A 230,566-nucleotide genomic window follows, 5' to 3' on the forward strand; every position below is an offset into this window, starting at 1 on the left:
GTGATGGTCATCCACTCCTGGTTGTTGGGGACCAGCTTGTTTATCGGAGCCGCAATTGACAGTGAGACAGCGTGGACTGCCCTCTGTTGCTCCACCATGCGCTCCAACATGATGTAGGTGGAGTTCCAGTGGGTGGGGACATCCTGCAGTAACCGGTGTTGTGGGAGGCACTCCAGGATTTGCCTGTCACGCAGCAGTTTTGCAGACTTAGAGCTACGGTGGAAGAAGCCAGCGATTCTGCGGCAGCGCTCAATGAGTTGAGAGACGGCGGTGGCGCTGTTCTCATCGGGCCCCTTGAAGCCATCTTTTACGCAGTTATGCAGCAAGTGCGCCATGCATGTTATGTTTGTGAAGCCGGCACTTTCAACCGCCCGGATCATGTTCCTTCCTGCGTCTGTGACCATGAATCCCGAGTTAGTACCACCGGAATGAGTATGCCGCATCCAGTCTCTCATCATCTCTCGCAAGTACTCAGAAATGGTGTCTGCCGTGTGATCCGTATCGATCACCTCAAGGGACAGGAGTGCCCAACGATGACCCGAGTCTAGGCAACCCTCCGTCTCCCACCAGTGAGCGGTCAGGGACAAATAGGAATGCCCTCCTCCCGTGCTCGTCCAGATGTCTGATATGAAATGTACATGGACGGGTTGTGACTTGTTCAACAGGGTTCTGAGACGTTGCTTGCATCCCTCGAACAAAGTGGGAATGACTGTTCGAGAGAAAGTTTTGCGACTTGGGATATTGTACCATGGTGCCAGGAGGTGAACAAATCGGCGGAAACCTTCCCGTTCCACCATACGGAAGGGCTGGTGGTCCAGAACCATCATCTCTCCCAGGCGACGTGTTATTTCCTTCACTGATGGCGGCTTAAATCCAGATCTCACCCTTGTAACTTGCAGGCCCCAAGCATCGATGGTTTTCTGCATGGGGCCTGTTGGTGTGTTTGGAGTGCTCTGTGTACTGCTGCATGTGCTGGCGACTTCAACTGCGTCCAACTTCACATTTGGGTGGTGTCTCTTAATGTGCATCCTTAGCCCTGTTGTGGCAAGATGCCTCATATCTTTTCCTCTGCTGATGCTCACACCGCAATGTCTGCAAACTGCCAATGTGGCCCTCTGATTATGGACGTCGTAATGATCCCATAGGAGCGATCTCGGCCTACCCCTACTACACACTTCAGATGTACTCATGCTCGTGTTTGGACTGTCGGTGTTTGTGGAAGGGATTGTTGGTTGTTTCTGTGGCTCGCCCTTCAGCAGCATGCAGTCCTCTTGATCACTAATTCCTGTGGTGGAAGCAGATTCCATATTGTCTTCCTCCCATTCCTCAGACACGTCCGCCTCCTCGCCCTCCTCTTCATAACAAGTAGTATCAGAGGTACTTGGAAGGACATCAGGATCTGAACGTAGAGTCTTTCGAACTGATGAATAAGGAGGAGGTCCTGCCATCTCACAGCTGGTTGAAGTATCTGTGGGTGTTCCAATAACCATCTCATCGGTTGAATGTTCCCTTCTTGTCAATGTGTCCATCTTCAGTCCCCTGCCTTTCTTAGGTATTCGCGATAGCACTTGGCCCTTGCGACTAGAAAAGCCAGGAAGGAAGCGTTTCATCACAATGGTTGGAACTAAACAAATAATGAGCGAGCACTGTATTATAGCACTTTGTGTTGGCAAAAGGAGCGCACTGGAACCACACAAATAACGAGCGAGCACTGTATTATATAGCAGTTTGTGTTGGCAAAAGGAGCGCACTGGTTGGAACTACACAAATTATGAGCGAGCACTGTATTATAGCACTTTGTGTTGGCAAAAGGAGCGCACTGGAACTACACGAATAATGAGCGAGCACTGTCTTATAGCACTTTGTGTTGGCAAAAGGAGCGCACTGGTTGGAACTACACAAATAATGAGCGAGCACTGTATTATAGTACTTTGTGTTGACAAAAGGAGCGCACTGGAACTACACAAATAATGAGCGAGCACTGTATTATATAGCAGTTTGTGTTGGCAAAAGGAGCGCACTGGAACTACACAAATAATGAGCGAGCACTGTCTTATAGCACTTTGTGTTGGCAAAAGGAGCGCACTGGAACTACACGAATAATGAGCGAGCACTGTATTATATAGCAGTTTGTGTTGGCAAAAGGTGCGCACTGGTTGGAACTACACAAATAATGAGCGAGCACTGTATTATAGCACTTTGTGTTGGCAAAAGGAGCGCACTGGAACTACACGAATAATGAGCGAGCACTGTCTTATAGCACTTTGTGTTGGCAAAAGGAGCGCACTGGAACTACACGAATAATGAGCGAGCACTGTATTATAGCACTTTGTGTTGGCAAAAGGAGCGCACTGGAACTACACGAATAATGAGCGAGCACTGTCTTATAGCACTTTGTGTTGGCAAAAGGAGCGCACTGGAACTACACGAATAATGAGCGAGCACTGTCTTATAGCACTTTGTGTTGGCAAAAGGAGCGCACTGGAACTACACGAATAATGAGCGAGCACTGTATTATAGCACTTTGTGTTGGCAAAAGGAGCGCACTGGAACTACACAAATAATGAGCGAGCACTGTATTATATAGCAGTTTGTGTTGGCAAAAGGAGCGCACTGGTTGGAACTACACGAATAATGAGCGAGCACTGTATTATATAGCAGTTTGTGTTGGCAAAAGGAGCGCACTGGAACTACACGAATAATGAGCGAGCACTGTATTATAGCACTTTGTGTTGGCAAAAGGAGCGCACTGGAACTACACAAATAATGAGCGAGCACTGTATTATATAGCACTTTGTGTTGGCAAAGGGAGCGCACTGGTTGGAACTGCACAAATAATGAGCGAGCACTGTATTATAGCACTTTGTGTTGGCAAAAGGAGCGCACAGGTTGGAACTACACATATGACAGACGCACACACAGGCATACAAGATTCTTCTCTTTTTTAAGGTTATTTTTTGAATTTTTTGAAGAATAAAAGAGAAATATTTATCAGAAATATTTAAAAATGGAAAATTAACCAAAAACCTGCCCTGCTGTGGAGCAAACACAGCCACAGGCCAGGGACAAACGCACACACAGGCACACAAGATTCTTCTCTTTTTTTTAAGGTTATTTTTTGGATTTTTTTGAAGAATAAAGGAGAAATATTTATCAGAAATATTTAAAAATGGAAAATTAACCAAAAACTTGCCCTGCTGTGGAGCAAACACAGTCACAGGCCAGGGACAAACGCGCACACAGGCACACAAGATTCTTCTCTTTTTTAAGGTTATTTTTTGGATTTTTTGAAGAATAAAAGAGAAATATTTATCAGAAATATTTAAAAATGGAAAATTAACCAAAAACTTGCCCTGCTGTGGAGCAAACACAGCCACAGGCCAGGGACAAACGCACACACAGGCACACAAGATTCTTCTCTTTTTTTTAGATTATTTTTATAAATTTTTGAAGAATTAAAGAAAAACATTTATCAGAAAAAATGGAAAATTAACAAAAATCTTTCCCTGCCCTGTTGTAGGGCGAGAACAATGCAAAAATGAAAGCAAGAAATGAGTGCAAGCAATGAATCCCAAGAGCCAAGCCTCCCTCCGGATCCTCCCGTCTTCTCCCTCGCCTTCGCAATGAGCAATGCGGCCACGTGGAGCCGCTTTTAAAGGGCTTCCCGGCCAATCACAATCAGCCACGGTGCTTGGGTGCTTGGGAGCGCCGGATTGGCTCCCAGGGCACCCAGCACCCTCCATCCCTACAACGTCATTTCCGAAACGGGTGGAAGCTCGTAAAAAGGATGGAGGATGCCGTTTCGTTATTGAAAAACCCTTCCGGGTTTGAAAATATATTTTGAAATCATTTTGTAATTGTTAAATATAACGAATATTTAACGAATTACAAAATTAACAAACGAAACCGCCCAGGCCTAATATATATGCATTATATAGCAATATATATGATAGTAATATATAAAGTACTAGCTGTACCTTGCCACGCGTTGCTGTGGCCTATAGTAAAACTTATCAAAGTTGAGGTAGATATCTGGACTATTATGAAAGAGAGGTACCTACCTATTCCTTCCCCCTTTTCCTCCCCCTTTCTCCCCTTTCTTCCTACTCTACCTCTTTCTTTCTTTCCTTCTTTCACTACTTGGTTTCATCCTTCTCTCTTTCCTTCATTCCCTCCCCCTTTCTTCCTTCGCCTTTCTTCCCTTCCGTGTTTGCTTCCTTCTTTCTCTTTTTATTCCCTTTTATTTCACCACCATCATAACAATAACAATAATGCAATGCATTGCCTCTGGGACCTGACACCTCTCCCATTCCCCCAGAGTCTAATAGGAATAATAGCATAATAATAATAGAAATAACAACCCTTACCCGCCACGCGTTACTGTGGCCAACCTTCCCTCTTTCTCTCCTTCTTTCCCTCCCTCCTTCCTTCCTTCCTTCCTTCCTTCCTTCCCTCCCATCTTTCCTTCTCCTCTTCCTTCTCTATTTCTTTCCTTCCTTCCCCCTTTTTCTTTCTCTTCTGGTCTCTTTTCTTCCTTCTCTCTTTCCTTCTTTTCTTCCCTCCCTCTTTCTTTACATCTTCCCCCTTCCTTCACTCCCTCTTTCCTTCCTTCATTCCCTTTTTTCTTTCCTTCTCTCCTTCCTTCCTTCCCCCTTTTTCTTTCTCTCCCTCTGTCTCTCATTTCTTCCTTCTCTACCTCTTTCCTTCCTTCCCCCTTTTTCTTTCTCTTCTGCTGTCTCTCTTTCCTTTCCTTCCATCTTTCCTTTTCTTTCCTTTTCTTCTTCCTTCTTTCTCTAACTTTCCTTCCTTCCCCCTTTTTCTTTACCTCGCTTTCTCTTTCTTCCTTCTTTCCTTCCTTCCTGTCTTTCCTGGATTTTGACAGGGCAGGAAGGGGCGGGGTGGGGTTTGGAGGTGGTGTGAAGTAAAAGGAGGTAAGATTGTGGCAGGGGAGTGATGGAGCATGGGGATGCATGTGTGTGTGGCGGCAGGGGGAATGATGGAGCGTGGGGTTGCGTGTGTTTGTGCAGCGACGGGGGGAGTGATGGAGCATGGGGTTGCGTGTGTGAGTGCGGCGGTGGGGGGAGTGATGGAGCGTGGGGTTGCATGTGTGTGTGCAGCAGCGGGGGGAGTGGGGTTGTGTATATGTGTGCGGCGGCGGGGGGAGTGATGGAGCGTGGGGTTGTGTGTGTGTGTGCGGCGGCGGGGGGAGTGGGGTTGCGTGTGTGTGTGCGGCGGCGGGGGAGTGATGGAGCGTGGGGTTGCATGTGTGTGTGCGGCGGCGGGGGAGTGATGGAGCGTGGGGTTGCGTGGGTGTGTGCGGCGGCGGGGGAGTGATGGAGCGTGGGGTTGCGTGTGTGTGTGCGGTGGCGTGGGGAGTGGGGTTGTGTGTGTGTGTGCGGCGGCGAGGGAGTGATGGAGCGTGGGGTTGCGTGTGTGTGTGCGGCGGCGGGGGAGTGATGGAGCGTGGGGTTGTGTGTGTGTGCGGTGGTGGGGGGAGTGATGGAGCATGGGGTTGCGTGTGTGTGTGCGGTGGCGGGGGGAGTGGGGTTGCGTGTATGTGTGCGGCGGCGGGGGGAGTGATGGAGCGTGGGGTTGTGTGTGTGTGTGCGGTGGCGGGGGGAGTGATGGATTGTGGGGTTGTGTGTGTGCGTGCAGCAGGGGGTGTGTGTGTGCGGGAAGTGGCGCAGCAGGAACGTTGGCCGGAAGGCTGTGTGCACGCGCCATGGAAATTGCGGCTGGGCGCCAATGCGCATGCTCAGTTGTTTTGCCGTTTTGTGAGTGTGTTGTGTTGTTTTTCATTTTGAGTAGATATGTTTGTACCTTGTAGGTTGTGTTATGGGCATGGGAATTTTGGTTAAGTTTCGTTGGGGTTTTTTTTAGTTTTGTTGTTTTTCTGTTTTGTGAGTGTGTTGTTGTGTTGTTTTTCATTTTGAGTAGATATGTTTGTACCTTGTGGGTTGTGTTATGGGCATGGGAATTTTGGTTAAGTTCCGTTGGGTTTTTTTTAGTTTTGTTGTTTTTCTGTTTTGTGAGTGTGTTGTTGTGTTGTTTTTCATTTTGAGTAGATATGTTTGTGCCTTGTGGGTTGTGTTATGGGCATGGGAATTTTGGTTAAGTTTTGTTGAGGGGTTGTGGAGTTTTGTTGTTTTGCCATTTTGTGAGTGTGTTGTTGTGTTGTTTTTCATTTTGTGTGTGTGTGTGTGTGTGTATATATATATGTTGTTGTTCATTCGTTCAGTCGTCTCCGACTCTTCGTGACCTCATGGACCAGCCCACGCCGGAGCTCCCTGTCGGCCATCACCACTACCAGCTCCTTCAAGGTCAGTCCAGTTACTTCAAGGATGCCATCCATCCATCTTGCCCTTGGTCGGCCCCTCTTCCTTTTTCTTTCCACTTTCCCCAGCATAATTGTCTTCTCTAGGCTTTCCTGTCTCCTCATGATGTGGCCAAAGTACTTCAACTTTGTCTCTAGTATCCTTCCCTCCAGTGAGCAGCCGGGCTTTATTTCCTGGAGGATGGACTGGTTGGATCTTCTCGCAGTCCAAGGCACTCTCAGAACTTTCCTCCAACACCACAGCTCAAAAGCATCGATCTTCCTTCACTCAGCCTTCCCTAAGGTCCAGCTCTCACATCCATAGGTGACTACAGGGAATACCATGGCTTTGACTATGCGGATCTTTGTTGCCAGTCTGATGTCTCTACTCTTTACTATTTTATCGAGACTGGACATTGCTCTCCTCCCAAGAAGTAAGCTGTGAAGAAGTCGTTAAACTGTGTCTCAATTTCCAATTTCCTTAACTCTATCTGATATTTACACTGTAACTCAGACATAGGAGTTTGATCTGAGTCTGAGCTTTCCTCTTCTTGATAAGCCTCAACCTCCTTTGTTACTTTGCCTTGCTTTTTAGCCGCCATCTTTGGCTCCAACTTTTACCTCAAGATTTTTTTTAGGTGATCTTAGTCACTAAATCAGATGTTAAACGTATCCCGTCGCTTTAACCAAGGAGTCGTTAAACTGCTGCCACCAACTGTAAAGAAGACCGTTTCAATGCCACCGAATGCCACCAAGTGTGAAGGTGCGAGTGGTAAAACACCCACTGCCACCTAATCTATGAGGGAAGCCGGGCAACGATCAATATCAGCCCAGGAACTATTTTATAAAGGGACTGTTTATTACAGAAGGCTTTATTCACTTGATAGCGTAGCGTTTACTTTCTTGGCTTGACTTTACTATAGCAGGCTGTTCAACTTAGGAGAAACTGTATCAGGCAAGACTTGAGGAGAACAGTAACAAGTTTATTTTAACAGCAGTATAATAAGTTTAACTGTTTCTTCAAAAGAGGCACAAATCTTGATGGTTACAATAGTAATGTTTCATGAGTAATCTCAGGCACAGTCTTCAAGAAGTTTCTTTAAGCAGATGTAACCCTTCTGGACAACTGCCCTAATATAACAACTAAGCTAAAAGGCTTATTTTCACAGAATTCACTATAGCACACTGGCTACAGACACATTCCCTGAATCTCCACCTAGAGACTCAGTGTTCTCTCAGTAGCTCTTCGGCCACTGACTAATTCCCTGTTTCTCCCACTAGAGAAATCAGGCCCTTCCTGTAGCTCACCGGCTTACAACTACATTCCCTGAATCTCCACCCTGAGACTCAGTGTTCTCTCAGTAGCTCTCCGGCCACTGACTAACTTTAAAAACACAGCTGCCTCATGAAGAGGCAGTTGGCTCCGCCCCTGTTGCTATGGCAACTCAGCTAACACCAAGCCACCCTCTCCCACAAAACATAATCTCCCATACTTACCATCCCTAAACCACTGTCCAAACTACACATAACCAAAGAAATAAAACTTACACATCGTCACATAAGCGTCTTCTGATTTCCTGGCCACAGTCTGCATCTGCAGTAATCTTTGCACCTAGAAATACAAAGTGTGTCACGGCCTCCACGATTTCTCCCTCTATTTTCCAGTTGTCAATCATTCCTGTTGCCATAATCTTGGTTTTTTTGATGTTTAGTTGCAACCCGGCTTTTGCACTTTCTTCTTTCACCTTGATTAGAAGGCTCCTCAGCTCCTCCTCACTTTCGGCCATCAGAGTGATGTCATCTGCATATCTGAGGTTGTTAATGTATATATATATTTGTTAGGGGCATCCAACGAGGAAACAAAACTCAAAAACCCCCCAATGAAACTTAACCAAAATTCCCATGCCCATAACACAACCCACAAGGTACAAACATATCTACTCAAAATGAAAAACAACACAACAACACACTCACAAAACGGCAAAACAACAAAACTCAAAAATCCCCCACGAAACTTAACCAAAATTCCCATGCCCATAACACAATCCACAAGGTACAAACATATCTACTCAAAATGAAAAACAACACAACAACACACTCACAAAACGGCAAAACAACAAAACTCAAAAATCCCCCAATGAAACTTAACCAAAATTCCCATGCCCATAACACAACCTACAAGGTACAAACATATGTACTCAAAATGAAAAACAACACAACAACACACTCACAAAACGGCAAAACAACAAAACTCAAAAATCCCCCAACGAAACTTAACCAAAATTCCCATGCCCATAACACAACCCACAAGGTACAAACGTATCTACTCAAAATGAAAAAGAACACAACAATACACTCACAAAACGGCAAAACAACTGAGCATGCGCATTGGCGCCCAGCCGCAAGTTCCCTGGTGCGCGCACATGCCCTTCTGGCCAACGTTCCCTCTGCGGAAACCATGCCCACTCCAAGCCCCACCGCGCTGCTTCCCGCACACACACACACCCCTGCCGCACACACACACACAACCCCACACTCCATCACTCCCCCCATCACCGCACACACACACGCAACCCCACTCCCCCTGCCGCCGCACACACACACGCAACCCCACACTCCATCACTTCCCCCGCTGCCGCACACACACACGCAACCCCACTTCCCCTGCCGCCGCACACACACACGCAACCCCACGCTCCATCACTCCCCCGCCGCCGCACACACACACTCAACCCCACTCTCCCCGCTGCCGCACACACACACACAACCCCACGCTCCATCACTCCCCCCGCCGCTGCACACACACACACAACCCCACGCTCCATCACTCCCCCCGCTGCCGCACACACACACGCAACCCCACACTCCATCACTCCCCTGCCCCAATCTTACCTCCTTTTACTTCACGCCACCTCCAAACCCCACCCCGCCCCTTCCCGCCCTGTCAAAATCTAGGAAAGACAGGAAGGAAAGAAGGAAAGAAGGAAGAAAGAGAAAGGGAGGTAAAGAAAAAGGGGGAAGGAAGGAAAGTTAGAGAAAGAAGGAAGAAGAAAAGGAAAGAAAAGGAAAGATGGAAGGAAAGAAAAGAGAGACAGCAGAAAAGAAAGAAAAAGGGGGAAGGAAGGAAAGAGATAGAGAAAGAAGAGGAGAAGGAAAGATGGGAGGGAAGGAAGGAAGGAGGGAAAGAAGGAGAGAAAGAGGGAAGATTGGCCACAGCAACACGTGGCAGGTAAAGGTTGTTATTTCTATTATTATGATGATGATGCTATTGTTCCTATGAGACCCTGGAGGAATGGGAGAGGTGTCAGGTCCCAGAGGCAATGCATTGCATTATTGTTATTGTTATGATGGTGGTGAAATAAAAGGAAATAAAAAGTGAAAGAAGGAAGCAAACAGGGAGGGAAGAAAGGCAAAGGAAGAAAGGGGGAGGGAATGAAGGAAAGAGAGAAGGATGAAACCAAGTAGTGAAAGAAGGAAAGAGGTAGAGAAGGAAGAAAGGAGAGAAAGGGGGAGGAAAAGGGGGAAGGAATAGGTAGGTACCTCTCTTTCATAATAGTCCAGATATCTACCTCAACTTTGATAACTTTTACTATAGGCCACAGCAACGCGTGGCAGGGCACAGCTAGTATATATATATATATATACACGCACACACACACTCATACACATACACCAACCAGTGATCCAACATCCATCCATATATACGTGTGCGTGCGCATGCGTGTGTCTACACTGCCATATAATCCAGTTCTAAGTAGATAGTCTGGATTTTACATGCCAGTATGGAAGGAGTGACTTTGGGTGCATATACACTGTAGATTTAATAAAGGAGGATGAAGCTGGCGAGGGGAGGAGAAAAAGCAAGGAAAGAAATGGAGGAAGGAAAGGGAGGGAAGAGGGGGAAGGAAACAAAGGGAGGGAGGGAAGGAAAGAGGGGGAAGGAAACAAAGGGAGGGAGGGATGAGTGAGGGAGAAAAGGAAAGAAAGGGAGGGAGGAGGAAAGGAAGGCGGGAACGGAGGCAGGGAAGGAAGTAAAGGAAGGAGAAGGAAGGGAAGTAGAGAAAGGGAGGAAGGGAGGGAAGGAGGGGGTTGGACTGGATGGCCTTTAGGGCACCCTTCCAACTGGTTGGCCATCTGTTGTGAGAGCTTTGATGGTGTCTTCCTTTACTGCCAAATGAGGTTGGGCTGAATGGTCTTTTAGGCTCTTTTCCAAGCAATGTCAGTTTCATGTGTCCCTATTAACTCCATCATGGCACCTTCCTTCTTCCCTTTTGCTGTGGGAGTGTGTGTGACAGAGCTATCCAAGGGAGACCTGCCCTTCAATTCTGATTGGAACTCTAGAGACATGACTAGAAATAAAGCAGGGATTGAGCTGGTTTCTGTTCTATACAAGTTCAATCTTGTAAGTGGGGAAAGTAAGTGGGGAAAGTAAGAAATACTGTTATCCCTTTACCTACCATTCAGCGAGAGACAGTAGCACCCAGGACTATATATTTGTCTTTAAGGAATTCAGTGAGTTCTTCTCTGAGGTTACAGTCAAAGCAAGGGAAGACAGTGACCATCAACCCTTGTCAACAGTTATTTTCAGTCACTCTGATATACGTTCAACAAATCCCACAGATGCGAAATTTATACATTCCATGTCTACACTTCAATGTAAGAGATTAAAATAGCAGGCTGTCAATTTAACAGCCATTGATGAATATCTACATAACCCCAAGCTGTCACTTGTGGTGAAGTGATAGAAGCCTCTTCATCCAAGTTCTTCAAACTTTCACCATTCTGTGCTCTAACCTCAAAAGCCTGCTTACATATTCACCAAGCAATACAAGAAAAACTCATTCTGTGTCCTCAGCACGAGGGGGAAGGGGCAGGGGAGGTGTGTTGTCTTCTTCCTTTTTTGAATTTAAAGGTGTTTTGTGAGGGTTTTTTTCAGTAATGGTCACTTCTTGAATTGTGAGGAGTTTTTTTTGCCAAATTTGGGATCATTTGGCCCCATAGTTTTTTTGTTTTGTTTTAAGGTACTCATTGTGGACAGAGCATTTTTATATATATAGATAGTGATAGTGAGTAGATCAGTAGGTACCGCTTCTGCGGGAAGGTAGCAGCGCTCCATGAAGTCATCTGGCCACAGGAGGTGCCTACAGACAATGGTGCCTTGGAGGTGCCTACAGACAATACCAGCTCTTCAGCCTAGAAATGGAGACGAACACCACCCCCAGAGTCGAACATGACTGGACTTAATGTCAGAGGACACCTTTACCTTTACTTTAGTGTCTGTTTGCGCACAACTTGGAATTAACTAAGGCCGACCAGACTCTGTCCCCCGATTGTTTCCATCAGTGCCTTGAGGCCGTTACTGGATGGCTGCGTGCCAGAAGGTTGAGGGTAAATCCAGCAAAGACGAAGATCCTATGGCCCGTCATCAAGTTCTAGTTCACCCACAACTAGAGAAACTTTGACTTCCACCAGTGATGGACCTGGACCAAACCTGGCACACAGAATCCCCATGACTAACTCAACCTACTGGAGGGGTCTGGGGGGACTGACTCACCATAGTGGGATTTGTAGTTTACCCTGCAGCCAGAGAGCACACTGAACCCCACCGACGATGCATCTAGAGCAAACTTGCCCAACATAACAAACTTTAAGTAAAGAGTTTTTTGGGGGTTAACCTGGCATGATCCACAACTTTATACATTTTTAACCATGAAAAATTGACTTTTTCAAATAACCCAGGCAACGCCATGTAAGAAAGCTATTATATAATTAAAAAAATACTGAACAGTTATCTTAAAACACAGCTATAATATAACTAAAATTGTATATGTGTGTGTGTGTGTATTATAAAGATATGTGTCAAAGACGATATTAAAACAGCTATTATATATATATATATGAAAGACTTATAATATTAACACACTGCTATTATATATAATATAAGTAAAAGATAAAATAAATGTATATGTATAAAAATCACATCATGAGGAGACAAGAAAGCCTAGAGAAAACAATTATGCTGGGGAAAGTGGAAGGCAAAAGGAAGAGGGGCCGACCAAGGGCAAGATGGATGGATGGCATCCTTGAAGTGACTGGATTGACCTTGAGGGAGCTGGGGGTGGTAACGGCCGACAGGGAGCTCTGGCGTGGGCTGGTCCATGAGGTCACGAAGAGTCGGAGACGACTGAACGAATGAACAACAACAATATATATATATATATAATATTATTTTATGCCACATCTAAAAATATTTGTGCATTAAACTAAGCTTGTGTCCACTGAATCTTCAAGAAAGTAAAGGTGCCACTCTCTCAGCCACAAAAGCAGACAATTTGGGGATCTTTCAGAATCCTGGAATACGATTCTTGATTGCAAAGCTGCTCTCCAAGGTGCTGAATCCCATCAGCCCCGTTCAGTACTTTGGGTAGTTCTTTCAGTAGTTTAATGGCACCATGCCTCTTGATACCTCCAAGGAAGGTGATGCTTCTGTCTTTGCCCAGGAAATGCCAGGGAAACCTCATCTTAAATAGTGCAGGGACTTGGCGTTCTTAAGAGCATGTGGCATAGATTGCAGCCACCTCTCTGTTTCCTACACAACCAGGTTTTCTGCACAGCAATGCCAAAGGTTACTTGCTACGCTCTTCTTCCTGAAATTCCAAAAGATATTGAAAACTCTAGATGGCAGATAAATTGCTTTGCAAACGCATCCCCAGACATTCTTAATCTCAATAATTTGTCTGTAATAATGGGCCTGAGACTTGGGTGGGGTCTCCTTGCATCCCTAATCCTGCCATTTCAATAGGAGCAATTCTTTCTAAATGCACATCTGTTGCCTGTGTATTTGCAGGCACAAATTTTATGAAGAGTAATGTGATACTCTTCTGCTCTTTGATAGGGTTCGAGCAGCTGTCCAGGACCCATTCATTGTAACCACATGAATGCTGGGATGGAATCTATTCAATTGTCCATACAACTCCCATAAGAAAATGATTAAACTGGTTTTCTTGCAAACTCTGAAACAACTTTTTTCCATTCACCTTGTTCTATTGCTATTCTTCCAAAGGTAAAGCCATGCCATTAGGGTTAATGTGGATGAAGCAGAGTTGCCTTTATTTGTGCATGCTGGGATAGTCAGTATCATGTAGTTTCAGGCAAAAGAGATAGGTGTGGTTGTCCTTTACTTCCATTGGTAAAGTAAAGGAATAGACATTCAATTCAAGTGTCCTAATCTGGGGATTAAATTCTGGAATGGGGTGCTACTCCCCTTGAAAGACTTGGGATTCTTCTGGATCCATTTCTCCAAATGTCAGCCCAAGCAAAGGTTAGGAGGGCTTATTGTCAGCTTTGGTTTATGCACCAGATGCACCCCTTCCTAGATTTGAAGGACCTAAAGATGGTAGTCACCTCAAGGCTGAACTTCTGCAATGTGCTTCACATTGGGCTCCCTCTGTACAAAGTTCATAAACTCCTTAGTTCAGACTGGCTACAGGAACATCCAAGAGGAAGCTTATTACACCTCTATTAAAGTCACTGTCAATGGGTTTCTGGGCAAACTGCAAAGTGTTGGTTTTAGCCTTTAAAGCCTTACATGGTGGACCTGCAGGATAGAATTTTCCATGTATTCTATCCTGCCAGAACCTGACTGGTGGCCCTCACCCAGGGGACTCTTTTTCCAGTCAACTGTCAATCACGAGTTTTGATTGGCATTCTATTGCTACTATCTGTCAATTCTGTATCTGTGTTTGGTGCAATTTTTTTATATTTTTGTGTATTTATGTAATTTATTGTACATAATGTATGTTCTTCTAATGTATGGTTCCTGGACCATCTTAACAGCATCCACCCAAAAATCCAGTTCCCTATGGAAAAAGAAAATGAAGGAAGGCTGCCTTTTCTAGATGTCCTAGTCATCCGCAAACCAGATCAACAATTGGGTCACACCGTCTACAGAAAACCCACACACACAGATAGATATCTACACAAAAACTCCAACCATCACCCAAGTAAAAAAAGAAGCACTATTAAAGCCTTGGCAGACCGTGCAAAAAGAATCTGCGAACCCCACCTCCTCCAAGATGAACTGAACCACCTCAACTGGGCTCTCCAGGCCCATGGATACTCCACCTCAGACATCAGAAGAGCTGCAAGACCAAGAACAAGCCACGAGAGTAAAGATGAAGATCCACCCAGAGGAAAAGTGTTCCTGTCATACATCAAGGGAACCATTGACCGCATAGGGAAGCTGATGAGGAAACATAACATACAAACAATCTACAAACCCACCAAGAAAATCCAACAAATGCTACGTTCAGCAAAGGACAAGAGGGATCCTCGCACCTCTGCAGGAGTCTACCGTATACCATGCAGCTGTGGACACCAAACGCAGCGCCCAAACACGAATCAAGGAACATGAAAGGCACTGCAGACTACTTCAACCAGAGAAGTCAGCCATAGCAGAGCACCTGATGAACCAGCCTGGATACAGCATATTATTTGAGAACACAGAAATGCTGGACCACTCCAACAACCACCATGTCAGACTACACAGAGAAGCCATTGAAATCCACAAGCATGTGGACAATTTCAACAGAAAGGAGGAGACCATGAAAATGAACAAAATCTGGCTACCAGTATTAAAAAACTCTAAAATTACTACAGCAAAACAGCAGAGAGGAAACAACCAGACACATCTTAACACCTCTCAACAGAACATTTTCCCAGGCTCAGCCAAGCCTTCAAATGCTAATGAAGGTGGTCAGCTGAAACATTCACACCTAGCTCCAGCAGAGAGCTCTTTGTCCCACCCCAGTCATTCCAAAGATATATAAACCCATTTTCCTATTTCCAACAGACCTCACTACCTCTGAGGATGCTTGCCATAGATGCAGGTGAAATGTCAGGAGAAATGCCTCTAGAACATAGCCCTATAGCCCAAAAAAACCTACAAGAACCTTATGTTCTTTTGTTTTTGAATTTATTGTACCCGGCCTTGAGCCATCAGGAGAGACGGGAATTAAATTACATTATTATTATCTGAAACACAACAAGATGAGTCCACAGTACACTCTCTGCTGGCTGTTGAATTGGATCACACGTTGGACACTTCCCCAGTGTCTAGGACTGTGTCATGTATCTGAGAATAATGCGTGCAGATCCCAGTAAGGTGGGCTTTTGCAGCTGGCAGATGGTAATTTTGTCAGTGCCGATTGTGTTTAAGTGCAGGCCAAGGTCTTTAGGCACTGCACCCAGTGTGCCAATCACCACTGGGACCACCTTTACTAGTTTATGCCAGAGTCTTTGAAGTTTGATTTTTAAATCAGCTTTCCCAGTTGTTTCTCTGCAATTCTGCTGTCACCTGGAATTGCGACATCGACAATCCATACTTTCTTTTTTAACACGATTGTGAGGTCAGGAGTATTATGCTCCAAAACTCTGTCTGTCTGAATCTGGAAGTCCCAGAGGAGTTTGGTGTGTTCATTCCCTGTAACTTTTTCCAGCTTCTGATCCCACCAGTTCTTTGTCACAGGCAGATGGTATTTGTGGCTCAAGTTCCAATTAATCATCTGAGCAATGGTTTTATGCCTCTGCTTGTAGTCTGTCTGTGCAATCTTCTTGAAGCAGCTGAGGATGTGATCTATTGTTTCATCTGCTTCCTTGCAGAGTCTACATTTGGGATCTGTTGTCGACTTTTGAATTCTGGCTTTGATGGCATTGGTTCGATATGGCTTGTTCTTGGGGTGCCAGAATCAGGCTCTCTGTCTCCTTTTTCAGAGTTCCATTTGTGAGCCATAACCATGTTTTTTTTTGTTAATTTGGCTCTCAATTATTTTCCAGAAACTGTCCATGGAGAGCCTTCTTTTGCCAGTTTTCTCTTCTGCTCTGGACTGTGTTTTTATGGTATTCCCTCTTTGCTTTTTGTACTTTAAGCAGTTTACTACTATTGCTTTCCCTCAATGTTGTTCTTGACTGCCTTTCACATAATCTGCCAGTGTGTTTTTCTCTTCTTCTACCATTTGTTTCACTTGCAGAAGCCTTCTGCCTCCTGATTTTCTTGTCAGGTAAAGTCTTTATTATTATTATTATTATTATTATTATTATTATTATTATTATTATTTCTTGTGCCAACAAACCATCAGAGGACCTAAAGATTCTATGAGGTATAGGGCTTTCCTAGGTTCCCTAATGCAATTCAATTGTAACTTTCAGAGTTAGAATACCATTGAATCACCCTGCTGGATCTAGTAAATTGTTACTCCCTGCAAAAAGGAAAACCATGGATATGGGGTCTTCCTGTATCTGCAATGAATCCAGAAGTGGATTCATTGCATCACTAGAGACATTGACACTAGAGAATGAATGCAATTTGGCACCACTTTCAAGGCTATGGAATCATGGGGATTGTAGTTTCAGAAGCCTCCCTGGCAAAGAGTGCTGGGGCCTCCCTGAACTACAAATCCCATGACTCCATAGCATTTAAGTGGTGTCAAACAGCATCCATTCTAACAGTGTAGATGCACCCATGGATATGGCTCCCCCCCTCTCTCTATATATATATTTAGATATACACACACATCCACACACACAATGGCAGAGGATTCCAATCATAATCCCTGTTACCCCAATCACTGGCCTCCTGAATATTTTTTTCCATAGAGGCCATTGTCAGCCATTTTTCTACGAGTCTAGATCTTTAATTGGGCTGACATAAAACAAAGAGGGGGAAAAGGAAATGAGAATAATTTCAGCTGGAAGGTAGGGAAACACAACGGTTCACATTGAATAGTAGTAGGATGTGAAAGAATGGCAATCGGCGACAATTTACTTAAGAGTTTAAATGTAAGTCTAGCAGCTTGGCTTCCAGAATGTTTTATTATAAATAGATATAATGTTATCTGTCACCCATATCTTCCCGAGTTCTGCATCAGACCAATCCTACTCTGGAATAAAGTGATACAACATATCGTCCTATCAAAGGGCTTAGCAACCAATTTGTGTGTGTGTGTGTATCCCCCTCTAATAGACAAAGAGCATATAATTGTATAGCATTTGTGGCATCCTTATTCTTCTTTCTGTCAATCATTCCCTTACAGATGGAATAACTCTTTCTTTGCATAAAGGATTGTTATCACATTTTCAAAGAAAACCTTTATTTTCCTTATTGATGACATCAACAACAGTTCAGCATCTCCTGAAATAATCAGATGACTTTTACAGACTGATGAATACAAGACCTGATCATCACGTGCATACATTACTATACTTGCAAGTAGCTCAGAACTAGGCATGTTCTCTTTATCCATCCTGAAGCTTAGCTAGAGAGCTTGACCAGGTTTACCTGAAATTCAGATCCATCCAGCTTTGATCACAATTGTTCCATTGTTAAAATTCCTTTCCTCTTTCTGACTTGTATACTTGAAGCTTAAAAAATAAAATCGGGGTAACCTTACTGATTTCATCCACAGATTTGCAAATGTCACAATAGAGCAGTGGGCAATACCAGAATATGTCCATTTTAGAGAATGCACACTTGTGCGTATCAATGTTCTTATCTGCAGAATCCGACACAAAAGCAGAATTTTTAATCAAGTTTGGAAGGGCTCCAAAGGCCATCTAGGTCCATTCCCTCCCATGTATGAAAACACAACTGTAACACTCCTGAAAGATGCCCATCCAACCTGTTTAAAGACTTCCACCATCCTTCATGGCAGCCCCTTCAGACGTTGAATAGCTGTGACAACTCTTTCTAACATGGTGATGGAATCTTCTCATTTGAATCCACTGACTCTCATCCTAATGTCTTAAGATGCAGGAAACACATCAGTTCTTTTACTTGGCATCCCTTTAAAGATATTTCAAGGCGGATATCACAACACCTCTCTCTGTCCTCTTTTCCAGGTTGAACATACCCAGCTTCTCCGTAATCATTCCTTGTAAAAGCACGTGTTTTCCTGGAGCAGAAAACACAACTCTCCTTCAGGACCCTTTGGAAAGACGCAGGCCTTTGGTCAAACCTTTTTTCTGACAAAACCCTAGGACCAATAACTTTAAGAAATTTGCTGGAACCAGGGAGGAGGCTTACGCTACTATAGAAATGAGATCAGTTAACTTGTGCATGTTTTGTGCCATTATGTGAATACACAGGGCAACCATGGGAGGGATAAAAGGAGAATACGCTGCTTGGTTGTTTCCAGCACAAGAGCAATCCTTTTGTGAACATGAAGTGTTGTGTCACTTTAGACGCACAAGTTTAAATAGCAACATCAATGGTGTAAAAGCACAGACACCATTATGGAACTCAGACGTCTCCCACCCTGTCTCTGCTCTTTTAAGTATTGTCAAAGGCTTTCATGGCCAGAATCACTGGGTTATTGTGAGTTTTCCAGGCAGTATGGCCATGTTCCAGAGCATTCCTTCCTGACGTTTCACCTGCATCTATGGCAGGCATCCTCAGAGGTTGTGAAGTATTCTACATTTCTCCTTGACATTAATTTTGTTAGTTTTGGCTAATGCATCTTCTAATTTGTTGGGGTCATTTGGATCCTGAGTAGCTCTCCTTCCTAATTTTGTCTCATCTGCAAACATGATCCGCCTTTTCTCTAAATGAAAGGTTGCTTACCTGTAACCGTGGTTTCCTGAGTAGTTACCTGCGAATTGCACATTGTGTTATTCCTGCGCCAGCGCAGGCCAACTTCGGAACCTTCTAGAAGCTTAAAATCAATGTATCCCCCTCAGCACCCCCCCTCGAGTATATAAGCCCCAGAGAAGAGCCAGCCTCCATTCCTCTTCCGCCGCAAAGCAGCCAGAAGGTGTGGCATGACACTCGAGGGGAGGAGGGAGGGTATGTGCGAATTCGCAGGTAACTACTCAGGAAACCACGGTTACAGGTAAGCAACCTTTCATTTCCTGTCGTAGTTAACTGCGAATCGCACATTGTGGTAGACTAGCGAGCTATAATTCTGGCTGGTGGGGTCATGCCACCGCCGAAAAAAGGACCGCTCTACCAAAATTAGTCTCTCTCCGCGATACTCTGTCTACCTTATAATGGGAGACAAAAGTAGTAGGAGAGGCCCAAATAGCCACTCTGCAAATGGAGTCCAAAGGGACACCTTTCATAAAAGCAGCTGAAGCAGCCACTGCTCTCGTAGAGTGACCCCTGACTTGTTCTGGCAATTCTTTGCCAGTCAATCTGTAACAAGTACGAATTGTTGACACAATCCAGGCTGAGAAACATTGTGATTAAACTGGAAGACCCCTGGTATCCCTGCGATATTTCACAAAGAGCCTAGGGGATCTCCTGAATTCAGCTGTTCTGTGTACATAAAATGCCAATGCCCTTCTAACATCCAAACAATGCAATCCCTTTTCCAGGGGGGTCTCAGGGTTCTGGAAAAATGCTGGCAAAACCAAGTCTTGGGAAATATGAAATCTGGTGGCAACCTTAGGTAAAAATGCCACATCCGTGTGCAACACTACCTTATCACTATGAAACTTCAGATAAGGAGGATCCACTCTTAAGGCGCATAACTCACTCGCTCGTCTGGCCGAGGTTATGGCTACTAGGAACACCACCTTCCAAGTCATTGGCCCTAAATCCACTGATGCCATAGGTTCAAAGGGGGGCTTCATTAAACTGGAAAGTACAAGCTCCAAGCTCCAGGACGGAGCAATATGTGCTACAGAAGGTCTGACATTTTGTAGACCTCTTAAGAAACACTTAACCAAAGGGTCAACAAAACAAGAAGGTAGACCCTTTTCCCTCCTGAACCATGAAATGGCTGCCAGATAACATTTCAACGAGGAGTTTGAAAGGCCAGCGTCGTAAAGAGTAGCTAAAAATTGCAACACTACCGAGATCGGAGTGTCCTCCGGTTTGTAATTCCTTGATTTGGCAAAATTACTGAATTTGTTCCACTTAAAGATGTAAGATCTTTTCATGGAGGGTCTGTGAGCCGCTTTTATGATGGACACAACCGTTTGCGGAGGGTTTACATCCTAACCCGATAGAGTGGAATTACAAGCCATGCTGTAAGCTTGAGTAAGTGGACTACAGGCCCCAACCATGATGATTCAAATATCTAAAAAGGGCTCTTTGACTGCCAACAGTTTGAAGTGCTTTATGTGTCTGGAGGACTCCGTCCCGTGCCAATTTCCTCGGGCAGTGAAGCCCACCGAATGCGCCCTCCAACTCCAAAGGGTGGAAATCATGGTAGAATTCTTGGAGGAATTTGGTGGCTCAAAGGGCAAACGGCACAGATATTGTTTTGATGGGTGACCAACTAAAGAGGTTAATACACCTCTCATGGTCTCAAAGAAGGATCATCCTTAAGGCAATCGAATTGAGGACCATGCCTATATGGACAATGTCGAAGGCATGAGTGCGGCCCCGTGGTCGTAGTTGAAGTCACGTGTTCTCTTTGTTGACAATCCGACCCGGGAACTGGAGAAGATACAGCATAAACAGATATGAGAAGAAAGTTAGGGTTTTTATTTAGCTAGCAATAGCCAGTCCTTGATATGTAGATAAATTACGGTGCATCTGAGGCAAGATGGGTCAGCACAGTGGCCATATACTTGATGAAAGCAAAAGAAGCAACTGGAAGCCCAAATGACAGAATATCAAACAAAAAGGCCTGGTCCCTTATCATGAAGGAAAGGGACCTACTGAAGAATAAATATCCTTGAAATTTGTACTGGCAAACCAAACATCCTTAATTAACAGGGGAAGGATCATAGAAAGCGATCTCATCCAAAGCTTGGGAGAACAGATAGATCGGTTGATGTCCCTTAGGTCCAGAATAGGATGCTAGTCGCCGTCCCTTTTAGACACTCAGGAGCAATGGGAGAAAAGTGAACAGAAGGACATTGAAGGTGACTGATCACCTCCTTCCGCAACAAGGCCTGGGCCTCCCCACAACAAGGAGGGGAAACAGGTGTCAAGTACTAATAGCACACCAGATTACAAACCTGATAGGGTAACCCCCCTTAATAGCCTTTTGCACCAGGCATGCCATGCCAGATTGAGGCCAAGGGCAGTAGTCCCAAACCCAACACAGAAGAGCCAACACATGCTCCACACAGGTCATTAAGGGGGTGTTTAAAATTCAATGTGAGAAAGAATACACTAGCTCCAAGTGAAGGAGGACAAGAGTTGAAGGCATCATCATGGACATTTCAGGGAGAACCGAAAACTGAATCTGTGGGATGTCTGATGCATCCCTGGATATGTTTCAGCCACTTGTCTGTTTCAAGAGAGGTGGTCTAGATAGGGGGCAATTTTGGACGAAATCAACATTTGATATGCCCTATATATGCCCACAGTGGGCCAGGTCAATGAATAAGCCTGCACCCTTCTCCCCATAAAGTCACCTCTCCTTGTCTGATGGAGTTGACAAGGGTTCTTAGTAAGGCTACAACACCTGTATTCCTAGGCGGTCTCTCATCCAAGTACTAATCAGGCCCAACCCTGCTTAGCTTCCAAGAACAGACAAGATTGGGCGTGTTCAAGGTGGTATGGCCATAGACCTGGGCCACGTCCACGACTATTGAATTAGGTTCGCACGGATGTGCCACCTACTTGGCGGAGGTGAGAGCAATACGAGAAGAATGGATAGCAAAGGTAATACTACAGGAGCCTGTGAATGTTGCTGCTCTAAGGGGAAGATGGGATCACCCACTGGGATAGGTGTTTCCAACGTGGGTAAGCTCAAAGGCTTGCCATACGCGCCATAACAGCTGAAAAGACATTAACTGCATCGGAAGAGGGTTCTCTGACTCATGTGAAGTGTCCACAGCTTCTGGGGTGCTTTCCAAAGAGTCAGAGTCAGCATTAAGACCTAAGAGAAAATGGGTCTGCAAGAGGAGCCAACAACATGTTGGTGTGGAGAAGAGCCTCGAGGCCGGGGCCTGCAATGCGAGGGGGAAGGCCTCTGGGACAGCAAGAACAGATGCGAGGTGAGTGGCCTTGAGAGCGTCCCCAGGAGTGCTCGGTACCGGAGAGAGCTTCCCTTGGCGACACCCATAGGGATGCCAGGCATCGAGCTCGGGAGGGGCGCCAGGATCAGTATCGAGCCCTAGGGAGGTCCCCATGAGAGTGCCAGGGCCATTGCCGGGCCCGTGAGAGGCGCCCAGGGCGGCATCCAGCCGTAGGTGGCCCCAATGGAAGCACCACTCTGGTGAGGGGCTTAGAGTTCGCCAGGGGCCGGCGCTAGGGCACTCCCTGCCTCAAGGGGCAGGCTCAGGCCAAGTGAAGACGCTGCTTCTGTGCACGTGGGGCCGGCGTCGGGGCGCTTCCTGCCTCAGGAGCAGCCTGAGCAGGATCTGCGCTTGAGAGCGCGTACCCATGGCCTGGCACCAGGATGCACCCTGCATCGAGGGGCAGCCCGGGCACAATCTGCGCTCGACAGCGCACGCTCCCTGCATCGAGGGGCAGCACAGGAAGAATCAGTGCCTGTGCGCACTCACATTTCCTCCTCGGCAAGGGCGGGAAAAAAGCGCGCTTTTTGCCGCAACAGAAACAGCCACCAGGGGCAACGCTGAGGTGTTTTAAGGCCTCACTCGCCTTTCCTTTTTAGATTTTTTTTCCGACTGTTTGGCCCACTCAAAGGCCCTTCTCTGACCGGTAGGCGGTGGAGCCACCTTGGGCTACTTAGCCTTGGGCCTGGCTGAGGCCGAACGGCTATCCAAAGATACAAAAAAAAAAAACACTTGAAAGTACTGAGGCCCTTCGGCTGTATCACGGTAAATACTACCTCAGCGGTAGTATTCCCCATCAGGGCAGTCAATGGCCCAAACACCACTCCCCTGAAAATTGGCACGGGATGCGTGGGTGAAAAGAAAAGGCCTGCTCAAGAGATGAGCCATAGGATGACTCTTACACGCCTGAGGGGTGAAAAAAGGAGCAGAAGATGCCGGATCATACCCCAAGGCCTCTCCTCAGGCATCGCTGACACATAAAACGCCTATCCATCGGGCGGCTTTTCCCTCCACATGAGGGACACGTCTTAAAGAAAGTGGTGGTCAACATACCATCACCATGACAAAAATAAAATTAAGTCAAATAAAATAAACATAAAAGCAAAAATTCACGCAGTCCAGAAACACTAGTCAAAGATGGAGAAAAATGAGAGAAAGATTCCTAGCTGCTGCAATGGCGGCGGGAGTCGGCTGCCTTGAGCGTTCTGCCTCCAGCTCCTTGCCGACCTCGGCGATGCCCTGGGAGAAGGAGCAGGCCCCAATCCGTGCACCTAGGTGCTCTCCGGACTCGGCGAGGCCTGGCTGAGGATCGGAGCCGGGCAGCCTTCCAGCGCTTCCTCTATGCCTGCTGGCAGAGGGAGCGCGATCGCTCTCTGCAGCTTTGGCGGAGCGATGCCAGAGGGTCTTCCCGCCTTCTTTGTGGAAGGCTTAGGCTGTACACCCTCGGTGCGGCCATCTTGAGGGGCCTTCTTTTTAGCCCTCTTCTTCAGGCCCGATGGATCTGGCCTAGCCAAGCCAGGTAAGGCAGCTGGTTCCCCTATTGGTGGTGGTCTGGTAGCGGGTGGCGGCAGCAATAAGGCCCTTTCATACAGGGCTGCCTTGAGCCGCAATTCTCTGTTTTTACGCGTTTGTGGCGTAAAAGCAGCACAAATCCCACAGGGTTGGGATAGATGCCCTTCTCCCAGGCACGCAAGACAGAGAACATGTCCATCTGTATCCGGGAGGACATTCGGGCAGGCCGTGCACTTCTTAAAAGAAGTTGTAGCCATGACCACAATTCAATAGGAGAAGGCAAAAGAAGAGTCGAAGTCCTGTCTGAGGTGAGGGGGAAATAGAGTATCTCGTCGTAAAATGTCCAGTCCAAGTTCAAAAAGCCAGAAGATCTCTAATCAAAGGTTCTCTAGTTGATAGCCTACTAACGGCGGAAAAAAGAGGAATGGAGGCTGGCTCTTCTCTGGGGCTTATATACTTGAGAGGGGGGGGGGGCTGAGGGGGATACATTGATTTTAAGCTTCTAGAAGGTTCCGAAGTTGGCCTGCGCTGGCGCAGAAATACCACAATGTGCGATTCGCAGCTAACTACGACAGAAAACCAGTGGTTCTCAACCTGTGGGTCCCCAGATGTTTTGGCCTTCAACTCCCAGAAATTCTAACAGCTGGAAAACTGGCTGGGATTTCTGGGAGTTTTAGGCCAAAACACCTGGGGACCTACAGGTTGAGGAAGATGTTGTACAGCCCTGAAAGGCCCAGTACAGAACCCAAATAGTCACTTCTTTCCAGGATGAAGATAAAACATTGGAGAGAAGCAGCCTTTGGGTTCAGTTGCTTAACCAATTACAAATCCACCTAACTGTAGTATTGTCTAGGCCACACTTTAGTAGTTTGTTTGTATATGAATGAGGAAAATGAGAGAAAGCTACTTTGTTCAGGAGCACTGAAACCCTCTGAGAGATCTGCCACAAGGAACTTTCTTGACATTGTGCATGAAATGAATAGACAAGCTAAATATTGATCAGGCACAGGAAAATTCAGCCCTCCAGGTGTTTTGGAGTTCAAGTACAAAACACATGGAGGGCTGAAGTTTGCCCATGCCTGATCTAGATGAACAGCCAGTCAATATGCCACTCCATTAAACTACAGCCCCAAGCTAATTTCGCCAGCATTTAGGGTGGTGAGGAATGCTGGAAGATGCAGTACAGCAACACTCAGAGTGCCATGCAATGCCCACCTGAAGACACTATTTCAGAATCAGTAGCCATTGTTCAATTTGAATGGGAAGAAAGGGATACAGTTTACATCTCCCCAAAGCAGGTTTGTCAGAAAAGTCGGTTAAGTCCATAATGTGCTCCATGCCTTCCTGATCAAAATTTGACCCCACAGACAGGCTTTTGCACAAGAGGCATTGGCAGTAAGTAAAAACAGAAAGCCTCTCTTGGGAACCTGGTAAAAAGTCAGAAAGAAGGTAATCGGTGGTTAAATTGAGCTAGATATGAGGCCAGTCCTGGGATGGGGCATACCAATTGAGAAATAGAGGCTAGTGAGCACTGAAGTGCTTTCAGAGCTAGGCTGCTTTCCAGTTTATTCTTTGAGAGAAGCAAAATCTTCCAAATAAGAGGCATATAAGTCTTTCCATCCAGTCTCTATGTCATGAACTGCCTTTGTGGAACCTGCCTATCCAGCCTATATTGGGAAATCTCTGCCAAATGCCTTTGCAGAACTGAATCTATAGGCAACACTGATGATGTCTGAAATATCCACCACCATATTATTTGGGCACCAGAGAACTAAAAAGTAACTCATTTTAATGGCCCAGAATCCTCAGATGTATGAAAGTCACAAAGAATTCCTCTCCCCATTGAGATCATGGAGCGTTTGTGTATGAATTGAAAAATGCTTGAAGTTGTCACTTGGTTAAGAAAAGAATGTTACACTTACTGATAGCACCCTCTCCTAACTGTTAGCTGTAAACTGGACATGTGGACACCACCTATTTCTATGAGCATCCGGGACTGTGGCGCAGCTGTCTGAGCATAAGCTGCATTAAGATCATTTCTGAACACAAGGTCATGATTTCGAAGCAAGCCCTGGTCAGAGTGAGCTTCTGACCAATTGTGTAGCTTGTCGTTGACCTTTGCAACCCGAAAGATTTATTATTATTTATTTCGAACATTTTTATCCTGCCCTTCTCAATCCCTAGGGGGACTCAGGTCGGCTTACAATTGGCAACAATTCAATGCTGCTTCATAAAGTACAATAAAATAGCAAAGATAACGATTAAAACCATGAACATTAAAATAAATATTAAATAATATACTTACGATCCATTTAGCTATTGCCAGTCTGGTGGCTATTTATCTAACCATATACTAATGATTACTCCACTTATCCAAATCCACTTCCAAGCCATAGTCAAATGTTATCCATTGTCCTTTAACCAGACTGCCCAAAGGCCTGGTCCCACAACCACAATTTTTCCTTCTTCCGAAGGTGAGAAGGGATGATGATGATCTAATTTACCCAGGAAGTGTATTCAACAGGCAGGGGGCTACCACCGAGAAGGCCCTGTCCCTCATCCCCGCCAAACATGCTTGATACAACAGGGGGGCTGAGAGCAGGTCATCCCCAGAACTTCTTAAGCTCTGAGGTAGGACGTAGAAGGAGATACATTCGGACAGGTACACTGGACTAGAGCCGTATAGGGTTTTATAGGTCAAAACCAGCACTTTGAATTGTGCTCGGATCAGCAGCCAGTGGAGCTGACACAACAAGGGGGTGTTATGCTCCCTGTATGATGCTCCAGTGATCTGCGACGCTGTAATCTAGCTGTCGCCCGTTGGATTAATTGCAGTTTCCAAACAGTCTTCAAAGGCAACCCCACGTAGAGCACGTTGCAGTAATCTATTCAGGATGTGACAAGAGCGTGGACCACCATGGCCAGAACCGACTTCCCAAGGTACGGGCAGAGCTGGCACACATTTTAACTGTGCAAAAGCTCTCCCGGCCACTACCGAGACCTGGGGTTTCAGGCTCAGCTCCCAAGCTGCGAACCTGTGTCTTCAGGGGGAGTGTAACCCCATCCAACACAGGCTGTAACCCTATGCCCGGTTTAGGCTTACGACTGACCAGTAGGACCTTTGCTTGTCTGCATTCAATTTCAATTTCTTAGCTCTCATCCAGTCCGACACAGCAGCCAAGCACCGGTTCAAGGTTTGGACAGCCTCTTTAGTAACAGGCGGAAAGGAGTGACAGATTTGGACGTCATCTGCATAGAGATAACACCTCATTCCAATGATCTCTCCCAGCACATATGTCAAACAACACAGGGGACAGTATTGAACCCTGTGGGACTCCACACAACAATGGTTGTGGGGTCGAACAGGTGTCACCCAGTAACACCTTCTGGGACCGTCCCTCAAGGAAGTACTGGAGCCACTGCAGAACAGTACCCCCAAGTTCCATATCCTTCAGGCGTTGCATCTCTCAAGTAGGAAAATTAAGTACCACCTAGGTGTGGGGAGGCTAATTTAACAAAATTTACAAGGCCATAAAAAGACTCCAGCAAAAGCACGCAGGGAATGCAGAAGTACTTCATCAGCATTGCAGATGGACGATAAAAGCAACAGCTCCCCTGGAGGCCAGAAAAAGTTAAATAGCCTCTGACTGTTTGTCTATTTCTGTTGTGTATCTTTGGCATTGAATGTTTGCCATTGAATGTTTGCCATATATGTGTATATTGTAATCTGCCCTGAGCCCTCTGCAGGGTGAGAAGGGCAGAATATAAATACTGTAAATAATAAATAATAATATAATATTGAGCATTAGGCTGCAAACTGCTCATGTACAACTAGAATGACTCCACTTAAATGCTGCCTGACGGTTCCAGCAAAAGTAAAGAGAATTAACTTAATACAGTACTAAAGGAATTCCCCTCCAACATGACACTGTCTGCACAGCCCAAATACTCTGCTTTTCCTTGAAACATAAAATTGACTTTATTAATTTATCTCCAAAAAAGTTAAAAATACAGAAGGCTCATGGAACTTTTGTCTCTTGGCAAGTGATCAGAACTGCAACATGAGAAGACAATCCTTCACTGAAATGTTGTAAATTATTATTATTATTATTATTATTATTATTATTATTATTACTATTTATCACAATCATCATTTAGGACCAAGGTTGAGGAGCAGCAACTCCACTATGGGAAAGGAGGTCATCTCCTTCCAGAATTATGTTTCCAGGTTCCACATGTCCAGAAAGACCTCCACAAAGAGGGGGCTCCTGCTTTACTGCACAATGCAGTGGCCGTTGGCGTCCCGGAAGCGTAACCGCATCTTCGGCCGGTATTTCTCCAGATAAAGCAGCTGTTTGGAGTTGAACGCTCCCCTCCTTTTCCTGAAAGGGAAGCACACGCATCCAGAAAATGAAGTTACTACCCACATGAAACACACATCTCAAACAGACTAGCTATGATCTGGCTTCCCAGGACTAGAAGAACACACACACAAGAGAGGATGAATGGACTATCTTTGGACTTTAATTGGCAGATCAACTCAAACTGGTAAATCAACTCAGCATTTTCACTATCAAGAACTCACTCCTTGCATTACAGGCAGTCCCCAAGTTACAAACATCTGACTTACAAACAACCCATAGTTAAGAAAGGGGATGAGACAACAGGAAACGAGAGAAATCTACCCTTCAGAAGGGAAAGTCATCCTGGGAGAGTTGTTACCATGTCTAGATCCAGGGAAGTCATGCTACCCCTCTATTCTGCCTTGATCAGACCATACCTGGAATCACGCTGTGTCCAATTCCGGACACCACAGTTGAAGGGAAATGTTGACAAGCTGGAAAGTGTTCAGAGGAGGGTGACTAAAACGATCAAGGGTCTGGAGAACAAGCCCTATGAGGAGCGACTTAAAGAGATAGGCATGTTTAGCCTTCAGAAGAGAAGGCTGAGAGGAGATATAGAATCATAGAATCATAGAATTAAAGAGTTGGAAGAGACCTCATGGGCCATCCAGTCCAACCCCCTGCCAAGAAGCAGGAATATTGCATTCAAATCACCCCTGGCAGATGGCCATCCAGCCTCTGTTTAAAAGCTTCCTAAGAAAGAGCCTCCACCACGCTCCGGGGCAGAGAGTTCCACTGCTGAATGGCTCTCACAGTCAGGAAGTTCTTCCTAATGTTCAGATGGAATCTCCTCTCTTGTAGTTTGAAGCCATTGTTCCACATCCTAGTCTCCAGGGAAGAGGAAAACAAGCTTGCTCCCTCCTCCCTGTGGCTTCCTCTCACATATTTATACATGGCTATCATATCTCCTCTCAGCCTTCTCTTCTTCAGGCTAAATATGCCCAGCTCCTTAAGCCACTCCTCATAGGGCTTGTTCTCCAGACCCTTGATCATTTTGGCCCCCCACCTCTGAACACATTTCAGCTTGTCAATATCTCTCTTGAATTGTGGTGCCCAGAATTGGACACAATATTCCAGGTGTGGCCTAACACCAAAGCAGAATAGAGGGGTAGCATTACTTCCTTAGATCTAGAAACTATGCTCCTATTGATGCAGGCCAAAATCCCATTGGCTTTTTTTGCCGCCACATCACATTGCTGGCTCATGTTTAACTTGTTGTCCACAAGGACTCCAGGATCTTTTTCACACATACTGCTCTTGAGCAAGGCATTGTCCCCCATTCTGTATCTTTGCATTTCGTTTTTTTAAAATATTTTTTTATTAACCACAAAAGAAATGCTATATACATAAGAAGAGGTGGAACAATATAGTGAAAGAAAAGTAGGAAATAAAGATGTATAAGTCTTAACAAAACTACTTCATTCTTTTCTTTAAGCCAGATTCTTTACAGCGATTCAACTTGTTCTCCTCTTTTTTTCTAAACACCTAATAATTTTATTACATTTATATTACCTTCATTACAAAAACAATCTCTATAATTCACATAATTACTTTTTTCCCTTTCCCCAGTTGTGCTACCCCTTGTGCTCCCCATCTCCGGAGTTCTTCTTTTCTTTATACTCCCACCAGAACCTCATTTCTTCTGGTGGGGGTCGGTTCCCGTCTTCTTTCCTTAATGTTTCCTCAATAAATATTTTCCATATATTTTCAAAATCATTATCCTTCCTTAGGCCTTTTTAAACCTTTAAATTGCATGTTAATTTGTCATTTATTGCTAATTTCCAAATTTCCTTGTACCATTCTTCTATCTTAATTTCCACCTCTCCTTTCCAATATTTTGCTATTAGACAATTAGACAAAATTGGAAGTTGGATGGAACAAATAAAGAAGAAGAGCACCATTAAGGAATTCCTAGGTGAATTAAATATATCATGGCTGCATTGGGTCCAACTGGACCAATGGTTCAAAAATTGGAAAGGAAAGAACTTAGGGGAAAGAGAACCAATGAAATTTGAAAAGATAATATTAAAAGAATTAGCTAAAGAAGAAAATGAGCATCAAAAAGGGACAACAAGTATTATATACAAAATATTAATTATAAATATTAATATTAAATATTAAAGGGGAGAGAAAAGGGATACAAATAAGGGAACTATGGGAAGAAGAACTGAGAATAAAAATAGGAGAAAGGAATTGGGAAAAATTATGGAGAGCAAGACACCTCAAGAATTTATCAATTAGGATAACAGAAAACTACTATAAGATGGTATGGAAATGGTACCTGACCCCAACAAAGATAATATGGATAAGAGTTGTTCAGAAAAATGTTGGAGGGGTTGCCAAGAAAGGGGTACGCATATCCACATGTGGTGGCAATGCAAATATGTACAGAGTTTCTGGGGAAAAGTTATAGTAGAAATAGAGAGTATTATGAAGAAAAAAATTAATAGAAATCCAGCGACTATATTGTTATCTATTTACAATACAGATGAATGGAAGGAAAATGAAAAGAATTTGATAACAATGTTGTTAACGGCTGCAATGCTATTAACGGCTGCAATGCTTTAATTAGGTTTTTCTTATATTTGTTCCATATTGTTAGTATATTTTCCAATGATACATTTCCCATTTGATTAATTTCCTTTTTTGAGTATTCCTTAAAAAATATATTTTCTAATCTCATTTCTATATCTTTATTATTTATTTCCATCCAGTCTGTATCAGCTTTGTTTAGCATCCCTTCCACCACATGTCTCAATTGGTTAGCCTCATAATAACTTTTGATTTCGGGTAGTCCTAGTCCTCCTTCTTTCTGTAGTTTGTACCAGTGGCATTTATTTATTCTATTATTTTTCCCATTGTTGCAAAATTTATTTGTTAATTGCTGCCATTTATCCAATTCAATTTCTGAAATTTTGAGGTGTATCATTCTAAATATGAAGTTTACTTTGGGTAGGATATATGGGTTGCTTACCTGTAACCGTAGTTTCTTGAGTAGCCCACTGTGAATATGCACATATGGTATTCCTGCGCCCGCGCAGGCCCAGTTTCGGAACCTTCTAGAAATTAAAAGAAACAATCTGACCCCTCCTACCCCCTCCCTCCCCCCTCTCAAGTATATAATGCTCCTGGGCGGAGCCCACCACCAGTTCTCTTCCGCCAAATTGGCCAGAAGGCGTGGCATGACATCCGAGGGGAGGAAGGGTGGGGATGTGCGTATTCACAGTTGACTACTCAAGAAACTACGGTTACAGGTAAGCAACCCATATTTTCTTGTCGTAGTCTACTGTGAATCGCACATATGGTAGACTCGCAAGCTCAACATAGCGGCCGGCGGGATCATGCCACCGCCGAAAACAGTACCGCTCTACCAAAGTCGGCTTGCCTTCTAGAAACCGCATCCAACTTATAATGCGAAACAAATGTGCTGGGGGAAGCCCAAATAGCTGCCCGACACACCATACCCAAAGGAACGCCCTTCATAAACGCTGCTGAGGCAGCCATAGCCCTTGTAGAGTGACCCCGAACTTGAAGAGGAAGCTCCTTCCTCGCCAACATATAACATCTACGAATAGTCAAAACTATCCACGAGGAAAATCGCTGAGAGGACACTGGGAGTCCCCTGGTATCTTTCCGGTACTTCACGAAAAGTCTGGGAGACTTTCTGAATTCGGCAGTTCTCTGTACGTAGAAGGCTAAAGCTCTCCTAACATCCAACAAGTGGAGGTTCTTTTCCAGAGGGGTCTCAGGGTTTTGAAAGAAGGAAGGCAAGTTCAATTCCTAGGACATATGAAACTTAGTTGCCACCTTGGGCAAGAATGCGACATCTGTACGTAACACCACTCTATCTTTATGAAATCTCAGATAAGGGGGATCCGCTCGTAGGGCACACAATTCACTGGCCCTCCTCGCTGATGTAATAGCCACTAAAAAGGCAACCTTCCAGGTAAGGAAGGCTATGTCCGCTGTTGCTAACGGTTCAAAGGGTGGTTTCATCAAAAAAGATAAGACCAACTCCAAGTCCCAAGCTGGAACCACAGGCGCTACTGAAGGCCTGATGTTGGAAAGACCTTTAAAGAATGATTTCACCATAGGGTCCATGAAACAAGATGGAAGCCCCGCTTTCCTTTGGAACCACGAAATAGCTGCCAAATAACATTTTAGCGATGAGTTTGATAGTCCTGCTTCATATAAAGAAGTTAAAAACTCTAGAACCAATGAGATCGGCGCCCGTTCTGGTTCCCATCCCTTAGCCCTCGTATATTCCTTAAAGCGTGACCACTTAAAGATGTAGGAACGTTTAGTAGACGGTCTATGAGCCGCCTCAATGATAGCCAAAACTGACTGAGAGAGAGGATGGGAAGGAGTAGCTATCTCGGCTGTACCCGCCAAGCCGTGAGTTTCAGAAGATGCGCATCCGGGTACAGCACTTTCCCTTGTTGCGAGGACAGCAAATCTACCCTGTACCTGATCCTCCTGAAATTGTTCCCGGACAATTGCAGGAGTGGGGCAAACCATGGTTGTCGTGGCCACCACGGGGTTATCAGAATGCACAACGCCCTGTCCTCTCGCAACTTGGCCACTGTCCTCAATAGCAGGGGGAAGGGGGGAAAGGCATAAGTCGTCTCCCTTCCCCAATCCCTTAGGAACGCGTCTCCTAGGCAATTCTCTCCTACAGCAATTCGCCATCTTGAACAGAACTTGACGCACTTCGCGTTCTCTGGGGTGGCAAAAAGGTCTATCTCCGGTGTTCCCCATTCCCGGAAGATGCGAGTTGTCTCCTCCTTGTGGAGCGACCATTCGTGGTGACTCAGTGGACTCCTGCTCAATGCATCTGCGAGGGAGTTCTCCTCCCCCGGAAGATGAGCAGCAGTCAGGAAGATGTTCCTCTGGATGCACCACTCCCACACCCGTAGCGTGAGCTCCAGCAGACGCCTTGAGTGAGTGCCCCCCTGTTTGTTCAGGTAATACATGACGGTCGTATTGTCCGTCAGTATTTGTACCACTGAACTGTGAATCAGTTGTTCGAAGGATTTTAAGGCCTTTTCCACTGCCATGAGCTCTAGAGCATTTATGTGCAGTTCGGACTCTTCTGGAGACCACCTTCCGTTTGCGATGAGACCTCTTATGTGTGCGCCCCATCCTGTAAGTGAGGAGTCCGTTGTGATCGTCCATCGTGGATTGGGGGGTTGGAAGGGCAAACCCATAATACATTGTGGGGAGGGGGGGGGTGTCGACCACCAAAGAGAAAGACGGACTTCCTCCGGTAGTGACAATCTGGTTTGTGGGTTGTCTCTGATTGGGTTGAAACTCGACCCGAACCAGGACTGAAGGGGTCTCAGACGTAGACGTGCAAAGGGGGTAACTGATGTCGTAGACGCCATGTGTCCCAAAAGAACTTGTATTTGTCTGGCTGAAATGGTAGGTGAATGCAGAACCAGCCTGATATGATCCTGGAGAGCGATGAAACGGTCCCATGGGAGGTACGCCCTCCGCGATATGGAATCCAGGAGTGCGCCAACAAACTGGATTCGGTGAACCAGTCTCAGCAGGGACTTCTCCCGGTTGACCAGCAATCCCAGGCGCTGTAGGAGACATAAGACAATATGGACATGGTCCTTTAATTGGGAGTAAGATTTTGAAACCAATAGCCAGTCATCTAAATATGGAAAGACTACAATTCCCAGCGTGCGGAGGTGGGCAACGACCACTGCCATGCACTTAGTGAAAACCCGGGGGGCGGTACTCAAACCAAAGGGGAGTACGTTGTAACAGAATGCCTCCTGGCCAATCATGAATGATAAAAATCTGCGGTGGCGTGGTGCTATTGACAAATGGAAGTATGCATCACGTAAATCAATCGTGGCAAACCAGTCATCACTTGCTAGGAGAGGCAGAATAGACGACAGTGTGACCATACGAAACTTTTTGGTCAAAACCAATTTATTCAAGTCTCTCAGGTCCATAATTGCTCTGAAACCCCCTCCACGCTTATCAATTACAAAGTATTTCGAGAAGAAGCACACTGGAAACTCAGAGGGGTGAACCGGGGAAATGGCCCCTTTCTTTAACAACGTATTAACCTCCTGCATTAAAACTGGGGAAGGGGGGTAACTTGGAGTGTGCCCACCCGAGGGGTCCCTTTGAATTCTATGACATAACCTTCTTTGATAATTGCAAGAACCCAACTGTCAGATGTGATATCCGCCCAATTGTTGTAAAAGGGCGCCAGCCTGTCCCCAAACAGCGGGGGGTCCTGAAGAGAGTCACCCTCAGAAGGGGGAGGGCAAATAACAATCGGGCATGTGGCCCGCAAACTCTCAGTAACGGGAACAGTAGCAGGAGGAGGCAAACTAGGGGCAACGGGAAGACACACATCAAAGGCGCTTCTTTGAGGACCTTGGTTCTTTGCTTTGTTTTGATACGGTTGGTATCGAGATCTGGGGGAATAAGAATTCCTCCTGTTCGATTGGTACCTAGAGGAGGACGTGTTCCTCCCTCTGAAGGGGCCCTGGTAGTTATTATTATTAGTATTAGCGTTCTTACGGAAGGAGTTCGTGGGGCCCTGCCATCTGGATCTCTGATAGAATGGCTGCCAGGCATAGCCAAATTTATTGGCTGCCTGGCGCATCTCTTGTTTTTCTTTGAGGGTGGCATCCGTCTCCGGGTTAAACAAACCCCCTGCATGTAGCGGGAGTTCCTCTGCTAGGGCTTTGCCCTCTTCTGATAAATTCGCTGTCCTGAGCCAAGCATGCCTTCTAATGCATGTGGCTGTAGCGAAAAGGTGACCTGCCGATTCCGCCAAGTGCTTGGCGAAAATCTTCTGGGCTTTAGCAAGTAGGATTCCCTCCGTTTGTAGGGCCTTCGGGAATCTCTGTTCCTCTGCGGGCAGTTTATCTAGATATGGCAATATTTGTGACCAAAGGAAGGTCTGATAGCCCGACATGTAAGTGGCATAGTGCGCCATTCTTGTAAAAAGACCAGCCGCTATGTGGGCCTTTTCCCCCAGGGAGTCAACTTTCTTCCCTTCTCTGTCTGGGGGTGCCGAGAGAGTTCCCTTTGGCCTCTTAGATTTCACCACCTCTGCCACCACTGTATTTGGCTTTGGTGGGTTAGTTACCCATTTAGCATCGGCCAGATCAATTTTGTACAGAGTGTCCACCCTTTTAGGGGTGGCGGGTACATTTGCAGGAGGCACCTCTAAAATCTTCACCAACTTTAACAGATACGGTAACATGGGAAGGGTAGTCGAGTCTGGGGTAACTTGTTCCTCTGAAGGGAACATGGGGTCCTCGACATGCTCCGGGGCCCTGGGAGCGGGGAGGTCTAATGCCTTCACCATTCTGTCCACAAGTGAGGCAAATTTATTAAAGTCCGGCGGCACTGCGCTTGGCTCCCCTGTCGGCTGGGGTCTGCTAGAGTCCTGCGAGTCAGCCGAGGAATCAAAGTCCTCTGGGTCAGCAGCCATTTGCTTTCCCTCTGGAGCCGAAATGTCTTGGGATATAACAGGCGTGGCCGAGGGACCCGGCCGGGCAGACACCGTCACATTAGTAGCAAGAGTCTCAGAACGATCAACACAATTTAACAGTTCAGTACAAGAAGATTCAACAACACTATCAGATCGTCCAACACAAACTGATGGGTCAGGCAATGTCGGGACCGCATCAGTCCCTGATGGTGGTGCTGCATTGGGATGAGGGAACACCGTTGTCGAGGTGCCACAGCCCCTCTGCTGAACTCCTGGAATAGCATTCATCTGAAGACCCAGAGCCCGGGGGTTATTGTGTTGAGCATACGTGAATGGCCCCGGGGGACCCAACTGCCACATCCCTGGGTAGGGGTATGGCGGGGGCCCATACGGTCCCCAGGCTGGGGCCACGGAGCGGGATCTCCGAGAACAATGGCCCCTCCTGGATCTCCTGGAGCAGGCAGATGAGGATGATGATGATGAAGATGACGAGGAGGAGGACGTCCTGGAGCGGGACCTGCCCCTCGTCGATGCCCTGTTACGGCGGCTCTCACCCCTTCTGCTCCGTCTCGAAGGGGAGCAGGAACGGCGGCGCCTCGAGCGTCGGCCCTCCGGGGAGGCCCTTGGTATTGGCACTCCTGGGGCAGGGGGATGGCTCTCAATCCCTGCGGAGGCTGGGGAAGCGGTCCTATCTCTCTCTCCTCCTGGCAGCCGCTCACCCCCGAAGTGCGCTCTCGGTGCTGGGGAAATGCTCCGCCTCCTGGAAGGAATTCGTCCTCCTCGACACCGGCCGGTGTCGAGCTCATCGGGGCTGCAGCAGGGAGCGCGCTGGGGGACGCCGCTCCGGGCCCCGCCTCCTCCCGGGGAGTTCCTCCAGCTCAGATGGGTGGAGTCGAGCCTGTTGGGAGCACAGCCGGGAGCGCGCCGGGAGATGCTGTTCCAGGCCCCGCCCCTCTTTGGAGCGACGTCGATGCCTGGATAGGTGAAGGGAGGGGCGGCGTCGACGGCATCGGGCCCGTCCCTTGCGTCGACCCCGAGGAGCGCGCGTGCGCGCCAGCGAGGGAGGCATCTTCACGAAGTTGCAGGCCTCCCGATGGAGGCGAGGACACGGGCTCGGCAGAAGGAGGTAAGGTTGAAAAAGAAACAGCATTCGCTGGCCTTCCCGCCTTTTTAGAGGCGGACTTTGCTAAGCTCCCCACGGAGCGGCCATCTTGATCCTTCTTTTTGGCCTTCTTGGGAGGGCCACTCGCTGCCACTTTTGTAGTTGTCTGGGCGGTGGGGGGCCTAGGCGCCCCACAGGGCACCGATGGCATCAGGGCCTGCTCATAAAGTGCCGCTTTTAGGCGCGCCTCCCGGTTCTTGCGCGTTTGCGGCGTAAAGGCTGCGCAAATGGTGCAGGCCTGGGAGAGGTGGCCCTCGCCCAGGCAGGCCAAGCAGAGGTCGTGCCCGTCGTTGTCTGGCAAGATGTTTGGGCACACAGAGCATTTCTTAAAAGAAGAAGTGGCCATGATACCTCGTTCAGTCCGGGAGGCAAAGAATCGTCGTTATGCAGTCCGTTGTCAGGGGTACAGATTTTAGAAAAGTCCAAGTCCAGTCCAAAAGTCGATAACAAGCAAGGAATATGAGTAAAGGTTCTCTAACTGTGCCTACTGTGTGGCGGAAAAAAGAGAACTGGTGGTGGGCTCCGTCCAGGAGAATTATATACCCGAGAGGGGGGAGGGAGGGGTAGGAGGGGTCAGATTGTTTCTTTTAATTTCTAGAAGGTTCCGAAACTGGGCCTGCGCGGGCGCAGGAATACCATATGTGCGATTCACAGTAGACTACGACAAGAAATTTCTTTTTAAATAAGGCTATTCTGCCAAACCAAGATAGGTGTGCATTGTTATATTCAACTAATCTTTTCTGTTTCTTTCCTTAATGGCGCTAAATTTTTCCTTTCCATCTCACTTAGATTCTTAGTTACTACTACTCTTAGGTATTTTATATCTTCTTTTAGAGTTATTTTTATCTCCCTCTGACTTTTGAAATCTTCCTCTTCTTGTTTTGTATAGTTAAATAAAATCATTTCTGATTTTCTCGAATTCATTTTCAGCCCTGTTATTTCTCCAAATTTCTTTATATGTTCTCCTATTATCTTCATTTTATCTGTTATGCCTTTTAAAGTCAAAACTGTGTCATCGGCAAACAGGCTAATTTTATCTGTTTCTTGTACTATCCCTATTAATTTATCATCATTCCTAATTACATTTGCTAATATTTCTATTATGGTTGCAAATAGTATTGGTGACATAGGACATCCTTGCCTAGTCCCTCTCGTTACTTTTATTCTGTCGGTTATTCCATCATTTACTAATACCTGTATATAACTATCTGAATATAGTTGATTGACTAGTCCCATTATTCTGCTTCCCAATCCAAATTTATTCAGAATACATTTTAGTGTTGGCCATTCTACACAATCAAATGCTTTGAATATGTCTAGCGCTATGATCCCTGCCTTTATCTTTTGATTTTTTATTATCTGAATTTTTTAATTAGTTTCCCTACTAAATTTGACATTTGTCTTCCTTTTATGAAACCGCATTGATCCTTATTAATATATTTATGTATCCAATTATTCATTCTGTTTGCTATAATCGCTGACAATATTTTGGCATCCTGATTAATTAATGAAATTGGTCTGTAAGACCAATTTCGTTTTTTCTGCCTAAGTGGAGTATCTTGCATTTGTCCCCGTTGAACTTCATTTTGTTAATTTTGGCCCATCTCTCTAATCTGTCAAGATCGTTTTGAATCCTGCTCCTGTTCTCTGGAGTATTGGCTATCCCTCCCAATTTGGTGTCGTCTGCAAACTTGATGATCATGTCTTCTAACTCTTCATCTAAGTCATTAATAAAGATGTTGAACAGGGCCGGGCCCAGGACGATACCCTGCGGCACTCCGCTCATCACTTCTTTCCAAGATGAGGAGGAAGCATTGGTGAGCAACCTCTGAGTTTGTCCATTTAACCAATTACAGATCCACCATAGTTTTGCCTAGCCCACATTGGACTAGTTTGTTTGCCAGAAGGTCATGGGGGACCTTGTCGAAGGCCTTACTGAAATCCAGGTATGATGAGGTCCATGTATAAATATGTGAGGGGAAGTCATAGGGAGGAAGGAACAAGCTTGTTTTCTGCTGCCCTGGAGACTAGGACACAATGGAACAATATTTTCAAACTACAGGAAAGGAGATTCCACCTAAACATTAGGAAGAACTTTCTGACTGTGAGAGATGTTCAGCAGCGGAACTCTCTGCCCCAGATTGTGGTTGAAACTCCTTCTTTGGAGGCTTTAAACAGAGGCTGGATGGCCATCTGTCGGGGGTGCTTTGAATGCAATTTTCCTGCTTCTTGGCAGGGGGTTGGACTGGCAGGCCCACAAGGTCTTTTCCAACTCAAGGATTCTATGATTCTATGAGGAAAAGTGGTTTCTACTGAAGCTTTATCAGCAATCCTTTTTTTACAACAAGCCACATTTTCCAAAATCTAATGAACACAGGGACTAAAGTAAGATAAAATCTTCTGAACAGGGGCATAGACGGCAAAATAAACTCCACAGGGGTGCTAACCCTTCCCTTTGTTATCCTAAGCTAAAAGATATATATTCTTGGCTGGATTTACACTTTAAAATGTACCTACAGATTCAACTTAAGAGCAAACCTACACAACCATTCTTGTGAATAAGTTGGGGGTTTAGAGAAGTACTTCTGTCCCAAACCATGCTTCAAAATGTTCTGGAACTTCTTGTTTTAGTGTCTGCCTTGGGAAACTGGACCAAACAGGGAGAGACATGGCCACAAACAGGCTCACAACTTATGAGCGCACTTACCATCCTGTTCAAAAGCCGCAGCCCTTATGCCAAGCCTTGGGAAACCTTCACAAAGCTTATGAGCAGCTTCTTACAGCTCTGGGCTTACATGACAAATGGGCATCCGGGCAAAACTGCTTATTATCCCTTTGCTCACAGGATCAAACTCTTGCCACCTTGGCTAATCCTTGCAGTTGCTGGAAGCCATTGTAGTGAAGACTCACTGGCAAGTACACTAGGGATGAGTCATGGGTTCCTCTCCTGTCATCATGATCATTTTTGTGTTTCCTTATCGTGTGATAGAGTGGCTTTACTCTACCTGAGGACCTAGTCTATGTAGAAGCATTCTACCTTAACATGAGAAGGGAGGTGGGGAATGCACCATGGCCTCATGATAGAAAATGTTAAAGCATCTTTCTCTTTAATAATGAGTGCCTGGTAAACTGCAAGTCTCTCTCACACTTCCTTCAGATCCCAAAGATGCAACTCCCCTGAAGTGTACATAATATGCAAATTTAATTAGGCAAGTAGTCAGAAAAAGAACAGATGATTAGTCAAAGCATTTAATGTATTAGCAGCCTCAGTTATGGCAAAAGCTTTAAGTAAGGCAGTGAGCTGAAACTCTGGACCATGCCAGAAGCTTTCCTGTGTCTATTGTGCAGAGAAATCTTCCTCAAGTACAACCCTCCAAAAGCTGTTGAAATGCAACTCTTCAAATTCTTTACTGGGAGTTGCACTTCAACAATCCCTGGAAGGCCCCCCAAATTTTCTCTCCAGTATGAAAGCTTAGGGTGGCAACTTCTAAGGCCAAGATGCCGAAGCTAGTGAGGGATAGATTAACTTCACAGCAGGGCTGTGTTTGTCTATATGGCTAATTATATTTTCACTCCAGAGGCACAGAATCAAAAATGGTCTCCATTTTATCAACAATCCACTTTCCTGAGCCATAAGGAGATTGCAACTCATACCAGGAAACAGTGTTCCTAACTGCTTGAAGCTTTCCTCTTGCCAGAGAGTGCATCATAATGAACTCAGGGTTGCATGCTGCATTAGGTTGCATTAAGACCTCACACAAAGCCTGGCTTCCCTGGGAACTGGGGCTTATCAGGGATGAGCATCTTTCCGTGAAATCGGGCTTAACAAGCCCAAGGCTTTCAAGTTCCTTTATCACCATGCCCACAGGTGGAAAGAGCTGGCACCTCTCTCTTTCCCTCCCCCTCACAACAAGCAAGTATATTGCAGGGTGACATTTGTAGTTTGTCAAAGCAGAAAAGGAAGCAAGACTGCCAGCTTCTAGCAAAGGTAGGTGTCAAAATGAACAGATCAGAGACAGGTCTGCAGGTTGTTTAGCCACTCCTGACAGAAAGGAAAGCCATTCTTTAAAGGACTTATCGAGGCATCCCACTGTGCTCAAGTATACCATGGCCACATACATACCTGAGAGCAAAGTGTGGTTCTTTAAGAATAAGACTACATTTTGGGTTCTTACTCTCCATTCCTATATACGTATAATAATGATATTATACTGTAATACAATATAATACTAATATACAATATAATAATTATATATTATATATTACATGTAATATTACTAATTATATTACAGTATAGTACAATGTACCGTATATTCCGGCGTTTTAGGCAACTTTGAACCCTGGAAAGTTTTTTGAAAAGTTGGGGGTCGTGTTATACGCCGGGTACAGATTGGCGAAGGTGGAAGAGAACTTCCTTCCAAGCCTGCAGGGACAGCAGTGGCCTAGCAGCAGCCCTTTCCCAACCCAGCAATAATTGAATGCCTTCCCGGAGCGGCGGAGGGAGCGGCGTCCTACCTCTGAACACCTCCACCAGGGTGTTGCTGGTTGTTAGGCCACTGCAATAATCGAATGCCTTCCCGGAGCGGCGGAGGCAGCGGCGTCCTACCTCTGAACACCTCCACCAGGGTGTTGCTGGTTATTAGGCCACTGCTGTTCCAGGACACCTCTCCTCCACCCTGCCAACCTGCCACTGTGTGAGCAGGCCTAGAGGAGCAGCTGCAACCCAGCAGCAGCTTGACGGAGGCTGATGGAAGTCCTCCCCTGCCTGCAAATGGCTCCTGGAAAAGTGGGAGAGGAGGCCCTTTCTCCGCTCTCGGCAGAGCAACCCAGCTAGGCTGCTCTGCCAAGAGAGGGAGAGAGGAAGATAAAGTGTATGCAGGGAAAGGGAGAAGGAAAGAAAGGTGCCCACGGAGTGAGGGAGAAAAAAGGAAAAGCACGCACAAGATGAGAGAGAAGGAGAGAAAGGCACGCAGAGGGTGAGGGAGAAGGAAAAAAGGCACACGGGGGCAAGAGGGGGTGGAAAGGCACACATGGGGCGAGGGAGAGGCACACGCGAGGTGAGGGATAAGGGAGAATTATAAGTTGCTTACCTGTAACTGTAGTTTCCTGAGTAGAATCCTGTGAATACGCACATATGGTAACCCTGCGCCTGCGCAGTTCAGCGATCGGAACCTTCTGGAAAGTAAAATGACCGTTTAGACTCCCTCTGGCTACGCGCCCCCCTCCCTCATCCTATATATAGCCCGGGGCAGTGGCCGTTACTCAGTTCTCTTCCGCTAGATAGCAGTAGAGATGGTATGACCTTCAAGGGGAGGAGGGTGGGTGATGTGCGTATTCACAGGATTCTACTCAGGAAACTACAGTTACAGGTAAGCAACTTATAATTTCCTGTCATAAATCCTGTGAATCGCATATATGGTAGATTAGCGAGCAACTGACCGTGGATGGTGGGAATCATGCCACAGCCGAAAACAGGACCGCTCTGCCGAATTCCGTGTCCTTTCTGGAAACCACATCCAGCTTATAATGGGTCACGAATGACAGCGGTGACGTCCATATAGCTGCTCGGCAAATAGCATCCAAGGATACACCCTTCAGGAAAGCCGCCGACGTGGACACCGACCTCGTGGAATGGCCCTTGACCTGTTGAGGCAAATCTTTCCCGGCTAAACGGTAACACAGCTGGATCAGAGACACTATCCACCCAGATAGCCTCTGGGAGGACAGGGGCATACCCTGAGCGTCTTTACGGTATTTTACAAATAGCCTAGGGGTCTGCCGAAAAGAGGACGTCCTATCTACGTAAAACGCCAGAGCCCTACGGACATCTAAGAGATGCAAGCTATTCTCAACAGGCGTTGTGGAATTCTGATAGAATGCCGGAAGTACTACGTCTTGCGACATATGGAATCGTGAAGATACCTTAGGCAAGAAGGCAACATCTGTACGAAGTACAGCTTTATCCCTGTGGAATCTCAGGTACGGGGGATCTACCCTCAAAGCATTTAGTTCACTAGCTCGGCGTGCTGAGGTGATAGCTACCAGAAACGCCGTCTTCCAAGAGAGATAAGAAAGGTCTATAGTTGCCATAGGCTCGAAGGGAGGTTTCGCTAACCTCGACAGAACGATGTCCAAGCTCCAACCTGGGGGTACTGGAGCTACAGACGGCCTTACATTAGCTACACCCCTCATGAATGTCTTAACCATTGGTTCTGTGAAACAGGAGGGGTACCCTCGTTTCCGCCTAAACCACGATAACGCGGCTAAGTAACACTTGAGGGAGGAGTGTGATAGGCCCGCCTCTAACAGAGAATCTAAAAACTCTAACACAACCGAAATGGGGGATTCTATCGGATCCAGCTGTCTCTCCTTACAATACTTGGAATGACGTGTCCATTTATAGATATAAGAGCGTCATGTAGACGTTCTATGTGCTGCCTCAATATACTTCAATACAGACTGTGGGAATTTGGACAAAGCTGTTAATGCTCCGGGAGAATCCGCCACGCGGTCAATTTCAACTTGTCCACCTCTGGGTGCAAGACCCGACCCTCCTGTGTGGACAGAAGGTCCGCCCTGCATGATAGGTGGACGAACGCTCCTCTGGCCATCTGGTGGAGAAGAGAAAACCACAGCTGCCGTGGCCACCACGGCGTTATCACTATACACCTGGCACAGTCTTCCTGAATCTTTGCTATGACTCTCATTAGCAGGGGTATTGGTGGGAAGGCGTACAGTAGACGTTCCGACCACCTCATCAGGAAGGCATCCCCCAAGCATCCGCTCTCTGGATGGGCCCGATGTCGTGCGCAATACAGAGGGCACTTGGAATTGGCTTTCGTTGCAAATAAATCCACTTCTGGGAATCCCCACGCTAGGAATAGTCTGTATGCCTCTTGTGAATTTAGCGACCACTCGTGGTGCACTAGGGGGTTTCTGCTTAGTGCGTCTGCGAGCATGTTCTGTTCCCCTGGGAGATGACTTGCCAAGAGATGTATTTCTCTCTCTATGCACCAATTCCAAATCTGTATTGAGAGTGATAGTAGGTCTTTCGAGTGCGTGCCTCCCTGCTTGTTCAAGTAAAACATTACTGTTGTGTTGTCTGTAATAATTTGGACTACCTGACCTAGTATGACCTTTTCGAAGGAGTGTAGAGCCCTCTCTACCGCGAGAAGTTCCAGAATGTTTATGTGCATGTCTCTTTCCTGCCTTGACCATACACCGTGTGCAATGAGTCCCTGAGAATGCGCTCCCCATCCCGTAAGGGAAGAGTCCGTGGTGATGACTCTGGTAGGGTACAAATGGTGGAACCGGAACCCAGAGCAGACCCATGCTTCGTCCTCCCAACATATCAGTGATTCGCGGACTGCTGGCGGGAGGAAGAGTCTCAACTCTGGACTGCTCGTCAACGGGTCGAACACTGACAGGAACCATGACTGGAGTGTTCTCATTCTGAGTCTCGCGTAATGGTTGACTGCAGTAGTGGCTGCCATGTCACCTAATAGTGTTTGGATCTTTCTTGCCGAAATGCAAGAGGATGTCCTTGTTTGTTTGACTAGAACTTGTAGGTTGGCAAACCTGTCCCTTGGAAGAAACGCTCTCTCGGAAATGGAGTCCAACAGGGCGCCGATGAACTGGATTTTGCGGGTGGGAGTTAGGACCGACTTCTCCCTGTTGACTACGAGGTCCAACGACTGGAGAAGAAACAAAATGGTAGATACTTGGTCCTGCAACTGTCTGCATGATCTAGCCACTACCAACCAGTCGTCAATATATGGGTAGACGGTTATTCCCTTTGTTCGAAGACATGCAGCCACTACAGACATACATTTTGTGAAAACACGTGGAGCCGTCGAAAGGCCAAAGGGAAGAACGTTAAAACAAAAAGCATTGTGGCCTACCATAAACGAAAGATACCTACGATGCTGAGGGGCTATTGATATATGGAAATATGCATCCTTTAAGTCTATTGTTAAAAACCATGCCCCCTTAGGAATAAGTGGCAATATTGAGGCTAGTGTGACCATCTGACTTTTTTTGGAGTAATGTGATTATTTAAGGATCTGAGATCTAGAATTGGACGTAGTCCACCTCCACGTTTATTAATCAGAAAGTACTTAGAGAAAAAACAGAACTTAACGTTATCAATACTTACTGGAGAAATTGCACCCTTTTTCAGTAACATATTAACTTCCTCTAACAGAGGGACAGACTCTTGTGTTCTCTTAACGTTGCCCGCTCTAGGTAGGTCATTAAACTCTATACAGTAACCTGAACCAACAATAGACCTAACCCATTTGTCAGTGGTGATATTACACCAGGCATCATAAAACATACTTAACCTATCTCCAAACATAGGAACTTTGGAGTCCCCACGAGAATGACTTGTTTGCACATTAACTTCAACCTCAACTCTATCATTGCCCAACGGGGGAACCATATATTCAGTGACATCTTGCATGCTCATGACGTCAAAGACGTTTCTTTTGATTAAATTGGCCCTTGGATTTGTTCTGATACGGTTGTGCCCTATTCCTGGGAAAGTATGAATTTCTTTCCCCCCCTTGAAACCTAGAAGAACCATTGCCCCTATTCCTAAAGGGGCCAGTGTAGTAAGTGCCGTATGATCTGCGGTAGCTGTTAGACGGCTGTGGCCATCTAGGCCTTTGTTGCTGAAAGGGCTGCCACATATAGCCAAACTTATTTGCGGCTTGACGGACATCTTGCTTTTCTTTTATATTCACATCAGTGTCTGGGTTGAAAAGCCCTGCGTCATGAAAGGGAAGGTCTTCTGCTAAAGCCTTCCCTTCTTCAGAGAGATTGGACGCACGTAACCATGCGTGTCTTCTAACTGCAGTAGCCGTTGCAAACAAATTTCCTGCTACCTCTGCTAGGTGTTTAGCAAAGTCTTTTTGAAATTTGGAAAGTACCAAAGCCTCTGCTTGGAGGGCTTTAGGTAGGTGCTGATCATCCCTAGGGAGAGATTCAATACTAGGTAAGATCTTTTTCCATAAAAAAGATTGATATCCACTCATGAATGTAGCAAAGTGGGCCATGCGGGCAATTAATCCAGCAGCAATATGTGCCTTTTTGCCTAAAGAATCAATTCTCTTGCCCTCTCTATCTGGAGGCGTAGTTAGAGTGCCCTTAGGGCGCTTGGATTTTGTCACCTCAGCTACTACCGTGTTTGGTTTCGGGGGAGTAGTAACCCATCTAAATGCAGAAACATCAATTTTATACATGGAATCCAGCCGTCTAGATACTGCCGGAACCATAAAGGGGGATACATCTACAATCTTAGCAAGTTTCAGTAAATATGGCAGAGCTGGCAACGACAGCGAAGGGGAAACATTTTGCTCCTCGGAGGGAAACATCGGGTCATCGACATGTTCAGGTGGTTTTGGAGCTGGGATACCAAGTTCTTTTATCATCCTTTCCATTAGTGCATTAAACCTACTAAAGTCTGTTATTTGAACACCATTGTTTTCCTCACCCCCCAGGGTCTGAATTGTATCTGGGGAGTCGGAATCTGATGTCGTGTCATTCATTTCAGTTGCTGCAATACCGGGTGCAAGTCCAGAAGCTGCTTGTACATTCATCAAGCCCTGGGCATTATTTGATTGGGTAGACGTAGACGTCGTAGCAACAACTTCATCATGTAGATCCTGTTCCCTAACTTGGTGGCTTTCTATTGGGTTTTCCTGATGTGCAACCCCTTGAGCCGTTGCTGTATTTTGCACTGTAAATCTCCTGTCATCATTCCTCATGTAGGATATAGTATTATCAGTATTATTAGTAACATGCAGTGGTGCAACTGCAGTATCTTGCACTGTAAGCCTCCCATCACCAGGTCTCATGTGGTTTATATTATTATTATTGATAGTTAGAGATGAAGCGGTGTTTTCCCTTCCCACATTTATAGCCTGTCTATTAAGTAACATGGGGGTCTGCCCTTGCACAGATGGTGGTCTTGACAGTGGTTGTTGTATAAACATCAGTTGGCCTGAAGGGCCCATTTGCCAGAACCCTGGGAAGGGCATTGCTCCAGGGCCATATCCTCTCCAGTGACTCGAGGATCTTGCAGACCTGGAGCGGTTATGCCTCCTTGCACGTCTAGAAGAGGAGGAGGAGGAGGAGGACGAAGAGGAGGAGGAGGTGGATGAAGAGGAGGAGGATCGTGAGCAGCGGCCTCTCCTCGATGTAGACCGGTACCATCTACGTCTGGATCCATGGCGCTGCGATGGAGATCGTGAGCGTCTAGGACGCTTGCTTGGGTGGCGAAACGTAAAGGCAGGCCATGATCTCAGGGAGGATGCTGCCGTTCCAAGTGTTGTAACATTTTGGTGTCTCTCCTCCACTGGTATTGCTTCCCCACCTCTTGGGAGAGGTTGGTGCTCCCTTTGGTCGGCAACGCCCTCCGATACCGGGCGAGGCGGAGCCAGATCCTCAGTCCTGGAAGCGGGAGGCCCATTATACACGCCCTCGAAGGCGTGGCTTGTTGAAGGGAGGGCGGGATTAGCTTCAGAGAAGGAGCCGATATCGGGAGTGAATGGCGCCACCGCGCAAACTCCTCCTCCTTGCGCGTTCGGGGACAGCAGCGGCATCGGAGGGGTCAGACCATTGGTCGTTGCCCCTCCATTGGTATGTACTCGAGGCCCCCCAGAAGGGATCGCGCTTGCTGTCGTGGGGCCTTCGATGCCCTTAGCGGCTTGGCTCAAGTCTCTTTTTGGTTTGCTTGTTTTTTCGCCCTCACGAGCCGTGCTGGAGGGGTTTGTTTTCTTTGCCGGAGCTTTTTTCGTCGCGGCGGCTTGGCGGCCATTTTGGAGGCCGTTATTTTTGACTTTTTTCTTCTTTCCCCCTGAAGGTAAGGAGGATTGTTCCTGGGGAAATTCTTGTGGCTGGGCAGGTTGCGGTAGTAATGCTTTCTCATAAAGCGCCGCTCTCAGCCGGGATAATCTGTTTTTCCTCGTTTGAGGAGTAAAGGCTGCGCAGATTGCGCAAGTTTGAGAGAGATGTCCCTCACCTAAGCACTCAAGACACAGTGAGTGCCCGTCTGTGTCCGGGAGTATATTTGGACAATTTATACATTTCTTAAAGGCTGTAGTAGCCATTATATTATTATTAAATATTGTTTGATAATTCTCTTCAGTCAATCGTGTTGTTTATCGCTAGAAGGTTCTTCCGCTGTTTGCTTTAGCGCGGAAAAAAGAGAACTGAGTAACGGCCACTGCCCCGGGCTATATATAGGATGAGGGGGGGGGGGGGGGGCGCGTGGCCAGAGGGAGTCTAAACTGTCATTTTACTTTCCAGAAGGTTCCAATCGCTGAACTGCGCAGGCGCAGGGTTACCATATGTGCGTATTCACAGGATTTACGACAGGAAAAAGGTACACGCAGGGTGAGGGAGAAGAAAGGTGAACGTGGGTTGAGGGAGCAGAAAAGTGCACGCACATGCAAGAGAGAGGGAGAAAAAAGTGCACACGGGGTGAGGAAGAAGAAAATAAATGTGTATGGGGCAAGGGAGAAGGAGGGAAAGGTGTGCAGGCAGAAAGAGCAGAGGAAAGAAAGGTGCAATGAAAGAGGAGGAAAAGACAGCTGAGTTGCTATGCAGAGTTGAGGGTCCTAGCAGGAAGGGGTGCGGCTGAAAGAAGCCCTTCTTTCAGCCGCACACCCTCCTGGCATCATCCTCCGTGGAGCAGCTGCTGGGCTGCAGCCGCTCCTGTAGGCGGGCCCAGGAGCGGAGGAGAGCCAGCCCCAGGCCAGAGGAGAAGAATGGAGAAGCCTCCATGCTGCAAACGCCCCCTGAGTTGCAGCAGCGTTTGCAGGCACCTCCCAGGAGATAGCTGTGGCAGGAAGGAAAACGCAGGCTCCCAATTTCCAAGGTCTGTTTTCCCCAGAGCCCTCAGTATTCTCTTTGTTCATGGATGTTCTCTGTGCCAAGTTTAGTCCAATTCCATGGCTGTTGGGGTTTCAGAATGCTCTTAGATTGCAGAGAACTATAAATCCCAAGCAGCTCCCAATTTCCAAGGTCTGTTTTTCCCAGAGCCCCCAGTATTCTCTTGTTATTCATGGGTGTTCTCTGTGCCAAGTTTAGTCCAATTCCATGGCTGTTGGGGTTTCAGAATGCTCTTAGATTGCAGAGAACTATAAATCCCAAGCAGCTCCCAATTTCCAAGGTCTGTTTTCCCCAGAGCCCCCAGTATTCTCTTGTTATTCATGGGTGTTCTCTGTGCCAAGTTTAGTCCAATTCCATGGCTGTTGGGGTTTCAGAATGCTCTTTGATTGCAGAGAACTATAAATCCCAAGCAGCTCCCAATTTCCAAGGTCTGTTTTCCCCAGACTCCCCAGTATTCTCTTGTTATTCATGGAAGTTCTCTGTGCCAAGTTTAGTCCAATTCCATGGCTGTTGGGGTTTCAGAATGCTCTTTGATTGCAGAGAACTATAAAACCCAAGCAGCTCCCAATTTCCAAGATCTGTTTTCCCCAGACATCCCAGTATTCTCTTTTTGTTCATGGAAATTCTCTGTGCCAAGTTTAGTCCATAAATCCCAAGTTTAGTCTATAAATCCCAAGCAGCTCCCAATTTCCAAGTTCTGTTTTCCCCAATGTTCAAATTTGGGCATATTGAGTGTTCATGCCCAGTTTAGTCCAGATCAATAGTTGTTTGGGTTCAAAGTGCTTACTGGATGTGTGAACTACATCTCCCATTAATTCTTCCCAAACCCCTCCGGTATTTTCTGTTGATCATGGGGGTTCTGTGTGCCAATTTGGTACAGGTCTGTAATACATGAAGGTCTCATTGGTCTGTAGAAGTAATTGCTGAATCAGTTCAAGGTACTGCAAATCCGATCATCTCTTGTCCATTGTCCGCCAAACATTGTTTTTCTGATTAATCACTATGCTTTAATTATGTTCCATTTGTAACAATGAAATCCTGCATATCAAATTTTACATTACGATTCATAAGAGTAGCACAATTACAGTTATGGATTGTGTGATTTTAATAAATCGATGTAATTATTTTTAGATGTTTTTAATTCTTTAGTTTGGATCTCCCTCCTTCTCTCCCTACCTTCACGAGGTGGGAGGAGGAGGCAGAAGAGGCGTGGTCTTATACGGTGAGTATATCTCAAACTCCATATTTTAACTTGAAAAGTTGGGGGTCGTCTTATATGTCCAGTCGTCTTATATGTCGGAATATACGGTAATAATAAATACTTATATTTTCATAGAATCATAGAATCAAAGAGTTGGAAGAGACCTCATGGGCCATCCAGTCCAACCCCCTGCCAAGAAGCAGGAATATTGCATTCAAATCACCCCTGACAGATGGCCATCCAGCCTCTGCTTAAAAGCTTCCAAAGAAGGAGCCTCCACCACACTCCGGGGCAGAGAGTTCCACTGCTGAACGGCTCTCACAGTCAGGAAGTTCTTCCAAATGTTCAGATGGAATCTCCTCTCTTGTAGTTTGAAGCCATTGTTCCGCGTCCTAGTCTCCAAGGAAGCAGAAAACAAGCTTGCTCCCTCTTCCCTGTGGCTTCCTCTCACATATTTATACATGGCTATCATATCTCCTCTCATCCTTCTCTTCTTCAGGCTAAACATGCCCAGTTCCCTAAGCCGCTCCTCATAGGGCTTGTTCTCCAGACCCTTGATCATTTTAGTCACCCTCCTCTGGACACATTCCAGCTTGTCAATATCTCTCTTGAATTGTGGTGCCCAGAATTGGACATAATATTCCAGATGTGGTCTAACCAAAGCAGAATAGAGGGGTAGCATTACTTCCTTAGATCTAGACACTATGCTCCTATTGATGCAGGCCAAAATCCCATTGGCTTTTTTTGCCGCCACATCACATTGTTGGCTCATGTTTAACTTGTTGTCCACGAGGACTCCAAGATCTTTTTCACACATACTGCTCTCGAGCCAGGCGTCCCCCATTCTGTATCTTTGCATTTCATTTTTTCTGCCAAAGTGGAGTATCTTGCATTTGTCACTGTTGAACTTCATTTTGTTAGTTTTGGCCCATTTTGCTATTCTAATAATTATAATATACTGTATGCACATAAAATATTGATCATAATAATGCAATATAATAATAATACAATATAATAATATATATTTATATTACATGTAATATTACTAATAATATTGCAGTATAGTGGTATAGTACAGTATAGTAATATATATTAATATTGTGCTATGCCAGTATACAATACATTGTATGTACCTATAACTTGTAGGCCGCTTTGAGTCCCCTTCGAGGTGAGATGGGCGGGATATAAATGTCATAAATACACAAATAATAAATAAATATCTTTGGGCATGGGGTGAGAAGGCTAAACATTCCCCAGATTTAAATAAAGCAGAACCATGGTCTGATATTAACTAAGATTTTGGCAAACCAAAATCCCTCGAGGACTTTGAGATCTTCCGGGGAGCCCCTGCTCTCGATTCCACCTGCCTCACAAGCACGGCTGGTGGGGACGAGAGATAGGGCCTTCTCGGTGGTGGCTCCTCGGCTGTGGAACACCCTTCCCGTGGACATCAAGCTAGCCCCCTCCCTGCTAATATTCCGCAGGAAGCTAAAGACCTGGCTATTTAAGAAGGCATTTGATCAATAGTGCAATGACTGGCAATTGACCATAGGAATGGAACACCGGAAATGAGATCGGATTGTGGCTTGACGATGAGATGATTTGGAATGTAGTAATAAATTTGTTAAGATGTTTTTATGATTATGATGAATTGTACACTGTTTTGCACTATGCTCTGTAGACTGCACTAGTTTTTTGTCATGTTGTACACCGCAATGAGTCGCCCTTGGGGGCTGAGAATTGCGGTATATAAGCGCAGTAAATAAATAAATAATAAATAAATAAACCAGCTTTCCATATTTGGGCAGGAATGGAAACAAATTTATCCCAAAGTGCAACCTGGGATTCATGTTTCCTGTCCTGGCAGACCAAATTGAAAGTGCACATATATTGGCATCTTATTTGACAAGATTGCTAGGAGAAAAGGGAGAAAAAGGAGACCGTGGTCTTAAGTCTCTATTTTGTCTGGGATGCCAGGGTTGTAAGAGATGGGGCACAATACAACACTGTGAGAGAGGAGTATTATGCTTTCCTTGCTTGATGTATGACCTCAGCCCACATCATGCTGTTCTCTGCACCTTCAGCAGGAACAGGAGTGTTTAAACATGAATAAAATGTAAATACTGTGCAAGCGAATGTGTCTCTGGATAAATCCATCAGGCTATACAGCAGTTCTGAGCAAAATAGATAGTATCTGCTCTCCTTCTGAAAGACAGAAGGATGCTAGATCCATCAGGAGAAGGCCACTGCATGGCAAGCTACTTTGGATTTCTTTGGAAAGGTTGCCTCCTACCAACACAGCCAGGAATAACAAGGTAATGTTTCTGATCAGCAAAGGAAAGTGACAGTGCCAACCAGAGTAAGTTATAAATATTTTATGTGCTAAAAAAACTGGTCAGTCTTACAAGGCTGTTCTGGATCTGTCTTTTGCCTGAACTTGCTTGCTCTTACAAGTATTATAATTATACCAGTCAGAAGACTAGCTTTTTAAAGAAGTATAATCACCAGCCAGAAAAAGGAGCAGTCCAGCCCTCGGGCCTAAATACTTGCATCTATCACAAGTTTAGGAATGCTATGAGGAAGCTACAAAGTTGAAACAGTCTTGTGATAAGCAAACAATTGCTCAATGCAAAGAACAAACCAAAATGAAAGGGGAAGGAAGCATCCAATGGCCCTTTGACTTACTGTCTTATAAACTGCACAGCATCCTCATACTTCATTCCACATTCAATGAGTGCAAGGGCAACCAAAACTGGGGCTCTGGGGAGAGAAGGTCAAGATAGGGTTCAAGCAGGTCCAAGATACATCTCAAGAATAAAAAAATGTCTTCTAAATATAAAACAGTACTAAAGTAAAGGTCTTGCAAGTGCACAAGATAGAACTGCAACCTAGAAAGTTTGCTGGGAAAGTCTACCGCCAAACAATGAGGCAGGATGGACCCAGCCATCTTCAGCTTTGTAAAGAGGGTTTTAAAGTCTTCCCACAATTTGTCAGGGGCACCCTTTCAGTCAAACAGTTTTTGATTAATTGGATTATCAGCTCAGCATTACAGCTCTGGCTATGAGCAGAATGAAAGGGACGAGGGCCAAAGTTGTTGGCCTCCCATCTCAGCCTTTACAATGCGGAACATGCTCAGGAGAGCAAGGGAAGAGAGCAAGACAGGAGGACCAGCTATCAGGACAGAAGCTGGGATCACCAGGATGCCACATCTTCAAAAGCAGCAGCACACACCAGGCTCATGGCACTAAGGCATATTAAACCCCCACTTCATAGACATACATCTTTTTCCAAGGCAAGTTAATGTTTGAAGGTGCACAGATGGCATTCTTGTGCTTCAAGTCTAAAACAAAGTTCACCTGAGGTAACCCTCCTGCCCCCCCCCCCAAAATAAAAAAAAAAGCTGAAACCATACTTCACAGGCCACACACAAGTTCCCTTCGGGGCATTTTTGTGACCCTTGGGACAACCTATAAATATGGAAGTGTTTTGTCCTGATCTGTCCCCTCCTGGGTCATTTAGGACAGGAGAGGCTTTTCAAACCAGAATTAACTTGTGTCCTATTTTGAGAAAAGGGCCACTCTGGGTCCTAAAGGCTTGAAAAGAGGTGAAAACAAGCTTCTAGAGCAGACCTCCCCAACCTGTAGCCCTGCAGATGTTTTGGACATCAGCTTCCAGGATTCCTGACCACTGTAACAAGCTGGCTAGGGTTTCTGGGAGTTGGAGGCCCGAAAGTTGTACAGGCTTGTCCTAGAGGGCACTGGGGACATTTAGAAGGCAAAAATGGGGGTTGTGGTGGTGAGAACCTTTCCCTAAGTTCTCCAAGGGACAGAAAGCCCCCTTAGCCTCTCTGCCCTAAACAAAGTATGGGACCACTCTACCTGCGTGACCGCATCGCTGTCTATGAACCCACACGCTCACTCCGGTCATCTGGAGAGGCCCTGCTCGTGATCCCGCCCGTGTCACAAGCGCACTTGGTGGGGACGCGAGACAGGGCCTTCTCCGTGGTGGCCCCCCACCTCTGGAACGCCCTCCGGAAAGATCTCAGACAAGCCCCTACACTGGCAGTCTTCAGAAAGAATTTGAAAACCTGGCTGTTCCAATGTGCCTTTTCAGATTAGGAATCTCCCACTACCAAATCCCAGAAGCACTTTAGTACCAAATCACCGCATACTGCACACCGCACTTATATCATAATCCCACACCCCTCCGATACATCGGCACTTTTAACCTTGTACCCCTACTCCGCCCGACTCAGTTTTTAATAATGTCTTGTCGTATTGCTATTGTTTTTCTGCTTAACTGTTTTTATTTTCTAGATATTGTATTGTTGTATTGTGTTGGGCTTCGGCCTATTGTGAGCCACATCGAATCCTTCGGGAGATGCTAGCGGGGTACAAATAAAGTTATAATAATAATAATAATAATAATAATAATAATAATAATAGAAAGCCTACCTTCCCAGGCCGGCCACACAGTGTACAGCAACGCAGCAGCCGGGTTCTTCACGGAATTTGGTTTTCAACAAATTGAGCCAGTCGTCCACGATTTCACTTGGTGGAGGGGCTCCATCGTCGAATGGCCAGTCCTTTGGAGGAAGGGGAGAGAACGTGTTACTTACACTCCGTGCTCCACCTGGAAAGGGAGCATCGTGCTTCTTCTCAGAAAGACCTTCAGCTTCTCAATCAGACAGGGCTTAATCTGCCCTCACAATTTTCTTTTACCTTTCACTTTGGGCACTGCTTCCACTAAATAAAACTATGCAATAAAATTAGAAAAATATTCTGTTCCTGGTTTGAAAATGGTTTGTTTGTTTTTTTTTTTGCTATTTAATTGTGCAGTCCTTACTTTGAAAGCAGTTGTCCTATTCCAGACACTTCATATTTGTAGCTGCGACAAACTATGTTGAATTGGCTGAGACTCTATGACAGTGGTTCTCAACCTGTGGGTCCCCAGGTGTTTTGGCCTACCACTCCCAGAAATCCCAGCCAGTTTACCAGCTGTTAGAATTTCTGGGAGTTGAAGGCCAAAACACCTGGGGACCCACAGGTTGAGAACCACTGCTCTATGAGATAGTCATTGAAACACTATAGCAAAATGTGCTGCAAGATGTCTTGCAAAAATAACATTTTTGCAGTTTTATAAACTTTTTCCATGCTTTTATGTCAGAACAAATTAGGAAATGACATTTATAACCCAGGAAGAAAAATCATGTTACATAGTGTAATTCAGGGTGGCTACAAATCTGTATCAGAAGCCATGAGCAGGTGAATTAAACCAATTTTTTTTTGGTCGTGTCAGGAGTGACTTGAGAAACTGCAAATTGCTTCTGGTGTGAATTAGTCGAAAGCATGAAACCAATTAGTCAAAAACATGAAACGGCTAACTCGATTTCGCAGAAACCACACCTTCCCATTTAATGACTGCATTAAGCAGGATGGGAAAGGCATGAGCAGACATCTTTAAAGCAGCATTACAACATTGAATAATTAGTTTGGTTTTAGTGCTTTCGTCATAGCAAATTAGTGTGCATTTTATGAGTGCGAAGCGAGCAGTCGACATTTTCAAAATCAGAGGTGTGCAAAATGTACAGGGAACTGATGCTCCGCTCATCCCGCAGACTCTAAATGCAATTTAATTAATAATTTGGTCACCCACATTCAGACTCAGGAGCTTCTTGGAAAGAGGCAGCTGCTGATTCTATTATATCAATTTTCTTGGTTACAAGAAAGAATTAAATTTAAGATTGGACTGAGAAAGATGGCTTTCAAGTAGTACTTCTTTACCTTTGAGTGAGCAAATAGGCAACATGCATCTTCCAAGGGAATATTGGAAGGGGGTGGGGGAGATGATGATCAGGCATAACACAAGTAACATAAAACTGATGATATAAACACTGAGAAAGCTAAAAAATCTTCTACACCTCCTCTCAGACATAAATCAAAATTTGTCTGTAGTCAAGAAATCAGAAGCAGACTAAGACTTGAAAGAGCCACTATAAAGGAACTAGATAATATCCTTTAGTATAAAGATATATCACCAAACATCAACTTCAGGACCATCTGGGCTACAGCAGTTTTGATTTTAATGTACAGCTGTGAAAGGAGGGCAGTTGACATTGACAAGAAGAAAATGGGACTCATTCAAAATGTAGTAGTGAAGGAAAAATCTATGGATGCTATGGACTGTCAAAAAGACATATTGCTGGGCCCCGGAGCAAACCCAGCCTAATCTCTCCCTAGAAGCCAACATGACACAAGAGAGGAGACTGCACTCTGGATGTGTAATGAGATTGAAAGGTTGCTTACCTGTAACCGTGGTTTCCTGAGTAGTTACCTGCGAATTCGCACATTGTGTTATTCCTGTGCCAGCGCAGGCCAACTTCGGAACCTTCTAGAAGCTTAAAATCAATGTATCCCCCTCAGCCCCCCCCCCCTCGAGTATATAAGCCCCAGAGAAGAGCCAGCCTCCATTCCTCTTCCGCCGCAAAGCAGCCAGAAGGTGTGGCATGACACTCGAGGGGAGGAGGGAGGGTATGTGCGAATTCGCAGGTAACTACTCAGGAAACCACGGTTACAGGTAAGCAACCTTTCATTTCCTGTCGTAGTTAACTGCGAATCGCACATTGTGGTAGACTAGCGAGCTATAATTCTGGCTGGTGGGGTCATGCCACCGCCGAAAAAAGGACCGCTCTACCAAAATTAGTCTCCGCGATACTCTGTCTACCTTATAATGGGAGACAAAAGTAGTAGGAGAGGCCCAAATAGCCACTCTGCAAATGGAGTCCAAAGGGACACCTTTCATAAAAGCAGCTGAAGTAGCCACTGCTCTCGTAGAGTGACCCCTGACTTGTTCTGGCAATTCTTTGCCAGTCAATCTGTAACAAGTACGAATTGTTGACACAATCCAGGCTGAGAAATATTGTGATTAAACTGGAAGACCCCTGGTATCCCTGCGATATTTCACAAAGAGCCTAGGGGATCTCCTGAATTCAGCTGTTCTGTGTACATAAAATGCCAATGCCCTTCTAACATCCAAACAATGCAATCCCTTTTCCAGGGGGGTCTCAGGGTTCTGGAAAAATGCTGGCAAAACCAAGTCTTGGGAAATATGAAATCTGGTGGCAACCTTAGGTAAAAATGCCACATCCGTGTGCAACACTACCTTATCACTATGAAACTTCAGATAAGGAGGATCCACTCTTAAGGCGCATAACTCACTCACTCGTCTGGCCGAGGTTATGGCTGCTAGGAACACCACCTTCCAAGTCATTGGCCCTAAATCCGCTGATGCCATAGGTTCAAAGGGGGGTTTCATTAAACTGGAAAGTACAAGCTCCAAGCTCCAGGATGGAGCAATATGTGCTACAGAAGGTCTGACATTTTGTAGACCTCTTAAGAAACACTTAACCAAAGGGTCAACAAAACAAGAAGGTAGACCCTTTTCCCTCCTGAACCATGAAATGGCTGCCAGATAACATTTCAACGAGGAGTTTGAAAGGCCAGCGTCGTAAAGAGTAGCTAAAAATTGCAACACTACCGAGATCGGAGCGTCCTCCGGTTTGTAATTCCTTGATTTGGCAAAATTACTGAATTTGTTCCACTTAAAGATGTAAGATCTTTTCGTGGGGGGTCTGTGAGCCGCTTTTATGATGGACACAACCGTTTACATCCAAACCCAATAGAGTGGAATTACAAGCCATGCTGTAAGCTTGAGTAAGTGGACTACAGGCCCCAACCACGATGATTCAAATATCCAAAAAGGGCTCTTTGACTGCCAACAGTTTGAAGTGCTTTATGTGTCTGGAGGACTCCGTCCCGTGCCAATTTCCTCGGGCAGTGAAGCCCACCGAATGCGCCCTCCAACTCCAAAGGGTGGAAATCATGGTAGAATTCTTGGAGGAATTTGGTGGCTCAAAGGGCAAACGGCACAGATATTGTTTTGATGGGTGACCAACTAAAGAGGTTAATACACCTCTCATGGTCTCAAAGAAGGATCATCCTTAAGGCAATCGAATTGAGGACCATGCCTATATGGACAGTGTCGAAGGCATGAGTGCGGCCCCGTGGTCGTAGTTGAAGTCACGTGTTCTCTTTGTTGACAATCCGACCCGGGAACTGGAGAAGATACAGCATAAACAGATATGAGAAGAAAGTTAGGGTTTTTATTTAGCTAGCAATAGCCAGTCCTTGATATGTAGATAAATTACGGTGCATCTGAGGCAAGATGGGTCAGCACAGTGGCCATATACTTGATGAAAGCAAAAGAAGCAACTGGAAGCCCAAATGACAGAATATCAAACAAAAAGGCCTGGTCCCTTATCATGAAGGAAAGGGACCTACTGAAGAATAAATATCCTTGAAATTTGTACTGGCAAACCAAACATCCTTAATTAACAGGGGAAGGATCATAGAAAGCGATCTCATCCAAAGCTTGGGAGAACAGATAGATCGGTTGATGTCCCTTAGGTCCAGAATAGGATGCTAGTCGCCGTCCCTTTTAGACACTCAGGAGCAATGGGAGAAAAGTGAACAGAAGGACATTGAAGGTGACTGATCACCTCCTTCCGCAACAAGGCCTGGGCCTCCCCACAACAAGGAGGGGAAACAGGTGTCAAGTACTAATAGCACACCAGATTACAAACCTGATAGGGTAACCCCCCTTAATAGCCTTTTGCACCAGGCATGCCATGCCAGATTGAGGCCAAGGGCAGTAGTCCCAAACCCAACACAGAAGAGCCAACACATGCTCCACACAGGTCATTAAGGGGGTGTTTAAAATTCAATGTGAGAAAGAATACACTAGCTCCAAGTGAAGGAGGACAAGAGTTGAAGGCATCATCATGGACATTTCAGGGAGAACCGAAAACTGAATCTGTGGGATGTCTGATGCATCCCTGGATATGTTTCAGCCACTTGTCTGTTTCAAGAGAGGTGGTCTAGATAGGGGGCAATTTTGGACGAAATCAACATTTGATATGCCCTATATATGCCCACAGTGGGCCAGGTCAATGAATAAGCCTGCACCCTTCTCCCCATAAAGTCACCTCTCCTTGTCTGATGGAGTTGACAAGGGTTCTTAGTAAGGCTACAACACCTGTATTCCTAGGCGGTCTCTCATCCAAGTACTAATCAGGCCCAACCCTGCTTAGCTTCCAAGAACAGACAAGATTGGGCGTGTTCAAGGTGGTATGGCCATAGACCTGGGCCACGTCCACGACCATTGAATTAGGTTCGCACGGATGTGCCACCTACTTGGCGAGGTGAGAGCAATACGAGAAGAATGGATAGCAAAGGTAATACTACAGGAGCCTGTGAATGTTGCTGCTCTAAGGGGAAGATGGGATCACCCACTGGGATAGGTGTTTCCAACGTGGGTAAGCTCAAAGGCTTGCCATACGCACCATAACAGCTGAAAAGACATTAACTGCATCGGAAGAGGGTTCTCTGACTCATGTGAAGTGTCCACAGCTTCTGGGGTGCTTTCCAAAGAGTCAGAGTCAGCATTAAGACCTAAGAGAAAATGGGTCTGCAAGAGGAGCCAACAACATGTTGGTGTGGAGAAGAGCATACCACAGAAAACTCACCACAATGAAGCCAGAGCCCTGACATATGCAAAACAGAGGCACTCCAAGTAGCCAGCTTGTGGTCAAAGGACATTAGCATCGTGCCAAGTTTTTAATTTGTTTGCGTTTCAAACTACATTATAACTGAGTCCTCAATTCACTTCTGAAATGATAATAGAATTAAGACTCGCCACCAGGCGGAGTAAGGAGGTCTGACTGAAATGAGAAGAAATTGAGCCTTGGCACAATTCCACAAATGAACTCTAGAGGCCGCTGTTGAAGTTGAGGCCTGCTGAGCAGCCATGAGGGTGGAAATGAGGACCAAGGACGTGGAGGCTGCCATTTGAGTGGCAGGGAAGGCGGCACGTCCCGCAATGGAGCCCGAGGTCCAAAGTAGCAGAAGTGTCCCTGCAGGGAACACTGCCAAAGCCCGCCCTACTGGGGGGTGGGAGGAGTAAGGCCCTCCATAGGGCCCCTTCTGTAGTGGGAGACCCCATCCACCCTGTGCCTGAACGGCAAAGGGATCAAAGGGATCTGCTTCCATTGCAAGTAGCCTGGTATCGGCTCCTCAAGCCCAAAGAGGAGAAAGTAGAGCCTCGAGGCCGGGGCCTGCAATGCGAGGGGGAAGGCCTCTGGGACAGCAAGAACAGATGCGAGGTGAGTGGCCTTGAGAGCGTCCCCAGGAGTGCTCGGTACCAGAGAGAGCTTCCCTTGGCGACACCCATAGGGATGCCAGGCATCGAACTCGGGAGGGGCGCCAGGATCAGTATCGAGCCCTAGGGAGGTTCCCATGAGAGTGCCAGGGCCATTGCCGGGACCGTGAGAGGCGCCCAGGGCGGCATCCAGCCGTAGGTGGCCCCAATGGAAGCACCACTCTGGTGAGGGGCTTAGAGTTCGCCAGGGGCCGGCGATAGGGCACTCTCTGCCTCAAGGGGCAGGCTCAGGCCAAGTGAAGACGCTGCTTCTGTGCACGTGGGGCCGGCGTCGGGGCGCTCCCTGCCTCAGGAGCAGCCTGAGCAGGATCTGCGCTTGAGAGCGCGCACCCATGGCCTGGCACCCATGGCCTGGCACCGGGGTGCACCCTGCATCGAGGGGCAGCCCGGGCACAATCTGCGCTCGACAGCGCACGCTCCCTGCATCGAGGGGCAGCACAGGAAGAATCAGTGCCTGTGCGCACTCACATTTCCTCCGGAGTCGGCAAGGGCGGGAAAAAAGCGCGCTTTTTGCCGCAACAGAAACAGCCACCAGGGGCAACGCTGAGGTGTTTTAAGGCCTCACTCGCCTTTCCTTTTTAGATTGTTTTCCCGACTGTTTGGCCCACTCAAAGGCCCTTCTCTGACCGGTAAGCGGTGGAGCCACCTTGGGCTACTTAGCCTTGGGCCTGGCTGAGGCCGAACGGCTATCCAAAGATACAAAAAAAAAAAACACTTGAAAGTACTGAGGCCCTTCAGCTGTATCACGGTAAATACTACCTCAGCGGTAGTATTCCCCATCAGGGCAGTCAATGGCCCAAACACCACTCCCCTGAAAATTGGCACGGGATGGGTGGGTGAAAAGAAAAGGCCTGCTCAAGAGATGAGCCATAGGATGACTCTTACACGCCTGAGGGGTGAAAAAAGGAGCAGAAGATGCCGGATCATACCCCAAGGCCTCTCCTCAGGCATCGCTGACACATAAAACGCCTATCCATCGGGCGGCTTTTCCCTCCACATGAGGGACATGTCTTAAAGAAAGTGGTGGTCAACATACCATCACCATGACAAAAATAAAATTAAAGTCAAATAAAATAAACATAAAAGCAAAAATTCATGCAGTCCAGAAACACTAGTCAAAGATGAAGAAAAATGAAAGATTCCTAGCTGCTGCAATGGCGGCGGGAGTCGGCTGCCTTGAGCGTGCTGCCTCCAGCTCCTTGCCGACCTCAGCGATGCCCTGGGAGAAGGAGCAGGCCCCAATCCGAGCGCCGAGGTGCTCTCCCGTCTCGGCGAGGCCTGGCTGAGGATCGGAGCCGGGCAGCCTTCCTGCGCTTCCTCTATGCCTGCCGGCAGAGGGAGCGCGATCGCTCTCTGCAGCTTTGGCGGAGCGATGCCAGAGGGTCTTCCCGCCTTCTTTGTGGAAGGCTTAGGCTGTACACCCTCGGTGCGGCCATCTTGAGGGGCCTTCTTTTTAGCCCTCTTCTTCAGGCCCGATGGATCTGGCCTAGCCAAGCCAGGTAAGGCAGCTGGTTCCCCTATTGGTGGTGGCCTGGCAGCGGGTGGCGGCAGCAGTAAGGCCCTTTCATACAGGGCTGCCTTGAGCCGCAATTCTCTGTTTTTACGCGTTTGTGGCGTAAAAGCAGCACAAATCCCACAGGGTTGGGATAGATGCCCTTCTCCCAGGCACGCAAGACAGAGAACATGTCCATCTGTATCCGGGAGGACATTCGGGCAGGCCGTGCACTTCTTAAAAGAAGTTGTAGCCATGACCACAATTCAATAGGAGAAGGCAAAAGAAGGGTCGAAGACCTGTCTAAGGTGAGGGGGAAATAGAGTATCTCGTCGTAAAATATCCAGTCCAAGTTCAAAAAGCCAGAAGATCTCTAATCAAAGGTTCTCTAGTTGATAGCCTACTAACAGCGGAAAAAATAGGAATGGAGGCTGGCTCTTCTCTGGGGCTTATATACTCGAGGAGGGGGGGCTGAGGGGGATACATTGACTTTAAGCTTCTAGAAGGTTCCGAAGTTGGCCTGCGCTGGCGCAGGAATACCACAATGTGCGATTCACAGTTAACTACCACAGGAAAGCATGGCACACTGAAAAAGTCCATATGCATTTTAGGACCATCCAAAGGACATTCCTGTCACTTACAATTGGAAAATCCTGCCTAGATGATACTTATGCTTCTTTAGATCTATCTGGAAGAGCCTGAACTGTGTCAGTCACACATTACAACTAGATCATGAGAGCAAACCGTAAAATAGATGTTGATCATGATCACATTTTATTAATTAAATTGCATTTAAGGAAGGAAATCTCTAGTTTGCTTTGAAGGGACAGGTTTAAAGAGGCATCCAGTGTGACTTAGAGAAAACAGGAGATGATGGACAGGCAAAAGACAATCCTTAGGAAAGAAAGGAAGTGGGACAGAAGGACAAAGTGCATTGTCTACTTTGAACATTGAGGGAAACCAAAAGCTTTGACACATTTCTAATGGAAAGGATTCTTTTCAGTCTAACCAAAAACTCACAATGTTATCTTGGCGGAAACAGACAAGATCACAGTTCCTGGAAGAGATCCCCAGCAAGGAAATAAAATACCCAGTGCTCAGACTGCAAAGCCTGGGGTTTTTCACAGGTTAACAGCTCCCTAAAGCTGTGGTTGCTATGATTTATCTGACCAGATGCTGGTGCTAAGCAGTATTTCCAGCTCCCAGATGAAGAGCAGTACAGAAAAGACACTAAAACTGAGCTTCCCTTCACATCAGCGCATTTCAGTTTCACCAGATCCAGCAAAGTGAAAAGCCTTTTTTCACAAATTGAATCAAACCACAGAAATTTCACAGCTTTTAAGACTGGCCTTTACGGTCAACACAAAAGGATAGGTAGTGAACTTATTTCTGTTGACAACAATGGGTACAGGTTTTTAAGTTTTTGATTTAAGCTGAATTACAGACAGTCCCGGAGTTACAGACATCTGACTTACAAACAACTCAGAGTTAAGAACGGGGTTGTGACCCCAGGAAGTGGGAGAAATCTATCCCTCGGAAGGGAAATCCTGAAAGAGTTATGGGGAAAAGAGATCTCCACAAAAGTTTTATTTCCAATACTTGCTTCCACAACAAGCCACATTTTTCAAAATTTAATGATCACAGGGACAGAAAGTGGGGTGGAATCTTCTGAACAGGGGCACAGACAGAAAAACAAACACCACAGGGGTGTTCACCCTTCTGTATACAACCCAAAGTTAGTATTTATATACATTTGGTTGGAGTTAGGAATAAAGATTCCTTTTCTGATTTACATACAAATTCAACTTAAGAACCTACACCCAGAACCTATCTTGTTCGTAATTTGGGGACAGCCTGTATTTGCATTCCTATGAAACTGGTGATCATTATTCCCATTTACTGTATTTCTTCTTTTCTAAGACACATTCCCCCCACCTACCTAAACATCTCTAAAAACCAAGTGCATCTGATTATTATTTTCATTGGTGGGGTACTTCTTACAATCAATGGCATCTTAGAATCCAAGAAATACATTATCTTACACAAGAGCCTGAATTAACAAGAGCCACCCGGGGCCACAAGATACTCCTATTAACCAAAGGCTACATCTTCAAGTTTATTTGGGACCAACCCTGAGCCCATAACAGAGGAAAAGCATGTGTTTTCTCCTTACATTGAGCGATTTCTCTACAGACACCCTATAGTAAACCCAAGCCTCTTCAGAAAAGTGCCCAGCCCTTGCGTTTGCTGCGGATTACCTTCAGTCACGCCTGCTATTCAACAGGAGGCTATTTTTGAAAGACACATGAACCTGCAAACGCTTTGGCAGCTGGCAGGGCTTGGCACCAAGGCCAGCCTCCCACCCCCTCACCCCCTACTCTACTTAATCCCTTCACTGCACTGCAAGCTGGGCCGAATGCTGATGTCCTCATCAGCCATCTGCCAGAGAAGGAGTGAGCACTGTAGGTGATTCCCATACACCCCTACAAGTAGAATCTCAAAGGATCACATGTATAGCCTTATCTTAAAGGAGGGTGGACAAAATGGAAACCAGATATGTCTCCCAGGATCATCCCGGGCACTGTACCTCCAGCAACAAGTCATAATAATGAAATATGCTGGGGGAAAACGGTGAAATTGTTATTTGCTCATCCTAGGGTACATCTACATTGCTGAATTAATGCAGTTTGGCACCACTTCAACTGCTGTGATGCAATACAATGGAATCCTGAGAGTTGTAGTTTGGGGGAGGCACCAGGACTTTTAAGGCAGAGAAGGATCAAAACTTTTTAAAACTACCACCTTTGTCACGATCCCATAGCATTACACCATGTCAGTTCAAGTGGCTTCAAACTGCATTCATTCTACAGTGTAGATCAGGGGTCCCCAAACTATGGGCCGTGGGCCGCATGCGGCCCGCCAAGGGCCTTTATCCGGCTCATGTGGCCTGCCCAAAGCCCCTCGCCGCATGGCCCGTCCAAAGCCCCTCGCAGCCAATGGCATCTGCTCTGCTGCGCTTCTCACTCCACAGGCTTCTCCTTCCACACGGGATGGAGAAGCCTGTGGAGGGTGAAGCGCAGCAGAGCGGGCGCCATTCCTCTGTAACAGACAATCCCTGGTGGCAAAGAAGGCCTCTGCAAATGGTGGAGGCGGCGCTGGGTGGGCATGGCCAGGCTTCTGGGCCAGGGAAGCCAGCATCGCTTGGCCACGCCCACCCGGCGCCACCTACACCATTTGCGGATGCCTTCCTTGCCACCAGGGATAGTCTGTTACAGAGGAATGGCGTCCGCTCTGCTGCGCTCTCTGTTCTCCGTGGGAGAGCAGAGAGCGCTTCTCCCTCCACAGGCTTCTCCCTCCCGCGCTGCTCTGGAAAGGTTTGGCCCAATTCTATTGTTGATGAGGTTCAGAATGCTCTGTGATTGTAGGTGAACTACAAATCCCAGCAACTACAACTCGCAAATGTCAAGATTCTATTTCCCCCATACCCCACCAGTGTTCACATTTGGGCATATGGAATATTCGTGCCAAGTCTGGGCCAAATCTTTCATTGAATCGACAGTGATTTATGGAGGCAGGTGAACTACAACTCCAAAACTCAAGGTCGATGCCCACCAAACCCTTCCAGTATTTTCTGTTGTTCATGGGAGTTCTGTGTACCAAGACTGGTTCAATTCCATCATTGGTGGAGTTTAGAATGCTCTTTGATTACAGATGAACTATAAATCCCAGCAAATACAACAACCAAACGCCACCCGTGTTCACATTTGGGCATATTGAGTATCAGTGCCAAGTTTGGTCCAGATCCATCCACAGTAATCTCTGGATGTAGGTGAACTACAACTCTAAAACCAAAGGACACTGCCCACCAAACCCTTCCAGTATTTTCTGTTGGTCATGGGAGAACTGTGTGCCAAGTTTGGTTCAATTCCATCGTTAGTGGGGTTCAGAATGTTCTTTGATTATAGGTAAACTATAAATTCCAGCAACTACAACTCCCAAATGACAAAATCAATTTTTTTTGAGTGAAGGGCATACATTGGGTTGTTATGTGTCCAGTGGTTTTTGAGTTCTGTTAATTCCACAAACGAACATTACATTTTTATTTATATAGATTTATTTCCTATATTTATACCCTGCCCTTCTCCCCCTAAAAGGGGACTCATGCTTACATATTCCAAAAACCACTTTCAAAAAGACAGAAAATAGAATGCTTTCCTCATTTTAATTGGAACTATTTATCTCCAGAAATGCTAAAACGATGCTTTATGTTCAGATTGTAACAATAAAAATACATCATACATATCGGATACTTACATTACAATTCATAACAGTAGCAAAATAGAACATGTGCAGTGTGCATAGGAATTTGGTCATCGTTTTTTTTAAAAAAATTATAGTCTGGACCTCCAACGGTCTGGGGGACAGTAATCTGGCCCCCCGTTTAAAAAGTATGAGGACCCCTGGTGTAGATGCACCCTTAGATGCTTACAGATGTAATTTGAAGGGAGGGGGAGATGCCTTCTCAAAGATGCAAAAATTGAAACTGGTGACTGGAAGGGTCTGCATTGAATCCAATTACAATAAACACTTGGAGAGATAGAGAGAGTAATGGAATGTCCCCAAAAGTTAAAGGGAGCAACTCGGCTGCAGTTTGGACTCTTATGTCCATTTTAGACCCACAAGAAGCTTTTTCTGTTCTCCAACAGGACACTCAATAGCAGAACAATATAATAATAATGATAATAATAATAATAATAATAATAATAAACTTTATTTATACCCCGCCACCATCTCCCCCAACGGTGACTCAGGGCGGCTTACATGAGGCCAAGCCCGAACAACAAAATAAATAAAATAAGATACAAATTGCAATAAAATAAACAACATAGCATTAAAATATTAAACATATAAGCATATCTATAAAAATAAAAATGTAATGTTAGTTCATGCTACCATCAGAACTCAAAAACCACTGGGGGAATTGACACCAAATTTGGACACAAGACACCTAACAGTCCAATTTATGTCCTCCACTCAAAAAATTGATTTTGTCATTTGGGAATTGTCGTTGCTGGGATTTATAGTTTACTTACAATCAAAGAGCATTCTGAACTCCACCAATGATGGAATTGGGCCAAACTTAGCACACATTGCTCCCATGACCAACAGAAAAAATGTTTGGTGGAATGTTTGGGAATTAAAGTTTACCCACATCCAGAGAGTACTGTGGACTCAAACAATGATGGATCTGGACCAAACCTGGCACGAATATTCCATATGCCCAAATATGAACACAGATGGAGTTTAAGGGAAATAGACCTTGACATTTGGGAGTTGTAGTTGCTGGGATTTATAGTTCACCTACAATCAAAGAGCATTCTGAACTCCACCAATGATGGAATTCAACCAAACATGGCATACAGGACTTCCATGACCAACAAAACACACTGGAAGGGTTTGGTGGGCATTGACCTTGAGTTTGAGAGTTGTAGTTCACCTACATCCAGAGAGCACTGTGGACTCAAACAATGATGGATCTGGACCAAACTTGACATAAATATTCCATATGCCTAAATATGAACACAGATGGAGTTTGGAGGAAATAGACCTTGACATTTGGGATTTGTAGTTACTGGGATTTATAGTTCACTACAATTAAAGAGCATTCTGAAACCCACAAACAACAGAAATGGGGCAAACTTCCCACACAGAACCCCCATGACCAACAGAAAATACTTAAGGCCATCCAGTCCAACTCTCTTTACCAGGGCAAGAATATGTAATCAAAGCCCTCCTGACAAAGAGCCTCCAGCCATAGAGATAGATAGATAGATATGATTCTCTCTCACACACACAGATATAGTATCATAGATTTGAAAGAGGCCCTTAAAGAAGGACAATGATATGTTGAATATTCCAGAGTAGGCAAACCAGACACTCTCCACATCAACACTGACAAAGAAACAACAAGAAATACTGTTTACTCACAAGCATAAAGGAATTACATATATTAGAAACCAACACTTTCTCATTACTTTATTTTCCAGATCACCAGACTGGGCCACAGCAACGCGTGGCAGGGGACAGCTAGTAAACAATATACACAAAACATAAAGAGAAGGAAAAAAAACTGTAAACCAAACATAACGACAGTGAGCGGGCTGCATGTACATAAAATGATTTCAAAACTCAGGGTGAGATAAAGGAGCAGGATTATTTGTAAGGCAGAAATCATAGATAGACAGGGAAATAGGGAAATGGCATGGTTTGAATCCAAATGTAGGGCATGCCAGCTCAGCAGAGCAAAACTTGAAAAACGAGGCTGGACACAGAATGATGACCGATGATGGGAAATCCAGAGAGTAGCAAAGATGGATCTGCACACAAATGTGATGCACCTTTTGCTGCCAAGGCAAAAAGAGGTTGAGTGCTATTATTATTATTATTATTATTATTATTATTATTATTATTATCTTTATTTATACCCTGCTAACATCTCCCGAAGGACTTGGTGCGGCTTACAAAGGCCAAGGTCCTCAATAAACGACAGAATAATAAATACAACAATAAAACTCATAAAGCAAACCAATAAACATTAAAACAATAACATCATGACACATTTAAAAACTAAAGGCCGGGCCAAATGTAATGAATAAAATTAAAAGTGCTGTACATGACAGGTGAAATGCAAGGATTTTAGGGGTAGGTGCAGTTGCAGACAATCTTAAATCTCTAATAAAGTGCATTTGGGACATGATGCTGGGAGTTTCCTATTCTGGAAAGGCACACCGGAACAGCCAGGTCTTCAAGGTCTTCCTAAAGACTGCCAACGTTGGGGTTTGTCTGATGTCCTTGGGGAGAGAGTTCCAGAGTCTACCACGGAGAAGGCCCTGTCCCTCGTCCCCACCAAATGTGCTTGCGAGACAAGTGGGATCGTGAGCAGGGCCTCTCCAAATGAACGGAGGGATCGTGTGGGTTCATATACGGAGATGCGGTCACGCAGGTACAGGCTATCTCTCCAAGGTTCTAGATACAGCCATTCGGAAGGTTAACCATATAGATAGATCTCACCTTCTAAAAGGTTCACCTAAATCACCTTCCAACAGGATCATCTGGCCCCTCACATTCACACAACTCTATAAAATAATTAAGAAACACTGGCACATTATCATGGATGTTCCAGGCTGCCAAAATACACCGATGGTAGCAAACAAACGCACCAAAAATTTAAAGACATGTTGATTAGATCAGAACTTACTAAATCTACCAAAAAAGGTCTACCTCACCTTAGAGGACATACTTACTGTGGACACTGTGAATGCTGCTCCCAATCCTTGAAAACTCAACAATTCACACACCCAACCATGAAGATTACTATACCTTTAAATGATTTCACTACCTGCTCCACAGAAAATGTTGTAGATAGTATTTTATGCCCATGTGACCTTCTTTATATTGGAATAACAAGTAGATCTGTCAAGGTCAGAATTATGGAACATTGCTCACGCATAAAAAACAAATACAATGATTATACTCTTTATTCTCATTTTCTGGAGAAAGGACATACACCTACCAGCTTTAAGTTTTGCATCATAGAAAAATTCATACTAAGTCACATATGGATACTAAGAATTTTCTTTTGCAAAGAAAAACATTTTGGATTTTTAACTTAAACAGATTTTCCTATCGGTCTTAATGACAGACTGGACCTCAGCTGCTTTCTGTAATAAGCCCTATTATCCACCTTATCTACTTGTAATTTACATTCCAGCTGACTGTTTGTAATTAGCCTTGCCTTTAAATTCTTGCTTCTGTGTATCTGCATTACTCACTACTGAAGACCACTACTGAAGGGCCAGCGTCGTCTCATTTATAGCGTGAGTAATAATGTGTGTGTAGTCTATCTCACTGGAATGCATGTTATTATCACTGAATGTTTTTGGTTTGGGTGCCTTTTTTGGCATATCTATTATGTTGTTATCACCCATTTAGGGATGTATGGTGTGAACCACCCACTTTCATAAAGAAGACAAACCCTGAAGAAGGGGAAGTCCCCCGAAACAAAGAAACTTCAACCTGGGGATCCTTGTCGTATCATCATTTGGATTATATTTTGAACTGGATACCATTTGGACTGAATTTGGACAGTATTTGAAGATAATTTACTGTCTCAAGGACTACAAGATAACTAAGTTACACTCAGTTTTGTTTTGTGATTCATGTGCAGTGTATTTACACATTTTATGCTAACACAGTTCTGTTTTGGTAACGCTTTGCAACTTGTGTTTTGTTATTGTTCATAGATATCTGTGTTTCTTTTGTACCGGAAAATGAACAGCAGCCAATGGAGCTCCTTAAACAGGAGGGTTGACCTCTCTCTGCAAGGAACACCAGTTAACAACCTGGCCGCCACCAGTTGGACCAGTTGGAATTTCCGAGCCGTTTTCAAGGGCAGCCCCACGCATTACAGTAGTCCAATCTAGAAGTGACTAAGGCATGGACCACCCCGGCCAGATCAGCCTTTACGAGGTACGGTCGCAGTTGGCGCACGAGTCTCAATTGTGCAAAAGCCCTCCTGGCCACCGCTGACGTCTGAGCCTCAAGCGTAAATGATGAATCCAAGAAGACACCCATACTGCAGACCTGTGACTTCAGGGGGAGTGTAACCCCGTCCAGCACAGGCTGCCACCCTATACCCCGATCCGGTTTACGATCGACCAAAAGGACCTCTGTCTTGTCGGGACTAATCTTCAGCTTGTTTATCCTCATCCAGACAGCCACAGCGGCCAGGCACTCGTCCAGCACCCGAGGGGCTTCCTTGGAGTTAGGTGGAAAAGAGTAGTAGAGTTGTGTGTCATCTGCGTAGAGATGGCACCCAACTCCAAAACTCCGGATGACCTCTCCCAGCAGTTTCATGTAGATGTTAAAAAGCATGGGAGACAGAATAGAGCCTTGCGAGACCCCATAGGTCAAAGGCCAGGGGTCTGAGCAGCCGTCTCCCAGCTTCACCATCTGGGATCGACCCTCCAGGAAGGAAAGGAGCCACGACAAAACTGTGCCCCCGAGACCCATCCCAGAGAGTCACCCCAGAAGGATACCATGATCGATGGTATCGAAAGCCGCTGACATGTCCAAGAGAACCAACACAGTCACACTCCCCTTGTCCAGCTCCCTGTGGAGGTCATCAACCAAGGCGACCAAAGCCATCTCGGTGCCGTGGCCAGGCCTGAAGCCAGACTGTGACTGGTCCAGGTAATTGATGTCATCTAGAAATCCCTGGAGCTGGGAGGCGACCACCCGCTCCAGCACCTTGCCCAGAAAAGGGAGGTTGTAATTGTTCAGCACCGTGGAGTCAAGGGAGACCTTTTTAAGGAGTGGTCGGACTACAGCCTGATTTAGTCGAGATGGAATCCCCCCCTGCTCCAATGATGCATTAATGATCAACACAAACCAATCAGTCAACCCCTCCCTGGCCGATTTAATTAGCCAAGACGGGCAAGGGTCTAAAGCTGACGTGGTCGCCCTCACAGCACCAAGGACCTCCTCCACTGTCTCAGAAAGGAGAAGCCTAAAAGAATCCCACAAAATTGGACAAGCAGATGCCTCAATCACCTTGCCTGGCACTGTGATGAAATTGGAGTCCAGCTCAAGGCATATCTGAGCAACTTTGCCTGCAAAATGGTGTGCAAATTCGCGACACCGAGTTGTTGGGTCATCAAAAGTCTCCTCCACCGCAGGTGGGTGAAGGAGTTCCCTGACAACCCGAAACAGCTCCGATGATCTATTGGCTGCAGACGCTATACGGGCAGTCGTGAAAGACTCCTTGACTACCTGTATAGCCGCGGTATACGCCCTAAGAGAGGCTGTAGCCCGTGCTTGGTCAGACACGTCTCGAGATTTCCTCCATATGCACTTTAGCCCCCTTCTCATGCGTTTCATCACAGCCAACTCGTCGGTGAAACAGGGAGATGGTGTGTCTCAACGCAGTGCGATGGGGCATTCGGGAGCGATCGCATCTATCACTCTGGTCATCTCCCTGTTATAGTGATCAACCAAGGCATCGACAGGATCACCAGGCTCCATGACAGGAAGAACCCCAAGATTCCTCAGGAATCCCTCCGGATCCATCAGTTTCCTGGGGCGGACCATCTTAATTTGTCCTCCACCCCTGCGGAGGTTAGAGGTAGCAGAAAGTCTAAAACTGATCAGACAATGGTCAGACCATGACAAAGGAAGGATGTTTTGTTCTTCCACTCTGACTATTCCACTGTCCACCACAAAAACTAGGTCGAGTGTATGTCCAGCCTGATGGGTGGGTCCTGATATAATTTGTGAGAGCCCCATGGTCGTCATGGTGGCCATAATGTCCTGAGCCGCAGCAGTCAAAGAAGTTTCAGCATGGATGTTAAAATCTCCCAGCACAACCAGGTGCTAGGAGACGAAGGCTGAATTGGAGACTACATCTGCTAGTTCAGGCAGGGAAACTGCTGAGTCACAGGGTGGGCGGTACACCAGCAGAAACCCCAAGCTGTCATGGTTCCCCACCCTCAGGTGGACACACTCGAACCCAGATGATTGCGGGACAGAGCATCTGATCACGGTGATGGATTGCCAAAAGACTATTGCGACGACTCCTCCCCGCCCCCCAAGCCTGCTCTGCTGGTGCACCCCGAAGTCCAGTGGGCACAGCTGAATGAGATTTACCCCACCCAACTCGTCCAACCAGGTCTCAGTAATGCAAGCCAGATCCGCCCTCTCATCCAGGATCAAGTCCTGGATGGCAGTGGTCTTTCCATTGACGGATCTGGCATTTACCAGCAGAACCTTAAGGCCAGGGGGGTCTGTCACGGAGTCTACCACTTCCTACCTTCTCCGGGGTCACAAGGACTCTGTTGCGCTTCTCCCTGGGATGTTGGTGACCAACAAATCTCCTCCCCCACACGACCTGGATGGTGCCCCCCTCCTCCGGAACCCCTCCCCCCCTGTGTGACTAGGATCTATGGTTAGTCAAGGAAGTGGGGCTGGGGTATAACTTCCCTTGGATGTCCTGTAGGGATGTTTCCGATATCAGAGTGGAAAGGGAATCGTCAAGGGAATGAGTGGGCTAAAAAAGGGGAGTGTTCTTGGGCGGGAGAGTGTGGCCGATTGTGTGGGGACAACTGGGACAGATGGAGTTTTGAATTGATACAATCCAGGTGGGGGGGGGGGCTAACCGGTGAGCTATTTGCGGATTTTTCACAGGAACTTGATGGAACAGGACGAGAAGGTACCACTGTGTCAACAAGGGGTCAAACATGAGGGTCCACAAACACCCTTGTAATGGTAATGCCCCATTCCTTTAAGCAAGATCAAATTGCTAACAGCTTGCTGAGCCATACATTGTCTTCCAGTGTAATTAGAAGACAGGTAGAGCGATCAAATGACTGATAGTCTCTTCGCAACCAGGTTATGGCTTTCAATCTTATTTCTGATGGTCTCTTTGATAAGATTTGGGCTAGGGATTCACAAACTGGGGGAGCAACGATGGCACAAGCCCAGCGAACTCTTCAGCCCCTTCCCAAGATGGTAAGGGCCAATGGAAGCCGCAGCCAGATGGCATTCCCTTCACCCCCCTCCCGGGATGGCGGCGCGGCCTAGCAAGTTCCGCTGAACCTCAATCGATCGGCGCACCCTTCAACCCCCTCCCGGACCGGAGAGGGGGGGGGAACAATGGCGGCTCATCCTAGTGGGCTCTCTTCAGCCCTTTCCCGGAAGCGGCGAAGGGGCCCAATGAAAACCGCGGCCGATAATGCTCCCTTTACCCCCCTCCCGGATCGGTGAGGGAGGAAGCAATGGCAGCGCAGCCTGGCTGATGGAATTCATGGCTGGCTGGCACTCCCTTCACGCCCCTCCCGGACTGGCAAGGGGGGGAACAACCGGCGGCACGGGCCTGGCAGGCTCTCTTCAGCCCCTTCCCAGAACGGCGAAGGGGCCCAGCAAAGCCTCAGCCGGCTGGTGCTCCCTTCACCCCCCTCCCGGACTGGCAAGGAGGGAGGGAGCACAGATGGCGCGGCCTATCGATCTCTTCAGCCCCTTCCCAGAAAAACGAAGGGGCCCGATGGAAAATAGCAGCCATCTGGCACACCCCCTCCCGGACTGGCGAGGGGAGTAATGGCGGCAGCTCTTCGGCCCTTTTCCAAACGGCGAAGGGGCCCAACGGAGGCAGAAGCTGGCTAGTGGTCCCCTCGCCCCCTTCCAGGATGGATATGGTGGAGGAGGGCAGCCACAGCTTGAGAAGACCCAGCTCGGGCAATGGAGGGGCCCGGTAGGAACAAGGCCTACCAGCTGTTAAGTAGCCATCAGGAGCAGCTTGGTTGCAGGCTACAGCAGCGATGGTAGTCTCTACAGCATGGCTTCTGATCTTTTTCAGTTTCTCAGAAGAATCGGGAAGGTTTCCTGTTAAAATTGCAGCAAAATAAGAACTGCAAACCAAGGATTCCAGCAGATTTTAATTCGGCCCCGCTGGTGTTATCGGGGTTCCTGCTGCATTGTCGCCATCTTGGCCGAAAAAAAAGAAAAGAGAATAAGAGAACACTGCCTTGGCAGAAAACCAGATGTTGGTCAACACAGTGCACATCTCTTCTATGAACGATCGTTTGCAAGTTCATTGTCCGGCTCCAAAAAGTACGAGAAGGGACCAGCCCCAAGGTCTAGTCTAGAGGCCATGGGCAACCAAAGGAACTGAAAGTAGACAGCCCAAGTTGCTGTGAATAGGCACATGTTGATGTCTTGGCTCAACAACGATGTCTTCATTGTTGAGCCAACACAACAAGACATCAACATGCTATCTGGGGGCATGTCCCCATCCTCAGCTGCTTTGACTTAAACCCCTTGACATCCTTCTTTTTTACCACAGTAATTCTCTCCCCGAGAGTGTGTTTAATGAGAACGAGTTCTTCCTGGAAATATAATACAAGAAGAAACACAGGACATCCCTCCCTAGGATGACCCAAAGTGAACTTCCTTCTCTCAAAAGAACAAATGCTCTTAAGGCTGTCCTCCAACCAGCCCCAGCCTCCACCTTCTTTTCCACAGAGTGAAGAGGGCAGAGACTGCTGCAAAACCCAAAAAGGTATATATGGATCTGTATTGTAATTTCCTTGAAATGTAGTGGAGGCTCCTTCTTTGGAGGCTGGATTGCCATCTTACTGGGGAGGAGCTTTGATTATGCTTTTCCTGCAGGGCAGAAGAGGATTGGATGGCTCCTGGAAGTCCCTTCCAACTCTATGATTCTCTGATTCTCACATGACTCTATGGCAGTGGTTCTCAACCTTCCTAATGCCGTGACCCCTTGGTACAGTTCATGTTGTGGTGACCCCCCAATCATAAAATTATTTTTGTTGCTACTTCATAACTGTCATTTTGCTACTGTTATGAATCGTAATGTAAATATTCAATATGCAGGAGGTATTTTCATTTACTGGGCCAAATTCGGCACAAATACCCAATATGCCCAAATTTGAATACTGGTCGTGTTGAGGGAGGGATTGATTTTGTCACTTGGGAGTTGTAGTTGCTGGGATTTATGGTTTCTGAATACCAACGATGGAATTAAACCGATCTTGGCACAAAGAACACCCATGACAAACAGAAAATACTGGAAGGGTTTGGTTGGCATTGACCTTGAGTTTTTGAGTTGTAGTTCACCTACATCCGGAGAGCACGGTGGACTCAAACAATGATGGATCTAGACCAAACTTAGCACAAACACTCAATATGCCCAAATGTGAACACTGGTGGATTTGGAGGAAAAAAAACTTGACTTTTGGGAGTTGTAGTTGCTGGAATTTATACTTCACCTACAATCAAAGAGCATTCTCAACCCCATAACTTTTGGGGACATTCCATTACTCTATCTCACCAACAATCAAAGAGCATTCTGAGCCAAACTTCCCACAGAGGACCCCCATGACCAACAGAAAATACTGTGCTTTCTGATGGTGTTTGGCAACCCCTCTGACACCCCCCGCATGATCCTCCCAGGGGTCGCAACCCCCGGTTGAGAAAGGCTGCTCTATGGTAATATCTGGGGGAAGCATACCACAGAATGGCCTGGAAGATGTAAAAAGATTCTAGAGAGGTTATATTTGTTAGATGCGGAGAAATGAAACACATAGGTACAAGTCTTGCAGTCATGGAGTTTCCCCAAGGGCAATTCTGAGCTTGGGTGCCTTCCCTACAAGCCTAGATGCATTCCCAAGGCGTTATTTCACTGCATTAGAGAGCAATATATTGTTTTATTAAACACAGAGCGACACTTGCCGAAAGCACAGGAAGTTGTCGGTGCAAGGCCACAGATCCTAACAACAGAACAGCTAACACTGAAAAAGGTATGCCATTCCAAGGCTGCAGCGAATGCACTGAAGAATGAACAATTTTTAGTGGAATTACACCTCATGAAAGAGCAACATTCTAATCATTTCAGCACTTTCCTCTTCTCTAAAAAACATTATATTGATTCTCCTTTTATTTGGGGTTTACACTTTACAGAATAAATGCAGGGGCAGAAGGAAATGAAGGGATAAGAATGATGAATATTCTTAGCTGAGAAGCAGAAAACACAAAGAAGCTGCTCGCAGGTGAATTCAAGACATTTAATCATTCCTCACAGGCTTTTAAAAGAATAACTTCAAAAATTAGGTGGAAATGAAATGACAGATAGACTTCTGAGATAGGCGCAAAGTGAATGATGAACAATTACGCAGAAAACACTGCACTGAAGAAGAGAAGGGGTATCAAAAGGAAACCTTTGATTCTCTACAATGGTAGGTTACATACCTGTGACCATCTTTCTTCGAGTGGTGCTCTGTGAATTCACACTTGTGGAGAGACTGTGCCTGCACGGGCTCCAATGGAAACTTCTCTAGTTTAAACTTTTCAAGTCAAACAGGACAAGCCCCGGCAGGGCATAAAAGGGCGCCCCGCGCACACTCTCCCAATTCCTATGCCTCAACGGCAGCGAGAAAATTGGAGGTTTGTAGCAGGGAGGCCGGGCGGGATTGTGTGAATTCACAGAGCACCACTCGAAGAAAGATGGTCACAGGTATGTAACCTACCATTTTTCTTCGTGGTCTCTGTGAATGCACACTTGTGGAGACAAGCAAGCTGAGGTCCCGGAGGCGGGAAAAATACAAACCGACACTCAATCAAAAGGACCAGACAATTTTATTGTAGTGCAAAAAGCAGTAAACAGTACCTCCCCAAGGGAAGGGTATAACATGTAAACCAATAGTAGTATGTGATCCTCCTAGGCCCAAAAAGGATGGCTGATCCATAGTGTAAACACGCTCATCGAGATGAGGGCGCTTTTAATCACAGTTGCGTAATCATAACAGTACAGTATAAGGCATGGTAGCGAGTTCCCAAGAGTCTCGCTAGTAAAGCCACGAAACACCCAGATTTCCCCATTTGGGGAGAACATCATAACTTTGGTGCATAAGACATACGTTTGCATAATAAGCATGAAAAACATCACATTTAAGAACAGGGATATCCAACCCTGAGAAAAAAACACCCCCAGGCGGGGGGGGGGGGGGCATTGAGGAGAACACGGTATTGAGACCCAATAACAGCATGGTACTGACACATCAATACGGTAACAATGGGGTCAAACAGGACAAGATGCTAGGATCACCCTCCCAAAGGCCATGTCAGGTCTATGCCTGGTGTCCAATCTATAGTGGGAGACAAACGTCTGCGGATTTGCCCAAATAGCTGCCTTGCAGATAGAGTCCAATGGAATACCCTTTAAAAAGGCAGTTGAGGCTGCTATCGCCCTGGTTGATCGAGCCCGAACAACCAAAGGGTGCTGGTAGCGAGCCAGTTGGTAACACATCTCGATGGTTGATGCGATCCAATGGGACAGACGTTGCAAGGATATCGGCAGGCCCAGTTTGTCCTGAGCATATGACATAAAGAGTTTCTGAGTCCTGCTGAGTAAGGGTCAGCAGGAACTGAAGCACCGACGGTATCAAGGGCTGGGGATCCACGATCCCTTTCTCGTGGAGGAAGGTCTGGAAACGGGCAAGGCAAGCCGCATAGGTCTTTCTTGTTGCTGGTTTATGGGCCGCCACTAGAATCGGAAGGACATCTGGGCACAGTGTCCTTAAAATTGGATCCTCCACGCTGAGAGGTGTAGGGATGGGAGGTCGGGATGAAGAAGTTGGCCGTCTTCCCTGGATAGCAGATCCTGGTGAAGTAGGAGGCGTCGAACGCAGTCTCCAGAGAGTTGGAGGAGCACTGGAAACCATGGCTGTCGTGGCCATGCTGGCGCTATCAGGATACAGTCTGCTTGCACCACCTGGATCCTCTCAACCACTCTCGAGATGAATGGGAAGGGGGGGGGGGAAGTTAGAGTAGGCTTCTCAACCAATCGAGGAGGAATGCGTCCCCGAGGCATCCCGGTACCACATCTGGAGTGAGATGGGCTCTGAACTGTGGGAGTTGAGCATTCAGAGGAGACACGAAGAGGTCAACTTTTGGTAGGCCCCAGTCGTTGAAGATTTTGGTTTTCGAGGTCATCGACATAATTGACCTGGGCCTCTTCTGGGTCACCATCTTCGCCCTTGTTTGGTGAGTTGCCAGCTGAACTGGCGGGTCAACCGGTTGGGAGGTCGATGCCGATGCCAATGTCGATGGTCGTGCCGATATTGATGGTCGAGCCATCAATGTCGAAGGTACCAGAGCCAAAGATTGTTGGTAGAGTAGGTACCTAAGACGATGGACCCGGTTTTTCCGGGATTGCGCCATCAGCGCCTGGCACTGGCGGCAGGAATCGGCGATATGTGCCTCGCCGAGGCAGAGAAGACACAAGGAATGCTTGTCGGAGTCGGATTTTCTTCGAACACTGTGTGCAGTGTTTAAATCTGGTTGTTGACATCTCAAAGTACCAAAGTGAGCCGTGCGGCGGGAAAAAAGGAATTGGGAGAGTGTGCGCGGGGCGCCCTTTTATGCCCTGCCGGGGCTGGGCGGGGTTACCGCCAAAACTTGAAAAGTTTAAAGTAGAGAAGTTTTCGTTGGAGCCCGCGCAGGCGCAGTCTCTCCACAAGTGTGCATTCAGAGAGACCACGAAGAAAAAAGATATTCAAACGCCCCTGCTAGAAATAAGCCCCTGCTTGAAATAATGGAGACAATTATCACTAGATTTGAGAAACGTTTAGAAACTTAAGAATAAAGGAAGCAGGGAAGATCTTTTGAGAATTAGAAGCAATTTGGTTAAAAGTTCAGACACACTTTTTGCCTCACCGTCGCAGGCAGAACCCAATTATGCGATTCTGCTCTGATTTAATGAAGCTCAATTTTGTGAACAAAACTTAAATAGCTGTTATCAGGGAGGACAGATAGGAAGGAGTTTTTAACTGGATTATAGAAGGTTTCTTTGGAGTAATTTCAAACTTCTTGATTAACCTTGAAAATGGTGTTTCAAGAGTGGGGAATTAGCAAGGATTTCGGATATCTTCCATATTTACTCGAATCTAATACCAATTTTGGTTAAATTACCTTCCCAAAATTAGAGTGCACATTAGATTTCCTATAATAATGGTATTCTTAGTGCTGAGCCAAAGCAAAAAGGGAAGATGCTACACCTGGAGCTCCTCGTTTCAGGGACCCCATATCTCATTGAATGGCCCTGGCTCAAAGCTATGCCATCCTGGGATTTGTAGTTTGGTGAGGCATCCACATTCTTTGGCAGAGAAAGCTCAAGACCTTGTAAAACTACATGATTTCATACCACTGAGCCAGGGCTGCTTTGCCTCCAAAAATCCTGCAATCTCTTGGGAAAACAGGCAGACAAATATCAATGTGCTGGAAGAAACAAAGACCATTACCACCGAAATGATGTCCTATGCCATCACTTCCGCTGGACTGGCAACACTGTCCGAATGCCCGATCACCGTCTCTTAAAGCAGTTACTATACTCCCAACTCAAAAACAGGAAGCGTAATGTTGGTGGACAGGAAAAGAAATTTCAAGATGGGCTTAAAGCCAGCCTTAAAAAAATGTAGCATAGACACTATGAACTAGGAAGCCTTGGCCCTTGAGCACTCTAACTGGAGGTCAGCTGTGACCAGCAGTGATGTGGAATTTGAAGAGGCACAAATGGAAAGGGAGAAACATGTCAAGAGGAAGGTACCTCAAGCCAATCCTGACCCGGACCACCTTCCACCTGGAAACTGATGTCCTCATTGTGGGAGAACATGCAAATCAAGAATAGGGCTCCACATCCACCTACATATCCATCGCCAAGACACTACACTTGGAGGACCATCATCCTCGCACTATGAAGGGTTGCCTAAGTAAATAAAAGTAAGCAAGCCAAGGCAGTAAAAGTGGATTCATTCTACAGCACAGATGCACCCCAAGTTTTTCCTTTAATAACAATAACCCCTCCCCCCAGCACCAACTGTCACTCTGGGCCAGAGCGAAGAGAGGGGAGGCCAGGGGACAGCACCATCTTGTCTCCTGCATTTGCCATCCGTTGGGGACCCCTCTCCCCAGCACCAACTGTCACTCTGGGCCAGAGGGAAGAGAGGGGAGGCCAGGGGACAGCACCATCTTGTCTCCTGCATTTGTCATCCGTTGGGGACCCCTCTCCCCAGCACCAAATGTCACTCTGGGCCAGAGGGAAGAGAGGGGAGGCCAGGGGACAGCACCATCTTGTCTCCTGCATTTGCCATCCGTTGGGGACCCCTCCCCCCAGCACCGACTGCTGCTCTGGGCCGGAGTGAAGAAAGGGGGGCCAGGGGACAGTTCCACCTTGTCTCCTGTGCTATTCTAATAATATAATATAATATATAATATATTGTATATACATATAATATTTATAATATTGTAATGTAATGCAATATAATACTACTAATAATATATTATAATTATATATTTATATTACATGTAATATTACTAATAATATTACAGTATAATTGATATAGTGCAATATAGCAATATTTAAAACTGATATTGTACTATGTTAATAATATATTGTATGTATATATACCTTGTAAGCCACTCTGAGTCCCCTTCGGGGTAAGAAGGGCGGCATATAAATGTCGTAAATAAATAAATAAATAAATAAATAAATACAATAACAACATTATTCCTATATCATGCCTTGATCTCCCCAAAGGGACTCGAGGCAACTTACATGGAGACCAAGCACAATATAAACAAGGTTGCAAAGTAACACAATAAAAAACATATATCAACTATATTAAAACAATAAAACCAATAAAATCTAAGACATCATAAAATATAACCAAACAACAAACAACCAAAGGCTGAGAAAAGTGGGCATGCACAGATTTGAGACTAATAGGGCAGGACTGGGCTAGTACAGCATTAAGTCCGGAGACTGGGAATAAAGTTCTGGAGATCCTACCAAAAGATGGGGACTAGGCAGACTTGATCAGTGGTTGAACCATTATTTAAAGGCACATTCGAACATCCAAGTCTTCAGATCTTTCCGAAAGGCAGACAAGGTAGGGCCTAATCTAATCTCCCTAAGGAGATAGTTCCAGAGCTGGGGAGCCACTGCCAAGAAGGCTGTCTCCCTCATCTCCGGGATGGGCCTTGGGGGCACGGTTCTGTCGTGGCTCCGTTCCTTCCTGGAGGGTTGGTCCCAGTTGGTGAAGCTGGGAGACACCTGCTCGGACCCCTGGCCTTTGACCTATGGGGTCCCGCAAGGTTCCATCCTGTCTCCCATGCTCTTTAACATCTACATGAAACCGCTGGGTGAGGTCATCCGGAGTTCTGGAGTTGGTTGCCATCTCTATGCAGATGACACACAACTCTACTACTCTTTTCCACCTAACTCCAAGGAAGCCCCTCGGGTGCTGTATGGGTGTCTGACTGCTGTGGCTGTCTGGATGAGGAAGAACAAGCTGAAGATCAATCCTGACAAGCCTGAGGCCCTCCTGGTCGATTGTAAACTGGATCGGGGTATAGGGTGGCAACCTGTGCTGGACGGGGTTACACTCCCCATGAAATCACAGATTCGCAGTTTGGGTGTCCTCCTGGATTCATCACTGTCGTTTGAGGTTCAGGCATCGGCGGTGGCCGGGAGGGCCTTTGCACAATTAAGACTCGTGCGCCAACTGCGACCGTACCTCGTGAAGTTTGATTAGGCCAAGGTGGTCCACGCCTTAGTCACTTCCAGATTGGACTACTGTAATGTGCTCTATGTGGGGCTGCCCTTGAAAACGGCCCGAAAATTTCAATTGGTCTAACGGGCGGCGGCCAGGTTGTTAACTGGTGCTCCTTACAGGGAGAGGTCAACCTTCCTGTTTAAGGAGCTCCACTGGCTGCCATTCATTTTCTGGTCCCTATTCAAGGTGCGGGTGCTTACCTACAAAACCCTAAACGGTTTGGGATCCGCCTACCTGCATGACCGCATCTCTGTGTACGAACCTACACGATCTCTTCGTTCATCTGGAGAGGCCCTGCTCACAGTCCCACCTGCATCGCAAGTGTGATTGGTGGAGACGAGGGATAAGGCTTTCTCTGTGGTGGCCCCTCGACTCTGGAACTCTCTCCCTAAAGACATTAGGCAGGCCCCGTTGATGGCAATCTTTAGGAGGAGCTTGAAGACGTGGTTGTTCCAGTGTGCCTTTCCAGAATATGGAAACTCCTAGCATTATGTCCCAACGCACTTTATCAGAGATCTAGGATATCTACATGGCCACCCCCTCCAAATACTCCACCTTGTCACGCCCAGCACTTTTAACTTTATTATTACATTTGGCCCTGCCATTGTTTTTAATTGCGTCATTGTGCGTTTTTGAGTTATTTTGTCGTTATTGTTTGACTATTGTATTTGGGCTCGGCCTCTTGTAAGCCGCACCGAGTCCTCCGGGAGATGGTAGCGGGGTACAAATAAAGGATTATTATTATTACTATTATTATTATCCCCACAAACTGTGCTTGCAACAGAGGAGGCAGCAAGGGAAGGGCCTCACCAGCAGATCTTAGCGCTCGCTATTCCATTTCTGGAAGCTTTGGTCTTCTAAAACTTTTGTTTTTAAAGCAGAAATTATAAACATGTAGTCACTGTAATGCACACCATTTTTGGCCAAATGACAAAAAGTGCACTTTTTGCCACTATGCATGACATTCACCAACGAATACGTTTTTGGGAGGGGGTGAGTCCAGGGTTTTGAGGTTTGCATTACATTTGATGATGCTTGAGATTCTAGTCAAGATGGTATTAAGTAGCTTTTCGCACAGCGGGGGGGGGGGGGGGGGAGGAGACCCCATCCCATTCGCTATGGGGATGGTGGCATCCTCCTTTTTGGGCTGCGATCTAACTAAAGAAGCCATAAGGGCAATCTTTCATCCCAAAATACATTATCATGCCTGTTGCTGCATTCATCCTGGATTTAAGACTGGCCTGACTTCTCTCCTGGAGACTAATTGACAAAAGGCTGGGAAGCTTGTTTTATAGCCCATCTGGCTAGGAAGTGGGCAGTCAATCAGAATTTCCCATTGTGAAGGTTGGCAGTCTGGCCAACTTCACGATGTACCAGAACAGCACACTAAGACTCTATTCACTCCACAGTTTTCCTTGCTACAATGGCAATATGGTGGACATACTGCACTCTTGAAGTAAGAACAGCTCAGGATTCTCTTTTCTTTCCAGGACGAACATAGCACTGTCTCCATTCACAGGAGACGCATCTTGACTTGGTACAAAACACAAAGGACTAACGAACTAAGGGCACGGTTCCCAGAGAAGTCTTCTGCACACATTCCACTAGAATGAGCACAGTTTGAATTCTAAACCACAACTTACAGATCAGGGGTCCTCAAAGCTTTTTAAGCAGAGTACAGTATACGGTCCCTCAGACCATTGGGGGGCTGGACTATAGTTTGGGAAAAACAAACAGATTCTTATGCACTCTGCGCATGTCTTATTTCTAACGCTATATATATATATATATATATATATATATATATATATATATAAAAGAATAATACAATATTGAAAAGAAAGAAAAATTTTAACCAACATAAACTTACCAGCATTAGGATTGTTGTTGTGTGCCTTCAAGGTATTTCAGACCAAGGGTAACCCTCAGTCTAAAATTTAGAGCAGGGGCCAGGGAAATGACCTTGGAGGGCCGCATCCGAGCTCCGGGCCTTAGTTTGGGGAGCCCTCCTCTATACTATTTAAGCCCACAATGTACCACTAGCCAGGGGAAAACAACCTGTTAACTCAGACAGCTGATATGGGTATCCCATTATGAACGCATTATAGTCCTTTACTCTGTCCCAAGGCCTTCTCAAGCTTATTTGGTAGGACCTTTTTTTTTTTTTTTTTTTTTTTTGGTGTCAGGAGTGATTCCTGGTGTGAGAGAATTGGCCATCTGCAAGGACGTTGCCCAGGGGACGCCCGGATGATTTGATGTTTTTATCATCCTTGTGGGAGGCTTCTCTCATGTCCCCGCATGAGGAGCTGGAGCTGATAGAGGGAGCTCATCCGCCTCTCCCCGGATTTGAACCTGCGACACGTCTTTCTTCAGTCCTGCCGGCACAGGGGTTTAACCCACTGCGCCACCGGGGGCTCCCTTATGAGGGACCTTATGAGGGGCCATTCCCAGACTCTGGACAGCTCTTACTGAGGAGGCAGGGGTGATGTTGTTCTTACTCTGTCAGCAAGTTAAACATTTTTGAGCCAACAGTAAGGTTTATTATTATTTTGTATCAAAAGCATTGCATAAAATCGCCTGCTTTCCGCCGCTTTTCGTCGCCCTCTCAGGCTCCAGCGACGGCTTCGGCCTGGCGGCTGCTGGGCCCAGCAGCCGCTGCTGCCGTCTGACCTGGTGTTCGGCGAGGGCCTTCCATCGCCTGCCTCCTCCTGCCGTTCGGCGAGGGCCTTCCATCGCCTGCCTCCAGCCGTCTTCTGTTGCCTTCACGGCGTTCCAGCGCCCCAATCGCTAGCCCAGCGGCTGTTGCTGCCCGGCCTGGCGCTTGGCTGGGCCTTCCATCGCACCAGCCTCCGGCGCGTCGGTTTCTACCGCGCCTGTTCTCCATCGCCCTCTCAGCGCTCCAGCCCCAACCCAGCGATTGCTGACGCCGGCCTAGCGCTGGAGTTCTTCCACCGTGCCGGCCTCTGGTGCGCTGGCCTCCAGTGCTCCAGCTTCCCTCGCCCGCCCGGGATTAATCTGCCGCCATCACATGAGATTCCATCACTTCGGCTGGTAACTACCAATTCCGGAAGACTGTGTTGACCATCATTTGGCCTGATTATTGCTATCTTTTGGCATCTCGTGGTATCCAATTCCGGACAGATTGTGTTGACCATCGTTTAATCCGTCTGTGTTGACCTCCTTTAACTGTGTGGACCACCTTTTTTGATTGTGCTGACCATCCTCATCTGTGTTGACCTCTTTTGACTGTGCTGACCATCTCTGATTGTACTGACCATCTTCTTTGACTGTGCTGACTATCTGTATTGTGTGTGTGCGGAGCACCCCACTAGCGCTAACTCTAAAAGGACTGTGCTGTCCATTTTGGCACCTGATACATCTCTCGGGACAGCAACCTAAACTCCGAGAGGCGGGGGGGGGGGGGGGGGAGGATCTTAACCACAGTAATTAACAACAACTATACTTAATGATTAACGGAGAATTTAAAAACTAATGGTGCACCGTTATTAAGTACAGTGAATATATATTCAGCGTGATTCTAGCACTTTACTCCATCAGCACTTTAACTTACTACCTCGGTGGTCCATTAACTTTACTGAGCCTTAGCACTTTAATCGACTCAACCATCTTGCACTGATTTTAAGTCCTCCATGACGCACACCATTCGAGCACTTTAGAGCCAATTGACTAAGCTATTGCACTTTAATTACTTATACCATCGTGTATGTTGATACAATTATCTATCTGCACTTTAAGAACTCCTGCACTTTAAGAACTCCTTTGACAGTGTTAATAGCTACTATCCATGTCACTACCCATTCCCTGGCATCTGTTATTCTTGCTGTTAATTGTTTTTGGTAGAGAGAGGGAACGGAGTAGATCAGAAAGACCGGAGTTTAACATAATAGGGATAGGAAATGAACGGAAGGCAGGACTATGGCATCCTGGAACTATAACATACCATACAGCCAACAATGAATTACGAGTGGATACTTCGGCTGCTGAATGCGTCATGGAGGAGGGAGAGGGTTCCGTTAACCGGGGAGCCCCCATAGAAGTCGTGGTGGGGAGGGGGAGATACGGGAAAGGGAGACCTTTAATTCGGCCTAGGGAATGTGGAACAACATTAGTAATCCCAAATCGGTCTCCTGATATGGTAAGTCGGTGTAACCAGGATGGCGGTCCCTCCGAATTGAAAGTGGTGCTGTTGAACGCCAGATCTGTCAACGGTAAAACAACTTTCATCCAGGATTTAATCCTGGATGAAGGGGCAGATCTGGCGTGCATCACAGAGACCTGGTTGGACGAAGCGGGAGGTGTGAATTTAACCCAGCTTTGCCCACCAGGTTTCTCTGTGCAGCACCAACCGAGATCCGGAGGGCGGGGAGGCGGAGTTGCAGTGGTCTATAGAGATTCCATTCTTCTGACCAGGGCCCCCATCCCGCAGTCAACAAATTTTGAATGCGTCCACCTGAGGGTGGGTGACCGGGACAGATTAGGGATTCTGTTAGTGTACCGTCCACCTCGCTGCACTACAGTCTCCCTGCCTGAGCTAGCAGGGGTGGTCTCGGACCTGGCATTGGAGTCCCAACGGCTGCTTGTGCTGGGGGACTTCAATGTCCATGCCGAGGCTGCCTTATCGGGAGCGGCTCAGGACTTTATGTCTACCATGGCAACCATGGGGCTGTCCCAACTGGTATCTGGCCCCACCCACAGTGCTGGACATACATTGCACTTGGTTTTCTGCCAGGGATGGGAGGAAGGTGGCGGTGTTGAGGAGTTATCCATCTCTCCGTTGCCATGGACCGACCACCACCTGGTCAGTTTTAGACTCACTGCACCCCCCAACCTCCGCAGAGGTGGAGGACCCATTAAACTGGTCCACCCCAGGAGGCTTATGGATCCGTATGGATTCCTGACGGCTCTTGGGGAATTTCCCGCCACCTCGGTTGGTGATCCTGGTGATGCTCTGGTCGCTCTCTGGAATGGGGAGATGACTAGGGCAATAGACACGATCGCTCCAGAACGTCCCCTCTTAAGTAGCCGAGCTAAACCAGTTCCTTGGTTCACCGAGGAGCTGGCAGCGTTGAAGCAAAAGAAGAGGGAACTAGAGAGCATGTGGCGTTCGGATCCGAGCGAGCCAAATCGAAAACGGTTTGTGTCCTTTTTAAGGGCATATGCCGCGGCAATAAAAGCCGCAAAGAAGACTTTCTTCGCGGCCACTATTGCGTCTGCTAAGAACCGTCCGGCCAAACTGTTCCGAGTTGTCAGAGGCCTATTAAAACCCGCCACTCAGGATGGGTGCCCTGATGACTCGGCAGCTCGCTGCGAAGCCTTTGCTCGGTTCTTCGCAGACAAAGTCGCTTTGATCCGCTCTGGACTGGATACCATCTTAACGGCAGTATCTGAGGATGTAACACGAGCATCTGCTTGTCCGGTTTTGATGGATTCATTTCAATTGGTTCAATCCGAGGATGTGGACAAGGTGCTTGGAGGAATGAGAGCTACCACATGCATCCTAGACCCCTGCCCATCCTGGCTTCTGAAGGAGGCCAGAGGGGGATTGGCCAAGTGGGTGAAGGTGGTGGTTAATGCCTCCCTTTGGGAGGGCAAAATTCCAGCCAGCTTAAAGCAAGCTGTGATAAAACCGCTGTTGAAGAAACCATCACTGGACCCCACTCAATTCGTCAACTATCGGCCTGTTTCCAATCTCCCCTTTTTGGGCAAAGTCATGGAACGTGTGGTGGCCTCACAACTCCAGGCATTCTTGGTAGACACGGATTATCTGGATCCGGCACAGTCTGGCTTCAGGCTGGGGCATGGTACCGAGACAGCTTTGGTCGCCTTAGTGGATGATCTGCGTCGGGAGCTCGACAGGGGGAGTGTGTCCCTGTTGGTGCTGCTCGACCTCTCAGCGGCCTTCGATACCGTCAACCACGGTATCCTTCCGGGACGCCTCGCGGGGATGGGACTTGGAGGTACTGTTCTGCAGTGGCTCCGCTCATTCCTCGAGGGTCGGTCTCAGAAGGTGTTACTGGGAGACTCCTGTTCAACCCCACAACCTTTGTCTTGTGGGGTTCCTCAGGGTTCAATACTGTCTCCCATGTTGTTTAACATCTACATGAAGCCGCTGGGCGAGATCGGAGTTTCGGAGTCCGATGTCATCTGTACGCAGATGATGTCCAACTCTGTCACTCCTTCCCACCTGCTACTAAGGAGGTTGTCGAGGTCCTGAACCGGTGCTTGGCCGCTGTGACGGTCTGGATGGGGGCGAACAAATTGAAATTGAATCCAGACAAGACAGAGGTACTCCTGGTTAGTCGCAAGGCCGAACAGGGTATAGGGTTACAGCCTGTGTTAGACGGAGTCGCACTCCCCCTGAAGACGCAGGTTCGCAGTTTGGGTGTGATCCTGGACTCATCGCTGAGCCTGGAACCCCAGGTTTCGGCGGTGACCAGGGGAGCATTCACACAGTTAAAACTTGTGCGCCAACTGCGACCATACCTTGGGAAGTCTGACTTGGCCACGGTAGTCCACGCTCTGGTTACATCCCGTCTTGACTACTGCAACGCTCTCTACGTGGGGTTGCCTTTGAAGACAGCCCGGAAGCTCCAATTAGTCCAACGGGCGGCAGCCATGATACTAACAGGAGCGGGGCGCAGGGAGCATACAACTCCTCTGCTGCACCAGCTCCACTGGCTGCCGATCTGCTACTGGGCTCAATTCAAAGTGCTGGCGTTGGCCTTTAAAGCCCTAAACGGTTCTGGCCCAACTTATCTATCCGAACGTATCTCAACCTATCAGCCCACCAGGACCCTAAGATCTTCTGGGGAGTCCCTGCTCTCTATCCCGCCGGCTTCACAAGTGCGGCTGGCGGGAACGAGAGACAGGGCTTTTACTGTGGTGGCCCCTCGGCTTTGGAACACCCTCCCCATAGAGGTAAGATCAGCCCCCTCGCTGATGGTGTTTTGGAAAAGATTGAAGACATGGATGTTTAAACAAGCATTCGGTTAATCCGTTGCAACGAATTATGATGACTAAAGGACTGGTAATCATGGACGATGAATTTGGATTGCGACTCCAGTTACGAGATGCATTGGATGGTTATTGGTGGCCCAATAATTTGTATTGTATATGTGTTTTATGCTTTTAAACTGAATACTGTTGTTTTTTAAGTGTTGTAAACCGCAATGAGTCGCCGATTTAGGCTGAGATAGTAGCGGTATACAAGCTCATTAATAAATAAATAAAATAGTTTATCTAAAACTTATAAAATAAAGGGAGCACAAGCTTTAGACCAAAAATGGCCAACAGTGATTGCACTGTCTGCAGCTTTAAGCAATTCTTCCTCTGTGCATGAGGCAGAGAATTGTGGGCAAGCATACAGATGCTGAGTTGTTTGTTCTGTTCCATAGTTGCACAAGGTGGAGGGTTCTTCTAGGTAGAGCCATTTGGCCAGGTTGTCTTTTGATCTGTCCATTCCACTTTTGAGTCTTCTCAGGGACTTCCAAATTGTCCATTCTTGGTTTGCCCCTGGAGGAAGACCCCTGTGGAGGGCATCCAGTAGGAATTGCCTGATTTTGCAAACAGTAGGTTTTCTTACTATTTTAAAGGTTTATATTTGTTCTCTTAATAAATGCTAAAGTTTTTGCTGTTTACCCTTTAAAATAGTTCTTTTATTTAAACTTTCATTACATCTTTTGCAGGGTTTCAATCTGTATTGTAATTAAACTATGTAGTTAGCCTGCCTGAATTTCATCACTGAAAGAAAGGCAAGCTATAAATGAATAAAATCATCATTTGAGTGACTCTTCCTATCTGGCAGGAACCTCATTTCTCATTATTGGGGATTAGTGCCCCTCGAGAAACTCAGCAGCAGGGCTTATACTGTTACTTTATACCGTAATTTGCATTTTGAAGTCTACTTCTCAAGATGATGCCATTCTCTAGAGTTGGCATTGTGTGTGTGTTGAACATGCACAATGTCACCTCTAGAGAATGGCGCCATTTTGGACAGTGGTCTTTCAAAGTGCAAATTTCATGGTGAGGCACAGAGGACAGCTACTGTAAATGACCAACTCCTCCACAGATGCAGTTCTTGCCAAAGACATGGCATGACCAATAGCTACTGCATTACTCGAATCTAATGTTGACTTTTTTGGGCTAAATGACTTTGCCAAAATTAAGGTTCACATTAGATTCACGTCACATGGTCATCTTCGCACTGAGCCAAAGCAAAAAGGGTAGTTACTCCTGGAGCGGCACCTGGAGCTCCTCTTTGGGAGATGACGTCTCTAATTTGATGGTCACGGCTCAATGCTATGGGATCCTGGGATTTGTAGTTTGGTGAGGCATAAGACTTCTTTGGCAAAGAAGGCTCAAGACCTTGTCAAAATACAGCCCCCATTACTCCATAGCATTGAACCAAGGCAGTTAGAGTGGATTCATTCTACAGCACAGATGCACCCCAAAGTTTTCCTCTCCATTGCTAGAAGCTTTGGTGCCCTATCACTTTTGTTTTTCAAGGAGGAATCCTAAGCAGGGAAAAACTGTAATGCACACTTTTTTTGTCCAAAAAATAAAGAACACACTTTTTGCTGCTATTCATTACATTGTGCAGCAAGTACTTTTTTTGGTGTTGGGGTTTTGAAAATTGAGGTGCACATTAGATCTGATGGCATATGGGAGTCGCGTCATTATGGGTATTTCAAAAACATACTCAAGTAGCTGGGGAGACAAATACTCACAAGAACTTGGATTCCTTCTTTTTCAATGGGCGCTTTGTCATAGGTGGCATCACAGACTCGCAACAAGGTGGTTACTCTGTACTTCTTCAGCTCCTTTGAGAAGAGAGACAGAAAACATGTCGAGTTGACTTCTCTAAGCAAGACTTAACCACACACAAAGGAAAATACTCTTTTGCTTTGAAGGCTTGATCAATCCCTGATGACAGACAGTAGTTAAGTCACCTCCCAAGGGACAACAGCTTTTTTGTAGTGGAAGCAAATGGGCGAGTGACTGCCCAGTGCTGTCAACTGTCCAAGAACATCAGGATACAAAGGATGAAGGGGCGGATAATGAAAAGAGGACCTGACAAAGAAAAGGGGCACATGGAAGCTGTCAGTTGTTTCAGCCACAGGGGGCAAGCCAGAATTCACTGTGAATTAGCTGGGTGACATACCAAATGCCAAACATTGACAGCTGCCCCTAAAAGACTAACCCATCAGCATCAAACTGCCCTATAACAGAGGAAAAATACATGGAAAAGCAGTTGAGAGATGTATTAATACATACAGCAGAATCTTGCTTATCCAACATAAACAGGCCGGCAAAAACATTGGATAAGCAAAAATGTTGGAGAAAAAGGAGGGTGTACAGAAGTGTTTATTATAATGTGTTTAAATCTGTATTTGTGTTTTACATTGGTTGCCTGTGGCTGGAGCGGCCCAGCTGTGAGAGATATGTTGCCATGGAAACAAGGCCGAAGAGGAGGTGGGAGGAGCTTAGAGAGAAAAAGGTTTGAAAGTGACAGTTAATTTTCAGTCAGGAGGAAGAGACCCTGAGAGAGAGTAGCAGAGTCAGATAGGGACTCTGAGAGAGTAGCAGAGTCAGGGAAGAGACTCTGAGGAGTGAAGAAGTGTAGTGTTAGATAGTGTTCGTGAATATTTCTTCAGCTAGGGAGCTGAAGGGTAAAACTTTGTTAGATTTCTTTAGTTAAAAAGAACTAACAGAGGCTTTGTACGATTGCCAGTAGGTGGAAGACTGGGGTTCTATTATTTGATCCAGTATAGATCAAACAGTGAGAATATTCACAGCAGGGAACACTGAATAATAGACACCTTCACCAGAGCAAGAGTTTAAAAGTTGTAACATCAAAGGCTGAATTGTATCTCTACCAAGTCATATTGTAACCATCAAGTATATGCCAAGCATAACCTCTCCCTATTGTAACCATCAAGTATATGACAAGCTGAACATCTTTATATTGCAACCACAAGCTTTGTTCAACAATAAACTTGTTCTCTTTGTTATTTTTAAAACTGCCTCATCTCCATTGATTTTACGTTCGGTGCATTCCACTCTACCAAAATTACCTCACAACATAAACAGAGACTAACAGAGACTTTGATACCAGCGTCTCTATACATTATGGTGGCAGTTTAATTAGCATTTGACGGAGGTTCCTTACAGTTTTTGGTGGTCCCATTTCGGTGGCATTAATACTTCTTTACAGAGGGATTATGGAAAAGTCTATTAGATGTCAAATTACGTTATGATTGTACAAATTAAACACCAAAATTGACAGAAAAAGCAGTTCAATACACGTTAATGTTATGTAATAATTACTGTATTAACGATTTTAGCACCAAAACATCACAATATATTGAAACAGCTGTGGATCCAGGTGGGAGACAGACTGCATTGGATAATACAGAACGTTGGATGAGCGAAGGTTGGATAAGCAAGACTCTTATTGTACCACTTGCTGGGAGCATAGAATAAGGCCTGTGGGCATAGTTCCAAGGTTACAAACCAACATAACTCCATACTGAAAACAACATGGAAAAAGCGCCAACCACACATAAAAAAGGAACCACACTCATTCTACAGCATTTTCATTCAAGTATAAGAGATGGTTCTTAGACTTTTTTCTGTTTATCTTCTGTCAGTCTTTCGCTCAGACCTCACCTGGTATCTTTATGTCCAGTTCTGGGCAACATGATTCAAGAAGGCAATGGACAAGACACCAAATATCTAGAGAAAAAGGACTAAAATGGTCAAAGATCCGGAATCCTTCTAAGGACCGGCTTAGGAAGCTAGGCACATTTACCGTGGAGAAAGCAGGCTGAGAGGCAGGGGGACATTAGAGCCACATTTGAACATGGAAAAGATTTCCACCTTGAGAGGCCAACCTTGTTTGCTGCTGTTCTGGAGGCTACAACACAATGGAGCAACTGATTCAAACTACAAGAGATGTTACCTAAACATGATGAAGAACTTCCCGAAGGTCAGAGCTGTTTAACAGCAGAGCATGTCTGATAGAATCTCATTGTCTGGAGGTTTTTAAGCAGAGCCTGGATGACAATCTGTCAGGAGGGCTTTGATTAGGTTCTCTTGCATGGCAGAAGGGGGGTTGGACTGGATGGCCTTTTGGGATCTCCTCCAAATCCACAATTCTATTATTCTGCAGCCATGAAGATTTGACATTTTCAGTGGGCAGGGACCTTATGTATGGCTGGACAAAAAGCCAAGGTTGAAATACAGGATAATTAGATACCAATACGCCAACCTGATCTTTGTCTGTACAAATGGTTACAATGACAACTTCTTGGCCAATGAATAAAGGCCATATAGGTCTTTTTATGGGTAAAAATCAGAACTATCCCAAGGATCATCATTCCAGCATCTGAATCAGGGACTTACAAAACATATCCTTTGCTTTAGATGTTTCATACAACCATAGCAAAGATGACAAAACAGTACATTTCGTTCCACTCTAGCCTCGGAATTTTCAGCAAATAATAAAAATAGGGCGGAGGGAAAGGTGTTCCTGCAGCATTCCTCCTGGTGTATAAGTTTTGGTAGCCTGCAACAGCTCTTCAAACAAGCCCCAGGAAAAAATAGTAACTCCTTCGATGGCACTAAATGAACGGAAGCCTCAAAATTACACTGATTTTATCACTGCAGAAACCTTTTGTTTTTCAATATTAGTTCTTTGTTATCCTGACAAGGCTCACAAGATAGAACAGTGGCATAAAAGAAACCAATTTTAAAATGAATTTTTAACTGGAAGGAGAGGGAATTATAAGTTGCTTACCTGTAACTGTAGTTTCATGAGTGAATTCACACATTTGGTATCTCTGCGCCTGTGCAGTACAGCTTTCAGAACCTTCTGGAATACAGAAATAAGACATTTTACCCCTGCCTAGCCCCGCCCTCTCGAGTATATATATAGTCCATGGGCGGGGCTAGTGACCAGTTCTCTTCCGCCGCTAAGCAGCCAGAAGGAGGGGCATGACACTCGAGGGGAGGAAGGGCAGGGATGTACAAATTCACAGGTGACTACTCAGGAAACTACAGTTACAGGTAAGCAACTTATAATTTCCTGTCGTAGTCAACTGTGAATCGCACATTTGGTAGATTAGCGAGCTACTGACCTTGGATGGTGGGTGTCATGCCACCGCTGAAAAAATTACTGCTCTACTGAACTGTGCATCCCTCCTGGAAGCAACGTCGAGTTTGTAATGGGACACAAAGGTAAATGGAGAGGATCAGATGGCAGCTTGACAAATGGCATCCAGCGGAACGCCCCTGAGGTAGGCGGTTGAGGTGGACACCGACTTAGTTGAGTGGCCCTTGATTGGATAAGGTAAGTCCTTCCCCGCCAGACGGTAACAAAGCTGAATCGTAGACACAATCCATGAAGAGAGCCTCTGGGAGGACAAAGGTAAGCCCACTGTGTCCTTGCGATATTTCACAAAAACTCTAGGGGTCTTCCTAATCAAGGCTGTTCTGTCTACACAAAAGGCAAGAGCAAATTCCTTTCCAGTTGCGTGGTCGGGTTTTGGGAAAAGGCAGGCAACACCAAATCCTGCGACATATGGAAAAGTGTTGAGACCTTAGGCAAGAAGGCTATATTGGTTCGCAGCACGGCCTTATCCTTGTGAAACTTGATATATGTGAAATCCGCCCTCAGAGCACATAATTCGCTAGCCCTCCTGGTGGATGTGATGGCCATCAAAAAGGCAGTCTTCCATGAAAGGTAGGAGAGACCCGTAGTAGCCAATGGCTCAAACGGAGGCCGCATCAAAGAAGTCAACACAATCTCTAAACACCAGGACAGGGCGATAGGAGCAACAGAGGGTTTAACATTAGTGATCCCTTTCAGGAAACTTTTAACTAAAGGGTCAGAAAAACAAGAAGAGAATCCCAATTTCCTCCTGAACCATGAGATTGCAGCCAAATAGCATTTCAGGGAAGAAAGGGACAATCCAGCGTCCGACAGGGACACCAAAAAATCCAGAACTATGGGAATAGAGGCAGTATCAGGGTCTATCCCCCTTGCTCTTGCAAAAGTGCAAAACCCGAACCACTTGTAAAGGTATGAACGCCTAGTAGACGCCCTATGGGCGGCTTCAATGATAGTCAAAACGGAATGAGACAGACCCGATAACAGGGTTAGTAGGCGGGCAGGATCCGCCAAGCAGTCAGCCTCAGTCTGTACTTCTGGGTACAGAACTTGGTCCTGCTGGAACCGTTAGAGGTCTGCCCTGTCCAGAAAGTGAACAAAATTGCCCTTCAACAACAGGCGGAGAAGGGAGAACCATGGCTGTCTCGGCCACCAAGGCGTTACCAGGATGCAGTTGGCATTGTCCCTCTGGATTTTTGCCACTGCCCTTAGCAGAAGAGGGAACGGCGGGAATGCATACATGGTCCACGTTTGCAGAAAGGCATCCCCTAAGCACCCCTCCTCCACGGAGGCGTGTCTTCTGGCACAAACCAGAGGGCACTTCGAGTTGCAATGAGTTGCAAACAAATCTATCTCTGGAGTTCCCCAGGCCAGAAACAGTCTCCGGGTTTCCTCCCCGTTGAGCGACCACTCGTGGTGCGCTAAGGGATTCCTGCTGAGGGAGTCTGCAAGGGAGTTCTGTTCCCCTGGAACATGGGTCACTAGCAGATGAATCCCCCTTTCTATACACCAGTCCCATATCTGCATGTACAGGGACAAAAGGAGTTGGGAATGAGTACCCCCTTGTTTGTTCAGGTAATATATCACCGTGGTGTTGTCGGTGAGCACGTGTATTACCTGACCCCTTACGACGTTCTCGAAAGATTGCAGGGCTCTTTCGACGGCCAGCAGCTCTAAAACATTTATGTGGAGAGCGCTTTCTTGCCTTGACCAAATGCCATGCGCTATAAGGCCATGAGAGCGTACACCCCACCCCGTAAGGGAAGAGTCCGTGGTTATAGTTCTTGTAGGTTGGGGTGTGTGGAATGGCAGTCCCGAACACACCCATGACGGGTCCAGCCAACACTGGAGGGAAGAACGAACCCAGGGAAGGAGGCACAGCTTGACATATGGATTGTCCGTAAGAGGATTGAAATTGGAAAGGAACAATGACTGAAGGGATCGCATCTGCAACTTGGCGTACGGGATGACTGATGTGGTTGAGGCCATGTGGCCCAACACGATTTGTAGTTGCTTGGCTGACAGAACGAGTAAGGTCATGGCCTGTCTGAGCAGGTTTTGCAGGTTGGCGAGTCGGTCCTCTGAAAGGAAAGCCCTCCCAGCAACGGAGTCCAGAAGAACTGGATTTGCCGAGAGGGTAACAGGGACGACTTCTCCAGGTTGACCATGAGGCCCAGGGACTGGAGAAGAGACAAAACCATGGAGATGTGCTTTCGCAATTGATCACAGGATTTAGAGACTATTAGCCAATTGCCAATATAAGGGTAGACAGTTATCCCTCTAGTTCGTAGGTGAGCTGCCACCACCGCCATGCACTTGGTAAAAACCCGTGGGGCAGTCAATAGCCTGAACGGTAAGACATTAAAACAATAGGCCTGACCACCCAACATGAAGGAGAGGAATCTGCGATAGTGGGGGGCGATAGAAATGTGTTGACCTTGAGGTCAACAGTAGCAAACCACACCCCCTCAGACAGAGGATGCAAGAGTTACCATGCAAAATCTCTTGGGCCGGATATATTTATTCAACGCCCGAAGATACAAGATGGGGCGTAAACCGCCACCATGAGTTACAACTAAAAAGTAACGTGAGAAGAAACACATTACTTGGAACAGTGGCAGGATCTATGGGGGAGATAGCTCCCTTTTGTAACAACATATCAACTTCCTGCATTAATGGGGGGGGGGGACTGCAGTGCCCTGGACATAACCAACCCTGGGAAAATCTTCATTGTAGTCTCCTACTACAATGGACAGTACCCAAGTATCCATAGTGATGTTGGCCCAGTTAGGATAAAAAGGGGAGAGTCTATCTCGAAACATAGGCAGGGGCCCTGAAGAACTTAAAGGAGCAGAAACAGGTTGGTAACAGTGAACAGATTCCCTAACCTGAGGTTCAATACAACTGAAGTCAGAACTATGGGCCATGTCGGCGTGGACTTCCAGGGGGGAGGCATCAAAGATGCTTCTTGGGGGCACCTTGAATCTTTGCCTTTCCCTGAAAGGGTTGCGCCTTAGACTTCGGGAAGTACAAATTTTTCCTCCCACCCTGAAACCTTGGTTGAGTGGTATTCCAATTTCTGTAAGGGCCAGAATAGGAGCTACTGAATGGTCTACGATAGCCTGGTGTTGGCTGCCATCTAGATCTCTGCTGATGGTAAGGCTGCCAGATGTAGCCAAATTTATTGGCTGCCTGTCTGACATCCTGCTTCTACTTCAGCCGATGGTCAGTACCAGGGTTAAAGAGGCCCTCCTCGTGAAATGGGAGGTCTTCGGCTAACGCTTTTCCCTCCTCAGATAGATTACAAGCGCACAACCACGCATGCCTCCTCATAGAGGTAGCGGTGGCGAACAAGTTCCTGCTGCCTCCGCCAGATGCTTAGCAAAATCCTTTTGTAATTTCGACAAAGCTATCGTTTCGGCCTGTAACACTCTAGGGAGGCATTGGTCATCTGGGGGTAGTGATTCAATGTAGGGCAGCATCTGCGCCCACAGGAAGCTCTGGTACCCACTCATGTAGGTAGCATAGTGGGCCATGCGAGTGAATAAGCCGGCCAAAAGATTCTTGCCTAAGGTGTCCAGCTTTTCCCCCTCCCTATCGGGGGGGGGGGGGCTGTGAGTGAATTCTTTGGCTGTTTGATTTTGATGACCTCTGCCATTACAGTATTGGGTCTAGGTGGTGCAGTGACCCATCTAGCAGAGGACATGTCAATTTTGTACATGGAGTCAAGGCACCTAGGAACGGCAGGGACCGAAGAAGGGGACATGTCAATAACTTTGGCCAGCTTTAATAGGTATGGCAGCATGAGCAGAGCTGAGGAAGGCGTCACATTCTGTTCATCCAATGGAAACATTGGATCCTCCACATGTTTGGGAGGTTTGGGGGCAGGGAGGTCTAAGGTTTTAATCATTCTGTCTATCAGGGCAGCAAATTTATTAAAATCTGTAGGTTGATTAACAGAAGAGTCCTCACCCCCCCCCCCCCCGCAAAGATTGTGAGGCATCCGGTGCGTCGGAATCAGAATCAGAATCCCTTAGTTCAATCGTTCCCTGTTCAGGCACAGTAGTCAATTCCAGTCCAGGGGGCACTGATGGAGTCCTAGTATGTGCTGGTTGGGGGTGCTCAGCGGATGACACAATTCCAGGAGGGCACAAGTTTTGGTCGAGGGAGGTCAACACAATCGATGAACTGCACAGTTTTTGGACAGCACAAGGTGTACCAGTGGGGGGCACATTAGAGGCCCTTCCTAAAGGCATGGAGTCTCGCAAAGTAGGGGCAGTAGAAGGTGCCGCTGGGGACATCAGCGTGGGCAAAGTTGATGTAGAGGGGTCCAGGTGGGAAGCAGGCATAGGGGGAAAAGAGTTAGCCCTAGTCAATGCCGTTGTAGGCACTGGGGGAACAGCTCCCTGCATTTTGAAGGGAAGAGGCAAGGTGCTTGCACAAACATAAACTCGCCCGAAGGGCCAAGCTGCCAGAAGCCAGTGGGAGGCAATGGCCCAGGTCCATAATTTCTCCAGCGGGAGGAGGGAGACCGGAAGAATGAGCGCCGGCCACATCTAGAGCACCCAGAAGAGGTGGAGGAGGAGGAAGAACGAGAGCGACGTCTGTGTCTAGATCCCAATCGGTACCGATGATGTCAGGAAACTCTACTCCTTCGCGAGGGAGATCTGGAGCGCCGTCAGCTGTTGGGGCTCCCTCCCCGGCTGCTGGCGTCCTCACAGCCAAAGGGAGGAGTGTCTCGCTGGGAGTGGTGGGCGGGGCATTGTAAACGCCTTTGAATGCCCGGCTCCCCGAGGGGAGGGGCATTGTCAAAATCTGGGAGGGGCGGGCGGTATCGGCAAGGCAGGATGCTCCTGCAATATTGTCAAGAGTACCCATGCGCTCCGAGGGAGACAACACAGGCATCACCGGGGTCAAAGTGGTCTCTGGGGCCGCATCCTGCACTTGCACATGCGCGGGGTGTGGAGTGGAGTCGGCTCTTGAGATTGTACCTAGTGAAGCCAGCAGAGGGTGCCCAGAGTCTGTCAAATTCCTCAGGGCTGGTTGAGAAGACGGGGCTGAGGAGGCGGCTTGGAGGCTTCCCGCCTTTTTAGCTGGAGTTCTCTTTGGCGGCCCAGCATAGTGGCCATCTTAAGAGCCTTTCTCCTTGGATTTCTTGGCCTTTTTTCCCCCCCGGGAGCATTGGAAGGGCCCAAAAACGGTACGCTCGGCCGAGCGGAAGGAGTCGATTGCCCCGAAGAGGGTGGCGGTAAAAGGGCCCTTTCGTAAAGGGCAGTGTTGAGGTGCAACACCCAATTTTTTCTGGTTTGCGGGGTGAAGGCCATGCAAACCGAGCAGGTCTGAGTGAGGTGCCCCTCACCCAGGCAGGCCAAACAGAGGGAGTGCCCATCTGTATCAGGCAATGTGTTTGGACAATTAGAGCATTTCTTAAAGGACGTAGTGGCCATAATAAGAACGGAGAATAGTCAGGCAGTCCGGGTCAGGAATACAGAGTCAGAAGTAGTGCGACAGTCCAGGTCGAAAAAGGGGTTATCAAAACAGCAACGAGTCTGAATCAGAAAGAGAATACCTTATTCAAAAACAGTCCAGTCAAAATATGAAAGCAGTCCGTGAGCTTGAAATAAGAGAGAGAAGGTTCTCAAGCTGCTTACTAGCACGGAAAAAAGAGAACTGGTGGCTAGCCCCGCCCATGGGCTATATATACTCGAGGAGGGGGGCGGGGCTAGGCAGGGGTAAAATGTCTTATTTCTGTATTCCAGAAGGTTCCGAAAGCTGTACTGCACAGGCGCAGATATACCAAATGTGCGATTCACAGTTGACTACGACAGGAAATGTAATATTGTTAAGTGGTAAGCCTCCAGAGCGGGATTAAGAAATACGGAGGCAATATGGAACCGCAAATAGAACACCAAACACCTCTCTAGTCTCCTTTCAATGGCTTGTCTGGTTGACCCAACCCTCAGACAGTTTACGTCTGAAAAAGAGAGAGACTTGTCTTCTGGCAATGCCCTGAAGTAACAAATTACTATCTGCGTAAGCAAACACTCTAGTTTGGATGCAAAACATGAAAAATAAGTAGTCTTATTATTCCTACCAAGAAAATTGCATCACTATGGCTGATGCATCAAGCTCTCTGTTTACTTTTTAAACCCACATTTTTTTAGCAATATTTATACTGAAGGTTACCAACTCTATCAGATGAAGCAGCAAAGGAATGTTCTAACCACCAGCAAGGAAATCCCTCCGCAAAGAGTAATAAACACATGGTTAAGCAAAGGAATTTGGTGCAGCAACTATAATGTATGACGTATGAAAAGGAGTAGTGAGAAGTGTAGGTTGCTTACCTGTAAACATGGTTTCCGAGTGACCACCTGTGGATTTGCACCTATGGTAATTCCTGTGCTCACGCAGGCAGCATCGGAACTCTTGAGACTCAAGATGGTTAAAGAAGCCCTGCCCACCTCCGTCTGCATAAATAGCCCATAGCGGGGCTAACGGTCAGTTCTTCTGCCGCAAAACGCAGTCAGAAGTCCTGAGGCATGATGTAGTGGGGAGGACGGGTGGGTCGTGCAAATCCACAGGTAGTCACTCGGGAAACCATGTTTACAGGTAAGCAACCTACACTTTCCCCTCGTGACCACCTGTGATTTGCACCTATGGTATTAGACTAACGAGCTGCTGACCTTGGATGAAGGGCGTCATGCTACAGCCGAAAAAAGGACTGCTCTCCCAAAGGCGGCAACCTTCTTAGATTTCAGGTCTAGTTTATAATGTGTCACAAAGGTCAATGGCGTGGACCAGGTCGCTGCTCTGCACACCACATCGATTGGGATCCGCCTCATGAAGGCGGTCATTGTAGCAACTGCCCTCGTAGAATGCGCCTTAACTTGCAAAGGTAAAACTTTGCCAGACACACGGTAAGATGTTTGAATAGCTGAGATAATCCATTTTGAAAGTTGTTGCAATGATATTGGCATCCCTACAGTATTCTTTCTATATCTCACAAATAGTCTAGGGGTCTGACGAATGTTTGCTGGCCTATCTGTATAGTAAGCTATTGCTCTTTGAACATCTAGCATATGCAATGTCTTTTCTAATGGTGTTGTTGGGTTTTGGAAAAAGGCTGGTAACACAATTTCCTGGGACACATGGAAACTACTGGCTACTTTAGGTAAAAAGGTTACATCAGTTCTGAAAACCACTTTGTCCTTATGTATTCTCATATATGGTTCATCGCACCGTAGTGCACAAAGCTCCCCTGCTCTACAGGCAGATGTTATCGCTATTAAAAAGGCTGTTTTCAATGACAAGAACGACATTCCTGTTGTTGCAAGTGGTTCAAAAGGGTGGTTTTGTTAGAGCTGTAAGCACTATTTCCAAATTCCATGGTGGAACCACTGGTATTACTGCGGGTCTTATGTTCTTAGCCCCTTTCATGAACAGAGATATTAAAGGGTCTTTAAAGCAAGACGGTAAACTAGCTTTCCTTCTGTACCATGACATAGCTGCAAGGTAACACTTTAGTGACGATAATGATAGACTCGAGTCCATCAAAGACACTAAGAAATCTAACGTCACTGATGTAGATGCTTCCAGAGGGTTAATACCCTTTTCCTGAGTGAATTTTGTGAATCGTGCACTTATAAGTGTAAGATCTTTTTGTTGATCGCCTGTGGGCAGCCTCTAGGACTGCTTGCACAGGCATAGATAAAGTGGAAGTTAAGTTCACTGGCCCAGAGATATCCTCCAAGCCGTGAGTTTCAGTGATTTCACATCCGGGTAAAGGACCAAATTGTTTTGTGTTGACAGAAGGTCCTTCCTGTTCAGCAGTGGTAAGAAAACTCTTTGTGACATCCGCAGTACCACGGAAAACCACAATTGTCATGGCCACCATGGGGCTATCAAGATTCCTTGAGCTCTGTCCTGGAACAATTTTGACACTACTCGCAGTAGCAGAGGTATTGGAGGAAAGGCGTAAATCTTGAATCTCCTCCAATTCAGAAGGAATGCATTGCCCAGACAGTTGGGCATTGCATTCCGGCGCAGACAAGCACAAAACATCTGACAGTCTGTTCTCCGGTGATGCAAATAGGTCTATCTCTGGCCAGCCCCATGCCTGAAACAGAAGTGTCGTTACTTCCCTGTTCAGTGTCCATTCGTGATGAGTTAATGGTGATCTGCTCAGGTAATCTGCTAGTACATTTTGTTCTCCTGGCAGATGGATGGCTATTAAGTGAATTCCCTTTGCTATACACCAGTGCCATATCTTGAGTGTCAATGTAAGCAGTGTTGGGGAATGAGTTCCTCCTTGTTTGTTTATGTAAAACATAACCGTGGTGTTGTCTGTGACTAACTGAATGGTCTGATTTGTGAGAACTAACTGGAATGCTTTTAAAGCTTTCTCTACTGCTAGCAACTCCAGTTGATTTATGTGATATTTTGACTCTTGTGCGGTCCATATGCCTTGGGCAGTAAGACCTTCTACATGAGCTCCCCAGCCATTAAGTGACAAGTCTGTTGTCATAACTATTGTTGGCTTTGGCTGATAGAAGGATAGGCCAGCACAGACACTGTGTTGTTCCGACCACCATAGCAGAGGTTTGCGTAGGTCTGCAGGAAGAGAGAAAAAGGTGTTGGGGTTGTGCTGCAAAGGTTTGAAAACTGATAGGAACCATGATTGGAGCGGTCTGAGGTGCAACCTTGCATATGGTGTTACAGCAGTGGTGGATGCCATGTGACCTAGAATTTTTTGAATTTGTTTTGCCTTTACTCTTTTCTGCTATAGTGTTTGTAAAACTAGAGTTCATATGTTCCTAAAGCAGTTGGTTTTTTGTTCTGAGCCAAGTGCTCGTTCCTTAATTTTTTTGATCTTTTTATTTCGCGGCTTTGATTGAACAGAAGACGATGATTCAGGTAAGTTAACCTCTGTTGTTGTGGCTGGGTCGCCATTTTGCCGCTTTGTGGGCACTGGAGGGAGAAGTGCCCGCTCATAAAGAGCTGCTTTAAGGCGAATCTCTATTTTTCCTTGTTTGTGGTGTGAAGGATTGGCAAATATTGCAAGGTTGTAGTGCATGTCCTTCACCCAGGCACACAATGCATAGTGTGTGCGTGTCATTATCTGTATAATTAGCTTGACAGGCAGTACAGCATTTAAAGCCTGTAGTGTGAGACATTATAGCAGTCTCCGCGGTCAAAAGTTGATCAATTTGTTGAAGAATAATTAAAGAAATAACAAGTCTCAATTTTCCGGCTGCCTGATTGCGGCGGATTTAAAGAACTGACCGTTAGCCCCGCTATGGGCTATTTATGCAGACGGAGGTGGGCGGGGCTTCCTTAACAGTCTTGAGTCTCGAGAGTTCTGATGCTGCCTGCGTGAGCGAAGGAATTACAATATGTGCAAATCACAGGTGGTCATGAGGGGAAAATTAGGTCACTTGTGCCAATGCAGGGTGGCATCCGCTTATTTGACACAAAGAGGATGAGGAAGATGACCTTCATGACATTGTCATCCATGCTGCAGGACCTCACAAACATTGAGGTCACCAGGATCAATAATGGCTGGTTGTCAGTCTATCAACATGGGGGAGGAGGCAGCTCTGGGGATTTCTAAACAGAAAAAGCACTAGACAATGTTAACAAGTGGCAGGGAGAAGTTAGCAACCTGGGTCTTTGAGTGCAACTACATTTCTCATCCTAAATATGGAAGCTCAACTGCACAGGAAGAAAGGCAAGCAAGGAAGGAAGGAAGGAATCCATAGACGCATCAATACTGTAGAAGCCATGCAGTTTAACACTACTTTTAACTGCCATGGCTCAACCCTGTAAGTTGTAGTTTGACAAAGCTGTTATAGCCTTATCTGCCAAAGGGTGCTGGTGCCTCACCAAATGACAACTCTCAGGAGAGAAGGAAAAAGAAAACAAACAAAAAAAAAAAACAAGAAAAGAAGGAAAGCAGTTTGAGAGAAAGAAAAAGAGAAAGGAAGGAAGGGAGACAGAGAGGGGGAAATGAGTAGAGGGAGAGAGGAGAGGGAGGAATGAATAGATGAATAAGGAAAGAAAAAGAGAGGGAGGAAGAGTTACAGGAAGGAAGGAAGGAAGGGGGAGAGGAAGGAGGAAAAAAAGAGGAAGAGGGAAAGAAAGAGGGAGGGAAGGAGAAGAAGGAGGAATAAATAGAGGAAGAGAAAAAGGGAAAAATAGAAAGGGAGAGATACTGGAACAAAGGAGGAGAGGAAGAAAACAATAGAGGAAAAGGAAGGAAGGAAGGAAGAAAGGAAAAGAAAGCAAAGTTAGTAGGACTTGTGCTTTTCAAAGATTTGTTTTTACCACGGTGGTACAGCGGGTTAAACCACTGAGCTGCTGAATTTGCTGATCAAAAGGTCAGTGATTTGAATCTGGGGGGAAGGGTGAGCTCCTGCTATTAGGCCCAGCTTCTCCCAACCTAGCATTTCAAAAACATGCAAATGTTTCTATAGGTACCATTTCAGTGGGAAACTAACAGCACTCCATGCATTCATGCCGGCCACATGACCTTGGAGGCGTCTATGGACAACGCAGCTCTTCGTCTTAAAAATGGAGATGAGCACCAACTCCCAGAGTCAGACATGACTAGACTTAATGTCGAAGGAAACCTTTACCTTTACGAAAGAAATGTAGGTCCAACCCCTAGTCAACGTTCCTTCACCCTCTGTGTTTTCTGTACCCATTCCTTACCTCCGTGAACTTGGTGAGGGTGGCATTTGTTGGGTTGTGGGTGATCAGGAAGCGCATACTCTCATAGGTGATCTCCACCGGAGCGGGACGGTTCATAGTGGCGAAGGGAGAGGGAATGTGTCTGGAGGGAGGGGAAATCAAATCTTGCAATGTTTCACAGCAGAAAACATTAAAAAAAAGACCACTGAAGTGTCCAGGGATCGATCAGAGCTTTTCCTCTGGGTTTGCCCTTCAGGATGATTTTTCACTTCCAGAAAAGCTGGTTTTCCTTGGGCATCTGCTGGGGTTCGATTTCAGCCTCGGCGACAGCAGGTAATGCTCCCCTTCAGGTTCCTACTACATGCAAATAAATGCAGGAGGTGGCCTTTTCTACATTTAGGCACTGGTGAGGCACAAAGAAAATGTAAGGGCAGGTCTTCTCTCTCCCCTTGGGTTCAGCCAGGCTTGGCTTCTCTAGCGTCACTAAGAGGAAGAGGTTTCCAATGTGCGGGAGATAACTCCATATATTTGAGACGTGTGTCTCGGTGTTGGGAAGTCTTCTTCAAAGCAAAGTTCATTTATGGCACGAAAGCCCCTGGCCCCCGGCTTACTTCCCAGCCATGGAACGGTGCTGGGCCCGGCAGAAGTCGGCCCGGACTTTCAGAATCGCCATAAATGTGGGGAGGACTCAAATGGAAAACCTGAGAAGAGGAGGAAAGAAAGCACTCGAGTTTAGAAAGAAACACACCAAGAACCCATCTACACTGACCACCAAATGCAATCTCAAACGGGAATTGAAAAAGATGATTCCAGAGGACGTCCTGCAACCATTTTCAGGCCCGGATGGGGATCACATAAACAGCAGTGCACTGATGCGCATTAAAGCATTTCTTTTGCATGCTTTCATGAGCATGTTGCAGCTCATGAGAGCCAGCTTCAAGCTGCATTAAACTGTCAGTATAGACAGAGCCTAAGAAAACCTGTGGATAAATGTCAAAACACTCAAAAGTGTTACCATTTAGGAAAGAAAACTCGCAACCTGAGAATATTTGCCCATAGTCACCCTAGTTTATGCACCGGGATTGTGGCGCAGCACCGGGATTGTAGCGCAGCTGGCTGAGTGTCAGCTGCATTAAGATCACTCTGACCAAAAGGTCATGAGTTCGAAGCCAGCCCGGGCTGGAGTGGGTGTCCAGCCATTGTATAGCCCGTTGTCGACCTTTGCAACCCGAAATACAGTTGCATCTGTCAAGTAGGAAAATAAGGGACCACCTTGTGTGGGATGCTAAATTTAACTAATTTATGAGTCCATAAAGAAAGAAGACTCTGGGGAATGTGGAATGCGGAAGAACTTCATCGGTGTCGTTGATGGACGATGAAAAGCAGCAGCTCCCCTGGTGGCCAGGAAAAAAAAAGTTAAATAGCCTTTGTCTGTTAAATGTTGTTTGTCAAACTGGCATTGAATGTTTTCCATATATGTGTTTACTGTAATCTGCCCAGAGTCCCCTGCGGGGTGAGAAGGGCGGAATATAAGAACTGTAAATAAATAAATAAATAAATACTGCTACAACATCACACTAATTTTTATAAAGGTGAAAAAAAAAAGCAACAGTAATACAAAGAAATCAGATTTTAATACTATATAACACTACAACTACTACATCTTACAAAACCAAATCCAAAACAAACACAATAACCTAAGACATATCTACACTAATAAACACATACTAGACACGCAACTACAGAAACTATTCTGTGAACCTCACACTTTCTATTGATAGTTACCCCTTGTTATCCTCTTCCCTTTAAATAATACTTTATATCACACTTCTGACAGACATTCAGATATGGGCAAACTTCGGCCCTCCAGGTGCTTTGGACTTCAACTCCCACAATTCCTCTCAGCCTGCTGAAGTCCAAAACATCTGAAGGGCCAAAGTTTGCCAAAGCCTGATTCATCAATCCAACAGTTGAAAGTTTGCCCCATCTTGCAGCAACATTCCTGTGATTTCAACTCCCTGGTTTTGATTAATCAAGGCTGGTTTTCTGATTGATGACCTACTTTGCAGAGCTTTGCACCTGTGGCTAAGATATATCTAGATTACGTTATCCTATCCATTCTTACTTCCCAAAATGCTCATTGCAATTCTGTGAGAATCAGGCCTTTCAGCCACAAGCCTTATACTGGAATCCACATGCAAAGGCAACTGATAAAAACCCGTTCACCGCTCCTAAGCTGCTGTGGGACAACTTGGTTTCGACAGAGACACAGCCAAGAGGGCTTCACGAAGTGCTCCCTTCTCCTCCGACCGGGCTGCATGCACATAAGGCATGCCAGAGGAAGCCAAAAGCCAAGGGCCGCCCAGCTCACTGCTTTCACAAGGCAGAAAGTGTTCCATGACGCACGACACAAAACAAATACCAGGAAACGCTAACCTGCACCGCTCCCGTGTTGATCTTAGCCGAGGCAATGGCGTATGCCGTAAGACAATGCATTAAGGAAGGGATTGCTCCCCAGTAAACTGGCAACGAGGACCAGATGAACCCTTGGCACAATCGCAAAGCGATTCCATCCACAAGCAACAGGCTGGAAGGAGGCGCTCTCTCCTGGAACAAGCCATTCAATGCCCCTGGCACAATTTCACAGGAACCTCCAAATGCTGACTTTTCAACTGAAAGCAGCCAGATCTCATGTTCATCCATTGTGGGAACAGAATGGCATACAGCTTTCTATCCCTTCTGGCCTTTGAGAGAGATGGTTGCATTTTAAAACTTGAACACTATATAACATGATTTTATCCCTCAGTTATACATATGATTTCCTATATTGGAAATTCCATACCCTATTGGAAATAAGTGCACCATAACCTTATTGAAAAAGCAAATATGATGTCACATCGGTTTGGCAAATGTGAATCTCCATGAACATAGAGACCACCTTTTGAAAACAATAGTTAAGAAAAGCATGACCTTGCTAGAAGTCAACTCTTTGATCAAGTGATATTCATAAGCATTTGTGTAATGGCACACAGTTAACTCAGTTGTTAAACTGAAGTACCATGTCTTTAAACAGCCAAGGATAAAGACCTGTCACTACAAATATATATTTGGTTAGCAGAGGATGGTTCTTTCTTTGAAGTTGCTCATCAACTCTCCCTTAAAAACCTCTTGTTTAAAATATGTACTCAAGAGACAAAAAGGAAGTAGTCTTATTTAAAAATAACATCTCAGGTTTACTAACAAACTTCTTGTATATATTCAGCATATTAGTCCATAGTCCAATGTCTTTAATCATATATAGTCCAAACTGTATAACTGTGCTCACTGAAATCTGAAATGAGACAAACGGAATCCACCTCTATTGAGGTCTAAAAGCATACTGTATAACAAAAATGGAGTCCTGTGACTGAAGCCCCTCCCACACCAGAGGTACAGTCAAACTGGCAAACCAAAATGTACATGCAATATATGTTAACTATACACATTTACAAACAGTTAGTGGAAGCATGTAAGGTTGCTATTCCCAACATCCTGATTGGTTCTATCATAAAAAACATGGAAAAGGTTTATTAAACTACAAACACTTTGTTTTTTGTGGAATATCCTGAAGCATATTTTGCTCCAGTTTTTCAATGAATATCTCATTGAATAGCAACCAATTCAATGTAGTTTGTGGCAGTTACAAAAATGAAGTTTCTGCAGGATAACATCTCAGGAGATCTGCTTGCAAAACTGCCACTTATCTCTCTCGTGACATGTCAGCACTGTATGCTTTTTCAAAGTCTGTTCCTGGTTTGAAAATGTTATTTCCTGTTTAATTGTGCGGTATCTTTTTTTTTAAAGTAGTTTTATTCCAGAAACTTCATTTTTGTGACTCACACAAATTATGTCAATTGATAGAAACTCTATGAAATTGTCATTAAAAAACTATAATATGTGCTACATGATGTCCCTCCCATACAAACAAGTCGTGTTACGTAGTTGTGATGTCTCGGCCTAGGTTTTACCTCTCTGTTTGTTCCCTGTAGTTGGACTGTTCCATTTTGCCAAGTTTAGGGGAGAAGCTTAGGTTTCCCCTAGAGGCCGAGCTCAGTTGGTGCAGCCCATTCTGACTCAGAGCCAGAATGGGCTGGTGATAGAACTTCTTATGGCATTCTTTGTTGGTCATAGCGTGAAGTTATTTAGCCAGATAGTGTCTGGTCTGGCCTAGCAATTTGAACAGGCCATCCTTATCACATATTTGCCTCACAGAATAGTTTTAGCCATATATGCTTCATAGAATTCTTAGATAATCAAGAGGAGCATAGTGTCTAGATCTAAGGAAGTAATGCTACCCCTCTATTCTGCTTTGGTTAGACCACATCTGGAATATTGTGTCCAATTCTGGGCACCACAATTCAAGAGAGATATTGACAAGCTGGAATGTGTCCAGAGGAGGGCGACTAAAATGATCAAGGGTCTGGAGAACAAGCCCTATGAGGAGCGGCTTAGGGAACTGGGCATGTTTAGCCTGAAGAAGAGAAGGCTGAGAGGAGATATGATAGCCATGTATAAATATGTGAGAGGAAGCCACAGGGAGGAGGGAGCAAGCTTGTTTTCTGCTTCCTTGGAGACTAGGACGCGGAACAATGGCTTCAAACTACAAGAGAGGAGATTCCATCTGAACATTAGGAAAAACTTCCTGACTGTGAGAGCCGTTCAGCAGTGGAACTCTCTGCCCCGGAGTGTGGTGGAGGCTCCTTCATTGGAAGCTTTTAAGCAGAGGCTGGATGGCCATTTGTCAGGGGTGATTTGAATGCAATATTCCTGCTTCTTGGCAGGGGGTTGGACTGGATGGCCCATGAGGTCTCTTCCAACTCTATGATTCTATGATTCTATGATTCTATAATATTTGCCTTAGAGTTTATAGTATTTGTAATAAAGAATAGATATAGCCATACATGTGTTAGAGTTTATAGATTATAATAAATGTTATATAGAATAGATAGTACATGCCCCAGCATTTATAGAATACTTACCTCATAGAAATTATAGTTTGTTACCTCAGTTTATATTGCACTGTTCTAACACTATCACAATCGAATTGTACTTTTATACCTTGATTATTCAGTAAACAATTGTTGAATTTAATCTTGTCTGTAGAGTATCATTTTGGGGGGCATTAAAGTAATTTAGGGCATACCGATGGTCACTGGGAAAATAGCCAGACACATTTAGTTTCTCATTAGATCTTCCTGATGTGCCATCATAGTAGTGTTATTCTGATATCCTCCAACTTTAGACAAGCATGGTTTGGATTGTAAAGCCACGTCACTTGAGGAGCAAAGGTGCACCAAACCTACACAAAAATGGAGTCAGGATGAGTAGCGATTGCAGGAAGAGGCAGGCAGAGAAGCAAAACAGGCAGAGGACCCATTTCAGATCTGCTTGCAAAACTGCTGCTAATCTCTTTTGTGACATGTCAGCACTGTGCAGCGCAGCAGAATCCTTCAAAGATCACTGCCAACTTTATGTCGCTGGAATTAAAATGCACAGGACATGAAGCGGCCCCTTATCAATAAGCACTACGAGGCAAACATGCCAGGTGGAAAGGACTGAAATCGCTCTTCCGTTTCCATCTCTTTAGATTACAGAAACTGCCTTGGATTCATGGGCTGGTGGCAAGGCTGGGGGTGATGTGGATAAAAATGACTTAAGTAACACAGCAGAGTGCTTTCAGAGTTAAGAATGGGGCTGAGACAACAGGAAGTGAGAGAAATCTCTCCCTCAGAAGGGAAACCTACTTCTGGAAGAGTTATAAAATTTTAAATTTTATCCTTAAATTTGGCCCTGCCCGATGTAATCCTGTGTGTTCAATGTCTGATTTTATACTGCTGTCTCGTTTATTATTTAGGTTTTGCATTTTACGTTTCTATTTTTTTAGTTGTTATGCTTTGTGTTATATTGTTTTATGCCTTTGTGTAATATTGTGTTTACTGTATTGATGGGCGTGGCCTCATGTAAGCCGCCCCGAGTCCCCCTGGGGGAGATGGAGCAGGGTATAAATAAAATATTATTATTATTAGTAGTAGTAGTATCATGGGGAAAAGGGGTCCCCGCTGAAACTTTATCACCAATCTTTGTTTCCACAAGCCAAATTATCCAGAATCCTATTATCAGGTAAAATCTTCGAAAAGGGACACAGGCAGCAAAACAAACACTGCAGGGGTGTTAACCCTTTCCTATGCTATCTAAAGCTTGTGTGTGTGTGTGTGTGCGTGTGTGTGGCTGGAGATAACCTTAAAATGTACCTGTTCCTACTTACATATAAATTCAACTTAAGAACAACCATATAGAAACTATTTTATTTGTAACTTGCAGACTGCCTGTACTGAAGTCTACATAGAATCAACAAATCAGAGCTAGAAGGGACCCTCAGGGCCATCCAGTCCAAGCTCCTTCTGCCAGATAGGAAGACACAATGCAAGGACTCCTAACAGATGATCATCCGGCCTCTGCTTAAAAACGTTCAGAGAAAGCAACTCCACCATGGGCAAACATCCTTGCTGTTAGTCTCCGTCATTTCTGCAGGACAAGGTTCCCCACAGAAAACAACCAGACTAAACATAGGCAGTGTCTTTGCTTATCAGCTTTCCCACCTGCGCTCCTTCATCAAGGCCAGTAACGTTTACATCTATGGGACTCTCAATAAATGGCCTGCAAGGACCATTCTAACTATGGCAATAACAATCAAGAATGCTTCAACTAAATCATAAGCTATACGTTTTCTTTTTATACGAGACTTGCCAGGCAGGCATGCTTATACTGAATCGATTTATATCCTATTTTCCCCAAAAGTGACTCTCAGCTATTCAGACCACAAGAGGCAAGCATCACATGCGAAGTAAGATTTTCAGTGGTGGCCCCCCGGCTGTGGAACACCCTCCCTGTTGACATCAGACAGGCGCCCTCCCTTATGTCCTTCCGGAAGAGCCTGAAGACATGGCTATTCGAGAAGGCATTTAACTAAATGCTACAGTAACTGGAAATGACAACTGGAACGGAATGTAGACTACGAGATTGGTTATGATTCTATGATAAGACGAAGCGGATTATTTTGGTGTAATTAGATGATAGTGTATTAGTGATATGTTGTTTTTTGTCGTTGTAGTTTATTGTGAAATATGTTTTTTATATGTTGTACACCGCCGCGAGTCGCCCTAGGGCTGAGAGCAGCGGTTAACAAATGCAGCAAATAAATAAATAAATAAATAATAAGATACAACACAAAAATGGGATTTCTGAAAGGTTGGCTTCTTAACATCTTCCAGGAAAGTCAAATAACCTTGTCCCACCTCAGTGACTAACAGTTTAATTATGCCTTTAGATTTCAGAAAGGATAGGCCACTTTATCAGATGAACACGACGTTGTTCTCAGCATTGACATCAGAGGAAACTATTCTATATTTACAATCCCATCCCAAGTGTGTGTGTGTGTGTGTGTGTGTGTGTGTGTGTATACATAAATACATACATACACATATACTATAAATACCATCAGAAGTGAGAAGTCACTGGATAGCACTTCATTCACAGGAGTCACGGGGTAGCACTTCAAGGTTATGCCACTGCAACGGTGCTTGTGTTTTAAGATGTGGAAAGTCCCTGCTCTTAAGTCAGAAATATTTTTAAACGGAGAATGTGTTGTATTTTGGCATTACAATCATAAGTAGTTTTGTCAAGTCTTGGTTTTTCTGGTTTCTTTAACAGATTGTCCACAGGGCTAGGATGCTGGAACAAAAATACAGGCAGATTTACAGTTAGATAAAATATACTCTGTATTTTATTATCACAATTTATTGCAATGAGGTGCTGTTAATATTTTCAAGCAGACAGCACTGTAACCACCAGTTCTCTATCCATGTATTCAATCATCCACAACTTGAAATATATATTATATTATATTACATTATATTATAATATATTCAGTATATACAATATATATCCAAAAAGCAAACCATAATTTTGCCATTTTATTCAAAAGACTCCACTTTACTAAACCATTGTGGAACTGCATGTGGGGTCCACGAACTAAACTCCTATGGATATTTTGTGTCCATATTTTAGCAATAATAAAAGTATCATATGTGACTGTTATTTGCACTGCGTTTGTTTTTTAAATTGCAAACCAAATGTTCTTTGTTACCATTCTTATTCTTGATCATTACTCAGTTTATTTTGGGGTATTCCTGTTGACTCCGTTTCTCTCACCAATTCTCTGAAACGCTACACAAAAGCAGTTTACAAACTCTTTAAAGCAGGCATGGGAAAACTTCGCCCCTCCAGATGTTTTGGACTTCAACTTCCACAATTCCTAACAGCCGGTAGGCTGTTAGGAATTATGGGAGTTGAAGTCCAAAACATCTGGAGGGCTGAAGTTTGCCTCTACCTGCTTTAAACCCTGATGGCTGCATTAGCGAAGATAAAAATTAATTGGAGTTCAAACCTCATTTTCTTAGTCTCAAAGTAAGGCAAACAAATATTCAAGGAGGTGAAAGTGCGTCTTACAAAGACCACAGTCATAGGACACAGACAATGGCATCACAGTGGATTTGGCTACATTTTCTGAAATTTGACCAGTATGAAAAGGATACAAACAATAGAGCTTTGTACAACAAAGCAGAGGCTTTTAGTCCAAAAGTATCAGGTGAAATCACTAACTAGGATGACATTACCACTGAAGGGAAGATATTGAATAAGTTTGGAGTCTGAAAGCTAGATTCAAACTGAAGTTACTGAAACCGAGGCTTTGAAGGAGTCTCCAGTCACCAGGGACATAATAAATAGGAACAAACCACACACCAGAGTCTTTGAATGGCCATTGCAAGTCGTGTTTGTGCTTCTAAGCATTTTTTAAATTTTGACTCAAGCTTTGGGTGAAACTAGCACATATCCTCTGCCCTTTGGATGCCAAATTCAGAAAGGAGACTGACAATCCAGTCCTTTTTAGACACAGTAGCCTGCAAAGTACTTTTTGATTTTGTGTTAAGAACAACAGCCAACATGAACAGAAAACAAGCACATATCTTCCTACAACACCATTTGAGTAGGAAAAAGCAATGATTTTATTATTTGTTTTAACGGTTGCTATTATTGTTATTACCATGGGCTTCTGGTATCCACTGGAGTTGGGTTCCTGGACCCCAATGGACAATAAAACCAGTGGATGCTCAAGCCCCATTATATACAATAGAGCAATAAAATGGTGTGCCTTATATAAAACAGAAAATATATTCAGGCTGTGAAGAGTTGAATCTATAGAGGACCAGCTAAACGTATACCATGTAAATATTATATAAAATATATAAATAATGTATATATAAATAAAGTTATTATTATTATTATATTTCTATTCCACCTTTTTCAAAGCACTTTGCAACAAATTAAAAACACACACATTCCACTATCTTCTTAGCATTATTATGCTATGGGTCTGGGACAGGATGCTAAAAAAGTAAAGCTACAAAATGTCCTACACAGAGAGGCTTCATTGTAGTCACATATTACAGATCATTTAAAGGCCATTCATTGCTTCCATGAAACAAAGCTCTCCAAGGCAAGGTGATACTTTAAAGCAGTTGCCCAGAGGGCAACACATGTAGTCAGTCCATCACTTAAAACCAGGATTAGTCTTAATCTGAGGAACTGAAACCCAACTGCCTGAGGAATACCCAGGTTCACCTGCAAGCTCTCACATGCAAGAAGATTCAAACTCCATTGTCAAACTTCACACATCAGCACCTGATAAGAGCTGCATTTCCATTAATTTCACAGCAAGATAATTACAGGCAGTCCCCAAGTTACGAACAAGATAGTTTGAATTTGTTTGAAAGTTGGAACAGATACATTTTAAAGTGTAACTCCATCCAAATCTCTCTCTCTCTCTCTCTCTCTCTCTCTCACACACACACACACACACACACGCACGTTTTAGGTAGCATAGGGAAGGGTTAACACCCCAGTGGTGTTTCCTTTGCAGCCTATTCAGAAGATTTCATCGAGATTTCTGTCTCTATGATCATTGGAGTTTTAGATTTTTAGCTTGTTGTGGAAACAAAGATTGGGGATAAAACTTCAGTGGAGACCGCTTTCCCTCTTGATAATAATTATTCCAACAATGGATTTCCCTTCTGAGGGGCAGATTTCTCTCACTTCCTGTTGTCTCACTCCTGTTCTTAACTACAGGTTTTTGAAAGTCAGATGTTTGTAACTCAGGGACTGCCTGTATGCTTTAAGAATCTCTACCAGTGAAAGGAAAATAAAGCCAAATGTGGAAGGGATATCAAAAATTCATTCTTGGGAAATACAATTGTTAGGGTTACAAATTAGTGCTTTTCAAAGTATTTTGTGATTAAAGCTGCCATAGTAAAGGTATTATCTCAAAATGGGTTTTGGATTCCTGTAGGTAACTCAGCTCTTTTTGCCTTTTGGGCGGTAAAGGTATGTATTTCAGGAAAAGTACTGGGCAAACTCCAATCACACTCTGAACACGCCCAAAACTACAGGAGGATACTACAAGAACAGCCCAGCCAGACCAAATAAGCTCTGCTGAGAAATCACTTCCCCCCTTTTCTATCCAAGCCAGAACAGATGGTTATTAAAGGCCTCTGGGTATTTTGTGAAATATCTGAAGGAAGAAACAGGTCTGGTAGCATTTCCTTCAAACTCCAGTGAACTGCCTTTGAGCTTCTCTTCTGTTAGGTTGGCTTTTTTAAAAAAAATCCTGTCTTTTTCCTATAATTCTGGGCTGGAAATGGAAGGAAGGCAGCAAAGAAATACCTTACCCTTCCAGAAGTATCAATAAATAGAGGCAGCCCCCAAATTACAGACAACATAGGTTTTGTAGGTTTGTTCTTGAGCTAAATTTGTATGTAAGTCAGAAGATACATTTTAAAGGGTAACTCCTGCCAAATATATACGTTTTGGCTAGCATAGGGGAAAGTAAACACCCCTGTGGTGTTTATTTTGCTGTCTCCACTCTTGTTCAGAAGATTTCTTTACTTTCTGTGCCTGTGAGGATGGGATTTTGAGAAATTTGAAGTTATGGAAACAAGGACTGGAGATAAAGCTTGAACTGAGATCCCCTTTCCCCGTAATAACTCTTTCAGGAATGGATTTCCTTTTTGAGGGGTGGATTTATATCGCTTCCTGTTGTCTCAGTTCTGTTCTTAACTAGGATGCTTGTAACCTGGGGACTGCCTGTATTCATCTACACAGGACATCATTTCAAGCAATTAGATGCTGAAGAAAACTGAAAGGTTATTCACTTACATAAAGGGAATGCTGCCATACCTGTCTTCTTATTTCTGCGTTCCAAAAATACCTGTTTCAAATAAGTGGAAATCTACTCCTCCCTGAATCAATAATAATGGGCAGTATGAGGATTTCAGACAGACAGCATGGCATAGTGGTTTTGAGATTTGGACTTTGGAGATGAGGGCTCAACTGCCTACTCAATCATGGAAACTTACTAGGTGATCTTCGGGAGGCCACTCTCTCTTAGCCCGAGGGAAACAAAAACACACATCCTGCAAACAATCTTGCCAAGAAATCCCAATGAGAGATAACTAGCACCCTCAAAGATGTGGTTAGCAAGTCAGTTTTAACAAGTGCGTGATTTACAAAGCTATTCATCCAGAAATATGTGTCTACGATTATTTAAAGACACTGAAGCTCCTTGTAACCCCACCAGCACTATAAGAACCCCAATGACATCTACAATGATGCCCACCGAGGTTGAGATTCTGAAGCTTTACCTTTCTGAAGAAAAGCTACAAGGACACTCATAAGTGATAAGCAAATCATGAGGTTATGTTCTAGATTTATTATACACTTTCTAAAACCAATGATAAGTTCCATACACCACCTACAAAATGGAAGTATTAACCAACACTTCTTACAAGAGCATATGCGTATATGTGTGTCTTCAGGTCACCACAGACTTGTGGCAATCAAGGGGGACTTTAATGCAAGAGTCGGGTGAGACTTCGACCTGTGGCCAGGGACCATAGGAAAAGATGGGGTTGGAAATAGCAACTCGAATGGCATCCTGCTTCTCACCAAATGTGTGGAACACAACTTTGTCATCACCAACATGCTCCTCCGCCAGAAAAACAAGACATCATGGAAGCACCCCCGGTCAAACATTGGAGATAAACTATGCTTAGACTATGTAATCACACGTGCCAGAGCCTGCTGTGACGTGTTCCTCACAAGAGCCATGACAGGTGCTGACGACTGCTGGACTTACCACAGGCTAATCCGATCCACGGTGGCTATCAAGATCGCCCCCAAGCGCAGACTCCAAGGAAGAAAGACAAGGCGAAAAATGAACACCCAAGCCCTTCAGGAGACCTCCAGATGAGCCCATCTCCAAACAGCACCCAAGAATCATCTACCCACAGAACACCCCAAAAATGTTGAGGAACATTGGAACAAACTGAAGACCTCCATCATCCAAGCCTGCGAAGAAACTATTGGATACCGAGCCAAGAAACATCAAGTTTACTTTGATAAAAATGACAACGAAATCCAACAGCTCATTGACAAGAAAAGGAAAGCCTTCCAAACATGGCAGAGAGACATCAACTGTGCTGCTAAGAAAAAGATCTATGCCAGTGCAAAAGCTGAGGTCCAAAGAAGCACAAGAGAACTCAAGAACATCTGGTGGACAAAGAAGGCTGAAGAAATCCAACACCTGGCAGATACCCATGATGCTCAGGGATTTTTCAAAGCCACAAAGGTCATCTATGGACCAAGAAACCATGGCATACAGCCTCTATGCTCATCAGATGGAACCAAACTTCTGAAAGACCAAAACTCAATTGCACTATGTTGGAAAGAATACTACCAAAGCCTTCTGAACTGCAGCTCCAATGAAGCCGAAGAGGTCCTCTTACAAATCCCACAACAACAAACCAGGGATGAGCTTGCAGCACTGCTTAGTTTGGAAGAAGTCAGCAACGCCATCAGCCAACAAAGGAATAACAAAGCCAGCGGACCGGATGGGATCCCTGCTGAAATCTTTAAAGAGGGAGGACCTGAGCTGACACACCAACTCTACCAGTTCATTGAAAAAGTGAGAAAATCGCAGCAGATTTTAAGGATGCCACCATCATCACCCTCTTCAAAAAAAGGGAAAGAACAGGTTGCGGAAACTATCGAGGTATCTCCCTTCTAACCTCTGCTGGGAAAATCCTCACTAGAATCCTTGCAAACCGCCTTCTGCCCCTCTCAGAAGACACCCTCCCAGAATCCCAGAGTGGCTTCTGCCCCTCCAGAGAAACCGTGGACATGATCTTCACTGCATGACAGCTCCAAGAAAAATGCAGTGAACAAAATCAACCTCGGTACATGGCATTCATCGACCTTGCAAAGGCATTCGACACAGTGAATCGCAGTGCTCTCTGGACCATCATCCAAAAAATCGGGTGCCCAAACAAATTTGTGAACATCCTGCGGCTCCTCCATGATGGCAACAGTCTTAGACAGCAATGGCTCCCAAAGTGACCCATTTAAGGTGGGATCGAGTGTCAAACAGGGATGTGTTATTGCCCCAACTCTATTCTCCATCTTCATTGCTATGATACTTCACCTTGTTGACGGGAAGCTTCTCACCGGAGTGGAAGTCATCTATCGGATAGATGGCAAGCTGTTTAACCTCAGCGTCTGTGCGCATTCAGAAGAAGATCTACAAGCCACTCTAAACACCTTTGCAGAAGCATACGAGAAGCTTGGCCTGTCACTGAACATCGAGAAAACCAAAGTGCTGTTCCAGCAGTCACCAGCCATCCCCTCCCCAATGCCAGAGATACAGCTTAATGGTGTAACATTAGAAAATGTTGACCATTTCCGCTACCTTGGCAGCCACCTCTCCACCAAAGTCAACATTGACACCGAAATACAACACCGCCTGAGCTCTGCGAGTGCAGCATTGTCCCGAATGAAGCAGAGAGTGTTTGAGGACCAGGACATCCGTAGGGATACCAAGGTGCTTGTCTATAAAGTTATTGTCCTCCCAACCCTGCTATAGGCCTGCGAAACATGGACTGTCTACAGACGTCACATGCAACTCCTGGAACGATTCCATCAGCGCTGCCTCCAGAAAATCCTGCAAATCTCTTGGGAAGACAAGCGGACAAACGTCAGCATGCTGGAAGAAGCAAAGACCACCAGCATTGAAGTGATGGTCCTCTGCCATCAACTCTGCTGGGCCAGCCACGTTATCCGGATGCCTGACCACTGTCTCCCAAAGCAGTTGCTGCACTTTGAACTTAAGAACGAAAAACGGAACATTGGTGGACAGGAAAAGAGATTTAAAGATGGCCTCAAAGCCAACCTTAAAATCTCTGGCATAGACACTGAGAACTGGGAAGCCCTGGCCCTTGAGCTCTCCACCTGGAGGTCAGCTGTGACCAGCAGTGCTGCAGAATTCGAGGAGGTGCGAGGGTGAAAGAGAGAAACGTGCCGGGAGGAAGGTGCATCAAGCCAACCCCGACTGGGACCGCCTTCCACCTGGAAACCAATGCCCTCACTGTGGGAGAAGATGCGGGTCAAGAATAGGGCTCCACAGCCACCTACGAATACACAAGGAAACTCATCATGGAAGACCATCTTACTCGTCCAAAAGGGGATCGCCTAAGTAAGTAAATAAGTAAGTGTCTTAGGATGTGGCACTCATGTCATGTGTCCTCTGAAACAAAGACAGTGTGAGAATGAATGAACAAAATGTATCTTAGACCTAAAATATTCACACATATAAACTCAGGGGTACCTTTCTTTACAATCAAAGACTTAGTCCTAAATTCTCAGTACATTTCACACTGACTGGCTCCTTGCATTTTTTATGTAAGGCAACCCTATAATGAGAGTTTAATTGGAAGAATATATTCATTAGGAGCTTGCCCTTGGCTTCCTGAAGCTGAGAGAGTGCAACTTGCCAAGGTCACCTAGTGGATTTCCATGGCCAAACAAGTATTCAAACCCTGGTCACCCAATATCCTATTGTATTGAGGCCTTGGCCTTTGTAAGCCGAATCGAGTCCTTCGGGAGATGCTCGCGGGGTACAAATAAAGTTTATTATTATTATTATTATTATTATTATTATTTGCAATACTGTCTCACTTTTCTAACTCAATGGAAAGAAGGAAGCATCACCTTCACGGTTAGTATGGATGTTAAAACCAATGAAGCATTTTGAAATCTCTCAGACCTTAGGCTACGCTGACAAATAAAGGAAGATTACAAGATACCACAAGCAGTGTGTTCTGAGAATCATAAACCCTAGGGCAGGGCCCTACTGGACTGCAAGGTAACAAAGATCTCACTCAGCCATGAGAAAAAATAAATCAAGCAGAGCCAAGCAAGACAATCTTGATTATTCCTTGCACCACCCAAATGAATGACAGTCTGACTGTTATGTGAAACCCACTTTAAACACTTCAATGAGAACAGGCCCTTGAACCTTCTTCCAAAGAAGAGCAAACCTATGTGTTTTAACTGGCTTCTCCTTCTTCCAGCATCAGAGAAGCAAGTTGGCCCCATGGAGAACTGACCAAAGATAACATGTCTGTGCTTTGAGTCACAGAGGGAGGTGTTTCATCTTCCTTACTACTGCAATTCTGAGTCACAGAATTCCTTACTACTGCAATTCTGCTCTATTCTGCTCTATTCATTCAAGAACAAGAGGGTGTTTTTTTTTTCTAATCACGCAAGAGCCTGGGTGCCAAACTGTTTCTGGGTACTGGAAATGAGACCTAGACACCCAAAGAAAAGGGCTTTGTGAAAAACAGATCCAATTAAACAGAGGATCTACCAAGGGAATTCAAATCTCTGCTGTGATGTCACAAACCCCTGTACACAATTTGTGTCTAGCACTGAATTCTACCTCTCCATCACAACTTGTAACTGCTTGGTCCTTTACCACCTGGCTTGCTGTACTTCCACACCTGTATTTGCAACTCTAGGTGTTGGCCATTCAACAGAATTACCTAAACATACTCACCTGTGGCACACATACATCTATGCCCTTCCCCTGAATTCCCAGCATCTTATGCCCCAGGGCTTACCTTCTATTACACAATCCTGCTATACTGGCTCCCAATGCTCTTTGTTACTCCAGAGCTGTTCTTCACTTGGAAAGGCTTCATCGCCTCCTATACAGTCCTGCCATAAACTCCCTTCTGTGTCTCCAAATTAATTCCTCCAGCTACAGGTATTTCTATTTATAGGCAGACCCCTAGTTACGAACAAGATAGGTTCTGTAGGTTTGTTCTTAAGTCGAATTTGTTTGTAAGTCAGAACAAGTACATTTTAAGTGTAACTCCAGCCATATGCTTTGGGGAGCACAGAGAAAACGCGCCTGTGGTGCTTGTTTTGCTATCTGTGCTCCTGTTCAGAATAATATACCTCACACTTTGTCCCTATGATAATTGGATTGCTTAAAATTTGGCTTCTTGTTGAAACAAGGATTGGGGATAAAGCTTCAGTGGAGCCCCCTTTTCCCCATGATAATAACTCTTCCAGGAGTAGATTTCCATTCCATTCCAAGGGGTAGATTTCTCTCATTTCCCATTGTTTCAACCCTGAGTCATTTGTAAATCAGATGTTTGTAACTCAGGGACTGCCTATACTTCTTTTCTACTCCTGACTTTGTACCTCTCTTTAATCTCCCTTCATTTTCCAAGAGACCTGTCGCTTTCCTCATACAAAATCCTTCAGTATAATCCTACTTCCTCCATACTTCCCTTGGTTGGATCTCTACTGCCGGCTTTCTGCATGTAAGTGCAAGAAATCTGAAGTGATTCACCCTCTGTAGTCTTATCCTATAAGTAACTCCCTACTGCACCAAAGACTGGTAGTATTTCCCCATCTTTGGGTTTCCTGTTCCCTTCTGGCATAGCTACCTACCCTATTCCTTGATAAGCCTAACAATCCTTTAGCAAATCGCTACTGTGACATCTAAACCAAATCTTTTTCCTAATGCCACTGAGCAAACAAACACAACATCACAACACACCTCTACCAGAGTTGCCAAAGGGATTGTTTCACAAATTCTTGGGAGATAAAAAGAAAACTTTCTCCACATAATACATAAATATTTCCATTATAAAGTATTTTCATTATCCATCATTTCAATTCGTGCTGGCAGTAATTCCCAAAGCAATGGTTGAGCTGTCTATTGCCACAAAAGCAACCAAGAAATCTATGCCCCAACTTTTCATGAAACACTGTTCACTTCATCAAAAGTATGAAGTCTTATCTAGAACTTCTGACATACATACACTAGTGTTCACAAGGATTTTCATGTAGAATGAATTGAAAAGAACAACAATGTTACTGACAAGTGGCCACTCACAAATGGTGCTGCTGATAACGCATATCTGGGAACTAGTAAGCCAACATAGAGTCTGTGATAAGAAACCGCTATACAGATCAGAGTGTGAGTAACAGCCAAAATATATATTTTCAAAATGGGACTTGCTATTTTTTTTTCCTTTTTAGTAGCCAAAAGGGATTTCCAGGTACTGTAAGTCATCTCAGATCCTGACAGGGCCTAAATTGAATGTACATAGTTTCCCCTACCTATTGTAGGGGAAATACCATAACCAACTGTAGGCATCAAGACATCAGCCTTCACCTTCCTATCTAATTTAGCCTAAATCTCTTCTCTGGTGAAAAACTTTAAGGCTTGCATAATATGTTTTGCCCTTTTCTATCTTTTTATTGATTTCTAACTTAGTGCCTTCTTCATGAGGAAAAAGCTTTCCTCTCTACCTAATACCAAATTTCTGGCCTTTCCCCCCCCCCCCCTTTCCCTTTTTTTTTTTTTTAGCAGAGGGGCTGTCATATCTGACCCCTGCAGAACCTGCAACACAACAGAAAAAGCAGTGAGAAAGCATGTGTCTTCTATGGCACTGTCTCTGACCTTGAAGTGGTCATTGTGGAGGAAAGAAACTTCAAATAGAGATTAAAACAAAGCAGAGCTGAGCTGACATCCTGGACTGTTTCCAGAGATCCTAACTGAGATACTACATGTGTTAATTGGCTCGTCTCTGTCAGTCCTCCTTACATGCAATTCCCCGTCACCTAATTGCCCACAATCCCACACACACACATCCTGAAGGCACATATACAGGCAGCCCCCAAGTTACAAAGTTACAAACATCCGACTTACAATTTCTAGTTAAGAGCAGGGCTGAGACATCAGGAAGTGAGAAAAATCTACCCTTCAGCAGGGAATCAACTCCTGGAAGAGTTATTATCATGGGGAAAAGGAGTCTCCACTGAAGCTTCCTCACCAATCCTTGTTTCCACAACAAGCCAAATTTTCCAAAATCGAATGATCACAGGGACAGAAAGTGAGATGAAATCTTCTGAACAGGGCAACAGACAGAAAAACAAATTCCATAGGGGTGTTAACCCTTCACTATGCTATCCAAAGCATAGAGAGAGAGAGAGAGAGAGGCTGGAGTTACATTTAAAAATGTACCCGTTCTGACTTACAAATAATTTTGTCTTAAGAACAAACCCACAGAACATATCTTGTTGGTATCTTGAATAGTGCCTGGACTTGAAATTCTAGGCAATCGTTCACCAATCTGATGAAGCCAACTGTAATCCACAAAGGCTTATACCATGGCATAGCTGTTAGTCATTAAAAGGACCCTTTTGCTTCTCATCTTGGGGATTCCCTAAAGGGCTAATATCACTTCCATGTCCAACTATGTGTCTTTCAGCACCACCCTCTTCAAGCTTCCTCCAATACTGCCCAATGCCATTATCTATCCTTACCAAGCTTAGAAACACTCCCCCTAACCTCCTCTTCCTAGCTACATATACTTATCACTCACTCGCCACCTCCTCTGCATTACCTCTGTTAGGTCAAACTATAACCACTTAAAGCGATAATTCGAGCCCTCACTAACTTCATTTTCATCTGGCCTCCCCGATTTCTCCAATGCCATCCTGCCACAACTTGTCAACAGACCTCCCCCCAATGTCACACTCCAAGTTACAAACACCCATGTAGTCTCACTATACCACAAGGGGAAACCAGTAGTTCTGCAGTCAACCTTTCTGCTCCACTTCTACTTTGCACTGCAAATACAGGGCATGCCCCTCGTTCATTCCTATTTCTGCCCCTCATCCATTCACCCACATAACCCCATCCACCACCACACCCTGGCTGCTGTTCATGGTGATCTGCCAATCCATCACCTTAGGCCAGGCACGTAGCCCCTTTAGACAATGTTCACAGCCCCAGAGATGGAAGAGAGACTGCAACCAGTCCAATCTCCTCCTGCCAGGCAGGAGGACACAAGCAAAGCACTCCTGACAGCCATCCAGTCTCTGCTTAAAAGCCTTTACAGAAGGAGACTCCATAGGACACCAAAGCAACATATTCCACTATTAAACAGCTTTTCTTATGGTCAGGAAGTTCTTCCTAATCTTGAAGTGGAGTCTCTGTTCCTGCAATTTGAATCCATTTTTTTTCATGTCAGGAATGTCTTGAAAAACTGCAAGTCGCTTATGGTTTGAGAGAATTGGCTGTCTGCAAGAAGGTTGCCCAGGGGATGCCCAGCTGTTTTACCATCCTGTGGGAGGCTTCTCTCATGTTTCCACATGGGAAGTGAAGCTGACAGACGGGAGCTCACCCCACTCCCCAGATTTGAACTACTGACCTTTTGGTCAGCAGTCCTGCTGGCACAAGGCTGTTAGAAATTGTGGGAGTTGAAGTCCAAAACACCAGGAGGGCTGAGGTTTAACCCACTTCACCATCGGGGGCTCCTGTATTTGAATCCATAGCTCCATTGTGTCTTAGTTTCTGGAGCAACAGAAAACAATCATGCCCTCAAAGACTCTCAGTTTTTCCCACTAATAGCTCTGCTGGTTAGAGCTGATGGGGGGCTGCTATCCAGGAATATCAGAAAGGCTGCCATTTCCCCACAATTCCCAGCCTAAACAACTCATCTCTGCATTTCTCATCACACACTGAAAGTCTGTCTTCTTCCCTGACTTCAAAACCTTATAGGCATGAGAAAAAAACAGAGAGAGTTCAGCCAAGGTTTTTCCATAATCTCCCCCATTTCAGCCCACCCTGCCCAAGTGGAAAGTGCTGGATTTGCTTCATTTTAAAAAGTTGCCCTTTTAGGAATTTCTTCTTTCTCCAATCAATCTGATCCCCTAAGATTCCCTTCTGATTCCCAGCAACTTTGGATTTTGAAAAAAAGGCTTGTTCTGGAAACAAGGATCAGTAATAAAGCTTCAGTGGAAAGTTGCTTTCCCCCCCCCCCCCCCATGATACTAAGGCCCCTTCCACACAGCTGCATAAAATCCCACATTACCTACTTTGAACTGGAATATATAACTTTGCTCATGCCTGCTCTATCATATCTTCACCCATGTTAAGAAAAAGCACTGCCTTAAACCTTCCAGTAATACCCATACTCTTTCCCTAATCTGACCACACAACTGTAATGTTGTGAAAGACTTGGGGTGTAGAGAGAGCACCACAATGTCAAAACAGTGAGCAACCCGAGGTTTTGTCCAGATTTCGTGGAGTTCTGCTTGGCATCAACTGCCTCGCCTTTCTGAAATGAATATTTACACCCTATCATCAAGAGAAACGAAGTCATTAGAAGCCATAGCACTTCCACAGTTAGTCACCTGGAGTGTGCCTTTGGTAATAAATTTGTGGTACAATTCTGGATCCAGGTGGGAAATTAAAGTCTTCCTTCTTATCATGTTTCTGTTGGCAAGATGAGGAAAACAGCTAAAGAAATTGGTCATTCATTGGAAATTATCTATGTATCTGCACAGTGACAAATGCCTGCCATTTGTAGATGGCTGCATTTAATGAGAGCAAAGCTTGGAAAAGTTGTTTTTTGACCATGTTTCCCAGAATCCCCAGTGCTGACCAGTAGAATCAGCAGTGGGAGCCCCTGGTGGCACAATGGGTTAAACCCTTTGCTGGTAGGACTGCTTACTGAATCCAGGGAGAGTGGGCTGAGCTCCCTCTGTCAGCTCCAGCTCCCCATGTGGTGACATGAAGGCAAAGCTTGGAATAGTTCCTTTGATGACCATGTTTTCCAGAATCCCCAGTAACAACCAGTAGAGTAAGCACTGGAAGCCACTGGTGCCGCAATGGGTTAAGCCCTTTGCTGACAGGACTGCTGACTGAATCCGGGGAGAATGGGTTGAGCTCCTTCTGTCAGCTCCAGCTCCCCATGTGGAGATATGAGGGCAAAGCATGGAATAGTTGCTTTGTTGACCATTTTCCCCAGAATCCCCAGTGACAACCAGTAGAGTAAGCACTGGAAGCCACTGGTGCACACAATGGGTAAAGCCCTTTGCTGGCAGGACTGCTGACAGAATCCGGGGAGAGCGGGTTGAGTTCCCTCTGTCAGCTCCAGCTCCCGACATGGGGAGAGGAGAGAAGCCTCCCACCAGGATGGTAAAACATCAAAGGTCCAGACATTGCCTGAGCAACATCCTTGCAGACTGCCAATTCTCTCACACCAGAAGCGTCTTACAGTTTCTCCAGTCAATCCTGAAATAAATAAAAAACAACTGGAATATATAGCAGTGTGGACTCAAGGTCACAAATGGTGCTGCTGATAACGCACATCTGGGAACCATATAAGCTAAAATACCAAGGCAAAAAAATCCCACAATATCAGCAATATCTGAGTACACACTGGTATATATTCCAGATCAAATGAAAATGTGGGATTTTATTCAGCTGTGTGGAAAGGGCCTAGGTTATATGGCTGTGTTGAAGGGCCCTGAGACACTAACAGGGAAGGGTAACATTGAGGCCCTCACACACAAAACAACACCAAAACATGCCATGGAGCCATGGAGAAGAACTAAACAGGTTCCTGGACCATCTTAACAGCATCCACCCAAACATCCAGTTCACCATGGAAAAAGAAAATGAAGAAAACTGCCTTTTCTAGATGTCTTAGTCATCTGTAAACCAGATCAACAATTGGGTCACACCGTTTACAGAAAACCCCCCCACACAGATAGATATCTACATAAAAACTCCAATCATGACTCAAGTCAAAGAAGAAGCACCATTAAAGACTTGGCAAACCGTGCAAAAAGAATCTGCGAACCCCTCCTCCTCCAAGATGAACTGAACCACCTCAGCTGGACTCTACAGGCCAATGGATACTCCACCTCAGACATCAGAAGAGCTGCAAGACCGAGAACAAGCCACGAGAGTAAAGACAAAGGTCCACACAGAGGAAAACTGTTCTTGCCATACATCAAGGGAATTACTGACGGCATAAGGAAGCTGATGAGGAAACACAACATACAAACCATCTACAGACCCACCAAGAAAATCCAACAAATGCTACGTTCAGCAAAAGACAAGAGGGATCCTCTCACTTCTGCAGGAGTCTACCGTATACCATGCAGCTGTGGACAAGTCTACATAGGGACCACCAAAGGCAGCGCCCAAATACGAAACAAGGAACATGAAAGGCACTGCAGACTACTTCAACCAGAGAAGTCAGCCATATTAGAGCACCTGATGAACCAGCCTGGACACAGCATATTATTTGAGAACACAGAAATGCCGGACCACTCTCATAACCACCATGTCAGACTACAAAGAGAAGCCATTGAAATCCACAAGCATGTGGACAATTTAAACAGAAAGGAAGAAACCATGAAAATGAACAAAATCTGGCTACCAATATTAAAAAAAACTCTAAAATTACAACAGCAAAGCAACAGAGGAAAAACAATCAGGGACATCTAATCACCTCTCGACAAAAGATTGCCCCAGACACTGCCATGCCATCAAATACTAATCAAGAAATCTACAACGACCCAATACCAAAACAAACACACAGGCTGGCAACCCGTGAGGCCTTGCATCCTACGCTCTCTCCCTCAGGCGGCAAGCAGAGGCCTCGCCCGACCTCCGGCTTCCTCTCACCTACCAGGAGCATCGGCTGCAGCCTGCTAGCTTCCTTCCCTCGAGGCCCGGGTGTGGAAGCCCTTCTCCCTGCGCAGGAAAGTGGAGGTGTCTGAGAGAAGCAGAGGCAGCCTCCCAGAACCGGCCTTGACTGGCAGTCGACGAGGCGGTGGTGACGCAATCACGCACATTCCCCGCTCGGCGCAGAAGACGGGCAGGGGGCTGCCCACTAATCACGAGCCCCGCCGGGGGGTTATTCTCCCGCCCCTTTTCCCCCCACCGCGCAGGCGCACTCGACGCGGAGGGCCCCACCTTCCTCCGCTTGCAGACTCCCTTCCTTCTCCGCTGTCCCTTTTCCCCAAACTCCCCGAATGGTACGCCCTGGGTTTTTATATCTGTGGAATGGCTGGGGTGGGGCAAAGAGCTCTACTCTGCTGGAGCTAGGTGTGAATGTTTCAACTGACCACCTTCATTAGCATTTGAAGGCCTGGCTGAGCCTGGGGAAATCTTTTGTTGAGAGGTGTTAAGATGTGCCTGGTTGTTTCCTCTCTGCTGTTTTGCTGTTGTAATTTTAAGAGTTTTTTTTAATACTGGTAGCCAGATTTTGTTCATTTTCATTTTGTGGGAAACAACCAGGCACATCTTAACACCTCTCAACAAAACATTTTCCCAGGCTCAGCCAGGCCTTCAAGTGCTAATGAAGGTGGTCAGTTGAAACATTCACACCTAGCTCCAGCAGAGAAGAGCTCTTTGCCCCACCCCAGTCATTCCACAGTTATATAAACCCATTGTCCTCATTCCAACAGACCTCACTACCTCTGAGGATGCTTGGCATAGATGCAGGCGAAACGTCAGGAGAAATGCCTCTAGAACATGGCCCTATAGCCCGAAAAAACCCACAAGAACCTAAATTATATATAATTTAATAAAATAATTTAATTTAATAATAAAATGTAATTATTTATAATTAAAATGCATTTCCAAATGCAGAGTAACTGGCATAGGAAAATAGAACAACGACAATGAGACCGGACAACATTTTTAACAAGGAGACACTATGAATTTATATTTTACTAGCTATCCCCTGCCACGCATTGCTGTGGCCCAGTCTCGTGAGCTGGAAAATAAAATAATGAGAAAGTGTTGGTTTCTAATATATGTAATTTCTTTATGCTTATGGGTAAACAGTATTTCTTGCTGTTTCTTTGTTAGTGTTGATGTCGAAATTGTTTGGTTTACCTACTCTGGAGCATGCAACATATATTGTCCTTCTTTAGGGGTCCCTTTCAAATCTACGACATATCTGTGAGTGTGTGTGAATCATATATATATCTATGGCTGGATGGCTCCTTGTCAGGAGGGCTTTGATGACATTTTCTTGCCCTGATGAAGGGAGTTGGACAGGATGGCTTTAAGTATTTTCTGTTGGTCATGGGAATTCTGTGTGGGAAGTCTGCCCCAATTCCGTCATTAATGGGGTTCAGAATGTTCTTTGATTATAGGTGTACTATAAATCCCAGCAACTACAACTCCCAAATGTCAAGGTCTATTTTTCCCACACTCCATCGTGTTCACATTTGGGCATATTGAGTATTCATGCTAAGTTTGATCCAGAACCATCATTGTTTGAGTCCATGGTGCTCTCTGGGAGTAGATGAACTACAACTCCCAAACTCAATATCAAAACCCTTCCAGAGTTTTCTGTTGGTCATGGGAGTTCTGTGTGCCCAGTTTGGTTCAATTCCATCATTGGTGGAGTTCAGAATGCTCTTTGATTGTAGGTGAACTATAAATCCCAGCAACTATAACTCCCAAGTGACAAAATCATTTTTTTGAGTGATAGTCACTCCTTGGGTTAGTAGGTGTCTTGTGGCCAAATTTGGGAGCAATTCATCCAGTGTTTTTTAAGTTATGTTAATCCCACAAACGAACATTACATTTTTATTTATATAGATTGATTTGTCTAATTTTTATTATATGTTATGTTTTAATTGTATTTATGATATTGTAAGCATTGAATTTTACCCTATTAACCTACTTGAGTTGCCTATGGGCTGAGAAAGGCGGTATAAAAAATACAGTAAATAAATAAATAATATGATATTATCTATATACATAAAATGTAATGTTTGTAGGATTAACATATCTCAAAAACCACTGGACAAATTGGCACCAGATTTGGACAAAATACACGTATCAGGCCAACAAGTTTTATCACTCATAAAACACTGAAAAATACAGCAGAAGAGACTTTAAAAGCCAAATAATAATAATAAAAAAATAACAACGCATGGGCAAAACCACACACACACACACACACATATATATATACGCAAACACAGATATGTACAAATATATACACACATATATATTCACACAAAACACATTTATACAGAAAGGGCCACAGCAACATGTGGCAGGGGATGACTAGTAATAGTATATTTATATTACATGTCCTTTTCCTTCGTGTTAGGAGCAACTTGAGAAAGTTGTTTCTGGTGTGAGAGAATTGGCCATCTTAAGAAAGTGGCCCAAGTGACACCCAGATGTTTTGATGTTTTACCATCCTTGAGGGAGGCTTCCCACATGGGGAGCTGGAACTGATAGAGGGAGCTTATCCGCGCTCTCCCTGGATTCACAGTTAAATTCATGTCTTTTGTTTGTTGTCTATTTTATGTACTTTAATATGTATTTTATAAAAGTGGAGTGTCAAGGGGAAACCTTTATCTTTTCCTATGTATTTTTTCCTATGTATTTATTGAAATTGTATTTTTAATTGTGTTGTAACCCTCTCGAGCTGCAGGGAGAGGTGGGTATGAATTATTATTATTATTAACATGTACAGTACATAACATCACAGCACACCTGCACATTAGGTCCAAGTGTCTGAGATTCATCTCTGAATAGTAGGCTTTTCCCAAGGGTCTGGGATATCAGAGGTATTTTCGCAGAATGTGCGCAGTTCCTAAAAGTACTGCCTTCTGTAGCATGTGATCTTCTGTCCAAATGAAAGCTTTTCTAGTACTTTTCGAGGTTTCTTGGAACGCCACCAAGCACACCAACCACTATTGGTACACTGTTGTTCTCCTTTGCCATAGTTGTCCAATTTCAATTTGTAAATCCTGGTATCTCATGAACTTTTCCAGCTCTTTGTCCTCTACTATCTCCTGATATTGCAACATCCTGCAATTATTATTATTAAACTGCAAGTCACTTCTGGCATGAGAGAATCAGCCATCTACAAAGATGTTGCCCAGGGGACACCTGGATGTATTATCATCCTGTGGGGAGGCTTCTCTCATGCCAACGTCTTAAAGGCAACGTGGGGTTGCCTTTGAAGACGGCCCGGAAGCTCCAACTAGTCCAACGGGCGGCAGCCATGGTATTAACAGGAGCAGGGCGCAGGGAGCATACAACTCCTCTGCTGTACCAGCTCCACTGGCTACCGATTAGCTACCGGGCCCAATTCAAAGTGCTGGCTTTGGCCTTTAAAGCCCTAAATGGTTCTGGCCCTACATATCTATCCGAACGTATCTCGGCCTATCAGCCAACCAGGACCCTAAGATCTTCGGGAGAGGCCCTTCTCTCCATCCCGCCTGCTTCACAGGTGCGGCTCGCGGGAACGAGAGACATGGCCTTTTCTGTGGTGGCCCCGCGGCTTTGGAATGCCCTCCCTATAGAGATAAGATCAGCCACCTCGCTGATGGCATTTCGGAAAAAACTGAAAACATGGATGTTTGAGCAAGCATTCGGCTAATCCGATGCGATGAAGTTTTTGATCAAGGACTGGCAATCATAGACAACGAAATTGGATTATGATTTTAATTAAGAGATGCATTGGTCTGTATTGGTGGCTCAATACTGTGTATTGTATATGTATGTGTTTTATATTTTTAATCGGAATTATTGTTGTTTTTAAATGTTGTAAACCGCAATGAGTCGCTGTTTTAGGCTGAGATATTAGCGGTATACAAGTGTACTAAATAAATAAATCAATCAATCAATCAATCAATCAAGAAATAGCTACAGGGATACTCACAGGAACACCTCAGCAAACAAGAATCCAAAAGTGGCAGGCTAAAACTTGTAACCTATATCAGTCGCTGATACCACATGATAGACTTCCCCCTGGACAGACACAAGACTTGGTGACTTGGAAGATGCCAAACAGTCTGCACTCTGGGACCACAAGATGCAGAGCCAATCTTAAGAAATCGGGGTTCAAAGCAGAGCCTACGACATGCGAGTATGAAGGACAGCAAACTGCAGACCACTGATTACAATGCAATCTGAGCCCCACCACATGTGCAATGGAGCACCTTCTTACAGCAACACCAGAAGCACAAAGTGGAATCCATGACATGTGAATGTGGAGAAGAGCAAACCTCAGACCACCTATCACAATGCAGTCTGAGCCCCGCCACATGCACAATGGAGGACCTTCTTATAGCAACACCAGAGGCAAAGAAAATGTAGTACAATGCAAAGTTTTAAACTTTGTGGTTTTTCAAAAGATTATAACTGTATTCCCAATACACCTCTGAAACAATAAATAATTGTAGTTGGGAGCCAGGTCTAAACACAAAGTACACTTTCAGCTTCATATATGTATTAAAAGCATTGTCTGAAGGACCTCCTTATAGCAACACCAGAGACACTCTATGTGGCCAGCTATTGGTCAAAGGACATTTAATATAATGCCAAGTTTTTAACTTTGTTTTTTAAAAATACATTACAACTGTACCCTTGGTTCACTCCTGATACGATAAACTAGAAGTACTCAAAGTGGCCAGCTTATATATATAAGTTGCTTCTGACATGATAAATAAATTATTATTATTATTATTGGGCCTCTCCCCCAAGGCCGCTATCACCACATAAGCAAAAAAAAAGGGGACGATGCATATGAACTCTATCCTTTTTTTTCATAATTAGAAAAAAATTGTTTCACCCGCTCCCATCCGCCATTCTTTCCCCTTGCACATTCTCTTAGTACAATAAACCAGAGAAATTACATTTGAAATATCCGTCCTAATTTCAATTTCTCCATTCCACATCTTCATACATTTTCTAATTCCTAACTGGATCTCACATACTTAATTATTATAACATTTTCTATTTTATCTATATTGTTCAATTTACAATTTGTTATTTCCACATTTAACATATTAAGAGTCCACTGTGTTTTATCCTTCCATTTATTTATTTATTTGGGGTTCTTTTACCCTGCCCTTCTCACCCTGAAGGGAACTCAGGGCGGCTTACAAAAGCAAGGCACAATTTGATGCCTGCATCATAAAAACAATCAAACACAAAATTACATCAATACACAGTTAACACCAATTATACATTATAACAATAAAATCAATAAAAAACCAAATACAAACCCAGTTTCTCCTCTTACTTAGTCAGCGTTCACTACTCATAGATCTAGTTTTACGTTCCACTTCATCAATCCTGCTGGTCTTACTCTTCTATTTACTCACTAAAAGAATTTGAGCACACGCTATTAATTTGTCAACCACCCTTTCCATTTGCACATTTTGCACACTTGGCTTGCGCACTCCTTGCCACCTTCTGGCCGCCATTAATGCATGGGAGGTACGCATCCTGGGCCTTCCTCCTCCGAAGGCGGCCATTGCCGCGAGACGAGACACGAGGGAAAGCGCGTGCGCAATCCATTCTGGGCCTTCCCACGTCCTGCCCGCCATCGATGTGAGAGGTGCGCATGCGCAGTTCATCCTGGCCCATCCCCCCCCCCCTCCCAAGGTGCCACAGCCGCCAGGGACAAGACAAGAAGGGAGGACGCATGCACACTCCATCCTGGCCCTTCCCATCAACTATATTTGTCTTGTCAGGGCAACCAGTCAATTATATTACATTTCTAACAGAACAAAGCAAACAAACAGACAAAATACATCTTGTCTCCTGCATTTGCCATCCATTGGGGACCCCTCCTCCCAGCACCAACTGCCGCTCTGGGCCAGAGTGAAGAGAGGGGAGGCCAGGGGACAGCGCCATCTTGTCTCCTGTGCTATTCTAATAATATGTTATAATATATAATATATTGAATATACATATAATATTTATAATATTGTAATGTAATGCAATATAATACTAATAATAATATGATATTATAATTACAGACATTAGACTAGCACCATCTCTAATGGTATTCCGCAAAAAGGTGAAGACCTGGATGTTTGTGCAGGCGTTTGAGTAATTTAGTGCAATCTGGTAATGGAACATAGGAATGGAACAATGGATGACGAACCTGGACTACGCTTGGATGATGAGAAGATTGGGTACGGTTGTTTTTTGTAATAATTGTGCATTGTAATTGCTTATTGGTAATTTATGGATAATGTGTTAAGTCAATTGTTATATGTTGTATGGAACCACTGCTGTTTCTACTGTTTTTACTGTTTGTGAACCGCTGTGAGTCGCCTTTGGGCTTGAGATACAGCGGTATATAAGCAAAGTAAATAAATAAATAAAGTAAATAATAATTATATATTTATATTACATGTAATATTGGAGGGGACGTGGTTTTAAAAAGCGAATTTTCAGATATTTCCCCAATGCCCATATGTCATGATTTACTGCCATATTGGCCTATTTCTGCAGTAGGCCTTTGTTCACAGAAAATGCTGATTGTTTGAGAAATCAGTGCTCCAAAGAAGAAGTTACTATTCAAGGGTAACAACATATCCGGACAAAACCAGCTAGCTGTTTGCTAGATAGAACCCCCAAGTTTCCCAGTCGCTCTGAAGCCATGTTTGCAACAGACTAACAGATAAGATACAGTCATGGTCAGAGAACAATGAACCATAGTTATGTTATAGTTGTGCCATTGTTAGGATCCCACGTGTGCTATAATGTCAATCAAAATCATAAACAACTAATGAACAACTGCATAGCTAGCTTAGACCAATGAAGTGATTTGTCTTTGGGAACCAATGAAAATGTATATTCCATTTACTATAATTGCTTTGCAGCCCCCTTGGAGGGGGCGACAAACCCTTTGATTGCATCCCTGTATGCTTGTTTGTCGTTATTGCTATGGCCACGCAATAATAAATAGTTTTTTTGCAGTTTAAAGGATTCAACTTTCGTGGTGTCCATCCTTGCCCTCCCTATTGGAAAGGGGGCTTCTGCCTTTTGGGAAATATTTTGGTTTTGTTGCCCCTACATTTTCTGGAGGTTCCACCGAGATCGTTTCTGAGGGCAATTTTGGAGACACCAGAGAGAGGTTTTTGGGACCTACGACTTGATCCTTCCCCTGGACGGCAGGAGAGGGGAAAACTGCCTGCGCGAGAGCTGGGCCCATCATAAATAAATAGCCGCCAGGTTTTTTGGCCCTAGCTTGTCGTCCTGAGTAGGGGGCTATGTCGGTTGAAGCACTGCAAAAAATCTACAGAAAAGCCCGGGTCGCAAGGATGCGTGAGTATAGATGAGATGAATTGGATTGTTGTTTTTGGTTGAGACCACACTCATATAGTTAGCGGGAAGTTTCTATTAGCTGCAGTAAAAAAACATCCTTTGGACTAGAGTGTGGGGGAGAGTGAAATCGGATGCTCTGACTTCACTTCCCAGGGAAAACAAACTTTTAGTACTGGCTGGAGAAAAGCCAGATGAAATCAGTACTGGCTGGAGAAAAGCCAGACGAAATCCTATAGGAACGTGGGGTGAATGGCCACTTGTGTGTGCGTTTCCATGTGCGCAAGGCTGTCTTGTCTTCACACCACCTGTCTATATGTCCTGTTTCCACACTTATGTGGGAGGGATTTAAGATTGATGTGATGTCGAGTTAAAAATGATAATGTTGATGTCTTAAACTTTTGTGTTGAAATGTATTGCAAATGCTGAGATTTCAAATTCATCTGTATTGATTTAAATATTATTGTAAACTGTTAAATTGTGTTGAGGTGCTGATTTGGTTGCAAAGGTGCTGTGTTAACTCTTGAGTGTGCATTCTGAGGCTGGAGAGGGCTTTGCCTCAGTGATTCTGGAAAGGAAAGAAATGAAAAAAAAAGCTGTTTTGATGTTGTGTTGTGTGATTTGAATTTTCTGCAAACAGCTTTGGATTTTAGTTACCTGTTTGAAAAGGAGAGATAGTATTTGTGTTTCCTTGAGTCAAAGGTGACAGGAGCAGTGAGAATTTATAAAAGGCATGATTCTTGTATTTTTAGCCCTCTGTAGCTTCCACAAGCTCCAAAGTGGCTTCTGTCGCACAGTAGCACTGGCTTCCTTTTACCATCAAAACCCCAAGGAAGTCACCTACAGACGCAGTCAGTCAGTATGGGACTTTGGACTAGAGCTGTGTGGGAGAGTGAACAGGTGCCTCTAAAGAATCAATTCCTGATTTGAGAAAAAGATTTGAGAAAATTATGTGATACTCCCTGGGAATTGTCAATTGTGTGAAATTCCCTGGAAACTAGGTTCTGTGAGACCTTGTGTTGTTGGAGGTATTTGTGATGTGCACATGTGATCTTGAGTGAGTGGCAGCAAAGATTCCACGAAATCGTGTGTGTATCTATGTGTTGCAACACTGGGTTGAGATTTGTGCAAGCACCGCTGTGTAAAAAAAAAAAAAAAAAGAATGAGTACCTGATTTAGTTTTCCAAGAGTGCTGAATGAAAAGATTTTAAAGAGAAACTGAGAACTGTTTTGTATAGATGGATTATTGTTGTTTCAAATGGGGACTCGTTGTTCAAGTGCTTGGGAGAAGATAGGAATGTGGAATACAATGATGTGTCAAAAGAGAGCTTTGTGTCCTGAACTTTGGCACAGAAAAATATATATAAAAAGTAAGACTGCCTGAAAAGTTGGCAGGTGATTTGGCTATTTTGACCTTGTATGTGTGCCTAAATGATACGGGACTGAGTTTGAAATTCTGTATATTCCATTGATGAAATGAAGGCTGGGAACGAGAGACACTCAGACATGTTGAGTTGAAAAAGTAAATATAGAATGTTAATTGTGGGAAATGAATTTATGTTCGAAATGTGTCTTTTTGATATTTAGCAACACACCCCTAATGCTGCAATTTGAAAAGCTGTGTTCTTAAAATGTAAGAAAAATGTGTGTATTATGACAAAATGGGTGATCTTTAAAAGTTTGATGTTTTCAATAATTGTTTTGAATTTTTATGTTTATGCGGAAGCTGACCTCGGGAAGCTTGTTTGTGTGGGTTCGTGTGTGTGTGTGTGAACGAGGTTTCTCACTCTGTGTGTGAATGTGTAAAAGGCCTAACCACTAACCACTAACCAGCCTATCCTTTGCAGATTGAATGTGTGTGAATTTGGAGAATGAATATTATGCGATGTCACATTTTCAGAAATGGTTAAAATCCTGATTTGTTCTGTGTCTATGGGGAAAAAATGAGTCTTGCATTATGAATATGTATCTTTTGAAAACATGAAAATTTGCCCGCATGGGCTGTATAAATAACTGTGTGGGGAAAAAGAGAGCAAAAACCTGATGTCAAGGGTTGTGTCAAGGGTTGTGACTGGCCAAAAGAGTTTTTCAAGCACTGAAAGAGGCCAGGGCACATCAAAATGAAAATTTGAAGACTGATAGAAATTCATTGTCTGTGTTAAAAATGTTTAAAAGCAGGCTGTTTAAAAACTGTTAGAAACTGATGTTTTACAATGCCCTGAATGTACAGTATGTTATAGAGATAAGAACTTAGATTGGTACCAGCTAGGATGAGATCAAATGAAATGGATTGACTGTGTTTTAAGAGTGCATTTTTAAAACTGAAGTTCTAACTTTATTTTTTGCTCAAGAACATGGAAATAATTCTTATGTTTAAGGCAACTACCTGTCATGAGAGGGTAAAGTCATGTGCCGGAGTTTTAAAATGTTTTTTTTTTTTAAGAGCTGTTTTAAAAATGGATGCTATGTGGAGGGCTCCTGCTTTACAGAGCCAGAAGAGAGATAACTGGAAAAGAACATGGTGTTCTCCTGCCATTCTCTGGCAGAAGAGAAAAAAATGGTTATGAATGGTACATTTTAAAAGTATCTAATACCGTTTTGGATTTTTTGTGTTCAAATTTATGAATGCTTACCAGAGCTCCTTGTAGCTTTCTGGTTCAAAGGGGAAAATGCTTCATTTTGCCCTCCCTTCTCTATGAACTGCTGTTGGACATTAACTCTTTGCAGGTTGGGACATTTTGAGGCTTGTGCTGAAAGGGGAAAGTTACATCTGTGTGTGGACAAAGTTTAAAGTTTGGGTTGTTATAAGTTTTTCAGGCTGAATGGCCATGCTCCAGAAGCATTCTTTCCTGATTTTTTGCCTGCATCTATGGCAGGTATCCTCAAGGTGCCCCGGTGGCACAGTGGGTTAAACCCCTGTGCCAGCAGGATTGAAGACCAACAGGTTGCAGGTTCGAGTCCGGGGAGAGGCGGATGGGCTCCCTCTGTCAACACCAGCTCCCCATTGCGGGGACGTGGGGGAGGCCTCCCACAGGGATGATAAAAACATCAAATCATCCGGCCGTCCCCTGGGCAACGACCTTGCAGACAGCCAATTCTCTCACACCAGAAGCGACTTGCAGTTTCTCAAGTCGTTCCTGACAAAAGTTTTTATTTTGTTTCCCAGCAACCTTTCTTGGAAAGAGGCACAGGATTTGTGTCTAAAATTGTTTTGTGCCAGAAAGTTTTTGGTTAGAAAGTCTGATTTTGTCCCAGAACAACAGCTTAATAGAGATTGTGGAATTTATATATGCATTTTCTTTTGAAGAAGGATCTAAGATTGAGGCATTGGTTGATGGACAGAACTCTTTACATTGTTTTTGTTTTGTTTTTTGTTTGACATTTAGTTCAAAAGAAAACTTGTAATTGATTTTGACAGCAGAATTGATTTTTTATGTGGATACAATAAAGTTGGACATGAGTTATAGTTCTTAGCCCAAAGTGACTAACTTCACAGCTTTTCTTCAAACATAGGGCAAAGTACCTCTACAAATTTTGCTACTTTGGCCCAAATTCCTCTACAAAGTTACTGAAAGAGGTAATTCTGGAACGGGACATTACAACAGGTAGATAGGGCAGCTTGCCCAGAGATTTTTGCCAGATTTAAGAGACAATGCCTAGCAAAAGGCCCCAGAGATTTTTGCCAAATTTGAGAGACATTGCCAGTTAACAGCTCAAGAGACATTTTTACAGTTTACTGTTTTGATTAAGTTGGAAAAGCAGGTCGCAGATGGAATGGGCAACCGAGAGTGCCAGTATACATTGCTAAAGGATTGCTTACAGCAGATGGATGGAGGAACTATGAGATAAATCGTGGAGAGGAACCGTGAGATGAATCGTGGGGAAAACCGTGGAGAATTGTTTAAAAAGGATGAAGATTGGTCGAGAGGTCTTCGGAGTGGGAGATCGTAGAGGCCCGCCAATGGATGTAGAAGCGAAGGATGTTGATGGAGCTGACGACAGAACTGGCCAAAAAGACTTCAACAGATGGGTAATCAGTATCCCCCTCCCCCTTTCCTCTCACTATCTTTCTGCTTATCTCTTTCAGCTCCTGAGCTCCTGTATGGGACCCATTCCTAAAAGTGGATGAGACTCTGTTCCTAAATTGGATATCCGAAAGGCACCACTGCCAGCCTGGAAAGCCAAGCCTACCCGAACCACCACCAACTGGGTAGAGCGAGATCTAAAAGGCACCACTGCCAGCTGGAAAGCCTAATGGGAGTCCAAACCACAGGAACCGAGCCCACCCAAACCAGGAGTGCAAAATGCAGGAGCCAAACCACCACCAACTGGGTAGGATGAGCTAAAGACTTGTGAGATATGAAGATTTTATTTTACAGACTTTCCTGGATACAGACTTTCTTTACACAGAGACTGACTTTAGAGCTAGAGACTTTGCTAGATACAGAGACTTTTTGGACTTAGAGACTTTCTTCATTTTACCTGGAATTTAATAGACTCATTTCTTCAATCAAGAAAGGGAACACACCCCCAGTTTGACTCAGATTGCTTTTGTATGCCAGAGACTGAAAGGACATGAAAGTTGGATACAGATGTGTGCGGCCACATTTGGGCCTGATGAGGACTGGATTTGATACATATGTGCATGGCCACATTTGGGCCGCTGACAGCAAGAACTGGACTTGATCAAAATTTTACTGAAGACCATATCCTTTCTTAAATTGATTGATTTATGTTGCTGAATTGTTAAAGTGGTTATTGTTACCGTTTAGTTTTGATTGCTAGCTTGATAAGCTTTCATTTGTTTGTGCTATTTCAGCCAAGTGTTTAGAATTATGTTTTGGAGAGAGACAGAGATGATGTCATTTACAGCCTGATGCCACACCCCATTACAGCAGGATGGGAGAAGGACATGCTCCACCAGTTGGTAAATGCCACTGCAGAAAAATTAGAAGCACGGGACTGTTGGGTATGTTACAATCAGCCCACCTTCCAAACACCACACAACAGACAACTGATCATACAGATGACCCCAGTTAATTCATTTTGAAGAAGGGGAGGTTTTCACCCCCCTTGACCCTTTTGTACACCTTTGTGCACCACTTAGCTCAGCCCAAACATCACTTACAAAGACATCTTACTATGACCATGATCCATGTCCAAGTGGGACAATACCCTAAATGTGACATTACTGATTCCTGTCAGATATACAGGACACAGACATATACAACCAAATAGAATTTGACATGTGCAGACGATTCCGCATTACATTGCAACATGCATACAAAGTCGCTGGCAAGGTTGGCCAGGACACTACTGTATTTGCAGAAGTTGGGCAGAAAGGAAAGATACTGCCCCAGTCTGGAATGGCACATGTGCAACTGAAATCCCTGATTCCTGAGAGACTGAGATTCTTTGATATACATCAGCCACTTGGGGCATGAGACAAAACAATATGGATGGGCCAGAGTTTAAAGGAGCACACAGTGACACATAACAATACAACACTGACAATACATACTTGACAGAATCACAAAGAATTGGTGCAATCTTGTTTCCATAGATTGGGATAGCACTAACTGGCGCATTTCTACGCAACTAGAGAAACTGGCAAACGACATAATAATAAAGATTGGAATCCCTCCAAATAAGACACCCGAATGCAACACAGATTGACAGTAGACCACCTGTTCAGAGAAGGAGGTCTATGCATTTCGTTGCAAAATGAGAATGTTTCCAAGATACACCAAATAGTCAACACAATCAGTTTCACATACACTGAAGACTCAGATTGGCAGGGGTGGCTCACATCATGGGTGCTTGACTTGCAATGGTTAAAAGATTTAGTTATGTCTGAAATTGCAATTATCATGATGCTGTTGATATTATTGTGTTGCTTCACTTTGATAACATGTGTTTGTAGAGTTACGCTGCCCTTAGCCTTGGCCCCTAAAAAGACTGAACAGATAGAACTCTTGGATGTCAACCCAGTTAGGATGACAACAGAATATACATCCTTAGGGTGAAAGAAACATCCCAAGTGGACACAAATGATTGGTCAAAAATAAGGGGTCATTGTACAGCAATAAGATTAACTGCTTTTTTGCTCTGCTTTTGTAAAACCTGCTTGATTTGCTTCGCTGAAAAGATTTCATCTCAGCAAAAAGAGAAAAAGTGTGGAATGGAGGGGACGTGGTTTTAAAAAGCGAATTTTCAGATATTTCCCCAATGCCCATATGTCATGATTTACTGCCATATTGGCCTATTTCTGCAGTAGGCCTTTGTTCACAGAAAATGCTGATTGTTTGAGAAATCAGTGCTCCAAAGAAGAAGTTACTATTCAAGGGTAACAACATATCCGGACAAAACCAGCTAGCTGTTTGCTAGATAGAACCCCCAAGTTTCCCAGTCGCTCTGAAGCCATGTTTGCAACAGACTAACAGATAAGATACAGTCATGGTCAGAGAACAATGAACCATAGTTATGTTATAGTTGTGCCATTGTTAGGATCCCACGTGTGCTATAATGTCAATCAAAATCATAAACAACTAATGAACAACTGCATAGCTAGCTTAGACCAATGAAGTGATTTGTCTTTGGGAACCAATGAAAATGTATATTCCATTTACTATAATTGCTTTGCAGCCCCCTTGGAGGGGGCGACAAACCCTTTGATTGCATCCCTGTATGCTTGTTTGTCGTTATTGCTATGGCCACGCAATAATAAATAGTTTTTTTGCAGTTTAAAGGATTCAACTTTCGTGGTGTCCATCCTTGCCCTCCCTATTGGAAAGGGGGCTTCTGCCTTTTGGGAAATATTTTGGTTTTGTTGCCCCTACAATATTACTAATAATATTACAGTATAATTGATATAGTGCAATATAGCAATATTTAAAACTGATATTGTACTATGTTAATAATATATTGTATGTATATATACCTTGTAAGCCGCTCTGAGTCCCTTTCGGGGTGAGAAGGGCGGCATATAAATGTCGTAAATAAATAAATAACAACAATAACAACATTATTCCTATATCCTGCCTCGATCTCCCCAAAGGGACTCGAGGCAACTTACATGGAGACCAAGCACAATATAAACATGGGTGCAAAGTAACACAATAAATGTCGTAAATAAATAGTTGATTAAATGTCCTTAGACCAGTATCTGGCCACTTGGAGTGCCTCTGGTGTGGCTATAAGAAGGTCTTCCACTGTGCATGTGGCGGGGCTCAGGTTGCATTGCAGCAGGTGGTCAGTGGTTTGCTCCTCTCCACACTTGTATGTCGTGGACTCCACTTTGTAGCCCAATTTCTCTGCATCTTGTGGTGCCAGAGTGCATTTTGTTCAGCGCCTTCCAAAACGTGGTTGTTTGAGAAGGCGTTTGACTAGTGCTACCACAATTGGCAATGACGATTGGAACGGAACATGGATAACGAGATCGGATTGTGATTCTATGATGAGACGTCCCAAATGATTTTGTGTAATTGTACTATTGACAGTGATGTTGTTATTGTTGTCTGTGATATTGCTTATATTGTAATTTGTTTTTATATGTTGTACACCGCCATGAGTCGCCCTAGGGCTGAGAACGGCAGTCTACAATGCAGTAATAAATAAATAAATAAGTCACCCTGTCTTCTGTGTGCCCAGTGGGAAGTCTCTCATTTGGTATCAGCTATTTGTTGAGGTTGTGGTTTGTGCCTGCCACTTTTGGACTCTCGCTTGCTGAGGTTTGCCAGCAAGTGTCTCTGTAGATCTTGAGAAATTGGTATCACTTGGAAAACCATCATCCTCAGGCTACGAGGGATCGCTTGATGCCTAATGTTCTTACTTAAGATTTAAGTCGTTGACGTGCTGGCTGATACCCAAACAGGGGATGAGCTGGAGATGTCTCTACCTTGGTCCTTTCACTATTGGCTGCTATTTCCCGGCGGATGTCAGGTTATTTTTTTCCACCAACTGGCCGCCATTGAGGCGAGGGAGGAGCGCATGCGTAGTTGGGCCTTCCCCCAACCCTCCCGCTGCCATCGCAGAGAGGAAAGCAGACAAGAGGGGACGACGCATGCGCGCCTCATCCCGCCCTCTTATCTCTGCAAAGGAGGCGGAGCGAGGGAACCGCGCGCAGGCGCAGCAACTTCCGCACAGGCGCAGTTTGGACTCGACGCGAGGCGACAGTTGGCGTTGGCGGCGCGAGGCAGGCAAGGGAAAAGACGCAAGCACCAGAGACGCTAGTCTGAAGCGGAGGCCTGGGTCGGTTTCCGTTCCTTCCGCTTCCTGCCTACCTTGCTCGGTCGCCGTGGCAACCCTGTTTCCTCAAGCTCCCGTGCCGCTCTTTCCGCCGCGGATGCAGCGCCGCGAGGACATGGCGGGGCCTGTCCTCCGCTTAGGCCGCGGCTCGGGCCCGGTCTCATCTACGGCCGCTTCCGCCTCGGGCCCGGGGCGTCTCCAGTCCCCGCAGGCAGCCTCCATCGGCTCCTCTCCTCGCAGGCCTCCCCGGGGCGGCGGGGGACTCCGCGGGCCCACGCAGCCGCCCCCGCTGTTGCCGCCCGGGACTGGGAGCGGGCCCATGCCTCTCCTGCCCGGCTCCGGGGGCGGCGGCGCCTCCTCAGCCGCCAAGGACGAGGCCGAGAGCATGTTCCTGCCGCAGCTGCTGGCCGAGAAGGACAGCTTAGACCCCTCCTTCACGCACGCCATGGAGCTCCTGCAGGCCGGTAAGGAAGGGCACCGAGGACAAAGGGACGGGGTCTGCGGCCCCTTGGGAGAGCTCTAATGGTTATCAGGATAATTTATTACTAGCTTGGGGACCCGGCGTTGCCCGGGTTATTAGAGAAAGTGGGTAATGGCGGTTCTGTATACCAAGTTTGGTCTTTATTGGTCTTTGGATAACGGCTGCATTATTTTCAGGAAGTGAGTGAAAGTACTTGAAGTCCCATCATCCATGGCCCATCCACCTACAAACAGCAGTAGGATATAGAGTGGGTCATGGGGGCTCTGTGTGCCAAGTTTGGTCTTTATCAGTCATTAGATGAGGGTGGCAGTGGTGTCAGTAAGTGAGTGAAGGTAGTGCAAGTCCCATCATCCAAAGTCCATCCGCTATCAAACTGCAGCAGGATGTAGAGTGGATCATGGGGGCTCTGTGTGCCAAGTGTGGTCTTGATTAGTCATTGGCAAGGGTCTCAGTGGTCTCAAGAAGTGAGCAAAGGTACTTCAAGTCCCATCATCCATCTCCAAAGTTTTCAAAACAACACCAGGATGTAACGTGGGTCATGAGAGGTCTATGTGCCAAGTTTGATCTTGATCCGTCATTGGCAAGGGTCTCAGTGGTCTCAGGAAGTGAGTGAAGTGACTGCAAGTCCGATCATCCATTGTCAAATTCTTCCAAACTGCACCAGGATGTAGAGTGGGTTATGCGGGCTCTCTGTGTAAATTGTGGTCCGGATCCAACATTGTTGGCAGTTATAATGGTTTTAGGAAGGGAGTAAAGGTATTGCATGTCCCATCGTCCATGGTGCATCCTCCTCCAAGCCGCACCAGGATGTAGAGTGGGTCATGGAGACTCAGTGTGCCAAGTTTGGTCTTTATCGGTAATTGGATGAAGGTTGCAGTGGTCTCAGGAATTGAGCAAAGGTACTCCAAGTCTCATAATCCATGGTCCATGCCCGGCCAAACCACACCAGGACATAAGGTGGGTCATGAGAGGTCTTTGTGCCAAGTTTGGTCCTGATCAGTCATTGGATGAGGTTAACAGCGGTCTCAGAATTTGAGTGATGGTACTGCAAGTCCCATCATCCATGGTTGCAGTAGGATGTCGAGTCGGTCTTGCAGGCTCTGTGTGCCAAGTGTGGTCTGTATTAGTAATTTTCTGAACCAGCCCCTCTGGCCTTTCCCTTTCCTCTCTTTGTCATCTCGGAATCTTGGAATTGAGGCTGGCCAATCAGAGACCATATGCAAATTTCCTTCTCATGTCCCCATTTCTGTCATGAACTCTTTTCTCCACCAGGGACTCCTCTTGAAGCTGGCCAATCAGAGACCATATGCAAATAGCACCGCTGCCCAGCCAATCAGAATCTTGGAATTTCAGGCTGGCCAATCACAGTGGCAGCCAATCAGAAGGCTAGCACATACACTGCCGCACTTTTGTCCTCCTCTACATACAAACTCACTTTTATTATATACTAGCTTGGGGACCCGGCGTTGTCCGGGTTATTAGAGAAAGTGGGTAATGGCGGTTCTGTATGCCAAGTTTGGTATTTATTGGTAATTGATTGAGGGTTGCAGTGGTATGAAGAATTGAGCAATGGTACTGTAAGTCCCATAATCCATGGTCCATCCCCGGCCAAACCACACCAGGATGTAAGGTGGGTCATGAGAGGTCTATGTGCCAAGTTTGGTTCTGATCAGTCATGGGATAAAGTTAACAGCGGTCTCAGAATGTGAGTGGTGGTAACGCAAGTCCCATCATCCATGGTTCATACTCCTCCAAACTGCAGTAGGATGTCGAGTGGGTCATGGGGGCTCTGTATGCCAAGTCTGGTCTGTATTGGTAGTGTTCTGACCCACCACCGGCCTTTCCTTTCCTCTCTTTGTCATCTCAGAATGTTGGATTTGAGGCTGGCCAATCAGAGACCATATGCAAATTTCCTTCTGTCATGCCCCGTTTCTGCCATGAACCCTCTTCTCCACCAGGGGCTCCTATTGAAGCTGGCCAATCAGAGACCATATACAAATTGCACCACAGCAGCAGCCAATCAGAACACTGCCACATACACCTTCCGCCCTCCGCATCTCTGTCCGATACAAACATACACTCTTCTTTATTATATACTAGCTTGGGGACCCGACGTTGCCCGGGTTATTAGAGAAAGTGGTAATGGCGGTTCTGTATGCCATGTTTGGTCTTTATTGGTCTTTGGATAATGGCTGCATTATTTTTAGGAAGTGAGTGAAGGTACTTGAAGTCCCATCATCCATGGACCATCCTCCTACAAACAGCAGCAGGATATAGAGTGGGTCATGGAGGCTCTGTGTGCCAAGTTTGGTCTTTATCAGTCATTAGATGAGGGTGACAGTGGTGTCAGTAAGTGAATGAAGGTACTGCAAGTCCCACCTCCAAAGGCCATCCTCTTTCAAACTGCAGCAGGATGTAGAGTGGATCATGGGGGCTCTGTGTGCCAAGTTTGGTCTTGATTGGTCATTAGAAAAGGGTTGTAGCAATTTTTGGAAGGGAGTGGAGGTACTTGAAGTCCCATCATCCATGATCTCTCCTCCTCCAAACTGCACCAGGATGTAGAGTGGGTCATTGGAGCTCCATGTGCCAAGTTTAGTCTTGATTAGTCATTGGCGAGGGTCTCAGAGGTCTCAGGAAGTGAGCAAAGGTACTTCAAGTCCCATCATCCATCTCCAATTTTTTCCAAACGGCATCGGGATGTAGAGTGGGTCAAGGTGGCTCTGTGTGCCAAGTTTGGTCTTGATCCGTCATTGGATGTGGTTTGCAGAGGTCTCAGAATGTGAGTGAAGGTACTGGAAGTTCCATCATCCATAGTCAACCATCCTCCAAAACTGCAGCATGCTGTAGAGTAGGTCATGGGGGCTCTGTGTTTTAAGTTTGGTTTTGTTCGGACATTAGATGAGTTTTGCAGCAGTCTTGGGTAGTGGAGGTACTTGAAGTCCCATCATCGATGATCTGTCCTCCTCCAAACCACACCAGGATGTAGAGTGGGTCATTGGAGCTCCATGTGCCAAGTTTAGTCTTGATCAGTCATTGGCGAGGGTCTCAGTGGTCTCAGGAAGTGAGTGAAGTGACTGCAAGTCCCATCATCCATGGTCAAATTCTTCCAAACCGCAACAGGATGTAGAGTAGGTCATGCTGGGTCTCTGTGTAAATTGTGGTCCTGATCCATCATTGTTGGCAGTTGTAATGGTCTTAGGAAAGGAGTGCAGGTATTGCAAGTCCCATCGTCCATGGTGCATCCTCCTCCAAACCGCACCAGGATGTAGAGTGCATCATGGAAACTCAGTGTGCCAAGTTTGGTCTTTATCGGTAATTGGATGAAGGTTGCAGTGTTCTCAAGAATTGAGCAAAGCTACTGCAAGTCCCATAATCCATGGTCCATCCTCGGCCAAACCACACCAGGACGTTAAGTGGGTCATGAGAGGTCTATGTGCCAAGTTTGGTCCTGATCAGTCATTGGATGAGGTTAACAGCGGTCTCAGAATGTGAGTGATGGTACTGCAAGTCCCATCATCCATGGTTCATCCTCCTCCAAACTGCAGTAGGATGTCAAGTGGGTCATGGGGGCTCTGTGTGCCAAGTCTGGTCTGTATTGGTAATTTTCTGACCCACCCTCCCCTGGCCTTTTCCTTTCCTCTCTTTGTCATCTTGGAATCTTGGAATTGAGGCTGGCCAATCAGAGACCATATGCAAATTTCCTTCTCATGTCTCCGTTTCTGCCATGAACTCTTTTCTCCACCAGGGGCTCCTATTGAAGCTGGCCAATCAGAGACCATATGCAAATAGCACCACTGCGGCAGCCAATCAGAATGTTGGAACTTTCAGGCTGGCCAATCAAAACGCTGGCACATACTTCTCCCATCGCACCGCCACACCAGTTTGTCCGCCGCATACAAACTTTCATCTTTATTATATGTATAGAGATAGATATAGATATAGATTGAATAACCGAAGGAGAAATTAAGAAAATGTCAAATCTTCAAGTAATAATCGCCAATTGAAATAATATTTATTTATTTATATATATATTTATTATTTAATATTATTTATATTAATACAATTCTCCCATGATCAACAAAATACTAGAGGGGTTTGGTGGGCAGTGTCCTTTGGTTTTGGAGTTGTCGTTCACCTACATCCAGTGAGCACGGTGGACTCAAACAATGATGGATCTGGACGAAACTCTACACTTTATCTCCATAGGGAGACTCAAAGCGGCTCACAATTATTATTTTTTGTCGTGTCAGGAGCAACCGCTCCTTTTGTGAGAGAATTGGCCATCTGCAAAGACGTTGCCCAGGGGACGCCTGGATGAATTTTGATGTTTTATCGTCCTTGTGGGAGGCTCACAATTAAAAACATTACTATCTACTCATCCTTGTGGGAGGCTCACAATTAAAAACATTACTGAGTCGCCCTCGGGCTGAGAATTGCGGTATATAAGCATAGTAAATAAAAAAATAAAAAAAATATCTTTATAAATAAAAATTTGTCCAGTGGTTTTTGAGTTCTGTGGGATTAACAGAACTCAAAAACCACTGGACGAATTGACACCAAATTTGGACACAAGACACTTAACCCAATGTATATCCTTCACTCAAAAAAAAAATGATTTTGTCTTTTGGGAGTTGTAGATGCTGGGATTTATAGTTCACCAACAATCAAAGACTTGAGATGCTAATGAGATGTTATATTGATGTTTAACTGTTTATTATGTTACTAGCTGTGCCCTGCCATGCGTTGCTGTGGTCTATAGTAAAACTTATCAAAGTTGAGGTAGATATCTGGACTATTATGAAAGAGAGGTACCTACCTATTCCTTCCCCCTTTTCCTCCCCCTTTCTCTCCTTTCTTCCTTCTCTACCTCTTTCTTTCTTTCACTACTTGGTTTCATCCTTCTCTCTTTCCTTCATTTCCTCCCCCTTTCTTCCTTTGCCTTTCTTCCCTCCCTGTTTGCTTCCTTCTTTCACTTTTTATTTCCTTTTATTTCACCACCATCATAACAATAACAATAATGCAATGCATTGCCTCTGGGACCTGACACCTCTCCCATTCCTCCAGGGTCTCATAGGAACAATAGCATAATAATAATAATAATAATAATAATAATAATAATAATAATAATAGAAATAACAACCTTTACCCGCCACGTGTTGCTGTGGCCAATCTTCCCTCTTTCTCTCCTTCTTTCCCTCCTTCCTTCCCTCCCATCTTTCCTTCTCCTCTTCTTTCTCTACCTCTTTCCTTCCTTCCCCCTTTTTCTTTCTTTTCTGCTGTCTCTCTTTTCTTTCCTTCCATCTTTCCTTTTCTTTCCTTTTCTTCTTCCTTCTTTCTCTAACTTTCCTTCCTTCCCCCTTTTTCTTTACCTCCCTTTCTCTTTCTTCCTTCTTTCCTTCCTTCCTGTCTTTCCTAGATTTTGACAGGGCAGGAAGGGGCGGGGTGGGGTTTGGAGGTGGCCTGAAGTAAAAGGAGGTAAGATTGGGGTGGGGGAGTGATGGAGCGTGGGGTTGTGTGTGTGTGTGCAGCGGCGGGGGGAGTGATGGAGCGTGGGGTTGTGTGTGTGTGTGCGGCGGCGGGGGGGGGAGTGATGGTGCGTGGGGTTGTGTGTGTGTGCAGCGGCGGGGGGAGTGGGGTTGCGTGTGTGCGTGCGGCGGCAGGGGGAGTGGGGTTGCGTTTGTGTGCGGCGGCGGGGGGAGTGATGGAGTGTGGGGTTGTGTGTGTGTGTGCGGCAGGGGTGTGTGTGTGTGTGCGGGAAGCGGCGCGGCGGGGCTTGGAGTGGGCATGGTTTCCGCAGAGGGAACGTTGGCCGGAAGGGCATGTGCGCGCGCCAGGGAACTTGCGGCTGGGCGCCAATGCGCATGCTCAGTTGTTTTGCCGTTTTGTGAGTGTGTTGTTGTGTTGTTTTTCATTTTGAGTAGATACGTTTGTACCTTGTGGGTTGTGTTATGAGCATGGGAATTTTGGTTAAGTTTCGTTGGTTTATTTTAGAGTTTTATCCTTTTGCCGTTTTGTGAGTGTGTTGTTGTGTTGTTTTTCATTTTTAGTAGATATGTTTGTACCTTGTGTGTTGTGTTATGGGCATGGGAATTTTGGTTAAGTTTCGTTGGGGGATTTTAGAGTTTTGTTGTTTTGCCGTTTTGTGAGTGTGTTGTTGTGTTGTTTTTCATTTTGAGTAGATATGTTTGTACCTTGTGGGTTGTGTTATGGGCATAGGAATTTTGGTTAAGTTTCGTTGGGGGATTTTTGAGTTTTGTTGTTTTGCCGTTTTGTGAGTGTGTTGTTGTGTTGTTTTTCATTTTGAGTAGATATGTTTGTACCTTGTGGGTTGTGTTATGGGCATGGGAATTTTGGTTAAGTTTCGTTGGGGGGTTTTTGAATTTTGTTTTTTTGCCATTTTGAGTGTGTTGTTGTGTTGTTTTTCATTTTGAGTAGATATGTTTGTACCTTGTGGGTTGTGTTATGAGCATGGGAATTTTGGTTAAGTTTCGTTGGGGTTTTTTGAGTTTTATTCTTTTGCCGTTTTGTGAGTGTGTTGTTGTGTTGTTTTTCATTTTGAGTAGATATGTTTGTACCTTGTGGGTTGTGTTATGGGCATGGGAATTTTGATTAAGTTTCGTTGGGGTTTTTTTGAGTTTTGTTGTTTTGCCGTTTTGTGAGTGTGTTGTTGTGTTGTTTTTCATTTTGAGTAGATATGTTTGTGCCTTGTGGGTTGTGTTATGGGCATGGGAATTTGGGTTAAGTTTCGTTGGGGGATTTTAGAGTTTTGTTGTTGTGCCGTTTTGTGAGTGTGTTGTTGTGTTGTTTTTCATTTTGAGTAGATATGTTTGTACCTTGTGGGTTGTGTTATGGGCATGGGAATTTTGGTTAAGTTTCGTTGGGGGGTTTTTGAGTTTTGTTTCCTCGTTGGATGCCCCTAACAAATTTATATATATAGATTTTATTCGTTTTTAACTGTTTTTATGATGTCAAGCATTGAATTTTTGCTAATGCTAACCGCTTTGAGTTGCCTGAGGGCTGAGAAAAGCGGTATATAAATGAAGTAAATAAGTAATAAATAAAGACCATTCTGAACCCCACCAACAATGGAATTGAACCAAAGTTGGCACACAATTCTCCCATGATCAACAAAATACTAGAAGGGTTTGGTGGGCAGTGTCCTTTGGTTTTGGAGTTGTAGTTCACCTACATCCAGCGAGCACGGTGGACTGGAACAATGATGGATCTGGACCAAACTCTACACGAATACTCAATATGCCCAAATGTGAACACTGGTGGAGTTTGGGGAAAATAGAATCTTGACATTTGAGAGTTGTAGTTGCGGGGATTGGTAGTTCACCTACAATCACAGAGCATTCTGAACCCCACTAACGATACAATTGGGGACGGCTAGTACTACGTAAAATATACAAATATGCAATAATATGTTATATATTATAAGTAGTTTTATATTGCAATATTATTGCGTATTTGTATCTTTTAGGCAGTATTGTAGTGTTTTTAATTGTTAGCCGCTTTGATCCTTGTACTATAGTATTCAGGGTGAGGTAGGAGTAGGAGATATACTAATGAGGGGCCCCCAAGAAAATGAAACAGTGGGGACAGGCTTTCGGTTTAGTATGGGGAAAGGGGAACACTATAAATGAGGGCAACACACTTGGTGTGGAGGGTCACTCTTCAAAGGCACATCGAGAAATCCAGGGTTTCAGGTTTTTCTTGAAGTCAGCTAAGGAGTGGATAAAATCTATATATCTATATTCTATTCTGTTCTGATTGGCTACAACTGTAGTGCTATTTGCATATGGTCTCTGATTGGCCAGCCAGAAAGTTCCAAGATTCCGATTGGCTGCCATTTTGGTACAATCTGCATATGGTCACTGATTGGCCAACTTCAACATTCTGAGGAACAATTTGCATATGGTCTCTGATTGGCCAGCCTGATTGTATAAGATGCTGGTCCTGACCTTTAAAACTTTATATGGCCAGGGTCCATTGTATCTTAGAGACCGTCTCTCCCTCTACCATCATCAGAGGTCACCACGACCATCCCGACGCGATTTGCTCTATATACCGGGTCCTAGGGAAGTGCACTTGGTAAGCACCAGATGCAGGGCCTTCTTTATTTCTGCCCCTACCTTATGGAATTCCTTGCCTCCCTATTTGAGAGCCATGCGTGACTTAGGGCATTTTATCCTAGCACTTAAGACCTGGCTTTTTACTAGAGCATTTGACTCACGTTAATTTTAATATTTGTATGTATGTGTTTTATCCTGTATAATTTCTGGTATGTAAATCGCCTGGAGCATCTCGGATGGAGGGCGATTAATAAGTAATTAAAGATGATGGCGATGATGCTGATGAAATCATTTTTCAATAAGGATAATTGTTTCCAACACTCCCTGTTTCCAGGCTCTTAACAGTAGCAAAATTATAGTTATGAAGTAGCACCGAAAATATGGTTTGGGGTCACCACAACATGAGGAATTTTATTTAGGGGTCACGGCATTAGAAAGGGTGAGAACCACTGACATAAACCATAAAGCAAATCAAAACATTAAAGCAATAACAGTAAATGGTAAAAACAGTACACCATAGCACAACAAAACTAAGGCCAGGCCAATTGTAATGGGTACAGATTAAAAAATGCTGAGTATGACAAGTGAAATACAAGGATTTTGGGGTAAGTACAGTGTGCGGACAATCTTAAATCTCTAATAAAGTGCTTCTGGGACGTATTGCTGGAGTTTCCTATTCTGGAAAGGCACATCGGAATAGCCAGGTCTTCAAGCTCTTCCTAAAGACTGCCAACATAGGAGCTTGTCTGATGTCCTTGGGGAGGCTGTTCCAGAGTCGGGGGACTACCACAGAGAAGGCCCTGTACCTCGTCCCCACCAACCACGCTTGCAACACAGGTGGGATCGTGAGCAGGGTCTCTCCGGATGAACAAAGGGAGTGTGCGGGTTCATAAACGGAGATGCGGTCACGAAGGTAGGCAGGTCCCAAACCGTTTAGGGCTTTGTAGGTGAGCACCTGCACCTTGAATTGGGACCGGAAAATGAACGGCAGCCAATGGAGCTCCTTGAACAGGAGGGTTGACTTCTCTCTGTAAGGAGCACCAGTTAACATCCTGGCTGCCGCCCGCTGGACTAGCTAAAATTTCCGAGTCATTTTCAAGGTCAACCCCACGTAGAGCGCATTACAGTAGTCCAATTTGGAAGTGAATAAGGCGTGGACCACCCCGGCCAGATCAGCTTTTACGAGGTAAGGTCACAGTTGGTGCACGAGTCTCAATTGTGCAAAAGCCCTCCTGGACACCGCCGACGCCTGAGCCTCAAGCGTAAGTGATGAATAAGTAAGTACTGAAGGAACTAGCGGAAGTCATTTCGGAACCATTGGCAACCATCTTTGAGAGTTCTTGGAGAACGGGAGAAGTTCCAGCAGATTGGAGGAGGGCCAATGTGGTCCCAATCTTCAAGAAGGGAAAAAAGGACGACCCAAACAACTACCGTCCGGTCAGCCTCACGTCGATACCGGGCAAGATTCTGGAAAAGATTGTTAAGGAAGCGGTCTGCAAACACTTAGAAATAAATGCAGTCATCGCTAATAGTCAACATGGATTTATCAAAAACAAGTCATGCCAGACTAATCTGATCTCTTTCTTCGATAGAGCTACAAGCTGGGTAGATGCGGGGAATGCCGTGGATGTGGCGTACCTGGATTTCAGTAAGGCCTTCGACAAGGTCCCCCATGACCTTCTGGCAAGGAAACTAGTCCAATGTGGGCTAGGCAAAACTACGGTGAGGTGGATCTGTAATTGGTTAAGTGGACGAACACAGAGAGTGCTCACTAATGCTTCCTCCTCATCTTGGAAAGAAGTGACAAGTGGAGTGCCGCAGGGTTCCGTCCTGGGCCCGGTCCTGTTCAACATCTTTATTAATGACTTAGATGAAGGGCTAGAAGGCATGATCATCAAGTTTGCAGACGACACCAAATTGGGAGGGATAGCCAATAGTCCAGAGGACAGGAGCAGAATTCAAAACGATCTTGACAGATTAGAGAGATGGGCCAAAACTAACAAAATGAAGTTCAACAGTGACAAATGCAAGATACTCCACTTTGGCAGAAAAAATGAAATGCAAAGATACAGAATGGGGGACGCCTGGCTCGAGAGCAGTACGTGTGAAAAAGATCTTGGAGTCCTCGTGGACAACAAGTTAAACATGAGCCAACAATGTGATGTGGCGGCAAAAAAAGCCAATGGGATTTTGGCCTGCATCAATAGGAGCATAGTGTCTAGATCTAAGGAAGTAATGCTACCCCTCTATTCTGCTTTGGTTAGACCACATCTGGAATATTGTGTCCAATTCTGGGCACCACAATTCAAGAGAGATATTGACAAGCTGGAATGTGTCCAGAGGAGGGCGACTAAAATGATCAAGGGTCTGGAGAACAAGCCCTATGAGGAGCGGCTTAGGGAACTGGGCATGTTTAGCCTGAAGAAGAGAAGGCTGAGAGGAGATATGATAGCCATGTATAAATATGTGAGAGGAAGCCACAGAGAGGAGGGAGCAAGCTTGTTTTCTGCTTCCTTGGAGACTAGGACGCGGAACAATGGCTTCAAACTACAAGAGAGGAGATTCCATCTGAACATTAGGAAAAACTTCCTGACTGTGAGAGCCGTTCAGCAGTGGAACTCTCTGCCCCGGAGTGTGGTGGAGGCTCCTTCATTGGAAGCTTTTAAGCAGAGGCTGGATGGCCATTTGTCAGGGGTGATTTGAATGCAATATTCCTGCTTCTTGGCAGGGGGTTGGACTGGATGGCCCATGAGGTCTCTTCCAACTCTATGATTCTATGATTCTATGATTCTATGATTCTATGAATAGAAGAGGACTCCCAAACTGCGGACCTGTGACTTCAGGGGGAGTGTAACCCCGTCCAGCACAGGTTGCCACCCTATACCTCGATCCGGTTTTCGATCGACCAGGAGGACCTCTGTCTTGTCGGGATTAATCTTCAGCTTGTTCTTCCTCATCCACAGCGGCCAAGCACTCGTCCAGCACTCGAGGGGCTTCCTTGGAATTAGATTGAAATGAGTAATAGAGTTGTTTGTCATCTGTGTAGAGATGGCACCTAACTCCAAAACTCCAGATGACCTCTCCCAGCCGTTTCATGTAGATGTTAAAAAGAATGGGAGATAAAATAGAGCCTTGCGGGACCCCATAGGTGAAAGGCCAGGCATCTGAGCAGGCATCTCCCATCTTCACCATCTGGGATCAGCCCTCCAGGAAGGACCGGAGCCAGGACAAAACCGTGCCCCCAGACCCATCCCAGAGAGCCGTCCCAGAAGGATACTATGATCGATGGTATCAAAAGCCGCTGAGATGTCCAAGAGGACCAACAGGGTCACACTCCCCCTGTCAAGCTCTCTACGGAGGTCATCCACCAAGGTGACCAAATCCGTCTCGGCGCCGTGGCCAGGCCTGAAACCAGACTGTGACTGGTCCAGGTAATTGATGTCATCTAGAAAACCCTGGAGCTGTAAGGTGACCACCCGCTCCAGCACCTTGCCCAGAAAAGGGAGGTTGGAAATTGGTCTGTAATTGTTCAACACTGTGGAGTCAAGGGAGACCTTTTTGAGGAGTGGACGAACTGCAGCCTGTTTTAGTCTAGATGGGAAAAAACCTTGCTCCAATGGTGCATTAATGATCAACACAAATCAATCAACCAACCCCCCCCCCCCCCCGGCTGATTTAATTAGCGAAGACGGGCAAGGGTCTAAAACTGACATAGTCACCCTCACAGCACGAAGGACCTCCTCCACGGTCACAGGAAGAACAATCCTGAAAGAATCCAACAAAATTGGACAAGCAGATGCCTCAATCACCTCTCCTAGCACTGTGATGAAATTGGAGTCCAGCTCAAGGCGTATCTGAGCAGCTTTGCCTGCAAAATGGTGTGTGAACTCGCGACACCGAGTTGTTGGGTCATCGAAGGTCTCTTCCACCGCAGGTGGGTGAAGGTGTTCCGCGACAACCCGAAATGGCTCCGATGATCTATTTGCTGCAGACGCTATACGGGCAGTCGTGAAAAACTCCCTGGTTACCCATATAGCCAGGGTATACGCCCTAAGAGAGGCTGTAGCCCGTCCTTGGTCAGACCCATCTCGAGATTTCCTCCATATGCGCTCTAGCCCCCTTCTTGTGTGTTTCATCACAGCCAACTCCTCGGTAAACCAAGGGGATGATGTGTCTTGACACAATGTGATGGGGTGTTTGGGAGTGATCATATCTATCGCCCTGGTCATCTCCCTGTTATAGTGATCAATCAAGGTGTTGACAGGATCGCCAGACTCCATGGCAGGTTCTGGGTTTGAGCCTGCCACTTTTGGACTCTCGCTTGCTGGGGTGTTCCAGCGAGTGTCTCTGTAGATCTTAGAAAACTATTTCTTGATTTAAGTCATTGACATGCTGGCTGATATCCAAACAAAGGATGGGCTGGAGATATCACTGCCTTGGTCCTTTCACTATTGGCTGCAACTTCCCGGCGGATGTCAGGTGGTGCGATACCGGCTAAGCAGTGTAATTTCTCCAGTGGTGTAGGGCGCAGGCACCCCGTGATAGTGCGGCATGTCTCATTAAGAGCCACATCCACTGTTTTAGTATGGTGAGATGTGTTCCACACCAGGCATGATATTCAGCAGCAGAGTAGCATAATGCAAGTGCAAATGTTTTCACTGTGTCTGGTTGTGATCCCCAGGTTGTCCCAGAAAGCTTTCGTATGATATTGTTTCTAGCATCCACTTTTTGCTTGAAGTTCAGGCAGTGCTTCTTGTAGGTCAGAGCACTGTTCAGAGTGACTCCCAGGTATTTGGGTGTGCTGCAATGCTGCAGTGGGATTCCTTCCCAGGTGATCCTTAGAGCTCGGGATGCTTGTCTGTTCTTAAGGTGAAAAGCATATGCCTGTGTTTTAGATGGATTAGGGACCAGCTGGTTTTCCCTGTAATAGGCAGTAAGAGCACCTAGAGCTTCAGAGAGCTTCTGTTCAACCATCTCAAAGCTCCCTGCTTGAGCAGTAATGGCACGATCATCAGCATAGATGAAACTCTCTGTCCCTTCTGGCAGTGGCTGGTCATTTGTGTAGATGTTGAACATGGATTGGGCAAGCACGCTTCCCTGAGGCAGGCTGTTCTTCTGTTTCCACCATCTGCTTCTCTGGCCCAGGAACTCAACAAAGAAGCTCCTGTTTTGTAGCAGGTGCCTATGAGGCAGGTGAGATGGTAGTCCTTTGTGATATTATACATTTTTCTCAGAAGGAGGCGGTGGTTTACGGTATCATAAGCCGCTGACAGGTCTATGAAGACAGCTCCTGTGCTGCCTTTCAAAGCCATCTTCTATGTGCTGAGTCAGGTTCAGCACTTGTGATGTGCAGCTTTTGCCTTTTCTGAAGCCAGCTTGCTGTGGAATCAGACATGGGTCTATTTTTTCCATAATTCTATGCAAAATAAGTCTCCAGAATTTTGTAGAGGTGGCACAACAGGGATATTGGTCTGTAGCTTTTTGGATCATTATGGTCTTTGCCTGGCTTCAAGATGGCGATGACTCGTTCTTTCTTCCAGATTTTGGGGATCTGACAGAATGCTGTGCAGATAAAGCTGACAGCAGAAATCGACATGGGCAGGAGCAGCCAGAAGGCGTGGAGGCTGCTTTTGGGCCAAAGCTCTTGATTTGTTCCATCCATAGATCATCCAGGACAGCTGCTTTGCCATTTTTACATTTATTGAGAGCCATGTCCAATTCAGTAAGTGTAAAGGGTTCATGGAGGTTGTTGTTCTCAATCTCTGATTGTCTGGCTATTGGTTTCTTTCCTACTTTGGTGGCAAGGTTGGGTTTCTCATTCTTCAAGAGTTGGTGTGCTATCTGATCTGCCTTTATGTTGGCATGGGTATTAGTTTGTGAGGGGTCATTGCTCAACCGTCTTAGCAGCCTCCACGCCTTCTGGCTGCTCCTGCCCATGTCGATTTCTGCTGTCAGCTTTATCCACTGTTCTTTCTTGGCTTCAGAAATGGAGGACACAATGCTCTGCGCTGCCTGAAGAGTTTGCTCACTAAATGAGTCTTTGTTGTGGAGCTTGTAGTAGTTTTCCAATGAGGCAGCTGTTTCAGGAGTAATGTCCTGAGGTAGTTGGTTCTGCAGCCTCTCGGTATGGAGGCCCGTGAGTAGGTTTTCACTATTTCAATAAAATGCTCATATTTCTCAGGGATTGGTGTGACTGATGTGATTGTGTCATCTAACATGTCTGAGAATTTAGTCTAATCTGCCTTTCTGAAGTTGAATCTTCATTTAAATCGAACTTCCTGGGACCTTATAGTTGGGAACAGTTGATATACTATTGGTTGGTGCTGTGTGTTTCGGTTTGGTGGTCCCACTGATTTAGTGCATTGCTATACAATGCTGTCGCTCATAAATAAGAGGTCTGGGTTATAACCTCGGTGCCATCTCCCACTGTTGTAGGATAGTGGGAGCTTACTATCATGAATGAGTAATAGTTTGTGCAGTTCAGACCATGAGAGGACAGCCTCTCCATTTCTGTCCTCTTGAGCATAGCCCCATACATGGCTATGGCTGTTAAATTACTACCGCCCTTTGATGCCTATCAAAGTTCTCGGGGGAGGAGAAGCAGAACTCTTCATTTGGGGGCTTGTACGCAGGGGTGATTGTGATGTTATTAAGCTCTACTGTTATAACCTCTATATTGTTTTCTTCAGTGTTCTGGGGTTTATAGTCCAAACAATCCCATCATTCACTCTCTGCCATCAAAGCACACAAATATTTAGTTCTCCAACACCATTAAGGGGGACATGAGAGAAGCCTCCTCGCAGAATTACAAGACATCCGGGCGTCCCCGGGGCAACCTCTTCGTAGACGGCTTCTGGTCGCTCCAGAAGCGACCAGAAGCAACTTGTAACATGCAAGCAAGCAAGCAAAACAACCAACTGACTTTTTCAGGACCAGCTACCGCCCTTTGATGCCTATCAAAGTTCTCGGGGGAGGAGAAGCAGAACTCTTCATTTGGGGGCTTGTACACAGGGGTGATTGTGATGCTATTAAGCTCTACTGTTATAACCTCTATATTGTTTTCTTCAGTGTTGTGGGCACTGCTGACTTGGAGGCCTGGTTTTACAAAGACAGCGCTTCCATACTGCGCATGTGGTCTTTCTGCTACTAAGACCATTCCTGGAACTTTCGGTCGTTTCTTTTGTTCATCCCTGTGTGTTTCTTGGACACACCGCACATCACATTTCTTATCTTAGCACAGTTTATAGAGCAGTTGTTCTTTGGCAGCTGACATGCCTTCAATGTTGATAGAGATTATTGTCATGGTTGGTCCTGAAAAAGTCAGTTGGTTGTTTTGCTTGCTTGCTTGAATGTTACAAGTTGCTTCTGGTCGTTTCTGGAGCGACCAGAAGCCGTCTACGAAGAGGTTGCCCGGATGTCTTGTAATTCTGTGAGGAGGCTTCTCTCATGTCCCCCTAAATATTTGTGTGCTTTGATGGCAGAGAGTGAATGATGGGATTTTTTGGACTATAAATCCCAGAACAAAATGGTGGTTATGCTGGCTGGGGAGGATTCTGGGAGTCACTTGCAATGTTGACTGAGAGATTCTTGGGATCACAGTCTAAAAAGCCATAGTATCCATGGTTGCCTATTTGTTGGGGAGGAGTCTGGGAGTAGTAATCAGGAAAATGGCCCTTTCCTTTGTATTTGCCTCTGCTCCACCTTCTGGAGGCCGTGTTAATTGGGTCTGTTACTGTCTGCCTTCAACCAGTTTTAAAAGAACCAGCCAGTAATGATTTCAAGGGAATCAAGACATTTTTCCATGCTTATTTAATTAGACATTCTGAGGATTGAACCTAAGACCTTGGGTTTGCTCACAGAGCTAAATCATCTACAGTCATTGCTGCTGAATTAACTGAATTATGCCCCACTCGTCATAGTCTTCTAAAAGCAGCAGGCAAAGTATATCCCAGAAAGGCAGACATGAATCTTTTCTCTCCTTTCCCACCTCCTTGCAATTAGCCACAGAAGTAGCAGAAGATAGTTAAAAAGGCCTTAAAAACCAATTTCCAGCCACATTGACCTCTCTACCATTCTAAGGGTCTTATTTACACACATCAAGAGGCAAATGCTGATTTTTCACACAGGATACACTGGTGTGCCAAGTGGGTCCAGCCATGTAGAAGCCAATTTTGGCTTCCATATGGGTCTGAAATATGGGGTTAATCCCTTGATTTTTCTGTTTGCAGTTTGATGCATGATTGAATTGAAAAGGATAGTGTTTGAAGTTCTGTCAATAATAGCTATTGTGATTACAACCTCTTTGATTGTGTGGGAGTGAAATATATCAACTGGATTACTAAAGTGATCAGTGAGGTGTAGAATTCATAGCCCTTGTTTCTTTAATAGTAGAATGGAAGAAGAATCTGGCATGTGTCACTTCTATTACTCTAGAGGTTAGCATCATGCTGAGAGTGCTTCTCTAGATGTTACAGGTGGTTTCAAGTAAACAAAAGATATCCTATGTTTCTTGTATCCTCTTATGGAATTCTGACCCATTCTGATTCAAAACCAGAATGGGTCAGAATGTTGAGGTATATAGATTTATATATTTAGATAATATATAGATTATATATTATAGATTATATAATATATAGATTATTTATATATATATATATAGATTATATATTTAGATTATATATAGATTTATATATTTATTTATTTTATTTACTATACTTGTATACCACTTTTTTCAGCCTTATCAGCGATTCAAGGTAGTTTACAACAAGTCAGTACACATAATAACAAAATATAAATTAAACAATAAAACAGTGTAAAACCACAATAGAAGCAATAAAACCTATAAAGCCAACATCATTATCATCAGCGTCTCCTAGTTAAATAACGTTGTCCAAGTTCCATTGTCGAATGATTCTATTTCCTATGTCAGTTACTCTGCATTTGTAAACGCTCATATAACCATGTCTTAACTTGTCTCCAAAATGTTAAGAGTGAGGGAGCCAATCTAATCTCCTTAGGGAGGGCGTTCCACAGAAAAGGCTTGGGCTGATTCCCAGACCTTTTATGAGCTAGATTGAGACATTTTATAAGTTGAATGAGCCACAGATTCTACTTTCCTCTAGTAGAAAAGCCAAGCCAGTTCTCTTCCACCTTTTCCCCTTCAATGTGGAAGACAGGGATGGGGGGATGATCCTGCCCCTGAATAGTCACATGCTGGGCTCTTCCCCCATCCTCCTTCCAGTCTTCTTTCTGTTTGATGCATATACATGGCTCAAGGCTGTAGGTGTATTATAATTTCCAAAGCTATTGCTTTGCATTTGCACATAAAAAAGAAAATGCCACAATCCTTTGCTTCCCTTCTGTGGAGCTTCAACATCAGCCTTTTACTGATTAAAGTAGCCATGATGCTAGTCTATCTGTTCCGAAGAAGTGTGTGAATTACATTCTTTTCCCTTATTAGGTGGTAGCAGGTATAGAAATATCTGTGATCGAAGGTGGAATTGAATTAGGTTGGGGAGTTTCCCCAAAGCATTGCCTTTATTCCTTTCTATTTTATTCCAAAAGTGGAGGTTTGGAAAGCAGACTTGGTTTCTGTCTCTCCTCTTTCCTGCAGAGACTGAGAGCTTTGTAATCTACCTCTTGTTCATTGTTATGTGTGTCTCCATTGGCCTTTCTTTCATGCTTCCCTGGGAACTACTAAGACTGGAAGCAGCCTTTGCCTAGCTGGCACCCTCCTTCCCCATCTTGGTCTTGACGTGTCTTATCGCCACATTGCAGCTGCTACGCTTTCAACCGCTTCGTATATCAAGTAAAGCCAATTGCCTGGAAATAACTAGGCAGAATTTAGAACAAAAGGAAAGACTGAAGTTTGGACTGGTGTCTCAGACAGGGATAGTCCTTGATGTAAGGATTTGCCAGATTTACAAAGCAGAGGTCGTTCAATTCAGGCGCTTCTCATACCCATTTTAACCTGGCAGAATGACAGGCCCTTTTCTTTGTTTTGCACTTATACAGTTGAGAAGCTTCATATTATATTGTTATACAAGTGCCTAGGTCCTATTAGTGGAGGATCGTTGCAGTCAAAGTGCCAGAGAGTTTGAAGAAGTAAAATCCACCAACAATTTACAGAAAACCTTTTAAATCCCCTCCAGAAAAAGACCTCCAAACCATGGGCATATAAAAAAGCCCTTCAAGCCCTGCCATAATTTCACAAAGCATTTATGAAGAATACAGTTTGTATATATCTCACAGAAATATATTATTTCCTTGGCCCTCTGTTACTGTTTTCTTGCAACAATGGCCACAACAAATAATCAGCTTAAGGCTTTCCATCAGACAAATTAGTCAACTATATGGATGCATTAATTCCAGTTAAAGGAGGGGGGCCTTTAAATCAAAGAGGCTAATAACTGTTTTGCCTTAACAAGCTCTTCAGATCCAAGGGTCTATTCCAGTTAGAACCAAAATTGAGTGTAGCCAAAGACATAGAAATCAACTTTAACACTACTGTGTTCCTTTGTGATCTTTTCTGTTACGTCTGATCATCTGATATCAATGCAAGAATAGATTCCCAGAAGATGGAACACACTCTTGCAGTGGTTTTTGAATGTCTCTCCATCCTGAACAACCAAACAGGCTGTTCCTAAAAGGTATATCTGCTACTACATGAAAGAAAGAAAAACCTAAAACCCACAACTACACAATGCTTTTCTTGAATTCATAGCAATAAAGTATCTTTTTTTTTTGTAGTACACGCAGGGAACCGATGCACTCTTCTGGCCAAGTTACTCCCAAGATTAGAGGCAAGAAGCTATGGTCCTCCAAATGTTGCTGTGCTCAGAATTCCCATGGAGACCCATCAGTCTCGCTGAATAATGGGATAGCTTTTTCCCAGCATCTCGAAATCAGCAAGTTCCCCAGTTCTGTCCTATAAGCATAAACCAGTTGCATTTTCCTGACACAATTCATGACTGCCTGTGAGCATTTGGCAATCTAGCACATAGCCATTAATTCTTTAATTAGCACTGTCCTCTGACCATCTTTTTTCCTCCAGATGCATTATGAATGCCTTTCCAGAGTCTTGTCAGTGTAGTCATACAAAGGAGGCGCAATCTAGCTGACTCACATTGAGAGAATGCTGTTCTGTCCCCATTTATTAGCAAAATACTGGGTCTGTGAGTAGGCGTTGAAATGTAATACTGAACATTTTGTTATTTCTGCCAAACAATTCCTCGGAAGAATAGTTTCCTCCTTTTTTAACCCATTTGCTTCTGTGACCATTGCATTCCAACTACTTTTTATGGTTTTGTGCATGAGTTGAAGACAAAAAGAAACTTTAATTTAACTGCGGAAACTGATAGCAAAGCTGAGCTTTCGTTCCCAGTGGGACTCCTGACACAAGCTCCTTCGAATTTTGTGTTGATCCTAAAAATGTACTGATTGAGATGTACTGTCTTCGCAATGGGAAGTGGCACTTGATATAAGCTAACTATATGCAAAGCTTATCTATAGGTAAGTAGGAGGAGAAGCCTCCTCCGAAAAGTAGCATTCCAGCCTAGAAAAGTCCTAGGAGTTCTCTTGAAGGTCCTTGTCTGTTACTGTTTTCTTGCAACAATGGCCACAACAAATAATCAGCTTAAGGCCTTCCATCAGACAAATCCCTCCGGGTGATTTCTGAGCAGGTTTGTTGAAGAAGAGCAGAAAGGCCCAACTCTCCATTAGAGAGCCAATTGGCAAAAACTAACAAAATGAATTTCAACAAGGGGAAAGATAGGATTCTTCAGAAGTTTGGCTTGACAACAGGATTCCATGTGGAAAAGATCTTGGAGTCGTAGTGAACAACAAGTTGAACATGAGTCAACAGTGTGATGCAGCAGCTGAAAGCATATAGCAGCTGAAAGCATATAGTGTCTAGATCAAGGGATTATCTGGGCCCCACAATATAAGGGAGATATTGACTCCAACCTGAAAGGGGTCCAGAGGAAGAATGCCATTTAAGGATCAAAGGTCTGAAAACCACAGATATTCCCTCCGAGGAGTGGCTTAAAGAGGTGTGTCTGTTTAGTCTGTAGAAGAGAAGGATGAGGAGACATGATTGCCATGTTTAAATAGCTTAAAGGCTGTCCTAAGGAGCAGTCATGTTTTCTGTAGCCCTGGAGACTAGGACTCAATGGAGCCATGGGTTCAAATGACATCCCACTTAAACCATATGAAGAACTTCGTGATCATTTGAAGAGTTGTTCCACATTGGAACTCTTTGCCTCGGAGTCCGGTTGAGGCTTTTTCCTTGGAGGCTGGATGGACATCTGTCAGGAGGGCTTTGATTGTATTTTTCCTGCATGTCATCATGGGTTTGGACTAGATTGCCCATGTGGTCTCAGCCAACTATGATTATATGAAGGGATGGCTTTTTTCTGTGGGAAGTTTGTTCATGCCTGCTTATGCACATCTGTGAAGGAATAAGATTGTGTTTAGAGTCAACCCTCCATGTTGCCCCAACCCAAGGTCCTGAGGCTATTAACATCAGTTAATCTCCCTTACACAAATTGTTCATTCTGAAGATTCTGAGGTCAGAACACAACAGCAAGGCTTGGCTTCCTCTTAGAATAGAATTTACCTGGATATATCTGCTTGGCTGTATGTAGGTCCAGCTCTTGCAGAAGGCAGTCTCCCCATCCATCCTCCAAAATATGTAGCTTTTAGCAGAATAAATTGGTTTCTGTGCTTGAGTAATTCTCTTAACAGGCTGTGCTTTTAAAACCTTGATACTGTGTGTCGAAAGAAAACCCAGAAAAATTCTACATGCTTCACTGAGTTTTATAAAAATCAATTTAATATTCAAGATCCTTACTCCAGTAAAAGGTCTGTTCAAGGTCATTTTAAAAAGGGAAAGTTTCAGATCAAGGTCTACTTTAATTTTGCTTATTTTTTTTTTAAAAAAAACACCTCGGTTGGAATGCTTCTTCCAATTCTACTTATTTATTTATTTACTATATACCACCCCTCTCAGCCTAGAGGCAACTTGTAGCGGTTCAAACCTTTTTATGACTCCTAATATTTTTACTTCCAGACCCTCTTTTGTTTTATCATTACTGAATAGGTTTTTTAAAAAACTTTCTGCAAGTGTGCCGTTACGCCCAGACGCTTTAAAATAAAACTTTGACGTGCTGCTATCTATGTCTGGGCGAAACTGCTGGGGTCTTTCTTTAGGCAGATTGAGCTTTCTTGAAAAACTGAGTCCACTTCAATTTTAAACATTAAACAGGGTATTTATTCACGAAGTCCTGGTAGACTTGGCTCAGCTTATCAATATTACAAAACAATCAATGAATAATAAACTCCATCTGTATTAATAAATTCTGTCTATATTCAGTTGTTCCCTATCCATGACTCAATTAAACTCAATTACTCTATCTATCTATCTATCTATCTATCTATCTATTATCTATAAGTCTCAATTAAACTAAATTACTCAATTGTTTTTACAATGGTATCTTCTGAGGTACCTGTCTGCCAACAGCACATCATGGATTCTTCCTAAAACTGAAGGGGCAGGGAGACCTCCAAAATGGCTGCTTCTACCCTGGAAGCAGGGGCAGGCCCAAAGAGCTACTCTTTGGCCAATCATTGCAGAGGGCCTGCAAACTGGCTTTCCTGCTTCTGACTGCGAACCTTTTAGGCCTTGCAGAGGCTGCAGCAGCCTGGGAGGAACACAAGGAGAGGCTGTTTCCAGCAACTTAAAGGTAATGCAGAACCCATACTCCTGGGAGACGGAACACTCCCCGCTTAAATTTCCCAGGATCTGGAAATTTACCACTTAAATATATACAAATACCTTTGTATACATAACACTAAAACAGTAAAAACATTAAATACTATCCACAAGCAATACAAGATCGCTGATTGGTTTGTCCAGGACAGACATTTTGTCCTTGTTGTAAGTCTTTAATTGAACTTTCCTGACCTTACCGTCAGGGCAAGGAAAAGTCTTTAGTATGATGCCCATGGGCCAAGCATGGCGGGGCAAGTCTTTGTCCTTTCATGGTAATAACAAACAAGCAACAATGGTAATAACAAACAAGCAATGCGACTATTGGGGGGTATGATAATGGGGTTTCTTACACATATCTTAAGTTTAGCCTTAGCTAACCTTCCTCCCACTCCCAAAATACCCTCCCTAAAAGACTGGCTCTGACCCCATCAGGGAATTGTGCAGTTTGGCTGGAATGGAGACGTCCACTTCTTTTATGTTATCCAGCTCCCTCTGGATGGACAGGATGTGGTCCCGGGCACCTTTGCAATTGACCTTCTTCCCAGTTATCAGGATTACCTCCGAGTTGCTGTTTTCTATGGGGAGGTCAATCTTGGTATTGGTTTCCTCTCGAATCCCTTTGATGTTGGCGCCTCCCTTCCCAATAATGTTCTTGTGGAACTGCTTGAAGATAGGGACTGGGATGGAAAAGCTGTTTTCAATCAACTCTGCAATAACTTTCTGGAGGTACTTGGCACACTTTTCCACCTCGTTCTTAGGCCCACGCAGCTGCACAATGTCGCTCTTTTGAGATGGGTCAGGGAAGTTAATGATGACCTCTGGGAACTTGTCACAGATCTCTTTGACTTTCTCGCCTTTCTGCCCACTGATCAGGTCTTTCATGCGTTCATTTTCCATGTGAGCAGTCATTCCCAGCAGCTCCTTGCGAGCCAGCTGGACTCCTTGCGGGTCTCTCTCAATTCGGATCAGGTTGCTCTTCTCATTGACGGGTAGGATGCGGACAGAGACTTTGTGCTGATCCTTGATGCGGTTGATGTTGGCTCCATTTTTCCCTATCAGATGACGGTGGAACCTCTGATCAATGAGCACTTCAGTGTAATCCATGTGACTAACCAAGTCCCGGATGATCTCTTGTATCTGAGCCTGAGTCAACTCCACTTCTTCGGTGGCTCCTTCTAATGTGATCTTCTCATCACCATCAGTGAATTCAATGTGAACCTTGGGAAGCTGTTGGGTAATCCTGCCAATGTTCTGTCCTTTCTTTCCAATTATAAAATGATGTAACCAGGCTGGGACTGTTACTTCAGCTACCATCATACTCTTCTTCTTTAGGGACCAGAGTCTTTTCTCTGCCACGTGCCTGTTGTTTAGCAAAGTGGGCCTATGTGACTTAAAAGGCAGAGGGGCTATCCAATTTCCCTCTGGACTTCGAGAGACTTCAGAGTCCATTGTTTGGACTCCAGAGACCTTTGTTCATCTTTTGAGTCCTTTGTTCATCTTTGTTCATCTTTTGACTCCAGAGACCTTTGTTCATCTTTTGAGAGCGCCAGGGCTTTGTCTCTCTCAGAAACCTCAAAGATGGAGGAACACTCTGGAGCTATTCCTTGGCAGCAGACTGAGATGTGGCTCAGGCAGCTGTGCATAAGAGTGGGACATCCACCTTTAAGCACGTGTGCTTGCTTGGAGTCCAACGATGATGGAGGGTGCATCTTGTTTATGCACACTGGGCCTATAACTGTCCAGCCCAACGGCAGTAGTTGTGCAATAGGCGCACCTGGAGGTCCCTTAACTTGGTCGTTCACGCAGAACAAGCTCGGGCAGTCTGAACCAAGCAAAAGGGCAATGTCCACATCTGGCAGAAAAGCTGGTGTGGCATTCTTCAGCCTTCGCAGATGAGGATGGGCCTCCACAATTTCTCGGGTAACAATCTGCTTTTTGTTCCGAGGGATGGAGGAACACTCAATGAGGTCTGGCAACTTGAATTGTCTCTTTTGGTCGCAAGAGGAGACAACAAAACCGGAAGCTACACGACCCTGCAACTTCTTCCTTCCTACACACATTGACATAATGTAGTCGACCGTCTTGGTTTTTAGGTTGAACATTTGGAAGAACTCTGCAGTAGCCAGGGAAGCGTTGCTCTGTGAATCCAAAGCCACATAAAGTCTCTTTTTAAGCCAAGGGCTCTTGGCTGGATACACATCTGCCAGGCAGATGGGATGGCAGACTCTGAACTGATGCGCGTCAGAGCACAGCTCAGTGCAGGCGACTGTTGGAACATCTTCCTGCATCGGTAATGCAGCTTGCATGTTGGTGGCTTCAGTAGGTGGCGTTTCCTTTGCAGACGTGTCCCCTTTGGTGTGGGAGACAGCATTGGAGTTGTGCATTGCGGTGCAATGCTTGGGGCTGTTGCACTTTTCGCACTTGATGCTTTCTTTGCACGTGGACGCAAAGTGTGGAATTGCTCCACAGCACCTAAAACAGATGCCTTGCTTTTGGACTAACTGTTGTCTTTCTTTGTATGGCTTCTTGCCAAATTCCCGGCAGTTGGCCAAACTGTGGGGTTTCTGATGTATGGGACAGAGCACCTCTTTCACCTCCGACGTAGGTTCGTCGTGTTGAGTTTCAACCGCCTTTACACTGACTGGTCTTTTGGCCTCTCTAGGTGGTTTCTCATCCACTTTAGATGCCTTCTCTGGATTGATCCCTTGGTACAAGGTGGGAAGGCCCGTCTGTGGATCGTTCCTTTCTCTGGCCGCTCTGGTGATGAACTGGACCAGATGGGAGAATGGAGGGTAAGCCTGAGAATGGGCCTCCTTGTAGTTGAAAACTTCCTTCCCCCAGGATTCTTGGAGGGTGAAGGGAAGCTTACTCAGGATCTGCCACTGAGACAAGTACTGATCGAGGCACTTGGGACTAGGCAGCTCTGGATTCCCCTTGGCCGACTCTAGCTCTGCAAGGAGATCACTGAGGTCCCACAAGAGCTTGAAGTCTTTGAGCTTCAAGGTTGGAAACCTTTGGAGCTTGTCCATAAGAGATGCTTCAATCTCTGTGCTGGCTCCGTACCGCTGCTCCAACCAGGCCCAGGCCTTTTCCAAGGCTTTGTCAGGATCGGCTACATGGGCTGTGTAGATCTTCTTAACTTGTGAATATGAATTTGGCCCCAACCACGCAGCCAAAAGAGTCAATTCTTCCTCAGGCAGCAACATTAAGTCTCTGATAGCTCTCTGGAAGGTGACCTTCCAGAGAAGAAATTCCTCAGGCTTATCTGAAAACCTTTCAACTCCTTTGTCTTTAAGGTGCCTTTTGGGGCTCCTGAAGATGGAAACAATCTGGGATTCGGGTGTCAACGGGAACAAGTGAGGCATTGGCTGTTGTGGGGTGAAATCCCGCCGTGTTCCTTGTGTCGACTGTTGGCTCTTTGGAGGGATAACATTGCCTGCAGATGGACCGATGGCTCCCTGTGAAGTTGTCTCTAAGGCCCAATTGGTGCTAGGCCTTGATGCCCTGATTGGCTGTCCTGGGATCTTAGTGGGAGGCACAGGCAACATGAGCAAGGATGAGCTCCCCGCTATGACACTCTGCTCTTCAGAGAACTCGAAGGCAACTTTAGGGGGCTGCTCTGGCTGAGAAGTGTTCATAGAATCATAGAATCAAAGAGTTGGAAAAGACCTCATGGGCCATCCAGTCCAACCCCATTCTGCCAAGAAGCAGGAATATTGCATTCAAATCACCCCTGACAGATGACCATCCAGCCTCTGTTTAAAAGCTTCCAGAGAAGGAGCCTCCACCACACTCCGGGGCAGAGAGTTCCACTGCTGAACGGCTCTCACAGTCAGGAAGTTCTTCCTCATTTTCAGATGGAATCTCCTCCTTGTAGTTTGAAGCCATTGTTCCGCGTCCTAGTGTCCAGGGAAGCAGAAAACAGGCTTGCTCCCTCCTCCCTGTGGCTTCCTCTCACATATTTATACATGGCTATCATATCCCCTCTCAGCCTTCTCTTCTTCAGGCTAAACATGCCCAGCTCCTTAAGCCGCTCCTCATAGGGCTTGTTCTCCAGACCTTTTATCATTTTAGTCGCTCTCCTCTGGACACATTCCAGCTTGTCAATATCTCTCTTGAATTGTGGTGCCCAGAACTGGGCACAACTGTTTTTGTTCTTCGTCCAAAAGCTGGCTGTTCATGTTGTTGAGGTGAGCAAGCACCTTGGAAGAAGGGTCCTGTGCTGGTAACTGGCTTACATTCTCTTCTGTGAGCTGCCCATTTAGGGCCTTAGCCAAAGTCTCAGCCTTTATCCTTTTGGCAGTAGCATCCATCTTCATTCTAAGCATCTCTAATTGACTTTGTTTTGGGGCCTGTTCAATTTGGAGTCATTGTTCTTCTGCTTTAAAGTGGAGGGTGTGGTCAGCTATCTTGGCGTCAGCTTCTGCCTCTGCTATCTTACTTTGTAACTCAAGACGCGCAGCTTCTTTAATGTGCAATGCCGCTAGTGAGGAGATGGCGCTTCCAGCAGTGGAAGACTTGTGGCTGTGCTTAGACAAAGCATGCTCCCTTATTCTAGATGCCTGGCTAGAAGGGCTGGACTTAAGGCTACATGAGGGAGACTGTCTTTCTTTAGGCACAGGCCTTGGTTCAACAGATGGGGAATTGTATTTTAGGGCATCTAAAGTAGCCCTCACCCTATCTTCTTTCTCCCCAGTGTTGGCTAAGAGACCCACTATTTCTGACTCTGAGTCTTCTGCATTTATGCGTTCAACAACTTGAATTACCTTTGTCACCATACTCTTCCACAGACCGAAAATTTTTTCAAGGTCTGACTTTAAAATGGAAGGCACCTTTGTAATATCTAACCTTTCTATTCTGGCTATCAATATTGTGATGCGCTCCCAAGCTGAATCTAGCTTCACATGGAGAAGCTTCCTTTCTTCCTCAAGTTGGTCTAGCAACTTGGCTGAAGGGTATTTAATTCTTTGGGGCCTCTTACTTTCTGCCTCAGCAGTAGGCATCTCACTTGCACCCTTTTGAGATTGCACAGACATTATGAACCCTTACAGCAAATAAAATTACACAAAGTCAAATGCAATATAAAATACGAAGTACAGCACGTTAACACAGCAATATATATCAATTGAAAACTATACTTTGCAAAAATTAAGACAAACTTTGATGGGCAAACTGCAAAATGGCACCTGATACCTCCCCTGCAAAAACCAGGAAAAGAGGGAGGAACCTTCTTTGGTCGAATGACGCAAGCTGCTAAGATGGCGGCTTCACCAAATTTTCAAACACCTCATGCTCCGTGGCTCGAAGGCTGGCTCTGGAGGGGAGGAAAGGAGAAACTCGTTCTCCCCACTGTGAAGGAAGGTCACCACCAAAGGGCGAAGAGGCAAACCACCGCCGGCCGACTATTCTGGCCGAGATCCTGATGAGCCACCGCCGGCCGACTATTCCGGCCGAGATCCTGGTGAGCCACCGCTGGCCGACTATTCCAGCCGAGATCCTGGTGAGCTACCGCCGGCCGACTATTCCGGCCGAGATCCTGCAGCGGAGTTGCCAGGCCTGTCTGGATTCTGACCTGGTTCTGCTGGGCTCCATGCCTCTGTGCGATGCAAAAGAACTGCCGCTAGAGCTCCGCGATTCAAGACCTACCGCCAAAGAGCTCTGAAGGTTGTTGGATTCTGCACAGCGGTGCAAACCCAGAAACAGCCGCTGGGCCCGCGTTCACACGCGAGCCGAAGAGCAGGGGACTGCAAATGCTGAGGGAATGGAGCCCCACTCCCCCACTTTCTTTCAGTCTGGCAGCAAGCTTCACTGGAACAGACCAACAAAAACTAAAGTCTTTATGGCAGAACATCCTAGCCTCGGGCGGAAAAATACCCGCTACCTATGTAAAAACTGTGCCGTTACGCCCAGACACTTTAAAATAAATCTTTGACGTTCTGCTATCCATGTCTGGGCGAAACTGCTGGGGTCTTTCTTTAGGCAGATTGAGCTTTCTTGAAAAACTGAGTCCACTTCAATTTTAAACATTAAACAGGGTATTTATTAACGAAGTCCTGGTAGACTTAGCTCAGCTTATCAATATTACAAAACAATCAATGAATAATAAACTCCATCTATATTTATAAACTCTATCTATATTCAGTTGTTCCCTATCTATGACTCAATTAAACTCAATTACTCTATCTATCTATCTATCTATCTATCTATCTATCTATCTATAAGTCTCAATTAAACTAAATTACTCAATTGTTTTTACAATGGTATCTTCTGAGGTACCTGTCTGCCAACAGCACATCATGGATTCTTCCTAAAACTGAAGGGGCAGGGAGACCTCCAAAATGGCTGCTTCTACCCTGGAAGCAGGGGCAGGCCCAAAGAGCTACTCTTTGGCCAATCATTGCAGAGGGCCTGCAAACTGGCTTTCCTGCTTCTGGCTGCTAACCTTTTAGGCTTTGCAGAGGCTGCAGCAGCCTGGAAGAAACACAAAGAGAGGCTCTTTCCAGCAACTTAAAGGTAATGCAGAACCCATACTCCTGGGAGACGGAACAGCAAGTTTTGCATTCTTGTTCTTCCATCCTCGGAAACATCACTCTAGACTAAAGTTGAAAAAGCTCTCCTGCAAAATACATTGCTACCAGCTTGCGGTTCTTAAGTTTCACCTAGACATGCACACAGAAATCTTTAGAGCTTGGAGGACAGCCCAGTGTTTGCAGTGGCAGATTGTGAGCTTGTCTGTTAAATTCTTGAGATTGCTGCTGGTGCCAAGGCATGCATGTTCCAGTCCTGGACGTCAGAACAGGACCACCCTACTCCAAAAATAACCCCCTCTCCTCCTCAGAAAAACCAACCAGAAAAGACCTTATTGTGGAGGAGCCTTGCACCAGAAATGTCCATCTGGCATTCCAGCAAAGCAGAGGAGCTAGTATTATAGAGAGAGTTTTGATAAATGTTTGGACTTCAGATCATATTTACGGCAAAGCATATAAATGTGCTGGTCTTGATTTTCAGAATGCAAAACTAAATAGATTCCAGATTCTAGAAGTCAAAACAGTTTAAGCATAGATTAAATATCTATGACATACTGAAATGGTTCCAAAATGGCTGCTGCCTAGACAAAATGAAGTTGGGCAGCTATAAATTCTGCCACTAAATGTTTGGTCTCCAGCAAAGGATCACCGCCATGTTGTGGCGCTGGAGCCTGAGCACCTCAATGATGTCATGAGTGAAACTGTGAAGGGCCACCCAAGACAGGACGGTCGTGGCAGAGAGGTCAGACCAAGCGTGATCCCTGGGGAAGGCAATGGCAAAGCACCCCAGTATCCTTGCCAAGAAAACTAAATGGACCAGTACAACCAGAGATACGTCGGTATGCCATTGGAAGATGAGACTCCCAGGTCGGAAGATGGCCAAAATGCTACTGAGGAGGAGCAGAGGATAAGTTCAAGTAGCCCCAGATGTGATGACGCAGCTAGCTCAAAGCCGAAAGGAAGGCTAGCGGCTGACGGTACTGGAGATGAACGATGAATCCGATGCTCTAAAGATCAACACACCCTAGGAACCTGGAATGTAAGATCTATGAGCCAGGGAAAATTGGATGTTGTTATTGGTGAGATGTCAAGACTAAAGATAGACATTCTGGGGGTCAGCGAACTGAAATGGACTGGAATGGGCCACTTCACATCAGATGACCACCAGATCTACTACTGCGGACAAGAGGAACATCAAAGAAATGGAGTAGCCTTCATAATTAATAAGAAATTCGCTAAAGCAGTGCTTGGATACAACCCAAAAAATGACAGAATGATCTCGAGTGCAAGGAAAGACTTTCAACATCACAGTGATCCAAATATACGCCCCAACCACAGCTGCTGAAGAAGAAGAAGTAGATCAGTTCTATGAGGATCTGCAGGACCTACTGGATAATACACCAAAAAGAGACATTATTTTCATTACAGGAGACTGGAATGCCAAGGTGGGAAGTCAAATGACAACTGGGATCACAGGCAAGCATGGTCTGGGAGAACAAAATGAAGCGGGACACAGGCTGATAGAATTCTGCCAGGAAAACTCGCTGTGTATAACAAATACTCTTCCAACAACCTAAAAGACGGCTTTATACATGGACTTCACCAGATGGTTAGCACCGAAATCAGATTGACTACATCCTTTGCAGCCAAAGATGGCGGACATCCATCCAGTCGGTGAAAACAAGACCTGGGGCTGACTGTAGCTCAGATCACGAACTTCTTATTTCTCAGTTTAGAATAAAATTAAAGAGATCAGAGAAAATACACAGACCAGTTAGATATGATCTCACTAACATTCCTGGCGAATATACAGTGGAAGTGAAGAACAGATTTGAAGGACTAGATTTAGTAAACAGAGTCCCAGAAGAACTATGGACAGAAGTCCGTGACATTGTTCAGGAGGTGGCAACAAAGTACGTCCCAAAGAAAAAGAAAACCAAGAAGGCAAAATCGTTGTCTACTGAGACACTGGAAGTAGCCCAAAAAAGGAGGAAAGCAAAAGGAAACAGTGATAAGGGGAGATATGCCCAGTTAAATGCGCAATTAAAGCCAGAAGAGATAAGGAACTATTTTTAAATAAGCAATGCATGGAAGTGGAAGAAGACAACAGAATAGGAAGGACAAGAGACCTCTTCAAGAAAATTAAAAAGATTGGAGGTAAATTTTAGGCAAAAATGGGTATGATAAGAAACAAAGATGGCAGGGACATAACAGAAGCTGAAGGGATCAAGAGAAGGTGGCAAGACTATACAGAAAATCTGTATAGGAAGGATAATAATATTGAGGATAGTTTTGACGGTGTGGTGAATGAATTAGAACCAGACATCCTGAGGAGTGAGGTTGAATGGGCCTTAAGAAGCATTGCTAACAACAAGGCAGCAGGAGACGATGGGATCCCAGCTGAACTGTTTAAAATCTTAAAAGATGATGCTGTCAAGGTGATGCATGCCATATGCCAGCAAATATGGAAAACACAAGAATGGCCATCAGACTGGAAAAAAATCAACTTATATCCCCATACCAAAAAAAAGGGAAATGCGAAAGACTGCTCAAACTTCCGTACAGTTGCCCTTATTTCTCATGCCAGTAATGCTCAAGATCCTGCAAGGAAGACTCCAGCAATACATAGAGCGAGAGTTGCCAGATGTTCAAGCTGGGTTTAGAAAAGGCAGAGGAACGAGAGACCAGATTGCCAATATCCGCTGGATAATGGAGAAAGGCAGGGAGTTTCAGAAAAACATCTATTTCTGCTTCATTGACTATTCTAAAGCCTTTGACTGTGTGGATCATAATAAATTGTGGCAAGTTCTTGGTGGGATGGGCATACCAAGCCACCTTGTCTCTCTCCTGAGGAATCTGTACAAGGACCAAGTAGCAACAGTAAGAACTGACCACAGAACAACAGACTGGTTCAAGATTGGGAAAGGCGTACGGCAAGGCTGCATACTCTCACCCAACCTTTTTAACTTGTATGCAGAACACATCATACGATGTGTGGGGCTTGATGAATGCAAAGCTGGGGTGAAAATTGCTGGAAGAAACATTAACAACCTCAGATATGCAGATGACACCACTCTGATGGCCGAAAGCAAGGAGGTGCTGAGGAGCGTTCTAATCAAGGTGAAAGAAGAAAGCGCAAAAGCTGGTTGCAGCTAAACGTCAAAAAAACCAAGATTATGGCAACAAGAACGATTGACAACTGGAAAATAGAAGGAGAAAATGTGGAGGCCGTGATAGATTTTGTATTTCTAGGTGCAAAGATTATGGCAGATGCAGACTGTGGCCAGGAAATCAGAAGACGCTTACTTCTTGGGAGGAGAGCAATGTCCAGTTTCGATAAAATAGTAAAGAGTAGAGACATCACACTGGCAACAAATTTCCGCCTAGTCAAAGCCATGATATTCCCTGTAGTAACCTACGGATGTGAGAGCTGAACCTTATGGAAGGCCGAGTGAAGGAAGATCAATGCATTTGAACTGTGGTGTTGGAGGAAAGTTCTGAGAGTGCCTTGGACTGCGAGAAGATCCAACCAGTCCATCCTCCAGGAAATAAAGCCCGACTTCTCATTGGAAGGAAGGATACTAGAGACAAAGTTGAAGTACTTTGGCCACATCATGAGGAGACAGGAAAGCCTGGAGAAGACAATTATGCTAGGGAAAGTGGAAGGTAAAAGGAAGAGGGGCCGACCAAGGGCAAGATGGATGGATGGCATCCTTGAAGTGACTGGATTGACCTTGAAGGAGCTGGGGGTGGTGACTGCCGACAGTGAGCTCTGGCGTGGGCTGGTCCATGAGGTCACGAAGAGTCGGAGATGACTAAACGAATGAACAACAACAACAAAAATGTTTGGTGGTGACAAGTCAGAAATAAAGCAAGCAGGTATTAAATACACAGAATAGTTGTGTCAATGTTTACTCAACATAGCTATAAAATAATTCATACAAGGCAGTATATAGCGTAAAGGTCTAAGGAAGACAGCAACCTTATAATGCAAGTAATCTTGCTACATGTCGTAACCTTGCCAGGAGGCTGATACTGCTTCTGTCCTTTATTTCTTTACTTGGCAGCTTTTCCAGAAATGTTTGAAGTCCTACAAATCCTTAGTGGGATAGTTGTGTTCTAGCAACCATACATTTTATGGAAATGTACTAGGAAACAGGCTATTATCTGAATATCTTGTCATGTCTCCCAGTTTTATTATTTTTGTAATTCTGTCCAGTAACTATTTGTACAACGGTTTTTATACTTTTTCAGTTGTCTCTATTTGCTTATTAGGAAAATAAAAAATACAATTAATCAGACTAGTGGTTGTGTGTTTGTATGTGTGTGTGTTTGGGGTGCCTTTATTTTGGTGGCCTATTGTTTTGGTTGCCTTAAAAACTAAATGGGATTTGTTTTTTGAGATTGTTGTCAAAGTAGTTATAGGTATCTCATATGTATGTATGTTTTTCAATGTGTTTGCATTAGTATTACAATGTATTAGTATTGCTTCTTTAATATGAATTCAGTTATGTTCAGCTGTGTGTTAGAATTGTTATTAGAGGCAGAGAGAGAAAGAACCTTGAGACAGAGATAACAGAAATTCTTTTGCCCAGAGAAGAAAAAGGGAGTTACCCAGCTTGAAGGGCAGGATGTTTACTTTTGCCTGTATGTTTTGTACTGTGTTCGTCGCCATCTTTTAGTTCCACGATGTAGTCTTTGTGTGTATAGACGCTTTAAGTAAAGCTACCTTAGAAGAAGAATGCTGCCTGAGTTTGTTTATTTTGAAACCACACGCTTGCTGTGCCGAGACTGGAGAGTCTGACTGCTAACAATTGTGAGCCTTGAGGTAGAGGCGGTACAGCAAGTCGCGATCTGCTTGCTCTTGGCTTCATCCATCACTGCTCCTGCTTATGTACAAAAATGAGAACAATTCTTCAGTTCTTGTGGGTTTTTTCGGGCTATATGGCCATGTTGTACAGGCATTTCTCCTGACGTTTCGCCTGCATCTATGGCAAGCATCCTCTGAGGATGCTTGCCATAGATGCAGGCGAAACGTCAGGAGAAATGCCTGTACAACATGGCCATATAGCCCGAAAAAACCCACAAGAACTGAGTGATTCCAGTTATGAAAGCCTTCGACAATACATAGAACAATTCTTGTTTGCAATTGAAATATGTTTTGTTTTGTTTAGAAATTGACAAGATCCAAAAGGGCGAATCAAAGAAGGATGAGGAAGAGACTTACCTGGATCTGTTTTCCCATAAAAACATGAAGCTGAAGGAACGGGTTCTGATTCCAGTCAAGCAATATCCCAAGGTAAGGCTCAACACATCCCTAGCAACTCATGTAAAATGGCAATTTATGAGAGATATGCATATGTATTAAAATGTTCCTTCATATTTGGTCATATGGACTGGGATATTGGGAATTGTAGTCCAAGACATCGAGTAGGCACCAAGTTTACTATCCCTGCTTTATATTTCTTGCTATTGTGAAAGTCTCTCAGTCTCAGAGGAGGGCAAAGGCAAACTCCCCTGAACAGATCTTTTAAGGGAATCCTGTGATAGGGTCTTATAGCACCTCCATAATTCAGAAATAGCTTGAGGAGGTGAAAGAGGTGCAGCCTACATACCAACTCTCCTCAGGGGCAGCTGCACTTCGTTGCCCTTTCCCATCCTCAGTCTACTAGCAAGTGATAGCTCACACCTAACTTATGACACCACAACTGATAAAATCTATCTATGTTCCTCTGGACTTCTATGAAACTGATCAGTAGCCTAATACCATCATCAGATAAGACTCTCCCTCCACCCGCCCCAAGGACCTCATATAACATTTACCATTCCCCTGAGAAGCCCCAGGACTTTTTTTTACCGTTTTGTATTCAATCTGTACCTAAATAACTTTGTGTCTATTGGGATATGGGGGGAGCAGGGAGGGTATAAAAAGAACAGCTGAAACGTTATGGAGAGAGGGTTGGGTATTGGGGGGGGGGGGGGGGGAGAGATGGGGTCTATATTGTTAATTGCAGCAATAATATGTTTCATGCTTATATCTATGTTTGATGTTTTTATAGTTTTAATGGTTTTTATCTGTAGTTATATGTTATTGATTTAGGTATGTGATATTTTTATATATATGTGAGGCACTGAATTTGCCATTTATTATGTTGTAAACCACTTTGAGTCCCCCCAGGGGTGAGAAAAGCAGTATAAAAATGTAGTTAATAAATAAATAGCTTGAAGGCCTACAACAGCAATAAGAATAGTTAACTCCAGTTACTGGAAATGAGGGGGGGAAACATATTTCTTTGTCGTTTTTTAGTTTAACTTTGTTGGAAAGATCCTTGGACCCCAAGGCAACACCATCAAGCGGCTGCAAGAAGAAACCGGAGCAAAAATCTCTGTTCTGGGGAAAGGATCCATGAGAGACAAGGCAAAGGTAGGAACCATGGCCTGGAAACATAGTGACTATCACAATGCAGAACTCATGCAAATGTTTCTCTCATTGCAGTTGTCCCCTTTTTTGAGACTATATGTATTTTTAGTACCCTTAGATGTTGCTTTGCTTCATTTTCAGTGTTTGGTATGTGTTTAAGGCATGCTCTTAGAGAACTCTCAACCTCTTTCAGCTTTATGAAATTGTTAGGCTCTGAACTGATACGTTTTCCACAAACATGCTTCCTCGGGGTCAGTAGAGTGCTGTTCTGCGTAACAGTGTTTGAGATTTGGGATTTGATATTACATGGCATTGGATTTGTGGACAAGCGATTTCCTTGAATGGCCAAACCCTTGTTTTGTCCACGGCTACTTGCTGTCCTGTATTCTTGCTTCCTGATTGAAAAGCAGCATCAGTATGGCTACCTCCAAAGCTGAAAGTCATTTTTGATCGCATTATTAAGACAGTAGGACTGTTAATTTGCAACTCTCAATACCATACAACTGAAGAGGATGGCCTCATATGTATCAGTTCTTCCCTCAATGTATTGTTGAAGGCTTTCATGGCTGGAATCACTGGGTTGTAGGTTTTTCCGGGCTATATGGCCATGTTCTAGAGGCATTTTCTCCTGACGTTTCGCCTGCATCTATGGCAAGCATTCTCAGAGGTAGTGAGGTCTGTTGGAAGTAGGAAAATGGGTTTATATATCTGTGGAATAACGAGGGTAGCGCAAAGGACTCTTGTCTGCTGGAGCTAGGTGTGAATGTTTCAACTGACCACCTTAATTAGCATTTTAAGGCTTGGCAGTGCCTGGGGGAATCTTTTGTTGAAAAGTGATTAGATGTGCCTGATTGTTTACTCTCTGTTGTTTTGCTATTGTAATTTTAGAGTTTTTTTAATATTGGTAGCCAGATTTTGTTCATTTTCATGGTTTCCTCCTTTCTGTTGAAATTGTCCACATGCTTGTGGATTTCAATGGCTTTTCTTTGTAGTCTGACATAGTGGTTGTGAGAGTGGTCCGGCATTTCTGTGTTCTCAAATAATATGCTGTGTCCAGGTTGGTTCACCAGGTGCTCTACTTCTCTGGTTGAAGTAGTCTGCAGTGCCTTTCATGTTCCTTGATTGGTGTTTGGGCGCTGCGTTTGGTGGCTCCTATGTAGACTTGTCCACAGCTGCATGGTATACGGTAGACTCCTGCAGAGGTGAAAGGATCCCTCTTGTCCTTTGCTGAACGTAGCGTTTATTGGATTTTCTTGGTAGGTCTGTAGATGGTTTGTATGTTGTGTTTCCTCATCAGCTTCCCTATGCGGTCAGTGGTTCCCTTGATGTATGGCAAGAACTCTTTTCCTCTGGGTGGATCTTCGTCTTCACTCTCGTGGTTTGTTCTTGGTCTTGCAGCTCTTCTGATGTCTGAGGTGGAGTATCCAGTTCACCATGGAAAAAGAAAATGAAGGAAGACTGCCTTTTCTAGATGTCCTAGTCATCCGTAAACCAGATCAACAATTGGGTCACAAAAAAAGAAGCGCCATTAAAGCCTTGGCAGACCGTGCAAAAAGAATATGCGAACCCCATCTCCTCAAAGATGAACTGAACCACCTAAACTGGGCTCTACAACCCATTTTCCTACTTCCAACAGACCTCACTACCTCTGAGGATGCTTGCCATAGATGCAGGCGAAACGTCAGGAGAAAATGCCTCTAGAACATGGCCATATAGCCCGGAAAAACCTACAACAACCCAGTTCTTCCCTCAGGCAATATGTGATTGGTATGAGCTAGAGGCGGATGCTTCTACGTGCATCCCAGCCCAAAGCGTTGACTATTCAACAATTTATCCATGGTTTTGCTTTGGTTGGGACTACCAAAGACGCTGGCTATGGATCAGAAGACAAATCAGCCTAGATGCATGGCCCTCATGCAAAAAGATTTTGAGGTAACACCACAAGTCCCTCAGGTTCTCATTAGTGTTAGTTGGAGCCTTCTGACTGTAATGGATTCAGCCTGTGAGGGACTTGAATCAAGATCTCTGCTCCACTGTGAACCTATTTGGTGATTCTAAGTACATACATTTAAATTGGGAACGGATGCGAAACACTTCTGCAGTGATAAAATAATGATGAAATCCTCCCCCTTAATATTCATAGAATCATAGAATCATAGAATCAAAGAGTTGGAAGAGACCTCATGGGCCATCCAGTCCAACCCCCTGCCAAGAAGCAGGAATATTGCATTCAAATCACCCCTGACAGATGGCCATCCAACCTCTGCTTAAAAGCTTCCAAAGAAGGAGCCTCCACCACACTCCGGGGCAGAGAGTTCCACTGCTGAACGGCTCTCACAGTCAGGAAGTTCTTCCTAATGTTCAGATGGAATCTCCTCTCTTGTAGTTTGAAGCCATTGTTCCGCGTCCTAGTCTCCAAGGAAGCAGAAAACAAGCTTGCTCCCTCCTCCCTGTGGCTTCCTCTCACATATTTATACATGGCTATCATATCCCCTCTCAGCCTTCTCTTCTTCAGGCTAAACATGCCCAGTTCCCCAAGCCGCTCCTCATAGGGCTTGTTCTCCAGACCCTTGATCATTTTAGTCGCCCTCCTCTGGACACATTCCAGCTTGTCAATATCTCTCTTGAATTGTGGTGCCCAGAATTGGACACAATATTCCAGATGTGGTCTAACTAAAGCAGAATAGAGGGGTAGCATTACTTCCTTAGATCTAGACACTATGCTCCTATTGATGCAGGCCAAAATCCCATTGGCTTTTTTTGCTGCCACGTCACATTGTTGGCTCATGTTTAACTTGTTGTCCACGAGGACTCCAAGATCTTTTTCACACGTACTGCTCTCGAGCCAGGCGTCCCCCATTCTGTATCTTTGCATTTCATTTTTCCTGCCAAAGTGGAGTATCTTGCATTTGTCACTGTTGAACTTCATTTTGTTAGTTTTGGCCCATCTCTCTAATCTGTCAAGATCGTTTTGAATTCTGCTCCTGTCCTCTGGACTATTGGCTATCCCTCCCAATTTGGTGTCGTCTGCAAACTTGATGATCATGCCTTCTAGCCCTTCATCTAAGTCATTAATAAAGATGTTGAACAGGACCGGGCCCAGGACGGAACCCTGCGGCACTCCACTTGTCACTTCTTTCCAAGATGAGGAGGAAGCATTAGTGAGCACTCTCTGTGTTCGTCCACTTAACCAATTACAGATCCACCTCACCGTAGTTTTGCCTAGCCCACATTGGACTAGTTTCCTTGCCAGAAGGTCATGGGGGACCTTGTCGAAGGCCTTACTGAAATCCAGGTACGCTACATCCACGGCATTCCCCGCATCTACCCAGCTTGTAGCTCTATCGAAGAAAGAGATCAGATTAGTCTGGCATGACTTGTTTTTGATAAATCCATGTTGACTATTAGCGATGACTGCATTTGTTTCTAAGTGTTTGCAGACCGCTTCCTTAACAATCTTTTCCAAAATCTTGCCCGGTATCGACGTGAGGCTGACCGGACGGTAGTTGTTTGGGTCGTCCTTTTTTCCCTTCTTGAAGATTGGGACCACATTGGCCCTCCTCCAATCTGCTGGAACTTCTCCCGTTCTCCAAGAACTCTCAAAGATGGTTGCCAATGGTTCCGAAATGACTTCCTCTAGTTCCTTCAATACTCTGGGGTGTAGTTGATCTGGCCCTGGGGACTTAAACTCATTAAGAGCGGCCAGGTATTCCTGGACGACTTCTTTCCCAATTTGGGGTTGGATGTCCTCCAATCCCTCATCCACTCCATCTTGCTGAGGTTGAAGACTCTCTTTTTGTGAGAAGACCGAGGCAAAGAAGGTATTAAGTAGTTCTGCCTTTTCCCTGTCCCCTGTCAGCATTGCCCCATCTTCTCCACGAAGAGGTCCTATCGCCTCCTTGTTTTTCCTTTTTCTACTGACATAAGAATAGAAGCCCTTTTTATTGTTTTTAATGTCCCTGGCAAGCCTGAGCTCATTTTGTGCTTTAGCCTTGCGGACCTTTTCCCTACAGGTGTTGGCTATTTGTTTGAATTCTTCTTTGGTGATTTCTCCCTTTTTCCACTTCTTGTGCATGTCTCTTTTGTGTCTTAGCACAGTTAGAAGTTCTTTGGACATCCATTCTGGCTTCTTTGCACTTGTCCTATTTTTTCTCTTTGTTGGCACGGTTTGCAATTGCGCCTTGAGTATTTCACTCTTGAGAAATTCCCATCCATCCGTAACTCCCTTGTCTTTTAGTATCTGTGTCCACGGAATGCTGCTCAGCGTTTCCTTCATTTTTTTTGGAAATCAGCTCTCCTAAAGTCCAAAATGCGGGTTTGACTTGTCTTAGTTTCGGCCTTCCTTTGTACCTCAAATTGCAGGAGCACATGGTCACTTGCCCCTAAGGATCCTTCCACTTCGACCGCATCGATCAGCTCCTCCGCATTTGTTAGGATGAGATCAAGAGTAGCCAATCCCCTTGTTGCCTCTTCTACCTTCTGGACCATGAAATTGTCTGCAAGGCAAGCGAGGAATTTGTTGGACCTTGTACTCTTGGCCGAGTTTGTTTTCCAGCAAATATCGGGATAGTTGAAATCACCCATGACTACTACATCTCTTTTCTGTGCCTGTTTGGTCAACTGTTGGCAGAAGACTTCATCAAGTTCTTCCTCCTGGCTTGGGGGTCTGTAGTAGACGCCTACAACGACATCTTTTTGAGTCCCAGTTCCCTTGATTCTTATCCAGATTATTTCAAGCTGGTTTCCCAGATTGCTGTCTTGAATCTCTTCTGCAGCATAAGAGTTTTTGACATATAAGGCTACTCCGCCTCCTCTCCCCTTTGTTCGGTTTCTGTGAAAGAGGTTATACCCCTCGATATCTACATTCCAGCGATAGGAGTCATCCCACCAGGTTTCAGTGATCCCTATGATATCATATTTGTGGTGTTGTGCTAAAAGTTGGAGTTCGTCTTGTTTATTTCCCATGCTCTGTGCATTAGTGTAAAGACATTATTCAGGGAAGTATTCCCAATATTTGTTCCTTTTAATTAGTACACTGGGTAAAAAACTCCAGAAGACTCTTGGTATGTGATCTCATACTGTTCTGACTGTTCAACAACAAAGGATTGCATGTGAATATTGGAGCGGTTTGAATTTTTAAAAACAGTGTTTGTTTTCAGGAGGAAGAGCTGCGCAAAGGAGGTGATCCCAAATATGCTCACTTGAATATGGACTTACATGTCTTCATTGAAGTCTTTGGACCACCCTGTGAGGCTTATGGTCTTATGGCCCATGCCATGGAAGAAGTCAAGAAGTTCCTTGTTCCGGTACATAATTAATTACCTTTTTTCTTAAGTTCAGTATATAAAATCAGCAGGATTTGGTCTCCGTACGTGATGTTCTACAAAGTTGGTCTGCGGAATAGTGTCTTTGGGGATGATTAGCACATTCATTTCATCTTAAACTGCTGCTGAGAAAGTCACAATTTATTATCATTCGTAAGCATTGCTTGGGTGCTCTCACCAGTAATATATTGAGCTAATTTCACAGGTTGACCTCACACATTTTGTCAGATTATCCACTTTCACTGTGTCCAGTTCTAGTGTCAGTTCTGAATGGATACTGGTTATCTCCAAAATGTTATTAGAACTAGCCTGGCTATGCTGTTGTCTTTCTGGGAAAATGACTTCTAAGCTGCTGACAGTAAGGAAGACCGTGTCATGTTTTGAAAGGAGAATTGAGCTTATTTACCTCTCTTGTCTCGGTTAGGATATGATGGACGACATCTGCCAGGAGCAGTTTTTGGAGCTGTCCTATCTCAATGGGGTGCCGGAGACGACTCGAGGCCGTGGGATCCCTGTGAGGGGAAGGGGAGCCCTCCCCCCACCTCCCCCTGTCCCCAGGTAACAGATGGGAGGGGCTCTGGAGGTGGCCTCTGGACCTTTACAGTTGCATCTTGAAAAGTTTTTAAGTTTGTGCTTCATTCCCTTTGGACAGGTGGGGAAGCTAAACAGACTTGCTAGATCTTTCCATTTCTTTTATGTATGGACTAGATCAGCATTTTATCATGGTTTTTACCCATTTTGGGTTCCCAGAGGTTATTGAACAACAGCTCCCACCACTTTTGGTTATCTGCCACACAGACTGGGAATAATGGGGATTGCAACCCCACAGCCCTTGTGGCTCTGAGGTTGGGAAAAGGTTCAAGAGCCTTTTAAGGTCACTCTGTCTAATTATTATTTGAAGTGCTTTATTGTGTTACATTTCTCAGGTGTTGAATGTTTGCCCATCTTTTGTTGTACACTGCCCTGAATCCCTTTTGGGAGATAGTATGGTATAGAAATATATTATTATTATTATTATTATTATTATTATTATTGTCATCATTACATTCACAAGCCTTGTATCAAAATCCAACCCCCAGTCTCTTGGCTATACAGAACAAACGACAGCCTTCAAATGTTCCTGTTTCCCAGGCATGGGCAAACCTGGGCCCTCCAAGTGATTTGGACTTCAGCTCCCACAATTTGTTAGAAATTGTGGGAGTTGAAGTGCAAAACACCTCAAGGGCCCAAGTTTGTCCATGCCTGCTGTATTGCAACTCTCATCATGGTGTCTTAATCATGAGGAATACAGGGGTTTTGATCCAGCATCTGAAGGAGGGCCACAAGCAATGACATTCACCCCGAAGGCCTTGAGTTTGACATAGGTGTTCTAAGTGGTCCTTCTGACTGTGTTTCACAAAGTTCTTTCACCCCGTGTTAATTTTATAGACTATAATAATAAAATGTTATTTTATTTTAGACCACCCTCTCTCCCTGAAGGGACTCAGGGCGGTTTACACACATAAAAAAGCAAGCATGCAGTGCCTCTGGTGAACACAAACTTCTCAAAATAATACACAATAAAGCAAGAGTAATAACAGTAAGCACCAACTTCCGCTCTTGGCCAGAGTGAGGGGGGTGGGGGGGCAGGGAACAGTTCCACCTTGTCTCCTGTGCTTATAATGTAATGTAATGTAATATATTATACATATAATATTTATAATATTATAATGTAATGCAATATAATACTAATAATATTTTATTTTTTATATATATATATATATATATATATATATATATAATATTACTAATAATATTACAATATAATGGTATAGTACAATATAGTAATACTTAATACTGATTTTGTACTATGCTAATAACATAATATATTGTGCGTGTGTGTGTATATATATATCTCTCTAAGCTGCTCTGAGTCCCCTTCTGGGTGAGAAGGGCAGCATATAAATGTAATAAATAAATATGATGAAGAATTCAGCATTGTGATGAAAAATAAAACAAAATCATCCAACAAGACATAGTTAACTAAAACATAAGTAAACATTACAACAAATACCCTAAAAACAATTTGAAATATATTAAAAATGGCTGGCGCTGATGTTCATTTGAAATGTAACGTGGCAGCCATATAGTACAAGTGGGACTAGCCAGCATTCCAAGTAGTTAAAGTGTCTTAGTCCAACTCCTCTTCATGCTCTAAAGTGCATAGGTGCATTTCTAGAAGTTTCTTAAAGGAAAGGAGGGTGGGGAGCATTTTTACTACTTTAGGGAGAGGGTTCCAGATACGGAGAAGATCCCCTCTCTTGTTCCCACCAAACAAGCTCATGATGGAGGTGGGACCGAGAGGAGGGCCTCCTCTGTTGACCGCAGTGCACGGTATGGTCTGTATAGGGAGATGCAATTAGGCAAATAGTCTGGACCCAAATAGATCTCTGATGCAAGGCCTCGACATTAGCCCTTCCTTGTAGGTTGCTGTCCTCTCATCCTGTGGGGACGAAAGGGGCCTTTGTGGGCAAAGACGCCTTGTGCCTGAGTCTTCCTTCCTTCTTTTTCAGGGGCCGTGGCGTGGGCCCACCTCCCCCTCCTCCGCGTGGAGCCCTGGTCCGAGGGGCCCTGGTGAGAGGCGCCATCGCCAGAGGAGCATCCGTGGCCCGGGGCGTGCCCCCACTACCAGCGGTGAGAGGCGCCCCTGGCCCAAGAGTGCGTGCCGCGGGCATTCAGAGAATACCTCTTCCTCCCCCTCCTGCACCAGAGAGCTATGGAGATTATGTAAGAAACTTTTAGTGTTGTGCCCATTCTCAGGGATCTAGTGCATGTCAAGCCCTTCATTCAAAAGAGCAGGATGCCATGCAGGTAAAGCCAAACCTACATCTTCACTTCACTTCACTTTATTTCTTAATTAGTCGCTCTCCACCAAGGTGTTCCGAGCGACTTACAGTCTAAAATAGCATTTACACAATATAAAAACATTCAGCATAAAAACATTCAACAGTGACTATTTGGCAAATTAGATCTGATTACTTAAATGCACAACCAAACAGCCAAGTCTTGAGTGCCTTTACAAAAGGTCGCAACTCCGACATTGCTCTAATGTATGGAGGCAATGAGTTGCACAGAATTGGAGCATAGGTCGAAAAAGCTCTACGCCTTGTAGCTTCCGGGTGTACCTCCTTAAAGCTCAGTATATATAGGCGATTTTCCTGGGTGGATCGAGGTGACCACTGATGGAGAAAAGGAATGAGGTGGTCCCCAAGATATAAAGGTCCTTGGCCATTTTGAGCTCTAAATGTCAGGATCAGTATCTTGTAAGAGATCCGATGTTCAATTGGTAGCCACTAGAAGATTACTTCAATACCCTTGACCAAGAATTCCTGAGGGAAACCATCTTTCATTTAAATGTCTCTTGACATTTGTTTGTTATACAGTAAATTCTGTTAATCACCAATCTCTAGCTGCTATATGACACTTGAGAACGAACTGAACTGAAAATAGAGGAAGTAGTTCCCAGCAGAAGCTGTCCTGAGTGGTCTCCCTTGTCTGTTGCTTTAGCTAAACTGCTTGTGCAATTCATGCTCTAATGGGTTGCAGGAAAACTGTAGAGTTGGACCATTGCTACAATACCATTCTCAAATGAGTTGACTTACAAAACCATTTTGAACTCTCAATTGAAGCTGCTTTCTTATAGTACAAATGCCACTGATTAAGCAAGAGAGCAGAAACCATGACAGCATCCTTTGTGTTTCTCTGAATGTTCATCTGCATTTATTCTTTCATGTTTTAAAAGATTATCATCCAATCCAGGCATGCTTCCTTCTCTTACTTCCTATCATGAATATATTATTAGACTTGGAACCTGTGGCATTAAAGCTTGCTAAATTCTATTATCCTTGTTTTGTATCTCAGTTTGTTCTCTCAAATGAATTTCACAAAGGGGAAACTGGAAGCCTTTCATTACTACATGCCAAAGAAAAAAACAGCACAGTAATGGGTTCCATTTTCCAAACTGGGCCACAGTAAACTGCCAACTCACAGCAGCCGTTCCCAATAACGACACAGGACTCAGATCCATAATCAATTAGAAACTTTTACTTCTGAATGTTCAGACACAAAGAAAGCCGGGATTGACCAGCAGCCGCTGGTCATCTCTTTTATACCCTCCCCCACATTTGAAAACCTTTTTCCCGCCAAGCTGAAAGTCCCGCGCAACGCTCCCGCCAAATGCCAACTGCTTTCCCCCGAGGTCACAAGCTGCACAGTCCTTATCAGAGTCCTAGGTCAGGACCCTGGTTTTTAGCGCCAAAATCGAAGGCCTGCAAACCGGTTCCTGACATGACGCCCTCCTCCTCCTCTTCTTCCTGTAAAGGAGATACATATCAATTCTACAGTCCTTCTTCATCCAGCGATCCTTGGTAATTTTTAAATAGGCTATAATGGAATGTTTTGTGTACCTTCCCCAAAACCCTTGGCAGTCGTAACTTATACGTGACGTCATTGATTTTGTTGGATATCCTAAAGGGACCTATATACCGAGGGGATAATTTTTTGGATGGGGTGTCCAACTTAAGATTTTTGGTTCTGAGCCAAACTAAATCCCCCTCCTCCAGCTTGTCCCCTTCCCTCCTCTTTCAATCTGCGAATAGCTTATACCTCCATTGTGCTTCCCGCAGTGACTTCACCACCTCCTCCCAGCTGGCTTTTACTTTATCTGGCCATCCCTCCTTTACCCAGGATTCATCCTCCTCCCAATCCGGCAGCCTCGGCAAAGGGGCTATCTCTCGGCCATAAACTATTTCGAACGGGGACTTCCCTGTTGATGCGTGACAGGCCCCGTTATATGCAACTTCTGCATTCTCACCCTGGGCTGAGAATTGCGGTATATAAGAGCAGTAAATAAATAAATATGGGAAAAGACCTGCCCAATCGTTCTGCCAGTGATTTGTGTACGTCCTCAAGAACAGCCCCAATGTCTGTTGTGTACGCTCGACCCCACCCCACCCCACCCCGTTCGTCATGGGATGGAACGCGGAGCTCAGGCTCCTCTCTACTCCCAGTAATTGCATGAATTTCTCCCAAAACTTTGCTGTAAATTGGACCCCTCTATCACTAATGACCTGGTCGGGACACCCATGCAGTCGATAGATGTGTTTTATAAACAGTTTCGCCAACTTTTCTGCAGATGGCAGCTTGGGTAGCGTGATGAAATGCGCCTGCTTAGAAAATAAATCCAGCACTGTCCAGACATAGCGTTGCCCCCAGCTAACTGGAAGTTCGCCCACAAAGTCCATGGCGATCGTGCTCCACGGTTTAGACAGCTCCACTACACTCTCTACAGCAACCCCGCGAGCTTTTGGGTGGATACCTTGTTCCTTGCACATGTGTCACACTGGGATATGTACAATTTTGTGTCCCCCTCATCCTGGGCCACCAACACTGTCACGCTAACAGTTTCATTGTTTTAGTGACCCTCAAATGTCCCGCGCCCTTACTGTCGTGGCATCTTAATCATCATTTTCCCTCGCACGCTCCCTGGGACATATAATTTCCGGTTTACGAATCCCAATCCATCCTTCCATTCCACGTTTTCCTTGTTTCTCTCCAGCCATTCATCCCCTTGTATGCTCGTTTCAGCTCCTTCTCCCATCCCCCTTCTCTGCTTTCTACTCCCACAAGCCTCTGGCTGCGTTCCGCCTCTGCCCTGGTCTGCACCGCCATGCCCCACTGTTGTTCTGAGAAAATACTCCCTCTTTGGTCTTGCTCCCTCCCTTCATTTTGTGGCATACGGGAAAGCGTATCTGCTAAGATATTTTGCTTTCCCTTGTGAAACTTCAGCTTGAAATCGAATCTGGTGAAGTACTGAGCCCACCTTATTTGTTTCGCTGACAGCTTTTGGGGTGATGTGATATATTGCAAATTTTTATGCTGGGTCCATACCTCAAAAGGTATGCCGCTTCCCTCTAAAAGATGCCTCCAAGTCTCCAAAGCTTTTAATATCAACAATACAATACAATAAGCCTTTATTGGCATAACATGGCAGAGAGTATAAAAACATGGTACACGAAATAAAAAGGGCTTCTCGTTTGCTACACATTCAGTTTGCAGACTTCATTCAGGAATCTTGCCACTGAAAGGCAGCAGCTAAAGTCCTGGCAATTTAAAAGCAAAATCACTTTGTCAGAATCGCTGCGGTTCTTCAGTGAATCTATGGCTTGTGTTAGCAGGCTGGATCTTAGCTCCTGGTAGAGTGGACAGTGCAGGAGAATATGCGGTATGGAGTCTAGCTGTCCTGTGCTGCAGAGGCAGACCCTCTTGTCGCTCGGGAGGCCGTTGAGTCTTCCTCTATGGAGCGGCGATGGCATGATGTTAAATCTAGCCAGCATGTAGGCTCTTCTGTAAGAGGGGTTGGTGAGCTCTGTGATGTAGAAGGCTGGATTTCCCTGTGTGTATGGAATTGCCAAGTTGATAGGTGAGCAGGATTTGTTTGCCAAGCTCAACAATTGGTTGTGGTCCCTTTCTAGCAGCCTCCTTTTGATGAGGGTAAAAATCTCAGGAAAAGATAGTAGGGTCAGGAAATTGCTGTCGTAGCCCAATTCCCCGATCTTTGCTAGGACAGTTGAGCACCATTTGGAGTGGTGGAGTTCGCTCAAGGTGAGTTGAGTCAAAGAGTCTCTGGGACTTTGATAGTGTATAGATAGCCAAAATTTAATGACGATTAGCCAGATAGTAGCCTCAATAGAATATTGCCCAGATTCAAGACAAAGAACTGCATACGGGACACAGTTGGGGGCACCATATAGTTTGTGGAGGAATTTCAAATGAAAAGATCAGATGGCGCTGTTATTGGGGGTTAACCAAATGGGTGCTCCATAGAGAAGTTGTGACATCGCCTTTGCTTTGAAGACTTGCAGAGCTAGGGGGATATATTGGTTACCCCTGGAGTGGAAGAACCTCCTGGTCGCACTGCCACTCGATTTGGCCCGGGCCAGTGTATATTTTAAGTGGGTGGACCATGACAAGTTGTTGCTAAACCAGAGACCTAGGTATTTGAAATGTTTTACTTGCTCAATATAATGGCCCTTTATCTTCCAGACTTGTCTTTTGTTGCTTTTCCCAAACGCCAAGATTTTGGTTTTATCGTAGTTCACCTGCAGTTCGTTCGTCTCGCAAAAATCAACAAATTTATGCAGGAGTCTTTTTAAGCCCACATGAGAGAGGGATAATAGGGCTGCATCATCCGCAAATAGCAAAAGGGGGACATGCTTTGGGCCAATCTTGGGGCTATGCCCATCAACTTGAGCCAGGGCTGTAGGGAGATCGTGCAAAAAGATGTTGAAAAGGAGTGGGGCTAGTACGCACCCTTGTTTGACTCCCTTTTGAACCAGGATCGGGTTTGACAGGCATCCCCTGTAGTCTTTCGCCTGGCAGAGGTTTTGGTTGTGCAATTTCTTAATCAAGAAGAGGAGTCTTGGGTCTATGTTGAGGGCTACTAGTTTTTCCCACAACTTTTCTCTATTCACAGAGTCAAATGCCCCCTTCAGGTCCAAAAAGGCCACGTTTAGCTTATTAGGGCAATTTTTTGAGTATTTGTTGGCTAGGTGGGCCAAGATGTGAGTCTGGTCTAATGTTGATTTCCCCTTAGAGAATCCTGCTTGTTCTGGGCCAATTATGTTGTTTTGGTTGACCCATGATTCTAGCTTAGTTTGCAGGAGCTTGGCATACATCTTCCCTATTATGGAGAGCAGGCTAATGGGCCGATAGTTCGTTGGATCGTTTTGGTCTCCTTTTTTGAATATTGGGACCATTATAGAGGAGGTCCATGCCTTTGGCATGTACCCCATTTCGTTGATCCTTGTGAAGAGGTTTGCTAGTAGATTTGCCCACCACAGTGGGTTTGCCTTCAGTATTTCAGGGATAATGGCATCGCTACCTGGGGCCTTATTTGTCTTTAGGTTGAGCTTTTAATATCAATAGCACCTCCTTTCCCCACACCGGCCAGTTTCTCTCAGCTTTGCTGAACTTTTTTGATATGCACCTACATGGTTTCAACACACCCTCCAGGTCCCTTTGCATCAACGCTGCCCCATAGGCCCAATCTGATGCATCACAATGAATCACGAATTGTTTGGTCAGGTCGGGGTGGACTAAAATGGGCTCCTCTGTGAACCGGCGTTTCAGTTCCTCAAAAGCTCTCTGACATTCTAATGACCAAGCTAACCTTGCCCCTGGGGATCGTACCTTGGCCGTCTCCCCACTCCCCTTCGTCTTCAACAATTCCGTGAGGAGTAGTGTCAGTTGGGGGAAGTCCTTTATAAATGTCTGAAAAAAATGGCAAATCCCAGGAATGATGGCAACTGCTTGCGTGTCTTAGGGGGTTCCCAATCCCTCACATCCTCTACCTTTGAGGGGTCCATTGCAACCCCCCCCCCTTGCGAGATTCTGTATCCGAGGAAATCTATCTGCTCCTTATTGAACTCGCATTTGGACAGTTTAGCAAACAGCTTCGTCTCCCTCAATTTCTGAAGCACTTCCCTCACTAACTTCACGTGGGCCTGTCAATTGCGGCTAAATATTATTACATCATCTACAAAGCAATACATGCCACGGTACAACAATGGATGCAGCACCTCATTGATCATTTGCATAAATGCCCCTCCCGAGCCTTTTAGTCTGAAGGGACACACACAGAAGTTAAAAAAGCCGTTTTCCATCTGTCCTCAGGCCATATTCATAACTTATGGTAGGCCTCAATCCAATTTTCGTGAACACCCGTCCCTCTGACAGTCTCGATAACAAGTCCTTGGTTAGAGGCAAAGGGTAACTGTTGGTGGTGCTCACTGCGTTCAGCCCCCTATAGTCCTCAGTGAGCCATCCTTCTTGTGCCTGAATAGCACGGGGGCCCCCAAGGGGGATTTGGACGGTTCTATGAATCCTTGGGCTAAATTCTTATCTATATACTTTCTCAGCTCTTCCATCTCTCTTTTTGACATGGGATGCAGTCTACTCTTAGATAAATTAGCGTCTTTGTTAAGTTCAATTTTCACTTCCACCCTTCTCAGAGGGGGATGTTGATCTCCCTCCTTTTCGTCAAATTTCCTGCACCCAGTCTGGCAGTATGGTCCCTTCCCCTCTACAGCACTCCCCCTTCGGTGCTTCTGGGAAACTCAGGCTGCCCTTCTTCCAATTGACATGCAGGTTTGCCTCCTTCAGCCACGGCATTCCCAAGATCACATTATAAGTTGCCATTGGGGACACTATGAATGTGATGTTGCCCTCCCAATTGCCTATCTTGCATCGCACCTTCTCCACCTCAAACTGCGCCGGAGCCCCGGCTGCCACTGATCCGTCTAGCTGGGAAATTGCTATGGGGGCTGATAATATTGTTTTCTCACATTTCAGTTCGTCCGCTAACTCTGGGGCCATAATGTTCCTGGAGCATCCACAATCTATGAGAGCTTTGCAGCCCGGAGACCGGAGAAGAAAATAAATAAATAATGGAAGAAATAAAAATATATTCAAATAATATTAATGGATTGAATTCTCAGAATAAAAGAAATAAAGATTTTTACAATCTAAAAAAGAAAAAGTTTCATATTATAGCACTTCAAGAAACACACATAAGGGAAGACCACATAAAACACTTATAAAATAAAAGTTTGGGCCAGTCATTCATAGCCTCAGCACAGGAAAAAAAAGGGAGGTGGTAATATATGTAAACAGGGACATTCCAGCGGAAGTAGCATTTAAGGATGAGGAGGGAAGGTTCCTGGGGGTAAATATAAAAGTACAAGATCAGAAACGCTTAATCTGCAACATTTATGCGCCCAATGACTCTAAGATAAAATTTACAGAGAAATTAAAAAAGAAGATAGACGAGCAGGAATACGATCACTTAGTAATTATGGGAGACTTCAATGGGGTCATAGATAGAGAACTAGACAGAAGTAAGACAAATTACAATACTAAGAAAACCAAAGACAAAGGAAACCTCCCTAACATAATGATAAGGATGATGAAAAAATTAAATCTAAAAGATATTTGGAGAACAAAAAATGGAAGCAAAAAAGATTATACATATTATTCGGCCAGGTTCCAAAATTGGTCCAGGATAGATATGATGTGGACAACAATTCAATTGATAGGGAAAATAAAGAGCTTTAAGATTAGGTTCTTGTGGGTTTTTTCGGGCTATAGAGCCATGTTCTAGAGGCATTTCTCCTGACGTTTCGCCTGCATCTATGGCAAGCATCCTCAGAGGTTGGTGAGGTCTGTTGGAAGTAGGAAAAATGGGTTTATATATCTGTGGAATGGCTGGGGTGGGGCAAGGAGCTCTTCCCTGCTGCAGTTAGGTGTGAATGTTTAGCTGATCACCTTCATTAGCATTTGAAGGCCTGCCTGAGCCTGGGAAAATCTGTTGCTGGGAGGTGTTAATCTGTGCCTGGTTTTTTCCTCTCTGTTGTTTAGCTGTTATAATTTTAGAGTTTTTTAATACTGGTAGCCAGATTTTGTTCATTTTCATGGTCTCTTCCTTTCTGTTGAAATTGTCCACATGCTTGTGGATTTAAGATTCTTCCAAGGATTGACTCAGACCATTGCCCCCTGGAGTTAAGAATGGAAATAAGAGGTAGATCAAGAAGATGGAGATTAGACGAAAACTTGATAAAAAGAGAGGAAGATATTGAAGAAATCAGAAACAAATTAAAAGAATATTTTGAACTGAACGATAATACAGAAACAAGCATATCAAACTTGTGGGAAGCAAGTAAAGCAGTAATCCGGGGTCACTTTATACAACAAAAAATAACCAGAAATAAGCAGAAAATGAAAAAGATGAATGAAATTAAGAGAGAATTAGAAAAGGAGGAACAAAAACTCAAAAAAAGTCCAAAGAATAAAGAAGTAAAAAGTAAGTTAGAGAATCTACGGAAGCAATTAGACTTACTGGAATTAGAGGAGAAGGAAAAACAATTAAAATATATAAGACAAAATTATTTCATGAACACAAATAAGTCAGGAAGATGGTTAGCGAATAAGCTACGGAAAAAAAGAGAAAAATCACATATAATCAAAATAAGAGATAGACAAAATATATACCCAAGAAAAAGAGATTAGAAGTCAATTCTTTAACTTCTATAAGAAATTATATCAGAATGAGAAGATCGATAGGGAAAAGATATATCAATATTTAGGAAAACAAAAAATACAAAAGATGTCAGATAAACAAAGGGAAACTCTTAAGGAAATAAGAGATAAAAATGGCAATAAAAAATTTAAAACCAAATAAAGTACCAGGTCCAGATGGATTATCATCTGGCTATTACAAAACCTTCCAACAAGAATTCACACCATACCTGAAGAAAATAATGAATAATATAAGAATATATAAAGAAATACCAAATTCCTGGAGACAGGCCAATATATCAGTAATACACAAGGAGAATTCGGACCCAGAGGAAGTTAAAAATTACCGCCCAATATCGTTACTCAATGTAGACTACAAGATTTTTACTAGCATTCTAGCGGAAAGACTAAAAACAACACTAGATTCATATATAGAGGAAGATCAAGCGGGCTTTCTGCCTAATAGACAACAGAGAGATAATGTGAGGACAGTGATAGACTTGATTGAATATTACGAAATTTACCACCAAAAGAAAGTAATGTTTATGGCCGTAGATGCCGAGAAGGCATTCGATAATGTCAATTGGGATTTTTTTAAATTTTTAATGAGAGAGATTGATGTGGGTTATTATTTTCAAAATTCAGTAGAAACAATTTATGAAAAACAAGAGGCCAAAATTATAATTAATGGACAGGAAACAGAGAAGATCCAGATAGAAAAAGGAACGAGACAGGGCTGTCCCCTTTCACCCCTAATATTTGTCCTATCACTAGAAGTAATGCTAAAAAGAATAAGAGAAGAGAAGGCTCTAGAGGGTGCTAGAATACAAGGATTGGACTACAAATACAAAGCATTTGCGGACGACATAATTTGTATGATAGAAAACCCAAAAGAAAAAACAGGAATTTGGCTAGAAGTAATAAAAAACTATGGTGAAGTGGCAGGGTTTAAAATAAATCTGGAAAAGACAAAAGCAATAACAAAAAACATTGGAGAAAGGGAAAAGGAAGAGATTAAAAGAAAATGGAATGTACAAATCGTTCCAAAAATAAAGTATCTAGGGATCCAGATAATGGCAAAAAATTTGCATCTTTTACAAAATAATTATTTAGATAAATTGAGAGAAATTAAAGAAGATATGGAAAAATGGAAAAAGTCAAACTTATCACTAATGGGGAGGATTGCATCAATTAAGATGAAAATTTTACCAAAAATGATATTCTTATTTCAGAATTTACCCATAATTAGGAATATGAATTTGATTAAAAAATGGAACAGAGATATTTCAAAATTCATCTATAACAACAAGAAACCAAGGATACACTATAAAAATTTAATAGAACAAAAAGAAAGAGGTGGATTGGCAGCCTCGGATTTAAAAACTTACTTTGAAGCCTGTGCCCTAACATGGGCCAGAGACTGGACCATGCTTAAGAAAAAGAAATTACTAACTCTTGAGGGAATAGATCCAAGAGCGGAGTGGCACCATTACATTTGGTATAAAGGGAAAGAAAAAGAAAAAAACTTTGGGAACCATTTCACAAGGTCTGCAATCCTAAAAGTCTGGGAAAAGTATAGATTAAAACTGTACACCAGAACACCACTCTGGGTATCGCCTCTGGAGGCGACGCAAAGAAGGTGTCTAGGGTGGAATGACTGGCCCGTTTACAGGGAAATACTAAAAATTAGACAAGGAGTGACAGAAATAAAGGAAAACAGGAATTAGTCCTACTTGACAAAAATATAACATGGTTTCAGTACTGGCAAATTAAAGAAAAATTTAAATTGGATAGGAAACTAGGCTTTGCACAAGGTAACGAACTTTGGGATAACATCATGGAATCAGAAAGGAAGTTGATAACTAAGCTATACAAAAAAATATTAGAATGGCATCTGGAACAAAAGGAGGAGAAAAATTATATGAGAAGATGGAACGAAAACGTACAAAGAAACATTAGGAAAGAAGAGTGGAAGGAAATTTGGAGAAAAAGATTAAAGTACACGTACGCAATAGAGCTCAGGGAAAATTGGGTGAAAATGTCACAAAGATGGTACCTAACACCGAAAAAATTAGGCAGAATATATAACAATACCAGCACGGCCTGCTGGAAATGCAGGAGCAAAGAAGGGTCCTTTTTTCATGCATGGTGGACGTGTGATAAAGCGAAGATCTTTTGGAGGAGAATACATAAGGAAATTCAAAGTATGCTGAAAATACAGCTGCCCCTGAAACCGGAGATCCTTTTGCTTGGGATGTATGATACAAAATTAGAGGAAAATAAGGATAAAATACTCTTCCTGGCTTTGACAGCATCAAGAATGTGTTACGCCAAAGTGTGGAGACAAGAAGAGATCCCGGAGATAAATGATTGGGTAACTAAAATGCTGGATATTAAGAACCTAGACAAGCTAACCTTTCTACTGTTAAAAAACAAAGAAACTAAAAGGAAAGAAACAGACTGGAGTGAAGTCACAGAATATTTAAAGAAGAAGAAGAAAGAAATAGTAATCTAAGAAATATAAAAATAGACTGACTTACGTGAAAAAGAGGGAAAGAAGAAAAACAACAACACAAACTACAATAAGACTGACAAGATTTTCCGAAGATACCAGGTCAACTTTTTATTTATTTTTTTCTTCTCTTTCTTTTCTTCTTTTCCCTCTTCCTTCTTTATCTTTTTCCTTTTTTTTGCTATTTTTTAATTTTATTTTTATGAAAATTTCAATAAAGAATATTTTTTAAAAAAATGAGAGTTTTGCAGCTAGTCCATCTGCCCTCCCCTTCTAGCCTTATCGGAAACACTAGCATTCCTGGGTTGTGACTCACCAGATCCCCCACTGGGGCCCTGAGAAGGACGCTCTCCTCTGCTCTCCCCTGCAGCCGGTTTCGTCCTGGGCTGAGGGGGCCCTCCCCCCTTACGCTCCCAACAATCAGCTGCTCTATGGTTCAAACGACCACATACAAAACATCCGCTCCTCTGCCCCTTGGATCCTCCGGTTGGCTCCCTTCCGGTCGGGCCTCTCTCCGTCCTCCGGTTCTCCTCCTTGGCTCTGGCTTGCTGTGGCACTGATCCCCGATGCCTCTTGACCTGGGCCAGCGTCGTCTCGATGCGGCCAGCCAGCTCAATCCATCCACCGATCGTCTCCGGATCATCGCGATGGAGCACCCAGGATAAGATTTCCTTCCGCAGGCCTTCTTTAAATATTTGGACTTTCGTAACACAGGACAACTCAGGCACCCTTTCGGTTCCTGACAGTAAACAGTAAACATGTTTCGTATATATTTTTCCTCTCTTTCATGATTTGGACTTGACCAGCCCTTTGCTGTTGTCTTCTGCTTGCACTTGTAATTTTACTATTGCTGACTCTCTCTTTCTCTCTCTGTTTCAGGGCTATGATGATTCTTATGCAGAGCAAAGTTACGAAGGCTATGAAGGTTACTACAGCCAGGGTCAACAGTAAGTGTTGCTGTTGGTTTTTGGCTCCATTGAGACACTTCTTTCCAGGTAGCAAGGTCCCTTGAAATGTAGAACACCTTCAGCTTGGTCAGATGGCTGACTTTGCACCAGGGGTGCATTTGACAAGGGGCAGCAGTACTCAGCATGCTGTGTGCATGGGAAGCATCAGCCGCCTCTCAGCAGAGGACAAGAGGGAGTGTGTTCCTCTCTTGTCGCAGTCTTTATTGACTGCTTGCCTCTTTCCTTGGTACATGAAGAGTATTGTAAATAAGAGCAGTGTCCATAGCAGGGGATTGCTAGCTGTTGCACAGAACAGCCAGAATGGGCCTAAATAACAGTTGTGTAAAGAAAGATGGCTCCTCCCATCCAGGGAATAACTGTGCCCCATCTTGTTTTGCAGGGAAACAGAATATTATGACTACCGACATGGTGAGGCTCAAGAATCATATGAGGCATATGGTAAGTCTGTCCTCTCTGTTATTATTATTATTTACTGTATTTATACCTCAGTTATTATTATTATTTATTGTATTTATACCCAAATGGACTCAAGGCGGCTCACAGGCACACACTTTGATTAATTTAAAACAAAGCAAACATAAAAAATTAAAACAATTAAACAGTACTGTGTGTGGGTTTCTGAAAGTTTTCCTGGCTGTATGGCCATGTTCCAGAAGCATTCTCTCCTGTCATTTTACCCACATCGATGGCAGGCATCCTCACAACTCACAATAACCCAGTGATTCCGGCTGACAGTACTGTGTGTGTTAGGTTGCTATTATTATTATTATTATTATTATTATTATTATTATTTATACCCCACTTTTTTTCTCCACAAGGAGACTCAAAGCATCTTAAATCTACAGTTAAAATACAGGTTAACAACACAGTTAAAATACAGTAAATACAATAAAATGCAATTTAAAATACCTAATCCTCCCAAAAATCCCACCCACAACCTCCCCAGAAACGTACCCCTTATCCTTCTCCAAATGCTAGTCAGCAGAAAAAGGTCTTGATCTGTTTGCAGTGGCAAGGAGTAAAGAAGGCTTTAAAAGGGCTGTCTTTTCTGTGCATTTTCACTTAAGTCTGACTTGAATACAGTTGCAAAAGATTCCAATGATGTGAGCTTTCTGAAAAACATTACAGAATATATTCACTTTCCTTGCTAAATTGGGATGTAATGCTTTCAGGCGTAATCTTTTAAAATAGCCCAGATTCCTTGGTGCGACCTCCTAACACACATTGTTCAAAAAGATCAGCATTGGTTGCTAGTCTGATAGGACTTCTTGTAAGGCTATATACAGCTCAGGTTTTCTGAGAATTGCCTTACTTAGTATAGATGACCCTGAATCCTTATTGTACCCAGATTGCTTATTGTAATGTTTTGCTTCCCAGCATCCCAGATAGTCCCTCTCTTAGAATTAACCAAACTCTCACATTTGGGAAGACTCACCTGTTTATCAATTATCTGTTTACCAAGATATTTTCTTATTAATTTTTGTAATTCTTACCCTCTGGAGTTTTTATTAGTTTTTATTGACTTATCTTTTTCTTCTACTCAGCATTTTAATTGGTCATTAAAAATAAAGAGTGGTATATAAACGTTAAAATAATAAATAAACAATTATGGAAAAATGCAATTATCAGGATCCATAGGTTTCTGTGCCATAATCAGAGCGTTACTATTTATTACAAACTAGCTTGGGGACCTGGCACTACCCGGATTATTGGAGAAAATGGGCAACGGCAGTTATGTATGCCAAGTTTGGTCTTTATTGGTCATTGGATGATGGTTGCTTTGTCTTCAGGAAGTGAGTGAAGGTACTTTAAGTCCCATGATCCATGGTCCACCCTCCCCCAAACAACAACAGGATATTCTCTCTTTGTCATATCGGAATCTTGGAATTGAGGCTGGCCAATCAGAGACCATATGCAAATTTCCTTCTCTCATGTCTCCGTTTCTGTCATAAACCCTTTTCTCCACCAGGGGCTCCTGTAAAGCTGGCCAATCAGAAACCATATGCAAATAGCACCACAGCAGCAGCCAATCAGAATCTTGGAACTTTCAGGCTGGCCAATCAGAATGCTGGTACATACACCGCCACACCTCTGTCCGCCGCATACAAATTTGACTTTTATTATATACGAGCTTGGGGACCCGCCGCTGCCCAGGTTATTAGAAAAAGTGGGTAATGGCAGTTCCCTATGCCTAAATTGGTCTTTATTAGTCATTGGATAACAGCTGCATTGTTTTCAGGAAGTGAGTGAAGGTACTTGAAGGTACTATATCCTCCAAACAGCAGCTGGATATAGAGTGGGTCATGGGGGCTCTGTGTGCCAAGTTTGGTCTTTATCAGGCATTGCATGAGGGTCGCAGTGGTTTCAGTAATTGAGTGAAGGTACTGCAAGTCCCATCATCCAAAGTCCATCCTCCTTCAAACTGCAGCAGGATGTAGAGCGGGTCATGGGGGCTCTGTGTGCTAAGTTTGGTCTTGATCAGTCATTGGACTAGGGTTGCAGTGGTTTCAGTAAGTGAGTGAAGGTACTGCAAGTCCCATCATCAGTCCTCCTCCAAATGTAGATAGGGTCATGGGGGCTCTGTGTGCCAAGTTTGGTCTTTATCAGTCATTGGTTCAGGGTCACAGTGGTTTCATAATGTAAGTTTAGGTACTGCAAGTCCCATCATCCATGGTCCATCCTCCCCCAAACTGCAGTAGTATGTAGAGTGGGTCATGGGGGCTCTGTGTGCCAAGTTTGGTCTTGATTAGACATTAGATGAGGGTTGAAGCAGTCTTGGGAAGGGAGTGGATGTACTTGAAGTGCCATCATCCATGGTCTGTCCTCCTTGAAAGTGCACCAGGATGTAGAGTGGGTCATGGGGACTCTGTGTGCCAAGTTTGATCTTGATCAGTCATTGGCGAGGGTCTCAGTGGTCTCAGGGAGTGAAGTGACTGCAAGTCCCATCATCCATTGTCAAATTCTTCCAAACCGCACCTGGATGTTGAGTGGGTCATGCGGCTCTCTGTGTAAATTGTGGTCCTGATCCATCATTGTTGGCAGTTGTAATGGTCTTAGGAAGGGAGTGCAGGTATTGCAAGTCCCATCGTCCATGGTGCATCCTCCTCCAAACTGCACCAGGATGTAGAGTGCATCATGGAGACTCAAGTGTGCCAAGTTTGGTCTTTATCAGTAATTGGATGAGGGTTGCAGTGGTCTCAAGAATTGAGCAAAGGTACTGCAAGTCCCATAATCCATGGTCCATCCCCGGCAAAACCACACCAGGACATAAAGTGGGTCATTTGAGGTCTATGTGCCAAGTTTGGTCCTGATCGGTCATTGTATGAGGTTAACAGCGGTCTCAGAATGTGAGTGATGGTACGGCAAGTCCCATCATCCATGGTTCATCCTCCTCCAAACTGCAGTAGGATGTAGAGTGGGTGATGGGGGCTGTGTGTGGCAAGTTTGATCTGTATTGGTAATTTTCTGACCCAGCTCCTGGCCTTTTCCTTTCCTCTCATTGTCATCTCAGGATCTTGGAATTGAGGCTGGCCAATCAGAGAACATATGCAAATTTCCGTCTCTCATGTTTCCGTTTCTGTCATGAACCCTTTTCTCCACCAGGGGCTCTTGTAAAGCTGGCCACTCTGAGACCATGTGCAAATAGAACCACTGTGGCAGCCAATCAGAAAGCTGGCACATACTCCTCCACACTGCCACACCTCTGTCCGCCGCATACAAACTTTGACTTTTATTATATGTATAGACTAGCTTGGGGACCTGGCGCTGCCCAGGTTATTTGAGAAAGGAATTGTATATCAAGGTTAGTTTTTATCAGTTATTTATATGGCTCGCAGTGGTCTCAGGAAGTTAATGAAGGTACTGCGAGTCCCATTATCTGTGGTCCATCCTCCTCCAAACTGCACCAGGGTGGAGAGTGGGTCATGAGGGCTCTATGTGCTAAGTTTGGTCTTGATCAGTCATTGGATGAGGGTCACAGCGGCCTCACAAAAGTGAGTTAAGGTACTGCAAATCCCATCATCCATATTCTCCCTCAAATATCACCAGAATGTTGAGTTGGCCATGGGGGCTCTCTGTGCCAAGTTTGGTGTTTAGTGGTATTTGGATGATTGTCGCTGTGGTTTCAGGAAGTGAGTGAAGGTACTGCAAATCCCATCATCCATTGTCTGTCCTCTAAACACCACCAGGATTTAGAGTACGTCATGGGGCTCTGTGTGCCAAGTTTGGTCTTGATTGGTCATTACATGAGGGTTGCAGCAGTCTTGGGAAGTGAGTGGAGGTACTTGAAGTCCCATCATCCATAGTCTGCTCTCCCCAAACTTTACCAGAATGTTGAGTTGGCCATGGGGGCTCTGTGTGCCAAGTTTGGTCTTCATCAGTCATTGGATGAGGGTCTCAGTGGTTTCACTAAGTCCCATCATCCATTGTTCCCATCATCCATGGTGCATCATCCTCCAAACCGCACCAGGATGTTGAGTGCATCATGTAGACTCGGTGTGCCAAGTTTGGTCCTTATCGGAAATTGGGTGATGGTTGCAGTGGTCTTAGGAACTGAGTGAAGGTACTGCAAGTCCATGCTCGATCCACAGTCAAACCACACCAGGGCGTAAAGTGGGTCATGAGAGGTCTATGTGCCAAGTTTGGTGTTGTTCAGTCATTGTTGAGGGTCGCAGCAGTCTCGGAAAGCGAATAGAGGTACTTCAAGTCCCATCATCCATGGTATGCCCTACTCTAAACCGCAGTAGAATGTTGAGTGGGTCATGGGGGCTCTGTGTGCCAAGTTTGGTTTTGATCAGACATTAGATGAGGGTTGCAGCAGTCTTGGGAAGGGAGTGGAGGTACTTGAAGTCCTATCATCCATGATCTCTCCTCCTGAAAAGTGCACCAGGATGTAGAGTGGGTCATGGGCATTCTGTGTGCCAAGTTTGGTCTTGATCAGTCATTGGCAAGGGTCTCAGTGGTCTCAGGAAGTGAGTGGCAGCCAATCAGAATGCTGGCACATACTCCTTCCGCCACACTTTTGCCGCACTTTTGTCCACCACAAACAAACTCTCTCTTTTATTATATTAACTAGCTTGGGGACCCGGCGCTACCCGGGTTATTAGAGAAAGTATGCCAAGTTTGGTCTTTATTGGTCATTGGATAACGGCTGCATTGTTTTCAGGAAGTGAGTGAAGGAACTAGAAGTCCAATCATCCATGGTCCACCCTTCTCCAAACAGCAGCAGGATATAGACTGGGTCATGGGGGCTGTGTATGCCAAATTTTGTCTTTATCAGTCATTGGATGAGGGTCGCAGTGGTTTCAGTAAATGAGTGAAGGTACTGCAAGTCCCATCATCCATCTCCAAATTTTTCCAAATGACACCAGGACGTAAAGTGGGTTATGAGAGGTCTATGTGCCATGTTTGGTCTTGATCAGTCATTGGATGAGGTTCACAGAGGTCTCAGAATGTGAGTGAAGGTACTGAAAGTCCCATCATCTATGGTCAACCCTCCTCCAAAACTGCAGCAATATGTAAAGTGGGTCATGGGGGATCTGTGTGCCAAGTTTGGTCTTGATTGGTTATTAGATGAGGGTTGCAGCAGTCTTGGGGAGTGGAGGTACTTGAAGTCCCATCATCCATGGTCTGTCCTCCTCGAAAGTGCACCAAGATGTAGAGTGGGTTATAGGGCCTTTGTGTTCCAATTTGGCCTTGATTGGTCATTGGTTGAGGGTCGCAGTGGTTTCAGTAAGTGAGTAAAGATACTGCAAGTCCCATCATCCATGGTCCATCCCCCTTAGAACTGCATCAGGATGTAGAGTGGGCCATGAGTACTCTGTGTGCCAAATTCGGGCCTGGTCTGTGATTGGTAGGGGCTACAATGTTCTTTGGGAAGTAAATAGTGTGGAGGTACTGCAAATTCCACCATTAGTGGCCCATCCTGCCCTGAACTGCACTGGAAGTCCCATCATCCATCGTCCGTCCTTCTCCAAACAGGATCGGGATGTAGAGTGGGTCAAAGGGTCTCTGTGTGCCAAGTTTTCCCTTGACTGGACATTAGATGAGGGTTGTAGCAGTCTTGGGAAGGGAGTGGAGATACTTGAAGTTCCATCATCCATGGTCTGTCCTCGAAAATGCACCAGGATGTAGAGTGGGTCATGGGGACTCTGTGTGCCAAGTTTGGTCTTGATCAGTCATTGGCGAGGGTCTCAGTGGTCTCAGGAAGTGAATGAAATGACTGCAAGTCCCATCATCCATTGTCAAATTCTTCCAATCCACACTAGGATGTAGAGTGGGTCATGTGGGCTCTCTGTGTAAATTGTGGTCCTGATCCATCATTGTTGGCAGTTGTTATGGTCTTAGGAAGGTCATCGTCCATGGTGCATCCTCCTCCAAACTGCACCAGGATGTAGAGTGCGTCATGGAGACTCTGGCCTATCAGAGACCATATGCAAATAGCACCACAGCGGCAGCCAATCAGAATCTTGGATCTTTCAGGCTGGCCAATCAGAATGCTGGCACATACACCGCCACACCGCCACACTTTTGTCCTCCGCATACAAACTTTGACTTTTATTATATACTAGCTTGCGGACCCAGCCCTGCCCGGGTTGAGAAAGTGGGTAATGGCGGTTCTGTATGCCAAGTTTGGTCTTTATTGGTCATTGGATAACGGCTGCATTGTTTTCAGAAGTGAGTGAAGGTACTTGAAGTCCCATCATCCATGGTCCACCCTCCTCCAAACAGCAGCAGGATATAGAGTGAGTCATGGGGGCTCTGTGTGCCAAATTTGGTCTTTATCAGTCATTGGATGAGGGTGGTAGTGGTTTCAGTAAGTGAGTAAGTGTACTGCAAGTCCCATCATCCAAAGTCCACCCTCCTCCAAACCGAAACAGGATGTAGATAGGGTCATGGGGGCTCTGTGTGCGAAGTTTGGTATTGATCAGTTATTGGTTCAGTGGTTTCAATAAGTTAGTGAAGGTACTGCAAGTCCCATCATCCATGGTCAACCCTCCTCCAAGCTGCAGCAGGATGTTCAGTGGGTCATGGGGGCTCTGTGTGGCAAGTTTGGTCTTGATTGGTCATTATATGAGGGTTGTAGCAATCTTTGGAAGGGAGTGGAGGTACTTGAAGTCCAATCATCCATGGTCTCACCTCCTCCAATCTGCACCAGGATGTATAGTGGGTCAGTGGGGCTCCGTTTGCCAAGTTTGGTCTCAAGAATTGAGCAAAGGTACTGCAAGTCCCATAATCCATGGTCCATCCCCAGCCAAACCACACCAGGACATAAAGTGGGTCTATGTGCCAAGTTTGGTCCTGATCAGTCATTGGATGAGGTTAACAGCGATCTCAGAATGTGAGTGATGGTACTGCAAGTCCCATCATCCATGGGCCATCCTCCTCCAAACAGCAGTAGGATGTAGAGTGGGTCTTGTGTGCTCTGTGTGCCAAGTTTGGTCTGTATTGGTAATTTTCTGACAGAGCCCCTGGCCTTTCCTTTCTTCTCTTTGTCATCTCGGAATCTTGGAATTGACACTGGCCAATCAGAGACCATATGCAAATTTCCTTCTGTCATGTCCCTGTTTCTGTCATGAACCCTTTTCTCCACCAGGGGCTCCTGTTGAAGCAGGCCAATCAAGGATCATATGCAAATAGCACCACAGCGGCAGCCAGTCAGAATTTTGGAACTTTCAGGCTGGCCAATCAGAAAGCTAGCACATACACCACCACACATCCACCACATACAAACTTTGACTTTTATTATATTAATAGATAGATAGATAGATAGATAGATAGATAGATATAGATAGATGTAGATGGCCATTCAATAAATCTGGATTGAGACCCTGTAGAAATACTAGGCAAAATTTGCACAACACTAAAGCCCAGAATTCTCTTCCACCTTACAAAATTTAGACAAGCATATTATGGGCAAGCTTTCCAATTCAAAATTAGTTATGATGAAAAGTTGTCTTTCTTAAGTCACCTCTGACCTTCTCCTCGAGAAGATGCTGAAGTTCTGTGCCCAATAAATACTTCATTCCTCACTGCCACAGTAATAGAATTCATAAATGTCCCCAGTATGCAACAAGTATATTTAGCTACCAAGGAATTCAATATAAGATTGAACCTGTTGTCCCACCTTAAACTAGAAGGAGGATGTTTTCCTTCCAGGCCCAGGGATTGGCAACTGCAAATGTCAACCCACTTGGCTCTGTCCCGGTGAGTGATGGGGACTTTTCCTCAGGCGGCTCTGAGCACAAACAACATCTGCCTCGCCTTAGGATTGCTGTTGCTGCTGGGGTTGCCAGCCTCCTTTCTGCCACGCTGGGTGCTCCATTGCTATTTCTTAATTAGTTCCATTGCAGAAATTTTCTTTGGCGCCTGCTTGCTTGCTGACACAATTAAAAAAATAAATCATTCGGGCCACGGCTGGGAAACAGTGCAGAGCCTAAGACTTTTGCCTGCAGGGATGCTGCAGTTTTGTTACCCTGACACTGGCTTCTTCTATGGAACCAGCCACACAGAACTGAAAGTGTAGCTCTTTGGAGAAGCGGGTGGATTATGAAGAGCATCCATTTCCATCTGTTCTTGGAAGGAATTTTGCCTTTCTGTGTTTTGGTTTTCTGCCCAAACGCTTAAACTGAAACCCATATAGTGATGCACGTTAGAATGGCCAGGAATTATGCCTACGTCAAGTACCTGCTCTGACCTGTCACAAGAGGTCTCCCTCATCTCCTCGCATAACAAGGGCCTCCATGTTGCACATTGCTGGCCTGCCATATAGTAATGTCTAGCGAGACTTCCACTATCTCATTATCCCCAAACTGATGCCTTTGAGCCAGGGGAGCTCCTCTGCAGCGGTCCGTGATAACCTTTTGGGAGTAACAGTGCAAATACACTGGCAAATCCTTATACTTTGCCACAGTCACATAGGATCTTGACCCTAGTCTTCCTCCTAGTGTTAGAAATTATTTTTGAGGAATACCAGCGGCCACTTTCTCTGTGTGGATCCTTACCAATCAGACCTGGGTCTTGTCAGTTCTTGAGAAAAGCCCAAATGTTCCACCTTCCACAAGAAAAGAAGATGGGGCTTTAAATGGCAGGTTGGTGTCATGGTTTTGAGTATTGGACCAGAACGCCAGGAGGCAAGAGTTCAAATTATCTCATTGGCCATTGAAATCCACTGGGTAAACTTTCGGCTGGTCACTCTCGGTCTTAAAGGGAAGACAATGGCAAAATTCCTTGGAGTAGATCTTCCCAAGAAAACATTTATTATCTGCCTCTCCTTGTGGTCTAAGGTGGGGTAAACAGGGTTAAGAAATCAAATGGAACACTATTAAAATACATACATGCAGTACTGTGTTAAAAATAAGATAGGTTCTCTAGGTTTGTTTTTAGTTTGTATGTGTAAAGAACCTCCGCCACTGGTAATGAAGCTGCCACCCAATTGTAGAGAGACGCTACCAACTCGTGAGGAAGCGCCTAGGTTTAGGAGAGAGGAGCCACTGATTTGTAAAAGGCTCTGGTATTAAGGCTCTGTTTGTGTTGTGAGGTAATTTTGGTAGAGTGGGTGCACCGAACGTAAAATTAATGGAGATGAGGCAGTTTTAAAAAACCAAAGAGAACAAGTTTATTTTTAAACAAAGCGTATGGTTGCAGTATGAAGATGTTAAGCTTGGCAAATACTTTATGGTTACATGTAACTTGGTTGCGATACAATTCAGACTTTCGATGTTACAACTTATGAACTCTTGCTGTGGTGAAGCACTTTATTAACCAGTGTTCCCTGCAGTGAATAGTCTCTCTCTGTTTGATCTATCCTTGATCAAACTACAGATCTTTAGTCTTTTTCCGACTAACGATCTTAACAAGCCTCTGTTAGTTCTTTCTAACTAAAGCAACTAACCAGGTTTTCCCCTTCAGCTTCCTAGCTGAAGAAATCTCTACTATTCACGAACACTAAACCCTGACTCTTCACTTCTTCACTCCTCAGAGTCTAAAAACCTGACTCTGCTGTTCTCTCAGAGTCTCCAGCCTGACTCTCCTGCTATCTCAGTCTCCCCCCTCACTGACTCTAACTGTCACTTTTTTAAAACCTTTTCTCTCTAAGCTCCTCCCACCTCCTCTTCTGCCTCGTTTCCATGGTAACACATTTCTCACAGCTAGGCCGCTCCAGCCTTAGGGCAACCAATGCAAACATAAATACAGTTATAAGCATATTATTATAAACACTTCTGTACTGTATGTAAGTCAGAAGAGGTAAAATAAAATTAATTTTGGATAGCATAGGGAAGAATAAATACTCCTGTGCCCCTGTTCAGAAGATTTCCCCTCACCTTCTGTCCCAGCAATAATTGGATTTTGAAAACTTTGGCATGTTGTAAAAACAAGGATTGCAAAGAAAGCTTCAGTTGAGAGACACCTTTTCCTTATGATAATAACTCCTCCAGGAGTGATATTCCCTTCTGCACAGAAGCAGGAGAGCCTAGGGATGATTATTGTTGCTACCACTTTGAAAGGAACCAAATTTACCATCAAGGTAGAAGTGAGGCTGTTTAATCGCACCTCTTCCTTTATTAAGATAGTAATAACTTAGAAGTAATTACACTATGTATTGTAGCGTGACTGGAGATAAGAATGTAGATCTATTTGGTCACTTTCCCCTGCGTTTCTGCCACCACGTGAGGTAAGTTATAATATTGTGAGAAATGGCACACTGGACGCAAAATTGATGGAGATGAGGCAGTCTTCAAACAAAAGTTAACAAGTTTATTGAGCACAAAGCGTGTGGTTGCAAGTTGTAACTTTTCTTATAGAACTCAGAATAATGCTTGGTTAGTTGAATGTTACACTCTTTCAGGTTATACAGTATCTTCCTGAGGTGAAGCACTTATTACAAAACAAAGTTCCAATACAGGGATGTCTTCCTTATCTGATCCTCCCCTGATCAGATACTTAATAAGCTTATTCTTTAGCCTTTCTTTAGACTATCGGAATACTGGTTATGTTTCCCTTATCAGCCTCTCTAGCCTAAGAAACTTCCAGTAACTTAATCTGGCTTTCCAAAGCCTCGAAACTTTGCTTCACAATTCACTCTCTTACAGCTATAACCTCCTAATCTTTCCTCTATCAATTCCTCACCCTCAAATCTTAACTCCCGACTGCTCACTCCTCTAAACCTAAAACCTAACTCATGACTGTTCACTCCTCTAAACCTAAACCCTAACTCATGACTGTCCACTCCTCTAAACCTAAACCCTAACTGAACATTAACTGTCATTTTTCAGACTCTCCCCTCTAAGCTCCTCCCACTTCTCTCTCTAGCCTACATCGTCTCCATGGCAACGCACTCCTCTCAGTTAGGCCGCTCCAGCATTGGTGCAGCCAATTTAAACACAAATACAGTTAAAATCATACAATTTATAATCAACTTCTGTACACCTTCCTGGGAATCAATTTCTCTCACTTCGTGTTGTCTCGTACCCATTCTTAAATAGGAGTCAGATGTAAGGTGGACTTCTGGTTTTTGGTCAACTTTATATTCAGTTAGGTTATTAGGGTTGCTGATTCGGAAAATTGCATTGCATAGACCACATCAGCTCTAGTTTCTGATTCAGAACATATGCCATCCAGTAGTCGCCATCTGCTCACCCACAGGAAACCATTAGGGCTGGGCGGTTTCGTTCGTTAATCTTGTATATCGTTAATTATTTGTTATTTTTTTGTGTTAACGGAACGATATTGATATTTTATTTCAAACCTGGAAGTGTTTTTATATAACGATGCAGCATCCTCCATCTTTTTTACGGACTTCCGCCCGTTTCAGAAATGACGTGAAATGATGGAAGGATGCTGGGAGCGCCGGGAGCCAGCCAATCAGAAGAAGACACGGGGCTGATTGCCCCGTGCCTTCTTCTGATTGGGCGGGCTGCCCTTTAAAAGAGGCTGCGTGCTCCGCGCGGCCGCATTGCGAGGGGACGGAGCTGCGGGGAGGGTGGACGGACGGAGCTGCCTTTTGCAGGGAAATCTCTTTTTTAGCTTAAAGGTTGCTTGCCTTTGCTTCAAATTGGTGGATTTTTGCCTTTCTTTTCGCCTTTTGGTTGCTTGGGGCTGGGGAGAAGTCCCAGTCCCTGGCTGTGGGTGTTGATGTTGCTTGGCTTGCCTTCCTGAATCTTGGGAGGGCAAGCATTTAGGTTTTTTTATTTAATTTATTTTATTTAATTTTTATTTTAAAAAATATATTAAAAAAATAAAAAAATATTTAAAAAAATAAAAAAATTATTATTAGTAGTGCTGCTGTTCCTTTGTTATTGTTTCAACCAGTGTTTGTGTGGCCTGTGGCCTTTTTGCCTTTTTGCCTTTTGGTTGCTTGGGGCTGGGGAGAAGTCCCAGTCCCTGGCTGTGGGTGTTTGTGTTGCTTGGCTTGCCTTCCTGAATCTTGGAAGGGCAAGCATTTAGTTTTTTTATTTAATTTTTATTTTAAAAAATATATTAAAAAAATTTAAAAATATTTAAAAATTAAAAAAATTATCAGTAGTAGTGCTGCTGTTCCTTTGTTATTGTTTCAACCAGTGTTTGTGTGGCCTGTGGCCATTTTGCCACCACTAAGTTCGAAAATACAGTGCTCATTTGTGAAGTTTCAACCTGTGTTGCCCTTTTGCCACCACTAAGTTCGAAAATACAGTGCTCATTTGTGTAGTTTCAACCAGTGCGGCCCTTTTGCCACCACAAAGTTTGAAAATACAGTGCTCATTTGTGTAGTTTCAACCAGTGCAACCCTTTTGCCACCACTAAGTTCGAAAATACAGTGCTCATTTGTGTAGTTTCAACCTGTGTTGCCCTTTTGCCACCACTAAGTTCGAAAATACAGTGCTCATTTGTGTAGTTTCAACCAGTGCGGCCCTTTTGCCACCACAAAGTTTGAAAATACAGTGCTCATTTGTGTAGTTTCAACCAGTGCGGCCCTTTTGCCACCACAAAGTTTGAAAATACAGTGCTCTTTTGTGTAGTTTCAACCAGTGCGGCCCTTTTGCCACCACTAAGTTCGAAAATACAGTGCTCATTTGTGTAGTTTCAACCAGTGCGGCCCTTTTGCCACCACAAAGTTCGAAAATACAGTGCTCATTATTTGTGTAGTTTCAACCAGTGTGGCCCTTTTGCCACCACAAAGTTCGAAAATACAGTGCTCATTATTTGTGTAGTTTCAACCAGTGCGGCCCTTTTGCCACCACTAAGTTCGAAAATACAGTGCTCATTATTTGTGTAGTTTCAACCAGTGCGGCCCTTTTGCCACCACAAAGTTCGAAAATACAGTTCTCATTTGTGTAGTTTCAACCAGTGCGGCTCTTTTGCCACCACAAAGTTCGAAAATACAGTGCTCATTATTTGTGTAGTTTCAACCAGTGCGGCCTTTTTGCCACCACAAAGTTCGAAAATATAGTGCTCATTATTTGTGTATTTTCAACCAGTGCTGCCCTTTTGCCACCACAAAGTTTGAAAATACACTGCTCATTTGTGTAGTTTCAACCAGCGCGGCCCTTTTGCCACCACAAAGTTTGAAAATACAGTGCTCATTTGTGTAGTTTCAACCAGTGCGGCCCTTTTGCCACCACAAAGTTCGAAAATACAGTGCTCATTTGTGTTCGGTGAAACAAAAGTAGTTTCAACCAGTGTGATGAAACGTTTCCTTCCCGGCTTTTCGAGACGCAAGGGCCCAGTGTTATCACGAATATCTAAGAAAGGCAGGGGACTGAAGATGAACACATCGGCAAGAAGGGAACATTCAACCAACGAGATGGTTACTGAAACACACACAGATGCTTCAACCAGCTGTGAGATGGCAGAACCTTCTTCATCATTTCGAAAGACTCAACGTTCAGCTCCTGATGTCCTTCCAAGTACCTCAGATACTACTTGTTATGAAGAGGAGGGTGAGGAGGCGGATGTGTCTGAGGGATGGGAGGAAGACAATATGGAATCTGCTTCCACCACAGGAATTAGTGATCAAGAGGACTGCATGCTGCTGGAGGGCGAGCTACAGAAACGACCAACAATTACACTCCCTTCCACAAACACCGACATTCCAAACACGAGCATGATTACATCTGAAGTGCGTAGTAGGGGTAGGCCGAGATCGCTCCTATGGGATCATTACAACGTCCATAATCAGAGGGCCACTTTGGCAGTTTGCAGGCATTGCGGTGTGAGCGTCAGCAGAGGAAAAGATATGAGGCATCTTGCCACAATAGGGCTAAGGATGCACATGAAGAGACACCACCCAAATGTAAAGTTGGACGCAGTTGAAGTCGGCAGCACAGGCAGCAGTACACAGAGCACTCCAACCACACCAACAGGCCCCATGCAGAAAACCATCGATGCTTGGGGCGTGCAAGTTACACGGGTGAGATCTGGATTTAAGCCGCCATCAGTGAAGGAAATAACACGTCGCCTGGGAGAGATGATGGCTCTGGACCACCAGCCCTTCCGTATGGTGGAACGGGAAGGTTTCCGCCGATTTGTTCACCTCCTGGTACCGTGGTACAATATCCCGAATTGCAGAACTTTCTCTCGAACAGTCATTCCAGCTTTGTTCAAGGGATGCAAGCAACGTCTCAGAACCCTGTTGAACAAATCACAACCCGTCCATGTACATTTCACCTCAGACATTTGGACGAGCATGGGAGGAGGGCATTCCTATTTGTCCATGACCGCTCACTGGTGGGAGACGGAGGGTTGCCTAGGCTCGGGTCATCGTTGGGCACTCCTGTCCCTGGAGGTGATAGATACGGATCACAGGGCCGACACCATTTCTGAGTACTTGCGAGAGATGATGAGAGAGTGGATGCGGCATACTCATTCCAGTGGTAACTCGGGATTCATGGTCACAGACGCAGGAAGGAACATGATCCGGGCGGTCGAAACTGCCGGCTTCTCAAACGTAACATGCATGGTGCACTTGCTGCATAATTGTGTAAAAGATGGCTTCAAGGGGCCCGATGAGAACAGCGCCACCGCCATCATTCAACTAATTGACCGCTGCCGCAGAATCGCGGGCTTCTTCCACCGTAGCTCTAAGTCCGCAAAACTGCTGCATGACAGGCAGACCCTGGAGTGCCTCCCACAACACCAGTTACTGCAGGATGTCCCCACCCTCTGGAACTCCACCTACATCATGTTGGAGCGCATGGTGGAGCAACAGAGGGCAGTCCACGCTGTCTCACTATCAATTGCAGCTCCGATAAACAAGCTGGTCCCCAACAACCAGGAGTGGATGACCATCACTCAGCTGGTTGAGATCCTAGAACCATTCAAAATAGCCACTGAAAAACTGTCAGCACAGAAAGCACTACTCAGCCATGTGGTCCCTGTCACCTTGCGTTTGAAGAGCCATTTGGAGTCGCTGGGTGGACACAGTACATTGCAGTCTATGGCTGGGCCCCTGACTCCACAGGCCCAGGAGGTGGTCAGAAAGTTGAATTTCGCCCTCCGTAAACGTCTTCTACCGTTGACAGAGAGTAAGACTCATGTTTTGGCAGCACTCTGCGACCCTTGCATCAAGGACTCTGTCTGCCCCAAAGAACTGCCAAAGTGGAAGGCTGAACTTCTCTCGCTCGTGAGAGAAGAATACTCTCGGAGGATGGGGGAACACTCAGAGCAAATTCCTGCTGCCGTTACTCCCTGAAACACCAGCGGTTACGGCAGCACCGATACCAGTAGTCCCACCTTGCCACCTACAAGGGACGATGGAAGAGAAATGCGGCTGAAAAAGAGGAACGAGGAGAATTTCATAAACGACAGTATCGCTTTGCTTGCAGGGCAAGGAACATCTTTGTCGGCCCAGGCGGCAAAGATAGACTCGGCCGAGTTCTCTGTCAATCGTTACTTTGAGGAGCCTCAGGAGAGTTTATCCAGTGATCCATTGGCGTACTGGTCCTCCCAAAGCAATACATGGCTTGACCTCTCAACTGTCTCAGCTGTCCACCAACTAGCGTGCAGAGTGAGAGGGTCTTCAGCCTGGCAGGAGATGTCGTCACCCTCCAATGTACCTCGCTCGACCCCCTTGCGGTGGAAAAGCTGGTCTTCTTGAAGGCCAACTTGCCACTTTTGGGCTACCCAGAGATTGATTTCGACAGCAACCCTAGCTCCGTGCCGTAGATCACTGTAGCCTCCTGTTTTCAAAAACCAGAATTGAATTACTTTGAATACCCTTACCCTAACCCTAGCTCCGTCCCGTAGATCGGTGTATTGCCTGCTGTATGCGGGAACATTGGAACATTGAAAAACAAGTTTACTTTGCTTTGTGTTGCCAAAACATAACTATTGCCTGCTGTCTGCGGGAACATTGCCCCACTGGGGACCTGCCCTTATTGAAAATCATGTGTACTTTGCTTTGTGTTGCCTAAAATTACTACTGCCTGCTGAATGCGGGAACATTGCCCCACTGGGGACCTGCCCTTGAAAACCATGTTTACTTTGCTTTGTGTTGCCAAAACATAACTATTGCCTGCTGTCTGCGGGAACATTGCCCCACTGGGGACCTGCCCTTATTGAAAATCAAATTTACTTTGCTTTGTGTTGCCTAAAATTACTACTGCCTGCTGAATGCGGGAACATTGCCCCACTGGGGACCTGCCCTTATTGAAAACCATGTTTACTTTGCTTTATGTTGCCTAAAATTACTACTGCCTGCTGAATGTGGGAACATTGCCCCACTGGGGACCTGCCCTTATTGAAAACCATGTGTACTTTGCTTTGTGTTGCCTAAAATTACTACTGCCTGCTGAATGTGGGAACATTGCCCCACTGGGGACCTGCCCTTATTGAAAATCACGTGTACTTTGCTTTGTGTTGCCTAAAATTACTACTGCCTGCTGAATGCGGGAACATTGCCCCACTGGGGACCTGCCCTTATTGAAAATCAAATTTACTTTGCTTTGTGTTGCCTAAAATTACTACTGCCTGCTGAATGCGGGAACATTGCCGCACTGGGGACCTGCCCTTATTGAAAACCATGTTTACTTTGCTTTGTGTTGCCTAAAATTACTACTGCCTGCACTCCTCTACTGTGTGTACGCTTCCCCCCAACTCCCTTTCGTACACCCTTTCCCCAGTCGAACCCGGCCGGTCCCCTTTTCGCCTGTTGAGCATCGCCTCTGGGGTGCCCGGAAAAGAGGGCGCAGGCGTAGGGCTTTAGTAGCAGGGGAGCCGTCATTCCCCCGACCCCTTGCGGTTGACATTTCTCCCTGGTCATCAGTGCATTTTGAAAATTCAGTGCTCATTTGTGTTTGGTGAACTCAAAGTAGTTTCAACCAGTGTTTGTGTGCCCTGTGGCCCTTTTGCCACCACTAAGTTCAAAAATACAGTGCTCATTTGTGTTTGGTGAACTGAAAAGTTCCCCTTGCAGCCTGTGTGTACGCTTCCTTCCAACTCCCTATCGTACACCCTTTCCCCAGTCAAACCCGGCCAGTCCCCTTTCAGCCTGTTGGGCATCGCCTCTGAGATGCCCGGAAAAGAGGCACTCCTCTACTCCCGTGTACGCTCCCCCCCCCAACTCCCTTTCATACACCCTTTCCCCAGTCATTCCCTGCCGGTCCCCTTTCAGCCTATTGGGCATCGCCTCTGGAGTGCCCGGAAAAGAGGCACTCCTCTACTCCTGTGTGTACGCTTCCCCCCAACTCCCAAGTCCCTTTCATACACCCTTTCCCCAGTCGTTCCCTGCTGGGGCTTATGCCCGATTTCTTCCCTGTATCTTTGGGGAGAGCCAGAAGTTCCCCTTTCAGCCTGTCAGGCAACTTCTCTGAGGTGCCCGTGAGAGTTGGCGTATTATTCAGTAGTGCTGGGCAGTTTCGTTCTTGAATTTTGTATTTCGTTATACCCACTCAGAAATATCTTCAAAGCAACTTACATAAACTACCTACCTCATTAAAAAAACACAAAAAAAAACCACACAAAAAATCTAATGAAAAACCCATGAAAAATGAAGGGACTTGCATGTATATTTTTATTTTAATATTTATTAGATAAAAGCTGCCACATTATTTTTTATTAATTACTTAAAATATATATTTTTGTAAATATAAATATATATCTCATTTTATTATTAATTATTTAAAATAAATATATTATTTTTAAATATATATCACATTTGATTTTATTATTATTTATTTATTTAATTAATTTGCAAAAAAACCCAAAAAAAACCCACAAAAAAAGCCTAATAAAAAACCCATGAAAAATGAAGGGACTTGCATGTATATTTTTATTTTAATATTTATTAGATAAAAGCTGCTACATTATTATTTTATTAATTACTTGGGCACAGCCTAACAACTAACAACTGACGCTGCGTTACATCACTCGGCCAGTAGTTACCAGGCTTCACGCCTGGCCAACTCTCTCTCCAACTTGTGGGCCTTTTATGATCTTGACCAGCCCTGGCCAGCTTGTATGTGTACTAACTGTGCTGACCAACTACGCTATTCAACTATCTGTGCAGACCAACTCTTGTGTTGTCCAATTGTGCAGACCAGGCCGGGAGTGGACCAACTTTGCTGACCAACTGTGTTAGCCATTTGTGTAGACTGAGCCTTCTGTCATCCAACTGTGCGGACCAGGCTGTACGTGGACAATCTGTGCTGACCAACTCTGCTGACCAGCCACCTGTGTTGACCATCGCCGGAAGGACTAAGAGAACCATTCTGGATTCACATCAATCGTCCATCGTTACATTTGTGAACTACAATAACATTACCAACGATATCTGTTTACTAAGATCTTACTGTATTGCCCAAATCTCCTACTATAGCACTTTGCTCTAATCCTAGTTGCTGCTATTCCAACTCAGCACTTTAATTATTCTCTCCCTCCATACCGCACTTTTAGGTAGCGCTAGCTACCTAAAAGTGGTTTCTTGGTTTCTTGCACTTTAAGAACTGCACCTTAAGACTTGGGTACCTTGTTGCATTTCAAGACCCTTGCACTTTACGAACTTGCTCCAGTGGCACGCAGCTGTGACGCCACTGTGTGTGCACTTTAAGACTCTTGCACTTTACGAACTGCCCAACTGTTCACAGTTGTGACGCTTACTGCACTCTGCTACTGTCAGTTTTATTGAAGTGTACCATCATTACCCATGCGGTACCCTATCCCCCTATTTGTATTGTCCTTGGTATTAGTGATTTGTGGAAGGGGCAAGGGACGAAACGGGCTGGAGGCCGTGGGTAACAATAAGGTGGGGAGGGGGGAGAAAGGGAATGGAGGAAGTTGGCAAGAAAAAACTCCAACAAACCAAACAACCATTAATGGAACAGATATTGAGACCATGGATTTGGACTGCGGCATGGAGGAGGGGAGGTGTTCCACTAGCCGAGGGGCCCCCATAGAAGTCATGGTGGGGAAGGGGAGATGCGGGAAAAGGAGACCACAAATTCGGCCTAATTCGGATCGCATATCCACATTAGTAATTCCAAACCGGTCTCCTATGGTAAATTGGTGTAACCAGGTTGGCGGTCCCTCCGGATTAAAGGTGGTGCTGTTGAACTCCAGATCTGTCAACGGAAAAACGACCTTTATCCAGGACTTAATCTTGGATGAGCGGGCAGATCTGGCGTGCATCACGGAGACCTGGTTGGATGATGCTGGAAGCGTGAATCTAACTCAGCTTTGTCCACCAGGCTTCTCCATGCAGCATCAGCCAAGATCCGGAGGGCGGGGAGGCGGGGTCGCAGTGGTCTATAGAGATTCCATCCATCTGACCAGGAGTCCCATCCCGCAGTCAACAAATTTTGAATGCGTCCACCTGAGGGTGGGTGACCGGGACAGAATAGGGATTCTGTTAGTGTACCGTCCACCTCGCTGCACTACAGTCTCCCTACCTGAGCTAGCGGGGGTGGTCTCAAGCCTGGCGTTGGAGTCTCAACGGCTTCTCGTGCTGGGAGACTTCAATATCCACGCCGAGGCGGCCCTCACAGGAGCAGCTCAGGACTTAATGTCTGCCATGGCAACCATGGGGCTGTCCCAACAAATATCTGGCCCCACCCACTGTGCTGGACATACATTGGACTTGGTTTTTTGCCATGGATGGGAGCAAGGTGGCGGTGTTGAGGAGTTGACCATCTCTCCGTTGCCATGGACCGACCATGAGATTTAGGCTCACTGCGCCCCCCAACCTCTGCAAAGGTGGAGGACCCATTAAGTTGGTCCGCCCCAGGAGGCTTATGGATCCGGATGGATTCCTGACGGCTCTTTGGGATTTTCCCGCCACCTCGGTAGGTGACCCTGTCGGTGCCTTGGTCGCTCTCTGGAATGGAGAGATGGCCAGGGCAATTGACACGATCGCTCCAGAACGTCCCCTCTCAAGTAGCCGAGCTAAACCAGCTCCTTGGTTTCTGAGGAGTTGGCAGTGATGAAGCGAAGGAAGAGGGAACTAGAGAGCGTGTGGCGTTCGGATCCGAGCGAGTCAAATCGAACACGGTTGGTATCCTTTTTAAGGACATATGCCGCGGCAATAAAAGCCGCAAAGAAAACTTTCTTTGCGGCCACTATTGCGTCTACAAGGAACCGTCCGGCGGAGTTGTTCCGGATTGTCAGAGGTCTTTTAACTCCCGCCACCCTAGGCGGGAACCCTGACAATTCGGCCACCCGCTGCGAAGCATTTGCTCGGTTCTTTGCAGACAAAGTCGCTTTGATCCGTTCCGGTCTGGACACCATATTAAATGCAGTCTCTGAGGATGTGACACGAGCACCTGCTTGTCCTATTTTGATGGATTCTTTTCAATTGGTGACGCCCAAGGATGTGGACAAGATACTTGGAGGAATGAGGCCTACTACATCCATCCTAGACCCCTGCCCATCCTGGCTTCTGAAGGAGGCCAGAGGGGGATTGGCTGAGTGGGTAAGGGTGGTGGTTAACGCCTCCCTTCGGGAAGGCGAGATTCCAGCAAGCTTAAAAGAAGCTATTATAAAACCGCTGTTGAAAAAACCATCACTGGACCCCACTAGATTTGACAACTTTCGGCCAGTTTCCAATCTCCCCTTTTTGGGCAAAGTCATGGAAAGCGTAGTGGCCTCACAACTCCAGGTATTCTTGAGAGACATGGATTCTCTGGATTCGGCACAGTCTGGTTTCAGACCGGGACATGGAACTAAGACGGTCTTGGTCGCCTTAGTGGATGATCTGCGCCGGGAGCTAGACAGGGGGAGTGTGTCCCTGTTGGTGCTCCTGGACCTCTCAGCGGCCTTCGATACCGTCGACCACGGTATCCTTCTGGGGCGTCTTGCGGAAATGGGCCTCGGGGGCACTGTTCTACAGTGGCTCCGGTCATTTCTGGAGGGCCGCACCTAGAAGGTGTTATTGGGGGACACCTGTTCAACGCCACATCCTTTGACTTGTGGGGTTCCACAGGGCTCTATACTGTCCCCCATGCTGTTTAATATCTACATGAAGCCGCTGGGTGAGATCATCCGGAGTTTCGGGGTGTGGTGTCATCTGTACGCAGATGATGTCCAACTCTGTCACTCCTTCCCACCTGCTACTAAGGAGGCTGTTGAGGTCCTGAACCGGTGCCTGGCCGCTGTAACGGTCTGGATGAGGGCGAACAAATTGAAATTGAATCCAGACAAGACAGAGGTACTCCTGGTCAGTCGCAAGGCCAAACAGGTATAGGGTTACAGCCTGTGCTGGATGGGGTCGCACTCCCCTTGAAGGTGCAGGTTCGCAGCTTGGGTGTGATCCTGGATTCATCGTTGAGCCTGGACCCCCAGGTCTCAGCGGTGACCAGGGGAGCATTTGCACAGCTCAGGCTCGTGCGCCAGCTGCGCCCGTACCTCGGGAAGTCTGACTTGGCCACGGTAGTCCACGCTCTGGTCACATCCCGCCTTGACTACTGCAACGCTCTCTACATGGGGCTGCCCTTGAAGACGGCCCAGATGCTCCAGCTAGTCCAGCGCGCGGCAGCCATGTTACTAACAGGAGCGGGACGCAGGGAGCATACAACGCCCTTGCTCTACCAGCTCCACTGGCTGCCGATCTGCTACCGGGCCCAATTCAAGGTGCTGGTGTTGGCCTACAAAGCCCTAAACGGTTCCGGCCCAAAATACCTGTCTGACCGCATCTCGGCCTATGAGCCCACGAGGACTTTGAGATCGTCCGGGGAGGCCCTTCTCTCGATCCCGCCTGCCTCACAGGCACACCTGGCGGGGACGAGGGACAGGGCCTTCTCAGTTGTGGCCCCCCGGCTGTGGAACACCCTTCCTGTGGACATCAGACTGCCGCCCTCCCTTATGACATTCCGCAAGAGACTAAAGACGTGGTTGTTTGAGAAGGCGTTTGAGTAAGTGCTGCAACAATTGGCAATGACGATTGGAACGGAATATGGATAACGAGATTTGGATTGTGATTCAACGACGAGACGTCGCGAATGACTTAGTGTAATTGTATTATTGATAGTGATGTTGTTTAATGTTGTTTTGATATTGCTTATGTTGTAAATTGTACCTGTTTTTACATGTTGCACACCGCCGTGAGTCGCCCCAGGGCTGAGAACGGCGGTCTACAAGTGCAGTAAATAAATAAATAAATAAATACTTAAAATATATATTTTTGTAAATATAAATATATATCTCATTTTGTTATTAATTATTTAAAATAAATATATTATTTTTAAATATACATCACATTTGATTTTATTATTTATTTATTTAGTTATTAAATTTGCAAAAAAACAAAAAAAAAAAACCACACAAAAAACCTAATGAAAAACCCCTGAAAAATTAAGGGACTTGCGTGTATATTTTTAGTTTAATATTTATTAGAGAACAGCCGCAATTATTTATTTATTTATTTATTTTTCAAAAAAAACAATAAAAATTACAAAAAAACACAAAAAAACCCACACAAAAAACAAAAACCCCCACAAAAAACCACACAAAAAACCCACAAAAAAACAAAAAAATGAAAAAGCTATTAGAAATGAAGGGACTTGCATGTATTATTTATCAGAGAACAGCTGCTACATTATTTCTGTACTTTTTATTTTGTAATTCTCCTGCTCTCCTCTTTAATCAATTCACTTTACCCACCTACCAAGTACCTACCCACACCAACCCTTTACATTGTGTTGCAAATATCTCCATCCCAAAAATAAACACTGCAATTACTATGGCACCCTTGCCCCCCTCCTTCCTCCTGGAACCCCAATCAGTCTGCTATCCAATCCATCCATAGCAAACTTCCCTCTTTATCTCCTTTGTATACGCGTAGCTGCTGTTTGATTACTCGGTGAATGTGGTTCGTTTGGATCTATCAGCGGAAGACGTCTGTCACGTTTCTCTAATGAATCTGAGAGGAACGGAGACTAACCCTTCTTGGTTCTTACATGGGCCGTGTTCCCCTCTTTGAAGTATTTTTTTAGACTCTCCGGGAGAGAGTCAAGGCGGCTTGGTATGCCCATCCCACCCAGAACTTAATGAAATTTATAAACGTTCCTATGAAGTTTGATGGAGTGCCATTGACCCCACACATTATTTATCATGCCAGCTGCAGCATACCTAGAGCATGGCCACTTTATCCTTGGCGTCAATCTCCCTGTACCCCTGTTTCTCTTTTCAGACATAAACTCATGAGTGGTTAAGGCTCGATACCATCCGGCATAGCTTAGAGGCTGTCTCACTAGAGGAACGAACCCATTATATTCCCTTTTACTACTTACTATTTTACTTCTACTATTCACTTTTCAGCCTGGCAGGCAACATCTCTCTGGGGTGCCCAGAAAAGAGGGCGCCTGCGTAGGGCTTTCATAACAAGGGAGCCGTCGTTCCCTACTGCCCCTGCAGTTGTCATTTGTGCATTTAGCTTTCACAGCATCTCTGCCATCCCTCGCTCAAATGCAAGCTTGACTTGCCCATGGTCTCCTGTTGTGGCCAAAGTCCACTTCTCAGCCTACGTCTCTCTGGGGTGCCCGGAAAAGAGGGCGCCTGCGTAGGGCTTTCATAACAAGGGAGCCGTCGTTCCCTGCCGCCCCTGCGGTTGTCATGTGTGCATTTAGCTTTCACAGCAGGCAAGCAGGCAGGCATTCCCGGTGGCCCTTCGGGTTGTCATTTGTGCATTTAGCTTTCACAGCATCTCTGCCGTCCCCCTCCAACGAGGGCGGGCATTCTTTTTCAAAGGCAAGCTTGACTTCCCCTGGCTTCTCACATCTTTATACATGGCTATCATATCTCCTTCTCTCAATGCCCTTTTATGCACCCTTTTCCTCTGTCGTTCCTGGCTGCCCCAGCGCATGTATGCCCAATGGCCCCCCGGGAGGACTTGGAGAATGCCGGGAAAGGTATTGCAATCCTTGTTACCTGTATGTTTGTGTAGAATCAGAAGTTCACTTTTCAGCCTTTGCGGGCAACGTCTCTCTGGGGTGCCCGGAAAAGAGGGCGCATGCGTTGGGCTTTCATTACAGGAGAGCCGTCACTCCCGGGGGGGCCTGGCAGTTATGATCACAGTGATGTGTTCTGAAGTTTCCTTTGTGTGTTTGGATGTCATACTCTATGCATAGCTGGCACCTGGTTTCTTCCTCTTCCTTTTGACATCCTGAACACTGTTGGTTTTCCCTCTGATCGATCGCTGCAGCATACCTATAGCATGGCCACTTTCTTCTCAAGCACGATTTCTTACAGGGCAGTTCTGTGAGTCTTCTCTTTCCGTATCGGAAAATGTGCAAATTATCTGGTTTGAACTGTCTTCTTGGCTGCTGTGTGGAGGCCAGTACTTCATCCCGTGTTGCAACGCAATGGAATGCAATGCAATGCAAATCGCCATCCCAAATACAGGCACTGCAATTACTCTGGCACCCTTCCCCCCCTCCCTGCTCCTCGAATTCCAATCAGTCTGCTATCCACCCATAACAAACTTCCCTCTTTACCTCCTTTGTCTCCGGGCAACTACTGCTTGATTACTGGGTGAGTCTGGATCGGTTGGATCTATCGGCGGAGGACGTATCATCTCGTTTCTCGAATGAATCTGAATGAATGGATGATGAGAGTCGTAAGACCCTCGGTGAAGAAACTCATGTTTTATCCCAGATTTTCACTGGACTTTCAAAAAGGGCTGGACCAAAATGGGCCACAGAGGCCGCAGTAACTGGTTGTAACTACTTTGAGTGAACAGAAAAGCAAAGAACACTGGATTTTCAGGAAGGGCTGGTCCCAAAAGGGCCACAGAGGCCGCAGTCACTGGTTGTAACAACTTTGAGTGAACAGAAAAGCAAAGAACACTCGATTTACAAAAAGGGCTGGTCCCCAAAGGGCCACTGAGCCCGCAGGCACTGGTTGTAAGTAACTACTTTTGAGTTAACAGAAAAGCAAAGAACACTGGATTTACACTTATTGCCAGGGAGAAATCCCCTTGGCACCAAAAAAGAGGAACAGATAAAAGAAATTATTTCGTTATAATGAATTAAAAATAATTTTTAATTATTTATAAATATTAATAACAAAAACAATAATAATAAAAGATCAATTTAACCCAATGCTTCCCCTCCCAAAAAAAAAGGCAGGCACAAGCCGCAGCCACAGCCATGGACTGGGAGGCAGACAGCTACAAGCTCCCTGTCCCCAGCCCCATGCACGCCAAAGCCAGACTCCCCAGCACTCACGCAAGAGAAAGCCCTCCGTCCACCCTCGCTTCCCCAGCTACAATGCTGCCACGCGGAGCACGTAGCCGCTTTTAAAGGGCAATGGCCGCCCTTACTAACCCCTGATTGGCTCCCAATGCTCCCAGCATCCTACCATCTATAACATCACTTCAGAAACTGGCAGAAGTCGTTTCAAAGATGGCGCATGCTGCTTCAAAATTTAAAAAACACTTCATGGGTTTAAAAAAATCAAAATCAATTCTTTATCAAAAAAATAACGAAAAAATAACGAAATACAAAATTAACGAATGAAACCGCCCAGCCCTAGTAAACTTCCCTTAATCCATTGTCTGTCCTCCCCCAAATCTTGCAAGAAACTAAACAGGGTCATTGGGGTTATGTGTGTCAAGTTGGCCTTAATAAGTCTTCAACTGGGGGTCGCAGCAGTCCTGGTTAATGATTGGAGGTACTTAAAGTCATTATCCATGGTCCGTCCTCCTCCAACAGCAGCAGAAAGTAGATTAGGTCATGGGGGTATTCATACCCTGACCTTCTGTACAGCCAGAGATTCTCTGGGGTGTCCGCTTCACTACTGTGTGCATGGAGCCCTTCCAACACAGCATTGATTGACAAAGAGAAGAGGAAGAAACCAGGCACCATCGATGCAGAGGAGCAGTCAGTCAGACACAATGTAATCATTGGCCCCCCGGGACGGCATGGAGGCGGCCAGAAAGAGAACTGGCCTGCACAGAGCAGGGTCCCCCGGGAGGGCATGGAGAAGGCCGGGAAGGGTATTGGCCTTCACCCAGAAATCAAGCAGCAGCCGCAGGCAGCCAATCCCGGGGAGGCCATGGTCAAGGTCCCCGTCCCCCCGGGAGGACTTACCGTCTGTCTCACTGGGGGACGGCTGATATGCTGTGAAAGATTACTGCACAGCATGACACTCCCGGGGGGGGGGGCACTGTCCAATGCCTCCCCGGGAGGGCATGGAGAAGGCCGGGAAGGGTATTGGCCTTCTCACAGCAGGCAAAGCCCCCCGGGAAGTCTTACAGTCTGTCTCACTGGGGGACGGCTGATATGCTGTGAAAGACAACTGCACAGCATGACACTCCCGGGGGGGGCACTGTCCAATGCCCCCCCCCCCCGGGAGGGCATGGAGAAGGCCGGGAAGGGTATTGGCCTTCACCCAGCAATCAAGCAGCAGGCAGCCAATCCCGGGGGGGCAGGGTCAACCCCCCCCCCCCCGGGAGGTCCTAGAGGCTGTCTCACTGGGGGACGGATGATTGAATTGTGTATTTTTAAATGTAATGTTTCATTTATAAATTAATTTCTGTGGATTCTAAATTATATACTTAATGATTTTGATTTTGAACCCAACCAACCAACCACCCACCCACCCTCCCTCCCTCCCAGTGGAAATTGGTCCTTCTTACTTAACTTGCAGTACTGCTACAGAAATTATAAGTAATACACTTGCCAGATAATTTGGCCATAATTTAATTTTCAGAGTTTGTTTCAAAGTGCATTTTTTGTTTCTTTTTGTTTATTTATTTCTTATATTTACTTTCTAAGTTTTTATAAATAACATTACTTTTTATATATATAATATCATTAATAATTTATAATTTATATATTATTTTTAAATATTATTATTTCATTTATATATAATATAAATATAATATAATATAATATAATAATTATTTATATTATTTATTTATTTCATTTATATATAATATAAATATATAAATTAAGTATTAAATAAATAAATATTTTATTTATATTATATAAATTATTTATATAATATAAATATAATATTTATATTATATTACAAACTTTAGTAATTTAATTTCAATTTCTTAACTTACTACTTGTTTGGCTACTTTATTTTATTACTTTTTTATTTAATATCTTATTCTATTTGATTATTTTATTTGATTTATTTTATGAAATGATTTTGTTTGTAGTGCATTGCGCAAACGCGTCGCCATTTTAACGAATCGATTTATTATTCTAACGAATTGATTCGTTTTTATTTTAACGAAATTTTGGAAGTCCTTTGTGCATGCGCAAACGCGTCCGCCATTTTAACAAATCGATTCGTTATTATTTTAACGAAATTTCAGAAGTCCTTTGCGCATGCGCAAACGCATCCGCCATTTTAACTAATCGATTCGTTATTATTTTAACGAAATTTTGGAAGTCCTTTGTGCATGCGCAAACGCGTCCGCCATTTTAACGAATCGATTCGTTAATATTAACAAAATTTCGTAAATACCGAATTTTTAAAATCGCAAATTTCGGAATTCTTTTAAATAACGAAACGCAAAAATCCCTAAAAACAAATCGATTTTAGAAACAAATTTTTCCGTGGTTGCCCAGCCCTAGAAACCATATTTAATAATCTAGACCTGATGTTGTAGTAGTAATCTTGCGTGTATAGTCAGCCTCTCCTCTCCTGACATCCCTGTTGCTTCGACCCTATAAGAAGGTTTTGCAAGACCAGTCACTCTCGTTGCCATATGGTTTCGAAACAACAGTATATTAATAGTGAGGCCACAGACCATATTTTCGTTCTTGCAGACCACTGGTCGTCCATGGGTTGGGAACCACTGTTCTAAAACTATATGCTGTGATTCCATAGCATTGAACCGGGACAGTAAGTGTGGATTCATTCTACAGCATAGATGCACCATATTCTACAGCATAGATCCCTCCTCTTTTCCATTGTTAGAAGCTTTTGATTCTAACACTTTTTTCTTTAAAGAAAGAATTACAAGCATGTAACCACTACTCTTTTCCATTACTAGAAGCTTTGAGGTTTCAACTTTAATGGATATGCCTGTCTTGAGATTAGTAGAGGTCGATAAGACAGTTTTTTTTCAAAAAAAAAAATCTTTATTTGAGATTTTCGATTAATGACAGAACTTTAAAGAAGGAATTCTAAGAAGGCAGCAACTGTAACGGTCAGATTACACTGCACATCACATTAGGAAGCAAATAATTTCTTTGGTTTCAGGGTTTTGAGCATTGAAGTGCACGTTATAGCTTCAGGAACACACGAGACTTGAGTCAATGCAGTATGAAGACCAACGCAGTCCTTCCTAGAAAGCAGGATTTTGGGCGTTCACCCTGGGGCCTCCGTGTACCAATGTGGTCTTTTCCTTTCCTCTCCTTCAGGTCAAGATGACTGGAATGGGACACGTCCCTCCCTGAAGGCCCCTCCAACTCGCCCCATGAAAGGGGCCTACAGGGAGCACCCCTACGGACGCTACTAAGAGCAGCCTCTGCCGAAGGGGAAGCGTCCCTTTCGAGCAAACCATTGTTTCGGATTCTTGTATCTCCCCGGATCCCTGTTGCTTTGCCCGCGACAGACAAGTAATTGTCTCCCTGATTTTTCTCTGGCTCCCCTTTTCTCCTGCCTCCACCCCCCCCCCCCCCCCGAACCACTTGACCCTGCATTCTGGCTTCTGTATGTAGTACTTTTAAAAAAAAAAAAAAACAAGAATAATAAGTTAGATTTAGGAAACGGGATTCAGTTTTTAAGTGTGTAGACTGCTTTTTTTCCCCCTCTGTTTAGATGCATAATAAACATGACTGTACCTTTAAAAGAAAGTGTTGCTATAAAAACGTTAGTTTCTAAAGTGGACATTCTTGCTTAACCGTTCTGAAATTAAAACTTTGTTAAATCTTTTTAAGTAATTTTTGTTGGTTTGTTGGGTTTTATAGGCCACCATAAAAGTCATAGTCTCAGAACCCCAAAGTAGGATTGATTTCTTCTTTTTAACGAATTAAAATCATAATGTAATGCTAGTAACTGCAGCAGGCTTAAAAGTATGCGCAAAATGTCCATAAACATTTGCCCTTAAACAAGCAGATTGCTTGATTAATCTTCGGTTTAAATTTTAATAGAAAAGATTCTTCTTTATTAACAAATTAAATGTCATTGTTTTCCTTCAATTAATGATCCCTTCCTCCCCTTTCAAAAGAAAAAAAATAGGTTTGTAACGTGGGTTTTGAAACCTAGCCCCAAGTGTTGAGATGCTAAAGTGATGGGAGTATTTTTCAGCAGGAAAAAAATGTTCTTAGCTTAATTTTGCATGAAAAACCTTTTAAGAGAAATGGACATCTAGCTGCTCTGTAATTCTTTTTTTATATTGCTCTAATTGCCCAGTGTTTTTGATATTAGGAAGTATTAAATGATTAGCTGTGCATTGTGTCTCTTTTTCTTTTTTCCCCTTAAAGTAAGATTCTGAACACTGTTTGCAGGATATAATAATAACACAGCCCAGGCTCCAAATTGGCCACACTCTCCAATGTTGAGACATTTGTATGTGTGTGTGTGTGTGTGTGTCAGTAGCGTTATTTAAAAAGGAACGTTGCAGCTGAAAAACCAAGGAGAGCTTAGATTTTGTACATAACATTTGTACGCTCCCATTTGGGGATTTTTTGGAAGGTTTAATGCTACCTGTGTAAGCCTGCTGTAAATAGGTAACTTAGAAATTGTCAAGATGTCTGCAGCGGTTTGTCAATAAAGTTGAGTCTTTTTTTAATCAATGTAAATGTGATGATTTGTCATTTTTATATATTTTTTAAATGGTCAAACAGTGAAATAGTTTTTCTTTTCTTGGTATATTTAAATTAATACTAAAGCACAACTATGTTGGGCCTTGCCTCGATCCAAGAGGAGAGGTGGGTAATTTTATTTATTTACTGCATTTATATACTGCTTTTCTCACCCCTGAGGAGACTCAAATGGCTTCCAACATAGTAGTGGCAAAATTCAATGCTGTACATACATGTGAAAACCAAAACATAATTTCTAGACAATAATAAATAAAATTATTATTATTTGTATTAAACTATGTAACAGAATTTGAAAAAAATATTGTTTCTGGTTTAAAAGTGTTATTTCCTGTTTAATTGTGTGGTACATATTTTGGAAGTAGTTGTTCTACTCTAGAAACTTTGTTTTTGTGGCTGCTATTTCTAACCTTTTAATGTGCCATTTTTAATATTTTGTGCAGACCACAAAAACAAACTGTTTGCAGTTTGATAAACTTCTTTCCATTTTTTTAATGATAGAATCAATGAGGAAATGACATATTTAACCTAGGAACAAAAATCATGTTACATAGTGTTATTACTTGTATTTTAAAAGACACTTAAAATCCAATTTTTAAAAGTTTTATATGTGTGTGTGTGCAGATACACATACGCACATACATAAATGCCAAATGAATTATATATTTTAATACAAAATGTATTAAATGTATTAAATGTATTTTTCAGGCTCACTGTTGTTGCTGAAGTTGGCCTTTGAGGAGCAGCATTAAATGTTCGGTTTCATTGAACTGCTGCCAGTTTGAGCTAGACTACTTCAACACACTAGAGAATGAATGCACTTTAAATCCGGTTTCTGCCTCCTGCAGAATTCTAGGGTTTGTAGTTTAGTGGGGTTGTTAAAGACTCCTCCCTTAACTTCAAACCCCTGAATTTTGCAGGATGCAGCAACTGGATTTAAAGTGCATCCATTCTCTAGTGTGATGAGGTCCTTAGTCTGTGGGCGGCGGCAGCTACTTCATAAGACACACAAAGCCTTAAAAAAACCATTGCTTTCAACAGGCCCTATCCTTTTGCAAACCCTCCATTTGTTTTGGTGAGGCTTGCAGATTGTTCCCTTTGCAAAAAAAGAAAAAGAAAAAGAAGGAAAAGCTTGAGAGCGTTTGACCCCAAAGTCTTGCTTTGTCAAAAGTATAGCACAGTCTCCTCGGAAATTTCACATGCCTTTTTTTCTAACTAATAGGAAACCGAATCTTCCTTCTCGGAGCCCGAGTTTTCCTTCTCCCAAGACAACCAGACTGGGTTCCAAAGCCATTCATTACAGAGCACAAGTGGAAGCTTAGTAGGGTGCAGGAAAAAGCGGCATAAATATATACAGCTTTGCAAACAGCCATTCTGCCCCCTGCTTCAATAGAGAGAAAAAACCAACTTGCTTGTCTGGGGAAAAATTTCAATCAGTGGTTCCCAAACCTTTTTGGTCATGGAACCCATCAGAAGACTGATTTTCCATAGAACCCTAACATTATCCCTGAAAGTTCATAGAAGGCACCCCAGAGACATTCAGACTGCAGGTGAAATCTTATCATTGGAAGGGAGCCCCAAGGGCCATCCAGTCCAACCTCCTTTGATCAGACAGGAAGACACAATCAAAACTTCCACCAGATGGCCGTCTGGCCTGTGAATTATTGAATCTTAAGAGTTGGAAGGGACCCCAAAAATCATCCTACTCAATCTGCCATATGGGAATACCCAACCCAAGCTCTCTCAGCAGATGGCCATCCAGCCTCTGCTTAAAAG

General features: G+C 44.9%; 2 protein-coding genes and 2 pseudogenes across 6 annotated transcripts; 1 reads left to right on the forward strand and 3 right to left on the reverse strand.

Moving 5' to 3' along the window:
- Positions 1-21,717: 21,717 nt before the first annotated feature.
- On the reverse strand, positions 21,718-21,835 carry LOC137095762 (5S ribosomal RNA; annotated as a pseudogene).
- A 5,916-nt stretch (positions 21,836-27,751) lies between these two features.
- LOC137095158 (protein tyrosine phosphatase type IVA 2-like) lies at positions 27,752-143,014 on the reverse strand. Of its 4 annotated transcripts, none has more exons than XM_067461487.1 (6): positions 142,996-143,014; positions 104,774-105,453; positions 90,621-90,713; positions 54,381-54,511; positions 52,612-52,686; positions 27,752-28,179 (listed from the first exon to the last, which is right to left on the reverse strand). In XM_067461487.1, the coding sequence occupies exons 2-6, from the start codon at positions 104,867-104,869 to the stop codon at positions 28,071-28,073; spliced, it is 504 nt and encodes a 167-aa protein (XP_067317588.1). In that variant the 5' UTR covers positions 104,870-105,453; positions 142,996-143,014; the 3' UTR covers positions 27,752-28,070. The 4 variants fall into 4 exon arrangements, with proteins under 4 accessions (XP_067317588.1, XP_067317586.1, XP_067317587.1 ...); XM_067461485.1 differs by lacking the exon at positions 142,996-143,014 and adding an exon at positions 127,750-127,962; XM_067461486.1 differs by lacking the exon at positions 142,996-143,014 and adding an exon at positions 112,287-112,310.
- On the reverse strand, positions 59,008-59,125 carry LOC137095763 (5S ribosomal RNA; annotated as a pseudogene).
- Positions 143,015-143,272: 258 nt separating the features above from the next.
- On the forward strand, positions 143,273-228,763 carry LOC137095186 (KH domain-containing, RNA-binding, signal transduction-associated protein 1-like). Of its 2 annotated transcripts, none has more exons than XM_067461555.1 (9): positions 143,273-143,875; positions 177,440-177,564; positions 178,573-178,689; positions 183,846-183,992; positions 184,435-184,568; positions 186,563-186,683; positions 198,514-198,581; positions 198,982-199,040; positions 227,387-228,763. In XM_067461555.1, exons 1-9 carry the CDS (start codon positions 143,509-143,511, stop codon positions 227,482-227,484), a joined length of 1,236 nt encoding a protein of 411 aa, XP_067317656.1. In that variant the 5' UTR covers positions 143,273-143,508; the 3' UTR covers positions 227,485-228,763. The 2 variants fall into 2 exon arrangements, with proteins under 2 accessions (XP_067317656.1, XP_067317655.1); XM_067461554.1 differs by having other exon boundaries at positions 143,297-143,875; positions 186,563-186,776.
- The last annotated feature ends 1,803 nt before the right edge of the window (positions 228,764-230,566 follow it).

The sequence above is a fragment of the Anolis sagrei genome, chromosome Y (assembly GCF_037176765.1).
Source record: "Anolis sagrei isolate rAnoSag1 chromosome Y, rAnoSag1.mat, whole genome shotgun sequence".
Classification (NCBI taxonomy): Eukaryota; Metazoa; Chordata; class Lepidosauria; order Squamata; family Dactyloidae; genus Anolis; species Anolis sagrei.

Excerpts from the sequence above, each read along its gene's own strand:
- LOC137095158 (XM_067461487.1), bottom strand. The coding sequence starts at position 104,869 with ATGAACCGTCCCGCTCCGGTGGAGATCACCTATGAGAGTATGCGCTTC. Across the intron at positions 52,687-54,380 it reads TGTGTGGCCGGCCTGGGAAG|AGCCCCAGTTTTGGTTGCCC; the intron begins GTAGGCTTTCTA and ends TTCTCTCCCCAG. Across the intron at positions 28,180-52,611 it reads GCTGTGCAGTTTATAAGACA|GAAAAGGAGGGGAGCGTTCA; the intron begins GTAAGTCAAAGG and ends CTTCCCTTTCAG.
- LOC137095186 (XM_067461554.1), top strand. The coding sequence starts at position 143,509 with ATGCAGCGCCGCGAGGACATGGCGGGGCCTGTCCTCCGCTTAGGCCGC. Across the intron at positions 177,565-178,572 it reads CAGTCAAGCAATATCCCAAG|TTTAACTTTGTTGGAAAGAT; the intron begins GTAAGGCTCAAC and ends GTCGTTTTTTAG. Across the intron at positions 183,993-184,434 it reads TCAAGAAGTTCCTTGTTCCG|GATATGATGGACGACATCTG; the intron begins GTACATAATTAA and ends TGTCTCGGTTAG.